The sequence below is a fragment of the Muntiacus reevesi genome, chromosome 10 (assembly GCF_963930625.1).
Source record: "Muntiacus reevesi chromosome 10, mMunRee1.1, whole genome shotgun sequence".
NCBI classification, from domain to species: domain Eukaryota; kingdom Metazoa; phylum Chordata; class Mammalia; order Artiodactyla; family Cervidae; genus Muntiacus; species Muntiacus reevesi.
The window spans coordinates 18487628-18775985 of NC_089258.1; the positions used below are offsets into that span (position 1 = coordinate 18487628).

Consider the following 288358-nt stretch of genomic DNA (forward strand, 5'->3'; position numbering starts at 1 on the left):
AGCTAAGGGGACTATGAAAAACTGACTCATGGTCTATTGTAGAAACGCATTAAATAAGAAATCAGAAATAAATTCAGGTCAAAACTCAATAGAGGCCTGATCAAATCTATAGAGAAAAAATCAAAATCCCAAATCAAAGGAGATGGCTTTAGTGTTAGTGAGAGCTATGTCTAATGTGGATAAGTAGATACATTTGGCATAAATCAAGTGAGGCTGCAATAACTCACCCCTGGGAACTGACTGTGGAGGATTCTGACACCCGACATCCCAACTCTGCCCAGAGCATATAGAGAGGAACATGATGATCAAGCAAAATAGCTTTTGCAAAACCCCAAATACTGCTCATGGTCTGTCACTCATCATAAAAATGAGAAACTTAAACCAGATCAGAATTAAATGAATAAAAGTTTAATCAAATCTTAATTAAGAAACACAATGAATTAGCAGAGTGAAAGAAATTCTAAGTCAATCCATCGCTATAGTTTTTGTCTTTTTAGGGATGTCTTACAAATGGAATCATACCATATTTAATCTCTTGAGCCAGGCTCAGAAGTTTCACTCAGCATAATGCCTTTGTGATTGATCCCAGTTCTGTGTGTATCAGTTGTGTGTTCTTCTCACTGCTGGACAGAATCTTGTGGTATGGTTGTACTGCAGTCTGCTTATCTATTCACTTATTAAAAAACATTTGAGTTGTTATCAGGTTTGGGTTATTACATGTAAAACTTGTGCAAATTTTGGTGTAAAAAGAACTATTTTTCTGGGGTAAAAAACTAGGAATGAGGTTGCAACCAAAAGTGGGAAGTATGTGTTTAACTATATGAAGTTCATGTTTAACTATAAACTGTCAAACCCATTTCCACAGCAGCTGTACTATTCTGCATTCTCAGCAATGTCTGAGAGTTCCAGTTGCTTTGCATCCTCACCAGCACTTGGTGGTATTAGTACTTTTTATCTCAATCATTCTGACAGGTATATAGTATGTGCATGTGTGCTCAGTCATGTCTGACTCTTGGCAAGTCTATGGACTGTAGCCTTCCAAACTCCTCTGTCCATAGGATTTTCCAGGCAAAAATACTGGAACGGGTTGCCAGTTCCTCCTCCAGGGGATCTTCCCGAACCAGGAATCAAACTCCAGTCTCCTGCATCTCTTGTGTTAGCAGGTAGATTCTTTACCTCTGAGCCACGTGGGAAGCCCCTAGTATATAGTGGTTCCTTCTTAAATTCTCTTTTCTATTTCTTTCTTGGGAAACTTTCCAGATCCATTGGTCATCCCCTCCTCAAAAAAAAAGTTCTTTCATTCCTAAATGTCATGCCATGAAAGTCTTGATAGTATCAGCATCATTTAAGTTCAGTTCAGTCACTCAGTCATGCCTGACTCTTTGCGACCCCATGGACCACAACACGCCAGGCCTCCCAGTCCATCACCAACTCCTGGAGTTCACCCAAACTCATGTCCATTGAGTTGGTGATGCCATCCACCCATCTCATCCTCTGTTGTCCTCTTCTCCTCCTGCCCCCAATCTTTCCCAGCATCAGGATCTTTTCAAATGAGTCAGCTCTTCGCATCAGGTGGCCAAAGTATTGGAGTTTCAGCTTCACCATCAGTCCTTCCAATGAACACTCAGGACTGATCTCCTTTAGGATGGACTGGTTGGATCTCCTTGCAGTCCAAGGGACTCTCAAGAGTCTCCTCCAACACCACAGTTCCAAGGCATCAATTCTTCAGTGCTCAACTTTCTTTATAGTCCACCTCTCACATCCATACATGACTACTGGCAAAACCATGGCCTTGACTAAACGGAACTTTGTTGGCAAAGTAATGTCTCTGCTTTTTAATATGTTGTCTAGGTTGGTCATAACTTTCCTTCCAAGGAGTAACATCTTTTAATTTCAATGCTGCAGTCACCATCTGCAGTGATTTTGGAGCCCCCCAAAATAAAGTCAGCACTGTTTCCACTGTTTCCCCATCTATTTCCCATGAAGTGATGGGAGCAGATGCCATGATCTTAGTTTTCTGAATGTTGAGCTTTTTTATTTTTTATTTTTTTCTTCCAGTGGGTTTTGTCATACATTGATATGAATCAGCCATTAGTTACACGTATTCCCCATGCCGATCCCCCCTCCCACCTCCCTCTCCACCTGATTCCTCTGGGTCTTCTCAGTGCACCAGGTCTGAGCACTTGACTCATGCATCCCACCTGGGCTGGTGATCTGTTTCACCATAGATAATATACATACTGTTCTTTCCAAACATCCCACCCTCACCTTCTCCCACAGAGTTCAAAAGTCTGTTCTGTACTTCTGTGTCTCTTTTTCTGTTTTGCATATAGGGTTATCGTTACCATCTTTCTAAATTCCATATATATGTGTTAGTATGCTGTAACGTTCTTTATCTTTCTGGCTCACTTCACTCTGTATAATGGGCTCTAGTTTCATCCATCTCATTAGAACTGATTCAAATGAATTCTTTTTAATGGCTGAGTAATATTCCATGGTGTATATGTACCACAGCTTCCTTATCCATTCGTCTGCTGATGGGCATCTAGGTTGCTTCCATGTCCTGGCTATTATAAATAGTGTTGCGATGAACATTGGGGTGCATGTGTCTCTTTCAGATCTGGTTTCCTCGGTGTGTATGCCCAGAAGTGGGATTGCTGGGTCATATGGCAGTTCTCTTTCCAGTTTTTTAAGAAATCTCCACACTGTTCTCCATAGTGGCTGTACTAGTTTGCATTCCCACCAACAGTGTAAGAGGGTTCCCTTTTCTCCACACCCTCTCCAGCATTTATTGCTTGTAGACTTTTGGATAGCAGCCATCCTGACTGGCGTGTAATGGTACCTCATTGTGGTTTTGATTTGCATTTCTCTGATAATGAGTGATGTTGAGCATCTTTTCATGTGTTTGTTAGCCATCTGTATGCCTAAAAATATGGAACGCTTCACGAATTTGCGTGTCATCCTTGCGCAGGGGCCATGCTAATCTTCTCTGTATCGTTCCAATTTTAGTATATGTGCTGCCGAAGCGAGCACTGAATGTTGAGCTTTAAGCCAACTTTTTCACTCTCCTCTTTCTTTCATCAAGAGGCTCTTTAGTTCTTCTTTAGTTCTGCCATAAGGGTGGTGTCATCTGCATATCTGAGGTTATTAATATTTCTCCCGGAAATCTTGATTCCAGCTTGTGCTTCTTCCAGCCCAGTTTTTCTCATGATGTTCTCGTTATATAACTTAAATAAGCAGGGTGACAATATACAGCTTTGACATACTCCTTTTCCTATTTGGAACCAGTCTGTTGTTCCATGTCCAGCTCTAACTGTTGCTACCTAACCTGCATACAGGTTTCTCAAGAGGCAGGTCAGGTGGTCTGGTATTTCCATCTCTTTCAGAATTTTCCACAGTTTATTGTGATCCACACAGTCAAAGGCTTTGGCATAGTCATCATCTAAGTGGCAATGCAAATCCTGTCTTTGCTTCTCCACTTACTGTCTTTGTGATCTTTGTCATGTTACTTCTCTGTACCTCAGTTTACTCTTCTGTGAAATAAGACTGCTAATAATAGTACAGCTATCTCATAGGGAGGTTGCTAGGATAAATATAGTGATAAACGTAAACAATGCCTGCCAAGCAGCAAGGTCTGAAAAATATTAAACTTTATTGTTATTATTTAAAAAAAAAAAAAAAAGCTCTTTCACTTACTACATACCTGGAAGAAAAAGAATGGAAAGGGACTGAGGGGAAAAAAAATCCAAACAACTAGAACAGCAATAAAAATTTCAAACATCATCATCAGAAGGGATTTGGTATCATATGGTATAAAATAAAAATAATGTCTTTTCTTCTCTGAGAAGAAGACCACACAAAACCAACGGTACATTCAAATGTTGGGCATATATATCTAACATCTGGTAACCCTTCTGTGAGGTTATGGGAAGATCCAGGAAACTCAAAAAACCTCACAACAGCAAGACGGCTTTTGAATAACCTAAGCAAGCCCTTCACTCTTGCCCCTAGCAGTTTCTTCCTGTGAGCTGGAAGTCACTATGTTTGACAACTATACTTTCTTGTCTCTGTTTTACATTAGCAAGTAGACTGTGGGGATAAAAATCTGTCCCATTCCAAATCTGAAATGATACAAATTTCTTGCATGTGTGCACATGCACACACTTTCTCTGACAACATATTGGGCATTAGAACAAACTGTGACAATAACTCAAAACTGTCCAGAAACACTGACGACTGCTAGTACAATGGGCTAGATGTACTGGGGTACATCTAACAAGAACCCGGCGGCAGGCCCGCTTCTCTCTGCATACAAAAGGAAGAGGTACACCATACAGCAGGCCAAACCGGAACCAAGGGCACATCATTCTTATGTGATGCTACATCCTCCTTGAAAGGGGACTTGCTGGTTTCTCAGAGCTCACAGAGGGAGAGGGGAGGACCCACTGGGTACCTGGGTCCTTCATAACCTGGCGTGTTACAGCCCATGGGGTCACAAAGAGTCGGACACAACTAAACGACTGAACTGAACTGACCTATCTGCTCTAGAGCTCTAATTGAAAAAGTCAAATGCTGAATCTTGAGATACTCCTAAAATTAATTAGTAATTTTGGGTGGTTTGGTTCTAGTTCTAAGTAACTTCATGGAAAGCCTAGACTTATCTTTATTTGTTCAGTAAGAACAAATCTTACCAGGAATCTAATTTGTATTAGACATTGTAGTGGCCCTTGGAATACCATAGCTAACAAAGTATGAAAAAGTGAAAGTGAAGTCACTCAGTCGTGTCTGACTCTTTGTGACCCCATGGACTGTAGCCCACCAGGCTCCTCTGTCCATGGGATTCTCCAGGCAAGAATACTGGAGTGGGTTGCCATTTCCTTCTCCAGGGAATCTTCCCAACCCAGGGATCAAACCCAGGTCTCCCACATTGCAGGCAGGCACTTTAACCTCTGAGCCACCAGGGAAGCCCATATGAGGGGCTATTTTCCTGGATTTTACAGTGTAGCAGTAATTTGGGTGCCGATCCTGGGAGTATAGAGAAAGGTCACAGACAGTATTCAAAGTAGTTGTGAATTCAATCCTGGGCTACAGATTTGAAAAAGAAAAGCCCCAACTATCAAAATTTGATATGTGGCTCAGGATTACATTTTCCTTAATTAAACCTGTGCACCAGTAACATCACGTTAAGTGGTGTGCTTGCTAAACATACATGTTCTTACTCTCATATTTACTATGAAACAAAGTCAGCTTTCTTTTTGGAGCTGAAGGTGCCTTCTGACTCCAAAGACAGGAAGATTCCAGGGCATTTGCTTGACTCTGGTAGATTGACTCTCACGGAACTGACATCAGTCACAGGGGTTTCCATACTCTCCCCTTAAGGGTAGCGTGTATACAGAAGGAACAGGAGAAGTCTCCCTTCCCTCTTAACTCTATTTTCTAAGAGACTTAGTAAAAGATCTTTGGTGTTGTGATATTAGGAAGCATTTTTTTTTCTCTCTCAGAAGTACAATTGAGTTACTTTTGCCTCTTGTTTGGAATTCGGCTTCTGGTAATGGCACAGTAGTTCATATTGGACCAAATCTCTTGCAGATAACAATTGAAGCTCTAAACAAACACAAACAACAACAAAAACCCACAGAAAACTAACTGAAGGAAGAAGTGAGAACAGGAAAAAACGGGAGTGGAGTTGACACTTGGAAGAATGGTACATTACTTAGTTATTCTCCCTCTTTTATGGATTTTTGCCTGAGGGTAAGCTTCAGTCTATGCGCTGGCTAAAACTCAGAAACCTGCACATTTGTATTCATTGTCCCAGTACAAAGTTCCCCAATGTACTGGCTGAGGAATCAGAGGAGAAATGTAAGGGCAACCACACAAGCTAAAAGTTAAGGGGAGAAATCTCAGAAAAAGAATTACAGACCAGATGCCCCAAATTGTCTGTGTAAAGACTGCCCATCTCTGACTGGCCTTTGAATGATGCATGAGCTTGGCAGACTGCAAGCAATACAGCTAAGGCTAAAAGAAGTAACAGGAGAGCTCAGCTACTGCCACTGCAAGAGAGACAGAGTCTGTGTTCAGACAAGTTAATTGCCTGCCAAAACAAACTAATCAATGCTATTCAGAGCAACAACAGAATCCAGAATCTCTATAATACATCACCACAATGTGCAGAATATAACCCAGAATTATTAGATACATGAAGAAACAGAGAAACATGACTCATAATAGAAGCAGTGCTTCTAAAACATTTTGATCTGAGGAACTCTTTGTAGTTTTAAAAACTATTGAGGACCCCAACAGGGCTTTATCATGCATATTGTATCTATTGATATTCCCTTATTAAAAATTAAAGTTGACATTTTACAAAATTTATTAATTTCTTAAAATGTGTGTGTATATTCAGTTGATTCCGATGCTTTGTGACCCCATGGACTGCAGCCTGCCAGGCTCCTCTGTCCATGGGAATTTTTCAGGCAAAAATACTGGAGTGGGTTGCCATTTCCTCCTTCAGGGGATCTTCTTGACCTAGCGATTGAACCCACATTTCCTGCATCTCCTGCACTGGCAGGTGGATTCTTTACCACTGAGCCACCTGGGAAGCCCAGCTATTTTAAAATAGTAAAAATAAATACAGTACATGTCAATATAAATAATATGTTTTCATAAAAAATAACTATATTTGGCAAAATAAAAGCAATTAATGAGTGGCATTATTTACATTTTTTCAAATCTTTGATGTTTGATGATAGAAAAATAGCAAGATTCTCATGTTTGCTTATGCATACAACCTATTGCAATGTTTTGGGTTGGTTTACATTAAGAAGGTAATCTGGCCTCATATAGTTGGAGAGATAGGAATATTTTAATAGCCTTCACAGATAATTGTGGATATTCTTCTTTAACACTGTACCAAAATTTGAGAAATAGTAGTTTCTTAAAGATTTGTTGCCACGTGGAATCTGAAACTGGTAAATTTCATATGCTATTATATTAAAATCCATTGTTTTATATTGTACCTTTAATTCATGCATGAGTTTACAACACTAGCTTTGGTCATTTATAAAATACTGGTTCATTAAGTCATCTAGAACTTTTAAATGTTGACTCATTTCATTGTTCAATATTAAAAATCACAGTCATTAATATCATTACTGATCTCATTAGGCAAGTCTTTAAATACCAAGAAACTCTTATGCTCATGATGATGGTTATAAATTTTTTAAAATTCCAATTTTCACTGAAATTTCAAATTATATTGCAGGTAAAAATATTTTCAATTTCCCTGAAGTGACAAACTCTTATTCACTTTTTAAAAAATGTCTACCAAATGCTGAACTCTGAATTACCAGTGTGGCTACTCATTGTTCTTTAAGTTAAAAATGGTATTTCATGAAAGAATCAGCTAGTTCTGCTCACAGCTCAACAAATCACCAAGTACTTTTTAAATCTGCTTTTTTATGCAGCAAAGTGGTTTATGCATGATTCACACCTTGTTAGAGAATATTTAAAAGATCTGTATTTAAAAGTTGAGATTTGAAGAAAGTAATAGTTTCATTTGGCTTCATCCAGGAAATTCTTAAATAACTAGCCACTAGTACAGCTTGATTCATTCTAAAACGTCAGGAGTTTTACTGACAGCTGCTTTTGTACAGTCATTGCAAATGTCGGCGTATTGAAACAGGCAAATAACACACTAGTATTATTAGTAAAATAGTTTTAACTTTTCAACTCCCCAAAAAGCATCTTGGGAACCTCAGGAGCCTGCAAACCATGCTCTGAGAAATGTTGCACAGGAGAAAATATAAACAATGAAGGCTGACCTCAAGAGCACCCAGATCGGGACTTCCCTGTGGTTAAGAATCTGCCTGCTAACACAAGGGATATGGGTTCAATCCCTGGTCAGGGAAGATTTCACGTGCTTGGAGCAACTTAGCCCATGCACCACAACTACTGATCCCCATGCTATAGCTACTACAGCCTGCTCACTCTGGAGCCAAGCTCCACAAAAAGAGAAGCCCCCACAATGAGATGCCCATATATAGCAATGAAGACACAGTAGAGCCATAAATAAATGTAGAAATGTCACCCCAATGTTTAAGATGAGAAACTTCCCTTTATAGTCTTACTTCAGTGGCTGGGGCCTGCAAATTAAACTGGCAAAAGAGATCAATAGGAGAAAAAAGGATGTTTTTTCTATGTATATTTATACAGGAACTAACCAAAGAAGTAGTTAACTTCCTATATGGTTAAAGTTAGAGGCTTTAGACCTAACTTAGAAGGAGAATGAGAGCAGACTTGTGTGAGAAGAACAAAAAAGTTTCATTAGGCAAGACAAATGGGTTTTAAGAAAACCAAACTGAAGATAAGAACATCTGTGATAATGTTTGTTTCAGCAGGTGTGAGTGGAGTGGTCTTTCTTTCTTCTTCATGGCTGTGGAACTTCCCAAAGAAGGGATTTACAGTAAGTTTAGTTTATTTTGATTTCTCTTCTGGGAGTAGACCCGCTTCCAAGATGAGATTTATGACAGCCTCATTTCTCAGAAGCTCCTGCTGAGTCAGATAAAGGAAGCTCTGAGAAAGCTCCTTTTTACATCTGTCAACTCTCAAATATTTGCAGCTTAAAATAAGAATGCTGCTGTGGAGCTGGGATAGGTGGATGTAGATCACCAGAGCTGGTTACAGGGAACTGAAGAAGGGGAATCTCTGCCATAGACTCAGTTGTGTGTCCTCAAATTCATATGTTGAAGACCTAACCTCTAATGAAACTGTATTTGGATATATGACCCTTAGAGAGGTAATGAAGATGAGTAACATCAAAAAGGTGGGGCACTAATTCTATAGGACTTAACAGAAGAAGAGGCAGAGACATCAAGTAAGCACACATTACAGAGGAGAGGTGGACATAGCTATAAGGTGACCATCTGCAAACCAAGGAGAGAGGATTCACAAGAGACCAAATCTCTGGACACTTTGACATTGGACTTCTAGCCCTGTTTGTGGTATTTGCTATAGCAATCCAATTTGACTAATAAACCCTCTTTAGACTTCTTTGGGCTTCCTGGTGGGGAAGAATCTGCCTGCAAGTGGGAGATCCTGGTTCCATTCCTCGGTCTGGAAGATCTCCTGGAGAAGGGAATGGCTACCCACTCCAGTGTTCCTGCCTGGAGAATTCCATGGACAGGGGAGCAAAGAGTCGGACACAACCAAAGTGACTGAACACAAACATGCAGACTCCTTTACAGATGTAGAGGACAGAATCAAATTATTACCTCCTGGGAAAGAGTCTAAGGAACAAAGCAGAAGAACCCCAAGATCTGAAGAGAATGGGCTAAACCACAGCTTTCCAGTCACACTCCGACAGAGCAGAAGCTCTTTTTACCTGACTGAGAGGTAAGAGAGAGACACTATAACTTTGAGGGCTAAGAGAGGTAAAAAGTAATGGGATTGGCCTTCAAATCTTAGAGTTTTATGCCAATTCTCATCCTAGACATGCTAACAGCCAAGCAGAGATTTATTGTCTAGTGGGGACGGCAACATTTAAGCTTTCCCAGGGTCTGTCTGGGAGAACATGATGCAGGCAGGAAACGTCAAAGGATCCAAGGGGGCAGGGAAAGACAAACAGGTGGCTTAGAGGAGAAGGCTGGATGAGAGGCATGGAGGTATTCCAGAAGTGTCCAAGACCAAGTGACCAGGGTAGACTTCCAGCTCAGTTCAGAGCAGCACAGACTTACTGGTTTTGAATTAGAGTCCAGGTGGACCGTGGCATCTATCTTTTATTTTGTGTTAGTAATTTTAAAAATGTTACAACAATTTTAGACTTACGGAAAAGTTGATAATAGAACAGATAGTTCCTATATACCCTACTCCAAGTCTTTTCTCCTGTTATTAACATCCTACTTTAGTATGGTACATTTGCTTCAACCAATGAACCTATATTGACATGTTATTGTCAAGTAAATGCTATACTTTATCTGGATTCCCTTAATTTTTACCTAATGTTCATTTTCTGTTGCAGGATTCAGCCAGGATTCCATATTCCATTTAGTCATCATGTCTCCTTAGATTCCTCTTGGCTGCGACAGTTTCTTAGACTTATTTTTGATTGTTTTGATAGTTTTAAGTATTGGTTAGGTATTTTGCAGAAAGTCCCTTAATTGGGATTTGTCTGACATTTTAAATCACAATTAGTATGTGGTTATGGGTTTTGGGAGGAAGACCATGGAGGGAAGATGCCATTCTCATTACACCATATCAAGGGTACATATTAATTTTGTTACTGCTATTGATTTTAACCTTGATCTCTTGGCTGTGGTGGGGTCTGTCAGGTTTTCCCACTCTAAAATTAGTCTTTCTATTCCCCTTTCTACACTGTACTCTTTGGAATAAGTTACTGCATGCAGCCAACATTAAGTAATGGAGAGTAATGCACTCCCTCCTTGAGGGCAGAGTGTCTACACAGATTATTTGAAACTCTTTTGCTTGGGAGATATGCCTCTTCTCCCCCATCTATTTATTTAATCATTAATTTATACCAATAAATATCCAATATTCATGGATATTTATTATATGCTTTGGCTCAGTTGGTAAAGTGTCTGCCTGCAATGTGGGAGACCTGGGTTTGATCCCTGGGTCGGGAAGACCCCCTGGAGAAGGAAATGGCAACCCACTCCAGTACTCTTGCCTAGAAAATCCCATGGACAGAGGAGCCTGGCAGGCTACAGTCCATGGGGTTGCAAAGAGTTGGACATGACTGAGCAGCTTCGCTTTCTTTCTTTCTTTCTTTCTTGAGTTAATTTAGCAGTGGCCACAGGACTAGAAAAGGTCAGTTTTCATTCCAGTCTCAAAGAAAGGCAATGCCAAAGGATATTCAAACTACCGCACAATTGCACTCATTTCACATACTAGCAAAGTAATGCTCAAAATCCTTCAAGCTAGGATTCAACAGTATGTGAACTGAAAACTTCCAGATGTACAAGCTGAATTAAAAAAAGGCGGAGGAATCAAACATCAAATTGCCAGCATTTGTTGGATCATAGAAAAAGCAAGGGAATTCCAGAAAAGCATCTTCTGCTTCATTGACTATGCTAAAGCCTTTGACTGTGTGGATCAAAACAAACTATGGAAAATTCTTAGAGCTACGAATACCAGAAGCTTTACTTGTCTTTTGAGAAACCTGTATGCAGATCAAGAAGCAACAGTTAGAACCGGACATGAAACAATGGACCGGTTCATAATTGGGAAAGGAGTACATTAAGGGTGTATATTGTCACCCTGCTTATTTAACTTCTATGCAGAGTACAGCATGCAAAATTCTGGGCTGGATGAATCAGATTGCTAGAATTGCTAGAATCAAGATTGCTGGGAGGAATATCAATAACATCAGATATGGCGATGATACTATTCTAATGACAGAAAGTGAAGAGGAACTAAAGAGCCTCTTGATGAAAGTGAAAGAGGAGTGTGAAAAAGCTTGCTTAAAACTCAACATTCAAAAATCTAAGACCATAGAATCTGATTCCATCCCTTCATGACAAATAGATGGGGAAAAAGTGGAAATGGTGACAGATTTTATTTTCTTCGGTTCCAAAATTACTATGAATGGTGACTGCAGCCATGAAATTAAAAGACACTTGCTTCTTTGAAGAAAATCTATGACAAGCCTAGACTGAATATTAAAAAGCAGAGAATCACTTTGCCAACAAAGGTCGATACGGTCAAAGATATAGTTTTTCTGGGAGTCATGTACGGATGTGAGAGGTGGACCATAAAGAAGGCTGAGTGCTGAAGAAATGATGCTTAGACCTTGACTCTGGGAAAGGTTGAGGGCAGGAGGAGAAGGCGGTAACAGGGTTTGAGATATCTGGATGGCATCGACTCAGTGGACATGAGTTTGAGCAAACTCCAGGAAATACTGAATGACAGAGAAGCCTGCTGTGTTGTAGTCCATAAGGTTGCAAAGAGTTGGACACTTAGCAACTGAACAAAGAAGCACTAGAAAAATGTCAGGATGTGGAGGAATAAAAAAGACTGTTAGATGACAACTACCTAGTGGTAAGTTCACAAATGCTGTAAACCAATGATAGTAATTCCTGGAGGAGGAAATGGCAACCCACTCCAGTATTCTTGCCTGGAAAATCCCTTGTCCAGAGGAACCTGAAATCGATAGGGTCACAGTCAGACACAACAGGGTGACTAAGCGCACAATGGCAGTAGTTGTAGTGTTAACAGAATGTAGCAACACTAGCCTTACCTTTCTCTTCCAACTGACATTCATTGTTCCCAGAGCGCATCTTTTTCTGAAAAGTAGAAGGAACCAAAAGAAATTAAATTTTATTGGACACCTTAACATTATTAAGAGGTTGTATAAAACAGTGATTAAGAACATGGGGACTGAGGTTATATATATCAGGGTTCCAATTCCAGCTTCATGATTTATTAGCCATAAAGTTTGGTAAGTAACTTAATCTCAGTGTCCTCATCTGCAAAATGGAATAATAATACCAACTTGGAAGCTTTCTGGACATTAAATAACATATCTAAAATCTGGAATGGACTAAAAAAAGAGGCTGATAAACGGTAGTTAACTTTATCTATTATGATCCCATTTCCCTGTCAAGAGCTTTACATACTTATCCCATCAGTCCTATTAAATGGACATGATCTATTAAAAAAAAAAAACACCAAAATTTGAGTAAATTTGAAGATCTAATTGGCTTTATAAAATGATTCATGAATTGGACAGCATCTCATCTGAAAAACAAAGAGCTACTTGGAGAGGTTACACAGCAAAGAAGGTTTTTATAGTAAAGATGGCAGGACAAGGAAAAGACACTATTAGCAAAGAAAAAATAAAATTTCATTGCAGGACAATATAAGTTGAGGTGATGCTGGCTCCTCACTGGCTGAGCTGTGGTGTTTTCCATTGGCTTGACTTGTTGGGCAAGAAGGAATTTATTCTTCCTCCCCTGGGGTAGTAAAGTAGTTGTACTTCCTGTTTGTGAGTGCAAATTACTTCCTGGGGTAAGTAACTGATTAGCTTCCTGTTGGGGTAATTGTCCTCTTCCTTTTTGGGGTAATTGACAATGAATGGTAGGGTGTGAGAGCTCCCTCCATAGGCCTTTCAGACTGATTTTAGTTGAGATTTCCTTTTATTAACTTCCACACATATTTATGTTATTAATCCTATAAAATGGACATAATCCTTCCCATTCTATAGATGAAGAAATTGAAGTAAAAGAATTTGTGAGATGAAATAGGTATCATCCTAGCTATATATCAAATGAAGAAATGGAAGCATGGATTATTTAAATAACGCCTGAGTGTTTCAAAGCAAAGCAATGTGGAGATAGGATCCAAAGTCATGTCTGTCTGACCTGATATTTGGCAATACTATATTAATTGTCTGGGTATTCCCTGGTGGTTCAGTGGTAAAGAATTCGCCTGCCGGTGTGGGAGACACAGGTTTGATCCCTGGGTCAGGAAGATCTCCTGGAGAAAGAAATGTCAACCCACTCCAGTATTCTTGCCTGGGAAATCCCCTGGACAGAGGCGCCTGGAGGGCTACAGTCCATGGGGTCACAAAAGAGTGGTACACAGCTTAGTGACTAAATAGCAACAACAACGTATTAGTTGTCACCCCTGACAGGTTGTCACGGTCATGGTGATATTTGTTATTTGCATTAATTTTTAAGAATCAATTTTCTTTACAAATGGGGATATCCCCATGACTCCTTTCAGTATGGACCAGAGTCACAACATTTAGGGAAGAAGCAAGTGTTCCCAAATGGTATTTTCTCAACTGGTTCTGTGCTTGTCAAAGCCATAGGCCATCCATTTTAGTCGGATTTCTTTTTAAATTTTATTTATTTATTTAGGCTGTGCTGGGTCTTCATTACTTTGCGTGGGTTTTCGATAGTTGCAGCGAGCGGAGGCTATTCCTCATTGATGTGCTTGAGCTTCTCATTGCAGTGGCTTCTCTTTTTGTGGAGCACTAACTTTAGAAGCAGGGGCTTCAGTAGTTGCAGCACATGGGCTCAGTAGTTGAGGCGGGTGTGCTCTAGGGTGGGCAGGCTTCAGTAGTTGTGGTTCACGGGCCCTAAAGCACAGGCTCAGTGGTTGTGGCCCCCAGATTTAGTTGCTCCAGTCCCTGTGGAGTCTTCCCAGTCCAGGGATTGAACCTGTGTCCCCTGCATTAGCAGGTGGATTCTTATCCACTGTGCCATCAGGGAGGTCCCTACTCCGATTTCTAATATAACACAAACAATCTATGATCAGCCTTCTGCAGTTGTCCTGATCAATCACAAGTATTTTCTGAAATTGAATTATTTCAAATAGTACTGTGTCAGGCGTTCTGTAACTCCTTTACTTGAGTTTACAATCTATTGATGAACCAACTATAAAAATATCAAAACAATTAGCAACTAATGTCAAAGAACAGTAAATAGATATTTAATTAGTTACTGATTAAATAATATTAAAATTAATATTTGATAAATATTATACAGTAAATCATTTAAACAGTAAATAATTACAAGTATTGTAGTAGTTGATCTGTAAATTCAATTCTGAATTTCTCAGCAGAAGTGAACATAATTATAAGAAAAGGGGAAAGATACCAGAGGAAGCAGTTTTTCCTTGTATTCAACTTCAAGAGATTGCAAAAGTGTTACTTTACAGAAGATAGAGTAAAAGATGCCCTCAGTGACATTCTCACTGCAGACACAAAAATGGAACCCAGTTGGCTTTATCTTTTTACTTTGCATAAAGCTGAGGGTCTAACATTGGAGGCGTGCGTGCTAAGTCACTTCAGTCATGTCTGACTGCCACGCCATGGACTGTATCTCGCCAGGCTCCTCTGTCCATGGAGTTTTTTGGACAAGAATACTGGAGAGGGTTGCCATTTTCTGCTCCAGGGGATCTTCCTGACCTAGGGATCGAACTCAAGTCTCTTGCATCTCTTGCATTGGCAGGTGGATTCTTTACCACTGTGCCACCTGGGAAGACCACTTTGATGGGTACTTACATTTTAAGTTGATATTCTGCCTTTCTGGTTGAGGAAAAGGCCTCTGTGCTCTAAATCCCACCTCTGCACAAGGTTGGGCTGAGCCTCTTTGTTAAAATGATGGCATCAGATTACGACTGGACCCTGGGAAGGGTCGTGCCACCTGCCTGAGTTAGTGGGCTGAGAACCCTTGTTTTTATTGGCTGTTTTCATGCCCTTCCTGAACTCCCTATGGTACTAATCACCTATACTTACAGGCACGTTTAACTGATAATCCATGACTCTAAGGGGCTTTCCTGGAGGCTCAGTGGTAAAGAACTTTACCAATGCAGGAGACGCAGGTCTGATGCTTGGATGGGGAAGATCTCCTGAAGAAGGGGATCTCCTGAAGAAGGAAGATCTCCTGAAGAAGTACTCCACTCCAGTACTCTTGCCTGGGAAATCCCATTGACAGAGGAGCCTGTGGGCTACAGTTCATGGGGTCGCAAAGAGTCGGACATGACTTAGCGATTAAACAACAATATCAAGACTCAACATGCGTGAGAAAACCGGAGTCTCAGGCAGTGCTTCTAGCCTGTCAGCCAAACCTGAGACCAAACATTTCGGTTTACCTTTGCAGCTAACTCAAGACCCCAGAGAGTGCAGGGAGGGGCTCTCGCCCAGGAATTCTTGTTTCCCTAAGAATATTCCACAGCCTTGGAGAGTTACTTTCCCGCTGCCTTGAGTGGACAAGCTAGTTAGTACACCTCGTGTCAGACAAGGGAGGCCTGAGCGTGTGGAAAGTTCCGTCATCGGTGCTGGGCGGGGCGAGGATTCCCGGTCTGAGACTGTCAGCAGAAGGAGACCCCGGGGGCGTGGCTGGGCGGGGCGAGCCGGGGGCGGGGCCTGGGCGTGCCCTGCGGCGTGCGCGGGGCTGGCGAGCGCGCGACGGGGGCGGGGCAGCAGCTGCGGGCCCACGCCGTAAACAGACAACATGGCGGTGGCGGCTGCCGCGGCACCTGGGGCCTTGGGCACCTTGCAGGCCGGCCGTGCCCGCTTGGTGGCCGCTTGCTGTGCGCGGCTAGGCCCCAGGTGGAGGCTGTCCGGCTCCTGGACGTGCTCGCGGGTCGACTCAACGATATGGGCCCGGGGCTGGACGCCCGCGGCCGGGGGAGCGGCCTGGCAGAGGGGCTACAGCGCAGAGGTTAAGACTGAGGACGAGCTGCGGGTGCGGTACCTGGAGGAGGAGAACCGAGGTGAGGGGTGTGACCCGGGTGATCGCGGGCCTTAGGAAAGGGTCTCAAGGTCGCGTGTTCGGGCTGACGTCAGTGTCTACGGAGAGGCTCGAGGAGGGGTGTCCTCCCTTCCCCCACTAACGCTTTGCAGCTTTGAGTGCTTCCCCTGCCTAAAGAGGGCTTCCCTGGTGGCTCAGATGGTAAAGAATCTGCCTGCAATGCGGGAGACCAGGTTCGATCTCTGGGTTCGATCCCTGGGTTGGGAAGATCCCCTGGAGGAGGGCATGGCAACCCACTCCAGTATTCTTGCCTGGAGAATTCCATGCACAGAGGAGCCTGGCGGGGTACAGTTCCTGGGGTGGAAAAGAATCGGACACGACTAAGCAACTAAGCACATGCCTAAAGATGTACTACGGAGCAGCTTACCTGCAAAAGAGGCCCTTGGCGCCAAAGACAGAAATGCAGCTTACGCTTTCATCTCTAGATGAGCCAAGGTTAATAAACCGGGTGAATGATATTTGCTTCCAGATTTCGTTCTTGCTCTGTAACTGCTTTCGGTTAACTCAGCTATGTAGGGGAGAGTTTTAGAAGCTGCAGTGCAAGTGCGCTTTATTAGAGTATTCGTCAATTTAAAGCTGTTCATCTGGAAAAAAAAACTTCCCTTTGTTCATTTTATCTTAGAAAGATAGTTTTGTGGACTATTTCACTTCACAGTTAGACAATTTTGAGTATTTTCTTGGTTTTCCAGTTCCTTTGCTAAGCCTGGAGGAGACACAATTGGGGATGGTATTGATGTTGCCCTTGAGCTCCTTTAGTGGGAGGAGACAGATGCTTTAGCAAAATAGTACAGTGGGAGGAAGGGTTATGATCCAGGGTGTGTGCCAGTCGGTAGGAATGCTGTTAAAGCCCAACGCCTTTCACTTGCCTTGTTGGGAGAAGCTAAATGGATCATGAAAGGTGGAAATAGCAGTGTGCCAGAAGGGTAGTCTCTGAATTTTGACATGTAGTTATTGAGCACCTATAATCTGTTAAGCAGAAGTGCAAAACCAGTTAAGTCATGATTGATACCTTGAAGCTCCTAGTATATCAAGAAAGATACTGGTGATTTAAAAAATTATGCTAACTTTAAAGGCTTGATGAGAGCAAAAGGTTGTAATACCCGAAATAGGCATATGATCAGCTATATTCGGTGAGATTGGAAGATTCCAGAGGGGAGGTTCTGAGGATCAAGTTAGGATTTTGCCAGATGTATATGCTGTCCAAGGCATTCCTTGCAATGGAATTTGACATTACTGAGGCAGACTTCTCTGTGCTTCAACTTTCTTGTGTGTAATATAGAAAAAGTAATACAAACTTTGTATGGCTGCTGTGGAGACTAGATGGGAGTGTGATATTAATTGCCCACTAAATATCAATGTAGCTCTTGTGGGTGCTCTGAAGTATATGATGAGTTATTTTATTTATTTATTATTCCTGACAGAAGAGCATGGTTAAAGGCATGACATATGAACATGTATGGTGTTCTGGGGAAGTGTCATAGGGCAAGTGTGGTTGTAGTATGGCATAACAGGCAGAATACTGAGAAATTCGATTGGAAAGTAGATTAGCACTGGAGTGACTAGAGCCGTGAATCCTCCCATCTTTTGGGTAAGCTTAGTCTTGTCAGGATTTCAGTTACATTAGGTGTACCAACAGTACATTAGATACAAAAGCATTGCAGGTTCAGCTAGTAATATGCATCATATTCTGTATTTTTTTAACCTAAATAATGCACACTGAAAATTAATTTTCATAAAATTTCTGAAAAGTCCTTCAGTTAGGTTTCAACTGGATGAACGGAAAGAGATCAGAGTATAAATTCAGAATGTTTTCAGTCACTTGAAATGTAAAAATCAGTTATTAGTAAATACAGTTTTTAAAGAAAATTGACCCGCTTCCTTTCAAGATTGGCCAGATGACAATTTAGTTTTGTCTAACATTATATATGCTTTGCTTTACTGTCAAACCAGCAATAAGCAGTGCAAAGAAAAACATCCTGTTAAGGCTGATGAAAGTGAAGGAGTCTCCATGGTGTCTTTGCGTCTCATTAGAGGCGAGTCCAAAATTTTGTCCTCTCAGTGGTCTGCAGGCAGTATGATGACTCTGCTAGGGGTCAGAGGAGCCCCAAACTGCTCTCTGTGCTGTCGGCCTTGTTAGGCTGCTAGAGGTAGGTAAGTGCAGAATATATCAGCTCTCATAGGTTTTCTGAGTTCCATGTTTGTAATTTATTGCAGAAGCTCAGTTAGACACCAGCTTTCTTGAGTCGTTGTTTCTTGCATTGTTGTCCAGCCTACTGAGCGTTTAGGGCAGTGGTACTGGTTATGGTTTACAAAGGTCTCTTCCTGGTTTCCTGCAGTGGCCTCTGTTATAGATCTTCAGTCATTCTCCTTCCCAGTTCATTCTTTGCCTTGGTGCTGGGGTTGTTTTTTCAAGGCCAAGCAAGAATTGCATCTCTGTTCATTTAGAAACCTCTAGTGGTCTCTAACGGAGAAGGCAATGGCACCCCACTCCAGTACTCTTGCCTAGAAAATCCCATGGGCAGAGGAGCCTGGTAGGCTGCAGTCCACAGGGTCTCGAAGAGTTGGACTGAGCGACTTCACTTTCACTTTTCACTTTCATGCATTGGAGAAGGAAATGGCAGCCCACTCCACTGTTCTTGCCTGGAGAATCCCAGGGACGGGGGAGCCTGGTGGGCTGCCATCTATGGGGTTGCACAGAGTTGGACACGACTGAAGTGACTTAGCAGCAGCAGTAGTCTCTAATGTCTGCAAGCTCTCACACCTACAGACATTTACAGATCATTCATCTCCTTTCTGCTGCACCTAAGCCTTACCTTTTCCTGCTCTTATGTGGCAGTGCTTCTGCACACACCTCCTGGAATGACCTGTCTCCTGTCCCTACCAACCTTCTCCCAGTCCAACAGACTTCTGCTTGTAATTGTGACCCATTTTAAAAATAGTTTTTCTGAACTTTGTCCCAACTTCTGGCAGAAAGAGAACAAACAAGCAAATGCATAATGCAAGTTATTCTTAATACCTGCTCCTTCCTCATCCATTCACATCTTCTGGAGTGTCTTTGTAGTCCTTCCACTTTTCTCCGTGTTCTTTACCAGCACTGTTCTTGTCCAAGCCTGTATCACCTCTCAAGTGGATTGTTGCAGAGTTCAGCTAGCTTGCCTTCCTACTGTTTTAACAGATTGATTCCTTTCATGTTTTTCTCATGTTTCAAAAAATGTATTTTCATGTATTTTATGGTGTGTGAATTCTATCTCAATAAAGTTCTCAATTTAGATAGACATGTATATTTTAAAATTTTTATTGAGATAATTCACATTATAAAATTAAAAATGTATCATTGTTTTTAGTATATTTATAGAGTTATGCAACCATCACCACGATCTAGTTCTAGAACATTTTTATCACTCTAGAAAGAAACCATGTTTTCTTTAACAGTGACTCCCCATTTTGAGTGCTCCCTCTCCCTCCAAACTAAGACCCATTTGTCATCTACTTTCTGTCTCTAAGATTTTTTTTCAACAACATACTTTATTTTAAAAAAAATTATTTATTTTTAATTGAGGGTTGATTGCTTTTCAATATTGTGTTGGTTTCTGCCATGTATCAACATGAATCAGCCATAGGTATATGCATGTCCGCTCCCTCTTGAAACTCCCTCCAACCAATAGATTTTTCTGCTTTGGACGTTTCACATAAAGAAATCATATGCGATTATTTATGGCTTTTTTACTTGGCATTATGCTTTCAAGATTCTCTTATGTTGTGGCATGTATCAGTGCTTCATTTATTTCTTTTTATGACTGAATAGTGTTCCATTGTTTGGATTTTTTTGTCTGTTCATTATTGATGTGCATTTGGATCATTTCCACTTTTTGAATCTTGTGAACGGCACTGCTTAGAACATTTCTGTATAAATTTTTATGGATACCCTTTTTTATTTCCACTTGAGTGCAATTGCTGGATCCTATGACTATTGTAATTTTATGATTAACATTTTGAGGAACTGCCAATTTTCCAAAGTGCCTACAGCATTTTCCATTCCCACCAGCCAAAGTGTAAGGGTTCTAATTTCTTCATATGACCAATATTTGGGGTTTTGATTATAGCCACTGTGTCTGTTGTGAAGTGATATCTCAGTGTGGCTTTGATTTGGACTTAAGCTGGAGAAGGAAATGGCAACCCACTCCAGTACCCTTGCTTGGAAAATCCCATGGACAGAGGAGCCTGGTAGGCTACAGTCCATGGGGTCGCAAAGAGTTGGACACGACTTAGAGACTTTACTTTCACTTTAATGGTTAAAGATGTTGACTATGAGGATATTTTCACGTGCTTATTGTCCATGTATATATCTTCTTTAGAGAAATGTCTTCTCAAATCCTTTTTAATGGGGTTGTTCTTTTGTTGTTGAATTGTAAGTGTTCTTTATATATTCTGGATACAAGTCCCTATTCAGATATGTAACTTGAATATATTTTCTCCTGTTCTATGGGTTGTCTTTTCATCCTTGTTAATTTTGAAGAACCTAAGTTTTTAATTATGGCATAGTACAATTGTCATGGACAGAGGAGTCTGGTAGGCTACAGTTCATGGACTTGCAAGAGTTGGACATGACTTAGCCACTGAACCAACAACTTACCAAGAATTTATTTACTTATTTATTTTTGTTGTTCAGTGTCAAAGAATCTCTAGAGAATTCTCAGTTTTTTCAAGAAAGTCAAGTCAACTGGGATTTTGATAGGCATTGCATTGAATAGGTAGATCAATTTGGGGAATATTGCATTTTTAACAGTGTTAAATTTAGCATTCCATGAACATGGAATATCTTTTCACTCAGCAGTGTTTTGTATTTTTTCAGTGTATAAGTCTTGCCCGATTTTTATTAAATTTATTTCTAACTATTTCATTCTTTTTGGATGCTACTGTAAATGGAATTGTTTTTCTTAGTTTTCAGATTGCTCATTGCTGTCCTATAGTAATACATTTGTTTTTGTATGTTGATCTTGTGTCGTGCAACTCTGCTGAACTTGCTTATTTATTCTCATAGTTTTTTAGTGGGTTTCTTAATATTTTTATATATACAAGATCCATGTCATCTGCACATAGAAGAAATTTTACTTATTCTTTTCCAATCTGGATGCTTGTTATTTCTTTCTCTTGTGTAATCTCCTTCCTTGAGCCTCCATTACAGTGTAGAGTAAAAGTATCAAGAATAGACATCTGAGTCTTTTTCCCGATATGTGGTGAAAGCATTCATTCTTTCACCATTAAGTATGATATTAGCTATGGGTTTTTGGTAGATGTCCTTTATCAGGTTGAAGGAACCTCTGTCTATTTATACTTATAAGTGTTTTTATCTGGGTGAAAGTAAGAGAAAGTTGCTCAGTCATGTCTGACTCTTTGCGACCTCATGGACTATATAGTCCATGGAATTTTCCAGGCCAAAATACTGGAGTGGGTAGCCTTTCCATTCTCCAGGGGATCTTCCCAACCCAGGGATCGAATCCTTGTCTCCCTCATTGCAGGCAGATTCTTTACCAGCTGAGCCACAAGGGAAGCCCAAGCATATGGGAGTGGGTAGCCTATCCCTTCCCCAGCAGATCTTCCTGACCCAGGAATCGAACCAGGGTCTCCTGCGTTGCAGGCGGATTCTTTACCAACTGAAATATGAGGGAAGCCCTTTATCTGGTTGAATTTTGTCCAATTCTTTTTCTACATCTATTGACATGATTGTATGACTTTTCTTGTCAAGCCTATTAATGTGATCGATTATGTTAATTGTTTTTCGAGTACTGAACTGTCTTGCACACCTGGAATAAATCCCACTTGATTTTGGGGTGTAATTATTTTTATACATTGCTGCATTTAATTTGGTAACAGTTTATTGAGGATTTTTACATTTATGTTGATGAAAGATAGTGGTCTTTAGTTTTCCATTCTTGGTATATTTTTTCTGGTTTTGGTATAAGGGAAATGCTTGCTTCATAGAATGAGCAAGGAAGTGCCCTTTCTGCTTCGATTTTCTGGAAGAGATTGTGGAGAAATTGTATCATTTTTTTCTATGAATGTTTTGGTAGAATTACAAGTTTTGGTAGAATTACAAAAACTATCTGCCCCTGATGTTTTCTGTTTTAGAAGCTTATTAATTGTTAATTAACATTTGTTTAATAGATGTAGGCCTATTTGACTTATCTCTTTCTTGTCCTGGTAGACTTTGCCTTTCAAGGAAGTGGGTTTATTTCATATAAGTTAGGTTGGCATATAGTTGTTCATAATGTTTCTTTATTATACTTGTATCAGTGAGATTCAGTAGTGATGAATTTCTCATGTTAGTAGTCTGTATTTTCTTTCAAAAGATTTCTGATATTAGTAGTTTGTTTTCTTTCTCTCTCTCTCCCATGGCGAGCCTGACTAGAGGTTTATCAATTTATTGATCTTTTTAAAGAACTAAGTTCTGATTTGACTGATTTCTTTTCTACTGATTTTCTGTTTTTATGGCATTGATTTCTTCTGATTTTTAATTTTTTCCCCCACTTACTTTAGATTTAATTTGTTTGTTTTCTAGTTTCTTAATGTGGAAGTGTAGATTTCCAGTTTTAGACATTTCTTAATAAGTGCATCAGTGTTATCAGTTTTCATCTAAGCACTACTTTTGCTGTGTCACACATATTTTCAGTTCAGTCGCTCAGTCGCGTCCGACTCTTTGTGACCCCATGAACATAGGCCTCGCTGTCCATCACCAACTCCCAGAGTTCACCTAAACCCATGTCCATTGAGTCGGTGATGCCATCCAACCATCTCATCCTCTGTTGTCCCCTTCTCCTCCTGCCCTCAATCTTTCCCAGCATCAGGGTCTTTTCCAATGAGTCAGCTCTCAGCATCAGGTGGCTAAAGTATTGGAGTTTCAGCTTCAACATCAGTCCTTCCAATGAACACCCAGGACTGATCTCCTTTAGGATGGACTGGTTGGATCTCCTTGCTGTCCAAGGGACTCTCAGGAGTCTTCTCCAACACCACAGTTCAAAAGCATCAATTCTTCGGTGCTCAGCTTTCTTTATAGTCCAACTCTTACATCCATACATGACTACTGGAAAAACCAGAGCCTTGACCAGGCAGACCTTTGCTGGCAAAGTAATGTCTCTGCTTTTTAATATGCTGTCTAGGTTGGTCATAACTTTCCTTCCAAGGAGTAAGCGTCTTTTAATTTCATGGCTGCAGTCACCATCTACATTGATTTGGGAGCGCCCAAAAATAAAGTCAGCCACTGTTTCCACTGTTTCTCCATTTATTTGCCATGAAGTGATGGAACCGGATGCCATGTTTTTAGTTTTCTAAAACTAAAATTTAGCCAACTTTTTCACTCGCCTCTTTCACTTTCATCAAGAGGCTTTTTAGTTCCTCTTCACTTTCTGCTATAAGGGTGGTGTCATCTGCATATCTGAGGTTATTGATATTTCTCCCGGCAATCTTGATTCCATCTTGTGCTTCCTCCAGCCCAGTGTTTCTCATGATGTACTCTGCATATAAATTAAATAAGCAGGGTGACAATATACAGCCTTGATGTACTCCTTTCCCGATTTGGAACCAGTCTGTTGTTCCATGTCCAGTTCTACCTGTTGCTTCCCGACCTGCATAGACGTTTCTCAAGTCAGATTGTCTGGTATTCCTATCTCTTGAAGAATTTTCCACAGTTTATTGTGATCCACATAGTCAAAGGCTTTGGCATAGTCAATAAATTAGAAATAGGTATTTTTTGGAAACTCTCTTGCTTTTTCAGTGATCCAGTGGATGTTGGCAATTTGATGTCTGGTTCCTCTGCATTTTCTAAAACCATCTTGAACATCTGGAAATTCACAGTTCAGGTATTGCTAAATCCTGGCTTGGAGAATTTTGAGCATTACTTTACTAGCGTGTGAGATAAGTGCAATTGTGGGGTAGTCTGAGCATTCTTTGGCATTGCCTTTCTTTGGGACTGGAATGAAAACTGACCTTTTCCAGTCCTGTGGCCACTGCTGAGTTTTCCATATGTGATGGCATATTGAGTGCAGCACTTTCACAGCATCATCTTTCAGGGTTTGAAATAGCTCAGCTGGAATTCCATCACCTCCACTAGCTTTGTTTGTAGTGGTGCTTCCTAAGTGGCAGGGGGCGTCTGGGGCGGGGGGCTATGTTGGTAAGTTGTATTTTCAGTACCTTGTTTAGTCTCCAAGTATTTTGAAGTTTTCCAGCAGTCTTTCTTTTACTGATTCCTGGGGTTTATTTCCCTTGTTATTTAGGAGCGTACTTCAGTATGATTTCTATTTTAAATTTGTTACCGTGTGTTTTTGGCTCAAAATATGGTCTGTCATGGTGAATATCCATATGACCTTGGGAAGAAAGAGTAGTCTGCTGTTGTTGGATGCAGTATTCTATATTCAGTTAGATATAGTATTCAATTAGATTTAGTTGATTTTTTTGTTGGTATTCAGTTCAGCTATACTGTTAATTGATTTTCTGCCTGCTGGATCTATTAGTGATAAAGGCAAGTTGAAATTTGCAGCTGTAAAGATGGATTTGTTTATTTCTCCTTGTAATTCTGTCAATTTTTAAATCATGCAGATTTAAGCTCTCTTGTTTGCTGAATACACATGGGTTATTATGTTGGAGAAATGACCCTTCCACCATCACCCCCTTTTCTCGCTCAGACTATTCTTTGTTCTGAGATCTGCTTTTTCTGAAATTAATGTTACCACTCCAGGTTTTATTAGTGTTGTTGTTGTTTCGTCGCTAAGTTGTGTCTGGCTTTTGTGACCCCATGGACTGTTGCCCACCAGGCTCCTCTGTCTGTGGGATTTTTCCAGGTAAGAATACTTAATTGGGTTGCCATTTCCTTCTACTGATCTTCCCAACCCAGGGATTGAACCCAAGACTCCTACATTGGCAAGCGATTTCTTTACCACTGAGCCACCTGGGAGGTCCTTTTTTAGTGTTAGCATTGATTATCTTTCTTCATCTTTTGACTTTTTAAATCAGTGTGTGTCTTTTTCTTTCTTCTTTTCTTTTCATTTTTTTTTTCAGTGTGTGTCTTTATATTTAAAGTGGATTTCTTGTATATGTCATAGGGTTGGGTCTTGTTTTAATCCACTCTGACAGCATCTGTCTTTTAATTAGTGTATTTTAGACCTTTCATCCTTAAATTGATTATTGAACTAGTTGGATTATTATGTATTTGTAACTGTTTTCTATTCATTGCCCTTGTTTTTTTCTTTCATTTTCTGACTTTCACTCTTTTGCTGCCAATTTTCTTCCCTGTTTTAGCTTATCAGTTACCCTTTTTTAGAGATTTTATTGGTCGCCATGTTATTTGCAGTACATATTTACAACTAATCTACATCTACTACAACTATAACACTAGATGACTAGTCACTAGATGACTTCATGTTCCCGTTTCTTTCCTCCATACCATGGCTGTCATTCTTTACACTTTTCTGTAAGCCACAGTCACCACACACGTTACTCCATTATTGTTTGGAATAAGTTATCATTTAGTTATAAGTCAAAAAAAAATTGAAATTTATTTAATAGTCTGTTGTTAGCAGTAGTTGGGCTTAATAGTTCTGAATTTGTTTTCCTTTTGTTGTAGAATAGAGCAGATGAAAACCTGTTGGTCTTGGGAATTAGACTTTTCATTATGATGAAAAGAGAATAGGAGAGAGACGGTACAAATATGGGCTGGGGGAAAGTGAGGAAGAAACTTGTTGCATTGGATTTGAATTAGCGTTACCAGGACAAACTTATAAAAATCATAAGTATATTGTATGTATACATATTTACATTTATTTCCTTTTCTGACCACTAAAGTTGTCTAAATGAAATGATACCACGGTAGCAATAAACATATCTGATGTCCAGATTTTGGTTTCTAAAGACTATTCCCCCATTGAAAGAAGCCAGGACTTTTTGGAGAAATGTCTGATTTCAGGTATGGAGCAGGGAACGTGAAAGGTGAGTCTGGAATATCTTTGTGGGCCAGAAAGCAAGGAAGTGTTCAAATAGTAAAAGGATCGTGGCAGGGGACAGCCTTACAGGGCTCTCACTGAGCCTATCTAGGGTAATTTGAACATTTATGGATTAATGGGTTAATGGAACAGTGTTAATGGATTATATAGCACCTTGATTAAAGAATCCATGAAGCCATAGAGATTACTCAAAATAGTGGGGTAGGGAAGAACATATTTTTATAGAAGAGTGGTAGGAATGATAGAAAATCACCATGTTTTGAAACCACCAAGATAAAAATAAAGGAATTATCATGGCAATGAGATACAGATGCTTTATCTTTTTCCAAGTCGGTATATTCAAAGTCCCAACACTGCTTAATCATCTTTGCTCCACCGTTTTGAAGGGCATTTTTATCACAAGCTGAATTTCCATACTGTTTTTCTGTTCTATGATCTCTGTAGATGTTGTTCTCCATTATTTTATGATTAAAGCTGTGTTGTGTTTCTGTAGGGCCGGGTACTCACTCTTTCATCTTTACTCTTTTTTTTTTCCCTTTGTTTCATTCCTTTTCCTGCATGGTTATTTTTCTGCAAGAGTTTTGGAATGTTCATGTATAATTTCAGAAAAAGGCTTATTAGTATTTTTATTGGCATTGTGTTGGTTTTAAAATTAGAATATTTATATGATGTTTTTTCAACATAAAAACATGATGTTTCCATTTGTTAATACTTCTTTTTTTTTTTAAGGACAGTTTAAAAAGTACCTACCCACAGGGTTTGCACATTTATGTTACATGTATCCCAGGTCATCCTGCCTCCTGTTTGGTTCATAAAAATGAAATAATTTGTTTCACTGTATCTTCTAAGTGGTTTCCTTTCTCCCTTTGTTTCTCTATTTCTCTTTATAAGAAGGCTGTTGTTTCTGGATGTATTAATGTCATGTGTTTCAAATAAATATGCTTTTGTTTGCAATAGTTTTTTATTTGATTTGGATTTTCTGGGTTTATAATCATCATCTGTTAATAATTTTCTAATGTTTCTAAAATTTGGATATTATAAAATTGCTGCATATTCTCTTTGTATTCACGTGAAAGATTTCTGGGTTAGTTCATTATGTTTTTAGTGTAAGTTCTCACTACTTTTATAGTCTTTTAAGGAGCCTGAATTATATATGGTTTATCAAAAGTATTCTGTTCACTAGTTTTCAGTACTTTGAATATTACATGTGATTTGTTATTTAAAATGGTTAAGTTATTGAGGTTTACAAAATTCTGAATTGGCAATATGTACTCATTGGTAAAGTTAAAAAACAAAAAAGCACCATGGAAGGGTGCTACCTCTTCACTTTCAAACTCTTTTATCAAAAGTAAAGAGTTTATATTTTGAGTCCTTGTTGTGAATGATAATTTTATTCACTTCTGATTTGTGTTACCTACATAATTATATAGGCAGTATCTGAACTTTTTTTGGTGTAAGGTCAGAAACCGTTTGCTGTTCTACATCTTTAATCTTCTAACTGTACAATTTCTGTCATTTGTAACCTTAGTTTATATCATCACAACTTTTGATAGTTGCATCTTGTTCTCTTATCCAGTGCTTTACCTAGAGACTGACCTGGTGCTTTATCTAGAGATTGAATATAAACAGAGTTTGTAGTGTTATTGATAATATTTTTATTGGTACTACCTTCAGTATATCTTTAGAAGCAGTCTACTTTCCATCTCTGCTCCACAGCCTATGGGTTCTCTTACTTGGATCTCTGCAGTAGCATCTTGTTTAGTATCCGCTACTATACATTTTTTTTTTTGTCTATGTAGATGAAATTCACATAATAGAAAATTTACCATTTTAACTTTTCAAGGTGTACATCCAGTAGTTTTTAGGTTATTCCATGTTTACAGCCATCACCACTGTCTTAATTCCTTTCAAATTGCTTTCAAAACAAAACCATGCTTCTTAGTCACTTCCTCCTCATCCCATTCTCCCCAAGGTTTCCAAAACCCACTATCTCCTTTCTGTCTTTATGGAGTTTGTCTATACTAGGTACTTTATAGAAATAGAATCATACCATATGTGATTTATGTCTGAGTTCTTTCAGCCTAGTGTTTTCAGAGTTCATCTGTTTTACAGCATGTATCAGCATTTCACTTGTTTTTATGGCTGAAAAATATTTCATTGAATGGCTATGCTTTTTTTTTTTTAGTTTTTAGATACAATGAGTAATGCTGTTGAATACTTGTGAATAGTTATTTGTTTGATTGTATGTTTTCATTCTCTTGGTTAGATACCTAGGAGTAGAATCATTGGGTCATGTAATTTTATGTTTAGTGTTTGGAGAAGCCACCAGACTGTATGAGAGTGTATATGAGAGTTCTTATTTCTCCACATCCTTGTCAATGCTTGTTTCTTTTTAAAAAAATTAAATCCATCTTACTGGGCATAAAGTAGTTTTTGTGGGTTTTGATTTGCATTTCTTTAGTAACAAATTCTTTGACTCATTTAATTTTGAAAAAAAAATAATGTTAATTTTTTAACACCAGAAGCATTTTGTATTGGTGTAGAGCCAATTAACAATGCTGTGGTAGTTTCAGGGGAACAGCAAAGGGACTCAGCCATATGTATACACATCTCCATTCTCTCCCAAACCCCCACTCCCATCCAAGCTGGCACATGACATCGAGCAAAATTCCATGTGTTACACAACAGGTCCTGGTTGGTTTTCTCTTTTAAATATAGCAGTGTGTACATGACTTTCCCAAAGTCCTCAACTATTCCCTTCCCCCCAGCAACCATAAATTTGTTTTCTAAGTCTGTGAGTTAAAAAATGGGCAGAAGACCTGAACTGACATTTCCCCAAAGAGGACATACAGATGGCCAATAGGCACATGAAGAGATGTTCAGCATGGCTAATTATTAGAGAAACGCAAGTCAAAATTACAGTGAGATATTACCTCAGACTGGTCAGAATGGCTGTCATCAAAAAATGCACAAACAACAGATGCTGGAGAGGGTGTGGAGAGAAGAGAGCCCTCTTGTACTGTTGGTAGGAATGTAAATTGGAACAGCCACTATGGAGAACAGTAGGGATGTTCCTGAAAAAACTAAAAATGGAGCTATCATATGACCCTGCAGTCCCTCTCCTGGGCATATATCCAGAGAAAAACATGGTCTGAAAAGAAACATGCCCCTCAGTGTTCATTGTAACACTGCTTATGGTAGCCAAGACATGGAAGCAACCTTATTGTCCATCAACAGAGGAATGGATAAAGAGGATGTGGTGCATGTGTACGATGGAATATTACTCAGCCGTTAAAAAGAATGGAATAATGCCCTTTGCAGCAACAAAGATGGACCTAGAGAGCGTCATACTGAGTGAAGTAAGTCAGAGAGAGAGAGAAGTATCATATGACATCCCTTATATGTGGAATCTAAAAAGAAATGATACAAATGAGTCTCATTTAATTTATTGTGTCTTCTTTGGAGAAATATTTCTTCAACTCTGCCTGTTTTTCAGTGGAATTGTCTTTTTGTTCTGAGTGGTACCTATTCTTTATATGATCTCAATATTAACCCCATATCAGATGTATCATTTGCAAACATTTTCTATTCTGTGGGTTTTTTCACTTCCTTGTTAATTTTGATGAAGTCTAGTTTATCTGTTTTTTTCTTTTGTTGCTTGTGCTTTTGTTGTCATGTTTAAGTCAGTGTTGCCTAAACCAGGATTGTGAAGATGTATACATTTGTTTCCTTCTGAGAGTGTTACAGTTTTAGGTCTTAGATCCATTTTGAGATAATTTTGTGTGTGCTATGAGTAAAGGGCCCAACTCCCTTCTTTTGTGGGTGAATATCTGGTTGTCCACCCCTGTTTGTTGAAAAGTCCTGCACCATTGCATGGTCTTGGTATCCTTGTTGAGAACAAATTGATCATTCATTTTTATTACTGAGGTCTGTCTTTATTACTTAGATCTCTTTCAGTGTGTTTTGTAGTTTTCAGTGAACTTTCTTGGTTAAGTTTATTCCTAAGCAATTGTGTGTGTGTGTGTGTGTGTGTGTATATACACACACACACACACACACACACACACATATATATATATATATTTGATGCTGTTACAAATTGAATTGTTTTCTTAATTTCATTTTTGGAGTGTTCATTGATAGTGTATAGAGATATAACTCATTTTTGTATATTGATATTACATTATGCAGCTTTACTGAGTTCACTTATTAACTCTAATAGTTTTTGATGGATTCATTGGGATTTTCTGTGTGTAAGACCATGTTATTTGTGAATGGAAATAGACTTCTTTTTTTCCCTCATAGCTCAGTTGGTAAAGACTCTGGCTGCAATGCAGGGGACCCTGGTTCGATTCCTGGGTCAGGAAGATCTGCTGAGAAGGGATAGGCTACCCCCTCCAGTATTCTTGGGCTTCCCTTGTGGCTCAGCTGGTAAAGAATCCACCTGCAATGCAGGAGACCTGGGTTCACTTGGGAAGATTCCCCCGGAGAAGGGAAATGCTACCCACTCCAGTATTCTGGCCCAGAGTGTTCCATGGACTGTATAGTCTATGGGGTTGCAAAGAGTTGGACACAAGCAACTTTCACTTTCACTTTTTTCCCAATCTGGATTCCTTTTATTTCTTTTTCTTACCTAGTTACCCTGGCAGGAATTTCCATTACATTGTTAAACAAAAGTGGTGAAAATGGACATCCTTATCTAATTTTTTTATCTTAGGGAGAAGACTTTAAGTCTTTTAACGTTAAATATGATGTTAATTGTAAGTTGTTTTTTCTTTAAATAAATGTCGTTTATTAGGTTGAGGAAGTTTCCTTCTGTTACTACTTTGTTGAGGTTTTTAAGTTATTATTTTTTAAAAATCATTGAAAGTATGTTCGATTTTTGTCCAGTGTTTCTTTTGCGTCAGTTGAGGTGATCATATAGGTTTAAAATATTTTCTTTTATTTTGTTAGTGTGGTGTATTACTTTGCTCAATTTTTGTGCTGAACTACCCTTGCATTCCTGGGATAAATCCCTGTTGGTCATGACTGCTAAATTTGAATTGCTAGTATTTTTTTGAAATTTTTACATCTGTATTCATAAGGGATATTGGTCTAGTATATTCTTGCTTCCTTCTAATCTGTTTTCTACACTGTGGCCTGAGTGACCTTTTTAAAATGTAAGTTTGAACATAGAAATAAATTTCCCCAATTTGAAAAAAAGCTTTTAGAAATGCATAGCAAACATTATACTAAATGGCAAATGCTTAGAAACATTTTCATTAAAGGTATTGACAAAATAAAGGAACTTATTATTTTTGCTAATATTATATTGGACTTGAAATCCTAGCTAAATTGAAATAGCAGGAGAAGAAAATGAGAAATTAACATTGGAGCAGAAAACATTAACTGTTAGTATTTTTGATCAAGGTTGATTATTGACTTAGAATATTGAAGAGAACCGTGTAAGTCTTTTTAATATTTCACAAATTTGCCAGAAAAAGTTTATGTAAAATAGCACTAAAAAAATAGCACCTTCTACATACTCTCAATATGTGATTAGAAAATGTAACTAATATAGAGTGATTTTTATAGTTATTTAGAATACAGTTGTTTGATTTTTAAAATCAGAAGGAAAATAATGTACTGTTTTGTAAATGGTTCCAGCCAAAAATGTTTGTGCATATTAAAGAAAATAAGACTCCTGTGGAGTTGAGAGCAGCAGAAATAAAAGTAGTCAATGTAAGGAGACAGTATCAGAGGATTGTTTTATTCAGAAAGAGTTATTTAAAACCCTTTGACTGATTGTTTTGGGCACATATTCTCTCATTTAAAATAACATACATATATTTCTACTCCTGGAATTTTCATGTTTAGGTATTAGCTGTCTACTGACTTTTTGCCATGGAGGATAAGGGTTTGGTCCCCTTTCACATTCCACTACACGTGTGTATCTTCTTTTTTGCCCTTGTTCTTCCTCTAATTTGACTTTATTTCTAGGTCTAAGTGAATATTGCCATTTTTTAAAAATAGCTTTATTGTGATACTATTCATATACCTTAAAATTCTCGTTTAAAATATACAATTTAATGGCTTTTAGTACATTTATAGAGATGTGCATCTATCAACACTATCATGTATTGAACATTTCATTGCCCTAAAAAGGAACTTGACACTTTTTAGCTGTCACTGCTCAGTCTCTCCATCTCCCACAGGCCTAGGCAATCACTAATCTACCTTTTTTGTCCCTTCTGATTTGCCTGCTCTCAACATTTCTTATAAATGGAATTATACAGTATGTGCTCACTTGTCACTGACTTTTTTCACTCAGCATGTTTTCGAGGTTCATTCATGTTGCACATGTATTGATGCGTCTTTTTTTTTTTTTGCTAAATATTACAGTGCATGGATTTGTTATATTTTGTTTATCCACTCATTTCAGCTGATGGATATTTGGGTTGTTTCCACGTTTTGAATATTTTGAATAATGCTGCTCTGATCATTTTGGTGTAAGCGTTTGTGTGAACATGTGTTTTCATTGTAAACTCTTTCTAAGGAAGATACTAAGTCAAAAGTTGCAAAGGCCATAATATATAAAAAGTTAAAGCTTTGGTGCAAAAAAATGCCATAAACCAGTTGATTTTTAAAAGTGAGTGATAGGGAAGAGATCTGGTATATAAATAATGAATTAATATCTGTAATCGAAAAATTTATTATTTGAAATGCAAACGACAACTCTAATAAGATAGGTAGACAGTAAGAACAGTCAGTTCAGAAAACAAATGACAAATGATTATTAAACCAGTTTAACTTTTGTTCCTACGATTGGGTGAAATCTGATATATAATGGTATTTCCCCATATATTGTCAAATATTTGCAATATTCAGAATAACATGAATATTATGATATTCTCAATGATTCCAATGATTCTCAATAATGTATTTATTAAAGTCCCCTTACTGACCTGAAATGAAATGTATAAATAATGTAAGCAGCTGACACACACAATTAAAAAAAAAATCCCTGTATATAATAATGAAAGCAAAAGAAGTAATTTATGGCAGAATAACATTTCAGTATGTAATTTTTCTGCTGTGATCATTAAAATATAAATAAGTTAGAATTTAAGAGAAATAAGAAAACTAGAAACCATTCTACAAAGTAAATAAAGACAAATAAAAAACAGATGATATAAGGGTATAAATAGACCAAACTTTTTGTCTATGATAAAAGACTGAGGAAATAGCCTGAATTGAAAAAGGGGTAACATACCAAGATAAATTTGATACTGAGCCAAAGTGATAGTCTTACAAATGATCTCCACTTATTTGTTTTTGACTTAAAATAATCCTCTATTGGGATGTGGAACAGGGTGGTGACAGAGTAAATTGTAAGATTCAGTTCTCATTGACACCGAGTCAAACAGAAGTTCTTTTACCAGTAATAATACTTGAAAATGCAGTGAATATAATTAGGCTTAACATACATTTTGTTTTCTTGTTTGATGGGTACCATGTAAAACAGAATTTATTAGAATTCCTGTAACTTTAGGACAAAAAGCCTGTACTCGAAAATTCTAAATGTAAGTGACTTCGGGTTAAGTACATGGGACAGAGTCAGGAGAGAAACCTGGGGTGGAAATATTGAAAACTATGTAATTCGGCAAATGGAGTAGTTGAAGTATTAATCCCTGGTGGTTCAGATGGTAAAGAGCCCGCCTGCAATGCAGGAGACCCTGGGGTGTGATCCCTGGGTCAGGAAGATCCCCTGGAGAAAGGAATGGCAACCCATTCTTGCCTGGAGAACTCCGTGGACAGAGGAGCCTGGTGGGCTGCACAGTCCACGGGGTTGCATAGAGTCGGACATGACTGAGTGACTATTACACACACGCACACGCACACACGCACGCACACACGCACACATGCACGCACGCACACACGCATGCACACACACAGAGTCAGATATGACTGAGTGACTATTAAACACACACACACACACAAGCAAAAAAAAAGCTGATCCCATAATGCTTGCCTGTAACAAGAAATTGTTAGCTATCATTTACTTCTGTGTATACTGAAGATAATAAAAGTGTATTTTAAATAGTATTCCATAATTTAGAATTTGTATCAGTACATGTGGCCTTCCTGCTCTTTAGTCCGATTAGGCTATGTAAAGTTTAAAATGTGTAAAATTGTAAAGTGTGGCACATTACCTTGATGTGCGTAAAGAGAGAGGAATTGAGGGGACGTGCTGTTACCAAGCTCTCTAACAGGCTGAATGAAAGTGGTGACTGTCAAGTATCAGATTGATTTTATAAATACGTATACCACGTTTTTCAAAAATACGCTTGAAAAGGACGGTAAACATGAAAATTAGGATAAAGCTCTCTAAGTGAACCTCAGAGAGGTGGATTCCAAAGCCCCAAGTTAACTAGCTGTGTATATATGGGAATCTGTACCCTGAATTGGAAAGACTGATGCTGAAGCTGAAACTCCAATACTTTGGCCACCTGATGCAAAGAGCTGACTCATTTGAAAAGACCGTGATGCTGGGAAAGATTGAGGGCAGGAGGAGAAGGGGACGACAGACGATGAGATGGTGGGATGGCATCACCGACTCGATGGACCATGAGTTTGAGTGAACTCCGGGAGTTGGTGATGGACAAGGAGGCCTGGCGTGCTGCGGTCCATGGGGTCGCAAAGAGTCTGACATGACTGAGTGACTGAACTGAACTGTACCCTGAATACCTCACTAACTCAAATGCTTTTTTGTTTCCCCCTTAACTAGGAATTGTGGTGCTTGGAATAAACAGAGCCTATGCCAAAAATTCATTGAGTAAAAATCTTATAAAAATGGTGAGTGTAAAGATTAAACTGTTTGCTTCTAAGATTATCGTACAGTGTTGACACCAACCTGAAAATGATTTTTCCTCTTTTCCTTCTTATCTTCCCTGTTTCTGTTTAGCTCTCAAAAGCTGTGGATGCTTTAAAATCTGATAAGAAGGTACGGACCATAATAGTCAGAAGTGAAGTCCCTGGGATATTCTGTGCTGGTATGTAAAAAAGATTAAATTTTTAAAACTAGTCTAATGTTTCCTTAGTAGGAGCCTATTTTCCATTATAAAGTGTTATGTGGTTTGAATTTCATTACCAACAATCCCTCTTTGTTTTTCTACTGTTGTTACAAGAAAAAAAAAATATTTTCTCAGAAAGAAATCTTTGCAACATGTAGAGAAGTTGTTTTGGAAGTTGAAAAAATAGTATGAGCAATTAAAATATTGGTTTGTCGTACTTGAATGATCTTTATGAAAGATGAGCTGGGAAGGAAAAATTGTGTCTCCTACTCAAAACAGTGTGCTCTGTGTTTATAAGTTACTTAAAAAGTACTTCAGCTGACTAGCAGTAACTACCCCAGTGTAAATGTTAAATGTAGACATATGCTTCGGAGGTTTGTGTTTGTAGTAGCGCCCACTCAAGTATGTGTCCACAAATTGTGTTTTTAAATTGGTGTCTACAGCAGTGAAGTGTTTTTTGTTTTTTTCTGTTTGTGCTGTGTTACCAAAAGCCAAAGGTTAAGTTGCCTTGCATTTTCCATATTTGTAAGTATTTCTAAGTCATGAGATTGAATGAATCTATTTCAGCTAGTCAAAAATATAAATGATTAAGATAAATAAATGCTGATAATACACAGTATTATTGTATTTTATTAATAGGTAAATGAAGGTAGAAGTTGAGGGGTGAAAAATTTCTTTCAGTAAACATATAAATGGGATAATCTACTTGAGATAATCAAAGATTTGAGGGAACAACATATAATATTTTATTCATTCAAGTACTTTTGAGCATTTGGAGTACGCCCAGAGCAGTGCTGGGAACATGGGGGAGTATTTTTAAACAGAATGTTTTAAGAAGTGTCTTGGTTTAGACCCATATTCTTTAGTTTGTCATTTTTAGATTTTTCAAGCTTCTAACTCTGTAGCTTCCACCTTAAAATACTATAAAATTTTATGGTATTTAAGAATATTCAGTGTAAATGAGTTTTATTATAGTTTTTTATATAATGTACTGTATATGAAAGGATTAGTTTTAGCTTCAGTTTGGTGATCAAAGAGAGTAGGTTTATCATGCTCCGCTGCCTGGGTAAGGACAATTTACAGTAGTTTCTGCTGCTTCTACATAATGTCCAACTTGCGTAATGCTATCCTCCTGGTGGTGTCAGAGGCTTGATGTGACAGTGTACATAACACACAGTGCAGTGGTCAATATATTGTGTAACTGTTAATAGTTTTTATAAGGACTAAAATTTATTAAAATTGTTTTTATAATATGAAAAACTTATACCCAGTGCATTAGAATTCTTTTATCTGTGACCTTGGGATCCGGCAGCTATGTTTCCAGGTGACTGAATCCAACATCGTGACTGATGGCTCTGAAGTCACTGCACTCACGTCCTTTGAGGGCTGTGAGGGGCTTATTGGGAAGATATTGAGCAGTTTGGGGACTTTTCAGGAAAGCCCACTTATATGACTCTTGGGGCATGATAGTGGTAGTGGCAGAACAACACTTCAGAAAGAAGGGTTGATCATAACTCACGTTACTTTCTTTCTTTTGGTGATGGGCTTTGTATTTATAACACTATAATTACTGGTAGAGTTCTTTTTATCTGTTCTTTGCTGTCCATTTGTTTTGTGTCTGCACATTATCAGTGTTTGGAAAAAGCTTCAGTGCTTTCATGCAGTTTACAGCTGTCTTCTGTAGATTTCCATTTTTGGGGGGATGTATTAAGTAATATATCAAATGCTCTACCAGATTAGCATATTAACCTTGAATACTTTTTCCCAAGGGTTTATTAAATCTACTTTCTTTGTTCTGTGTGCTTTTGCGTGATCAGGATAGTTTTTCCTATATTTTAACTCATGAGACTTGTTACTATATTTTGTCTAAAAAAAGTTTGAATTATAGAAAAATTAGGACAAATTGTTTTAGTAACAGTATATATAATAAAACCATTCTTCTAAATTTCTTTGAAAGGTTTTCTTTTCTTCCATATGTTTGAAACAGGCAGTTTAGTAGGTCTGTCTTTATTACTGTGGACACATTAAGTGTATTGTAAGTTTAGATTCACAAAAGCTCTTTACATACCTAAAAAGGATATTTAAACTTATAGCCTATGAAAATAGTAGTATAAAAATATTAATTTTAATCAGACCTCATTTATTGATTCTTGTTGAAGAATACAGTCTTTCACATAATTAGAGTGTTAACTTTTATTCTGAAGTAGTCATCTTCAAAAGAAAAATCCTCACAAATAGTGTACTCATTTATTGGTTATTCTCTTAGCTCCCCATTCCCTAAAGTTACTCATTTTTCCTCTTCCCTTTCTGCCCCCACAAAGGTTTCTCTTCTCTGTACATCTGTGTTCTAGTGGCGTTCTGTTCATTTCCAGAAACTTAAAGCTTATGAAGTGATCTTGCTTCAAATTTCTTGAGGATGGTAACTTCTCTTTTTCTTCCTTGAAAATCTTATATATTCTCGCATCACAGTGCATAATAGAGACTCACCATGTACTTGCTGAATTTAATCAGCCTTTTGGAGAAGTAAATGGCAGCCCACTCCAGGATTCTTGCTTGGAGAATCCCATGGACAGAGGAGCCTGGCAGGCCACAGTCCACGGGGTCACGAGAGTCAGACATCACTTAGCGACTAGACCACCACCACCACCAATTAGCCTTTAAAGTGTGCTGTGATTCACTGATTTTTTTTTTCAAGGATTATTGGGTTGTGAGCAGTTTCTCTGAAATTATCTCAGACTACTCTCCTTTTCACTGACATCCTCTCTGGCTTCTTGCCTTTGTTTCTTTTTTCTGTGTCCTTTTCCTAATATACTAGAGGAACAGGTAATTAAGCATTATTAAAGTGATTCTGGTGGTTTGGGGGAGAATGGATATATGTATATATATGGCCGAGTCCCTTCCTTGTCCGCCTGAAACTACCACAACTTTGTTAATTGGCTATACCCTAATATAAAATAAAAAAGTTTAGATATTAAAAAAAAAAAAGTGATCCCTACATGCACTGGAGGTTGCACTGATTGATTTCTGACTTTTCATTTAAATCTGTTATTTAGAAGCAAAAATTATATTTTACTTGCCTTAACATTTTTAAAGGAAATTTTAGTTTAAATAATAAGTAGTATGCCAAATGTATGAAATGTGTACAAAATGTTTGAAAAAGTATACAAAGAGAAATCCCATTCTTACCCATTCCATTCTTTTCCTAATAAAAATAGCAATTTTAATTTTCTTTTTTATCCTTCTAGTTTTTCATTATACAGATATATACAAATATACAGACATATACACATGCACGCAGGAGAATGTTAAGGAACAATTTAGAATGATAGTATGAAGACTATGTTATAGTGTGAAAAATACATCTTATAAGAGATAGCTATGTGTAAAATGATATTCCCTTTATGACTGCACCTGTGTAAACTGTGTCTGCAGATGTGGTTCAGCTTTCTGTAATAAGTATATTAAGTTGTATTAAGTGAATATACACAAAGAAAATAATTTTGAAAAAATTAGCAAATGTATTTAGTGTATTTTCTAGTTTTGGTAACTAAAATCATAACATTAATTGAATATCTGAATGATTGTTGCAACATTTGAGAGGAAAAATTTCAGAGTGTAGAAACCTTATGTCACAGTTCAGATGTTTTCATTTAATATAACCTCTGTGAACCTAAGTGCCTGTTTAAAGGTGGTGGCTTTGCTGGAATTACTTCTGACTCCTAGGGTAGGGTTTTTACTAAATCAGTGATTTTTAATCTTTTGGGTAATGAGGTCTCTAAGTTCTTAAAATTTCTTGCACTTATACAGTCACCTATGGTGACTGAGAATATATGTAATGTCATAATGGCATTCTGATTACAGTAGTATAGTTAAATGAATTTTCTCTGATTAACCACAATGAAATCTAGAGCACAAAAATGTATATCATAGCCAGTATGACTGTAAATGTTCTTTACACATGCTTTCAGATACTATGCCATATCCGCAGCATGACTAGGTTGGGAATCAGTGTTACGTTTTCTTTCTTGTGGATTTGAGCATTGCTTCTGGGTTTATGACTTGCATATATTTTTCTTAGAATACTGAGAAACACCATTTTGTTAGAGTTCATTGTGAAGTACTGACTAATTTTATCTTGTTTCTTACATGCACAGAAACACACATACCAAAAAAACTGAAATAATTTTACTGTTTCATAATGTTTGAGTCAAAATTTTAACATTATCTGTAATGAAATTATGAGAAAGACTTTTTAACTAGGCTATTGTATTGGATGTAAATGTTTACTCCTATTCATCTGTTCATTTTCTTGTTCTTTTAGTGTTCTAACACTAGGTAGCAAAGTATGTATGTATTGTTTTTATCATAAAAATTTTATGAGAAATTACTGAATCTGAGGATTTTTTTTTGTCTAGAAATTCCTGAAATAGATTATAAACAATTCTTGGTAATTGATTCCTGTATGTAGAACTCTAAATTGAGTGATTCACTGAATTATACGAGTATGGTGTTTTTTTTTTTTTAAGTAAAGGTACTTTTGCTTCTGCTTTTGAGTTCTAGTAAATTACATTCTGACTAAAAACTTGTTGCTAAAATTGTCAGCGTGCTTTATTGAATGATGTATTGTTCAAGTGGATGTAGATGTCCTGACAGATATGTGGAGTCCTCTGACTAATGAAGTTATCTATTCAGTATTGTTTAGAATCTCAAGTTAAGTTATATTTGTTAATTTAAATGTTAGTGCATTAGAGAGTTTGATAAGTAAAGTGAAAGTATACAAATTTGTATTAATTCCATGTAGGGTTCTTTTTTGGAAGTAAAAAACCTGTGTTATAGACATAGGCATTACTTGCAATAAAATGTACCTGTTTTAAGTACATATGTCAGTTTTGATAGGTGTTTAATCCGTGAGGACAGTTGTGATATACAACATAAAGCTTTCTTTTTTCATTTTTAATTGAAATGTGACTGACTTGTACTACTATGTTAAGTCTAGGTGCACAGCATAATGGTTCATTCTTTCCATACATTACAAAATGATCGCTAGGATAAGTCCAGTTACCATCTGTCACCATGCAGTTGTTAAATATTATTGACTGAATTCTCCATGCTGTACATTTCATCCCTGTGACTCATATCTTTTGTAAATGGAAGTTTATGCCTCTTTATCTCACTCATCTATTTCATTCCTCTTCCTGCCCTGTCCCTTTTGGCAACCACTGGTTTGTTCTCTGTGACTCTTATTTTTGTTTGGTTATGTTTGTTTATTTGTTTTGTTTTACAAATTTATAAATGTAAGTAAAATCTTAGAATATTTGTCTTTCTTTGTCTAACTTATTTCACTTGGCATAATGCCCTCTATGTCCATCCACATTCTTGCAAACGGCAAGAGTTTTTTCTTTTTTATGGCTGAGTAATATTCTGCTGACCATATATGTATATATACCACATTTTCATTATCCATTCATCTATCAGTGGACACTTAGGTTGCTTCCATATGTTGGCAATTGTAAATAATGCTGCATTGAACATATGGATGCATATACCTTTTTGAGTTAGTGTTTAGTTTTTGAGTTAGTTTTCTTTTTTTTTTTTTTGGCAAAGGAAAAATATACAAGTCTATGTATTTAAAAATATGAATGACGATTTCTACACTTTTCTTTGGAAAGATCCCAAGGAGGGAAGTTGCTGGGTCATATGATAGTTCTGTCTTTAGTGTTTTGAGGAATGGCCGTACTGTTCTCCATAGTGGTTGTATGAATTTGTATTCCCACCAATAGTGCACCGTGAACAGTGCTCTTTTCTCCACATTCTCATCAACACTTGTAATTTGTTTTTTTTTTTTAATAGCCATTCTGAGAGGTAGGAGGTAATATTTCATGGTGATTTTTATTTATATTTCATAATGATTAGTGATTTCACCTGAGTGCCATCTGTATATCTTCTTTGGAAAAATGTCTATTCAGGTCCTCTGCCCCTTTTTTAATCAGAATATTTGTTTTTGATGCTGAGTTGTATGAGTACTTTGTTTACTTTGGATATTAATCCCTTATCAGATAATATAATTTGCAAATGTGTTTTCCCAATTGTTTTGTTGGTAGTTTCCTTCAATGTGCAAAGCTTTTTAGTTTGATATAGTGTCATTTGTTTATATTCATTTTTGTTTCTGTTACCTGAGGAAACATACCAAAAAAATATTTCTGAGACTGGTGTCTAAGATCATACTGCCTGAAGTTTAAGTTTTCTTCTAGTTTTTTGGTTTCAAGTCTTATATTTAGTCTTTAATTCATTTTGAGTTTATTTTTGTATATGGTGTGAGAATATAACCCAGTTTGATTCTTTTGCATTTGCTGTCTTATTTTCTTAACACCATTTAGTCCTCTGTTGTATATTCTTTTCTCCTTTGTTGTAGATTAGTTGCCAACAAAAATATGGGTTTATTTCTGTGCTCTCTGTTTTGTTCCATTAATTTATTAATATTTTTGTTTTTTGGGCAGGTAGAATATTATTTTGATTATGTAACTTTGTAATATAGCTTGAAATCAGAGTGTATAATACCTCCAACTCTATTCTTTCTCAAGGTTGTTTTGGCTATTTGGGGTCTCTTGTGTTTCCATACGAGTTTTAGAATTACTTGTTCTGGTTCAAGTGCTATGGGTATTTTGATAGGGACTGCACTGAGTCTAGAGATTGCCTTGAGTAGTATGATCATTCTAACAATATTCTTCAAATCCCTGAGTGCAGTGTATCTTTCCATTTGTTGGTGTTGTCTTCAGTTTCTTGTAGTTTTCTGAGTATAGATCTTTTACCTCCTTGGTAAATTTATTTCTAGATATTTTTGCTGCAGTTATACATGGGATTATTTCCTTAACTTCTCTTTCTGTTAGTTTGTTGCTGGTTTATGGAAAGGAAACAGATTTCAGTATACTAATTTTGTACCCTGCAACTTTACTAACTTGAGTGATGAGTTCTAATAGTTTTTTGATGGTGTCTTTAGGACTTTCTATATAGAGTACCATGTCACCTGCAAACAAGGACAGTAAAGTGCTTTACGTGTACTCTCCTCAGTTTGTCGAACATCTTTTAAAAAATTTTTTTCGTTTTTTATTTTTGGCTGCACTGGGTCTTTGTTGGTACATGCAGGCTTTTCTCTAGTTACGGCTAGCGGGGGCTGCTCTTTCTTCCGGTGCTTTGGCTTCTCATGGCAGTGGCTTCTCTCGTTGCGGGACACTGGCTCTAGCCATGCAGGTTTAATAGTTGAAGCTCCCAGGCTCTAGAGCATGGACTCAGTAGTTGTGGTGTGCAGGCTCAGTAGTTAATAGTTTGTGGGCTCTAGAGTGCAGGCTCAGTAGTTGTAGTACATGGGCTTAGTTGCTCTGTGGCATGTGGAATCTTCCTGGACCAGAGATTAACTAACCCATGTACCTTGCATTGCCAGACAGATTCTTATTCACTGAACCTTGAAAGAAGTCCTGAACTGTGATCTTTGTCTTGAACTCTCTATCAGAGAGTTTGCTTACCTCTTCACTTAATTCTTCTGGCATTTTGTTTCTTTGAAACATATTCCTTTGTTGCCTCATTTTTCCCAGTTCTCTTTTTATTTCTATGTATTAGGTTGATGGCAGGTGGCCGTAGGGTTGCAGAGAGTCAGACATGACTGAGTGACTAAACACTTAGGTAGATTGGTTACATTTCCCAATTTTGGATAGCCTCATGTAGGCAGTGTCCTGTGGGGTCCGTCTGCACACACCTCTCTGGATACCAAAGCTATATGCTCTTGGGATGCTCCCTAAGTGGGCTGAGTGGACCCGTTGGTTGTGGCAGGGCTAACTACCTTGCTGGTAAGTGGTGCTGGCCTCTGGCCAGGTTGACTGCCAGGCTCCGCCTTATGTAGAGGCTGCAGGTCACTCATGGTTAGGGCTGGGTTCTGGGCAGCTGGCTTCAGGGTCAGGTTGTCCTAGGGCTGGTGCCAGCTTCCTGCTGCGTGGGGCTGTTAAAAATCATTCTTATGTACATTTGTAGTCAGTCCTTTCTGCTACTCTGACCCCCTTAAAACACTGAACTTGTTACTCTTACCATAGTTGTTCCTCTTCTAGAATGTCTTACAGATGGGATCCTTCTGTAGGTGGCCTTTCTGTGTGGTTTTGTTCACTTAGCATAATGCTTTGAGGCTCACCCCTAATATATGTTTCAGTAGTTTCACTCTACTGTTGAGTATGATTTTCATTATATTGTTGAGTATTCATTTTATATGTTGAATAGTCCATTGCATAGATACACTGTGAATTGTTTATCTGTTTAGCAGTTAGTGGTCATTTGGGTTTTTCCAGTATTTTGGCTTTTATAAATACCACTTCCATGAACAGTCACATATGAATCATTTTGTGAACATGTTTTCATTTCTGTTTTATAAATACTAAGGAGTGGAATTATTGGGTTTATAATAACTATACATTTTGTTTTATAAGAAATTGCTACTGTTTTCTAGCCGTTTTGCATTCCTGACAGCAGTGTATGAGCCTTTCAGGTCTTCTGCATCCTTGCCAACACTTGATATTGTCAGTCTTGAATTTTAGACATACTAATTGGTGTGCAGTTGTGTGTAATTGTGGTTTTCGATATCATTTCTCTAATGAATAATGATTTTGAGTACCTCTTCTCTTGCTTTTTTGTCACCTTTATGTGTTTTTTTGGAGAAGTATATTTAGGTCTTTTGCCCATGTTTAATAAAAACTGTATTGAGTTATAGGGTTTTTAATATATTGTTGATATAAGACCTTTTGCTGAAACTTGTTTTTAAAGTATTTCTTCCTGCTCTTTGGCTTGTCTTTTTCGTAACAGTTTGTTTTGAAGAACACAAATTTTTCATTGATGTCCAGTTACTCAATTTGTTTTCTTTTTTTCAGTTTTGTGAACTAAGAAATCTTGTCCTACTTCAGAGTCACAGAGAGTTTCTCATGCTGTGTTTTCTTCCAGAAAGTTTTTAGTTACTATGTTTTATATTTAAGCCTATGACACATCCTTAATTTTTGTTGCAAAGTGTGAATTTAGGTCATGTGATCAAAATAAAATATGTCCTTGATATCTGCCTTGGGTTCCTGGCACACAGTTCCTAAAATCTTGGAGATGTCCTTCATATTATAGTAAGAGTATCTTCTGTATGTGATTAGGGGATTAGAACTCTCAGCCTCAGTTCTCCAACTTCAAGAAGGTAGAGGAGCCAGAAATTGAGTTCTCTCACCCTGGCCAGAGATTTAATCAATTGTTCATGTAGTGAAAACTCCATAAAAACCTATAAACAATGAGATTTGGGAGAATTTCCAGGTTGGTGAACTCATGGAAATGTTGGAGGGTGAAACCTTTGTGCCCCTCCTCCCCTGTAGCTTATCTATATATCTCTTCCATTTGGCTGTTCCTGAGTTGTATTTTAATAATAAACTGGTAAGAATCTGCCTGCCAATGCAGGACATGTGGATTCAATCCCTGGGTTGGGAAAATCCCTTGGAGAAGGAAATGGCAACTCAGTCCAGTATTCTTGCCTGGGAAATCACATGGACAGAGGAACCTGGAGGACTATAGTTCATGGGATTGCAAAAGAGTTGGGTATCACTTAGCATCTAAAGAACAACAACAACAAATGTAAGCAAAGTGACTTCTTAAGTTTTGTGAGTTTTTCTGATGAATTTTTGAATCTGATGAGGAATTTGTGGGGAACTCCTGACTTTGTAGGTGATTGGTTAGAAGTATGGTTAATCTCCAGTACTTGTGACTGGCATGTAAAGTGAAAGCAGTTTTATGGGCCTGAACCTTTAACAGTATGATCTGTGCTGATTTAGGGAGTTAGCATTAGAATTAAGTTGAATTGTTTGACATCCACTTGGTGTCAGAGACGTAGTGAATTGGTGTACAAGTCCTCCCCTCCCCACCGCATATCATGTCAGGGTAGGATTTGCTAGACTGACTCAAAGAACTCAAGAAACTGCTTTACTTATTACTACTGGTTTATTATAAAGGCTACTACTCAGGAACAGCCAAAATGGTAGAATGCATAGGGCACATTGGACTGGAGGGTGTTAAGGAGCTTCCATGCCCTCTTGGGCATGATGCCCTCTCTAACATGTGTTCAACAACCTGGAGGCTTTTAAACCCAATTGTTAATGGGTTTTGTGGAGATTTCATTATACAGCCACAGTTGATTAAATAATTGGCCATTAGTGATTGAACTCAATGTCTGGTTCCTCTACCCTCTCCAGAGGTTGAAGGGTAGGGATAAAAAGTTCTAACCTGTAATCATGACTAACCTCCATCCTAAAACTTTTAAGGGGCTTTCCAATAGTTATCTCATTAACATGAGCTCTGGTATGGTTGAGAGGGGCTCAGTATGAATAAAAATAGATAGAAAATACTTCTATCATTCAGGAAATTCCAAGGGTTTTAAGAGCTCTGTACTAGGATCTCATGACAAAGACTGAATATGTTTTTATTATACACTAGGGTTTTTATGTATATCCAATTCTTTCAGCACCATTTATTGAAGACTAACTCTTTATCCATTGAATTATCTTAGTACCTTTCTAAAAAAATTCAGTTGACCATCTGAGTGTGAGTTATACCCAGACTGTGCTTTTCACTGTCTCAATTTCTGTGTCTTGAAATTGCTTGACTAAATTTATTCCTAAATATTGCATATTCTTGATGATACTGTAAAGTGACCTTTCATAATTTAGACTCTTAATTTTTATTGCTAGTGTATGGAAATACACTTGACTTTTATATATTGACTTTGTATCTTGTAGCCATATTAAACTCACTTTTTGGTTCTAGGAATCTCTTTTTGTAGATTCTTTGGGATTGTCTCTGTAGATATTCAAGTCATCTGTAAAGAAAGTTTTACTTCTTCCTTTCCATTATGTTGACCTTTTGTTAGATTCTTATTACATCAGTTAGGACCTTTTTTAGTGTTGAGTGCAAGTGGTGAGAATGTTAGGGGGAAGGTTTTATTGCTGTTTTTTTTGGTTTGTTTTGTTTTATTGTTTTTCAAGTTATGAACTGTTGAATTTTATCAAATCTTTTTTTTGTTTTTGCATCTATTTTGATGATTATATAGTTTTTCTTTCTGTTAATATGGTGAATTGATTGATTTTCAAGTAGGAAACAGACTTGTATTCCTGGAACACATCCTTCTTGATCATGATGTGTTAATGTTTTACGTATTGCTGGATTTGATTTGCCAAAATTTTGATGAATTTTGCAGCTTTGTTCATAAGGAAAGCTACTTTGTAGCTTTCTTTTCTTGTAATATTCCAGTCTCTCTTGGTGGTAAGGTGTTGCTGGTCTCATAAAATGAATTGGGAAATATTCCAATTTGTTTCTTCTGTTTTATCAGAAGAACTTGTGTTCTTCCTTTGTTTGTATTTCTTTGTTGTTCAGTAAAATGCACCAGCAAAGCCATATGGTCTGAGAGTTTTCTTTGTGGGAAGATTTTTAAATGTGAATTTAGTTTCTTTGGTAGATATAGGTCTGTTCAAGTTATCAATTTCTTTTTAAGTTTTGATAAATTGTGTCTTTTAAGGAAATTATCTGTTTTATCCAAGTTTCCAATTTTATTGGCATGAAGTTGCTTATAATATTACTTTTGTTGTTGTTATTCAGTCTCCCAGTTGTGTCTGAGTCTTTGCAGCCCCATGGACTACAGCACACCAGGCCTCTGTCTTTTACCATCTCCCAAAGTTTCCCCAAGTTCATGTCCTTTGCATCAAGGATGCCATCCTGCCATCTGATTCTCTGACACCCTCTTCTCCTGTCCTCAGTCTTTCCCAGCATCAGGGACTTTTCCAGTGAGTCAGTTGTTCACATTAGAGGACCAAAATACTGGAGTTCAGCTTCAGCATCAGTCCTTCCTATGAATATTCAGGGTTGATTTCCTTAAGATTGACTAGTTTGATCTCCTTACTGTCCAAGGGACTCTCAGGAGTCTTCTCCAGCACCATAGGTCAAAGGCATCAATTCTTTGGCGCTCTGCCTTCTTTATGGTTCAGCTCTCAGAACCCTGTGTGACCACTGGCAAGATCATTGCCTTGACTATACAGACCTTTGTTGGCAGAGTAATATCTCTGCTTTTCAACACACTGTCTAGGTTTGTCATACCTTTCCTGCCAAGAAGCAAACATCTTCTGATTTCATGGCTGCAGTCACCATCCACAGTGATTTTAGAGCCCCCAAAGAGGAAATCTGACACTACTTCCACCTTTTCCCCCTCTGTTTGCCATGAAGTCATGGGGCTGGATACTGTGATTGTAGTTTTTTTAATGTTTGGTATTAAGTTAGCTCTTTGACTCTCCTCCTTCACCCTCATCAAGAGGCTCTTTTAGTTCCTCCTCACTTTCTGCCCTTAGAGTGGTATCATCCGCTCATCTGAAGTTGTTGATGTTTCTGCCGCCTATCTTGATTCCAGCTTGTAACTCATCCAGCCTGGCATTTCTCATGATGTGCTCAGCATATAGATTAAATAAACAGGGTGACACCTGGTCATACTCCTTTCTCAATCTTGAACCAATTAATTGTTCCATACAGGGTTCTGACTGTTGCTTCTTGACCCATATACAGGTTTCTCAGGAGACAGGTAAGATAGTTTGTTATTCCTGTCTCTTTAAAAGCTTTCCACAGTTTATTGTGATCCATACAGTGAAAGGCTTTGGCCTAATCGATGAAACAGAGGTAGATGTCTCTCTGGATTTCCCAAACTTTCTCTGTGATTCAGCGAATGTTGGCAATTTACTCTCTGGTTCCTCTTCCTTTTCTAAACCCAGCAGATATCTGCAACTTCTTGGTTCGGATAATGCTGAAGCTCAGCATGAAAGATTTTAAGTATGACCTTACTAGCATAGGAGATGAGTGCAATTGTCTGATGGTTAGCACATTCTTTAGTACTACCGTTCTTGGGAATTGGCATAAGGATTGACCTTTTACAATCCTGTGGCCACTGCTGGGTCTTCCAGATTTGCTGACATAATGAGTGCACCACCTTGATGGGATCATTCTTTAGGGTTTTGAATAGCTGTACTGTAATTCTTTCACATCCACTAGCACTTTATAGCAGTTCTCCTAAGGCCCACTGGACTTTGCTCTCCAGAATGTGTGGCTCTGGGTGGCTGACCACACCACTGTAGAAATCTGGTTCATTTGGATCTTTTTTATACCATTCTTCCATGTATTCTTTCCATCTCTTCTTGATCTCCACCGTCTACTAGGTCTCTACTGTTTATGTCCTGTATTGTGTTCATCTTTGGTTAAAGTGTTCCCTTGATATCTCCAATTTTCCTCTAGTTCTTCCCCTTCCGTTGTCTTCCAGTTTTACACACTGTTTATTGAAGAAGGACCTCTTGTCCCTTTGTGCTGTTTTTGGAATTCTGCATTTGATTGGGTATACTTTCCCTTTCTCCCTTTCTCTTCACTTCTCTTCTTTCTTCATCTGTTTTCAGATAACCACTCAGATAACCACTTTACCCTCTTGCTTTTATTTTTCTTCAGGATGGTTTTGTTTGCTGCCTTCTGTACAATATTATTGTACAGTATTATCTATCTGTAGTTCTTCAGGCACTTTGTCTACCAGATCTAATCCCTTGAATCTATTTGTTACCTCCACTGCAGAATCATAGGGGATCTGATTTAAGTCATACCTGGCTGGCCTAGTGTTTTCCCCTACTTTCTGTAGTTTCAGCCTGAATTTTGCTATGAGAAGCTGATGATCTGAGCCACAGTCCACTCTAGGTCTTATTTTTGCTGACTGTGTACAGCTTCTGCATCTTCGGCTACCTTTAATGTATAATCAGTTTGATTTTGGTATTGGCTATTTGGTGATGTTCTTGTGTAAATTCATCTCTTGTGTTGATGAGAAGGGTATTTGCTATGATCAATGCATTCTCCTGGCAGAATTCAGTTAGCCTTTGTCCTACTTAGTTTTGTTCTCCAAGGTCAAGCTTGCCTGTTATTCCAGGTGTCTCTTGACTTCCTACTTTTGCTTTCTAATCTCCAGTGATGAGCAGAATATCTTTTTTGTGTGTGTTAGTTCTAGGAGGTCTTCTAGGTCTTCATAGAACTGATCAACCTCAGCTTCTTTGGCATCGGTGGTAGGAGCGTAGACTTGAATTACTCTGATATTGAATTGCTTGCCTTGAAAACAAATCGAGATCATTATGTCCTTTTTGAGGTTGCACCCGAGTACTGCATTTTGGACTCTCTTGTTGATTATAAGGGCTACTCCATTTCTTTTATGGGGCTCTAGCCCGCAGTAGTAGATATAATGGTCATCTTAATTAAATTTGCCCATTCCTGTCCATTTTAGTTCACCGGTTCCTAAGATGTAGATGTTTACACTTATCATCTTGGGCTTGACCACATTCCAATTTACCTTGATTACAGGAACCTGACATTCCAGATTCCTGTGCAATCGTGTTCTTTGCAGCGTTGGATTTTACTTTCATCAGCAGGCACATGCAAAACTGAGCGCCATTTCTGCATTGGTCCAGCTGCTTCATCCTTTCTGGGGCTGTTAGTAGTTGTCCTCCGCTCTTCCCAAGTAGCATATTGGACACCTTCAGATCTCAGGGACTCATCTTTCAGTGTCATGTTGTGTCCTTTTATGCATTCATGAGGTTCTCACAGCAGATATGCTTGGGTGGTTTGCCGTTCCCTCCTCCAGTGGATCATGTTTTGTCAGAACTCTCCACTTTGACCCGTCTGTCTTGGGTGGCCCTACATGGCACAGCTCATAGCTTCATCAAATTATGCAAGCATCTTCGCCACAACAAGGCAGTGATCTGTGAAGGGGATATTCCCTTATTATCCTCTTAATGTCTTTTGAATCTATAGTGATGGTTCCTCTTTCATTTTTGATATTGGTTATCTGTATCTTTTTTCAAAACTTCTGGCAAAACATTTATTACTTTTCTAGATCCTTTGAAATAGCTGGCTTGGTTTCATTGTTTCTTTTTTTCTTTTCTGTTTTCTGTGTCATTAATTTTTTAATTATTTTATTTTCTCTGCTTTGGGTTAAATTTACTTATTGTTTTATAGCTTCTTAATGTGGAACTTCTCTGGTAAAGGCTCAGTGGTAAAGAATACACCTGCCTACAATCTCTTAAAAACTTTTCTCAGTGCTTTCTTTTTTTCTTTTTCCTCTGAGACCCCTATAACTTGAATGTTGGTGGGTTTCATATTGTCCCAAAACTCTCTGAGGCTATCCTCAATCCTTTTCATTCTTTTTCCTTTATTCTGCTCTTCAGAAGTTATTTCAGCCATTCTACCCTCCAGAGCACTTACTGGTTCTTCTGCCTTAGTTATTCTACTATTGGTTCCTTCTAGGGTATTTTTAATGTCAGTAGTTGTTATTCAATTTCAGTAATTGTTGTTCACAATTCTCATGATGTACTCTTCATATAAGTTAAATAAGCAGGGTGACAATATACAGCCTTGATGTACTCCTTTCTCGATTTGGAACCAGTCTGTTGTTCCATATCCAGTTCTAACAGTGGCTTCCTGACCTGCATACAGGTTTCTCAAGAGGCAGGTAAGGTGGTCTGGTATTCCCATCTCTTTAAGAATTTCCCATAGTTTCTTGTGATCCACACAGTCAAAGGCTTTGGCTTAGTCAATAAAGCAGAAGTAGATGTTTTTCTGGAACTCTCTTGAATTTTCAATGATCCGACGGATGTTGGGAATTTGATCTCTGGTTCCTCTGCCTTTTCTAAAACCAGCTTGAACTTACGGAAGTTCATAGTTCACGTACTGTTAAAGCCTGACTTGGAGAATTTTGAGCATTACTTTACTAGCATGTGAGATGAGTGCAATTGTGGGGTAGTTTGAACATTCTTTGGCATTGCCTTTCTTTGGGATTGGAATGAAAACTGACCTTTTCCAGTCCTGTGGCCACTGCTGTTTTCCAAATTTGCTGACATATTGAGTGCAGCACTTTCACAGTATCATCTTTCAGGATTTGAAATAGCTCAACTGGAATTCCATCACCTCCACTAGCTTTGTTCGTAGTGATGCTTCCTAAGGCCCACTTGACTTCACATTCTAGGATGTCTGGCTCTAGGTGAGTGATCACACCATCCTGGTTATCTGGGTCATTAGGATATTTTTTGTGTAGTTCTTCTGTGTATTCTTGCCACCTCTTCTTAATATCTTCTGCTTCTGTTAGTTAAGTGAAGCCACTCAGTCCTGTCCGACTCTTTGCAACCCCATGGACTGTAACCTACCAGGCTCCTCAGTCCATGGAGTTTTCCAGGCAAGAATACTGGAGTGGGTTGCCATTTCCTGCTTCTGTTAGGTCCATACCATTTCTGGTCCTTTATTGTGCCTATCTTTGCATGAAATGTTCCCTTGGTATCTCTGATTTTCTTGAAGAGATCTCTATTCTTTCCCATTCTATTGTTTTTTTCTATTTCTTTACGTTGATCACTGAGGAAGGCTTTCTTATCTCTCCTTGCTATTCTTTGAAACTCTGCATTCAGATGAGTACATCTTTTCCTTTTCTCCTTTGCCTTTTCTCTTTTTCTCCTTTGCCTTTTGCTTCTCTTCTTTTCACAGCTATTTGTAAGGCCTCCTCAGACAACCATTTTGCCTTTTTGCATTTCTTTTTCTTGGAGATGGTCTTGATCCCTGCCTCCTATACAAAGTCATGAACCTCTGTCCATAGTTCTTCAGGCACTCTGTCTTATCACATCTAATCCCTTGATTCTGTTTGTCACTTCTACTGTATAATCATAAGGGATTTGATTTAGGTCATACTTGAATGATCTAGTGGTTTTCCCTACTTTCTTCAGTTTATATCTGAATCTGGCCAATAAGGAGTTCATGATCTGAACCACAGTCAGCTCCCTGTGTTGTTTTTGCCGACTACATAGAGCTTCTCCGTCTTTGGCTGCAAAGAATATAATTAATCTGATTTCAGTATTGACCATCTGGTGATGTCCATGTGTAGAGTCTTCTCTTGTGTTGTTGCAAGAAGGTGTTTGCTATGACCAGTATGTTCTCTTGGCAAAACTCTATTAGCTTTTGCCCTGCTTCATTCTATACTCCAAGGCCAAATTTGCCTCTTACTCGAGGTGTTTCTTGGCTTTCTACTTTTGCATTCCAGTCCCCTATGATGAAAAGGACATCTTTTTTGGGTGTTAGTTCTAGAAGGTCTTGTACGTCTTCATAGAACCGTTCAACTTCAGCTTCTTCAGCGTTGCTGGTCGGGGCATAGACTTGGATTACTGTAATATTGAATGGTTTTCCTTGGAAACAAACAGATTATTCTGTCATTTCTGAGATTTCATCCAAGTGTTGCATTTCTAATTCTCTTGTTGGCTATGATGGCTACTCCATTTCTTCTAAGGGATTCTTGCCCGCAGTAGTAGATATAATGGTCATCTGAGTTAAATTCACCCATTCCAGTCCATTTTATTCACTGATTCCTAGAATGTCTATGTTCACTCTTGCCATCTCCTATTTGATCACTTCCAATTTGCTTTAATTTCATGGACCTAACATTCCAGGTTCCTGTGCAGTCTTGCTCTTTGCATCATTGGACTTCACTTCCCTCACCAGTCCCATCCACAACTGGGTATTGTTTTTGCTTTGGCTCTGTCTCTTCATTCTTTCTGGGGTTCTTTCTCCACTGATCTCCAGTAGCATATTGGGCACCTACCAACCTGGGGAGGTCATCTTTCAGTGTCCTGTCTTTTGCCTTTTCATACTGTCCATGGAGTTCTGAATAAGAATACTGCAGTGGTTTGCCATTCCCTTCTCCAGTGGACCACATTTTGTCAGAACACTCCACCATGACCTCTCTGTCTTGACTAGCCCTACACTGCATGAATCATAGTTTCATTGAGCAAGAAAAGGCTGTGTCCGTGTGATCAGATTGGTTAGTTTTCTGTGATTGTGGTTATCATTCTGTCTGCCCTCTGATGGAGAAGGATAAGAGGCTTATGGAAGCTTCCTGATGGGAGAGACTGACTGAGGGGGAAACTGGGTCTTGTTCTGATGGGCAGGGCCATGCTCAGTAAATCTTTCATTTAACTTGCTGTTGATGGGCGGGGATGTGTTCCCTCCCTGTTATTTGACCTGAGGCCATACTGTGGTGGAGGTAATGAAGATAATGGGGGCCTCTTTCCAGAGGTCCCATGCATGTACCGCTGCACTGAGTGCCTCCCACCCTGCAGCAGGCCACCGCCAGCCTGCCCTCCGCTGGAGACTCGTGGACACTTAGGGCGGGTCTGGGTCGGTCTCTTGTGGAGTCACGGCTCCTTTCTCCTGGGTCCCGCTGTGCTCAAGGCTCTGTTTGTGCCCTCCCAGGGTCCGTTCTCTCACTCCTGTGTAAGTTCTGGTGGCTCCACGGTGGGGTTAATGGCAGCCTCCTCCAGGAGGGCTTATCTGTCCCTGGGTCTACTGCACCCAGAGCCTCTGCCCCTGCAGCAGTCCTCCGCTGACCCGTACCTCCACAGGAGATGCTCAGACACCTGTCTCGGTCTCTGTGGGGTCTCTGGGTCCTAGTGCACACAAGGTTTGTTTGAGCCCTCATAGCATCTCTGGTGGGTATGGGGCTTGATTCTAAACGTGATTTCACCCCTCCTATCATCTTGCTGGGGCTTCTCTGCCCTTGGACGTGGGGTATCTCCTCAAAGTTGCTCTAGTGCCACGTAGCTGCCTCTCCAGCACTACGCAGCCACCACTCCAGTGCCTACCGTCGTAGTGGGGCTTCTCTGTCCTTGGATGTGGGGTATCTCCTCAGAGTCCCTCCAGCACTGTGCAGAGAGTCACTTACAGGATAAACCCAAGGAGAGACATGTCTAGACACATATTAATCAAGCTAACAGAGATTAAACACAAAGAAAGAATATTAAAAGTAGCAAGGGAAAAGCAACAAGAAACATAAAGGGAAAATCCATACCATTAACAGTGGATCTTTCAGCAGAAACTGCAGGCGAGAAGGGAATGGCAGGATATATTTGAAGTACTGAAAGAATAAAGCCTACAACCAAGATTACTATACCCGACAAGGGTCTCATTCAAAATTGATGAAGGAATCAAAAGCTTTACAGACAAGCAAAAGTTTAAGAGAATTTTCCACTACTAGACCAGCTTTAAGAAATACTAAAGGGACTTATTTAGGCAGTAATCATGAGTGAAAGGAAAGACCCACAAAAACAAACCCAAAACAATTAAGAAAATGCCAATAGGAACATAGGTATCAACAATTACTTTAAATGTAAACAGATTAAACACACCAACCAAAAATACAGACTGACTGAATGGATACAAAAACAAGACCCATTTATATGCTGCCTACAAGAGGCCCACTTCAGACAGAGACACATGCAGTCTGAAAGTAAAAGGATGGGAAAGGATATTCCATGCAAATAGAAACCAAAAGAAAGCCAGAGTGACAATTCTAATTTCAGACAAAATAGACTTTAAAGAATACTGCAAGAGATAAAGAAGGACACTACATTATGATCAAGGGAACAATCCAAGAAGAAGACATAACAGTTGTGAATATTTATGCACCCAACATAGCATCTCAGTACATAAGGCAAACACTAACAGACATAAGAGGTGAAATTGATAGTGACACAATAATAGTAGGGGACTTTAACACCCCACTTACACAAATGGACAGACCATTAACATAGAAAATCAGTAAGGAAACACATACCTTAAACATTAGACCAAATGAACCTAATTGATATCTTCAGGATATTCCATCCAAATGCAAAAGAATACACTTTCTTCTCAAGTGCACATGGAATATTCTCCAGAATAGACCACATCGTGGCCACAAATATCAAGCCTCAGTACATTTAAGAAAATTGAAATCATATCAGGTGTCTTCTCTGACCACAACACTGTGAGACTGGATATCAACTCAGGCAAATAGACTGGGAAACAGTGGAAACAGTGGCAGACATTATTTTTGGGCTCCAAAATCACTACAGATGGTGACTGCAGCATTGAAATTAAAAGATGCTTACTTCTTGGAAGGAAAGCTATGACCAACCTAGACAGCTAAGCAGAAACATTACTTTGCCACAAACGTCCATCTAGTCAAGGCTATGGTTTTTCCAGTAGTCATGTATGGATGTGAGAGTTGGACTATAAAGAAAGCTGAGCACCAAAGAGTTGATGCTTTTGAACTGTGGTGTTGGAGAAGACTCTTGAGAGTCCCTTGGGCTGCAAGGAGATCCAACCAGTCCATCCTAAAAGGTCAGTCCTGGGTGTTCATTGGAAGGACTGATGTTGAAGCTGCAACTCCAATACTTTGGCCACCTGATGTGAAGAGCTGACTCATTGGAAAAGACCCTGATGCTGGGAAAGATTGAAGGTTGGAGGAGAAGGGGACGACAGAGAATGAGATGGTTGGATGGCATCAACGACTCGATGGACGTGGGTTTGGGTGGACTCCGGGAGTTGGTGATGGACAGGGAGGCCTCACGTGCTGCAGTCCATGCGGTCGCAAAGAGTTGGACACGACTGAGTGACTGGACTGAACTGAACTGAACAACTCAGGAAAGAAACTGCAAAAAACACACTCATGGAGATTAAATAATACATTACTAAATAAGAGGAGATTACTGAAGAAATAAGACGGGAACTCAAAAGATTCCTAGAAACAAATGACAATGAACACACAACAACCTTGGCCTATTTACAGTAGGTCCTTTACCCAGTACATTATGTCAGGCCATCAAGAAGATACTAAAAGGCTTTTCAACAGGGCTGGGTGTTGCAGGGAGGGGGAGTGCTGTGATTAAGTGTTAGGCTTTTAGTGAGCCTGTGTGTCTGAAATGTGAACTTCACAAGTGTTTCTCAGTGTTTTTTTTGACCCTTTAGGTAGGACTGGATGACTGAATGGGCTGGAATTGGGTATTTCCCTTCCTCTTGGTCAGTTAGCCTTTGGTTAATTAGTTTCCCCTGAAGGCAGACTTTGTTAAGGACAGAGTGCTCTGGTATTTCAAAATGGTTTCTTTTCCTCTTCCTCTGTCAGAAGGGAGAGGGGATTTGTCTCCAGTATTTACTTTGAGAAGCTGGTTAGGCTCTTGGAGGTAAATCTCACGAAATTTTTGGGTACCCCTAGAGTTTTTAACCCTCAGGGTTAAAATAGAGAGGGGGATGGTGGGAGAAAGAATAGAGCTACAGGGCTAAGTATCCCCAAATGCAATTGTAGAAATACGTTCAAATGTATTAGCTATCATGGTGAATGCAAGTGTACTAAATTCTTTAATTAGAAGACAAATAGTAGCTGACTTAAATTATCACTAAGCTACTCAAAAGAAACACCTAAAACATAAGGATGTTGAAAGTTGAGTAGAAAAAGATATACCAATCTAATTCTGACTAAAACAAAGCTGGTAAAGCTGGTAAAACTGTACTGATATCAAATGAAATAGATTTTCAAACAAATTTTTATCAGAATAGTAATTATTAGAGATAAAGAAGGTCACTAGATAATGACAAAAGTTTAAATTTCCTTGGTAGAGTGATGATTCTGAACTTTTATGCTGTTAGAAACAGCCTCAAAATATACAGTGTAAAAATTCACGTCACTCTAAGGAAAAAAGGACATATCCACCACCATAATTAGATTCTTTTTTAGCACCTTTCTTAGTTATTAATAGATTAAACAAGAAACAAGAAAGTCTGTTTGAATAGAAAGAAAGAATATTTGAATGGGTTAATAAACTTATCATCAGAGTCCCCTGGACCCAGATTTAGTTTACTGGTTTCTTTTTTGAACAATTCTACTTGGATTTGTTGGATTGATGCTTTATGGCTTTCTTTCTGTCTTAGAGGTCTTCTGAAGAACAGAAAATTTCCGTTAAAATAGAAAATTAAAACTCCTTTTCTCTTATAGTGTATATCTTATGGGTCTTTTGGACCTTTTTATGAATCTAAGATGCTGTGGGTTCTTATATCACTTTATCTGTGTATAGGTAATTTTACCATCCTAGAATAATTTTTATCATCACTCTTTAATTATTCCCAACTATATTAAGACTAAAATAAAATGAAAGGATGATGGAATCATCTAGAAAGATGTTATAGTAGTCAAGTCATTGCTATTGCATTATCTTTGATTTTATTACAGTACCTCAAGAGTTGCACATATTTTAAGAAAATACAGATGAAGTCTGGAGGTACCATCTTTGTAGTCATTTTAGTTTTTGTTGAACACAACTGAGAATTTAATAGTTTTCATTTTCTACATGTAATGGTACAAAAGTAGAAAAGTTGACGGAGGAAGGCATTTCAGCTATTAAATGGGTAAAATGATGGTCAACAGAGGCAGCAGACTCTAGGCCCTAATTATTATGGTGAACTTGATCATGTGAGCGACGTCTTAGACTGTGAGTCACCAAGCAGCAATATCCTAGATGAATTTTCTTTGAACTCAAGAATTGATGAGTGACCAGTGTGTTTCTGCAATATTCTGTGATAAGAAGTTGGACTCTTCAGTTTTGTTAAAAGAATATGTGACTTATTCTTGCATTACATATAATGTTGTGCATGAACATTTACTTGATACAGCTTATAATTGAAGAGTGTTGAATTAAAGTGTGTATACAAAGGTGATAGGAAGTGAATATATGATTTAGGAGAGAAAGCAAAACATTGGATCATTTTGATGTATGTTTATAAGTCTAAAAATGAATGTTTACAACCAAGGAACAAACAATATGGCTGTCCTTCTCAGCAAGTTTATGAGACATCAAAATTTTGAAAAAGCACTGCATTTCTACAGTGCAGATTCAAGAAGTAGTAGTAATGATTATCTAGTAGAGATATAATTGAAATCTGGAATCAGATTTTATAAAACTATATGTCCCAGATTCATGCATGTCAGTTGGTGACCAGTTTCATTCTCTTTTCATGTGTGTTTGTGTTTGTATGTGTGTGTGATGTGTGTGAGTGTATATATACACACAGTATGCATTTGTAATGTGTATGTATCAAACACATATCATGTACATACACATGGAACTATAAAATAAGAATACAGATTTTCTGTATTTAAATTTTGATTAAACTTTTCAGTTAATTTGCTTTTTTACTATATCCTTTTATTTTTCTGTAAATTATGTGCTGGGTGCTTAGTTGCTCAGTCATGTCCGACTCTTTGGGACCCCATGGGCTGTAGCTCGCCGTGCTTCTCTGTCTATGGGATTTCCCAGGCAAGAATACTGGAGTGGGTTGCCATTTCCTTCTCCAGGGGATCTTCTCAACCCAGAGATCAAACCTGCATCTCTTGCATTGGCAGGCAGATTCTTTACTACTGTGCCACCTGGGAAACCCCTTGAATTAGTTATAAAATGACCTAAATATTAAATAAAACACAAAGAGTCTATCAGCCCAGCTGATTAAGGGTGTTGATTATTTTTCCTGGCCTACTGAGGGTTAATATATTGTACCTGTGTGGATCATTGCCCTCAGCAGTTGATGACTGTGCATCTCTTTCAAGTGCACATGAAATATTCATGAAAATTAGCCATCTGCTTGGCTATAAAGCCTCCACAGATTTCAAAGACTGAGTTCTGTGACTACAGGCAGTTAAGATACAAGTCATTTACAAAAGGTAATTAGAAAAAGTCCCCTACAGGGGGAAATTTAAAATAACTTCTAAATAACTTACAGCTCAACAAAGGAATCTTAATGTAAATTAGGGCATATTCAGAATTAAATTCTAACAAAATACTTCAAAAGTTGTGTAATGTAGTTAAGATTGTACTTTAAGAATAAATGCTCAAGATGAATAAACTAAGAATCCAATTTTAAAAAATGACAAAAGTGATTACAGAATAAACTCAGAGTAGAAGGAAGAAACTGAAGATGAACATAAACTTATGACATGGAAAACACTCAGTAAGTACTAAGAATAATAAAGTCCAAAGCTGGTTTTTGAAAGTCAGAAAGTCAAACTTCTGGTAAGATTTATCAATGGTGAGGGAATAACTAAACAATATTCAGATTGAAAAAGGATGCCATAGGTATAAATTTCACAGAGATTAATTTGGTAAAATAATATTAAGAATAACTGATGTCAATGAATTTGATATTTTAGGTGGACTAGGTAAACTATTGGAAAATGAAACTTAACCAAAACCGACTTAAGAAATTGAAAACTTAACTAGTCTTATAACAATGAAAACTCTTGGTCTCCATGACTGCAGAGGAATATTCTATTCACACATTTCATTGAACAGATAATTGCAATCTTACATATATTATTTGATAAGTGAAAAAGGAAGACCTTTTCTCAGCTGTTTTTGTGAGACTAGGATAACACTACTACAACCACCGTGCAAGAGCAGTACAGGATAGGAAAACAGATACATCTTCTGGTCTTAGATGGGCAGCTCCCCAGGACAGCATCTACTCCATCTGGTGCTTTTTGGAGATTAAGATGCAGATTGAGGCACCTGGAAATCCTTGCTTATCTTGACCTGATGTTTTGGTTGGATGGAAGAGATTAAAGCCTGTTTGGAGTGGGACCACAGAAGACCATGGTGCTTTGGATTGATAGCACATGTCCATAAACTGAAACAATTCACTGTACAGTTATGTTCTACAAAATTGAGATATTTCATCTTTTACTGTACTGAGAAAAGTGCAGCTTAAAGCCACCTTGTCTCACCCATTAGCTGAGCGGACCTGTGTGTGACAGTGCCAGGCACTGGTGATAATGTAGAGCAAATGCCCTGCTGGTGACAGTGTGTGGAGGTGGAAATATTTTGGAAAAACAGTTTGGCATTAACTTTTGAAGATCATTGCACTTCACATGACCCAGCAACTACATTTCTGAGGGAAATGACTTAAACCAGTGATTCTCCCAGACTGCAGTTGGGATCTCCTCTAGGCATTCCGGAGATACAGATTGTTTTAAAGGAATCTAGCTGATAATGCAACTTATATGCATTTTTTCTTAGAACTTTTCAGTTTGATGTTTAACTTTACCATCTGCTCTTTCATAGTTGCCCCCCTGCCTTTTTTTCTTTTTTTCTTTTTTTTGCTTCCTTGCTTCAGGGAGGGAGAAAGCTATGACTTGCCATAAAAGAACTGTTTACAATACCCACGTTGAGAATTTCAACTAGGATCCTTATTTTGGCAGTGTCCAGTTCTTTGTTTTCAGCATGATTTAAAGACAATGTAGTTTTTATGGAATTGTTAAATTGCTTTATTAACAATTGTTAAATTGTTCAGTTGTTCAATTGCTTCTTGACTATTATGTGATTTTTCAAGAGCTGACTCTAAAGGAGTTGAAAGAATTGGGAGACATTGCTGAAATATTCTAGCAATAAGTGATTTCATTCATACATATATGAAATAATAAAAGGAGGGTAGGTAGTCTCATCTGTCTTATAGAGATAACCTTTTCCACAAAAGTTTACTTTTAGTACCTAGTTGTCAGATATGTATTTTTGCTTCAATCAACTGTATGCTAATAATACTTGTAATCAAAAGTCAATCCAGAAGAAAACTTTTAAACTTAGTGCTTCATGGTTACAAGGAATTTAATAAAAATCAATTCTATTTGTATATATGTTTTGTTGCATAGAAATGTGACAGAGTGATCAAAAGATTTTTAAGCATAAAAGCTGATGGTACCAGAAAAAAAAATCACGGAAAAGTGCTATAGGAATATAACACTTCATAAAATTGTTCATAAAGAAAGTAAATGATGTGGTATTTCTGTTGTTAAGCAAGGATTTGTGTGTTTTAGACATGAATGATTTTGAGAATCAGTCGCTGTGGTGTGTAGATTCTGCTGGATACATTGACAGAGATATACATTAATTGTATTTTAAGGTGCTAGTGTTTATAGTGTACTGCAATCTTTGCAACTTTTATTTTTTAAAACTATATGTATATTTATTTATTTTTGGCTGCACTGGGTGTTTGTTGCTGTGCACAAGTTTCCTCTAGTTGTGGAGAGAACAGACTGCTTTCCGATGGAACATGTGGCCTTCTTGCTGCGGTGCTGGCGTCTCTTGTTGTGGAGCTGGGGCTGTAGCGCGTGTGGGCTTCAGTAGTTGCGGTATGCAGGCTTTAGGGCCTTTACATAGCATCTGTTTAAACTTAAATTATGAAAAATTTTAGATGTCAGTATAAAAATGTTCGAGGTAGTATATTGTCTTTCAAAATTCTGTGCAGCAGTAATGGAAACAAAAAAAGTTGAAGACCACTGAATATTGCTATATTAGATAATAGGTCTCAAGGGGGATTGTAACACTCAATGGGGAACATACTGGAATTTGAGCAGGCATTTTTGCTTGTCATGATGATTGAGGGGCTTTACTGTCACTTGATTATTGGGAGCCAAGGAAGCTAGATATCCTGCAGTGTACAACAAACAATATTGTAGTTGTTTCCCATAAGTTTTCTAAAGTCTTACTGGACTAGGCCATAGCAAATATAAATAAGTAGAAATTTACTACACAATACTCCTAGAGCATATTCAAAAGAAGGAATTTATTTTTTAAAAAAAGCCCAAGAATTTTAAGAGAGGACCATTTTAGTGGACAATATTTAAATGAAATAGATACTCTCTCAGAATTGTTAAATAATGTATTAACTCTGGGCATTGTCTTCTTGGGACATTACATTTCTAATTACTATGTTTAGTTGAAAAGAGTGTGCAGTACAGGAGCAATATAAGCAATTAAAATGTATAACTTAGAACCAAATATTAAATTATCAGGAACTTACAAACTACAGAGATCTCACTGAATTTTATTATATTTTGTCAGTAAGAACAGTGTGATCATACTATTTAGTGTTGTAACATGGTTCAGATCTTCTACTCCAGATTCACATTTCCTGATTGTTTTACTCCTGAACATTTATTGCTCTTTATGTAGGTTATTTATTATATTTATTTTTTACTGTCTTTTGTCCCTTTTACTTAGAGACATACTGTAAGAGGAAAGATTGGAAGACAGAAAGAGCAGCTCTTTCGAGGAGTCTAGCTTATTAAAAAATAAAAGAGAAAATTGGTGGTAGCTGGATCAGGTAATTGTGTATGGGGATCAGGAATTTTTTTTTTTTTCATTTGTCTTTTGGGGCAGGACATTAGGATTTATTGGTAGTCGTGAGTAAGGAGGGAAAAATACAAGCTTCACGAGTGTAGGTTCCACCATTTGTCCTGTGGGCCACAATTAGAGATGTATTAGGTTGGGTCAACACTCCAGTACTCTTGCCTGGAGAATCCCAGGGAGGGAGCCTGGGGGAGCCTGGTGGGCTGCCGTCTATGGGGTCGCACAGAGTCGAACACAACTGAAGCGACTTAGCAGCAGCAGCTGCAGCAGGTTGGTTCAAAAGTAATTGCAGTTTTGCATCGTTGAACTTTGCCGTTTTATGTTGAAATACATTCTTAAATAAAATAAATGTCGTTATGTTATACATCATTTTAATACTAATTTTAGCTTTATTTTCTTTTTTTGCTGATGACTTATTACATGCTGTTTATGATTTTAGACTGTAGAAATAATGTTAAGACAAAAAGCAAATCCAAGCAGTTTTTTACTTTGAGTTCAAAATGGATCATACAGCAGCGGAGACAAATCACAACATCAACAGTGCCTTTGGCCCAGGAACTGCTAATGGAGTAGAGCACGGTGGTGGGTCAAGAAGTTTTGCAAAGGAGACGAGAGCCTTGAAGATGAGGAGCGTAGTGGCCACCATCGGAAGTTGACAGTGACCAGTTGAGAGCAATCATTGATGCTTGTCCTCTTACAACTACACAATAAATTGTCAAGGAACTCAATGTTGACCATTCTATGGTCATTCGGCATTTGAAGCATATTGGGAAAGTGCCTTGTGAGCTGATTGCAGGTCAAAAAAATTGTCATATTGAAGCGTCATCTTCTCTTACTCTTTGCAACAATGACCCGTTTCTCTGTCAGATTGTGACATAAGACAAAAAGTGTATTTTATATGATAACCAGTGACAACCAACTCAGTGGTTGGACCAAGAAGAAGCTCCAGAGCACTTCCCAAAGCAAACTTGAACCCAACATCATGGTCACTGGTTGGTGGTCTGCTGCCCAATTGATCCACTACAGCTTTCTGAATTCAGTCAAACCATTACAACTGAGAAGTTTGCTTGGCAAATTGATGAGATGCAGCAAAAACTGCAATTCCTGCAGTTGATATTGTCAACAGAATGGGCCCAGTTCTTCTGCCTGGCTACGTCCGATCACACATTGAACAACCAACGCTTCAAAAGTTGAACGAACTGGCCTAAAAAGTTTTGCCTCGTCTGCCACATTCACGTGATCACGGTACTAACTGCACCTAGACAGCTTTTTGCAGGGAAAACACTTCCACACCCAGCAAGAGGCAGAAAATGCTTTCCAAAACTTCTTCGAATCTTGAAGCACGAACTTTAAAAAAAAAATTAATTTATTTATTTTAATGGGAAGGTAATTACTTTCTAGTATTATGGTGCTTTTTGCCACACATGGACATGAATCAGCCATGGGTGCATCTGTGTCCCCCCATCCTGAACCCCACCTCCCTCCCCACCGCATCCTTCTGGGTTGTCCCAGAGCACCGGCTTTAAGTGCCCTGCTTCATGCATCAAACTTGTACCGGTCATCTGTTTTACTTATGGTAATGTACATGTTTCAATGCTATTCTTTCAAATAATCCCACCTTCACCTTCTCCCACATAGTCCAAAAGCCTGTTCTTGACATCTGTGTCTCTTTTGCTGTCTTTCATACAGGATTGTCACTTGTGTCTTTCTAAATCTCATATATATGCATTAGTATACTATATTGGTGTTTCTCTTTCTGACTTACTTCACTCTATATAATAGGCTCTAGTTTCATCCCCCTCATTAGAACTGACTCAAATGTATTCTTTTTTATAGCTGAGGAATATTCCATTGTGTATATGTGTCACAACTTTCTTATCCATTTGTCTGCTGATGGTTGCTTCCATGTCCTAGCTGTTGTAAACAGTGAAGTATGAATTTTTTATGCTACGGAAATGAACAAACATTTCTTGTTGGTAAAAATGTGTTGATTTTAATGGTTCCTATTTTGATTAATGAAGATATATTTGAACCTGGTTATAATGATTTAAAATTCACATCTGAAACCATAGTTACTTTTGTACCAACCTAATATTTGACTACCCATCATCCAGGATGATCCACTTTTCTGCTACCATGTCTTCAGATTCTTCTACTTCTTGGAGATGTGGCTCTTAAGGGGCCAAGGAACTTGAACGTGGCCCTGTGTGGGGCCTTAGTCATCATGTTCCTTGTTTTGCAGCTTAGTGCAGATGGGCATGATAACTTGGTCAGTGTGGACCGTGGCCAGTGTGCGCTGCGGCTTTCCAAAGGCACCCTGCATACCTGTCTGGAACTTAGACTGGGGACACCAGGATGTCCGACATGAATGTCCACTGGAAGGGGCTGTCTTCATGGTCCTTTAAGGCAACTGGCTGCATGCACTACCGAAGAGGCTGCATTTTCCAGCCATTCCAGCCATTGCACACCAGGCCCCCACAGAGAAAAGGAGCACAGTGTACCTGATTGGCTGCAGAAGGAATTTTGTCTTCTCTGGTGGCTGAAATAAAGAATCCACCTGTCACTGCAGGGGACTCAGATTTGATTCCTGAATTGGAAAGATCACCTGGAGAAGGAAATGGCAACCCACTTCAGTATTCTTGCTTGGGAAATCCTGTGGACAGAGGAGCCTGGTGGGCTATAGTCCCTGGGGTCACAAAAGAGTTGGACCTGACTTAACAACTCAACAGCAACAACATTATATAGGAAAATTGCATGAAGTTTAAGTAATAAATTTCTACAAAATGAACTCACCTGTGCAGTCACCACTCAAACTAAGGAATGAACACTACCATTACCAGCACACTATAATCCATTCCATATGCCTTTTCCTATCATTAACCATCTCTCACCCAAAACTAATGGAGATTTTTGTGATTTTTATTACCAAATAATAATTTTGCCTGTTTTCAAACTTTCTGTAACTAAAAATTTCAAGTATGTATTTTTTAAGGTTGATGTTTTCTCAACATGTTTGTGGGATTCGTTGCATAGTCTTCATCTTGGAATAGTATATTCATATTCCTTGGGGCAGTATTTTATAGTTTATTCATTTTGCTGTTGATGAATGTTTGGGGTGTTGCTGGTTCCAGCTATTCTAAATAATGCTTCTGTGAATATGTTTCTGCATGTCTTCTGCTGTAAATATCATGCATTTCTGTTGGGTGTGTGCATGTGGGGTGAAATTGCTTTTCCAAAGTGATTTTTACCAGTTTTATTCCCAACAGTATTAAATCAGAGTTCCTGTTGCTCTGTGCCTTCACCAGGGCTTCTCTGGGGCTCAGTCAGTAAAGAATCTGCCTACAGTGCAGGAGATTGCCTGCAACATAGGAGACATGGGTTTGTTCCCTGGGTTGGGAAGATGAATCCCCTGGAGAAGGAAGTGGCTACCCACTCCAGTGTTCTTGCCTGGGAAATCCCATGGATGGAGGAGCCTGGTGGGCTGTACAGTCCATGGGACTGTGAGAGTCCTACATGACTGGAGTGACTGAAAACAACCACCAGACCTTCACCAGCACTTTACCACTGTATTGCTTATAAACCTGTCTATGTCTGTAATTGGCGTTTCCTTGATGATTGTTGTTGTTTAGTCGCCAAGATCATCGAAAAAGCAACAGGGTTCCAGAAAAACATCTGCTTTATTGATTACACCAAAGGCTTTGACTGTGTAGATCACAACACACTGTGGAAAATTTTTAAAGAGATGGGAATACTCGACCACCTTATCTGCCTCCTGAGAAATCTGTATGCAGGTCAAGAAGCAATAGTTAGAGAACTGGACATAGAACAACAGACTGGTTCCAAATCAGGGAAAGAGTACATCAGGGCTGTATACTGTCACCCTACTTATTTAACTTATATGCAGGGTACATCATGCGAAGTGCCAGACTAGATGAAGCATAAACTGGAGTCAAGATTGCTGGGAGAAATATCAATAACCTCAGATACGCAGATGACACCTCTCTTATGGCAGAAAGCCAAGAAGTACTAAAGAGCCTCTTGATGAAAGTGAAAGAAGAGAGTGAAAAAGTTGGCTTAAAACCCAACATTCAGAAAACTAAGATCATGGCATCCGGTTCCATCACTTCATGGCAAATAGATGGGGAAACAATGGAAACAGTAAGAGACTATTTTTGGGGGCTCCAAAATCACTGCAGATGGTGATTGCAGCCATGAAATTAAAAGACGCTTATTCCTTGAACGAAAAGCTATGACCAACCTAGACAGCATATTAAAATTTAGCAGAGACATTATTTTGCTAACAAAGGTCCATCTAGTCAAAGCTATGGTTTTTCCAGTAGTTAGGTCTGGATATGAGATTTGGACTATAAAGAAAGCTGAGTGCCAAAGAGTTGATGCTTTTGAACTGTGGTGTTGGAGAAGACTCTTGAGAGTCTCTTGGACTGCATGGAGATCCAACCAGTCCATCCTAAAAGAGATCAGTCCTGAATATTCATTGAATGGACTGATGCTGAAGCCGAAACGCTGATACTTTGGCCGCTTGATGTGAAGAGCTGACTTATTAGAAAAGTCCCTGATGCTGGGAAAGCTTGAAGTCAGGAGGAGAAGGGGACGACAGAGGATGAGATGGTTGGATAGCATCATCAACTCAATGGACATGAATTTGAGCAAGCTCCAAGAGTTGGTGATGGAAAGGGAAGCCTGGCGTGTTGCAGTCCATGGGGTTCGCAAAGAGGCGGACACGACTGAGTGACTGAACTGAACTGAGTCCCCAAGTTGTGCTTGACTCTTTTGCAGTGGTCCCAGCCTCATTTACTGGAATGTTCCAGCAGTGCCATCTTTGTCATAAGTCAAGCAGGTGTTTCCTGGACTTGCTGTTCTGCTCCTTTGCTCTGTTTCTCTGTCTTTGAGTAAACATCACATTTTGTTATTTACTATAGCTTTATAATCATTTTACTTGTCTTCTTCAAGCTTGTTTGTTATTGGGCTTTTGCATATCTACTTTGTCAACTTCTAGGAAGTGTTAGGATTTTGATTGGTACCACATTGAATATTAATTTGGAGAGAATTTACATCTTTTAGTATAGAGTCTTCTAACACATGATGAACACAATATATTCCTTCGTTTATTTTGTTGTTGTTGTGCCACTAGGTCATGTCCGACTCTTTTGTGAACTACCAGGTCCCTCTGTCCATGGGATTTCCCAGGCAAGAATACTGGAATGGGTTGACATTTCCTTCTCCAGGGAATCTTCCTGACCCAGAGATCAAACCTGGGTCTCTTGCTTGGCAGGTGGATTCTTTACCACTGAGCCACCTGGGAGGCCCCTCCATTTATTTAGGACTTATTTAATTTTTACTTCGTAGGTGTTTTGTTTTTTTTTTGTTCAGTTCAGTAACTCAGTCGTGTCCGACTCTTTGCGTCACCATGAATCAGCAGCACGCCAGGCCTCCCTGTCCATCACCAACTCCCACAGTTTACTCAGATTCATGCCATCAGTGATGCCATCCAGCCATCTCATGCTCTGTCGTCCCCTCCTCCTCCTGCCCCCAATCCCTCCCAGCATCAGGGTCTTTTCCAATGAGTCAACTCTTCGCATGAGGTGGCCAAAGTTTTGGAGTTTCAACTTCAGCATCCGTCCTTCCAAGGAACACCCAGGACTGATCTCCTTTAGGATGGACTGGTTGGATCTCCGTGCCATCCAAGACACTCTCAAGAGTCTTCTCCAACACCACAGTTCAAAAGCACTTAGCCAGTTATTTATTTTTGGTTATGTCAGGTCTTCCTTGTGACAGGCGACTCCTCTCTGGTCGTGGCGTGTGGACTGCAGGGTGTGTGTGCTCTGGTTTCCAGCACACGGTCTCTCTAGTTGAGGTACCGAGCCCTTAGTTGTCCCACAGCATGTGGGATCCTAGGTCCCCAACCTGGGATTGAACCCGCGTCCCCAGCGTTGGAAGGGGGATTCTTAACCTGGGGACCATCAGGGAAGTCTTTTTGTTTGTTTTTGTGTCAAGATTTTATGCATCTTTTGTTATATTTATTCCTTGACTCTGAGCTTTGAATGTTAATGTAGATGATATCTTTCTAAAAATTTCTTTTTGTAGTATATAGAAAGACAGTTGATTTCTGTATATTGAACCTGTATCCAGCTTATTTTCATGATGTTTAAATTCTTCTGAGTATTCTTCATGTATAATTAACTCTTCTGCTAATAAAGACATTTTATTTTTTTTCTTATGATCTTTGTAATTAAAATTTTTCTTATTACACAGACTAATACACCTATTTACCTTTGTAGAAATGATAAAGAATGCATTGCCTCATTCTTGATAATTGGGAGGAAATTTTTGACCATTGAAGGTGATGTTGCCCATAGGTATTTTGTATTTACTCTTTTTAACAAATTAAGAAAGATTCTTTTATTCTTAGTTTGCTATGAATTCTTAATTAAAAATGAGTGTGTTGATTACAGAGGACAATAAAAGCACAATAAAAGAGAAATATTGATAAACTGGATTTCATTAAAATTGAAAACCCATCAAGAACTATCAAAAGATAAGTCACAGATACGAGAAAATATTTCCAAATAATTTTTCTGAAAAGGAACTTTTATTTAAGACACAACTCTTATAACCAGTTAAGAATCAAATAAATTGCACAGCAAAAAATTTGAATAGACATTTCAATCAACTGTGTGAATGGCTATTAAGCATCTTGAAAAGGTACTAATAACTTCATTGTTGTTGTTCAGCTGCTAAGTAATGTTCATCTTGTGACTCCATGGAGTGCAACACACCAGGCTTCCTGGTCCTTCGCTATTGCCCAGAGTTTGCTCAAGCTCATGTCCATTGAGACCGTGATGCCATCCAACCTTCTTATCCTCTGTCTTCCCCTTCTCTTTCTTCCCTCAGTCTTTGCCAGCATAAGAGTCTTAAAAAAAAAAAAAAGAGTCTTTTCCAGTGAGTCAACTCTTCATATTAGTATTGGAACTTCATCTTCAGCATCAGTCCTTCCAGTGAATATTTAGGGTTGATTTCCTTTTAGGATTAACTGGATTGATCTCCTTGCTGTTCAGGGGACTCTCAAGAATCTTCGCCAGTACCACAGTTCAAAAACATAAATTCTTTAGTGCTCACCCTTTTATGGTCCAGCTCTTACATCCGTACATGACTACTAGAAAAACAAATAGCTTTAACTACATGAACCTTTATAGCAAAGTAATGTCTCTGCTTTTTAATATGCTGTCTAGGTTTGTCATATTAGTCATTAAAAAAAAATTAGTCACTCATTCCTGTCTGACTCTTTGGAACCCCATGGACTGTAGCTTGCCAGGCTTCTCTCTCCATGGAATTCTCCAGATAAGAATACTGGAGTGAGTAGGGGATCTTCCTGAACCAGGGATTGAACCCTGGTCTCCCACATTGCAGGCAGATTCTTTACCTTCTGAGCCATCAGGAAAGCCACATTAGTCATTTGGGAAATGCAAATTTAAAACCATAATAAATACATCACATCACGAAAATGGCTATGATAAAAAGGCAGACTAGGTGTCCTTGTAGGACAACAGAGACCCTTATGCATTGCTAAGAATGTAAAGTGCTACAGCCACCATGGAAAGCAGTGGCAGGTTTTTGTTTTTTTTTCCTTCCCTGTTTTAAATTAAATAGAAATTTATAGTATAGCTCAGCAGTTCCACTCTACCCAAGTGAGTTTTTGGGTGAAAGTGAAAAAATTTCTCTACACAAAGACTTGTATGCAGATGTGTTCACGGTAGTATTTTTCATAATAGCCAAAGAGTAGAAATAGTGAAATGTCCATCATTGAATGAATGGATAATCTAAATATCTGTCTATACAATGAATACTATTTGATAATAAAAAGACAAAAGATACTGATTTATCTTTATATCATGGATGAACCTGAAAAACACGTAGTATGAAAGAAAGAAGTGGAAGACTATATATTATATGCGTTTTGTTTATATGAAATGTCCAGAAAAGGCAAAGTTATAGGAAAATAATAGTTTGGGACTAGAGGTGAGAACAGGGAGTGACTGTATATGAGTATGAGGAATCGTTTTTGTGATAATGAAAATGTTCTAAAACTAGGTTGTGGTGATAGTTGTACAACTCTCTAAATTTACTAAAAGATACTGAATTGTGTATTTTAAATGATTGAATTTCAAGTAAATTATGACATCAAAAAAGGTGTTAAGGAATGAGTGTTGAATTCTATCAGCTCATTTTCGACTAAAAATTTATATGATTTTCATCTTTCTTAATTTCTTAAATTAAAAAATATAATAGTAAATCAGTCTTAAATCTTGGCCTGAGTATAAATTGGTATTAATACATGTATGTTACTAGTAGGTATGATATACTGATATTTTGTTTAGGATTTTTTGAGACTTTATGAGAAAAATTGGTTTGTCATTGTTTTTCTTACCATGTTCTTGTCAAGTTTTTGTTTTCAGTTCAGTTCAGTTGCTCAGTCATGTCCAAATCTTTGCAACCCCATGAACCGCAGCATGCCAGGCCTTCCTGTCCATCACCAACTCCCAGAGTTCACCTAAACCCATGTCCATCGAGTCAGTGATGCCATCCAACCATCTCATCCTCTGTCGTCCCCTTCTCCTCCTGCCCTCAATCTTTCCCAGCGTCAGGATCTTTTCAAATGAGTCAGCTCTTCGCATCAGGTGGCCAAAGTAATTGGAGTTTCAGCTTCAGCATCAGTCCTTCCAATGAATACCCAGGACTGATCTCCTTTAGGATAGACTGGTTGGATTTCCTTGCAGTCCCAGGGACTCTCAAGAGTCTTCTCCAACACCACAGTTCAAAAGCATCAATTCTTCTATGCTCAGCTTTCTTTATAGTCCAACTCTCACATCCATACATGACCACTGGATTAGATGGACCTTTGCTGGCAAAGTAATGTCTCTGCTTTTTAATATGCTGTCTAGGTTGGTCATAACTTTCCTTCCAAGGAGTAAGCATCTTTTAATTTCATGGCTGCAGTCACCGTCTGCAGTGATTTTGGAGCTCAGAAAAATAGTCAGCCCCTGTTTCCACTGTTTCCTCATCTATTTCCCATGAAGTGATGGGACTGGATGCCATGATCTTAGTTTTCTGAATGTTGATCTTGAAGCCAACTTTTTCACCCTCCTCTTTCACTTTTATCAAGAGTCTCTTTAGTTCTTCTTCACTTTCTGCCATAAGGGTGATGTCATCTGCATATCTTAGGTTATTGATATTTCTGCCAGCAATCTTGATTCCAGCTTGTGCTTCCTCCAGCCCAAAGTTTCTCATGATGTACTCTGCATATAAGTTCAATAAGCAGGGTGACAATATACAGCCTTGACATACTCCTTTTCCTATTTGGAACCAGTGTGTTGTTCCATGTCCAGTTCTAACTGTTGCTTCCTGACCTGCATACAGGTTTCTCAAGAGGCAGGTCAGGTGGTCTGGTATGCCCATCTCTTTCAGAATTTTCCACAGTTTATTGTGATCCATACAGTCAAAAGCTTTGGCATTGTCAATAAAGCAGAAATAGATGTTTTTCTGGAACTCTCTTGCTTTTTTGATGATCCAGCGGATGTTGGCAATTTGATCTCTGGTTCCTCTGCCTTTTCTAAAACCAGCTTGAACATCTGGAATTTCATGGTTCATGTATTACTGAAGCCTGACTTGGAGAATTTAAGCATTACTTTACTAGCGTGTGAGATGAGTGCAATTGTGCGGTAGTGTGAGCATTCTTTGGCATTGCCTTTCCTTGGGATTGGAATGAAAACTGACCTTTTCCAGTCCTGTGTCTACTGCTGAGTTTTCAAAATTTGCTGGCATATTGAGTGCGGCACTTCACAGCATCATCTTTCAGGGTTTGAAATAGCACAACTGGAATTCCATCACCTCCATTAGCTTTGTTCATAGTGATGCTTCCTAAGGTCCACTTGACTTCACATTCCAGGATGTCTGGCTGTAGGTGAGTGATCACACCATCATGATTATGTGGGTCGTGAAGATCTTTTTTGTATGGTCTTCTGTGTATTCTTGCCACTTCTTCTTAATATCTTCTGCTTCTGTTAGGTCTTTACCATTTCTGTCCTTTATTGAGCCCATCTTTGCTTGAAACTGTTCTTCATATAGGCATTTAAGATTAATGGTAAATGTTTTTCATTATATTTTTGGAATAATTTACTTTTGCAGCCATATGGGCAAGCAGTTTTCTCTGTAGGAAAGTTTTAAATTACATATTCAATTTTTAAAATATTTATTTGCGTTTTCAGATTTTCTGTTTCTTTGTCAACTTTAGTAAGTTATGTTTTCCTAGGAATTTGTTCATTTCATGTCATTTTTCAAATTTGAGTCAGAATTATTAGTAGTTTTATTGTTTGTGAAATCCTTAGTATTACCGTCCTTTTCATTTTCAATTGAGACTTGTGCCTTCTCTGATTATCTGTGATGCATCTTGCTAAAATGTCTGTTATTTATTTTAGTTTTTTTCAAAAGCTGATTGTTTTGATTTTTCTCCCATACATTTGTTTTCTATTAAAAGTTTCTTGCTCCAGTTTTTGCTATTTCTTTTCTTCTACTTTGGGATTAGTTTCGTATTTTTTATTTCTTGATAGGAACATTTGATGGCTTTATCAGTTAATGTGAAAGGTCTATTAAAGTCCACTGTAGTTGTCTGCTGTAGACAGTTTTTTCATTTTAGTTCTGTGAATTTTTGCTTTATGTATTTTGGGGCTGTCTTTTTTATGTATGCCAATTTAGAATTTTTACGTCTTTTTTAATGGATCTTCATATTTATTATAAAATAATCCTCTCGTTGAGCGATATTTCTTGCCTTACTTCTCTTTTGTTAGAGATGAAGATACCTTTAGAAGTTTTCTTTTGGTTAGTGTTTGTATGTTTGTTACACTTTTATTTTAGTCAGCCAGTGCTCTTACATTTTAAGAAGATCCCTTACAAGCAGTGTACAGTAAGTTTTAAAACTCTCCTCTCATAGTGCCTGAAGAATTCCCTGTAGTGCTTCTTTTAGTTTGGGCCTGCTGGTGTGTTTGAGGATGTGTCTGTTAGTTGGTGTGTAAAATGTGTTTATTCATCATTTTGAAGGATAGGTTTGATTAGATTGGAATTCTAGATTGGCAGTTAGTTTCTTTTCCCACTTTAAAGACATTCATTTTCTGTCTCACACATTTGTGTGGATAAAGCTGCATTCCATAATCAGACACGTCTTCTATACTTCTCTGCTGGGACTGATGTGCAGTTAAATGGGCTACATATGTTAAGAGAAAACCTTGATCCCCTTTAGCTCCTGGCATGGTTTCTAGCAGCTTTGTCTTTTTAACCTGAGTGTGGTTTTCAAGCATGCTGCGTGGCCACAGGATCAGAATGTTGGTAAGACCCCAGTCGGAGCTCTAGTTAGCGTGTTAGAGGGTACCCTAATGGTGCCCTGGGGTCCGAGGACATGGACCCCATGATTCAGTTACGAGGGCTCCTTCAGGACTACTTCCTCAGAGTCCCTATCTGTCCCATCAGCTTTTACTTTGTGGCTTTGGCTCCTCTTCTGACTGTTCCCTTCCCTCATATCATACTACATTTAGCTACATATGCAATCTAGAAAAGCAGTACTGATGACCCTATTTGCAAGGAAGAAATGGAGGCATAGACGTAGAGAAGGGACTTGTGGCCACAGCGGGGGAAGGAGAGGGTGGGAAGAATTGAGAAAGTAGCATCGACATATACACTACCGTGTGTAAAACAGCTAGCTAGTGAGAAGCTGCCATGTAAGACAGGGAGCTTAGCCTGGGGCTCGGTGATGACCTAGAGGGGTAGGATGGGAGAGGTGCAAGGGATGAGGGATGGGGGGGTGGGAGGGAGGCTCAAGAAGGAGGGGTTGTGGGTTCTAGGATATGGGTTTTATCAACTGCAGTTCTCAATTTCATAGGAAGTGTATCGGCTCAAAATGTCTCAGCTTCAGCTGCTACTTGCTTGTTACATCTAGTCCTGATCAACTTATAATTGGCTCCTAAGAGAGTAGGTAGCCGAGTAGGTACCTTCTATGCTGTAATTTGCCTTTGTTTTTTATTTGTCTATTTATTTAAATGAGGACTTACCTTTTCTCAGAGGGTTTAATTTTACTAAAAAGAATGTCTTTGTTGAGACACAAAGGAAATGATCCCTTGAAAATGAAGTGAAAGTTGCTCAGTCGTATCTGACTCTTTGTGACCCCATGGACTCTATAGTCCATAGAATTCTCCAGGCCAGAATACTGGAGTGGGTAGCCTTTCCGTTCTCCAGGGGATCTTCCCAGCCCAGGGATCGAACCCAGGTCTCCTGCATTGCAGGTGGATTCTTTACCAGCTGAGCCACAAGGGAAGCCCAAATATACTGGAGTGGGTAGCCTATCCCTTCTCCAGCGGATCTTCCTGACCCAGGAATCGAACCGGGCTCTCCTGCATTGCAGGTGGATTCTTTGCCAAACTGAGCTATGAGAGAAGCCCCAAATGATCCCTTAAGGAAGTAATTATATTTATTATCTGTTCCAAAGTTACGATTCTGTGGTAAACTCATAATTATGAAATTGTTGGTTTGTATGTATTTTCAAGTCAGTGATTCTCAGATGTGATCTGCAGTCACCAAGTCAGGCATCCATAAAATAACAGTGATTTTCATAGCAGTAAGGTGTGAATTGCACGTTTCATTGGGTTGGCATTTGCACTGATGGGGCAGAAGCAGTGGTGGATAGAACTGCCAGCATCTTGTCAGGAACCAAGGAAGTGGCATCAATCTGTAGTCATTTATGTTGACATGAATGGATTTATTTGTATTCAGTGGATAAATAATTTAAAATTTTAATTGGGTTCATTTTCTAATAGAATATTGTGGATAAACACATGTATAATCTTAACTGTACCTCTTCCTCTAAGAGTATAAGGGGGTCCTGACATGAGAGTTTGAGAAGCATTCTTTTCAGTCCTTGGTAGATGTATAGACAAGCAAGTATTTTGTTTAATCTCATGCTGATTTTTGGGAAGAAAAGCTTAGAGAATATGATTCCTTTGGTAAATAAATCCTGTCTATCTTCAAGTTTTATGTGAATCTTATGTAAATGTTCAATTCATTGCCTTAAAATTTTAACGAGGTTATATTCGTAAATAAAATACTTTGCAGGTGCTGATCTTAAGGAAAGAGCCAAAATGAGTTCCAGTGAAGTTGGTCCTTTTGTCTCCAAAATAAGAGCAATGATTAATGAAATTGGTAAGTACAATTAAATTGTTCTTTTAGCATGGTTAAAGTGACCTTAAATATTGGATTTTAGAAGTTGCACACTGTTTTTAAGTATTGTGAAGTGAACGTTGCTCAGTCATGTCCGACTCTTTGCTACCCCATGGATTGTATGGTGCATGTAATTCTCTAGGCCAGAATACTGGAGTGGGTAGCCTTTCCCTTCTCCAGGGGATCTTCCTGTCCTTATGTATAAACTTTGGCTAAAATATTTACATGATTAGATAATCATGGTGTATACCTGGTTGTAAAACAGAATGTATGTTTATGTTTAATTTGAAAAATTGTGAAAAATATTTTGTAATTAAACCTGCCTCATATTTATGATGATATTACTTATGGAGGTAATTATTAGAAAACAAAGAATAATTTGGCATAAGCGTTTGACATAAGTATATTTCTTAAATAATTGCATTCACAGACATACAGATTTGGATTTATTTTTTGTGTGAGTGGGATTATACTGTTTCTTTAGAATTAACAGTCTTCTTTGTAAGGTTTATATTTAAGTACATATAAATTTGCTTTTATTATTAATACCTTTTAATACATTACTGCATGGTAATCCACGGTCTTACCCAGAATTTTATTTGTTTATTTATTTATTTTTTCCTTTATTTTTATTAGTTGGAGGCTAATTACTTTACAGTATTATAGTGGTTTTTGCCATACATTGACATGAATCAGCCATGGGTGTACATGTGTTCCCCATCCTGAACCCCCCTCCCACCTCCCTCCCCATCCCATCCCTCTGGGTCATCCCAGTGCACCAGCCCTGAGCACTTGTCTCATGCGTCCAACCTGGACTGGCGATCTGTTTCACACTTGATAATATACATGTTTCGATGCTGTTCTCTCAGAATATCCCACCCTCGCCTTCTCCCATAGAATTTTAAATTATTTCTTCATTAATGAACATTGGATGTTTTTTTTGTTTGTTTGTTTTGGCTGTTTTATTTTCATGTTTTTTTAAACTGCTTTTTTTGTTTATAATAAAATAGTGATTCCTTTGTATAAATTCTTTTAGAACATTAGTATATATAAGATAGATTTCTAAATATGGTATTGCAGTTCTAAGTATCATGTGTTCATTTTACATTTTAATAAATACTACCAGATTATATTGCAAAAAGATTATAATAATTTATATTCCATCAGTTATATGACAGTACCTGTTTCTTCATGTTCTTGCAGCATTTAACGTTGTTACTTTTTTAGTTTGCCAAAGTTAAAGAAAAACTAGATCTTAACATTTTAATTTGCACTTTCCCAGATGCTAGTATAATGTTATATCTTTTCAAATTAAACTTGCCTTTCCCCTTCTGTAGATTGCCTTTTCACATTCATCTCCTTTTCTATAGCATCATTTAATATGTTTACTGAAAAGCCAGTTTTGTATTGAGCTTTTGTTGTTAAATGTATTACAGGTATTGTCTCTTAATATTCCACCCTAATTCAATTCCAGGAGCTTTATGTATCTAGAGGGTACTAAGTTCTCTTTATTTTATTTTTTTTAACTGAAGATTTCTTTGCTAATCCTCACATCTCAGTTCTTCCAAATGAATTTAGGATTGTTAATTTTAAAGGGAAGAGGAAAAATAGTCTCAAGCCTGTGATTGGAATTTCTGTAAATATTGTTTTTAAAGAATTAACATTTTTATGATACAGAATCTTTCCATTTGTCATGTCATAGCTTTCATTGTATGGGGGGATCATTCATGTTTTAATGTTCTTTAAGAAAGTTTTCTTCACATCGGCTTCAGTCTTGTATCTTTTTTCCCTCTCAGATTTATCCGTATTTTAAAGCACTTAGTCCTTTGAATGGAATCTTTTCCTGATATTTCTGTTGAAGTCCAGTTATTGTTGTACATCTGTAGGAAATTTGTTAAATTTTATCTGCTTGTTTTGTATCATGCTAGCTTATTACTTGTATTAGTTATTGTTATTTCTCAATTTTCTTGTGTTTTCCAGAAAGCAAAAAAGTTCCTTATATGTAAATAATGCTGTTTTTATCTTTTCCTTTTCCAACATTTTAATCTTAACATTTTTCATATATTTTCACATTGGCCAGGGCTCTTGGTACAATATTCAGTTGTTGAAGTGATCATGTTCATCCCTTTATTTGAGCATGATGACTGCATTTAATATTTTGCCAGTAATTGTCAAGTTCAGGGAGTTTTCTTATATTTCAGCTTGTTTTGGAGTTTATTACTCTTCTAGTCAAGAATTAAGGTTAAAATTTGTCAACTGCCTTTTTGCTATGTATCAAGATCATATCTATTAGAATTTGTCCCAGCTTTTATTATACTAAATTGTATTAATAGCATTACTGATGCTACACTGGCCTTGTGTTACTAGATTAAATACTTCCTGGTCATTGTGGTTAGTGGTTATGGTGGTTTTTAATATATACCACTGGATTTAATTTTATATATTTTGATATAAGCATAAATGAGATGGGATCTTCTAATTTTGTGTTCTGTGTTTCTCTTTCTGGTTCGTTACCATGGTTTTACAACCTTCATAGAATAAAGTGAGACGTTTTTCATCTTTTTCTGTGCTATCCAGGGAAATCATCTGTTATTTGAAAGAGTAGTAGAATTTGACCATGTGACATCTTTGGGGTTTTGTTATTGTTGTTTACCTTTTGTTTTTAGAGCTAAGTTTTAAAATATACATGTTTTGATTTCTAAAATAGTTTTTGTCGCCTTCCTACCTTTTGTTTATTCCTTGCCAGTTTTATTAGAGGCTCTCCTCTGCTGCTCTCTCCACACAAACACATGGTCAGAGAGATGTTTTCTGAGGCAGAGCATGGATTTGTTTTCCATTGTGATCAGAGAACTTGATCTTGGACAGTAAAGTTTATGCTGTCTGTAACTTTATATATATGCTAGGACGAATTGTTAAGACTGGTTCAGTTGTAAACATTACCTTGATGTTTCTTCTCAGCCTCTTTCTGTTTTATTGAATCTGAAATTGGAGTTTTCTGGAACTTCTTAAATGAAGAACTATTCCTTTTTAGTAGTGGTGTTTTCTTTTCAGTGGTTGTAGTGGTAGCATTTCTGTTCTGGATCCTGATCCAGTATACTTGTTTCCCTTCCATGGGTTCCCTAACTTGGGAGTGATACTTCTCACTATGATATTACAATGGGCATAAATCTTTTAAGATGTCTTTTTTTGGTGACATACGGAGATTTTGGGGGGCAAATAAAAACTGTCTTGATCAAATCTCTTTGTTTAAACCACGGGCTAGCAAAGTTCTTCTTAAAAGAACTGACAGATATTTTAGGCTTTGTGGGGCTGTTATGGTCTAAGTTGCAGCAACTCAATTTTTTTTTTCTTTTGAAGACTATTTTTCAGGAGCAGTTTTAGGTTCACGTCAAAATGGAGGGGTGGGTAAAGAGATTTCTCATATATCCTCAGCCCACAATATGCATAACCTTTTCCCCATTATTAATATTTCACACCAGAGTGACACATTGGTTATAACTGATGAACCTACATTGATATATCATAATTACCCAAGTCCATATGTTTACATTAGGGTTCATTATTAGTGTTTTACATTTCATGGGTTTGAACAAATGTAAAATGACATGTATCCATTATTATAGTGTTATGCAGAGTGTTTTCACTGCTCTAAAAATCTTCTGTGCTTGTCCTGTCCATCCCTTCTGCTGTCTCTGGCAACCACGTTTTATTGTCTTCATAGTTTTGCATTCCCAGAATGTCAAATATTTGGAATCATATAATATGTAGGTTTTTCAGATTGGCTTCTTTTCACTAAGTAACATGCATTGACATTTTCTCCAGGTTGTTTCATGCCTTGCGAGCTCTTTTCTTTTTATTGCTGAATAATATTCCAGTGTAAAGATGTGTCATAGTTTGTTTATCCATATACCTACTGAAGGACATCTTGGTTGCTTCCAAGTGTTGGCAATTATGAGTAAAGATGCTGTATACATCTGTGTGCAGATTTTTGATTAAATGTGTTTTCAGTTCCTTTGTGTAACTGCCAAGGAACATGATTGCTAGATTGTGTGGTTAAGAGTCTGTTTAGTCAAGAATTTACCAAACTGTTTTCCAAAGTGGCTGTACCATTTTTGTTTTCCCACTGGCAATGAATGAGCTTCTGTTGCTTTATATCCGTGCCAGCATTTGGTGGTATCAGTATTCCAGGTTGTGGCTATTCTGATAGGTGAGTTGTGGTATCTCTTTATTGTTTTAATTTGCATTTCCATGATGGTGTATGATGTGTCTTTTCATAGGCTTGTTTACTGTCTTTACATCGTCTTTGGTGCTGCTGCTGCTGCTGCTGCTGCTAAGTTGCTTCCGTCGTGTCCGACTCTGTGCGACCCCATAGACAGCAGCCCACTAGGCTCCCCCATCCCTGGGATTCTCCAGACAAGAACACTGGAGTGGGCTGCTATTTCCTTCTCCAATGTATGAAAGTGAAAAGTGAAAGTGAAGTCGCTCAGTCGTGTCCGACTCTTAGCGACCCCATGGACTGCAGCCCACCAGGCTCCTCCGTCCATGGGATTTTCCAGGCAAGAGTACTGGAGTGGGGTGCCATTGCCTTCTCCCTTCTTTGGTGAGGTGTTTGTTAAGGTTTTGGGCTCAGTTTCTAATTGAATTGCTTTTCTTATTGTTGAGCTTTGAATTCTTCGTATATTTTAGATAGCATTCCTTTATCAGATGTGTCTGTTGCAAATACCTCGTCCCAGACTGTGGCTTGTCTTATTCTTTTGACTTGATCTTTGACGGTGTACTGTCAGGGCTTTCCAGATGGCGCTCATGGTGAAGAACCTGTTTGCCAATGAAACATAAGAGATGGGAGTTCCATCCCTGGGTCAGGAAGATCCCCTGAAAGAAGTTATGGCAACCTACTCCAGTATTCTTACCTGGAGAATCCCATGGACAGAGGAGCCTGGTGGGCTACATACAGTCCATAGGGTCGCAAAGAGTCAGACACATCTGAAGCAGCTTAGCACAACACAGCAGACTCTAGCTTATCACCCGCCAGCTTGTCACAGCTAGTACTAGGGTACTTCAGAGAAAGCAACCAGCTAGGCTGGGATACAGCCTTGCCCACCAGCTTCGAAGTCGATAGATTGTGTCCAACTCTTTTGTGACCCCCTGTCAGCTGCTTCAGGACTTCTTAAGCCCACAACTACTCTGGGACCTGGCTCTGTCCTCCAGAGGGTCCAGAACCAAGCCTTGCACACTAGTAGGCTGGCAGTAGATGCCCACCTAAGGGCCCTGCAGCCAGAGACCTCAGATCCTGACTCTGCACACCAGTTGGCTGGCACTAGCCTTAGACCAACCGTAGCAACCATTGGGCAGGCACCAGCTTCAGGTCACCTTCAGCCCCAGCCTGCCCACTAATAGGTTGATACACCAACTCCAGGACCTCCAGGGCCAAGGACTCTAGGATCTGGCTTTGCCCACCCAGGGACCGGTACTAACCCCAGACCAGCTTTACCAGCTTGCTCACAGGACTTGCCCTGGTGCAAGCCGACACTAGCTCTAAGACATCTTGGACCCCTCAGCAGGCCTACCCAGGATTCATCGCTACACAACAGGACAGAGACAGCTTTGGGATACCCTGGGCCCTGCAGCCAGCTGTGTCTAGAACTGGCTCTGCCTACCAGCTGATCAACATTAGATCCAGGAACCCCAGCTCTGCGGTCACCCACCCCACAACCTGGCTCTGCCCACGAGTGATCCAGTGCTAGCCTTGGGACCCCCTAGGGATCCCCAGCCAGCCAGCTGCCTTGTGACCCAACCCTGCCTAGCATCAACCAGCAGCCTTTGTGTAAGGACCTGGCAAACAGCTGAATTGGAGCCAGCTATGCCTGCCACACTGTTCATAGTAGTCAGCTTGCTGTAACAGCAGGACCCATGCAGCCCCCATGAGGGGCATCCCTTGAGCATACAGTTCTGGTGACCAGTTGGATTGTGTTGCTGGAACACATAGGATGTGTTCTACTAAAGAGAAGTTCCAAGGTTGGGGAATGTAACCAAACTACCAAATACATAGCAATAGAAATGGCAGATTAGTCAAAAAGAGGCCACAGAGGTACATGTTCTAAATGAAGGAACAAGATAAAACTCCATACGGACTAAATGAAGTAGAGATAAGCAATTTACCAGATAAGAAGTTCAAGGTAATCGATCATAAAAATGTTCAAAGAAATTGGAAAAGATTGGATATATAGATTGAGAATACAGAGGTTTTTAACAAAGAGTTCTAAGATATGAAATGACTAAACAGTGTAAGAATGCAGTAACAAAGGAAAAAAAATATGCTAGAAGGAATCAACAGTAGATTAGATCATAGAGAGGAACAAGTTAGCTGGAAAAACGGAGTAGTGGAAATCAATGAAACGGAACAGAAAAAGAATAAAAAGAAATGAGGACAGTTTAAGAGACTTGTAGGACACCAAGCATCTGAACATTGAGTTTTAGGAGTCCCAGAAGGAGAAGAGAGAAAAGGGAATGGAATGTATTTGAAGACACAATAGCTAACAACTTCCCTGACCTGGGAATGGAAGAACAGAGAGCCCCCAAGAAGATCAACCCCCAAAAGATAACACCAAAATACATTGTATAATTGAAATGGCAAATACTAAAGATAAAGAGAGACTATTAAAAACTGCAAGGAAGAGTAACAAGTTACCTAAAAGGGAACTCCCGTAAGGTTATCAGCTGACTTTTTAGCAGAAACCCTGCAGTGCAGAAAGTTGTGGCTTGATACACTTAAAGTGATGCAAGGGAAAAATCTACAACCTAATATACTCTACCCACAAGACTTTCATTCAGATTTGATATAGAGGTCAAAACTTTTACAGACAGGAAAAGCTTATAGCACTAGCAAACCAACTTTACACAGAGTAGTGAAGGGGTTTTTCAAAGAAAAAAAGAAAAGGCCAAATTTTTATCATGATGGATGATGAGATTAAAAAAATGTGGAGAAAAGGTGACATATTTGAGAAGGGGAAAAATTGCAACCTGGAATGATTTTCACTGCAGTAGTAAACATTTCAGGCATGATACAATTTTAGTAATATTGACAGGTAAAAGAATGTTAGAGAACTCAAGATAATTAAGTTTTAAGAATGTCATCTGTTGTGTATTTCAGAATTCCTAGGCCCTTTGCTCAATTCTCTGCAGCCACTATCCAAAGGGCAGTTGTTCAATTACCTGTCAGGGCTCATCCTAGAAAAAAACTGGAAAAAATGAAAACATGAGCAGAGGGTTTTGTTCAGTACTTTTGTTTTTTTTTAAAGGTAGATTAGTGAGGGAAAGGGGTTGCTGATTTAGCATTCTCTGGGATTCTAATATCCCCTCTATCTTGGAGATAGTGTTAGTTGATTTTGGAATTTACATAATAAGATCCCAAATTTTCTTTTTAAAAATAGACCAACTCAGGAGGCCTGTATATTCATTGATCCATGAACATTGTTACTCCAGGGAGCCTCCTTAGATCCCTGTTAAATTTCCTTATGACTCCCTGTCCTCCTCTTAAGTCAGCTCTGATCATCCCTCCTTGAATCTTAGTCAGTTGGCTATTCCACTTACTTTTCCAAAGCGTTAATAAACACACCTCAAAAAAATAAAATAAAATAAAAAGGCCACAGCTAGAAATATGAAAATTATGAAAGAAAAAAATATTATTGGTAAAGGCAAATATATAGTAAAGGTAGTAAATCAACCACATATAAAAATAGTATGAAAGTTAAGAAATAAAAATAGTAAAATCATCTCTATCCCCAATAAGTAGTAAAGGGATACATAAAAAAATGTAAAATATGATGTCAAAAATAGTGACATATTGGGGCGGGTAGAAATTCACAGAGTTGTTAAAATACATTTGAAGTTAAGAGATCATCAGCTAAAAATAATTACTTAAAACATAGGTATTGGTATATTTAAACTGCATGGTAACTGCAAACCAAAAATGTAATAATATAACAGATGCACACACAAAACAAGAAAGGAATCCAAATGTAACACTTAAGATGATAATCAAATCACAAGGGAATAGAGCAAAAGAAGAAAGGAACAAGAAACAGCTTCACGAAAAGCCCAAACACAATTTTCAAAATAGCAATAATTCAGTAATTACTATTAGTAATTGGGCTTCCCTGATAGCTCAGTTGGTAAAGAATCTGCCTGCAATGCAGGAGATGCCAGTTTGATTCCTGAGTCGGGAAGATCCACTGGAGAAGGGGTAGACTACCCACTCCAGTATTCTTGGGCTTCCGTTGTGGCTCAGGTGGTGAAGAATCTGCTTGCAATACGGCAGACCTGGGTTTGATCCTTGGGTTGGGAAGATCCCCAGAGAAGGGAAAGGCTACCCACTCCAGTATTCTGGCCTGGAGAATTCCATGGATTGCAAAGAGTCAGACAGGACTGAGTGACTTTCACTATCAGTAATCACTTTATATGTAAATCGACTGAAAACTCTAATCAAAAGATATAATTGCTGAATGGATACAAAATAAGACCGATATATACACTGCCTGCAAGAGAACTCACTTCAGATCCTAAGACACACACAGACTGAAAATAAGAGGGTGGAAAAAGTTATTCCCTGCAAGTGGAAATGAAAAGAATGTCAGGATAGTTATATCAGACAAAATAGATTTTTACAACAAAGACTGTCAACAGGAGACAAAGAAGGACATTACATAATGACCATGGGATCAATCCAGTATGCAGCCAGCATAGGCACACCTAAACACATAAAACAAATATTAGCAGACTTAAAGGGAGAAATTGGTAGTAACACAATAATAGTAGGGAATTTTAACACCCCACTTACATCAGTGAACAGATCATCCAGACAGAAAATGAATAAGGAAATATTGGCCTCAATCAACACATTAGACCTGTGCTCTGAAGAGCAGAGTACACATTCTTTTGAAGTACATGTGGAACATTCTTCAGGATAGGTCACATGCTGAGCCACAAAACTAGTCCTAGTAAAGTTACAAAAATTCGAGATCTTATCAAGCATCTTTTGCAACAACACTGTGAGGTAGGCCTCAGCCACAAAACAATAAAATTACTATTTATTTGTATTATTAATCCCTCAAAAAACAAAACAAAACCCCAAACACATGGATGCTTAGTAGTATTCTACATAACAACCAGTGGATCATTGGAACAATCAAAGAAAGAATAAAAATACACTTGGAGACAAATGAAAATGAAAACATAATGATCCCAAACCTATGGGATATGGCAAAAGCAGTTCTAAGAGGAAAGTTTACAGGGATACTAGCCAAACTCAGGAAGCAAGAAAATTCTCGAATAAATATTCTACACTTACACCTAAACGATGTAGAAAAAGAACAAATAAAACCCACCCAAAGTTAGAAAAAGGAAAGAAGTTACAAAGATCAGAGCAGAAATAAAGGAGATACTGAAAGGTTGTTGCTGAGCTGTGAAAGATGCCAGGATTCGTGGCCCTCTGGAGGAGAAGAATTCAATCTGGGGCCAGTGACAAGGCTTGATGCTCAGAGCTTTTGTACTTTAATAAAGTTCTATTAAAATATAAAAGAGATAGAGAAAACTTCTGACGTATACATCAGAAGCCGGCAAGAGTGCCCCCCTGCTCGTCTTTAGCCGGATGTTATATAGTTACTAGCAGTCTGCTAATTAGAGAAAGGAAATGTCTCAAAACTCAGAGACTGACACCAGGCCCCTCACCCACAACATGCATTTTGGGATAACATTGGCACAAGGTGAGTTTTCCCAGGCCATAAAATGATTGACATGAATCTTGAAGAAAGGCAGGTTTCTAAGTAAATATATAGATTCATTAACATAGATTAGAAGAACTTTTGTATGAATAAAACATACTGGTTTGTCAAGGTTCTGAGTCTTAGGTGAAACTGACTTGAAGACAGAGTCTAGGGTAAATACATAGTTCATTAACATAGCTTAAGACAAACATTTCCAAAGAAAAACACACTGGTTAGCTCAAGGTTTGAGAAAAGTTAAGTTCTGGTGGAACCAGGTGTCATCGTGGCAACACGAAGGGGAAAAAAACACTTGTAGTTTGTTTCCTCCTGCCGCTTAGAGAGGTAGAAGATGTCTGACACTTGCCTGTTTCCTCCATTTGGAGACCCCAGCCTTCCTGCCTGTTACCCTCTCAATACCTAAAAAATAAAAGATTAATGAAACTAAAAAGCTGGGTCTTTGAAAAGATTTTTTAAAAATTGATAAACCTTTAGCCAAACTCATGAAGAAAAATAAGAGAGGGGCCAAATCAATAAAATCAGAAATGAGAAGTTATAACTGATACCACAGAAACACAAAAGATCATTACTCATCAATAAAATGGACAGCCTAAAACAGATGGAAAAATTCCTAGAAATGTCCAATCTCCTAACATTGAACCAGGAAGAAGTAGAAACTGTCAGCAGATTAGTTACCAGTAATGAAACTGAGTCCATAATAAAATTACTCCCAACAGACTATAGTCCAGGGCTAGATGACTTCACAGGTGAATTCTACCAAACATTTAGAAAAGAGCTAACACTTGTCCTTTGTGAACTATTCCAAAATATTTGCAAAGAATAAATGCTTCCAAACTCTTTCTATGAAGCCAGTATCATCCTGATACCAAAATCAGACAGACACAGCACGTTAAAATCATATGTTTTTCTCAACAGGTTGATAAAAGGAATTAGATGTCATATCTATCTTAGGTAAAGATCAAGGCAAACTGGAATTAGAAGGAAGCTTTCTTAGCCTGACAATTGTTAGTAAAATATAGAAGTGGTCTCCTAAAATCAGGAAAAAGACAAGAGGCCTGCAGTCACCTCTCTTCAACGTTGTTCTGAAAATCTTGACGTTTTCTTTTGCTGTTATGGAAAAGCAGGAAATAGAAATAAAATAATGACGAAAAAGAAGAAACGTAACACTGTCTTTCTCAAGTGGTTATTGTCTCCATTGAACTAAAAGGATCAACAAATTATTATTTCTCAACAAACTTGCATGATCTTGACAGAGTTAAAAATTGCTTAAACATAGAATACAAAGCAAAGGGGAAGGTTGATAAGTCCTATGAAATTAAACTTAAGAGCATCTGTTCATTAAAAGATGCTGTAAAGAAAGTAGAAAGATAAAACACAAACTGGGAGAGAAGACTTAAAACCGCCAAAGGATTTGTGTGTATATATATACATGGGAACGTGGGTCAATGCATGCATACATATATGCAGCTGGGAAATCAGTAAGACAGAAATGTTTCTACACAAGAGGAAAGAGAAATGGGGAGTAATCATATGGAAAGATGATCAATCTCATATGTAGTCACAGAAATGCAGATTAATACCACAGTAGCATGCTATTTTATGTTTACCAGGTTAGCCAAAATTCTTATCCTGACATTACCAAAGATAGCAGGGAATTTGATCACCAGAAAGTTTTATACACTTCTGATGAGAGTATAAATTGGTGTAATAGTTAGGAAAATAGTTTGTTGTTGTCTTAAGAGTAGGACATCCACATTTCAAAAGACTGAATAGTTCACATTTTTATGGAGTATTTACCTAGAAGGATGTCTTTAAGATTATTTTTACTAGACTTGTAGTAACAAATATATTTATAATTTGGTCCATTAAACACATAGAGGTGGATGAGTATCAAAGTTTCATGAAATAATTGCATTGCATTTGATGCTATCCTATTTCATTCTTAAGACTTCTGATTTTGGCTTTTTAAATGAGTGAGTTGCTACTTGGAGTTTGAAACTATGCTTGTCTGTAGGCATTTTGCATACGTGTGTTCTGGGGACACTTATAAGAAAAAGACTATAGTAGCGATATTGTTCATAATAACAAGCTGAAAACAACCAAATTTCAGTAACAGGGGAATGAATAGATGTTTTGGTATAATTGTATGGTTGCATGTGGACAGTATTGCAAACAAATAAACTTAAATAAATTACTTAAATACAAAACAGAAATCTTTAAAGTATTGAATTAAAACAACATAATTTTTTATAAAACTAAAAGATGCAAAAGAGCATATGGTTTAGAGATGTGTATAAATGTAATGAAATCACATACACATATGTATACAGGGAAAAATACTAAAATGATAAACAGACTTTGGTGATTACCTTTGGGTTTGAGAAGGCAGGTGAAAAAATGGGGACAGATAGGTTATTAGTGCTGACCTGTTTCTTGATTTGGTGATTTTAAGGTAGTTTGTTATTATTATGCTTCATTATATTTACATGCTACATATATTCTTTATATTTGCCAAATTAGATCAATGTTTTTAGTAGCTTCATAGAGCTTGAGTTCTGCAAACATTTCTTATGTGATTTCTTGAACAATTTTCTGCATTTTTGCTTACATTTCTTTTTCTTATTTTCAAGAGAAGCCAGAATTCCAGATTTTTAGAAAGTATCTCCAATTTGAGGGCTTCCCCAGTAGCGCTAGTGGTAAAGAACCCACTTGCCAATGCAGGAGAATTAAGAAGTGCAGGTTCGATCCCTGTGTCGGAAAGATCCCCTAGAGGGAGGGCATAGCAATCCACTCTAGTATTCCTACCGGGAGAATCTGCATGGGCAGAGGAGCCTGACAGGCTTTGGCCCATAGGGCTGCAAAGAATCAGACATAACCAAAGCAACTTAGCATGTACCCACTCCAGTTTGAAGGTTTTTATTGAGAAGACACCGGTTGGATGTCAAACAAAATTGGTTTATGAACCAGATTTGCACATAGGCCACCAGTGTTCTTCTTGGTCCTCATCCTAACGTTCTCCTCACATAATTCATTTTCTGTGGAGAAGGATTTCCTGGGGCTGTTTTTCCCATGGGAAGAAGTGGCTTGTCTGGTGGATGTTAATGGATGATGGTGGAGGAAGATTCAGCATTGTAATATTTCCCTTTTTTTAAAAAAAATATATAGTTGATTTCCAAAAATCATTTATTTCTTTGGCTGCATTGGGTCTTTGTTGTGGCATGCGGGATCTTCATTGTGGCACATGCGATCTTTGCCTGGGTCTCACTGACTCCCCAGTTGTGGCTTACAGGCTCAGTAGTTGTGGCATGCGGGCTCCAGCCCAGAGCTGGCAGGCTTCTCTAGTTGTAGCACCCAAGCTCTCTGGTTGTGGTACATGGGCTTTAGAGCACATAGGCTCAGTAGTTGCAGCATGTGGTATCTTAGTTCCCCAACCAGGATTTGAACTTGCATCCCCTGCATTGCAAGGTAGATTCTGAACCACTGGACTACCAGGGAAGTCCCAAGCATTGTACTCTTGGGGCTGTTTCATATACACGTGTTCTGGCACCTGTTCAGATTGTTACCCAAAATGCAAGTCCATATGTCTGATGCACAGTGAGGTCAAACAATACTAAAACATTGGAGTTTGGAACAGGGAAAGGTTTATTACAGGGCCATGCAAGGAGATGCATAGCTTATGCCCTAAGAACCCCAAAGTTACTGAAAGCTTTCTGCAAATCCGTTTTTAATAGGAAAGGTGGGGGAGGGGCATGGTTAGTTGTTGCATACTGCTGCTAAGTCGCTTCAGTCGTGTCCAACTCTGTGCGACCCCATAGACGGCAGCCCACCAGGCTCTCCCATCCCTGGGATTCTCCGGGCAAGAACACTAGAGTGGGTTGCCATTTCCTTCTCCAATGCATGAAAGTGAAAAGTGAAAGTGAAGTCGCTCAGGCGTGTCCGACTCTTAGCGACCCCATGGATCGCAGTCTACCAGGCTCCTCCGTCCATGGGATATTCCAGGCAAGAGTACTGGAGTGGGCTGCCATTGCCTTCTTCGTGTTGCATACTACTTGGAGTCAAAGCCTTTGTTCTTGAAGTCAGGTCATGGCCAGGTAACTGTATTCCTGTAAAATGAATGTTATTCTCTGTCTTGACAAGAAAGGGCAAGGTCCCCAAGTCTGCCCAGCTGCCATCACTGAAGGAGCCAGGTGTCCAACCCAACTGGCCCTCAGACTGTCCATACAAGGTGGGGGCCAGGTCCCACAGATTGCAACCCAGACAGACTGGTACTCCTGTTAGATTACAGAGACAGGAATGGGGGAGAGCTTCACTGTTCTCTCAAGGCCTGGGCCAAGGCTATTGGGTGGTCTTGGTGAGGAATCTGATGCTCTTGCAGGACACATCCCCCAGCTTGTTCTCTGGGCCCAGCAGATCACCTGCTGGCCAAGACCAGGTGAGCTGGAGGGCCTCTGGGAGAAGGGTGGGATCCCCCTCTTTCTGTAACAGGGCAGGATAAGCACAGGCCTTAGCAGGTAGCCATCGCTGTGCCTCATTACTCCACATCCTGTTCATAGCTAGGCAACAGGTCTCGCTCGGCCATTGGTCAGTGCCTCGGTGGACCCTGCCCACAAGCAACCAACTTTCAGTGAGCGACCCTTGGGGAAGAGATTGAGCCAAGGGTTGGTTGGTGGTGTGGTGGTCATTAGGTGGAGAGTGAGGTAAGAGGCAGATTCAGGCCTTCTCCTGGAGGCCCTCCAGCTCACCCAGCCATCTCTTTGTGTGAATCTGTAGTAAACCTTTCTCTATTCAAGACTCAAGCATTTTAGTACTGATGAGCCTCACAGTGCGTCCGGCACACAGACTCGCAACATTTCCTCGCTCTTTACCTTATGACTACCATGCAGCCGACCCTTGGCTGAATTCCACTCACTGCCGCTCCTTAACAGTTGATTGCTTGTGGGCAGGGCCCACTGTGCTGCCAGCCAGTAGCTGAGCAGCACTAATGGCCGCTCATTGATAATTGGTTGCTTGTGTGGGCCCGCTGATGTGCTGACCAATGGCTGAGCAGGACCCCTCCCCTGGTAACAGGATGTGGAGTTACTATGCACACCAGTGGCTAAAGGTTCCCACTCACTGCGCTCTGTTACAGTATGGACTCAGGGACTGTTAAAGTTTCAGGAATTTTGTGAGCTGGTTTTTAATGACCATGTATATCTTGAAGTTGGTCACTACAGCAGTATCAGTAATAGTATAGATTAGAATATACCCTACTTGTTTGATACTGCTTTCCCCTTTTGCCCCATTATACTTTAATTTTCCACAGCTAGAGTATCTTTCTCTGTGGTCTAAACGGTGACTACTGTGCTCTGCTTGTTTTTAATGAAAGAGAATCTATAAGAAACCAAAATGTACTAGATTCATTTGAAAGCTGTTCTATTAAAATAGAGATCAGAAAGAAGCTCTATAGTTTGAGTCACTGGATTCCTTACTTTACGTTGTTAGCTTCTTAGAAAGCTTCTTTTTAGAAACTCCAAAATCCTAGAACAAAATTTAGGTCTTTTTCTCTTTCAAAGGGGGAAAAAATACAACTTTATGGCTCTCTTTGAGATGTTTTATTCTAAAGAATTTTTCAGATTTCTAAAAGGTTAGTCATTATTACAAGTCCCCACTGCTCACTTTGGGTGTGGGATATGTAGGTTGAAAGCAGTTAACTATTATTAAGCATCAGCAAGTCAGCATGGATGCACAAACATATGATGATCTCAATCTAATAACTGCTCTTATTCCTGAACTTACCACCTCTCCTGCAGTTCCATGATGTGGCTGCCTCACTGCTGGGCCCTCCATTGTGCAGATTAGCCATACATATATCAGTAGAATGTACAGTTTGAGAGCAGAGGTGTTTAATTACCTACTTATGACCAGTCTTTGTCTAATTAGATGGTACTTCATGAAGAGCCAGAAAACGTTTCTACAGTTCTCTTTGAAGTAAAAACCGAGGGTACAGGCCCAGTTCTCTTAACGTTGAGACCTCAAGGAATTTCTGTCTAATGATAAAGAAATATTTAAAATAGGTTTTCACCAGAACTTTAAATAGTAAAATCTTGTGTGATGTGGATAATATTTTTGCAAATGCTCTTCTAGACTAATACTTTAAAATGCCAGGCATTTCTAGTTTCCTTTGCCTTTTTTGTTTTTCCTGATGAAGTAAAATTGCAAAAGCTTTAATTTAGCTTTGTAAATACAGGGCTGAATTTGCATTGAAATACAGGTAATTATGTTAAAAGGATAGATCACAAAATTCATCTATTTAACAAACATCTTTTTTTTTCTTAAAATTTTGTAAGGAAATAATTTAATTTTGAAAGTTTTCAAATTCTGATTAGCATTTCTTCATGTGATTGAAAAAAATCTCCTGTTCTTATACATTTTTCTGTTAGAAAAAACCTTTCTCTGGGTCAAATATTTATCTCTTTTCTCCTTGAATGATTTCAATAAAGTCAGACTTCTGGTATTATTATATGAGCATTTTTTGGGGAAGTAGTTAATTTTCTGTGAGAACACTGTTCTTCAAGAAAAACCAAATTTAAGACTCATAACTTATATTAGCATATTCCCTTAATAATCACATTGTTTATTTTTTTTTAGAAACATCTGAAAACCTACATTATGTATTACATTTATCTCAGAGCTTAAAGGAGACCCTCACTTGCCTTTCCCCCTACATTCATGGCCTCTGATTCTAGTTATACTCACAGAAGATGTCCTGCAGACTCAAATAGACAGGGCCTCCCCTTGCAGCTCATTTATTTTCTCTTAAAATAGCAAAACTCTGATCGTTTGCTTTAATTATATTTTTAGGAACATTCAAACGATTATTATCTTCTTTGTCATACCTGGCTCATTTCCTGGTACTAAACTCAAAATAGAATCTGATCCTGTTGGTTGCATAACACACTGAGTCATCATTTCTTCCTATTGCTATTGGGAATAGACACTGCTCATGGCAGTTCCCTTTTCATTCAGTCACACTCTGCAACTGCCAATTTGATATTTCTCAATTCTTTGAGACTGATAATCTGCTTCTCAGATGTGTGTTTTATTGAGTTTTCTCTTAAGATTATTAAGTGCTCCCAAGTAGAATAAATACTGTGTGTAAAAACAAGCGTATTAGGTAACTATGAAACTAGCATGTACTTTGAGATGACTCATGTTTTCCTGAAAAAAGTTTACAAGAAAAATATCTTTCAGGGAAAATTTAGGGTTATGTAAAACTTCAGGACTATAAGATGATTGAAATTTAATTAGTTATTGAATACTAATTAAGTTGTTCTGCTTAATTCTTTAGTAGGAAAATTTTTATAGTCAGCTTTATAGAATGCTAATTTTTAAAAAAATTTATTTATTTTTGGCTATGTTGGGTCTCGGTTGTGGCCCATGGCATCTTCATTGTGGCATCTTTTGTTGTGGTGGGCATGTTTGATTGCTCCACAGCAGCTGGGGATCCTAGTTCCCCAACCAAGGCTCGAACCTGTGTCCCCCTACATTGGAAGGTGGATTCTTAACCACTGGGCTGCCAGGGAAGTCTGTACAGAATGCTAATTTATATTAATATTCAAAAGTACCAAGCAGTTTGCCTATTTAATGATGTGAGAGTATTAATACTCTTTGTTTTCTGTGTTCTTTTTTATGTTAAGGACTCCACATTTCTTTTCAATTTTTTATTTTATATTTTTATAGAAGTTGTAATGTTAAACAAGTAGTGTTTAAAACTTTTATCTGAGTAAATATCTTAAATTCTTAACTTCTCACATTTAAAAATAATTTTCATTACTTCTAAAAAGTTAAAGTGTATAACAGAAAAGTGTTATATTCTCTAATTTCAGAATTAAGAAAACCTTTAGCATGAGCTGATTCATTTTAAACCCTTCCTACCAGTGAGTGCCCTCATTTCTCAGGTCTGCAAGTTTCCATTTGTTAATTTCTTTCTCTTTTCCTGCCACTGCATTGTATAAACCACGCCCTCATACTTCACCTCCTGTGAAACTTGAAACCTGTCTGTTGAACATATCGCTTCCACCATCATTTTATTTTAACAAAGTAATATTTGTCAGTTTTCATTCCAGTGCCTAAAAAGGACAGTGCCAACGAATGTTCAAACTGCCTTACAACTGTGCTCATTTCACATGCTAGTGAGGTTATGCTCAAAATCCTTCAAGCTAGGCTTCAGCAGTTTGGGAACCAAGAACTTCCAGATGTACAAGCTGGGTTTTGAAGAGACAGAGAACAAGAGGTCAGATTGCCAACACTCACTGAATCATGGAGAAAGCACAGGAGTTTCAGAAACATACCTACTTCTGCTTCATGGACTACTCGAAAATCTTTGACTGAATGGAGCACAACAAACTGTGGAAAACTCTTTATTAAAGAGATGGGAATACCAGACCACCTTACCTGTCTCCTGAGAAACCTATATGTGGGTCAAGAAGCAACAGTTAGAATCTTACATGGAACAATGGACTGGTTCAAAATTGTGAAAGGAGTACAAGAAGACTATATATTGTTACCCTGCTTATCTGATTTCTATGCAGAATAAATCATGCAAAGTGCAGGGCTTAATGAATCACAAGCTGGAATCAAGATTGCTGGGACAAATAACAACCTCACATATGCAGAAGATACTACTCTCATGACAAAGTGAAGAGGAACTAAAGAATCTCTTGATAAAGGTGTAAGAGGAGGGTAAAAAAGCTGACTTAAAATGCAGCATTCAGGAAACTGCAAAGAGATCAAACCAGTCAATCCTAAAGGAAATCAACCCTGAAAATTCATTGGAAGGACTCATGCCGAAGCTAAAGCTCCAATACTTTGGCCATCTGATGCAAAGAGCAGGTTCATTAGAAAGGATGCTGATGCTGGGAAAGATTGAAGGCAAAAGAAAAAGGGGGTGGCGAAGGATGAGTTTGTTAGATACCATCATTGACTCAGTGGACATGAATTTGAGCAAACTCTGGCAGAGAGTGAAAGACTGAGGAGCCTGGTGTGCTGCAATTCATGGGGTTGCAAAGTCAGACCAGACTTAGCAATTGAACAACAGCAGCAAGCTATTCGTCTATAGACTTCTCACAGTGAAGGGAAAGGGCATAGTCATTAATTGCATTTTCATTTTTGTTTTTCTTCTTTTAATGACATTTTATACTTAGCAAAAAAATGATGCTTTTTAACTTTCTATTAGCTAAGTGTGATTTTTAAGTGTAATATATGTTTGAGAATATTAACTAATAAAAATGTAGAGCAAAACCTTGTCACTCTTTTTGAAGACAATCATTGCCTTTGTGTTTCAGTGTTAAGAGCATTATAGATGACCAGGAATTGTCCTTTTCTGGTATTCTCTCCATTATGCTTTAGGTATTATGAGGTTATCAAATATTTCTTTTGTAATTTACAGTCAATTTATTCCTTTTATACTTCTATTTAGTCTACATTTTCAGTGCGCAGTTTGATGTGAAGAAAAATTCCTCTCTGCATATACATCATATCAGTTTGTTCCTATTTAAAAAAATCTAAGGAACTTGAAATAATCCCTATTGACCATGAGTTGAAATTTTCAGAAACTGAAACTTGGTAGTATATATATTTCAAGCCTGGGTTTGATTTCGTATGGTTGTGTGTTTTAGTCTCTTAGATCCTATCTGACTCCTTGCAACCCCATGGACGTAGCCCACCAGGCCCCTCTGTCTATAGGATTTCCCAGGCAAGAATACTGGAGTGGGTTGCCATTTCTTTCTCCAAGGGATTGCCCCACCCAGGGATTGAACCCGCACCTTCAGCATTGGCGGGCAGATTCTTTACCACTAAGTCACAGGGGAAGCCAGGTTTGATTTTTTGAAAGCCCTTTAAACTCACTTCTGTTAATTCATTTTCTGATGAGTCAGCTTCCAGCAGATTTAGTGAGTCCTGAAGGCAGTTACTGTTGACCAGCGTTTTCCACAGTGAGGAGAAGATACTCCCCCCGTTCCTATTGCTCTCTCCAGCTTAGGAACTCTGCAGTTTTTCTTTTCTGTAGCTCTGTAGGGCTGCATATATTCATATTGTTCCATTTAATTATAAAATGAAAGAAGTTAATAAGAAAAATAGAGACAATATAGGACAATAGAGAAAAATAGAGACAATATCAGGATTAATGGAGATAGAAGAGGCAATGAAAAATCTTAAGGTTGTTGCAGAGTGGTAAGACGGATATTATTGACCAGCTTTATGTGACGTTAATCTTTTGTTTCTGAATGGGCAGTAAGGTGGTATGAATGCTCTGTTGGAAAAACATGTATAAAGTGCCAAGGAAGCATAAAGATAATTACCTCTAAAGATAATTAGGGGCTAGCTGGGCATTCTAGGCAATGGGCAGCTTGTACACAGCCTTGGATGTAAATGATTTCTGAAGGTGCCTTAAGTAGTTTGGGCCTGGAGCCTGGAGTATGTGTGTGAGGTTGGAGAAGAGCTTGGGTAGGTGGGCAACTGTTTCCTGTGCCATGCTAAATGTTTCACTGTTTTTATCTTGAATGTGGAATAAATCATTGTACTGTTTTAAATAGAGGCGTATCATGAATGTGTTTGCATTTTAGAAAATTATCCTGCAAGACATATAGAAGGTATAATGGTAGGGAAACATTGAGGATCGTTGTTCAGTTGCTCAATCATGTCTGACTCTGCGACCCCGTGGACTGCAGTGTGCTAGGCCTCCCTGTCATTCACCGTCTCCTGGAGTTTGCTCAGACTCATGTCTGTTGAGTCAATGATGCCATCCAACCATCTCGTCCTCTGTTGTCCCCTTCTCTTCCTGCCCTCAACCTTTCCCAGCATCAGGGTCTTTTCCAGTGAGTCAGCTCTTTGCGTTAGGTAGCCAAAGTATTGGAGCTTCAGCTTCAGCATCAGTCCTTCCAGTGAATATTCAGGGTTGATTTTCTTTAGGATGGACTGGTTTGACCCTTCACTGTGCAGGTGAAGGAAGTCAGTTAGAGGCCTCCTGCTTGCGAGAAGTGAGGGGGCCCATAACTCTGACTGTAGCAGAGGGAGGGGGATTTGCCAGTTTGTGAGCTGTTAGACAGGACTTAGAAAACAATTAGATGTAAGATCCCTGAAAAAGAGCACATTTGAGATGACTTCTGGGTGTCTGTTTTGAGTAACTTGGTGAATGGAGATGCTAACCAAATGTGAAATAGAATCTTGAAGGATTGACAGAAAGTTGATTTGAACATGATAAAGTATTTAAGTAGAGGTGTCCAACAGGCAGCTAACTATAGAGATACAGTTTAGAGAGAAGTTTGGATTTCAGGTGGTGATTTGGATATCATTGGTATTATAGATGGTGAAAGGATAGAGACCTCCTGGGAAGAACTTCTATTGATAGGGGAAGAAGACTGAGTTATATAACCAGAGGCGGGAAGAAAGGCAGGGAAGAAGAGGGCAGGGACCCAGCAGGCAAAGGAAGAGAGGAACTCAAAGAGGAGGCGTGTCCAGGATTAAAGTTCCTGGTCTTCAGAGGCAGCAAGTTTAATAGGGACTGGATGGTGCCCGTTGGCTATGGACAGTATCACAGTGTCACTGGGAAGTGAAGCAGAAACAGTCTCTGTGAGACGAGCGGAACTAGCACTGTGAGGTGGAGGTGAGGGGAAGTGTTTATTCTTTTCCCTCTAGAAGCTTATCTTACGGAAGGTGAGCCAAGGCCACAGTGAGGCCTACTTCGGGAGAGATTTTGATGAGAGAGACTTGAGACTGGGGATATTGGCGAGGTAGCAGATCGAAGGAGTCTAGAAATAGGATAATTTCTATAACTAGCTTTGTAGAAAGGAAGGGGGTTTGGGACCTGTGTAACACTAATTCCATTTTACTTGTATAGTGATTAATTTGCCATTATATTACATCATCAATTTTACTTTTTTGTCAGATAAAACTTTATTTTTTCATTGCTCTCATTTCCTGACTGTAAACACTGACATCGCTGTCTGTTCATTTTTTCATCAGGTGGCACATTGTGTGGAGCACCTTTGAATTTGCCCTGTATTTTCAAGCTCCCACCTCCCCCCAAAACTCTCAGACAGGTACAAACAGTGAACCATGCCCCGTTGCAAAGACTCGTTCATTCCTGCTCAACCAGTAGTGCGTTTGCCTCAGATGGCAGCATCTATATGTGCTCTATCCCAGCCTTTTCAGACTTTTTCTCTTAGAATAAATTCGATAAATTTCTTCATGTATGAATAAAACTCAGTGCACTTCAACACATTTGAATAAACATCTCTGTCTGAGGAATTTCACGTATCAGAATACCTATGGAAGATAGGTATTCTAGTGATGGTATCTTTTAATATGTTATTTTTATTCATTTTTATTTTATTTACTTTAATACATAATTGACATGTAACTTGTGTAAGTTTAAGGTGAATGTGTTGATTTGATATATTTATACATTGTCATATGATTACCACTGTAGCATTAGCTAACACCTCCATCATGTCACACAATATTATTTCTTTTTTGCGGTGAGAACACATTAAGAGATGGTACCTTTTTAATATCCCCATTCTATTCATATGTTAAGGTTTTCAGCCTAAACTTCGCATTCACATAGTCAAAAATAAAATTAATAGAAAGGATTTTGCTTTACATAATAATTAACCACTCAGTTTTTGAACCAGTTATAAAAAATGTATATATTATGATTTATAAAAGTTTCAGAAAAATAGTAATCTATTTCTGAACTAAAGAAAGTCTGATTTTGAGTTTGTGATTGGCTAATCCCTTCCCAGTCATACTTACAGGCAGATTCAAGTGTCTCTTCCGTCTGAAGTGTGTGGTATTTTCTAGGAATTATTCATTTTGTGTGTGTGTGTGTGTGTGTGTGTGTGTGTGTGTGTGTGCGCGCTCATTGTATTCTTACCAAATGGTAGAACTATTGGGTTGATGCCTTGGCAACCACTGAGACTGCTTCTGTCTTGTTTGAGTAAATATATTACTTCTCTGAACAAGGTTCTATCATTCTAAGAACCAAGATAACCTGTAAAAGGGTCATGAATTATCCATTATACCTAAGTCATTTCAACTTGAAATTTATATGAACCAAACATCTCATAAAAGACTTTAGGTTCAAAGATTACAAAGAACTGTGATCCTGTTAATGCAACAGAAAGTATTTATGAAAGTATTTCAATAGTACAGTAAGATTTAAAGATGTTACTGCATATTTTAAGTGGCAGAACACTATATGATCATTACATTTTCTAGAATCATGATAAATGAAATGCTTGTTTAGTTAATAGAGGAATTTTATCTATACAAAATTCTATAGATAATATTCCATTTAAATTATATTTACATAAAAAAATATGAAATAATTGCATAGAACACCCTTACTGAAGAAGCATGAAGTCTTTCTTTCTGTTTCAGCTAATCTTCCAGTGCCAACCATTGCAGCAATTGATGGACTTGCTTTAGGTGGTGGACTTGAACTGGCTTTAGCATGTGATATAAGAGTAGCAGGTGAGAATTAGTCCTATTAAAACATAACTTTTTTTCTATTAATTTTTGAGAATTTGGTATTGAAACTCCAACTAAAAATCTTAATTTATCTACTTAAAATAATTGTCATATATAGTGGAACTATATGTAACTTTGTTCTGTATTTTCCAAGTCTCCTGTAGATGTTTTTATACTTTCATAATTCAAAAAATAAAAAAGAAAGAAACATAACTTTTAAAAAATGAGATTTGTATTTACTGTGTGTGCTCAGTTGTGTTCAGCTCTTTGTGACCCGCTAGACTGTGGCCTGCCAAGCTCCTCTGTCCGTGGGATTTTCCATGCAGGAATCCTGGAGTGGGTTGCCATTTCCCCTTCCAAGATCCCTTGGATCTATCCCTGAATCAGGAATAAAACCTGTGTCTCCTGCATATCCTGCAATGGCAGGTGGATTCTTTACCTTCAGATAATTCCAAATATTTTTTTCTCCTGTATTGTTGAATAAAACATGTTAAAAAAAAAGTCACCTGTTGAGCTTAATGAAGTATTTAAAATTGCCAGTTAAGAAAACAGTCTTTTATAGTATCTTTTTCAGTCTTAGCAGGAGTAAAGGAGGACAGGAATTGGGTCAGATGTTACTGAATTTGGATCTTAGGTCCTGTCATTTTTAGATCAGTTTCCTCCTCTACAGTGGGGGAAGGTTTCTATTGTGAAGATAAAATGAATTCATCTCCGGCATGTGCCTAGTCTAAGCACGTAATTATTATTAGGGCTATGGTAATAATGACTTAATGTCTTTGAGGTTCACTTTTCACTTTGTTCCTGCAAGGTTTTCTGAGTATTGGATGAGGTGATTATGCAAATAATAAAGGAAACAATTAGTGCTAACCATGTGCTGAGTATTGACTTGGTGCTTACCTAATACTGGACAAATACTTAGGCTCACTTAATTGGCATAATAGCCCTGTGAGATAGATACACTTTTGGTGCTTGAGGAAGCTAGGGCTGAGACAGGTGAAGAAACAAACCACAAATCAGTGACCAAGCTGGGATTTGAACCCAGGCAGCCTCATGTCAGAGCGCTCACTCCTGTTATCCTTTCAGAGTACGGCATGCTGCCCCTGCTACCCTCGACACTATCTTCTGTATGATCACTGCGCTGTCTGTATCACTGTCCCTCATCAGGGCGACAAAGAGGGGCTCTCGGACCACGGACTGAGTGCCACAGGCAGCACATATTTGTCACTGTTCTTTCCCTGGTTCCCACTGTCTCTTCTGATGGAGCTGCCTGTTAAATGTAGAATCATTATAATTATGTTTTTAATAATTTTACGGTAACTGGCTTTTGGAATTTGCAGTTACTAATTTATGTGTACTTTCCCTTTTCAGTTTATTTTAGATTTCTGTTTTCTTGACAGCTCTTTGGGTTTTAAACTGAAAAGTCAAGTTACATGCAATCCATCTCTGAAAGAATGCAAGTTCTGGGAATTAGGAGATAGGAAGTAGTCCAAGCACATTTGGATATGCAAATAAAGAAATAATTAAGATATTTTAAAGTAGCTGTGAAAACAAACATGGAAAGAGGAACCCTATCCAGCTGTCAGAACAGTAAAACCATTTGTCAAAAGTAACTAGAGATTTGGTCTTGAGGAGTTGCCATATCTGATATGATATATTAAGCTATTTGATCTGGAGGACTAAAGCTCGGGCAGCTAAAGAATTCTTACTTGTTAGACACAGTCTCCCTCCTGATCCTGAATAATGAATGAGATCTGTGCCTTCAAACATGACTTGGCAGTATCAGGTCAAATTATGTAGTTAACACCCCTGGTCTTTCTGCATCAAAACTTAATTTGCTGCCAAGCAATTTTTAACAGAAAATGTTGTGTGAATCTCTTAATATATATCATTTAGAATCTTTACTTATTTACATAACTGAATGCCTTCTGGAGTGATTTTTAAAAAGATTTATGACACAAATTTAATTAGTAAACAATATTTCTAGCTTATTTTACTATTTCAAGTCATCGTATTTGAATTTGATGATTTAGATGTTACTTAATTTTCTTCTTTCCTTTTTAGCTTCCTCTGCAAAAATGGGCCTGGTTGAAACAAAGTTGGCAATTATTCCTGGTGGAGGTATGAATTGTTCATGCCCGTCTTGATCTGTCCCTCGAAACAGAGCAAAAGGCAAAAAGGTGTTAGTTGAAAAGGCAACAAACATTTTGGGTAAAGAGACTAATGCTGAGTTGTTTGCTGGTGACAGAGTCCTCATTCAAAAGGTATTTTTTGGTTTCTGTAGGTGTGGAGATGGCAGACGCGATGCCTGTTGCTCTCTTGCTCTCTTTTTGTGCTTGCCCTGTGCTTTTCTGTGTGATTTCTTAATTTTAGAATTATTACACTCGTCGCATGATTCTTGAAGGATTGCACTTGTATTTTGAAACTTTAATGTGAGTATGTAAATGTGTGTGCCCTCAGACCCCAGTGCAGGAGGAGGCAGAGGTTCCCAGGCTTCTTGCCAGCTTGCTTATGTTTCTGTGCAGCGGGACAAAGCTTGGGGTTGTTTGGTAGGCTGGATTTGGATCTGAAGAGGTGTAATTTCTTCTCTGTTACTACAAAAAAAGATAGTTGAGCTGCTGCATTTGGAAGATTAATAAAGCATTTTTCCAGCATTGATAATGAAATCTTTCACCACAAGGTAAATCTGAAAATTTTGTTCTTTTGTCTGCTCAGAGAATTTGGAGCCATTGCCTTTCTGTTGAAGTCTTTCTTTCAAAAAGTAGGCTTCATCCAAGACTGTACTCTTTGATAACTTATTAGTTTGTGAATGAAATAATAATAATTAAAAATTTAGAGCAGTGTTTGAACACTTCTTTTGTACCTGAGTTAAAATTATCTGTTTAACCGTATTATAAGAATATTTATCTTGATTAGGGTGTGTAGGTAGAAATTAAAACAGAATTCAGTGAAATTAAAGACTACACAGATCAATGTGTATGATTCATTAAGTTTTCTACTTGGGTAATGTGCAAAAAGTAATTCTTGTAAGTAAAAGCATTTACTGTCTACCTGTTTTACCACGCTAGTCTTTTTTACTGTGACGCGTGAAAAAGCCGAAAGAATTTATAAAGCTTTAGCTTCTTCTGTCTTCTGTTGGGATCTGCCTGTGTCATATTAGGTCCAGAAACTAGTCTTTTCTTTCCAATGTGCTTCAGTTTTGGGGGTCCTTTGCAATAGTGGATCCATTAATCAGAACCTATGTTTTGTATATATGATTGAGTTTGGATTCTCATAAATACTGTTATTTAGAAAATTTTTATTGAATTTGTTATAAAATTTGTAATGCTTTAACATTTTCCATATATTTATAAAGGATAGTTTTCTGTCTTTTTTTCCTTCCCTTTATTTCTAAGTGAATCTGAGGTAATATATGTCAGTTGTTCCATTAATATAATAAAGCTTTCAAGTTCATAGTGCATGTAATTTGTAATATTGAACTTATTGAAAATTAATCTAATTTTGTATAAAGCCACATATTCACCTTTAGATGATAAGAGGTGCATGTAGAAGTTTTTGCTTCACTCTTGTATTAGTATTATGGTTATTAAAGTATCCCAAAGTAAAGTCTGTTTTTCTTTTTGTTTGTTTGTTTTAATAGCAGCAGAATAGCTTAAGTAAGTATTTTTTTAAAGTATATCTAAAGAAGTTATTTCTGAAAATTTTATGGAGAAAATCCTCTTCTGTCTTATGCATATAAAAATTTTTTAATCCACAAATATTTTCTCCATTTTCATTTTTCTCCTCTTTCTCTTAGATGATCCTCCTATGAAAGTACTGCTTATGTTTTCTTCTGTTTTTAAAGATTTTTTTTTTTTAATGTGGGCCTTTTTTTAAAAAAGAGTCTTTGCTGTTTTATGTTTTGGTTTTTTGGCGGCAGGTCACCTGAGGTCTTAGCTCCATGACCAGGGATTGAACCTGCACCCACTGCATTGGTGGGAAGTCCCCTGTGTTATTTTTTTGCTTAAAACTGTTTTTAAATTGGTGGATTTTCTATGCCTAAAATGATCTCTGGGATGTTCCCCTTGCTTTTTTTTTGGACTATGAACATTGCTGCTGTTATGAAGAGCTTATTACCATAATAGACGTAGCAGACCACACTGAATTTTTTTCTCCCTTCCTCGTTTGGTACCAAACTTGCTTCATGTTGTAGATGCTCATTGAGCAGCCAGGTGCTCCCGACCCTTATCAGTGAGCCTGTCTTCTGCGTCAGCGGTCCCAGCCTTCCATCTTTCAGACAGCGGTGGCTGTGGATAGAAGATGGATAGAAGATAACTAGGAAGAATTCAAATACAGCAAAAGTATTGTGGGGAAAAAAATAAGACTTTCCTTTTCTTTTTAATACTATGGATGGAATAAATATTTTTGGGTGAAATGTATGGATTCCATTCAGTCTAGAAGATATATGTCTGTAAGTCTGAGAAATAATGCTCTTCTGAGTTGTTGCAAGTTCATGGTTTCATACTGGCCAGCATTTGAAAGTTAATCCAATTGAAACTGTACCTGTCCATTTGTATTTACTGTATGTTTGATCAGCTGCGAGAGTTAACCTGATGCTCTTAGTTTGCGTATTATTATCACTTCTAATCTTTTATGATAACAGTTTACTGAGAAACGATCAAAACCTGACATTTACTTTTGGGTTTCTGTTTCTATTTGAACTTGAGTCTGAATAACAACATGATTATTTTTATGGTATATTTTGTAATTCTTCTTATAATGCAACAAGTTAAATTATAAAATGATTGTTTTCAAGTGATAGTACTATTTCTAATGAGTGTATTAATGGACCATCACTGTAAGTTTTAGGTTTAGTATTCTAAATTTCAGTTTTTACTTGACTATTAAAATTACATAGTTAAAAAAGAAGTAAGATGTAAAGAAAGGTAGAAACATAGTAAAGCCAAATTGAACTTCTTTAAGTTGTATTTTGTCAGATACGATTAAAAATGGAGTGTAAGTGACTGTCCTATGCTTAAACCAGCACCTTTATTTGTTTTATATGTATTTATATAGACAAATATTATAAAATATAAAAAATACAAAATAAAATTTAATGATGTAAAGTTTAAAAATCATTAATATTGTTACCCTAGGATCTTCCTGTGATATTTTAAATTATATTTGAGATCTTTATATACTGAATAGCCCTATCTGTCCTCCACTATTTTCACCTTTAAGAGAGCAGCTAAATTTCCTGTCTTCTTCCTAACTGGGAGAATGCTCCAGTATTATAAAATAAAATTCTCTTTTGGGAATAGCTCCCCAAACAATACTGCCCTTAAACATGTTTATAAGACCACAGTAAAACAAGCTCAGGGGCTTAGGATTCTGTTATTTGACAGTTTAGAAAATTTCTGCTAAATGTGCACAGAAAACAGTGGCCTCTGCCTCTGTTTAACCATCGCTACATCTCTGCAGTTGCCTCTGTTGAACCATCTCTACAGCTTCTGCTGGAGGATTTGGGGTATATGTCAGGAGACTTTATTATAACTAAGAAAAGTGTTCTTTGCTTTTTGCTTGGATATATACCCCTGTGGACAAGATGTCTAGTATTTCCATTGCTCTGTGACTGTCTTTCATTCTCTCTAGCCTTTTTTTTTTTAAAAATATTCAAACTTTAGGAAATACGAAGGGCAGTGAATGAACCTCTCTATACCTTTCGCCAAGGTCGCTCCTCACGCCCCTTCTCCTTCCACTCTTTGTCTCTCCCTCATATACTTATTCCTTTTTTTTCTTTTTTTTTTGCTGAACCATTTCAAAATAACGAGGTGAACCTTTAAATATTTCAATGTGCTTTTCATAAGAATAAGAAAGGAGTCTTTAACCACAACCCTATTGTAACACCTAACAGTATTAAAATTAGTATTATTAATATTCAGACTATCCCAGGTTCAAAATGTTGTTTGTAGTGTTTTTTTGTTTTGCTTTTCTAATTCAGCATTTATTTAAATGTCACACATTACATTTTTGTTTGTTTTTTAAAAGTTTTCCATCTCTTATTGTTTCTTAGAACAGTAATCTTTTTTAAAAAAGTCAGACAAATTATCTTCTTGAAGTTTGCACATTCTGGATTTGACTGAGTTATTTCCTCATATTTAGGTTTATGATAAAAAATGTTTTCAGAGAATAGTAAGTGGGCCATGTTCTTTATTCCCTTTTCTTTTAATTTGTTGGTACTTAAGAGTTAGATTGTCCCACTTTGGGTGACAGTTACTTTGATGACTTGGTTAAGGTGGTGACTTAACTGTAGTACACTTTCAGTATCCTCCTCTTGGAAGGTTTACAGGAAAAGAATCTTTAACTATTATTGGTATTGACGGCTTCCCAAATTAAAAAAAGAAAGGAAGAAAGAAAAATGAGTTTTTATTTTATTTTCCATTAAAAATCCAAAAAGAAGGAAGGAAATGAGAGCGTTCAGATTTCACAGGACCACAGCAAGAGGCCGCTGTTTTGTCTCTTCCTCCTCCCCAGGATGAGGGCTTTGGGACATTACTGCCTGTCCTGCTTGTAGGCTGTGTTTAGCAATAAGGCGTCTCTTGGCATGGTGTCCAGGAACTCTATTTTAAGGTGTGTCTATGAAGTAATGACAGATTTTTAAATCCAGTGTGTGTGTTGTTCTGAACACAGTAGTCATTTTGGAAAGTTTTGTTTATAACCTTTGTTGAAATCTTCTTAGAATTTACATCAGTATCTGACCTTATTCTTTTGAATATCTTCAACAGTGACTCATCTTGATCCTGTGAGGGTGAATTTGATTTTCAAAAATAGCATAGGACCTTTCTGTGCCAAATCTGATTAATAAGGTCATACTATCTCAGGAAGAAGAAAAGTATAACAACCAAAGTAAGACTGCTTTTCTTAAGAGGCTCATAGATATCAAACATTTACCAGTGTTGCGAGCAGTGGACAGCGCTGCTGGGTTTAGTGGCCTGATTGCTAGTGACCTCTAAAGGCCAGTGCTTGTTCTGCTCTCTGAAGTCTAGTGCACTCATGAACACACTTCATACGCTGTGCAGGCTCATTTCTTTGTATTTTAAAATCTGTTCACTGACCACTTTACTCTTTTCTGTCTGTTTATGGTGTTTTAGAAGCTATTGGTTGGTAAGTCATGTGGTTAGTTGTTGTAGAGGAAACAGACAGATATAGATACAGATACAGGTATAAATATAGATGACTCAGCAGTGTTCCCTTGAAGCGCCCATCTGAAATCTAGTCAGAGAGATTAAACATGTACAAGCATCGTTAACTGCTCTATTACAGAGTTGTTGGACTCAAACAGGAATAAGGCAGTTGAAACTTGGAATTGAGAGTTTGAGAAAATGGTGTGATTTCTGTCAGCCATAAACCTCAGTTTATAAGACCTGCATCGTGGGTCCCCAGCTCTTCTCTAAACCTTCTCTCTTCCTGCTGCTCCCTTTGCTCACACACTCGGTTCCAGGTATATTTATTCACTCAACTTGCAAATATTTGTTGAGCCATCTGGTGTAGACACTGGGTATATAGCTGTGAACAAACGTGGAAAGATCACTGGTGCCTTGCAGCTGACATTCCAGGACACAGGCGGTAGACATGGCAAATAGTAAGTTGTGAATTATGGCAGAAGTGTAAAATGCTATAGAAAAAGAAGTAGGGGAAGGGATCTGAGGAGGGAGGAGAGCTTGCACTTTAAAATAGGGTTCAGAGGAAGCCTCATTGACAAGGTAACATTGGGGTTAAGACTGATGGGAATTGAGGAAATTGTCATACAGATAGGAAACAAGAGCATTTCAGACAGAGGGACATACAGGATGTAGGGCTAAGATGGGAGCACGCCTGGAACATTCACCCCACCACTGCAGGCACAACAGATGGGAGGAGGAGAGTGGTAGGAGATGCTGTCAGAGAAGTAATGGAGAAGTCAGAGCATAGAGGTATTACAGCTGTTACCCTGAGTGAGATAGACCCCTGCAGGTTATTAGCAGAGGTACAGTGTGATCTTAGGGTTTCCCAGGTGGCTCAATGGTCGAGTCTGCCTGCCAAAGCAGGAAACACAGGTTCAGTCCCTGGGTTGGGAAGATCCCCTGGAGAAAGAAATGTCAGCCCTCTCCTGTGTTCTTGCCTGGAGAATCCCATGGGCAGAGGAGCCTGGTGGGCTACAGTTGATGGGGTCACAAAGAGTGGGACACAACTGAGTGACTGAGCACGCAGCACATGATGTGATCTTAGACCTTTAAAGATTTGCCTGGTTGCTGTGCCAAGGATAGAAATTAATAGGGCCACGTTAGAGGCAGAAACCCATTCCTACTCGGAGCCTGTTGCTGTAGTTCAAGTGTTCTGGCTGGAGGACCAAAAGAGAGGAGCCCTCTAGGACCCAGAAAGTACCAGGGAAATAGTAAAGAGTGAGGAATTCAGGGAAGGGACCCCACCCCCACCGATGTGTTAATGGACTCCAGGACTCATTCCTCAGCTGTGCATGTGTCTCTTATGCTAAGCAGCAAACCAGACACTTGGTTCAAATTCTCAATATGAACCAAGTGATGAACCACTGCCCAGATCTAAGACTGGCCAAGGGCCTTGAAAACATCACTAACACTGAAGCCACAATTCACAGAAGGCTGGCTGGAATGTGCAGCCTGAACACAGCCAAGCTGATTGAATGCTGAAACCGAAATGTCCAGGCCAGAATTACTCAGCATGTGAAGAACACCTGAATGTCTCAGTTTACACGAGCAGTGATCAAACAGATGTCATCCAGAATGACAGGTGTTGGAATTATCTAAGATTTTAAAGCAATTTCTGCTTTAAGAAGTAAGGGTGAACTGTTTCGGTTGCCTCCTCTTCACCTTGTTGATGAGGCAGGGATTCCTTTCCTAGGTTTCTGGAGATGGCCAAACACATTTGGCAGGAATATTGGATAGCAGTTTCTTAGCTGGATGTACTCACAGCCCAGGGGGAGCCACCGCATGGCACGCAGGATCATATGGAGGCTGTGCTTGGGAACATTGGAGAAAACAGTGTGGGGGGCAGGCTTTGTAGTGATGAGAAGGTGGTGTGCCCCCTGGTTCCTTAGGGAGGAGTCTCACAATCTGGCAGCAACCTCGAACCCTCTCTCCAGGGATAAGTAGGAATGCTGCCTAGTCTTCGTGACGAGGAGGGTTGCTTGTCTAGGGGACTGAATAATCCTTTGGAACAGAATTGGAAAGAGACCGTGGTCAGGTCATTTGTGGTTCACTTGGTTCCCCTAAGGTGTTGGGCAGCACATGATGTTGGGCCTTAGTTTTGGACTTTACCCACATGAACAAATGGAAATATAGGAAGTTTCAGAATAGAGATGACAGAAGAAAGTGAGTGAACTTCATGATTAATCAGTGGGAGTTACTCAGTATCAGAGAAAAAAACCAAAAACCTGATAAATGAACTGGACCTCAGGGACCTAGAGGATGGTACTGAAATGTTTAACGTTTTTGTCACAGAAGTCTTAGACGGAAAGGAGAAAGAATGTGGTCCAGAAAAATATATTTGAAGAAAAAATAGCTGAAAATTTCACAAATATGGTGAAAGGCATAAACTAAGGATCTAAAAAGGTGAGTGAACTCAAGCCAGATAACCCCAAAGAAGTTCAGGACCAGACACATCATAATCAAATGCTTAAAGCTAAAGACCAGATCATCATCATCTTTAAAATTGAAGGAAAATTGCACGTTATTGATAAGGAAGTAATGATTTCAGTGACTGGTTCTTCAGAAGCAGTGGAGTCCAGAAATAAGTGGATTTCTATGGTGTTAAAAGGAGAGAGCTGTCAACCTGGAAATCTAGAAAAAAATGTCCTTTAGGAATGAAGATGAAATGAGAATATTCCCAGATTAAGAAAAACTAAGAGAATTTATGGCCTGCAGACCCAGTGTGGGTTTGGGGGAAAGATAGACACATTGATCTGTGGAACACAACAGAATCTAGAAATAGACCTGTGCAAATATGGCTGGATGATAATTGATAATTCACACAAGCAAGTCAGTGGAGAAAGTATGGTGATAGAAAAATTGGGCATCCATATGCAAAAGAAAAGGAAACACTTCCACCTAAATACCACAATGTGTACAAAATGAACTCAGAATCATAAATTTAAATGTAAAATATAAACCATCCAATTCTTTGAAGCTACAAGAAACCAGAGACCATCTCTTTCATACCTGCAGTTTGAGACTACAGGTCTGGTAATCATCTGAGTATTCCATTGGTGTTAGACTAACACTAACACTAGCTTACTTACAGTACCTCTATAATATAAATGCTATGTAAGTAGTTATAAATCCAGGGTAATTGTATGCAATGTATACAATTTGTGTATAATGCTAGGTAAAGACAGTTGGCCTTTGAATAACACGGATCTGAACTGCATAGATCCACTTATATATGCAGATATTTTTCAGTAAATATACAATTGGCCTTATGTATTCATGGGTTTTGTATCCATGGATTCAGCTAATTGTGTATCAAAATTTCCACCTGAAGTTGGTTGAATCTAGGGATGTGAAATCCATGGATATAATGAGGGGCAATTGTATTCATTGTACTACTCCATTTTATGTAAGGATCTAGATAATCAGCAGATTTTGTATATGTGAGGGATCCTGGAACCAATACCCCTCGCATACCAAGGGATGACTGTAGTTGCCAACTATAGTTGCCAGTTTGCTTCTGGGAACTTTCTGGAATTTTTTTTTTTTCTGAATATTCTTGGTTGGAGAAGGTTGGGTGAATCCATGGATTGGGAGGGCCAATTTTAGTGCTCCTGGAGGAGATAGAAGGAAATTAACTTCAAAGACTGATTGCATGAAGCAAATTGGAGATTTACGAATCAGAAATACTTTGTTTTTACCGCATGCTTTTCTTTATTAAAATTCACATTATTGCTTTATGTATTCAAATTTTATAATAATGGGGTTGAATTAATCAGCTGTTTTGGCTGATCTTAGATTTATGTCTGTTGCTATCATTTTTTTTTAAATAACTAGTAACTTGGTATTTTGAGAAATCAGATTATTCATTTACTGAGCAGCATCTTACTTTCCTTTTTCCAGCTATACTCAAGATAGCCTTATTTGCATTTGGATATTCTATAGTGTTTATTTTATGTATCAAGTTAAATAACTAAGTTTTAAGAATCACTTGAAGCAGTGTAGAAAGCAGTTGCTGAGCAATTAAATGAAATATGTAGAAAGTTCATAAAGGCAGATTAATACTATATGTGTAAATTAGGGAGAATGGCAGTTCATTTTTCCCATCTTTTGACAATAAAGTTGAATTTTTGTTTCATAAATCACTGATTTTGGTGACTGGATTTTGACTCTCTGATGGCTACAGCGTGCAAAATAGGGTGTGAACCTTTCAGACTTATCCTCAGTATGTGACCCTGAGCATTTTATGTTATAAAAGTACTTGTCCTAGTCTAATGATAACAAGAAAGCTTGTTTGGAGAGCTGGTAAAGTTGCATTCTTTGTATTTATACAAATTGAACATTCTTACCCACTCAACCATGGCATTTGTGATTACATGGCTGACGGGCAGCCATCTCTACCTGTAGGTGAAGTCCTGGTTCATGGGAGGAGTTCTGGGCTGAGCATCTCAGGGCTTGAATCCTACCTCCCTCACTAAGCAGTCTTTATTAGGCAAGTTATTTCTGTACTTTATGCTTCACTGTTTTCTTTTGTAAAATGAAAATAATGTCTATACCCACAGGGCTATTGTGAGAATTGGCAAGGATAGTATGTGTGCTTATAATATTACCTGGCACATTGTCAGGACAGATATTTGTCTTGTTATTGGGTGGTGGTTTGCTGTAACTTTTCATCTTTTTAAAGTATCTTTAACAGCTGTATTAAGTTACAATTGATGCACAATAAGCTGCATGTATTTTTAGCATGTTTAAGTTTTGACTTACGTGCGCTCACACACACACACACACACACACACACACACACACGTAAATGTTTCATTTTCTAGAATTTTACATAAATCACACCATATATTATGTAATCTTTTGCCTGGCTTCTTTTACTAAGTGTATTTCTTTTGGTATTCATTCATGTATGAGTTTCAGTACCTAATTTTTTTTTTTTAATCGCTGTTTGGTATTACATTGTTTGGCTATACCACAGTTTGATTATCTAGTCACGTGTGGGTAGACACTTGGTTTATTTCCAGTTAAACTGCTGTGAACATTTGTGTATAAACCATTGTATGGATGCTTTCAGTTAGTTTGGGTAAATGCCTAGGACTGGATGACTTTATATGATAAAATGTGTGTTTACATTGTAATCTGCCAAAGTGGCTTCTAAGTTGATTAGACTAGATGTCTGTTAGATTTCCCACCTAACAGTAATGAGAATTCCAGTTTCTTTTGCATCCTTACTGATGTCTGGTAAGCTCACCAGTGCTTGGTATGAGTTCAGATCTTCTCAAGGGCATATGGTATCTCGTTGTGGTTGTAATTTCTCTTACTCTAGTGTCTAATGATATTGAATATCTTTTCATCTGCTTAATATTTCCATTTCTTCTTTGATGACATATCTGTTCAAACTTTTCACCCATTTTTAACTGTGTTGTTTTATTACTGAATTTTGAGTTGTTCATAAGTGTTCTTACTAGTATTGAGTATTATAGATGTAAATCCCTTTTTTAGAATTATGCTTAGCTGTTTCCCTTTGATCTGACTTGACTGTCTTTGTCTTAGCAGTTCTTTCAAAGACAGAAAGTTTTAATTTTGATGAAATTTGATTTATCATTTTGTTCTTTCATGATTTTGATGTTGCATCTAAGAAATCTTTGCCTAAACCGAAGTCATAAATGTTTTTCTGCTATGCTTCTAGAACTTCTGTGGTCCATTTTGAATCAGTTTTGGTGTGTATATGGTGTGAGTTATAGGTTGATGCTGTTTTTCCATATAGACATTTGTTGTTGCAGTGCCATTTATTGAAAAGATTGCCCTTTTATTTGCCTTTGGATCGTTCTCAAAAATGAGATGTCCATATTTGTGTGTAGGTTTATATCTGGACTCATTTCTATTCCATAAATTGTCTACCTTGATACTAATAGCATACCATTTTCATTACTGGAGCATTAAAGTAAATCTTGAAATCAGGTAGTGTGTTAGGCCTCTTGCCAAAGTTGTTTTGTCTGATTCTTTTGTATTTCCATATGAATCATGTCAATTTTAATAAATATATGCTGCTGTGATTTTGATTTAGATTACTTTCAATCTGTAAATCAATTTGTGGAAATTTGATAATTTGGCATTATTGACTCTGTAGACCCATGAACACAGCATGTCTTTATTTTGTTAGGTCTTTTGTGTCTACAATTATTTAATATTCTGTATATGTAAATTAAGTTGGCCAGTAGTGTTATTCAGTTCTTCTTTGTCTTTATTGGTTTTTTTTCTCTGCTTATTCTATCAACTGTTGAGAGACAAGAATGTAAACCTCCAGCTGTGATTGTGAATTTTTCTATTTTCTCTCTTCAGTTTGCTTCATGTGTTTCAAGGTTCTGTTATCAGAGTGCTTAGGTACTTACTTTTGTCATGCCTCATGATGAACTGAACCCCATCATCTTTTTTTTTTTTAAAGCCCCATCATCTTAAAATGATCTTTTGCAATCCTCGTAATGTCTTTGCTATGTAATTCTCTTGCCTGCTATTTACATAGCTTTTCAGATTTGTTTTGTTTTTTTTTTTTACTAGTGTTAGCTTGGTATAGTCTTTCCATTTCTTTTATTCTGAACCTATTTGTGTCTTTTTATTTAAAATATGTTTGTAGTAGGCCAGCTTATTATTGGGTCTTGCTTTTTTACCCTGTCTCACAACTGAGGCTATTTATGTTTAATGTGATTGATATTGATATATATAAATCTCTTGCTTTATTATTTGTTTTCTATATGTTCTATTATTGTTCCCCTTTTTCTTTTCATTTTTGTTTGGATTAATTGAATATTTTTTATGATTCTGTTTTATCACCTTTATTGACTTACTATTAAAGCGCATTTGTTGTTTTCCCCTGACCCTTGTCCTGATGTTGTTATATACTTTACTTTTAGCATAGCGTACAAACCCACACTGCATGGTTAATTACTTTTATTAAATGATCAATTATTCCTTAAAGAGATTTAAGTAATTAGGAAAACATCTTCTGTGTTTACATCCATGGTTATTGCTAACTCTTTTATTTCTTTGTGTTGTTATTCTCTTCTTCCATCTATTATTATTCTCTTCTCCAGGAGGACTTCCTTTAACTTTTCTGTAGTGCTGTCTGCTGCTGCTTAAGTCTCTCAGCTTTTAAATATTTGGCAAGGTCTTTATTTTAACTCTGTATTTGGAAATATTTTTTCTGGGTATAGAATTCTAGGTTGGCATTTACTTTCTTTCAGTACCTTCAGGATGTGCTTCACAGCTTTCATAGTTGCATTTCTTTTCTGGCAAGGACCCTGCTCTCATTCTTCTCTTCATTTTTGTATACGACATTTCTTTTTTTTTTTTTTCTAGAGCTGCTTTACAGTTTTCTTTATCACTGTATCGCTGGCTGAGAGCAGTTTAAATTACGATGTGCTTTCGTGTAGTTTTCTTTATAGTCCTTTTGCTTGGCAGTTAGTGAGCTTCTTGAATCTCTCATCCTTTCGGGTAGTTCTTTCCCTGGACTTAGAGTTTTCTCACATGCATAATGGTCAGTACTTTGCTAAGTGCAGAGCTCCTTTCTTCAGATTTCTCTGTGCTGCACACTGTCGTTCCTTGAGTCTCTTGGGATTGCAGCCTGTCCTCAAGTGAGAAGTTGCCTTGGATTGGCTTGCTTCTGCCTCTCTGTGCTGTGTTCTGGAAATTGTTTTTGGATGATAAATTTGGGCAGGCATAGAGCTCACCTTGCTTGTTTCCCATCTTCCCTCTTCACTGTTCTTTGTTGTCTCATGTCTAGTGTCATGAAAAGTTTTTGGGTGTTTCAAGAAGAAAGTAAATCCACTCTTTGCTACTTTATCTTGGTTGGAAAGGAAGTACTGTGATGTCTTAAATGAATACTTGTGCATCCATCTTTCAATTGTTTGCTTTATTTATTTAGATACAACTGACATACAACATTAAATTAGTTTCAGGTATGCAACAATGATTCTATATGTGTATATGTTGTGAAATGATCACAAGTCTAGCTAATGTCTGTCACCACACGGACTACTATTTTTTCTTCCAATAGGAACTTTTATGATTTATTCTCATAGCAACTTTCAAGTATACAATGCAGTATTATTAAGTATGTCACCATATTGTACATTACATCCCCAAGGTGTAATGTAACTACTTATTTTATAGTTGGAAGTTTGCAACTCCTGACCATCTTCAGCCATTTCACCCAGACCCCACCCTGCGAATCTCACAGTCATCTGGCTCTGGATCTGTGAGTGTGTTGTTGTTTGAAAGATTCCACAGATAAATGAGATCATACAGTATTTGTCTTTGTCTGATTTCACTTAGCATAATGCTCTCAAAGTCCATCCATGCTATAGCAAATGGTGGGATTTTCTTCTTTTTATGACTGAATAATATTCCATTGTTTGTCTACACGCCACATTTTCTTTATCCATTCATCCATTGATGGACATGTTGGCTTCCATTGTCTTGGTTATTGTGAATAATAGTGCAGTGAACTAGAGATTATATGAAGGTACATGTATCTTATTGAGTTAGTGTTATCATTTCTTACAGATAAATACCCAGATGTGGAATTGCTGGATCATATGTTATTTCTCTGATATTTTGAGGGCCATCCATACTGTTTTCTGTAGCAGCTGCACCAATTTACATTCCCACCAACCGCACAGAGTTTCCCTTTTCCCTATATCCTCACCAACTGCTATTTATTTTTTAGTAATAGCCATTCTAATGGGTGTGAGGTTATGTCTTATTGTGGGTTTCTTTTGCATTTCCCTGATGATTAGTGATGTGAGAATTTTTTCATGTACCTGATGACCACCTGTGTGTTTTTGTTGGAAAAATTGTCTATTCAGATCCTCTACCCATTTTTTTTTTTAAGCATTTGGATTTTTTTAGGTTTTTTGTTATTGTGTTCCATGAGTTATTTATATATTTTGGATAGCTATCCTTTATCAGATATATGATTTATTTTTTACTTTCTTTTTCCATTCTGAAATACCTATTTTGTTGACAGCATCCTTTGCTGTGCAGCAACTTTTTAGTGTGATATACTCCCACTTGGGCTTCCCAGGTGGCTCAATGGTAAAGAGTCTGCCTGCCAAGCAGAAAATGCAGATTCCATCCCTGGGTCAGGGAGAGCTTCTGGAGATGGAAATGGCAACCCACTCCAGTATTCCTGTATGGGAAACCCTACGAACAGAGGAGCCTGACTGGTTGCAGTCCATGGAGTCGCAGAAGAGTCAGATGCAACTTAGCGACTAAACAACTCCCACTTACTTAGTTTTGGTTTTATTTCTTTTACTTTTGGTGTCAGATCCAAAAAATCATCAAAACTAATGTTAGGGACCTTACTGCTTTTTTCCAGAAGTTTTATGTTTTCAGGTCTTACATGAAAGTGTTTAATCCGTTTTTTTTCTTTTTTTTTGGCCATGCTATGCATCATGCTGGATCCTAATTTCCTGATCAGAGATCAAACCTGTGCTCACTGCATTAGGAGCACAGAGTTTTAACCATTGGACCACCAGGGAATGCCCTAATCATTTTGAATTGATTTTGGTATGTGGGGTAAGATAGTGATCCGATTTCATTCTTTTGCATATGGCTCTCCAGTTTTCTCAGTGCCACTTATTGTAGAGACTGTCCTTTCTCTGTTGTGTAGTCTTGTATGTGTGTGAAGTGCATTTGCTCAGGCATGGCTGACTGCAGCTCTGTGAACTGTAGCCCATCAGGCTCCTCTGTGGAATTTTCCCAGCAAGAATACTTTAGAGGGCTGCCGTTTCTTCTTCCAGGGGATCTTTCCAACTCAGGGTTTGAACCAGTGTCTCCTGCATCTCCTTCATTACAGGTGGGTTCTTTTACCAGTGGAAAGCATGTAGTCTTGTATCCTTTACCATAAGTGAATTGACCATATAGGCACAGATTTATTTCTGGGTCCTCTGTTCTGTTCCATTCATCTATGTGTATATCATTATGCCAGTATTCTATTGCTTTGATTGTTATATCTTTGTATTATAATTTGAAGTCAGGAAGCATCATTTTCCAGCTTTGTTCTTTCTCAAAATTTCTTTGACTATTTGGAGTCTGTGAAGTGAAGTTGCTTAGTTGTGTTTAACTCTTTGTGACCCGATGAACTGTAGCTCACCAGGCTCCTCCATCCATGGAATTTTCCAGGCAAGAGTACTGGAGTGGGTTGCTATTTCCTTCTTCAGAGGATCTTCCCAACCCGGGGATTGATCCCAGGTCTCCTGCATTGCAGGCAGTTGCGTTACTATCTGAGCCACCAGGGAATCCCCTGGGAGTCTGGTTCAATATAAATTTTAGGATTATTTGTACTCTTTCTGTGAAAAATGTCATTCGTGGTCCTTTTCGTTTTTTGATTACAGATTCAGTCTCCTTATTTGTATTGTGTCTGTTCAGATTTTCTATTTCTTCATGATTTACTGTTGGTAGGTTATATGTTTCTAGGAATTTTTTTCTTTTCTTTCTCAATTTGTTGGTGTATAATTTTTCTCAGTTTCTTATGATCCATTGTATTTTGTGGTATCTTTTGTGACAGTTTCTCTTTCATTTTTGATTTTATTTGTTTGAATCTTTTCTCTTTTCCTTGAAGAGTCTCAAGAAAGGTTTATCTTTTTAAAAATAGTTCTTAGTTTCATCAGTCTTTTCTATTATCTTCTTATTTGCTATCTCGTTTATTTCTGCTCTGACCTTTAGTTTTTCCTTTCTTCTGTTAACTTTGGGTTAGAAGTTTCTTTGTAGTTCTTTGATAATTGTTCATTTGAGATCTGCATTTTTTCTTAAGGTACACATTTATTGCTAAAAACTTTCCTGTTGTAACTAATTTTGTTGTATCCTTAGAAGTTTTGATGTGTGTGTTTCTATTTTCCCTTGTCTCAAGACATGTTTTTATTTCTTCTTTGACCCATTGGTTGTTCTGGGAGCATGTTGTATAATCATATGTTGTTATTTCTGAATTTTTTAGTTTTATTCTTGTTGATTTCTGTGTTTGAAATAGATGCTTGGTATGATTTTGGTCTTCTTAAGTCTGTTGATTTGTTTTGCAGTCTAACATACGATTTACCTGGGAAAATGTTTTTAATGTGCTTGAGAAGAAAGTGTATTCTGCTGCTTTTAAATGGAAGATCTGTTAGTTCCATTTGATCTTACGTGTTATTTAAGACCAGTGTTTCCTGATTGATTTTATGTTTCGATGATCTATCCATTGATGAAAATAGGGTATTAAAATCTCTTACTACTATTGCTGTCTATTTCTCCCTTTAATACAGTGCTTAGTTGCTCAGTTGTGTCCATCTCTTTGTGACCATTTGGGCTGTAGCCTACCAGGCTCTTCTGTCCATGGGATTTCCCAAGCAGGAATACTGGAGTGGGTTGACATTTTCTTCTCCAGGGGAACTTCCTGACCCAGGGATCAAACCTGGAATGAACTGATGGGACTGGATGCCATCTTTAGTTCCGCTTCGCTTTTTGCCATAAGGGTGGTATCATTTGCATATCTGAGGTTATTGATATTTCTCCTGGCAGTCTTGATTCCAGCTTGTGCTTTATGCAGCCAGCATTTCTCACGATGTACTCTGCATGTAAGTTAAATAAGTAGGTTGACAGAGGAACTAGAAATCAAATTGCCAACATCTGTTAGATCATCAAAAAAGCAACATTCTTTGGAAGAAAAGCTGTGACCAACCTAGACAGCATATTAAAAAGCAGAGACATTACTTTGCCAACAAAGGTCTGTCTGGTCAAAGCTGTGGTTTTTCCAGTAGTCATGTATAGATGTAAGAGTTGGACTATAAAGACAGCTGAGTGCCGAAGAATTGATGCTTTTGAATTGTGGTGTTGGAGAAGATTCTTGAGAGTCCCTTGGACTGCAAGGAAATCCAACCAGTCCATCCTAAAGGAAATCAGTCCCGAATATTCATTGGAAGGACTGATGCTGAAGCTGAAACTCCAATACTTTGGCCACCTGATGTGAAGAATGGACTCATTGGAAAAGACCCTGATGTTGGGAAAGATTGATGGCAGGAGGAGAAGGGGATGACAGAGGATGAGATGGTTGGATGGCATCACCGACTCTATGGACATGAGTTTGAGTAAGCTCCAGGAGTTGCTGATGGACAGGGAAGCCTGGTGTGCTGCAGTCCATGGGGTTGCAAAGAGGTTGGACACAACTGAGTGGTTGAACCGAACTGACTTTGTGTCTTTGTGTATACTTTTGTCTAAAGTCTGTTGTATGCAGCATGTAGATAGATCTTTGTTTTTTTTAAAACCCACTCAGCCATTTAGTGTCTTTTCATTGGACATTTCCTTTGTTCTTTTCTTCTTTTCTTGGTCTCCTTGTGATTTGGAGATTTTGTTGTTGTTCTTAGTAATAAGCTTATATGCTTATCTCCTTCTCTTTCATATACCTACTCTTGATTTTTGCTTTGTTGCCATGAGTTTTACATAAAGCAACTTAACAAGCCTGTATTAATATCTTAAATACATTCTAAATCTCTACATTTTTATTCTTATACCACACAATTTGTATTTTCCATGTCACATTTCCATCTTTTTATCCTGTGTATGGTTATCAATTTATTGTAGTTATAAATGTTTATCCTTAAGCTTTCATATCAGCTAAATGAGTCATTTACTCTTAAGATTTATACTTTCATATGTTTTCTTGCTACTAAGTCATACCATTGTGTTTCAACTTAAAGAAGTTTAACACTTTTTTTGCATGGCCAGTCTAGCTGAATTCTTTGAGCCTCCTGGATTTTGGTGACTTTTTACCTGTTTAGTCACTAAGTCATGTCCAGCTCTTTTGTGACCCCATGAACTGTATGTAACCTGAGAGGCTCCTCTTGATAGCTTACTGGTGAATGTTGTCGGATTTGTGATCTCAGAAGAAGCAGATTTAGCTTCGGGACCAGGGACCAGGCTTGATCATTCAAGAGCTTTTGTGCAGCAGAGTTTAAGTGACAAAGGGACAGAGAAAGCTTCTGACATAGACATCTGAAGGGACAGAGAGTGACCCCCTCTCTAGTCTTAGCAAGGGAGCTATATACTTTTTTAACTGGTTATTTCAATAAATCAAAAGAATGTCTCAAGATTGTAAAGGGTTTACCAGACCCACTCCCACAATGTACATTTTAAGATAATGGGATTAGAGCTAACAGTAGAAAGATCTTACCAGACCCACTCCCACAGTATACATTTTAAGATAACAGGATTAGTCAGAAAGTTCTCAAGAAGGAGAAACATGTCCTCAAACAGGGTGCATTGTTGTTATATAATCCTTGAAAGTGAAGTCGCTCAGTGGTGTCAGACTCTTTGCGACCCTGTGGACTGACCAGGCTTCTTTGTCCTTGAGATTCTCTAGGCAAGAATACTGGAGTGGGTTGCCGTTTCCTTCTCCAGGGGATGTTCCCGACCCAGGGATCGAGCCCAGGTCTCCCACATTGCAGCAGATGCTTTCACCTCTGAGCCACCAGGGAAGCCCAAATATAATCCTTAGTACAAAGTTTAAGCTGAGTTGTTCTGTTGTGTAATCATCAGCTCCAGGCTTAAAGAAAAAAAAGTTTTATGTGAGGAAGACTAAGGAATGTAGCAAAAAAGTTTGTCCTTTTCTCCTTCTTAGACTTCCCTAGTGGCTCAGATGGTAAAGCGTCTGCCTACAATGCCGGAGACCCGGGTTCAATCCCTGGGTTGGGAAGATCTCCTGGAGAAGGAAATGGCAACCCACTCCTGTATTCTTGCCTGGAAAAACCCCATGGATGGAGGAGCCTGGTAGGCTACAGTCCATGGGCTCACAAAGAGTTGGACACAACTGAGTGACTTCATTTCACTTTGAAAACTCCAGACCGCTGACTCCTCCTCAAGAGCCCCAGACTCCTCTGTCCTACTCAGGGACCTTGGACTTCTTATCAACCTACCTAGGAATTGACTCTCTCACTCTGTCCACGGGATTTCCCAGGCAAAAATACTGGAGTGGGTTGCCATTTCTTTCTCCAGGGGTTCTTCCTGACCCAGGGATTGAACCCAGGTCTCTTGTGTCTCCTGCATTGGCAAGCAGATTCTTGACTACTAAGCCACCAGGTTAGGGATATTTTTAGTCATTGTTTTTTCAAATAAGTTTCCTGCCCTTTCTTCATTCTCTTCTCTTTCTGAGAACCTTATGATGGGAATTTTGATATGCTGAATGTTGTCCCATAAGTCTCTTAAGCTTCATTCCTTTCCATCCTTTTTTCTTTTTTGTTGCTTTGATGGGATGAGTTCCACTACTTTGTCTTTGAGTTCCCTTAGCCTTTTTTCTACTTCATTTAGCTTGTTGTTAATTCTTCTATTATCTTTCTCAGTTCAGGTATTGTATTCTTTAGTTTTGTCACTTCTGTGCATCTTCAGTTTTTTGTCTCTTTATGGAATTCCTTTTTGTTCATGCATTTTTTTTTTCCTGTCCTTAGTGACCAGTTTTATGACTGGTATTTTCAGCTCTTTTTCAGGTAAATCACTTGCCTTTGTTTTGTTAATGTCTTTTTCTGAGATTTTTATCTTCATTTATTTGGGAATATATATTCCTTTGTTTCTTTATTTTCCTTGACTTTCCATGTTATTTTTTATACATTAGATAAAACAGTCACCTCTCCCAGTCTTGGTGATGATATTTATTGTTCAGCCCTGCCCTAGCTCTTTACTGTCTGTGAAAACTTCGGTTTTGTCCAAGCATCTTGCTTTATTTTTAGTGGCTGTTGGTAATTGAGGGTGTGTTGGGACCTGTCAGTGTCTCAGAGGGGAGGATCTCAGCATCTGGGCTCAAGCCAATTAGAAGCCAGACCCTCAGGAACAACTTTTAAGGCATGCAAACATAATTCTTTCAGACTAGGAGAGGGTCATTTCTGTTTGCTCGCTCTACACTGACCCTTTTGGTGGTAGCCAGTTAAGAACTGTCTCTTAGTTTGCTGTTGTCCTTTTGTACCATAAACTCAGGGCCAGCTGGTCAGCAGATTCTGGCTGTCAGGGGATGACTAGGTGGCAGCTGTAAAAACGAGGGTAACGTGTGTGTGTACAAGGATTTTTCTGAGACAACAGTGACTTGGGCAGGGCAGATGGAGGTTAGGAAGATGGCTCCTCCCAGCTCTTCGTCTCTGGAGAAGATTGTAGCAGGCCCTTTGATGTGTGTTTAATTAGAAACTGCCCCTCTAGCCTAGTTATGGAGGTAAGCTAATTGGCCTCTTACACAAAAATACTAGACCTGTTGTTCAGCTACTTCTCTACTGTGCCATCAGGTATATAACTGTGAATATAAGCTCTGTGGGCCTCCAGAGCCTAGTGATCAAGGGAGTGTCTCTTAGGTGAGAAAAGTCAGAGTGCCAGATGGGTGTATAAAAGCTCATTTCTAGGAGATTCTGGTGATTGGTATGAGGCAGGAGAGTGAAAATATGGTATCCACTGGTCTCTGCTGTCTTTAGATAGTATTTCAATAGGCCTGTAGATAGGTATTGAATTAGATGCCTGTTCCTTGGACTGAAGCTTTAAAAGCAAATTGGCCTCTTTCTCAGAAAGATGGTATTTTTCAGACAGCTGCCTCTGTTCTGGGATTGTGAGGTAGCCAGGTGAGTCTATCAAACCCAGAACTACTTTATCATACCTCTAATTCTCATTGAGACCAACCTGTTCACTTTCACACCCAGGTATTTTGGGGTATCATCTCTCAGGTGCAGGGCTTAAAAGTTGGAGTGCTTGATGTTGGATTCAAATGCTTTGATCCTCTGGAAGAAGTTTGGATTTTCGACTTGCCTCTGGATTGTGTTACTGTGTTGGGTGTGGAGTTAATGATGACATTGTGCCTCAGCCTCTCCTATGTTTCTGTGTGGGTTTTTTTTTTTTTTCCCCCTAACTTCCCCAGTGTGAGGGATCTCTCTGGTAGTTTTGGGGTTTCATCCAGAGGACATTGTTCCTTCCCTAGCTGTAGACTTGGTGTGTCTTATGGAAAGAGATGAATTCAGGAGCCTCCCGCGTTGTCATTGTAAACTAGAACTCAGTTGCATTATTCTTGTCAAATGACCGGAAGCATTGTGAGCAAAGTTCTATGTACCCAGGCAGATGGTTGCTAGATTACGATTCACTGAAAATCTCCCCAAACTACTTCCAGGATCTTTTACCCTCAGAAGTGAAGTCAAACTTAACAGTACCAGTCTTAAAAGATGTTTGGCATGGGTATTTGAAAGGTCCACCTATACTTTGAAACAGATTCGCCAGTGTTTACTTGTTACTCATAGGTGTGCACCATCTGTTATGATTGTGGTTGAGCTGAAAACGTCCAGTTAAGATTCAGATTTCTTATCTTTGTTTGAAAAATTGGCTGTTATGAAATAAGCTCTTTGTGTATAGAATTACACTGCTAAACTAGCATGTGTATATATTTTATATATATATATAAAATGCTTGGACCCTGATGCTTGGAAAGATTGAGGGCAGGAGAAGAAGGGGACGACAGAGGATGAGATGGTTGGATAGCCTCACCAACTCGGTGGACAAGAGTTTGAGCAAGCTCCAGGAGTTGGTGATGGACAGGGAATCCTGCTGTGCTGCAGTCCAAAGAGTTAGTCGCAAAGAGACATGACTGAGCACTGAACTGAACTGAAATTCCTTAACACTAGTTGCTTATGGTGGCTCAGAAGGTAAACAGTCTTCCCACAACACAAGAGACCCGGGTTCAGTCCCTGGATCAGGAAGATCCCCTGGGGAAAGAATGGCTACGCACTCCAGTTCTTGCCTAGAAATTTACATGGACAGGGGAGCCTGATGGGCTACAGTCTATGGGGTTGCAAAGAGTTGGACATGACTGAGTGTCTAACATTTTCACGTTGTCTCATATCTCCTAATTTCAATAAAAATAATAAGGGAAATGTTAGTCCCAATAAGTGATTATTGTTAATGTTTTGTGCATGTCATTTCAGATTTAAAGTACATCTACCAGTGTATTAATACAGGTCTATGTAGGTTTTTTCACCCTATAAATATTATATACATTTTGTTCTGTGACTTGCTGTTTTTTATTTAATGACATGTTTTAGATAACTTTAGATAACTTCCTTCTTATTTATAACTCTAGTATAGAAAAATTTCTGGTGTTTTGCCATCATGCATTCTCCTGGCCTTAACTCTGAGATATGTATTCATTATCCTATGAAGGAAATATTTTGGCATATTGATAGTGTTGAATTTTTTGATACTAAAATTACTTAGATAGATTTTCTAGTATTGAGAGATTAGCTTTCTTGAAATGAACTGCTCTGGTAATGGTGTATTACTCTTTCATGCTTAATGAGTTTTACTAATTCTGTATGCCTGTATTGAAATGGTGCTTCCCAGATTGCACATTGGAAAGAATTTGCCTCCTAACACAGGAGATGCAAGAGCTGAGGGCAAGTTCCATCCCTTGTCTGGAAGATCCCCTGGAGGAGGAAATGGCAACCCACTCCAGTATTCTTGGCAGGAAAATTCCATGGGCAGAGGAGCCTGGTGGGCAATAGTTCATGGGATTGCAAAGAGTCAGATGCGACTTAGCATACACACGTACATATTGAAATGGTACTTTTTGCATTCATTTTTATAGAAAAGATTATTTTGAGATTTTATTTTATATGTTATCATGTGAGATTTTGGTAGAGTTAAATATTAACATCTTAAAAATTATTTGGAATCCTTATTGATTATCTGCTTTCTCATATACTGGGAGTAATCCTAGAATTAAATATCACCCTTGAAATTTTTGTATTAATTTTAGTTTTGTATCCTTATATATTTTGACATTTTAAACTTTTCTTTTATGATTTGACAGTTTTTGGTAAATACAGTTACCCAAATTTTCAAATATGCTCACATAGACATGTATATCATGTATTCTTACAGTGCTTTTAATTTTCTTTCATATTTGGGTGTTTGCCCTTATTAATTCCTTAATTTGTATTTCTATTCTTTTCTGTTGCTCCTTATTTGCTTTCCCACAGAACCAGCTCTTAGATTTATTGGTTTATTACCCCTGTTGTGCTATTTTTTTCTTTTCTAACTTCTAACTTCCTGCTTTTGTGATAATTATATCTTTTCTCTGTCTTTGTGCTTTCATTGTTTTTTTAACTTAAAAACTTAAATATTTAGTTGGTTTATCTCAATTCTTTGTGATGAAAAAGTTTAAAGCTAATATTAGCTATTTAGCATTTATTTTTCATATAGCACACATTATTTTCCAGATTTGCATTCTATTCTTATCTAATAGTAACCCAAAAGAAGAGTTTTTGGGTGTTCTTTTTTAGCCTGTTTTTGTCATTTTTAGTTTCCAAGTTATTTTTGGTGTTCTCTATTAATAATTTCTAGTTTCACTTTAACATATTCATATAATATTTTCTGTAGCACTACTTTTAGAAAGTGACTGAGGTTTCATTTTGTATAACAGTTACATTGACCATTACTTGTAAATATTTCGTGGCCTCTGAAAAGTAAGCATCCTTTTTGTTTGTAGGATTTAGACATAATTTTATAGAATATGTTTTATTAATTACACTCTGTTTTAGCTTTTCTGTACTTCATGTGTCAAACATTTTCTTACACATTGACCCTTGAACTACTCAGAGGTTTTGGTGTACCAGCCCCTCATGCAGTCAGAAATCTGCATATAATTTTATAGTTGGCCCTCCATATCCAGTTTTGTATTTGCAGATTCAAGCAACCACAGATTATGTAATACTAGTATTCGTGAAAAAACGATTTTCATTTAAGTGGACCCACACAGTTTAAATCTGTGTTGTTTTGAGGTCAACCATATACATATATTTCAATTCCATGTTTTTTGGTGTCTAAAGAAGTCTTATGTATCTCCATTATGGTTTATACCACTTTACGGGTACAACATACCCCTATTTTCCCATTAAATGTTTTTATGTTGAATTCTGTTTTACCTGGTTGTGATGCTGTGAACGCCTAATTCATTTGAGCATCATTTGCCTTATGTGTCTTACCCAGCCTCTTTTTCTATCTTTGAGTTCCTTTTGTTAAAGTGTGAATCTTATACTGTATACATTATGCAGTTTGTAGACACTATACAAGTAATTCTTCTAAGAGGTAATTTTATCCTGTTTCTTACATTCTTTATTTCAGGAAGAAAATTCCATAGTAAATAGGTTTCATAGACCCAGCATCTTTTAGACTTGTTTTTGGCTCAGGTCTTCGTAAAGTAATTGTTTTTAATTTTTGCCAGTGTTTATTGTGCCAGATAATGTTTCTGTGGTACTGTGCATAGGCTCAGTATTTCTTTATATTTCTATACACATGTAATATAAAGATAGTTCTTTTAAAGTCTTGTATTTTATTACTTGTATTTTTGTTTGACTGTGGCATTGCAAAGTCAGCCAATTATTTTTATAGAGTTTCTTAAAAATAATCTTAGTCTGCTGGTGTGGTATGATTGCCTGTATTAAGGGGGTGTGTGTGTGTGTGTGTGTGTGTGTGTGTGTGTGTAAGGTGTGTGTGTGTGTGTGTGTGTGTGTGTGTATGATTGCCTTTATTAAGGGTGTGTGTGTGTGTGTGTGTGTGTGTGTGTGGTATGATTGCCTGTATTAAGGTGTGTGTGTGTGTGTGTGTGTGTGTGTGTGGCCAAGAATACTGGAGTGGGTTTCCAGTTCCTCCTCCAGGGGATTTTCCTGACCCAGGGATCAAACCTGAGTCTCTTGCATCTCCTGCTTTGGTAGGCGGATTCTTTAGTGCTGGCATCACCTGGGAAGCCCACGATTGCCTCATAATTGCCTGGTCTAATAATCACCTAATATAAGAGAATTACTAGATTTTGAAAACAATTTCTTACTTAAGTTTACAGATCCATAATTTTTTCCAAGCTTTGGAAATATTGATAACATAATGAGCTCATATTAACTTATGGGGGTACATAAACAAAATTCATTTTTGCTGTTGGCGCTGGCTGTTCTATTTGCCCTTGCATGAAAAGATTATTTAAAGCTTCTAAAAAGTTGACGCTGTTCTTTAAAGGAGTTATTTTGGTACTAGTCTCAAAGGACAGATTGCTATTCCTTTCCCACCCTAATGAAACTAGGTCACTGGCTTTTGGCACGTCTCCGTGATGTGAGATTTATTTGATGTTTAAGTGCGCTGTCTAGAAATAGTGATGCAATGTCAGCAAGGCCACTTTTCATTTCATGAACATAATTTCCAGTGCCATGAAATTAATTCATTTCTTGACCTGTTAATAGTTACACTTGGTCATGAGCATTTCAGAGGCAGAGGAAGTGTCTGAGAATGGTCATAGTCACCCTGTTAGATGGTATGTTATGGGATTTCTGTTCAGCTTGAAGATTTGGCTTGTTGGAGTAGTTGATGCCTTACGAAAAACAAGGAGCTATCTGTTAGGTAAACTTTAGCCTGGTGCATGGTAGGATTTGCTGATTCAGAGGGTTGAGATAATTCATCTAATATATGTATTTTGAATTCTGTTTTACTTTGGCCAACTTCAAATGTAGTCGAGGAGGTTCCCTTCCATTCACTAACCAGAAGCAACTACTTGGAAAATAAGGAGTAACCACAGGACTCCTTTAACATTAATTATCTGTAGGTCCTGAAATGCCTGATATTTAAAATGAGCTACTTTGAGAGCATTTGTGTATCAGTTCAGTGTCTCAAAAAGAGATTGAGGGAAACCTCATTGAGTGTGGACTCTGGAGTGGGTTTTTGGCTTGCCTCTCTGTGCTTTCCTAATATATAAAGAGTTATAATCATTATGAGTAATTTATAGTGGCATTGTGGGGATGAAAGGAATAAAAAAGTTTTCTGGTAGATAATGAGCATGCAGTATGTTCATCGTCATCAATATCCTTTTAACGTGCTTGTATTTATAAGTGTCCTTTTCTCTTGCTACTCCTGCCCCTTCCTTGCCTAATATATTGTCATTCCATCTGGTTATGGAGGGGTATATGCTTCACTTAATTTTGCCAAGAGAGCAAGTCTTGGAAATAGAATAATTTCACCTGCTCAGGAAATGTATTCCAGTAGAATTGGAGCTTTTCCAAACTGTAGAATTAAAGGACAAAGCCTGTAAGGAAGTTTGTGGACTTAGGATATTTTCTGTGCTTCAGTTTCATTATTTATTTGGTAAATGTTTTTCTTCTTAGAATTATTTAAGATCTACTTTTATCTTCTTGTTAATTTACATAGATTTATTTAATTGAATTTAAATTCTTTACTTTTCAGAAACATAAAAGAGTTGCCATTCTGATACTTAATTCTTTTTGTTTTCGTACACGTGACTTTGCAATTATAAAGGTTTTGTTAATTTTTCATGCATTAATTTGACAACTTTGAGAATTCAGTGAGAAATAAATTTCAACATCTGAAAGGATTTGAATGTTTTTATATAACCTATATTATGATCACATCATTAGGTATTGAAATAAGAACTTTATATTATCTTGTCCTTTTCTAGTTTGTAATTTTTGAAAGATAAGCTGAGGCATATTAAAATATTAAGAGTTTATTTGAGCAAAAATCAATTTGAATTGAATTGGGCAGCACCAAACTGGCATCGCCGACTTGATGGGCATGTGTTGAGCAAGCTCCCGGTAGTTGGTGATGGACAGGGAAGCCTGGCCTGTGCTTGGTTGCAAAGAGTCAAACACGTGTGAGCGACTGAACTGAAACTGGAGGTGGTTAGGAGCGCACTCCACCAACAGGTGGTTTGGGAGAAACGTTTATGGAGAAAAAAGGGAAGCAAAGGAAAGACATTATTGATTGGCTGTAGTAGAAAGTCTAGATGTCTGTGATTGGTTGTTCTTGGGCTTCCCTGGTAGCTCAGCTGGTAAAAAATCGCCTGCAATGCAGGAGACCCCAATTCGATTCCTGAGTCGGGAAGATCTGCTTGAGAATGGTTAGGCTACCCACTCCAGAATTCTTGGGCTTCCCTGTGGCTCAGCTGGTAAAGAATCCGCGTGCAGTGCGGGAGACTTGGGTTCAATCCCTGGTTTGGGAAGATCCCTCGGAGAAGGGAACGGCTACCCACTCCAGTATTCTGGCCTGGAGAATTCTATGGACTATATAGTCGCGAAGAGTCGGACACTACTGAGCAACTGAACTGAAACTGGAAGTGGTTACGAGCACTCCACCAGCAGGTAGTTTGGGAGAGACTTACGGAGAAAAAGTGGAAGCAAAGGAAGGGAATTATTGATTGGCTGTAGCAGAGTCTTGATGTTTGTGATTAACTATTCTTAGTGTTTTGATTTTGTAACTTCGAGGCATTTACAGACTTAGATTTTGGTTTGCTTACATAGGCTGCCAAGGCATTTAAAGTCCCTTAGTCTAATTGTTAGGGGAAGCACACTGATTGAAACCGCCCACCCTGGCCAGGCACCATGGTAACAGTTTGCATCAGTTGCTTTATGACAGGAGGTCCTGGTAAGGAACAGGGAACTAATAAGCCTCCACCAACCAGAAGAGTTCGAGAAAGGTCGAAAGGAGACACCACCTGTCCAACCACCTCCCAGAATCCTTCTCTCTGGTACCCATCTTGGCTGAACAAGGCGTGCACCACCAGGAAGGACTCTGAGTCAGAATTATTAGCTAAGAACAACCCGGAAACTAATCCCATCACCATAAAACCCGAGGCTGCAAGCCATGTGACAGAGCAGTTCTCCTGGGTTCCCTTACCCTCCTGCTCTCCGCCCGGGCACCCTTTCCCAATAAAATCTCTTGCTTTGTCAGCACATGTGTCTCCTCGGGAAATTCATTTCTGAGTGTTAGACAAGAGCCCAGTTTCAGACCCTGGAAGGGTTCCCCTTTCCTACAGCATAATGGCCTCCTTGTTTTAATCAACAATTTATATCTCTTTGCTCATTTCATTATGTTCTCCATGTGATCTCAGCGAGGCAGCAGTGAGCCATGGCCTGAAGTGAGATCTTCATTCCCTGCCCAGGAATTGAACCTGGGTAGCCTGGATGAAAACCAGGAATCCTAGCCACCAGACCAGCAAGGGCTAGAGGCTCAAAGCTATTTTTCCCTGGATCTCTGCCCCCAGTGAAAAATGCATGTCTCACTGAGGCAGAGAAACTGTAAATGCAGATACAAAGTTTATGAGAGATATAGCACTACAGCAAATGGGAGAACACACGGAGAAACAGTTGGCTAAGACTGAAGCAAGGCCAAGATGCACACCTGGGGAGAAAGGGTGTGGGTGGTCCCCCAGGAAGGAGGAGCTCAGTCAGGAGGCGGTTAAATCATTTATGTAGGGCAGTTCTTTGGGGTCTTTGTCTTCCCTTTGGCCAATTGTCTGATTCCTTTTTCCACACCTGACCTGCCCTAGGATCCTCCCCGACAGGCGTGCACAGCTTTTTCCAAGGTGGATTCCAGTCCAGAGGCCTATGGGATGCTAAGAGTGTCACATATTATGGAGTGGTGCCCCCTCCTTTTGACCCCCAAGGAGGCTTTCAGCACATGTGAAATGTCTCCCTCGCACCAAGGATGGGAAATATATGACCTCCTGACCCTTTGCTCAAACAAGATATATCCCCTGAATTTAGTTATTTTATAACCAGCAAACAGCAGGCTGTTTATAAATATCTAATCTGGAGCCCACCTACCCCTGTTTCAGGAAGGGAAACAAGAGACTAGTTGTAAGTGTTCGGGCTCCCTCACGCCAAGAAATGCAAACAGCAGGCCAGTTGTAAATGCCTCGCCTGGGGCTATCTGTTCCTGCCTCAGCTTGCATCCCCAGCACTGAGTGCAGAAGGGAAGGAACTGGTCGATTTCGTTGACTCGTGTCAGCAACGTCTATCTAGTGCAGAGTTTTGACATGATAGGTGCTTAGTAAATGTTCCTTGAATGGAAGAAGTTGGTTTTCTTTAAATGTTTTATTTCTAGAATTTTTAGGGGATATACCTAGAAATTATGTTTGTAAGTTTTTTCAATGAGTGTTTGGTTAATGGTGTTTTCTGCTTCTGTTACTTTCTTTGTTACAGTTTGTTGTTAACTAGGCCTGTTTCAGTACCCTTTGGGGACAAATTCTTCGGATTCCAGGGAGCTTGTAAAAACTGTTTCCCTGCTGTAAATAGCAGATCTTGACAGAGGCTTCTAAGGCCCATCATTTGAGCCAGAGGAGGCTGAACAAGAAAGGAATAGATTCTTTCTAAAACTCAAGCATACCTGAACAGCCCTTTCACACCTCTGAGAAGAGAGAAAAGAAAGTAGATTAAAATTCTGGAGGTTTGTTTGTGTGTGTGTGTGTGTGTGGCCACACAAAATAAAGCTGCAAAAACAAACAAACAAAAAAAACCCTAATGTTCCTCAAAGAGCTCAGACCCTTTTAAAATGCAAACAACTGAATTTTCCTGAGTCAGTGGTTGCTTTGTAACTGGAGCAGTCAGCCCCTCCCAAAACCTATTATTTGGGTCACTCTGCAATTATTTTTTGCTGATTTGCTTCATGAATGTACACACATGCTTGTTATTTTAGATGCCTTGAAAACATTTCAGAGAGGTAGAGGATTTAAAATACTTCAGCTTGAGGCCTTTATTTTGTGCAACTTTAAATAAGTATAACATTTCTAATGCTAGCTGATATTGTCAAAATCTGAATTTTTCAAATCTGTGAAGTTTAGCATATTCATTTTAATCTATTCTCACATACGGTGTTAATGAACAGCTACCTCACTAATTTGTTCACTCTAGTCAAGTTTAGTAGAATTCTTTGTAATGCGGATATTAGGGGATACATGCATTCCAGGGAAGAACATTCTCCTTTGGTATTTATATTAATACCAAGTGAACTTTATTTTACACCACTATTGTAATGTACCTTTTTATCTGTTTTTTTGTTTGTTTGTTTGTTTTTTCTGGCCTTCCCAGCCTGTGAAGCCCTCTTTCTAAGTCTGTGGGTACCTGCTAGCAAAAGTTTCTGCCTAGGTTTTTGAATTTGAAGCTTGACCTTCACAGGTAGGGACAATGAAGGGTCCTTTCGGCAGTGGTGAGGGCTTTGTCCAAATCCTGGAAGACAGTGTCCTTACTTCTGTAAGCTCTCTGGAGTGGACTGGAGCTGCCATCCTGGCTCATGGTGACTCTTGGTTCTGTCTATTAAACATAGTTCTTTAACATTCATGGCAATTCTTGGAGTGGTCCAGAAAACTTTCAGTGGATTCTGTTGTGTGCATATCAGCCAAAGTTAATTTACATTGCCAACAGCTAAGAAGTCTGACTAATACAGATTATTCTATCCATCCACTTGCACATCAGTGAGATATAGTTGATGGTCAGGTGCAAATGTTATATACTCAGAATTTTATTCTCTTTTTCTTTAGGATATATTCTGTGCCTAGGATGTCTGACCTGATTTTCCCAGTAAAGTATTACTTTTGGTTTATAGGTCTGTGAGATGTATTCATTTATCTGTTTGGTATTTTATTGAGTGCTTATTATGTACCAGGTGTTTGTAGTGACTAAAAAAAAGCTGAAATGAATTTAAGCTGATCTTTAAAAATTCTGCCTATCAGCTACCTGTGCATCAGCCATCACTGTCCTGAAACAGTCAGCACATCTTGAGAATCAAAGTGGTCCAGAAGCTATGCTAACTTACATAAAAGAGACCAAACCTCTCATTCATGGAGTTTACATTTGAGGAGGCAGATTTTTGAAAAAATAAAATATAGCCTTCTTAACAGTGCAAAGAAATAGAGGAAAACAGTAGCATGGGAAAGACTAGAGAGTTCTTCAGGAAAATTGGAGAAACCAAGGGAACATTTCATGCAAAGATGGGTACAATAAAATGGCAAGGACAGAAATGGCAAGGACTTAGCAAAAGCAGAAGAGATTAAAATCAGAAGAATACAAGAATACACAGAAGAACTGTACAAAAAAGGTCTTAATGACCCAGATAACCACGACAACGTGGTCACTCACCTAGAACCAGACATCCTGGAGTGGGAAGTCAAGTGGGCCTTAGGAAGCATCACTACGAACAAAGCTAGTGGAGATTATGAAACTCCTGCTGAGCTATTTCAAATCCTAAAAGAAGATGCTGTTAAAGTGCTGCACTCAATATGTCAACAAATTTAGAAAACTGAGCAGGGGCTGCAGGACTGGAAAAGGTCAGTATTCATTCCAATCCCAAAGAAAGGCAATGCCAAAGAATGTCCAAACTACCTTACGATTGTGCTCATTTCACATGCTAGCAAGGTAATGCTCAAAATCCTTCAAGCTAGGCTTCAGCAGTACATGAACCAAGAACTTCCAGATGTTCAAGCTGGATTTAGAAAAGGCAAAGGAATCAGAGATCAAATGGCCAGCATCTGTTAGATCATAGGAAAAAAGCAAGGGAATTCCAAAGAAAAAAAGATCTACTTCTAAAGACTCTGACTGTGTGGATCACAACAAACTGGAGAATTCTCAAAGAAATGAGACTACCAGAACACCTTACCTGTCTCTGGAGAAACCTGTATGCAGGTCAAGAAGCAACAGTTAGAACCAAACGTGAAACAACAAACTGGTTCAAAATTGGGAAAAGAGTTTGTCAAGGCTTATTGTCACCCTGCTTATTTAACTTATGTGCAGAGTACATCATGTGAAATGCCAGGCTGGGTGAAGCACAAGCTGGAATCACGATTGCTGAGAGAAATATCAACAACCTTAGATACGCAGATGATACCACTGTAATGGCAGAAAGTCAAGAGGAACTAAAAAACCTCTTGATGAGGGTAAAAGAGGAAAGTGAAAAACCTAGCTTAAAACTCAGCATTCAAAAAACTTAAGATCATGGCATCCAGTGTCATCACTTCATGGCAAATAGAGAAAAAGTGGAAACAGTGATAGCTTTTATTTTCTTGGACTCCAAACATCACTGCAGATGGTGACTGGAACCATAACATTTAAAATGCTTGTTCCTTGGAAGAAAAGCTATGACAGACCTATGGCAAGTAGTCATATATGGTTGTGAGAGTTGGACCGTAAAGAAGGCTGAGCCCTGAAGAATTGATATTTTCAAATTTTGATGCTGGAGAAGACTCGTGAGAGTCCCTTGGACAGCAAGGAGATCAAACCAGTCAATGTTAAAGGAAATCAACCCTGAATATTCATCGGAAGGACTGATGCTGAAGCTCCAATACTTTGGCCACCTAATGCAAAGAGATGACCCATTAGAAAAGACCCTAATGCTGGGAAAGATTAAGGGCAGGAGGAGAAGGGGGCAGCAGAGGATGAGATGGTTGGATTGCATCACAGACTCAATGGTCATGAGTTTGCGTCATCTCTGCGAGATGGTGACGAACAGGGAAGCCTGGCATGCTGTTGTCCATGGGGTCACAAAGAGTCAGACATGACTGAGCGACTGAACAGTAAATAACAATATAGTTTTGTTAGATGGTGATAAATGTGGTAATGATAAAAATTAAGAGAGAAGAAAAAGAATGCTTAACCAAAAGGCCATTAGATTGAGATGTCCTGGTCATCTTACCAACAGCGGTAGGGCACTGCTGGTACCCTAGGCGATTTCTAGTGAATCAGTTTGAAAGCCCAGAAGGGAGCAAGGCTCACCCAGAGCACTCATAGCTTTTGGACCACTTTGATTATCAAGATGTGCTGATTGGTCCAGGAGAGTGATGGCGGTTGCATAGATAGCTGATAGGCAGAGTTTTTAAAGATCAGCCTAAATTCATTTTAGCAAGTATACATGTAATGAGGTTATATATATGTGTGTGTGTGTGTGTGTGTATATATATATGTATATATGCAATTTTTGTAGAACATAGTTTAAAAAGTACACTCACATATGAGTTAGCACTTGAAATAGTTTACATAAAAATGAAAGCACCTGCTTTATTAAATCTAGACCATATGCTCATCATCCTTTTTAGCTGTCCTATCACACACACAGAGTGTGTAGAAGCACAGCGTTTCAGGACAGCATAACCTCCAGGGGAGCTGCTATAGTTTTTCCTTAGTGAGCATGCAAAAGCATTTCACACTGATGCTTGTATGTGAGTACAATAAATGTAGAGAAGTAGGGGCATTGTAGAAAATGAGAAGCATAGTGAAGATATTGTATTTCTTTATGAAAAGGCTAAATTATTTTATTATGTAGAAAGTCTGTAAATATATCATTTGTTGAAATAATTGTCATTGGAAAAATTCTACTGAACATCAGGTCTTTTCCCCCACTTATACTTTATACTAAATGCCTTATGATTGAGTATTTATTTTTGTCAGTATGAAGATTAAAGAAAAGCTAAGCAGAAGCAATCTTAATATCTTGTTGATTACATTCCAGAAAGAAAAAGAAATGGCAGAACATTAAGCCTAAATGCCATTTGCTATAATTACCCTGTGTGTGAAATATAACTGGTAGCTGTCAAGCTTTGATTGAAACTTACTGAAGGTTAGCACCAGCTGCATGCATTAATTGTCTCTGAGCAAATGCACATACCGCAGCCGCCATTTGGAAGCATGCTTTTTTGTATTTAATTTGTTGTAAAGTATTTTATGATTGGGTTTGGATGAATGCTACTATAACTTCCGATTTATTTTTTGCATCATTTCCATCAAACAAACAGTCCTTTCAGTTAAATTCTAAGTACTCTATGTAAGTGATATTTCCAAATTTCATATTACTGAGTATTTTGAGAAGGGGAACTTATAAATATTATTTATTATTGTTATTGTTCTATAAATATTATTTTTAAAGTGTTTTGAAACATTTTTCTAATAAAGATTTATGTATCTACCCTTTTTGAGCTATTAATATTTAATTTTTTCTAGATATATGAAATCTAACTTACATCTTAATATTTTTTGTTAAGGTAGCTTGATCTTATTATGGTGTTTACTTTTACTCTCTATTTATCCTTTTTAGTTGAAAGGTAGCAACCTTCAGTGGAATTTTCTATAAATACTAATATTTAATCTTCATAAAGTTTAGGTCTTTTGAAAAGTACTGAGGCAAACCTATTATCTGTATTAAAGTAAAGAATACTAGTTTGCAAATTTAGTTGGAAATTAAAGCGTATTTTCCTGAGTGAATAACTATAGTGTTTGATTTGACAGGTACCACATATGGCGGCACCAGAGCCTGTCACATATTGATTCTTTGTTTATATTGATCACAATCTGAATTGAACAAAAATTCTAAGTAGAGCCCAAAGATAAGGTGTTTATTCTTTTATTGCCCTATATAGGGACATTTAAATAGTTTGAGTTCTTTGAGAGCCATAACCATGTAAATATGACTTGAATTCATCAAATTACACTGAGAAATATTTCAGTATTGCCAGACTGTTGATGGTCTACAGTAGGCATTTGTTGCTTTTTGGTTTCCTAGTGTCCATTCTCCTTTCTGAAAACACTCCAGTTTCCATGAGGAGATCACCGAGCCTGTTCCCACTAAGGAGGGAACCAGAGTCCCCCCTCCTCTCCCTTGGGCATGCAACCTTGAGCTCCCCCAGGGTGGGTGCTCTCCCAGGGGACCCTACAAGGGGTGGTGGAGCTCCCACAGCATGACCCTGACTGTGACATTACCAGTTGGACTTGCGGTGTCTGCCTGTTATCTTTCAGAGCCTCCCTTGAGATCCTTCCAGAAATCCCATGTTCTTTACACTAAGCAGAATCAATTTTAGTTGCTTACCACCTTCACCAGAATTTTAATTGGCTAAAAAAAGCATCCTTTTCAAGTCTAAGGGCTTCCCAGGTGGCACTAGCAGTAAAGAACCTGCCTGCCAATGCAGGAGACCTGAGACATGGGTTCAGTCCCTGAGTGGGGAAGATCCCCTGGAGGAGGAAATGGCAACCCACTCCAGTATTCTTGCCTGGAAAATTCCATGGACGGAGGAGCCTACAGTCCATAGAGTCACAGAGATACCAAGTCTAGAGTGGTATTTTAATTTTAGTAAACATATCCTGCCGGCTCATATTATACAGTTGGTGGCAGTTTCCAACTCTGTGGCTCAGAGGCAGTCCGCACACTTGGCCTGTAGACCTTGACTTTTTGTCTCTTTTTAGTTAGTGTTTGTAGACAGAGTTTGTACCCATGTGGATAGCAGGCTTTGTAAAGGTATTTGGCAGTGTTTTTCTTTTTTGCTGAATTGTATTTAAAAATGCTACTCAGGTGCCCTAGTGTTTAAAGCCAATTAATTAGTTATTGGATGTTGTGTGAAGGGCTGCTGAAATAAAATATTTCCTCACTGGATTTTTATATAATGTAGATTTTTTAAAAAGATGTGGAGTAAATAAGTACTTCATTTTCTCGCTTCTGATTTCAAAGTGACAGTTTTAGAATTAGAGGATGACTAAACTTGAAGCATTTTAGAATTCATATAGAATAAAATATACTTTTTTCATTGAAGACATTTCTTTTTATAAAAATTAAAATATTACTAGAATTATATACTGAAAAAAATTAACTTTTTCAGTCATTTATCATTTTTCTGAAATGAAATTTTTCTGAAATTTTTTTCATTTTTCTGAAATTTTTCATTTCAGAACTAGTAAAATAAAAAACTGAGCATTTATATTTAGATCTGTTTTTACATGGTTTTTGTATTAGATCACTCTCTGACTCTGTCACATCCTTTTGCATTTGGCCTTCTGGACAGTTAAACATTTCTATAGTTAATCCATCTCTATGGAGGGAACTTTTTTCAGCATTTAGAAAGGGTTAATTATCTGAATCATATCACCTTGGTGTAGGATAAATCTGGTGAAAGGGTAGTCAGACCAGCATCTTATATTGCTGTTTGTTAAGTATATGCTGTTCTTCTCTGTGCTTAGATGTATTATGTACAGTGGCTTTGAATATAGACTCATCACAACTGAGGATATATGGATTTACCTCAGAAGACCCAGACTTAGCAGTGCGTATGCTCGAAAGGTATCCCAGCTTTCAAAAGAGGACTGTGAAATAGTTGCAACTGGTATATCAGCATAAAAAATAGAAGCTTGGGGTTTTAAAAAGTATGTACATGGAGTGTCAGATTTTTCTCAATGGAAGTGTACATGTGTATTCTTTTCATAGGTTTTGCAAGCTCTTTAAATTTTGTGCCCTTCTTGACACAGGAGTGAATTATGTTAAAATGAGTTTAACCCAGTGGATGTTCTTGTCATAGAATTGTTGCATAGGATGAGGAAGCCTAATTTAATACAGAGTTTGGATAAAATTTTTTGTACATTTGAGTATAAAAGAAAACAGTATTCTGTGACTAAACTCCGAATGGTAATGTTGTCCAGAGAAGATCTGACTCGGTGGATTTACAGTCTTCATTTTACCTTCCTGAAGGGCATCCTTAGAGTACTCTGGAGTTGATGTTTGGTGACCAGAGCTTTCATGGGTAAAGGTTAGAGTTAGTGGGACAGACTTGTCAGTCCAGGGATAGGAGTTCTGGGTAGGAATGTGGTATTTATGGATGGAGGTGCTAGAACCAGCCAAACTGCACTATTGTCTGTCTTCTAAGAACTAGTATGGAAAAGGTGGCAGTAGCCTTAGGGAAGGAAAGCCTTCACAGAGTAGGGAATAAGGGACTAGGAAGGGGGAGGTGATTTCTTTTATCACTTATCTAACCTGCCTGCCTGGAGTACCCACTACACCAGAGAAGAGGCAACCAAATACTACCCATGGGAGACAGGCTCCGTTGAATCACGGAGAGCAGGAAAGGGACATGGCAGTTGAAGCCACTAATCAATTCAGTTGAAGACACAACCAAGGAAGGAGGGTGCATGCTCCTAGCAGTAGCTTCACATCTGCTTCCAAAGGAATAAAAAATGCAGGCAAGTGAAAACATACTTCTGAAAACCTTGGGTTTTTCTGTTTGGCTATTACAACCATTAAACAAGAACCAGAAAGCACAAAAAGGGAGCAGGTGAACAGTTAAGGGACACACAGGTTTTGTTCTACATTGTGGAAGTTTGGAGTTAAAGAGACTGAGTTTAAGTCATTTACTAATTATGCAGCAGGTTACTAATTTTGGCAGGTTATTTAGGTCTCTGAGCTTTTATTTCTTTGTGGAATGAGAGTAATGATAAATCTCTATTACAAAGCTGTTGTAAGATTTATTATATTTGTTACCTTCTTAAAAACTGCTTTGAACGCTGCAAAGTGCCATGTAAATGCTAGTTGTTCCATGGAGTCTTACACTGGGAAGCTGGGGTACCTTTCTAGCACATGCATTGCTAGCTCTGGCTCTTAGAGACACAGCAGCAGGTTCGGGGGACACTTTTTCTGCTCTCTGAACTGATACTAAAGAGATCTGCATCATGGTGCTGGAGAGCTGGTTTTACTCCTAACTAGCTTTGTGTTTCTGAAATTTCCCACTAAAGCAGACCTGAAGGGTGCACATGCGCTCAGGGCTCCCAAGCAGCTTGTGATGTGCTCCTAGTTTCTCTAAAATCTCACTTTGTTTTACAGTTTTATGTAAAGTTTGCAGCTTAGCCTATAAAGTATTTATATTAAACTAGATATTCCTTCTAAGTTAATTATGAGTAAGATATTAAGAAGAGGGAAGGGGTCTTGCCTATTCAGTTAATTGATAGGCAAGATGGCATTGCCCCAGCCTGTGACTTCATGTCCCCAGACGTAGCAGACATTCCCAACTCTTGGGCTCCTCTTACTTGTTAAAGAAGAGGATTGATTATGTGTGGCCTGTGTTCCCTTCTGGGCAGTTATTCTGTAAAATTCCATGTAACAGATAATGTAAGGAACTCTAGCCCCAACTATAAAATCAAATTATATGACAAATTCATTCTTACACAGTGGATTTTAGATATTGTATAATTTTTATCCATATAGGCCAGTCACAGAGGACTTTGCTCAATAGCATTTGTTGTAGAAGCTGCAAATGATCGCATTTTGTTTGCTTAGAATACCTTGAAAGTTAGTCATGAGTGTATGACACTTCATTTTACCGTTGTCTCTACTTTTGAGTATAACTTTCTACTATAAGCTTAAGAATCTTTAAGTCTTCTGATCAAGAAAGTAGACTAGTCACTGAACACTGTTAGTTGGCACCTGCCATTTTAAGGCCTCATCGAAATGAAAGCACAGACTCTAAAAGAAAAAAAAAAAAAGGTTTAATCAGTAACCAGTAAATAGCAAGGCAAGGAGAGAGGAGTCTTCAGTAGACAAGAGATTTCAGCAACTTTATTGGAATGTAGGAGGTGAGACAGATTGAAAAGTGGAAGGCAGTCTTTCTAAAGTGGAAGGCAGTCTTTCTAAGGAATCTTGGAGGGGCTCAGAGTCAGCAGCTGTTTCAGAAGTTGTACCTTAGATAAGAGCTTTTCAAAAACAGGATATAATTGAAGGGTATGTTAAAGTGTACAGATCAGTCTCCCTGCCCCACTCTCCCAATACTCAGTGCACATGCTCACATGTTCACACATGTGCACACATATTTAAAACAGAGGCAACTGGTATGTACTATAAGGCAAAATAGGCAAAAACTTATTTTGGGGGAGGTTTCCTGCTCAGCAGTCAGGTTGATTCCTGTTCACATCAAGTAAAGCCTGCCTATCCTGATTAAACATGGAGTTATAATTTCCAATTAGAGAAGAAGCCTTTCTGAAAGAAAAAAAATAGACCAGCTAACAGAGAAAAGGAGAACAATTCTCTCTTCCTGTATTTCCATCTTAAATGAACAGACAGCCAGAGGGGTCATTGGGTTTATAAGAAGAATTGACAGCATGAGAGGAGAAAAAAAAAAATGGGGCCTTAAGGAAACAGGTTCTGCAGAAGCAATGATATTACAAGAAATGCTATTAGATTTATGTATTTATTTTTTAAAGGATTGCTGATACGAAAATCTAAGAAAGTTGAAGTTATCTTTCGAAATGTAGACAAAGACCCCAAAAAGAAAAATGCGAGAAGTGGTGCTTAGAAAATGAATCTGAGGTTTGATATTTGACTTATTAGAAGTGAGAGAAAAGAAAAAAAGAGGGGAGGAAAGTATCAAAAAAGAAAAGGAAGGTAATTCCCAGAGGCAGAAAAGACACATGCCCTTACAATAAAATGACCCATCGAGAGCCTGCACGGTTAATGAAAACAAGTCACCCATGGGTGTATATTTGTGAAATTTCAGTGTTTCAAGGATTAAGACAGGATTATAAAAAGTTGCAGAGAGGGAGAAAAACAAATTATCGAAGTATGAAGAAGTTTCCAATTCACATCAGTGTTTTATTAGTCTTAACACTGGATGCTGTAAGTATTGCCAGCTAAGTGCAAAGGCAAACAACTCAGAACTCTATACCTGACAAACTGACGACATTCAGGTATAAGAGCAGAATGAAGACATTTTCACTGTCCTAATAAAGACATTTCATTTCCTTATGCTTTATTCTTTATTCAGTATAAAGGCTAGAAAAATTTGTTTCCCAAGTACCCTTATTAAGAAATAACTTGGCCTGTGGGAAATAGACGAATCAACCTAATTGGGCATCAATACAAATCCAGGAATAATAGCAATAAAAGAAGTCCTGATAGTAACCATTCCAAATTGGAGGGAGGAGTATAAGACTCATGGGGGAAAGCAAGGAGTGACAGCTTGGAGATAACCTTTGTCACACCCCCTCCCAAACTTCCCAGAAAAAAGTTAGAAACCCAAGGGAAAACTCCCCTTGTGGCCTAATGTGGGAGGACAGGCCATGCTTTTAAACCATCAGTGAGGAAAATGGGTCTATTTAATTTTAGAACTAGATTTTTTTTTTTTAAATTCTTGTAGTGATCAGACTTATAAAGAATGAAATGTAATTTTAGTTCACCTCTTGGTCTGGCATAATGTAGATGCTGGTTGTTGATTTTCAATTTTTAGCACTAATCTGTGTTAAAGAAGGTTTGGTTGCTATTGACTTCGAGATATAAATGATTGCAGTCAATATCATTAAAGAAAAACCATAGCTGACCCAGGGTGAGTTGTGGAAAGACAGAGAAGAGTGTATCGACATCGTTAATTAACTTTTGTCTTGTTCATCCAAGAGTAGTGTACTGTCATTGGGACATTTAAAAACCTTTACTCATCTCACTTCCTCTTAGCTTTGTTCTCTCCCAAAACCCTACTTGAGAAAGACTACCACTCATTCAAAAAAAATGTTAATAAACTAGTATTGAAGATAGACTAGAATACTAAAAATGCTAAAATCTTGAAGATAATAAAAGAATAGGTGGTGTTAGTCGCTTAGTCCCGTCTGACTCTTTGCAACACCATGGACTGTGCAAAGAGTTGCACCATGCAATACCATAGCCTGCCAGGCTCCTCCATCTGTGAGATTTTCCAGGTAAGAATACTGGAGTGGGTTGCCATTTCCTTCTCCAGGGGATCCTCCTGACCCAGGGATGGAACCCAGGTCTCATGCATTGTAGGCACTTACTGTCTGAGGCTCCAGGAAAGTCCAAAGAATAGGTAATAAAGGCCAGATGAGAAAAATAGTAAATCTCAAGATGGTAAATTTAAACCTAACCATATTAATACCATATTAAATGTAAAATTTTCTTTATAATTTCATTAAAAACAGATGGTTAAAAAATAAGATTCAACTATATGCTGTTTATTAAGAGCTATGCTTTAGCCATAAAGATATAGATAGGTTAAAATTAAAAGAATCGAAGAAGATATGCATGCTAACAATAGATAAGAAAGCTGGAATAACTATGTTGATAACAGAAAACTAGATTGCAGAATAAGAAATCTTACTAGTAACAATGGAGGGATATTTTAAAGTAACAGAACTTCAAAATAATGGAAGCAGACATAATGAAGATGAAAAGGAGAGGTCAAGTGAAAGTTGCTCTGTCGTGTCCACCTCTCTGCTACCCCGTGGACTGTACAGTCCATGGAATTTTCCAGGCCAGAATACTGGAGTGGGTACTCTTTCCCTTCTCCAGGGGGTTCCCAACCCAGGGATCGAATCCAGGTTTCCCACATTGCAGGCAGACTCTTTTACCAGCTGAGCCACAAGAAATCCACTATTTTTGCTGGAGATTTCATAATTAGTGGAGCAAATGGAAAGAAAATCAGTGAGTATATAGCAAACTTAAATTGTACATGGAATATTTATCAAAACAGAAAGATGAACCCCATAAAATAAATTTTAATAAATTTTAAAGGGTTGAAATAATGCAGACTTTATTTTCTGACCTCAACAGAGTAAAATTAAAAATCAGCAACTGAAAATAAATGAAAGTCTCTAGATATTTAGAAATTAAATGACTGTTAAGTAAATCCATGGGTCAAAGAAGAAACACAAGAGAAAATTAGAAAATATTCTGAACTTAAATTGAAAACAACATTAAATTTTGTGAGATGTAGCTAAAACAATGCTCTTTAGAGAGAAATTAGAGTTTCAAAAGTTTATATTAGAAAGCAAAAGGAAAGATCTAGAATCAGTAAACTGAACCACTACTTGCAATAAAGTTAGTGAAAAAGACTTTGTACAAACGGAGAAAACTAGAGAAAAAATCAGTAAAACCAAAAGCCATTAACACTGTCAGCTAACCTGATAATCAAGAAACGAAGAACAAAAAACAAAGACAAATTACCAATATCAGGATTAAAGATCAGTTGTCACTACAAATCCTACAGCTGTTAAAGAATTATAAGAGAATATCATGAATACCTTTATACCAGGATATTCACCAAAACTAAGGCTATAAGAAGTAGAATCTGAATACCTGTGCTTTTTTTTTTTTTTTTAAGAAATTGAATTTGTAATTAAAATTTTTTTCCAGAAGGAAAACTCTGGGCATGATGGCTTCACTGGTGAAATTTATTGTCCATTTATGGAAAAATTATGACCAATTCTACCTAAGTTCTTTCAGAAAACAGAGAAGGAGAGAACAGGTCCCAACTCATTTTATGAGGCCCTCATTACTTTCCTACGAAACCAAACAGTGGAAAAGAAAGAAATTTACAGACCAGTATCTCTCATGAAAAGAGACATAAAAATTCTTTTTTTTTTAATTAATTTTTATTGGAATATAGTTACTTTACAATGTTGTGTTAATTTCTGCTGTACAATAGTGAATCAGTTATACATATACATACATTCCCTTTTTTGGGTTTCCTTCTCATTTAGGTTGCCACAGAGCATTGAGTAGAGTTCCCTGTGCTATACAGTAGGTTCTCATTAATTATCTATTTCATACATGGTAGTGTATCTATGTCAATCCCAGCCTACCAGCGCATCCCACACCACTTTCCCTGCTTGATATCCGTGTTTGTTCTCTGTGTTTGTATCACTATTTCTGCTTTGCAAATAATTTTATCTATATCATTTGTCTAGATTGCACATACAAGCATTATACAATATTTGTTTTTCTCTTTCTGACTTACTTCACTCATAGTCTCTAGGTCCATCCACATCTCTGTAAATGGCACTAGTTTTGTCCCTTTTTATGGCTGAGTGATATTCCATTGTATATATGTACTACATCTTCTTTATTCTTCTGTTGATGGACATTTGGGTTCCTTCCATGTCCTGGCTACTGTAAATAGTGCTGCAGTGAACCTTGGGGTGAATGTATCTTTTTGAATTACAGTTTTCTCCATGTGTATGCCCAGGAGTAGAATTGCTGGGTCATATGGTAATTCTATTTTTAGTGTTTTAAAGAATCTCCATGCTGTTCTCCGTAGTGGCTTTACCAATTTACATTCCCACCAGCAGTGTAGGAGAGTTCCCTTTTCTGCACACCTGCTCCAGCAGTTATTAGTTGTAGATTTTTTGATGATGGTCACTCTGACCAGTGTGAGGTGATACCTCATTGTAGTTTCGATTTGCATTTCTCTAAAAATTAGTGACGTTGAGCATCTTTTCATGTGTTTGTTGGCCATCTGTATGTCTTCTTTGAAGATAAGTCTATTTAGGTCTTCTGTCCGTATTTTTCATTGTGTTGTGTGGTTTGTTTTTTTTATTGTTTTCATTGAGCTGCATAAGCTGTTTGTATGTTTTGGAGATTAATCCTTTGTCAGTTATTTCATTTGCAAATATTTTCTCCTGTTCCATGAGTTGTCCTTTTGTTTTGTTTATGACTTCCTTTGCTGTACAAAAGCTTTTAAGTTTCATTAGGTCCCAATTGTTTATTTTTGTTTTTATTTTCATTACTCTAAGAGATGAGTCAGAAAAGATCTTGTTATGTTTTATGAAAGAGTGCTCTGCCTATGTTTTCCTCTAAGAATTTTATAGTGTCCAACCTTATGTTTAGATCTTTAATGCATTTTGAGTTTATTTTTGTGTGCGGTGTCCACCTTATGTTCAGATCTTTAATCCATTTTGAGTTTATTTTTGTGTGCGGTATTAGGGAGTGTTCTTATCTTGTTGATTTACATGTTGCTGTTCAGTTTTCTTCTCATACTGTTCATGGGGTTCTCAAGGCAAGAATACTGAAGTAGTTTGCCATTCCCCTCTCCAGTGGACCAAATTCTGTCAGACCTCTCCATCATGACCCGACAGTCTTGGGTGGCCCCGCACGGCATGGCTTAGTTTCACTGAGTTAGACACAACTGTGGTCCTGTGATCAGATCGGCTAGTTTTCTGTGATTGTGGTTTTAGTGTGTCTGCCCTCTGATGCCCTCTCACAACACCTACCGTCTCACTTGGGTTTCTCTTAGCTTGGACGTGGGGTATCTCTTCACGGTTGCTCCAGCAAAGCGCAGCTGCTCCTTACCTTGGATGAGGGGTATCTTCTCATGGCCGTCCCTCGTGATCTTGAATGTGGAGTAGCTCCTCTGGGCCATCCTGTGCCCGCGCAGCAGCTGCTCCTTGGAGGTGGGGTAGCTCCTTTCAGGCGGGGACCCTGACCTCAGGCTTGGGGAAGCTCCTCTAGGCCGCCGCTCCTGCGCTGTCTCAGCCTGGCACTCTCAGTCGCTAACCCTGGCCTTGGACGAGGGGTAGCTCCTCACGGCCACACTTCTGCGCGGTCCTTCGCAGCCAAGCCACTTCAGTATTCTTGCCTTGAGAACCCCATGAACTGTATGAGAAGGCAAAATGATAGGATACTGAAAGAGGAACTCCTCAGGTTGGTAGGTGCCCTAAGCTACTAGAGATCAGTGGAGAAATAACTCCAGAAAGAATGAAGGGATGGAGCCAAAGTAAAAACAATACCCAGTTGTGGATGGGACTGGTGATAGAAACAAGGTCCGATGCTGTAAAGAGCAATATTGCATAGGAACCTGGAATGTTAGGTCCATGAATCAAGGCAAATTGGAAGTGGTCAAACAGGAGATGACAAGAGTGAATGTCGACATTCTAGGAATCAGCGGACTAAAATGGACTGGAGTGGGTGAATTTAACTCAGATGACCATTATATCTACTACTGTGAGCAGGAATCCCTTAGAAGAAATGGAGTAGCCATCATAGTCAACAAAAGAGTCTGAAATGCAGTACTTGGATGCAATCTCAAAAACGACAGAATGATCTCTGTTCGTTTCCAAGGCAAACCATTCAGCATCACGGTTATCCAAGCCTATGCCCCAACCAGTAACTCTGAAGAAGCTGAAGTTGAACAGTTCTTTGAAGATCTACAAGACATTTTAGAACTAACACCCAAAAAAGATGTCCTTTTCATTATAGGGGACTGGAATGCAAAAGTAGGAAGTCAAGAAACACCTGGAGTAACAGGCAGATTTGGCCTTGGAGTATGGAATGAAGCAGGGCAAAGGCTAATAGAGTTTTGCCAAGAGAATGCACTGGTCATAGCAAACACCTTCTTCCAACAACACAAGAGAAGACTCTACACATGGACATCACCAGACGGTCAACACTGAAATCAGATTGATTATATTCTTTGCAGCCAAAGATGGAAAAGCTCTATACAGTCAGCAAACACAAGACTGGGAGCTGACTGTGGCTCAGATCATGAACTCCTTATTGCCAAATTCAGACTTAAACTGAAGAAAGTAGGGAAAACCACTAGACCATTCAGGTATGACCTAAATAAAATCCCTTATGACTATACAGTGGAAGTGAGAAATAGATTTAAGGGACTAGATCTGATAGACAGAGAGCCTGATGAACTATGGACGGAGGTTTGTAACATTGTACAGGAGACAGGGATCAAGACCATCCCCAAGGAAAAGAAATGCAAAAAGGCAAAATGGTTGTCTGAGGAGGCCTTACAAAGAGCTGTGAAATGAAGAGAAGTGAAAAGCAAAGGAGAAAAGGAAAGATATTCCCATTTGAATGCAGAGTTCCAAAGAATAGCCAGGAGAGATAAGAAAGCCTTCCTCAGTGATCAATGCAAAAAATAGAGGAAAACAGCAGAATGGGAAAGACTAGAAATCTCTTCAAGAAAATTAGAGATACCAAGGGACCATTTCATGCAAAAATGGACTCAATAAAGGACAGAAATGGTATGGACCTAACAGAAGCAGAAGATATTAAGAAGAGGTGGCAAGAATACACAGAAAAACTGTACAAAAAAGATCTTCACTAACCAGATAATCACAATGGTGTGATCACTCACCTAGAGCCAGACATCCTGGAATGTAAAGTCAAGTGGGCCTTAGAAAGCATCACTACGAACAAAGCTAGTGGATGTGATAGAATTCCAGTTGAGCTCTTTCAAATCCTGAAAGATGATGCTTTGAAAGTGCTGCACTCAATATGCCAGCAAATTTGGAAAACTCAGCAGTGGCCACAGGACTGGAAAGGTCAGTTTTCATTCCAATCCCAAAGAAAGGCAATGCCAAAGAATGCTCAAACTACCGCACAATTGCACTCCTCTCACATGCTAGTAAAGTAATGCTCAAAATTCTCCAAGCCAGGCTTCAGCAATACGTGAACCTGAGAACTTCCAGATGTTCAAGCTGGATTTAGAAAAGGCAGAGGAACCAGAGATCAAGTTGCCAATGTCCGCTGGCTCACCGAAAGAGCAAGAGAGTTCCAGAAAAACATCTTATTTCTGCTTTATTGACTATGTGAAAGCCTTTGACTGTATGGATCAGAATAAACTGTGGAAAATTCTGAAAGAGATGGGAATACCAGACCACCTGACCTGCCTCTTGAGAAATCTGTATGCAGGTCAGGAAGCAACAGTTAGAACTGGACATGGAACAACAGACTGGTTCCAAATAGGAAAAGGAGTACATCAAGGCTGTATATAGTCACCCTGCTTATTTAACTTCTATGCAGAGTACATCATGAGAAACGCTGGGCTGGAAGAAACTCAAATTGGAATCAAGATTGCAGGGAGAAATATCAATAACCTCAGATATGCAGATGACACCACCTTTATGGCAGAGAGTGAAGAAGAACTAAAAAGCCTCTTGATGAAAGTGCAAGAGGAGAGTGAAAAAGTTGGCTTCAAGCTCAACATTCAGAAAACTAAGATCATGGCATCTGGTCCCATCAATTCATGGGAAATAGATGGGGAAACAGTGGAAACACTGTCAGACATTATTTTTGGGGGCTCCAAAATCACTGTGGATGGTGACTGCAGCCATGAAATTAAAAAACGCTTACTCCTTGGAAGGAGAGTTATGACCAACCTGGATAGCATATTAAAAAGCAGAGACATTACTTTGCCAACAAAGGTTCGTCTAGTCAAGGCTATGGTTTTTCCAGTGGTCATGTATGGATGTGAGAGTTGGACTGTGAAGAAAGCTGAGTGCTGAAAAATTGATGCTTTTGAACTATGGTGTTGGAGAAGACTCTTGAGAGTCCCTTGGACTGCAAGGAGATCCAACCAGTCCATCCTAAAGGAGATCAGTCCTGGGTGTTCATTGGAAAGACTGATGCTGAAGCTGAAACTCCAGTACTTTGGCCACCTCCTGCGAAGAGGTGACTCACTGGAAAAGACCCTGATGCTTGGAGGGATTGGGTGCAGGAGAAGGGGATGACAGAGGATGAGATGGCTGGATGGCATCACCAACTCAATGGAAATGTGTTTGAGTAAACTCTGGGAGTTTGTGATGGACAGGGAGGCCTGGTGTGCTGGGATTCATGGGGTCGCAAAGAGTCAGATACGACTGAGCAACTGAACTGAACTGAACTGAACTGTTCAGTTTTCTTAGCACCACTTATGAAGAGGCTGCCTTTTTTTCTCTCTGTTGTATTTTCTTTGTTCCTCTGTCATAGGATAGGTGATCACAGATGTGTTGGTTTACCTCTGGGCTTTCTGTTCTGTTCCATTGATCTGTATTCCTCTTCTCATGTCAGTACCATACTGTCTTTATTACTGTAGGTTTGTAGTATAACCTCTAGCCAGGGAACTTGATTGCTTCAACTGTTTTTCTTTCTTAAGATCGCTTTGGCTATTCAGGGTCTTTTGTGTTTTCATACAAATTGTAGAAACATTTTGTTCTAATTTTGTGACAAATTCCATTGGTAATCTGATAGGGGATTGTATTGAGTCTGTGGACTGCTTTGGGTAGTATAGTCATTTTCACAATACTGATTCTTCCAGTCCAAGAACATGATATATCTCACTACCTGTTTGTGTTGTTTTTGATTTCTTTCATCAGTGCCTTACAGTTTTCTACGTACAGGTCTTTTGCCTCCTTAGGTAGGTTTGTTCCTAGGTAAATATAAATATTTTATTATTTTTGTTGTAATGGTGAATCAGATTGTTTCCTTAGTTTCTCTTTCTGATTTTTCATTGTTAATGTATAGGATGTAAGAGTTTTCTGAATTAATTTTATATCCTGAAGCCTTACCAAATTCATTGATTAGCTCTCATAGTTTTCTTTTGGCATCTCTAAGATTTTCTATGTATAGTATCACAGACATAAAAATTCTTAACAAAGTTTTAGCAAATTTAGAAAACCCAATCATGTATAAGAAGATAAGTTGGATATAGGAGGTAAATACCTGTTACACAAAGCTCCTGATGGATGTTTTATTCAGGAATCTTACTCTGAGTGCTGGGAAGAGGGACTTTTGCTTCTCTGAGTCAGGAGTCTGTGGTTGTATTTCTTCTGTTCTTTGCTGTTCTGGTCTGAAATGCCAAGAGGCTGGGGAACTGGTTGGGGAGTAGGGGGTCGTGACTCTGACTTGAGCAACTCTGATGTAATAAATCCTACAGGAGCTTGAAAACCGCCATCACTCATCCACCCTGATTAAATTGCATAACTTTATTGAATTAAGGACAGACTGTTCTACATGAATCAGTCAGTAGTCAACAAACATTAAAGTTTTTTAATTTATCTGTTTTATAGAAGAATATAATTCATATTAACAGAAAAAAAGAAAAATTCTGTGGTCATCTCAATATTTGCAGAAAAAGCATTTGATAGATTTCAGCATTATTCATGATTTAAACTCTTAGCAAATTAGAATAACAGGGTGCTTCCTCAATCTGGCAAAAGGCCTTTGTAAAATGCTTACAGCTTTTCAGTGATGAAAACTTGAACCCCTTCCCACCAATAATGGAAACAAGGCAAGTATGTCCACTCTCATCACTTCTCTTCAACATTGTACTTGTAGGTTCTAACCAGTACAGCAAGGCAAGAAGAAGAAATGATTGCAAAGAACTCTTTATTCACAAGTGCCATATGATCATGTTCAGAGAGAATCATAAGAAGTTTACCAAAAACATTATTAGAATTAGGGATTGAATTGATTGGAGTCTCTGAATACAAGATCAATATATAAACATCAATTGTACTATAATGCTACAGTGAACAATTGAAAAGTGAAATTTAAAAAACACTCCCATTTATAGTAGCATCAAAGAACATGAAATATTTAGGAATACATTTAACAAAGTATGTGTAAAATCTGTACATTCAAAACTATCAAACATGGTAGAGAGAAATGACAGAAGAGTGAAGTAAATGAAGAGGCATAAGACATTCATGTGTCAGAAAACGCAATATTGTTATTATATCACTTCTCCCCAAATTGATCTGTAGATTATAGATCTTAGCTATAATCCTAGCAGCTTTATTTTTTCTTTTATAAAATGGCAAAGAGATTTTAAAATATTTATGGAGAGGCAAAGAGCAAAGTTGACTGAATCACACTTCCTGATTTCAAGACATACTATAAAAAAATCAAGACAGCATGATACCTGTGGGAGAACAGACGTACAGAATAGAAAAGTCCATAAATGGACTTAAACGTACATGGTTAAGGAACAGAAGTGGGGAGGGGCAGCAGTGTGTCCCATTTGTCATCTCATTGTAAGAAGTATAGAATTTCAGAATAATCTGGGTCAGTTTTATTAGCAAATGCTATTTCAGGACAGATTTTATGAAGTGTTATTTTATGCCACTAAATAAACCATAAGCTTAATTGCTGCAATCTGGGTAGATGTGTATTTGTTTTACAGTTTAAGCCTCACTAACTGATTTAATAGACTAGCCAAAAGCAATTTCAAATACTTCCATATATTACCAATGATCAATCCTTATTGTTTCTAAAATAAGATGAAAGTGAAGCAAAATGTTTGTATAACATTACTCAAATTTAATTATATTTAGTTTCTGTAAAATAGCAGATTAAATGCCAGAACTTAAAACTTGCCCTTCATTTATTTTTTAAATAGAGCTGCATAAGTTACAGTGCTGTAATTCATGAACAGTTAGATTGTTTTGGAAATTTTTAAAAAGCCATTTTCTAAGCTAATTTACATTATGCTTTTGATTTTAAATAATAATGGTTATTTCTAAATGATAGCTTCACTGTGTACCAAGTTAGCATTTAATAGTTTAAAATAAGAAATTAAACTTTGATTCTTTTCAGGGAGTATTTTAAATAGCTTTTAGTGTTTAAACGTGTACATATACATGCATAGGCACATTTAATCATTAAAATTGCTTGTCAGGATAGTCAAGGAAATGTCCTCTGTGACAGTTTTCCTCAGATCTATTTCAGACTTAATGCATGTGTTACTATGTTTATCTTTATCTAATCAGCCCTTGCTGTTAGGTTTTGTTATTTTATTACAAGCAACTGTGCAAAGTTTTTTCTTTTAAAAATTATATTCTTTTGTAGTGCTGCCATCATTCACGTATTACACATTTGGGCAGCAAATTAAAGGCAGGTAAACTGCAGAACTAGATGAAATACATGATGTCAATATAATTCATACCTTCATGGAAAAGCTACTCTTTTGGGACAATTAAATTGAAGATACTAAGATTTTCAGAAGTCATACAAAAGATATACTCAGGAGTTTGTTTTATCACTCTTAGGTGTTTTCAGCCATGAAGCTTACACTGCTTTAACTGTGTATTTACTATTCTGAGGGTTAATAGCGTGTCAACGTTTAATTAGTTTGCTCTGATACTGAGAATTGTATCCGTATTAGTGTATACATTTAGTGAATTTAAAAGACTGTCAGAAGTCTAAATTCCAAACCTGCGGCACAAATAAGGACTTTTGGAATATAAAAACTATTTTAAAGCCTAAACTTAAAATCTCACTGCAACTTTTGTGTGACAGTTTGAAACATTTCAGTTTGCAGGCTATGAACATCAGATTTAGTTGACCTTTGAGTTGATACTAGATTCCAGGTTCGTTTGTGGCATCCACAAATGGGATAGGCATTATCCCATTGTCTCATATTGCACCATCAAGCTTAAGAGAGAAACTATTCCTGTATCATAGATATGGAAACTGAATCTTAGGACCTTCTTCAGGGTCACATAACTAATTAAGGATATTAGATCTAATAGATGTATTGATGACCTCACTCCATTTCGGATTGTTGTTAGTTAAGAGATGTGCTCCATGTTCAGGAAATAATCTGCCGTGTAAACATATTACATTATTTACCAATATAGACAGGTCTTTACTTTGGTATTAACTGAAGAGATTCTTGAACAAGTTGCTATTTTAGATTAGCCATCTTTTAATTAATTTTTGTTTCTGCTGCCACTCTGTTAATTCAGATTTCCATGACCTGCCACCTGAGCTAATCCAGTATTTTGTAGTCAGTCTCTTTTGGTATGTTTATGTCCATATGGTGTTTAACAGGTTAATTTGATTCCAAAACTTTCAGTACCTACCTCATATTGCTTAATCAAAGGAAGCATGAACTCATGCTGGCATGGAACTTGAATTTTGCTTCTCAGTTTTGTCCTTCCCATTTCACCTCTGTGACCCATGTAAACCTCACCTGTTGTTGAATGGACCTTGAATTGAGCTACAGGTGGATGACCTCCCTCTTTGCTCCCCATCTCAGCACTGCCCCTTTGCCCCCTCCTCTTGAAAGATTTTCCCTGTTCCCTGACCTAGCACTTGGTTTATACCTCTTAGTTTTAAAACCTACTAGTTTTATCCCCAAACTCTTATTCTGATTGGCTGGTCAGAAAGAGGTTGTGAATGTTAATTCACATGCAGCCTGCATGGGGATACGCAAACCACTTTAGTAAGCAGCTTCCAAGGCTGCCTGTTGCCTCAGTCTTCTTTGACTCTCCAACACCAAGATTTAGGATCACAGAAGAGCCACAAAGCCATGAAAGCCAACTCCTCACCATACTTGACAAGAATCTGGTTTAGCTGAAGCAGAGAGACCTGTTCTGAGTGAGGAGTCAGACAGGGCTACCTCCATCCCATTAATAATCTCTCACATTTCTCTTGCATTTTGGATCATACCCCCACAATTTATTTTCTGCTTTGACAGGTGTTCTGTGGAATGTCTTTATAAACTTAACAATTTAGAGGAAGATATTATTTACAGACTTAGTTTTTAGGAGATGTAAGTTATGATTTATTTATAAGTATAAATATCCGACATCAGATTATCTGATAAATCCTGAGAGTTGCAGTTTCTTCACTTCACATTATGCCTTGTGGAGAGGCCTGACATGTGCATTCTATGGAACATGGGAATGGTGCCTGCCAAATTCATTTTTCCAAATTTGTCTTGGAGAAGAAATCACTTGCATATCGTCTGAGGTTGAAATGTTCATTCAGTACAGACTTGCTTTTCATTCTATATTTTTGAAGGTCTGTTGTAGTCTTTGTAAAAGTCATAATTTCAAACCATGAAAAGAGGTTATATACTGAATTATTTTCTAAAGAGTAATATTCCCTAGTGTACTTTTAAAAATTATAAATCATACAGTAGTTTAAAGGAAAAGATTTTTTAAAAAGCCACTAGTAATAACAACTGGTATAGAAACAAAGTTTGTTCTTATTAAATATTCATCTATACCATATATGATTAGAGTTTAGTCCTGTAGTACAAATGTAAAAATTGAAAGATTGTTTTGCTAACTCCATATTAAGGTCAGTTTTACTGGGCTTTATTTCTTTGCCTTTAAGGTTTTATGATACCTTTGTTCCAGTTTAGTCAAAACATGTATTACATCCACATCCACTGGTATCTTACTCTTACTAGTGTTGACTTCAAGTATTCTTTTGCTTTTTATTTCCAGTATGTGACCTCCTGGGTAACCCAGGGGTCCCCTATCCTTTGAACTCTCCTACAGCCAGTCAGAGCTGGAATTCAGTGAGCACTGAGGCTCACAGAGATGGAAGAGATAGGGAGAGTAGTGAGACAGGCCCCTGTCCTAGAGACACACCACTCTGCTCGTGATTGCCTCTGAGGCCTGAGGCAGGGGTTAAAGCACCGCTCTCAAAGAGTTGGTGTGGGAGTGGAATTAATTTATAAAGCACTTAGAAAGGGCCTGGCACATAATAAGCACTAGATAAATGCTTGCAGTTTTGTGCTTTTTTTTTTTCCCCCAAGGCATTATTATTGACATGTATGTAGCTTTTCCTTGATCACATGTATAAGTTTTTTTTTTAATGACCCTCACCTGCCCCCACCAAGTAGAGAAAGAGAAGAAAAAAAAACAAGATTAGTAGACTGATTTCTTCAGCAGTGTTTGTGGCTCAGCTAGACTCAGAGAACTGTGTAAGAGTGCAGAGGACTTTGAAAGAACTGGAATAGTGACAATTTATATAACCCCTTACCAATTACAGTTACATAGTCTTGGCACTTAGTGGAGCAGTATGAATTAATTCTTTGCTTGAGCAGTATAAGAATTTATCAGAAGATTTGCTAAATGGAATGTCCATGGGCTGTAGAATTCTCAGGGACTAAAGTCGGTGGTTGAGAAGGATCAGGACCACAGGGAAAGTTCACTCTATCCTAGCCTGCAGTCGACATTTGGCTCCCTTTTCATTTTTCTTTTACAGGCCGATTGGGAGCTTATATCAGTGGAAACCACAGCTTCTGACTTTTATAGTGAATACATGATCAGCCAGTGACAGACTTGTATTTCCCATTCTCCAGTGACTCCTCTCAGAAACCCAGCTACTTTGTAAGTAGAGTAAATCTATGAGTATTGACACTCCAAAGAGCATGACACCTTGGCAGTATCTGCATTATAGAAGAATCTATGAGAGGAGGAGAAAGTTTTATACTGGAGATGGAGTTAAGAGAGAAGAACTCATTTTCATGTCTTAGCTGAAAGTCCAGCACTTAGACATGTGTTGGTGCACTCCAAACTTTCTGAGACCCTTTCTATTGCCGTGGGGCCTTGGAACACCCCTGCTGCTACACATAGCAGTATGAGCCAGGAGCTGATATGTTTGATTTCTTGCAAAATACTTAGAGCAGCAAGTTCACTCATCTTCCGCCCCTAATAGATGGGGAAACTAGGATTCACTAAAGTAAAATGTCTTCCCTCTGGGGACTCTGAAACCCCTGGTACGCAGATCCCAGGATAGTGCCCTTTCTCTTAGGTCATAGCAGACATGTTGATGGACTCACTCACTTCTCCAGGTACCGAAAAAAAGTCAGTTTGTTTACTAGTGATTTCTTCTTTTTGTTAGACACAGTGTGCTTTCACCCAGAGGGGCAGGTTGATGTATACTATTTGGACTCCTCCAGGACTGAAATCTGTATCCCTTTCTGAGTTGTCAGAAGCCAAGAGCTCTTGGGTTGCATGTCAGCACATCTCAATCCACAGTCCACATTCTGATAGGCTTGTCTTAGGAGCAACTGTCAGTCCACCTTTGAGGAGAAAATCAGTGATTCATTTGATATTGGAAACTTGGGACTTTATCCTATTTAATGAGATTTAAGTTATAGAAACTGTTTTCTAGAGAGAAAAAAGTATAATATGCAACTTTTTTTTTTTTTTTTATATTTTTAGTTAGTGATTTAGAATCACATACCCTGTAAGCATGGGTCAGGCATCCGGCAACTCAGGGGAAAGAGGCAAGGAGGGACGGTGGGAGGGTTTGTCTGGGGACACAACTGCCATCTGTGTGTGGAAATAGTGAGGAGAAAGTTCTCCTGTTGTTTTTGATCCTTATAGCAGGCCTAGCAGAAGATAAACTTTAAAACTCATGTTTGCTAAGGGATACAGTAGTCTTTATGTCTCTTTGTGGAACAGGTTAATATGATTGTGATATTGAAACAGTTTTACAGAGGAGTGAAAAAAACCTGCACACCAAGACAAGCTGGGATAGACCATTCCTGAGGAGGGTAGGGGCACAGTGAGGAGGCTGACTTTTGAAGGATATCCTGGATCACTATGTGGTGGGGTGATCATGTACTGCCAATCTTCTCAGGGAGACAATATTTTTATTGCCTCATTTTTTAAAAGAAGATGTTAGTGGAGACTGCAGCTTCCAAGGAACCCTGGATTTTCTTAAATTTAAATAGTTTTCTTACTTAAAATTAAGAAAAGTAGTGGTTGATAAGCATATTTTAAACATGATCATTAAGTATATTTTATCTGTCACATTCATAATCATGAGCAAAGATATATGATATTTGAGCATTAAGTATATATTACATTGCTGATTTTATGTTACTGCTATGGGGAAAAAAAAATCTACTGAGCAAACAACTTTTGTGTAATCAGCTGAAAGAACAGCCGCAGGGGTGAGGTAACAGGAAAAGGGGGATTGACATGATGGCTTGTGAGATATTGTTTCCTTAGTTGTGTCACAGAGCCATTGTGGCTTTAGTTTTCCCAGAGCCACTCGAGCTGTTGCAGAACTCTAGGACTGTGTTCAGAAGTATTGCATTCTTTACTTATTTCTGTTTTTCTCTCTTTCATCATTTACATGGAGCTCTCCACTACAGACAAAGAGCTTTGTTACATTATTGACCACGAGCAAAAAAAAAACCTGCTCTGCTAGCCTACTAATTATGACATGTGTGTACAAGTGTATAGCTAATGTGATATACACTTAATGTGAAGCAATGAAAACAATAGCTATATTGTGTAAGTGTGAAGCAGTAAGAATGTAAGGCTTACCAGGCAGCTCTTAAAATCCCTGTGTCTTAACCCATAGTCATGACAGTGTGTTAGGCTGTGTGTCCACTACCTCTGGAGCCATTCCCAGGTCCCACGGGTGTCCTTTGTATTACAGCTTTTCACTAGGGTGTCCTTTGTCAAAAGTCCAACATTGTTAAGAATTTATGCTTCTAGTTTTTCTTTCTTCTATTACTTCACATTTTTAGAGAAGAGGTATATATTTTATTTTGATACATTCTCAGTAGATCCCTTAGAGACAAAAATAATAAGCAGTATAAATTTAAACCTTTAAAAATAAAGCTTGGTATAAAAGTAGTTCATGGGGGAAAGAATGGTTTTTCAACTATTGGTTGTTCATATTGGGGCTTCCCTGATAGCTCAGTTGGTAAAGAATCTGCCTGCAATGCTGGAGACCCCAGTTCGATTCCTGGGTTGGGAAGATCCACTGGAAAAGGGATAGGCTACCCATTCCAGTATTCTTGGGCTTCCCTTGTGGCTCAGCTGGTAAAGAATCCGCCTGCAATGTGGGAGACCTGGGTTCAATCCCTGGGTTGGGAAGATCCCCTGTAGAAGGGAAAGGCTACCCACTCCAGTATTCTGGCCTGGAGAATTCCATGGACCATATAGTCCAAGGGGTCGCAAAGAGTCGGACACAACTGAGTGATTTTCACTTTCATGCAAACAATGAGTGTCAATCCATATTCCTTGGCATATATAAAAATGAACTCAAAATGGGTCATAGGCCAAAATATAAAAACTGAAAATATAAAACTTAAGCAGCAAACTTAAGAAAACAAACTTTATGCTCTTAGGCTAGAAATTTAAGATTTCTTAGGTAAGAAACCAAAAGCACAATCCATATGAGAAAAGAAAGGAAGTACTATTACTTGATCAGAATTAAGAGTATCAGTTTTCAAAAGACACTATTGATAGAATAGATGGTTTAAGTCCCAGACTGGGAGAAAATACATGTAAATCTTATATCTCATAAAGGATCTGTATCTAAAATATGTAAAGAACTCTGAAAACTCAAGAGTGAGAAAACAAAACACACTAATTAAAACATAGTCAAGCTATTTGAGAAAGCTCTTCACCAAAGATATGTGAATGACAAATAAACACATAAAGAGATGTTTAAAGTCATAGGGAAAATGCAAATTAAACCCACAATGGGACACCATTAATACCTAGTAGAATAGCTAAAATTTTAAAAATCTGTGTTGACAAGGATGTAGAATATCTGGAACTTTGATACACCACACATAGAAATGTAAGATGGTACAATTGATTTAGAAAACAGTTTAGCATTTTCTTAAAAAACTAAGTTTACCCCCCCCACACACATATATATAAAGCAGTTATTATTAAAAACAGATGTTTTCCTATTTTTCCCCCCATTGTGTGCTACTGTAATCCGTTCAGACTGTGTCTTATGATAAACATTTGGCTTGTTTTTGTTCTTTTGTAATTACCTATAATATCACAGTGAAAAACCTCATGTGTATGTCATACATGCCATTTCACATTTTTACGAGACTGTCTTTGAGTAAAATCCTGGAAATAAGGTAGTAACTGGGGCTAGGGGTAGCTCCTCATAGGTGGCAAACTTTCCTGTCATGGGGGTGTAACAGTTTGCAGGCCAGCAGCCCCCCTAACAGAATTGTCAATCTTTGGGATATTTGCCAAGTAGGCAGATGAGGAAGGGTGTTTTGAAGCTATACAACTTGCATTTCTCTTTATAAGCAGAATTGGTAGTTTTCACATGTTTTAAGGGCCTGTGAGGAGGAAAAACACTTTTCTTCTACCCTCTAGGTTCTCTGGTTGGGGTGCTAGGAATTAACAAAAGACAGATTAGTAAGAGATAAACAACTTATTAACATGTGCAGCACACATACATGTAGGAGAAACTCAGTTATGAGTAACTCAGAGAGGCAGTTAGAATTTGAGGACATGTGTACTGTCTTAGGCTAAAAAAAGGAAAAGGGGCCTGGGGTTTCTGCTTGGGAGTAGGGCGGGTTATGGAACATGACTAGGAAATACGTGGTAAACAGAGGTTGTTCAGTAAGATTTATACACAATTTTTTTTAAGTAATTAATTTTTGGCTGTACTGGGTTTTCATTGCTGCACATGGCCTTTCTCTAGTTGCGGTATGCACGCTCCACATTGCAGTGGCTTCTCTTGTTTCGGAGCCCAGGCTCTAGAGCTCCTGGGCTTCAGTAGTTGGGTCGCATGGGCTACAGAGCACATGCTCAGGAGTTGTGGGGCCTGGCATCTGCCCAGACCAGAGGTGAAACCCACGTCCCCTGCATTGGCAGGCGGATTCTTAACCACTAGACCCCAGGGAAGTCCCATAATGCAGAGAAAGAAGTCTGTGCCTTCTACACCTGTAGAAAAGAAAAGAAAGAAAGTGAAGTCGCTCAGCCGTGCCCAACTCTTTGCAACCCCATCGACTGTAGCCTACCAGGCTCCTCTGTCCGTGGAATTTTCCCAGCAAGAGTACTGTAGTGGTTTGCCACCTATAAGAGCTGTTAAAAGTTGTCTTCCTTTTCCTGGTACTGGAGTGGGAGACATCTTTACAAATGGAAATTTCCTTTATAGATATATGTTTTCTTTGTAAAAGAAAAACTTTACTTTTAGGTCTTTTCTTATGTCTGCTGTTCCTCAGTTACCTTCAGCGCAAAGTAGTCCTTACTTTAATGAGATTTTTTTTTTGTAGCATATTCTGGCCTCCTTCAGGTCAATTGAATTTTTAATTGTATAACTCTTGCCTTTTTCTCTTATTAAATTATCAGTCTCAATTTTTAGTATTGTTACATATTAAGAATTAATACTTTAGCTGTGATTTTTTTCCAGTTTCAAAATTTTTTCCTATTTTATGTATCTTTTAATTTTCCTTAGAATTTTTCTCTTTTTTTATGCAGTTCTTTTTTTAATGCCTCAGTGTTTTTTATTACCTATAGATTTTAAGATATAGCCCCCAAGTTATTAATAATTCACTCTAGTTTTTTTTTTTTTTTAAAGCCTTTAGATGGCTTCATTTTTTACTTCTAGATCTCAATCTGTTTGGAATTTAACTTGACACATACTGAGAGAAATAAATGCAGCTTTCTCTTTTTTCTCATGTTTTTGCCTTCATTTTTGAAGAGCAAGTTCATGGGGTGTAGGCTTCTAGGTTGGCATTTGGTTTCCTTCAGCCCTGTGAAGCTACCCCACTCTCTTTTGACTTTTGTCGTACCAAAGAACTTGGCTCTAGTCTAGCTTTTGTTCCTTTGAAGATAATCCCCCCCCCTTTTTTTTTTTGCCTAGTTGTTTTAACCATTTTTTTTTTCTTGTCTTGCTTCCTGGAATTCCGTTTTATTCATTAAGGTGGATTTTTATTTTATTTGTCTTGCTTCTAATTCACTGGCACTCTTAATATATGAATTCACATCCTTCAGTGTTTTTGGAAATACCCAGCCATATCTCTTGAAATATTGTCTCTGCCTGTCCCTTCTTTCCTTACTTCTTATACTCTGATCAAATTTATGTTAGACCTAATCACTGTTTTTTCCTTCTCTTTGTGTTGTATTTTGGATAATTCTTCAGATCCATTTTCCAGTTTATTTATGCTTTGTTTTTGCTATGTTCAGACAGTCTGCTGCCAAATATATGTCAAGTTTTTCATTTTGGTTACTAAGTTTCCCTTTCTAGAAATTCTGTTTGGTTCATTTTTAAATCTGCTATGTCACTTTTTCTAGTTTTCTGTTCCCTGAGAATATATTCAAGTTTGTCATTTGTTTACATATGGTAAATGTAGTTGCTTTAAAATATGTATCTGGTCATTTAGTCTCTGAAGTGTGCGTGGGCCTTTTTTTCTCCCTTGTCTCTATTGGTTCTTGTTCTTATCTTTGTGTGTGTGTGTCTGAATATTTTTGACTGCTTGCTGGCCATTCCCCATGAAAAATTACTCATAGGCCCTCTAGTGGGGGTTGACTGTGTGTCTCTCACCCCCTCCCCCCGCCCCAGAGATTTGCATCTGTTCTACCGTTTGTCCCAGAGTGGTGACAGTTGGATCCCTTAGATCACATTCAGGGCCCACAAGTATCCAGGTTCTGTGATACAGAACTCCATGGTAGCAGGGAGTTTTTCTCGCTTTTCCCCCCTCCCTCTCTTGCTCTGTTCAGCGCAAAAGCAGCCTTTTATGCTTATGAGGATGGAGATCTGGTTTGCCTTCCCCTTAAGAGCCCCCTCTGAAGTCCCACCTGCGTATTGGGTGGGTCTCCTCTGGCCTCATTTTTCACGCTCTGAGCCCTGACTTCTCTTCTGTATCCCTGTGGCCCTAGAACCTTGGAACAAGAGCCCAAACTGTAGGGGTGCCTGTATTCTACTCACTTCTGTGATTTTGATTCCCGGTTTTCATCCCTAAAATGGCCTGGAAGGTCATGCTGTTCTTTTGGATGTCTAGTGCTTTTAGCCTGATATCTCTTTTTTTTAAACCTGAAACCTAATTTTCTGCATGTTTGTTTACAGTGGGAACAATCGTCTGATCCAGATAGCCTAGTTCTTATCTCAGAGCTGTGGTCAACCTGTTATATTTTTTTTAATATTTTTATTAAATTTATAAATTTTAGAAGCATGTTACCAGGCTTTCTTATGCATAAGTCAGTTGTTCAGAAGTTGTATATGGTTTTTGTAACTATCTTATTTAGTATGCTTACCTGTCATTTAGTATAGATATATTTATGTTTTTAATGTTGAAATGTAGATGCTTTGGGGACTATTTTTGTTTGATATCTGATCTTTGTTACTTTGTATGCAAAGAACACAGACTATCTAGTATGAATCACACTGCATGTGTTAATATTTTCTCAGTGACCTAGCATATAGCTCGTTTTCGTACATGTTGCTTGTATGTTGGAAAGTAATAAATAGGGTGCAGAGTTCTTTAGGTAAAACTTGTTATTTGTATTTTCTCCAATCATGTATATTGGGGGGATGGGGAGACTTTTTCTATAAAGGACCAGATGGTAAAGTCATCAGGCCTTGCAGGCCATACGGTCTCTGTCCTGACTGCTCATGGTGGCTGTGTCCCAGGAAGACTTCGTGTTCAGAGCAGACAGCGGTGCAGATCAGGCCTCTGTCTGTGTCTAACCAGTGTTGTGTCTTCTTCATCTATTGTGTTCTGATAGGATGAATCAAAGCTTCCCTTGCTTACTGTGGGTTTACTCTGTTCTCAGTCCACGTTTCAGAGAAATTAAATACAGTTGTGCCTCTCTTTATGACTAGTGATTGTTCCCCCAAGAGATTTTGTCTGTGTTCCAGCTGTCTTTTGCCACAATAATGCTGTGTAACAATCGCAAAGTAAGTGGCTTGAAACAATAACCATTTATTTAGGTCATGTGCCCATGTGTGAGTGATTTAGGCTAGGTGCCTTCGGCAGGTCTGCTCCTGCAGGGGCCTCCCACATGCCTGGTAGCTGGCCCACTTATTCGGTCTGGGAGAGACCCCCTGGGTTAACGAGGGTGACTAAGTCTTTCCCTTCCATCCTTCTTCTGTCCTCCACAGGCTGACTGATTCCAGCATGTTCTGAGTGTAGGTGGGGACCTGTAGGTGCTGGTGAAGCCCCTGCTTTCTACACCACTGGCCAGTGTAGGTCACGGGACTGCCCCTGGCTGGGGTGGGTAGCCAACGGGGTAGGTGGGGAAGGTGTGGCATTTGAATTCAGAACCTCAAGACAGCAGCCAAAGTTCTTTTACTTTACTTCTTTTTCTTGGACACCCCTTATCAAACATTTCTTTTACATCATTCTTGATTTTTTTGTTTGTTTGTTTTACCATTCTTGGTTTTAATCCAAAATTAATTGTTGTACTTCTTTGTTTTGAAGGAGAACTTTTCAGAAAAACTTAATTTTTTTAAAAAAGCAGGTTTTTTTAGTCAGCATTTTCCTTTCCCTGAAATAGGTGCTTTTTTTTTAACCTGAGGCATCTCATATGTCTTGTTATCATGACAATACTTTATTAAAAATCAAAATAATAAAACACTTGAATTTAGTTTTTAGTAAGTTAGCTTACTTTAAAGAAAATCTGTGATTACTGTCATAATCATTCTTGAAAAAATCATTACTAGCAAAAATCATTTTTGAAATAATGGTTTGTGCCATTGTTTTAAGTGTTTGTCAGGTTTCTTGTAACTGAAAGACTGTGTCTTAGTGAATGTTTTATCTGTGGAAACAAAGAGAGTGTGCTTAGGGTCAGAGGAAGAAGACCTGGTGGGCAGGAGGGAGTCGATAACAGAGAGAATGATAACGGTATAGTGACCCACGGTCTCTGATCTGAAGGAAGTAGAGGGATTCTTTTAGACTGGAGAAGGAATACTCTTCCTTCTAAGACCAGTGATGTCAGTGGATGAGAAATGGGGCAGGAGATGGAGAAGTTGGGGGGTGAGGTATTGCATGCGTGTGTATGTGTGACCAAGAGGGAGGGAGATCCTTGGGAGCGTGTGTATGACCAGAGAGAAGATGAGAGACGCTTTCCCGTGCTGAGGTGGGGTAAGGGAGTACTAGCTTGTGGGCCCATCTGTATGGAGCAAGAGCTTTGACTGCCCGCCAGGGCTTCTCTTGACCAGGGATGTTCCCTGGCACTGGGGGCTGAACTCCAAGTACCGTTCCATAGATCCTCATGATTTCTTGCAGAGTGTTGTACTGTCAAGTAGCAGAATCCCAAGAAGGTAAAAGGGTGTCTGAGCCCATGGTTGAGAGTTGCCAGTTTGATGCAATGAAAGATTAAGGGAATGGCAAGATTAAAGAGAAGATGTAAGATTAAGGATCCTGACAAGAATGTGTCTGAAGGGTTCTGGCAGTGGGAAGGGTAGGCTGTAGAGAAGGGGAGAGCAGTGTGAGCAGGCTGAAGAATTGGGGAGGGCAGAGGAGGAGTCAGGAGATCGAGATCCTGGTTTAAGTGAGGACTTGAGTGTCTTTATGTAAAAAGTCTGGGGAAGGCAGTTGGTGTCATGGTTCAGCTACTTATGGACGACTTTAAGGTTCCCACACTTTTTCCAGCTTTCTGTTTTGACATTCTGATCATATGGCTTTTGATCCATAGCCTCGTTGTCCTGTATTCTGTTAGGAACAGTGTTTTCCTCTGTTAAATAGTGTCTGTCCTATGTTTATTTACTTAGATTCTAACTTCTTGTGCATATACTACCTTTTTTGCGAGTTTTGCCTTTAGCTCTGTGTCTTTAGTCTTACTTCTTTTATGATGCTATTTCTAACTCATCTGTTAGTTCTATATTAATGTAATTTTTGTTCCCCAGTATTTTTCTAAACTCCGCAAGCTCACTTTTCATTTCCAGTCTCTTATCATCACTATTTTTGTCTATGCATTGACTTCATGTCTTCCCTAAATTATCTGAACTTGCCTTCAGTTCCTGCAATGAGCTTTCTTAAAGACTGTCGTTAGCCCGTTGGGTGCTTTTGCTGTCTTCTGCAGGTGCACTGTTTGCTCTGCTTTGAGCACTGAAGATGCTAGTGTATTTTCCTGTTGTTAGAATGCCATGTCTTTCTCATCGCCACATTTTTTTTTTATGATCTCTATAGGATTGTTCTGTTACACAGTGAGTGAACTGCGGGTTCAGGGCTAAGTGTTGCTTGTTCTTCCTGTCTTCTCAGAGAATGAGAGGAGAGGATGAGGGGAGGCAGGCATCACCCATCAGGGCTGGAGGCAGTCTATAATGCAGCTTTATAAGAGTCCTTTCCCGTGGCTCTCTCCACGGGCTATTTCCCGTGAGACACACCCTCTGTTCCCTAGGGACGGGGGGCCTTGGAATCTAAGGACAGCAGGTCCATGGAATGCATGGGCTCTACTCTTGTCCCTATCCCCTACCTCCAGACCCTGTGTGTATTCTCTTCCCAGCTTGAGATAGAAAGGATGGGTGAAAACCACGCATGGGCACACATGTATGATTGGGGAACATGGCTGGGGGTCCAGGGTGACTCCTGAGATAGCATGGAGTGAGAGGGTTGTAGGTGGAGCAACTGCCAGGTTTGTGTACTGACTTCTGCCTTACTAGCCCTGACTTGGGGCCTCTGGTATCCTTTCTATATAGAGGATAATGATAGTCCTACTTCATAATGAGGCTGGGAGGTTTAAATGAGGTAATACTTGTAAGTCCCTTCACACCAGAGTCTGCTCCTCTCAGCAGGTACAGATATGTGCTCAGTTGGCCAGTCATGTCTGATTCTTTCTGACCCCATGGACTGTGGCCCGCCAGGCTCCTCTGTTCATGGAATTTTCCAGGCAAGAATACTGGAGTGGGTTGTCATTTTCTACTTCAGGCGATATCTTCCCAATCGGGGATCGAACCCATATCTCTTAAACCTCTTGCGTTGTTATACAAGTACAGGTCTTTCTCTCTTTTTGAAAGTTCCATTTATGCCACTTCAGTTTTATGAAAGACCTACATTAGTACCTGTTTTTACTAACTAAAAGGAATCTGAAGAGAGTTTTCACTTTTATGAAAAAAAGACAAGAAATAGGAATAGCGTTCAGGGTTTGTTTTGCAGAGGCAAACATCACAGAGGCGGTGCCTTCCTATGCGGCAGCAAGGGCACCGCCAGGCTCCCCCCAGAGTCACACTCAGCACCTCCGCATCCCGCTGCCAGAGCTCTGAACTGTGTCTGTGAGGATCTGTGCTTGATCTCGATTGATTCTGTGTGTCTGTTAGCAAGATGTATCCTGAGGTAACTGCTTCTTTGCTTTATGAAGCCATTTTGTGCTTGCAGAGGGTCTCAAAGGAACAGCCTACTTCCAGATAGCTGGTAAACCTGCACTTGCTATCTCGTGGTTGGCTCACTTGTGTACTTTTCCCTACTCGGTGATCCTGATCTCTGTGATCTTCTTTTCTTTATTTTTACTTTTGCATTTCTTTTTATTAAATCCTTATTGTTGAAGGTAATTACTGGTGAGATGAGCATGATAATTTCTGCCGCCTTTCTCTAATTTTCATATTGGATAAAAAGCAGAATGGCAGCCTCTCCATTTTGTAGGACCACCTAATGAAAAAAGGGGCCCTGTCTCTCAGGGTTTGAAAGTTTTCTTGGTGCCTCACAGCGCTTTTTTTCCAAACAGGAAAGGGTTTGCCTAGTATTGACACAGGTTTTGTCCATTTACCATCTTTACTCCACATGGCTTCTCTGTTACTTGTTCAAAGTCCCACCGTGCTGTGGCCACGCTTGAAATCTGTTGTGTGCATTACCTGGCCTCTGCTTTTCCATGATTGTGCCTCTTCTCTCTCGTTGCTCTTTCCTTCCCCACTTCTCATTCCCTCCCTCATTGAGTTTTCAACTAATTTTTGTTGCTTTTTGAAGAGAGTAGAAGAATGAGCTCTAAGCTAGCCAGATATCTTCCCTACAAAATCTGCAGTGTACATTAATTTGTCATCAGTGTCATATTATGTTTCCAATGTGTAATCATTTAAAATACTGACAGTATGGCTTAATTTCAATATTTGTATCTCAAAATTAGTTTTTCACAGGAAGACCATCATCAGTCCATTGTTGAATAAGACATATTATCGGGTGGTTGTGACAGAACTTTCATTGTTCTTGCTGAGATGGCAACAGTTAATCCCTATTTTGTGTGAAAGCTCCTTCACATGTTCTCCTGGAAGAGGGAAAGGACAGGGGTTGCCTCTGGAACCTCCCACGTGTGGGTGTGTAATCAGGACGTGCCAGAAGGGGTAAAGGGCAGTGACCAACCTGTCTCACCCTGGTCATCTGCTCATAGAGTCAACAGTGCATGTTAAGAAGTTGGCTGCAAAATGTGGGTAAGAGGGAAGGAGAGTCAAGTCAGCCTTTAGACAAGTAAATTTCATATATATTTTACATCCAATAGCACCTTAATTAGTTTGAAATATGAAACTTAATATTTATAAAACATGTTTATTAAAACTGCAGCTGAGGTTTCTGTTCATTTCGAAAACACTTAGTAAGTACAAGCAAAATGAGTAACCAAGAGGTCTACAGGTGGCCATTGTATGTTGTGGGTAGTATCTCCCCATTTCAGAGAGAGATTTTAGTTGTTGTATAGCATATGGTTGTTTTATTTTGTTTAGGGTATAGGCAGAAGGTTAATTTATTTTTGTACAGGCTTTCTGTTTTCCTTGTGACATGACTTAGAGTTATGAAAAACTGACTAGTTGTTGGATGTATTTTATAAAAATAATTTGTTTCCAGTAAGTTAGAGTTGCTTCATCTTGCTTGGATATGCTCTGAATAATGAATTGCTTATCCTGCTTTCTTAATATGAAACAGTTGCTGACTAGTTCTCTAAATAATAAAATCTTCTACTCTCATTACACAAAATGTTTTGTGGTTCTCCCTATGAAAAATAATATTAATTAGCTCATCTTTATAGTTTAACCCACTTGAAATATCATTTTTTTTAATTTATTTTGGGCATTATAGTGTTTTTCTGTTCACAGTTAAAAAAATTTAAAAAGTGGGCTATTCGATACAGGAGGTCTGGGTGAGGAGGCATGGCCCCCCTGGCTCAGGCACCTTCATCTCAGGGTTTGTGCCTTGAGGTCAGTGCCACATCTTTTATGCCTCTGACCTTTTGCTTTAACATTAACCATCCCCCCACGCCACCCCCCCCCCCCCAAAAAAAAAACCAGGGTAAAGTAGAGGCAGGCCAGTATCAAGATGTTGAGCAGAATGTGAGGAGGAAGAACTGCCCCCAGAATGGAAGGGTGGCAGAAGTGTGCGCGTGCCTTCCACTTTGTGGGCCTTGCATAGTAATTCATTTCTCTCCAGCACCATTTCCCAGTGGGAATTGACCACTGTGTGCTGCTTTTAATTTGAAACTCTCTGCCATTGTTCACTGCCTTTGATACCAGACCCAGTGGGTTAATTTTTCCTTCTGTTCCAGATATCCAGTTATATTGCTATGCTAACTAGTTCAGTTCAGTTCAGTCGCTCAGTTGTGTCCCACGCTTTGCGACCCCATGAATCTCAGCACACCAGACCTCCCTGTCCATCACAAACTCCCAGAGTTTACTCAAACTCATGTCCATCAAGTCAGTGATGCCATCCAACCATCTCATCCTCTGTCGCCCCCTTCTCCTCCTGCCCCCAGTCCCTACCAGCATCAGGGTCTCTTCCAGTGAGTCACCTCTTCACATGAGTTGGCCAAAGTATTGGAGTTTCAGCTTTACCATCAGTCCTTCCAATGAACACCCAGGAATGATCTCCTTTAAGATGGACTGGATGGATCTCCTTGCAGTCCAAGGGACTCTCAAGAGTCTTCTCCAACACCATAGTTCAAAAGCATCAATTTTTCGGCACTCAGCTTTCTTCACAGTCCAACTCTCACATCCATACATGACCACTGGAAAAACCATAGCCTTGACTAGATGGACGTTTGTTGGCAAAGTAATGTCTCTGCTTTTTAATATGCTATCTAGGTTGGTCATAACTTTCCATCCAAGGAGTAAGCATCTTTTAATTTCATGGCTGCAGTCACAATCTGCAGTGATTTTGGAGCCCCCCAAAATAATGTCTGACAGTGTTTCCACTGTTTCCCCATCTATTTCCCATGAATTGATGAGACCAGATGCCATGATCTTAGTTTTCTGAATGTTGAGCTGTAAGCCAACTTTTTCACTCTCTTCTTTCACTTTCATCAAGAGGCTGTTTAGTTCCTCTTCACTTTCTGTCATAAGGGTGGTGTCATCTGCATACCTGATGTTTTTGATATTTCTCCTGGCAATCTTGATTCCAGCTTGTGCTTCTTCCAGCCCAGCGTTTCTCATGATGTACTCTGCATAGAAGTTAAATAATCAGGGTGACAATACGCAGCCTTGATGTACTCCTTTTCCTATTTGGAACCAGTCTGTTGTTCCATGTCCAGTTCTAACTGTTGCTTCCTGACTTGCAAGAGGCAGGTCAGGTGGTCTGGTATTCCCATCTCTTTCAGAATTTTCCACAGTTTATTGTGATCCACACAGTCAAAGGCTTTGGCATAGTCAATAAAGCAGAAATAAGATGTTTTTCTGGAACTCTCTTGCTTTTTCGCTGATCTGGCAGATGTTGGCAATTTGATCTCAGGTTTCTCTGCCTTTTCTAAAACCAGCTTGAACATCTGGAAGTTCACGGTTCACGTATTGCTGAAGCCTGGCTTGGAGAATTTTGAGCATTACTTTACTAGCATGTGAGATGAGTGCAATTGTGCGGTAGCTTGAGCATTCTTTGGCATTGCCTTTCTTTGGGATTGGAATGAAAACTGACCTTTTCCAGTCCTGTGGCCACTGTTGAGTTTTCCAAATTTGCTGACATATTGAGTGCAGCACTTTCACAGCATCATCTTTCAGGATTTGAAAGAGCTCAACTGGAATTCTATCACCTCCACTAACTTTGTTCATAGTGATGCTCTCTAAGGCCCACTGGACTTCACATTCTGAGATGTCTGGCTCTAGGTGAATGATCACACCATAGTGTTTATCTGGGTCATGAAGATCTTTTTTATACAGTTCTTCTGTGTATTCTTGCTACCTCTTCTTAATGTCTTCTGCTACTGTTAGGTCCATGCCATTTCTGTCCTTTATTGAACCCATCTTTACATGAAATGTTCCCTTGGTATCTCATTTTCTTGAAGAGATCTCTAGTCTTTCCCATTCTGTTGTTTTCCTCTATTTCATGACATTGTACAGGAGACAGGGATTAAGACCATCCCCATGGAAAAGAAATGCAAAAAAGCAAAATGGCTGTCTGAGGAGGGCTTACAAATAGCTGTGAAAAGAAACAAAAAGCAAAGGAGGAAAGGAAAGATATTCCCATTTGAATGCAGAGTTCGAAAGAATAGCAAGGAGAGATAAGAAAGCCTTCCTCAGCGATCAATGCAAAGAAAATGCTAACTAGTAGGTTGGTGCAAAAATAATTGTGGTTTTGCATTGTTGAATTTTGCTGTTTGACATTGGAATATATTCTTAAATGTGGTTATGTAATACATCATTTTAATGCACATTTCTCACTTCATATTTTTTTGCTAATGACATTACTTGCTATGTATTTTATAGTTCTTTTAGACTCTTTTAAACTCTGCATGCCCCTAGCCATGTGGCACTAGTGGTAAAGAACCTGCCTATGCAGGACACATAGGAGACGTGGGTTCGATCCCTGGGTCGGGAAGATCCCCTAGAGGAGGACATGGCAGCCCACTCCAGTATTCTTGCCTGGAGAATCCCATGGACAGAGGAACCTGGTAGAGTACAGTCCATAGCATTGCAAAGAGTTGGACACGACTGAAGTGATTTAGTGTGCATGTGTGCGTGTACACACACACATATATGAAAATGATGTTTAAAAAAAAGCAAATTCGAGCAGTTTTCTTATTTGAGTTCAAAATCAGTCGTAAAGCAGCAGAGACAACTCACAACATCAACAATGTATTTGGCCCAGGAACTGCTAATGAACATTCAGTACAGTGTTAGTTCAAGAAGTTTTGCAGAGAAGGCAAGACCCTTGAAGATGAGGAGCATAGTCGCCAGCCGTCAGAAGTTGACAACCAACTGAGACTATCATCAAAGCCGATCCTCTTATAACTACTTAAGAAGTTAACTTACGAACTCAGTGTCGGTCATTGTATATTTGAAGCAAATTGGAAACATGAAAAACCTCGATAGGTGGATGCCTTGTGAACTGATTGCAAATCAGAAAAAAACTGTCATTTTGAAGTGTCATCATCCCTTATTCTGTGCAATAGCAATGAACCATTTCTCGATTGGATTTTGACATGCAATGAAAAATGAATTTTTTACAACAACCGGTGAAGACCAGCTCAGTGGTTGGACCAAGTAGAAGCTCCAAAACAATCCTCCAAAGCCAAACTTGTACCAAATAAAGGTCATGGTCACAGTTTGGTGATCTGCTGTCCATCTGCTTCTCTACAGCTTTCTGAATCCTGGTGAAATCATTACGTCTGAGAAGTATACTCAGCAAATTGATGAAATGTACTGATAACTGCAACTCCTGCAACCAGCATCGGTCAACAGAAAGGGATCAATTCTTCTCCATGACAGCGTCCAACCATATGTCGCAAAACCAACGCTTCAAAAGTTGAACAAATTGGGCTACGAAGTTTTGAAGTTTGGGAAATCTTGCTCATCTGCCATGTTCACTTGACCTCTCGCCAACTTGACTACCACTTCTTCAAGCGTCTCAATAACTTTTTGCAGGCAAACTGCTCCTACAACCAGTAAGAGGCAGAAACTGCTTTCCAAGAGTTCGTCAAATTCTGAAGCATGAATTTTTCACTATGGGAATAAACAAACTTATTTCTTGTTGGCAAAAATGTGTTGATTGTAATGGTTCCTATTTTGATTAATAAGGATATATTTGAGCCTAGTTATCATGATTTAAAACTCATGGTCTGAAACTGCAATTATGTCTGCATCAACATTATAACTCCTACCAAGACCTTGCCCTAATGGAAGAATAACTATTTGAGGAGCTGTGCATCTGGTCTCTTCCACGGGGAAGTAGCTTACCATTAGGAAATCAGGTGGACTGCAGAATCAGATATACCTAATTCACTCACACCCACTGGTGTACCTGGTGGGCATGAGCTGGTGACTTTATTTCTCTGAGCCTCTGATTTCCCCATTTGCCAGATAAGGATAGTAATAATAGTGGCCTTATAGAATTCTTGCAAAAAACATAAAAAGTAATTTGTTAAATTACATAATACATAGTAAATTATTAATAATGATGCAGCTTTGCCAGAATTTTCAGATATTTGGCATGTGACCTGCTTTTGATAAGAAAAATTAAAAGTATTCAGATCTTCATGTTCACTCCATTGTTCAGTCATTTAGTCAAATACTTAGACATATTGTTTCTTTAATCAACAAGTACACAGCAACTCTGTACTTGTGTAGAAGTTCTGTATAATCGAGAGAGAAAACATTTGGATATTGAGAATCTTAAACCATTTCTTAGATCCCCTCTCCCATTTAATGAAAATATTAGGGTCCAGTTTTTATGATATACAATCAGAGTGTCCAAGGTTTTTGCTGATCAGTTAAATCAGTGCATTATAGAAAGGCTAGATATGTGGGTGTCACTTTCTCTGCTGCTCCTAGTTGGCAAAGACTGTATTTTAATGGGATGAGCTTTCCAAAGGAACACCTTCCATTTTGTATTCTCCCTGCTTTTCCCCCCTCTGTTGTTTTTTTCAAGATAATGGTTAACATGTTCTGTTCATGCCCTCCTTGATTTTGAAATAAATGAAAGGTGGTTTTAAAGTTTTGGGAAACAGTCTGAATGTGCTCTGGAAAAGCTTGTTTTCGGTTAAAGGAAAGATGGGGAGAAGAAAAGGTGACCTTTACAGCATGTATTGCTTAATCAGTCTCAGACCTTGTGGTAAGCAGCCTCTAAATGCACATGCTGTGTGCAGTTTCTCTGTTTGTGAAGCCTGGGGCTATAAACTCTGTTCTAATAGAATATGGCAGAAGAGATGGGAAATCACCTCTTGGATAGGTTATTAGAAATCTGTGGATTCCATCTTGTGCATTCTCTCTCTTGAACTACTCAAGAGTCACCTGTCTTGTGAAGAAACAGCCCTGTGGAGTGGCTCCTATAGAGGGGACCAATGGAATCTGCCAGCAACTATGTGAGTGAGCCTGGAAGCAGAGGACTGCAGCCTCAGAGGTACTCAGAGCCAGTCCAGGCCCATAGAATATGTATCTGTTGTTTTAAGCCACTGAGTTTTGAGATGATTAGCAGTGCACATGAAATAACTGATAAAGTCCTTATTTAATCATTAGAAATGATGAAACTTGTTTTTTGTTAAATGCGGACTACCTGGTTTATGCTTTAATGTATTCACCATTCGCTTGGGTTCAGTTCAGTTCAATTCAGTTGCTCAGTCGTGTCTGACTCTTTGCGACCCCATGAATCGCAGCACGCCAGGCCTCCCTGTCCATCACCAACCCCCGGAGTTTACTCAAGCTCGTGCCCATCGAGTCGGTGATGCCATCCAGCCATCTCATCCTCTTGTCGCCCCCTTCTCCTCCTGCCCCCAATCCCTCCCAGCATCAGGGTCTTTTCCAATGAGTCAACTCTTTGCATGAGGTGGCCAAAGTACTGGAGATTCAGCTTCAGCATTAGTCTTTCCAATGAACACCCAGGACTGATCTCCTTTAGGATGGACTGGTTGGATCTCCTTGCAGTCCAAGGGACTCTCAAGAGTCTTCTCCAACACCATAGTTCAAAAGCATCAATTTTTCGGTGCTCAACTTTCTTCACAGTCCAACTCTCACATTCATACATGACCACTGGAAAAACCATAGCCTTGACCAGACGGACCTTTGTTGGCAAAGTAATGTCTCTACTTTTTAATATGCTATCTAGGTTGGTCATAACTTTCCTTCCAAGGAGTAAGCATCTTTTAATTTCATGGCTGCAGTCACCATCCACGGTGATTTTGGAGCCCAAAAAAATGAAGTCTGACACTGTTTCCACTGTCTCCCCATCTATTTCCCATGAGGTGATGGGACCAGATGCCATGATCTTAGTTTTCTGAATGTTAAGCTGTAAGCCAACTTCTTCACTCTCCTCTTGCACTTTCATCAAGAGGCTTTTTAGTTCCTCTTCACTCTCTGCCATAGGGTGGTGTCATCTGCATATCCGAGGTTATTTACATTTCTCCTGGCAATCTTGATTCCAGCTTGTGCTTCTTCCAGCCCAGCGTTTCTCATGATGTACTCTGCATAGAAGTTAAATAAGCAGGGTGACAATATACAGCCTTGACAGACTCCTTTTTCTATTTGGAACCAGTCTGTTGTTCCATGTCCAGTTCTAACTGTTGCTTCCTGACCTGCATACAGATTTCTCAGGAGACAGGTCAGGTGGTCTGGTATGCCCATCTCCTTCAGAATTTTCCACAGTTTATTGTGATCCACACAGTCAAAGGCTTTCGCATAGTCAATAAAGCAGAAATAAGATGTTTTTCTGGAACTCTCTTGCTCTTTTGGTTATCCAGCGGATATTGGCAACTTGATCTCTGGTTCCTCTGCCTTTTCTAAATCCAGCTTGAACATCTGGAAGTTCTTAGGTTCACGTATTGCTGAAGCCTGGCTTGGAGAATTTTGAGCATTACTTTACTAGCATGTGAGAGGAGTGCAATTGTGCAGTAGTTTGAGCATTCTTTGGCATTGCCTTTCTTTGGGATTGGAATGAAAACTGACCTTTCCAGTCCTGTGGCCACTGTTGAGTTTTCCAAATTTGCTGGCATATTGAGTGCAGCACTTTAACAGCATCATATTCAGGAATGTTAATTGCACAATTAGTTTGTTGTCAGTGTTTTAAGAAATATCAAGCTGCTAAATTTGATTTATTTCACATTACATGATTTATCCAGTGAGGTAGACGTGATACACTGTATTTTTAATAAATATCACTGTATTAAAGAAAACTAATCAGTAATTTTCTCTAAGGCTGTCATGTATACATATGTGTATATGTTGTTGTTCAGTTGTTGTGTCCGACACTTTGTGACCCCATGGACTGCAGCACACCAGACTTCCCTGTCCTTCACTGTCTCCCAGAGTTTGCTCAAATTCTTGTCCATTGAGATGGTGATCATCCAACTATCTCATCTGTTATCGTCCCCTTCTCTTCTTGCCCTCAATCTTTCCCAGCATCGGGACCTTTTCTGATGAGTTCGATCTTCATATCAGGTGACCAAAGTATTGGGGCTTCAGCTTCAGCATCAGTCCTTCCAATGAATATTGAGGGTTGATTTCCTTTAGGATGGACTGGTTTGATTTCCTTGCGGTCCAAGGTCACAAGAGTCTTCTCCAGCACCACAAATGGAACGTATCAGTTCTTCAGTGCTCAGCCTTCTTCATGCTCCAACTCTCGCATCCATACATGACTACTTGAGAAACCATAGCTTTGACTGTACTAAACTTTGTTGGCAAAGTGATGCCTCTGCCTTTTAACATGCTGTCTAGGTTTGTCATAGCTCTTCTTCCAAGGAGTAAGTGTCTTTTAATTTCATGGCTGTAGTCAACATCCACAGTGATTTTGGAGCCAAAGAAAATAAAACCTGTCACGATTTCTGTGTATATGTATGTATGTTCATTTGACACATGTTCCTTTGACAGTTATATACATATATTTGTAAGTAATCTCAATAGGGAAGAGATATGCAGCCTAGTCATTATCCTTATGATATACTGATAGATAGCTCTTACAGTTAAACCAAATATCTTTATCATATATATGAAACATTTATTAAAATAACTAGGGATAAATGGCAACTATATAAATATAGAGCAGTGCTGCATAAGTGGCATAGTGTGGCACAAAATTTTTACTATAGGTGGGACATTTCTGTTACTGTGACAGTACTAATTGGTCCAGTAAATATGTACCATGAGATGGAAATCAGAAGACAGAAAAGTTCATTGGATCACTTCTTTTAGTTTTATTTTCTCTCAGCAATTGCTATGTTTAATCAAACCTGGGATAGGTTTGTGTTGAAGGCTGCTAGCAAGATCTCTGTTTTGATCTCATTTGCTGATACCTACTTTTCTTGCCTACGGCACAGCAGTGTTATAAGAACAGATGAATCATTTGCTTTCTGGATCATTTTGAATGACGGAGGTTACCTAGAACCTCCTAGAACACGTACCTAGAACACAGGTACGTGTGTACGTGAGGAACACACGTTTCACTAGCCATGCATGCTTCTGTCTTCTGGGTGGACAGGTGAGCTGTGGGGAAGCCTACAGACTCTGTACTTCAGCTGCATCACTTACTAAGACTCTGTACTTGTTGCAGTGAGCTGTAGATCATATCCCAGTTTCTTTGGTTTTGCAACAGAAACAGATATTGCAACCAAAAATGAGCTCATGAGAAGCTGAAGGCCAGGAAACTCTAGACTTGAGCTATCCAATCCTGAGGCTGCTGACCACATGTGCTATTTAAATTTCAACTGATTATAATGAACTAAAAACTGAAAGTTCAAGTTAGTCATGTTTCAAGTGCTCAGTAGCTACATGTGGCAAGTGACTCCTGGTCTGGACAACCCAGACAGACCCTTTATCACAGATAGTTATGTTTGGCAGCACAACTTTAGACAAGCTCGCCTGAAAGCCTTTGAATTTCTGAACCCAAACATAAACTCCATGTATGATCCAGATTTCGAGAGACAGTTTGATTGGTCTGATTTAAGTCATTTGCCTACCCGTTAGCTGTGCAGGGGTGTGAGAGAGGTATCCACAAAGGAAGACTCCAGTAACCCCTTGGTGCTGCCAGGGAACCTAAGTTCAGAGCCCGCACAGCGACAAAGAGTTGTAGAGGAGCGTGTTGTGCTCGTGGTGGACATAGGGTGGCTCAAAATGGACAAATCATTTTAAAAAGTGAGGTACTTTGTTTCATTAAAGATAGGAGAAGAAGGGGATGACAGAGGATGAGATGGTTGGACGTCATCACCGACTCAATGGACATGAGTTTGAGTTAAGCTCTGAGAGATGGTGAAGGACAGGGAAACCCCTGCAGTCCATGGGGTCTCAAAGAGTCTGACCCAACTGAGCCACTGAGCACCAGCTTTGTTTCATGCAGTATATAGCAATTATATTCTTCAGAAGTTAAAAAAAAAGATACAGTTATGCTTTAGTATTTGTTGTCAAAAGCGTCGGCAGACATTTAAGAGTATAGTTTTGTTCTTAACCTGTCTCTCTAACAGAAAATTGGATATTAGTCAAGAAAACTTTCTATAATGTTAATGAAGGCCTTATTTTAGGTTTTAGGTTTTAATTTGTTGCCAGGAAGCTTAATTTGCTCTTTAAGAAAAATGTTTGATGTCCAGTTTTTCTTTCTGTGCCCCAGCTCTTAGAAAGTTTTAAAGTTTTTCCTAAGTACTCCTTTAGTGTAAGCCAAGCAGAGCTCAGACTATATTTTAGATAGTTCCTGCTGGGGTTTAACCAGACTGTCAGGTTTTCCTTCGCGTGTATTCTTGTCTTGTTTGTTCCTGTATGTATGCATGTGTGTGTGTGTCTGTCTGTCTGTTGGTTTGTCTATGTTTTCTCATTGTTTTAAAACATGCTAAAAAAAAAGTTAAAAAAATCCCATGAAATATGAAGTATTACAACACTTTAAACATTGGTCACAAATTGAAAAATAGTTATTTTTATGCTTTTTGTATGATTGTGACATGACCTCTTATGAGACCAGTAAACATGTCATGTTTGTTCACATAACACACTTCTCTTCCATTGTAGAAGTGAGAGGAAGTCTGTTTTGTAAGCATCTAGCCAAGATTTGTCAAGAAAGCTCTTGCCTAAAGCCCTCTGACAGAGTTTCACAGTAATCAGTTGCAACAGACATTTTAATCCAAAGTTAACATTAAAAAATAATAATTTTACTTATTTATTTTTTTGCTGTGCTGGATCTTCGTTTCTGTGTAGATTTTTCTCTAGTTGTGGCAAGCGGAGGCTACTCTCTAGGTTCAGTGCATGGGCTTCTCATTGCTGTGGCTTCTCTTGTTGCAAGGCATAGGCTCTAGGATGCGTGGGCTTCTATAGTTCCAGCATGTGGGCTCAGTAATTGCAGCTCCCCGCTTCTAGAGCACAAGCTCAGTAGTTGTGGCACAAAGGCTAAGTTGCTCCACAGCGTGTGAGATCCTCCCAGATCAAGGATCAAATCTGTGTCTTCTGCATATTGGCAGGTGTATTCTTTACCACTGAACCACCAGGGAACCCCCAAAGTTAACATTTTATTGCAATGTTTCCTTTACGATTCAAGGAATATACAGCCTTAAGTGGAGCTTTCTATTTATGAGAGGGGATTTAGAAATAATCGAAAAGTGATAGTTCTTAAGAGTCAGCAGTCACTTGTAATTATATCAACAAAATGCCCTTAATGCAGCATCTAGATAACTTTCAACTTAACATATTTCAACACTGCCCTTTCTTAGCATGGCTTCTTTCTTCGTGAAATCATAAGACAGGGAAATATAAACACTGAAAGGAAACCCAGAAAGCAAAAACAAAAAAGCTTGAAATTTTCTACCTTTTACATATTGCTAAGACATAATTTATAATATAAAACCATAAATTATATTCAGTTATTTACATCATTTCAGTTCAGTTCAGTTGCTCAGTTGTGTCTGACTCTTTGCAACCCCATGGACTGCAGCACGCCAGGCTTCCCTGTCCATCACAACTCCCGGCTACATATTACATTATAATTAATTACAAAATATCAAATAAAAAGCTTGCTTTACATTTTTTAAATATATGTGGATATGCAGAAGGGCTTCCCAGGTGGTACAGTGATAAATGATGGTCCAGCATCATCAGTAATCACTCCATTCTGAATCTAGACTTCCTGCATCTCACTCTGCGACATCCTAACCTTTCAGATCTTTGGGGACCTCATTGAATCATCAAGTCTATGGGCAGTTTCACTCTCAGCAAAGTCTTTCCTCTCTTTACTCAACTTAGGTTTTATGGTCCTTTGTGGTATGACAACTTACAAATGACCTTAACTACCTTTGTACCAACCTCATAGAGGAACTGTAAGAATTAAATGAGCTAATTAAATACGTGTGAAGTGCTTAGGATAGTTGGCATGGTATTATCGCAGAGTCTGCCCAATACATGTCAACCATTGCTTGGTGTCTCATCTCTTCTTAACATTTGTCTAGTGAAGTTCTACCTTATCTACCTGCTCCATTTTTGCCCCCAAATGGCTAGGAGTTACTAGAAGAAACCATGCTAACCATCTCACAACCACAGATCTCAAATATGTAGTTAATTTTGCCGAGAAGTCTTGCCATTACTTTCCTAGTGGGTTTGCTTTCTGCTCTCTAAAATGTATTTTCAGGTCTCTTTCCTGAATTCATCTACAGTTACAGACAATTTTGGTACAAGTAACAAGAACCTACATTTCAGGAAGCTTAAACAATAAGAAAACACCAGGTAAAATCATAAGAAGTCACAATAGGGTGGTCTCAGGATTGGTAAGTTCAGCAGCTTAGTGATATCTCTCAGCTGTGCAGTCTTTAGTTTGAAGGTTCTGCCCTTGCTGGCTTCCATCACGGTTGCAAGGTGGCTGCCACTGCCCCAGGTGTCACATGTTGACATGGAAGAGTCCTGGGAGAAGGCCCGTTTATTCCTGGGTGTCTTTATTTCAGTGAGGAAAGACTTCCCTAGAAGACCCCTGCAGACTTGACTCCCATGGAAGAAGGCTAGGGCAGTGGTGGTGGCAGTGGGTGCCCAGCTGAGCATCACCTTCCTCCTGCATTTCTGCTATTCACTCACTTCAGTGGGTGCTTTTCAGGGTTTTTCTGACTCCTCCTCAGCTCCTTTCTATCCAAACAGTCTCCCTAGGTGATCATATCCAGGCCCCTGACCTTGAATGCCATCTGTATGATAGTGATTATTAATAAACATTTGACTGCATATCTAATCACGTGCTTGACTGCTCTATAACATGGCCAGAGTACACACCCTTTTTCCCAGTGTCAGTAAACACAGTTTGTTCTAATTGCACTCAAGCCAGAAATCTAGGCATTAGATTGATTTCCCTTTCCCCTACACCATTTTACTAGCAAGTTTGGACACTCACCCCAAATCCCTCCCCCATCCCTTCCTATGCCGCCCTGTATCAGTCTGAGCTGCCATTGTGTCTCACTTGAAGGACAGCAGTGGTCTCCACCTGGACACCCCACTTTGATCTTACCCCTATAATCTGTTCTCTACCAAGCTTACAGCGGAGCTTTTAAAATGCAAATCAAATTAATGTCACTTTCCACTCAAAACCCTCCAGTGTCTTTACATCACACATAGAATAAGATGTAAACCTCCACTATATCTATATAATGTGAATCCTGCCTGTCCAAATTCACTTCTGCCACTTCCCTCACCATAGCTACAGTGGCCTCCTTCTCTTCCTCAAACATGCTAAGCTTGGCTTCCCCATAGATTCTTTACATGGCTGATCTCATCACTGGTGTTCTCTCTGATCTTCTTGTAGCTGCCCTGTTAGCATTCAGACATGGGCCTCACCTTTATCAAGCAGGCCCTTCCCAACCACCAATCTAAGTTAGTCAGCTGATGATTTTGGCCACTTGTTTGCGTCAGTTCTTTGTCAGTTCTTTAGATTGAAGGCAGGAGGAAAAGTGGACAATAGAGGATGAGATGGTTGGATGGCATCAGTGACTCGATGGACATGAGTTTGAGCACGCTCTGGGAGTTAGTTGGTGATGGACAGGGAAGCCTGGCATGCTGCAGTCTGTGGGGTTGCAGAGTCAGACACAGCTGAGTGACTGAATTGAACTGAATGTTTATCTCAATCTTTTCCCTGCCTTAAATTCTCTTTGTAACACTCATCACAACCTCAGTTCTCTCTTGTCCTTGTTAAATTGCCCTTTTCTTTCCTTTTGTTCTCTAAGATGTAAGCTTTGTAACATCTGGGATGGCCTATCTCATTCACTGCCATTTGTTCAGCACCTGGGACAGCATCTAGCACATATTTGATCACTTGACCAATAAATTAAGAGATTGAACAAATGGATTTTATTTGGGAAAAGTAGAACAAATAAAGCCCCATTCAGCTTCATCTAACCACTTTTGAAGGAGAGAGAAAAACAAAACTCATAGTATGTCGTTGTATCATTCGTGATGTTGGAAAGCACATAATAGAAATTGACTTTGGCTGCTGTATATGAAAGGGAAAGTTTATTTTTATTTATCATCCATTCAGGACTCCTAGTCTTGAGAAGTAACATCCAGTGAACCAGACCTGTCTTGGATGCCTGCTTTGCTGTGCCAGGGCAGAGAGAAGAAGGGTCTGGTTTTCTTGGCCTCCATTGGAAGAATTCTCTACTGTCCTAGGCTGTATACAGCTGGGGCAGGGCAGACCGGGGGGAGGGGGAGACTGAGGGGTGTTCTCCGACAGCACGACCAGGATTTTAACAGGAACAGTGGATGTTGGGCAGCCAAAACATGACAGACATTGAAAGCATTTGGGAAGTTGCTCTGAAGTTTCTCTGGGCCTGTTAGAGCCACGCCACAAGTCATATGAACATTTACCTACTTCCTCCATCTTTTTGGCCCATAATGACCGTAGCTTGTCCTCACACCCAGATCTTCACTAGTGATTAACGTTCCTACACCACTCTTTTCAGAAGATACTCTCAGAGGCTCCTTGGCTTTCTGTCACCCACACAGTAAGCTGTAGTTCCTTCCAGGTCCAAGGGACCCACGGGACCTGGGCCTGCTCCCCTTGACCTGTGCTCCGGCCGTTCTGGTCTCGCTGTGCTGCTCCGTGAGTCAGACGCAGTCCCCACAGGATCTGTGTGCCATGCACCCCTCGTTTCCTTCTGTTTTTACCCGAGTGTCCTCCTTGGCCATTCTGTCTAAACTGTGTGCACCCCAGGGATTTGTTCAGTTCACAGCTGTATCCACCTGCCTAGAACAGGAAGCTGCAGTAGGTACTTGGATGAGTGAACAAATGTGTAATTCTGGAAATGAGTTCCAAAAGAGAAATTCCAAAATGGTCCCAAGTAGCACGTATACAGCATTCGAGGTGACTGTTCTGAAGTGGCACGTACTCCTTGGTTATGTAAATTATGTTGCCTTATTAAAAATGAATCATCTCCTACCTCTTGTTTTACAACACTGGATCAACAGATCCACTGAAGCAAAGTCTCCTTGTTGACAGAGACAAAACAAAAAAGCCTTAGAAAACAACAGGCATTTTCTGAGCATGCCTACAATAGAAAGGGGAGGGTCACTGTCCACAGTGCTCCCTCTTCTTCATGACATAGCAGTGTGGCTTTGGTGGCTATTTCTGCTTATTACTCTGATGGCCCTTCATGCAGATTCATGGAACACAACAAAGCGCTTTTTCTTGTTGGTGATGAAGTGACTTAAGAATAGTTATTTTTTGTAGAAGTAAAACATGTTCTAAATTTACTACCCTTGGAAAGGGTTAAATTACTTGTATTTTAGCAGGATCCTTGTGAGCTGTTGCACGGGTTCTCATCTCATGTTCATATATCTCTTCCTATTTGGTGGTTCTGTGGGGTACTTGCAAGAATGTTACGTGAATGGCCAACCTGACACCATGATTCCATAGTATCATAATTGCAACCTGGGAGACCTGAGGCTTCCCACCACCTGGAGAGCTTGCCGGGAACACAGACAGAAAGTTGCTTGGGAAGCTTTTACCTAGCGGCCAGCTCTTTGTCTCCCTGTACTGTGCTCTTGAAAAATGATGTAGCACTTTTATTCCTATTACCTAAATGTTGCAGAACATTTTTGAAATACAGACAAGCAGAATGAGTAAAAAAAATGATCATTATCTATCAGCTGGTCCCACAGAGACAACTTTCTGAATACATTTTAAATATGTATATGCCTACTTAATATTATGCAGCTACTTATATATACCCCATACATGCAGCTACTTATATATACCCCATACATACCTTTTATTTTATAAAATAAAATCAAGCCATGAATTTATTTCATAAGTTGCTTTTTACTTTTTTTTACCACATAGTAGATAAGAATCAGGCAGAGGTAAGTTTGGATTCTATTTCTGCAACCTAAATCTGTGACTCTGGGCAAGTTACCAAAACCCTTGTGAGACTCAGTGCAGGGCCCACAGGAGTCAGGGGTCAATGCTGGAAGCTCTTGGGATGGACAGTAGTGTAAGTCTGAATCAATCTCAGACCTGTTTGATTTTGAATATGTTAGGGCAGCAGTCAGAATGGAACTATTTTAATTCCACTGGGGATGACCCTATTTTTAGTTCTGATTAATTTCACCAGTCATTAAGACTATCTAGAGATGGCACTTTGTCATCTTGAACTCAAATCACTATTGGAACTCAGCAGATTGGGTGATCTGCTGAAGTAAGCCCAATATAAGAAAATCAACTGACAGAAAAATACAACACACTTATCTTCGCTTTACCTCTGAGCTAATATTGGAATTTAATATTCAGAATTAATAAAAGGTGAGTTGCAATAATTCCCTCTAATACTCCTTTCTTTATTTGGAACGTAAATCTGATGCCTTTTCATCCACACTGCATCGCAGTGGCACATTCTGTCTCTCAGGTTGCAGGGTGCAATTTTGCACCGAGCCTTGCTTTTCTAATGAGCTAATTGCTTTATTTCATAATAGAAAATAGCTTAAACAGAAGTACTTCCAAATTGGACTAGAATGTTGGCATAAAAGATTTTCTATTTGGAGTAACTATTCTGAGATATTTGTAGAAATCAAATTCCGCATCAGTCACATTTAGTTTTCTGTGTGGTATTGCTCTGCAGTTCAGTAACTTCTGTGTGTACAGCTCTTTGCTCACACTATCAGTATTAGTTGACAAAGACAAACAGGTCATATCATCTTTATAAAGGTTGAAATCACAAATTTTATATGCTTGAGGATGGTAAAGTGTCAGTTACTTTTAATTCCATAAAGTAAAAATATGGTTCAAGCTATCAGTCTTTGATTTCTGCGAACTGGATTGCAGCATATGAAAGTGGACCAGGTAATTTCTTACCAAACAGGTTTCCTAAAGATGAAGTTTTGGTAAGAATTAGGAAATCAAACCACATATTTATGTAACTATTTAATCATGCCCATTTTGACAAATAGTGTTAGATAGAAAACTGGATTCCTACCTGCAAATGAATCAAGTTGGACATATATACCATATACAATAATTACCTCAAAATGAATCTGATACCTTAATGTAAGTATTGAAAGTACAGAACTCTTAGAAGAAAACAGTGGAAAAACTTTTGACATTGGATTTGGCAATTACTTCTTGGCCATGACACCAAAAGCAAAGACAACAAAAGAAAAAAATAAATTGAATTTCCTCAAAATTAAAAATTTTGCCTGCCTCAAAGGATGCTGTCAGCAGTGAAAAAGCAACTAATGAATTGGGAGAAAATATTTGCAAATCATGTGTCTGATAAGGGATTAATATTCAGAGTTTATAAAGAACACTTTGAACTCAACAATGACAGAACAACCCAGTTAAAAATGGGCAAAGGGCCTAAATAGACTTTTCTCCAAAAAGATATACAAATTGGCAATAAGCACATAAAAAGATGCTCAAGTCACTGGTTGTTAGGGAAATGCAAATCAAAAGCACAATGAGATATCAGTTCACACCCATTAAGATGACTGCCATCAAAAAGCAAAATAACAAAGTGTTGGTAAGAAATGTGGAGAAATTGGAACACTTTTGCCAGGTTGGTGGGGATAGAAAATGGTGAAGTTGTTATGAAAAAGTATGGCTGTTCATCAAAAATTAAACACAGACTTACTTAAACACAGAAATTCCACTTCTGGACATCTACTCAAACAAATTGAAAACAGGGTCTTGAAGACATGTTTGTACACACATATTCATACCAATATTATTTCTAATAGCCAAAAGGTGGAAGCAAGCCAGATGTTCCTCAACTAATGAATGAATAAACAAATCATGTTCAGCAGAATGAATAAGCAAAACATATTCAGCGTTATAAAGGAATGAAATTCTAACACATGCTACAGTATGAGTGAACTTGAAGACAGTTTGCTAAGTGAAATAAGCCAGCCATAAAAGAACAAATACTGTGTCACTGCACTTACATGAGGTTCCTAACGTAGATATCTTGTGATGTCAACCCAGAAAAGCCAAGTCTTGGATGCAGTGTTAGTAGTTGATGAGCCAAGTTGGTGGTTTTGCCTTAGATCCTATGATGCACTGTTTTCAGCAGAACAGAAAGGTCTCTTCAGCACCAAGTGTCTCACCCTCGCATCATTTCCTCCAGCAGATGATTAAGTCTGCATCCATTTCATCTAGCAAAGTTTAGAGTTTTGTGCCATTCAGCTGTTTCATGAGGTTAGTTTCATGCTGTCCCTTTGTTAAATTGTTAGAAAATAATGTGATGAATGGGCTTAAGCTTTTTGGACTTGGCAAAATACTGAGTTTCTGTTGAATAAGAAGTGCACACTAACAATGACCATTGAGGGTCACAAGTTAAATTTGACCAGTCTACATTAAACTTTTCATAGAACACAGCCAAGAATCATTCTCTAATGTTGTGCTTATTATGAATACTATAGCTGTAAGTTCTTTAGTCTCTTGAAAATCCTCCTCAGTTCCATGAGTAAATATAACTATCTGTGTTGTATTACTTGTATCTCTCTGTTCTAATCAGCTGCCATTAGAAATACCATAAACAACTTGTCTTTTTCCATGAAGTTTATTCTGTAAGTTCTCAGACCTATCTTTACTTCACTGAGCAACATGATTGTTTATAGTTGGATTTAAATTTGTCAGTGCTTCATTTTTCACCATTTTTTGCAATGTCGCATAAAATACCTTTAAACTTACCATCTCTAACTGCTTGGGGAGTATAAGCAATAAGTGGCTGCAGTTTATAGAAGCAGAACTCTGTGCTATCTATGCTGTACTTAGTTGCTCAGTCATATCCAACTCTTTGCAACCCCATAGATTGTAGCCCACCGGGCTCCTCTGTCCGTGGGGATTCTCCAGGAAAGAATACTGGAGTGGGTTGTTGTGCCGTCTTTCAGGGGATCTTCCCAACCCATGATCAAATCCAGGTCTCCCGCATTGCAGGCAGATTCTTTACCAACTAAGCCACCAGGGAATCCTAAACTCCTTTATGTTAAAAAACAATCCCTACAGAAAATGTCAATCCTTTTGAAGTTTGTTTTTATTTCTTTTTTTTTTTCCCATAAATCACCTATATTTTCAAACATAATTCTCAACATAATTGTTTAATAATAGCATCATAAATGTCTAATACCAATGTGCTTTGTTTACTAAACACATAAGAATATACTTAATTATTGAAGGGATATATGTTTTCTTGAAACTTACCTCTCATCCCCCCCAACTTTTGATTGAGACGTGGATAAGAAATGATTTTACCTTCCTTTTAAAATCGCTTAAAGAAAAAATAATAATAAAATCGCTTAAAGAAAACAAAAACCTCTCAGTCTACAGTGTTGGAGTCGTAGGAAGTGGTGGAGGCTGTGGCAGCTTGAGTGCACTGTATCTAAAAGATGCAGCTGCAGTTAACTTCCAGGTTAAAACTAACTTTTATATGAAATCACCCAATCAGTTTATAAATGTTGGTAACTAATGCAGAATAAACTGCACGGGCAAAGAAACACACGGTGAGCTCATTCAGATGTGTGACCAACAGTTTTCTTTTTCTCCCCTGAACCTTGACAGTCAGCCTTCCCTCCGCCTCGGTCAGCCCAGCTGCCACTTCAAGGATAAGACTTAGGGATAAGATTTAAGATTTGCAGCTGTTTTCATCTTCCTGTTGGTAGAAATTAAAGCTACCAATAAGAATATGACCTGCTTTTGTTTAGCTTTCTATTTATTGAAATCGCAGTCTCCTCACTTAAAGGTACTGGAGTGAGCAGAGAGATGGATCTAATAGAATACTGCAACAGGGGATGATTAGCACTTGCCTTAAAAAAATAAAACCGTGGGACAAAGCCTGTTTTCATGAGCAATTATCTGTTTTTATTTTCATTAAATTAAAATTAGTTTACAGTTCATTTACCATAAATAAGTCTTTAAAAGCACACGAGTTGAATTTCTGAGAATTTGATGTTTTATCTGAACTGAAGGAGAAATGCCAAGCTTGATGGACCTGTCATTCCTCCTATGAATGACCTAAGGGAAAGGAGACTGCCCCCACCCTCCTCCACTACTGTACATCTTTTGGTTCCTGACACGGTAATGATTGTGGATTGGATTCAGGAACATGCCAACTGTGTTACCAGTGATGGGCAGTGTCAGAATCACTTAATAGTGATACAAGATTCTTAAGTGCTTTTAGAGTTTTAATAATTTTATAAACTAATGAAGAAATGAAGTTAAGTTTTGAAGTAGTTTTCCAGTTACTTAATTTTAACATAAAAACTTCTGGCCCAGTTCGTTTTTACAGTAAAAGAAATGAAAAATTGAGATGTTAAAGCGAAAGGGTGTCAAGTCATCGCACGCATTTTCTGTCTCATCCACGCTATAGGGGGAACGCAGCGACTGCCGCGTGCCATTGGGATGTCCCTGGCGAAAGAGCTCATCTTCTCTGCGCGTGTGCTCGATGGCCAAGAAGCCAAGTCAGTGGGCTTGATCAGCCATGTTCTAGAACAGAACCAGGAGGGGGACGCCGCCTACAGAAAGGCCTTGGACCTAGCAAGAGAGTTTTTACCTCAGGTATTTTAACTGTGTTTCTTTTTTTGCTCTTTTTTATAACCTTACAAGTTGACAAAACCAGCTATCGTCTTACCTACCTATAGTGTCCTTTGCTTGCTTTCCAAGTAGAGAAATGTAAAACTAGAAATCGTATACCAGATTAGTATGAAGAGCCTTCAGAATTAAGATTTGAAGGTAATTCAAGGCCCTTACTGTAGTTGCACATTGATAATATATTACGTGCGTGTTTATCACATGCAACAGAGATTCCCAGCAACTTAAGTTGTTCGCCAGCTAGTCCTCCTGCCCTGAACTGTACACATGGGCTTTCACACTGGATTGTCCCCAAACTGAAACGCAAATAAATAAGGAGCCCACAGTCCATTATGTCAAGCGAGCTTTCATTGAGATCACTCAACTTGAGATAACCTGCTTAAATAGCACCAGTTGTTTATCTTATTGTGTTTGTTTTCATGGTGATGGAGGTCTTGTTTTAACTCCTTTGTGCACAATCCACTTCTTCAGAAGTACACTTCAAATCTGGGAATCACTGCGCGTTTACTCACAGGTCTTAATCCTCGTGAGCAGTAGTATTAATAATAAACAGAGTGTCAAGGAACCTGTTTTAAGGGTTTCTTGGTTCTCTCACTCATTCAGAAGTATTTTTCAAATAGTCCTTTGTTCGGAAATCATAGATTAAAGGACTTTTGCTAAGTAAACAATTAGTGATTTGTCTTTATTCCCAATGGATTGTAAACTTTTATAATCCCCTAGCCATTTCTGGAGTCAAAATCACTTCCTCTCTAACTCAATCAGTATTTGTAACCTCTTTTGAGGCCATGGGTTCTTTTGGGAACTCTCATGAATCTCTCTAGAGAAATGCATGCACCCTCCACATTTGTTCGGGGCTCTGTATCAGGTTTCAGGAGGCATCCGTGGAGTTCTTTGTTGTGAGACAGAGCCCAGGTCTGCTGCGGCGCACCTGTCCCCGCGAGCTGTCAGATGGGGCCTCTCATTTGAGTTGGCTTCTAAAGCCACACTGCCTGGGTGTTGGTGCTATTTCAGTCCTTCTCAGTTAAGTTAGGAGCTGTAAGCTCTTTCAGGGTGGGGCCTTTATGTACGTTCATTCCCTGGATGAGGTAACACGGAGCCTTATACTCTGAATCCATAGAGAGCTAACACAAGACTTTCACTGCTTTAAGATTAAGAAAAGCTCTCCTTGTAACTTTGGTATTGATGTTTCTTCAAAATATTAAGGGAACATCTAGCTAAAGAGATTAAAGGTGTACACATATCAGAAGTGATAGTTTAACTGCATACAGATTTAGCCACTTCCTGTAGCTTAAAACTTGACGACCAGTACACGTCTCAGTTGAAGTAAAGCAGTGTATTTAAGGAAGGTTTGGGTGTAATTCCAGTTCTGAGATTCACAGCCTCCCATGGTCCTTGGATGTGAGCGGTCAGCTCCCTGTTACAGATCTCCGCCTGGGTGGCGGGTGGCTCATTAGCCCCTTGGTGCCTCTGTGGTTCCATTCTTCATCTCACTCCTGAGAACTGGCGCTCTCGTATGCGATCTTGCTCACACACATGCGCGCTCTCTCTCTTTCTCTCTCTCTGTGCCCGCAGCTCACCCCACCCTAGAGCCTCCTTCTCCCCACCTCCAAACTGACATCTGGCTGCACCCTGCCGTGTGGTAAACCAGGCTGTCCTCATCGTCCCTTTCATCTGAAGGACACCCCTCTGAGAACATTAATTGCTAACATTATTTTTCCCCCAGCTGAAGGGAAATGTCAGATGACTTCGGAAAATGTGTAACTATGAAACTATATGCACAAGTTACAAAACAGAATTTGAGGTGGAATAATTTTTATTTTTAAAGATCTTGTTACTACATGATTAGTCTCTAAGTAATTAGGAAACTTCTAAACAATTAGGATTTCTGCGTGTTTTCTGTTATTTGTGTGTATCTACTTCTGTTTTTCTGAGGAAAAAAATAATTTGTATATATAGAAGAGGCACTGGTTTCATATTTTAAAAAAGAAGTTAATTGAATAAGCGTTATATCTAATAGTGTTTTCATTTTCCTATCTCTCCAATTTTCTAAACCTTGCTGCCCAAAATGTGGTCTGTGGACTAGCAGTCCAGGCATCACCTGGGAGCACAGCCCATCCCCGACCCTGAATCAGTGTCATCGTTTTAACAAGGGACCTGGGGACTTGTGTGCATATGGAAGTCTGGCCAGCATTTGTCTGGGTCAGTTGGTGATAAAAGTGAAAGGATAAAATTCTCATTGAGAGGAGTACTCTGTTTTGTTTTGTTTTATTTTGTTTTTTTAGTGAATTGTTGATCTTAAAAAAACTAGTACATACAAATTACATTTGGAAGAATTCTAACCAAGATACTTGCCTAAGTCTCAGAAAATTTCAGGGTCTTAACATTTTTCAGCATATGATTTAGGAAGAGAATTTAGGTAGGTTAAAACTGATTAAAAAAATGGCATTTTTCATGCCATCATGCATTAATGCACTTACTGGAGTCCTTTATTGTGCCTCTTATTTAGAACCTCTTGCATTTTAATTCAAAAGATGCTTTAAACTATACCATTGAATTCTAATTCATCACTCATAGCAATTTTCAGGAATTTAAAATGTGATCAAATAAATTCTATCTGGAGGATTGTGGTTTTCTAAGATAAAACCTTCTGGCAGAGGACTCTCAGTTTTGACCCTCACACATCCTAAAGGATTCATTTGGACTTGAACCTTTTGTGTAATGTGGGAGTACCGCCTGGAGGACATGTCTTTACTAGTACATCATCATTGTGATTAATTATTGATGCCCAGGGAAGAACAATACAGATCCACTACCTAAAACAGATGCTATCTGTATATGTGCTGCCAAAGCGAGTCAACAGATGCTATCTGAATCCCATGTTAATCAAGAGCGTCAGCCTCATCTCCAGCCCAGTTCAGTTCAGTTCAATCTCTAGTCATGTCCAACTCAATGCAACCCCATGGACTGCAGCATGCCAGACTTCCCTGTCCATCACCAACTCCTGGAGCTGACTCAGACTCATGTCCATCGAGTCAGTGATACCATCCAACCGTCTCATCGTCTGTCGTCCCCTTCTCCTCCTGCCTTCAGTCTTTCCCAGCATCAGGGTCTTTTCCAGTAAGTCAGTTCTTTGCATCAGATGGCCAAAGTATTGGAGCTTCAGCTTCAACATCAGTCCTTCCAATGAATATTCAGGACTGATTTGCTTTAGGGTTGACTGGTTTGATCTCCTTGCAGTCCAAGGGACTCTCAAAAGTCTTCTCAAACACCACAGTTCAAAAGCATCAGTTCTTCTACACTCAGCTTTCTTTATAGTCCAACTCTCACATCCATACATGACTACTGGAAAAACCATAGCTTTAACTAGATGGACCTTTGTTGGCAAAGTAATGTCTCTGCTTTTTAATATGCTGTTGGTCATAGCTTTTCTTCCAAGGAGCAAGCGTCTTTTAATTTCATTGCTACAGTCACCATCTGCAGTGATTTTGGAGCCCAAAAAAATGAAGTCTGACACTGTTTCCATTGTTTCTTCATCTATTTGCCATGAAAGAATGGGACCAGATGCCATGATCTTAGTTTTCTGAATGTCGAGGTTTAAACCAGCTTAAACTTTCACTCTTTCACTTTCTCCTCCTTCATTTTCATCAAGAGTCTCTTTAGTTTCTCTTCACTTTTCTCCATAAGAGTGATGTCATCTGCATTATCAGAGGTTATTGATCTTTCTTCCGTCAATCTTGATTCCAGCTTGTGCTTCATTCAACCTGGCATTTCACATGATATACTCTGCATATAAATTAAATAAGCAGGGTGACAGTATACAGCCCAAGCTTCTGCCAAACCACTGATGGATATGTTAATCTTGCCAAACACTCTTACCTCCTTTTCTCTTTCCTACTTAACTTGTAGGGAGATTTGCTGAACAGTGGAAAGCCCTCTATTGGACACATGCCACCTGCCAACCTCCGAGCATCTAGTGTGCTGTGCTGGAGCACCCCGTGGGCTCTGCGTCCTATGGGGTGCAGTAGCTTGTTAGAATTATGGTTTATTAATAGTTAAAAGCCTTGCATGTGCGCTTAGTTGCTCAGTTGTGTCCAACTCTTTGTGGCTGTTTGGGCTGTAGCCATGGGATTTTTCAGGCAAGAATGCTGGAGTAGGTTGCTGTTCCTTACTGTGGAAGATGTTCCCAGCCCAGTGATTGAAACTGCATCTCCTGTGTTTCCTGCGTTGCACGTGATTCTTTACTTTCAGAGCCATCAGGGAAGCCCGAAGGCCTTGCAAATCTCCTAAAATGAATTTTCCGTCAGTTATCTTACAGCCATTGTTGCTCCTATACTATGGATCCACCAAAGGGATTTCCTGAATTTGACTGAGATGTACAACATGATTTGCATAAATAATAGTTAAAATATGTTTTGTTTGAATTTTAGGGACCTGTTGCAATGAGAGTGGCAAAATTAGCAATTAATCAAGGAATGGAGGTGAGTTTCCTAAGCTTATTGTTGGAATATGTAGTAGAGATTAATTTAAATGAACCATTATTTTTTAATATTCTAAAATATTTAGTGCTGTGATTACTGAAAGCTACTGAGGTGTTTTTTAGCTACATCAGTGATTTCATTCTGCTTATAGCTGTAGTTGATTCAGTATCACAATCACAGAATTCAATAATTTCATTTATACCCTGCAGCGTATGACATGCTTATTATTTTTGCCATTGAGTTAATAGACTTATTGGCTAGTAGTTCATAGAAAACCAAAACAAAAGAGTATTCTATGTATTCTCAGCACCAGTATCATATTACAAAAAACCACTTTTTTTCTAAGGAGAACTTCCTGTTGCAAAGCTCCTGCTAGGCATGGAGACCATCTTTAGCTTCTCCATGTGCTCTCTTCAGTGAGACACATGCAAACCCGGTAGGGAGCCCTGGGGTTACTCTGGAGATGTAGTCCAGAGGAGCAGAGGCCCCCGGACAGGGGCGAGGTAAGCAGGCCAAGGGATCCATGCACGCACCCGTTTGCTTTGGGCTTTGCATTATAGCAGTTGTATTTTAGGTAAATTATAGGAATTTTGAAGAAAGATACTTCTTCCTTACAGACCCAGAAGTTCTATATTTTCCTGGGCTTCATAGCAGTAAAACAAGGTTGAATTTGTTAGCAGTAAATACGTTTAAAAAAAATTTTAAGGCATTTGATTGGGTTTTAAAAATTCTTTCCCTTCTCCAGGGGATATTTCTGACCCAGGGATTGAACCCGGGTCTCCTTCATTGCAGGCAAATTCTTTGCTATCTGAGCTGCCAGGCAGTTTATAGATATATCCTATGTACTTTATAAAGACTTCACCTAGATTAACTCATTTGATCTTCCAACAACCCCATTTGGTAGGTACTGTAATTAGCTACTTGTTCAGATGCACCTTTCTGAGGCAGAAGAGGTCCAATAACCTCTGTAAGCAAGGTTACACAGCTCGCATATAGTAGAGTCAGAATTTGAACCCAGGCAAACTAAGTTTCTCGTGCTGGTCATACTTCTGATTTGCTGTCTTACATCAAAGAGTTCTGTTGTTTTGGAATAAAGTTGTTAAATTTGAATTTATATTGATATACCATATTTTTAAAAAGTAATTCTTGCTAAAATGAATTATATTTTTATTATCAGGTCGATTTAGTAACAGGATTAGCCATAGAAGAAGCATGTTATGCTCAGGTATGTGATAAAATCTCTAATTCAATGCAAATACCCCTTACCTTCTGTATAAGTCAACTAAATTATATATCATGAGCAGATTCGAATCACGCCTATTACAAAATCATACAAATGGGTTGAAATTGTTTGTTTCTTCTCTTTAACTATCACCAGCTCTTGTGACTAATTCTGTTTCACTTAGTGACGATTCCTGTCTACATAATTTAGAAAACCTTTGGAATAGTTGTTAGTAGCATTTGTTCTGTAGATGTCTCTCTGGCTCCCTTGTTTTCTGGGTGTGCTTTGAACCCTCACTCCAGACCAGAGAGATGGGAGGAAGGCAGCTGTGACCATGTGCCTCTAGGGAACATCAGAGTTTGAGACTAATTGACTTTTCCTGATGTTCTGAACCTTTTCTCCTACCCACTGAAAGTTCACTAATTCAGTTACATACAGTTTTCTTTTTTTACACAAATTAATAGGGCTTTTTGTAGAGGAACAAATCTTCCTTCCTCCCTTTCTTCCATCCTTTTTTAAATGAAAGATAATATTTTGTTTTAGGGCATGTAAAGTGGCACAAGAGTTTTGTTCCACCTTCTCTGAGAATTGGAAACTGTGTTAGCTCCTGTTTAAGCACGGCAGAGTCATGAATTAGAAGCAAGAGCTAGAGTGCTAACTGTAGTCAGTATATGTAAATTGCCACCTGTCTTTGATGAACACATGCCACGAGTGAACTAAATTACTAACCTCTTACAAATGGACAACCTCAGAGTCTGAAGAAAAATTTTAAAAGCATATTTGGCCACACCTTATCAAATGTAAAGGCACAGGAATCATACAAAGTAGTCTGTCAGACCACAAGGGAATTAAACTAAAACTCAGTAGCAGAAAGATAGATGGAAGCCTACCTATTAATGGTGAGATTTCATCTTTTTAATAAGACTGAACGGGGTACTTCTAAATGACATGTGTCAAAGAGGCAGTTTGAAGAGGAATTAAGATATATTTTGAGCTAAATCAAAATGAAAATATAGCTTATCAAAATTTGTGGGAATACATAAAAAATAATGTTTGGAGAGAAATTTATAGCATTAAATGTGTATATTAGAAAAGAAAATTCTGAAATCAACTTATTAGAAATGCAAGAAAGGTTATTATTACTGATCCTGTTGACATTGAAAGGATAAAAGAATACTGTGAACTATGTATGGCCACAAATCTGATAACTTAGATGAAATAGACCAATTCCTTGAAAGACAAAATATACCAAAATTCATACAAGTAAAAACAGATAATCTTTATAGTCCTATGTTTTTTATACAGATTAAATTAATAATTAGTAAGCTTCTGAAATAGCACCAGGCCCAGATATTTTTCACTGGTGAATTCTACCAGACATTTAATGAAGAAATTATACCAATTACCTACAGTCTTTTCCAGAAAATAGAAGCAGGGGGAACATTTCCTAACTTATTCCATCAGGACAGTGCGTGTGTGTGCGCTGGCACTTGAGTCGTGTCTGGCTCTTTGCAACCCTGTGGACTGTAGCCTGCCAGGCTCCTCTGTCCATGGGATTCTCCAGGCACGAATACTGGAGTGGGTTGTCATGCCCTCCTCCAGGGGATCTGACCCCAGGGATCAAACCTGCATCTCTTACGCCTCCTGCATTGACAGATGGGTTCTTTACCACCAGTGCCATCTGGGAAGCCCGAGGACTGTATTACCCTCATAACAAAACTAAAGATATTACAAGAAATGAAAATTGTAAACCACTCTCTCTCATGAATATAGATATAGAAATTCTCAACAAAATAATAGCAAACTAAGTTCAGCAATCTATAAAAAGAATTATGTGGTACAACCAAGTAATATTTTTTCCCCAGATATGCAAGGCTGGTTCAGCACTCAGAAATCAATATAATCCAAGCTAAAGAAGGAACTCTGGTGAAAGAAATCACTATTTAAATAAATAAATAGCTCATATTCATGGGTAGCAAGACTCAATATTTTAAGATATCACTTCTTCCCAACTTGATCATATGTGTAGTGCAATCCCAATAAAAATGCCAGAAAGTTATTTTCTTAATACTGGCAAACCAGTTCTAGAGTTTATATGGGAAGTGCAGAGACACAGGTTAGCCACCACACTAGTAAGGAACAAGGTTGGAGGAATGACACTACTCATCTTTAAGACTTAGAGTAAAGCTGCAGTAATCGAGAAAGTGTGGTTCTGCAAAAATAAAGACAGATAGGCTAATGAAACAGAATAGGGAACACAGGAATAGATTCATACAAATATAGGCAGCTGATCTTTGACAAAAGAGCAAAGGCAATTCAATGAAGAAAAGTCATCTTGAAAATCAGTAGTACTAAAAGCATGTGGACATTCAACTACCAAAAACAAAAAGAATCTAGACATTGACCTTATACCTTTTACAAAAAATTAACTGAAAATGAGCTATAGACTTATTTTTAAATGTAAAATGAAAAACTATAAAACTTCTTGAAGTTAGCATAGTAGAAATTCTAGGTGACCTCAAGTTTGGCAATGGCTTTTTAGATATAATGCCAAAAGTGTAATTCATGAAAGAAAAAAAATTTATGTGTATTAAGATTAACTTACTACTCTGAAAAAGACACCGTGAAGAGAATGGAAAGATAAGCCATAGACTGGAAAAAATATATTTGCAAAACATATCTGATAAAGGACTTATATCCAAGATATAAAAAGAACTTTTAAAACTCAAATAGCTTTTATAGTAAGAAATAGTACACCCATTCAAGTCAATGTATGGCAAAAACCAATACAATGTTGTGAAGTAAAATAAATAAATAATTTTTTAAAAAAAAGAAGGTATAAGATCTGAAGAGATACCTCACCAAAATAGGTATACAGAAGGCAGATAAGCATAAGTAAATATGGTCCACATCATATGACGTTAAGAAATGCACATAAAACAGGATTTCACAGTTTAGCCATTTCTTATATAATTTTACCACATGACCTAGTGATCATGCAATTTTGCATTTACCTAAATGAGTTGAAATCCTGTGTCCACACAAAAGCTACACAGTGGTGTTTATTACAGCAGCTTTATAAAGCTGCTATTCCTAAGTTTTGTAAAGCTTAGAAACAACCATGATGACTTTCAGTAGGTGAATGGATAAAAGCTGTGGTATTAATATATCCATTCAGTGGGGTCTTTGTTACTCAGCAGTGAAAGGAAACGAGCTACTCTGCCAGGAAAAGACAAGAAGGAACCTTAAATACATATTGCTAAATAATGAATTTTAATCTTAAAAGTCCACACTATATGACTCCCAACTATGTGACCTGGAAAAGACATGGGGCAGGGGGAGGGTGGTCAGGGATGACTAGGTAGAGCATTAGGGGTGTGTAGCCAGTGAACTTGTTTTCTGTGATGCTGTAATTAATGGCGGATACATGACATTATGTGTTCGTCAAAACCCATAGAATATCCCTAATGTTACTATGGACTGGTTAATAATATTGTGTCAGTATGGGCTCATTAGTCATAACAAATATACCACATTAATAAAGGATGTTAATAATAGGGGAAACAATGAGGGGCTTGAGGGGAGTATATGGGATCTCTGAACTTTCTGCTTGGGTTTTTAGTAGACCTAAAATTGTCTAAAAAATAAACTCTTAATTGTATTGAAGTATGTTTAATAAAATGGAAGAAAAAAGTATATTGGAGTTAGAATGATAAATTTGTTCATGTAATTTAAATTTTTCAGATGATTTTACAATTTTAGATTGTCTTCTAATTAGTTTCCTTAGATAAAGCTCATTAAACTTTTATAGTTGTTTCTCATTTTGGGCACAGATAACATACTGTTTTGCTTCTCTTAGACCATTCCAACAAAAGACAGACTTGAAGGTCTTCTTGCTTTTAAAGAGAAAAGGACCCCTCGCTATAAAGGAGAATAGAAGAAACACAAATCTTTAAAATGCCAGTGTAAGAAATAATACTCCTGAAAGTACCTTTCAGATCCACATATGCCTCAGCACCTGGAATTGCAGTGACCAAAGTGAAGAACGAGTTATCTGTGTACTGAATTAAGTATCTGGAGTGGGCCCATATGCGTACTTTGTTCAAATATGTATCATCATACTCATTCAGATTTGTAAAGCTAGCTGTGTATACTGTCAAAAACACCAATTCAAATTTAGGTATACATTTTTAAATACCTCCTGCATATGAGGCTTTCTGTTCTGAATTTTTTTAATGTGAATAATTTATATATTATACACTCTAGGAAAAAATATTGATTGTATGTCTCCTGTGCTATAGTATAAAAATAAATTTTATTTCTATACACCAGAAATGTGAAGTTATACCAAATAAAGTTTCTAAGGGATTGTATATAATGGACCTACAGACTTACATCTCACACTGAAAAAGGAGTTGATAGGATTCTGAGTGAAAATTACCAAATATGAATAAAATTAGTGAAAAGAAAACCTGGAAATTTTTCTCTTACCCCATTCTTTTTGTATTGAGTAAGTCATTGCATGTTGGATTTTAGAAGAATCCCCCTGTCCATTGCTGATTCTGTCAGGTGACCTCTTTATGTAGTCAGTCTTAGAATACAGTGTGGATGATGGAGAATTAATCCAGTCAGAGATTGGGGCCAAAGGCCTTGTACAGCCAACTGGAGGCCTGGAACAACCTCGAAGCCCTCCTAGCCAGTGGCCTGGCTCCCTGGCCTAACCCAGAAGTAAAATGGTGTACCAAGGTTGGCCCAGTGAAGTGCCTTGGTCCTGGATTAAGGGTGAAGCAGGGCTTGCTCTTTGCTTCCTTCTCCTTAGCTATTTGCACCTGGTTTCAGTAAGGAAAGAAGGTGAACACAGCAGCCCTTTATCCCCCACCTAACAACCATCAGACCTTTCTAACCCTGTCCAGGTAAGCATCTAGAGATGCAGGGGCTCCGGGGTCATGTGAGTTTATATGGCTTTGCCTGGGGGGCAGATAGCAAGTGTGTGGGAATTAGCTACGTAATTCAACAAAAGGGAAACGAACAGTACACTCCCTGAATGAATCTGAGCTAGCTTTATTTTGTATTCGTTTTATCAAACCTCACTGCTTTCTGGGGCTACATCCAGGGCTGAGTCCAGCAGCCCCAGCAAAGCCTCCCTTTTCTGGGACCCACCCACTCCTGTTATTTGCCAGCTCTGGGGTGCCCCACTGTCCCCAGACACTGCAGCTGTGCTTCATTGTAGCGAAGTCAAGTTCAGCACGTGGGGGACTGCCTGTCTCATGCATTTCCATGCTCACCACAGCTACTTCGTTCTTGGAAAGCAAATATAGACTTGGAATTTTTGAAATCATCGAAACTTAGCTTTTAATTCAAGAAACCGAACTCTCGGTCTCGACTCTAAAATCCTTGAGAGAGAGAAGCATGAACTTACCCTCGGCTGATGGTCACCTTGCCAAGAGGCAGGCCTGCTTACTGTTCACCCCCTTGCGCTATGGGCAGCCCTGTGCCCTTTGTCGCCTTGGCCACTGACACGGTGCAGACCGTGACGTTTGCTGGCTGATCAGCGTTGTATGAAAGTTTATTAAAATTCACATTTGGCTCTGGTGATTGTATCTGCTGGTGTGTACACTTTGCTGACAAAGTTGTGCCTTTCATTTCCTACAAGATAATTTGCAAATAAAGTGCTGGTCCTTGTTTTCATGGTCCTTTAAAGGTATCACCGACTAAGTGGTCATGAGTTTGAGTAAATTCCGGGAGTTGGTGTTGGACAGGGAGGCCTGGCATGCTGCAGTCCATGGGGTTGCAAAGAGTCAGACACTACTGAGCAACTGAACTAAACTGAAAGGTTTCAGGACCATTTTTCTCTGTCCATGACATGTTCAAAGGCCACTTCCTTTCTGAATAGGAAATAATTATGTTCATGGGGAAAATTGAGTGTGCTGAGTGACTTGTCTCTCCTGTCTTGGATTTGTATTCTGCTGCTGATTGAACACGATTTAATCTAACAAGTTCTGATTAAGTCCCTGGAGTATATCTGAAAGCAAAGACATCCTCCCGTAGTAACTTCCACGTGTCTGCTCAGCTGTCTCTACAGCCATTTCCATCTCTCTTGGTTTTCCCTTTATCAGAGCAGTCTTGCTGGGGTGTGGTCCTAACACTCCACCCAGGTTGAGGTCCAATGGCTGGCGGTCGGGGAAGGTGAGAGAACTGCTTTTTCCAGAGGGAGCACCTGCTCTGACAGATGAGCCCCAACTTCTTTTGTTTTCCTCCAAAATGTAAGGTGTTTTCAAGTCCTTAAACCGAAACCACGTCAAGTCGACGCAGCAAGCCGGAAATGCAGTGGATGTAGCCATACATTCAGATGGAGTTAAAGGCGACTGAGAGAGAGGGAGGATGATTAACCAGGCACATTTACAATTCAGGGCGAAAACATTTCATGTTATCTCAGAGCAGGAGACCTACTAGTCTTGAGGTAACGTAGTGCTGGTTAATTTATAACTTATCTCTGGAAGGAAAAGAGGTATCCAAGTTACAGAGGTTCTGAGTCAAGAGAGGACTTATAATCACGGCTGAGAGAGGACTCGGATTTCCTGTGACTCATTTTCTGTGATTTAAAGGGTCATTTCAAGTTTGTGTTGTTTTCAATAAAAAACACCTGGCTTTCCTGTGCCTTTTTTCCCCTTCTGGCTGTCAAAAAAATTGGCTTGTCATACAGTGTTAACTTTTCTGACAGTACATAGAATAGTGCTCTGAATACGGGCTAGAGTAATTGGGTGTCGTTCTGTGGATAGCATAATTACAGAAAATGCTTGTTTTTCAAATGGACTCATAGCTGGCTACCCGCTGGCCCATTTCCTCACTTGATCTCAACTCCATCATCTAGTTAAGGGAAACCCTACATTTGTTTTGATTTAGGATCCAAAAATCCTGACAGGTAGGCAAACATTTTAAATGTTTAATACTTCTGTTATTGTTTGTCTACTCACCTAGTTGAATATCAACTAATGTATGTGTTGACATTTATTGGATTTTATCAGAAGACAATAGAAATTTTCTCATATTTAAACAGGACTTGTACATGCATCACACACAAAAAATAATAGCATTTCAAAGTTACTTGATAATATTTTGATAAAATGAAGAGCTGTTCTTCTGTGTTGAGGAAACAAGCTACAGATTGTGAGATGTGGTTGGGGATATTTTGGCAGGTAGGAGCCTGAAACACTGCTCAAAATATTTGTGGATCTCAAGCCCTGAAAACTCACTGTTTCAGATGTCTTTTGGGGAACATCCCAAAACTCAGCTACCCCTCAGAGGGCTGGCTCCTAATCATCAAACAGTTTGGTGATGTTTGGCACACAAACATTTGGCACAATGTTTGTTTTTCAAACCAAACCCCAGGGTAATACGAGAGAGCTGGGTACGTGAAGGGGAGAATAAAAGACCCCAAGGACCCACGAAGACACACACCTCTCTTGTGGTCAGGGCCAGCCCTTGTGACACTCATCCATGCAGCACCAGCTTCAAAGTTGGAAGGTAACCCTTCTACAGTGAACTGGCAGTTCCCTGGGACCAGCAAAGTGAGCTCATAGCCACCAGGTGTCAATCCCATTTTGAAGTATAGAATACACAGTATTACATGTTTGGATTCAAGGGAACAGTTTGACAATATCATTGAAGATATTAATGTACTGGCAACAAGAGAATTAGAGCTGGGTATTGTTATGATGATAATGACTACAACTTAGGAAGCCTAAATACCTCCAGGTGTGTCCATGTGCAGTTGTTTACTCTTCAGAGCATCCAGGAAAGGAGTGGTGCTAGTTATTCCTGGGATCCAGAGCAGGAAACAAGCACAGTTTGATGATGGGTTCTGGAGTCCGGGACTGAACCTGAGACTGTTGACTTGTCATTTCTGTTAAGCCTGAAAACATCTGAACAGCAAAACCAAAAACTACCGATAGATGTGTGTCAACCTTTGCCCAAAGTGGTTCTAGTTTTCTTGTGACTTGGCGAGACACTAAGTGTGCGTATTGAGGGATCAGAAGACAGGGGCAGACAGTGTGACGGTTACAGTGATGCCTGCTCAGCATCTCTAAAGAAAGCCCTTTGCCTACCTGGTCACATCCAATACTTAAACACCTTAGGAAATGGGTTTGTCATTTTATCATTTAAGAAACTGAAGCCAGAGCTATGTCTGTGGTGGGCATTCTGAATTCAGAGCCCCCGACGCTCATCATGACACCTGGATATGGAACCAGTCTTGGCAGCTGTGAACAGTGAGTCTGAGGACTCATGTTTGGTAAGAATACCCATCAGAAAGAAGTGCATGTGGGTCAAGAGCACCCCGTGCTGCTGCTGGGGAAGAATGATGAGTCTCTTGCTCTATTCTGCGCTGGTCAGGCCCACCGCGAGTCTTGTATTCGCTTCTCAATGTCACAGTTTCAGGTGTTTGTAGATTCACTTTGTGCTTTTATGGAAAGCACACAGGCGTTCTTCACCCAAGTTTCAACTCTTCTGAAACCAGTGATGAGGCCATTTGGTAAAAGCATCTCCTCCCTCTAAGCCTGTTTCTTCACCTATAAAGGAATCCAATAGTCGTTCGTGATCCCTGCAAAGACAGATTGGCTGTGTCCATTCAAAAGGGCTGTGGAATCAGTAAGGTCATCTGCAGAAGTGGTGGTGATGTTTGATTTTTTTCGTGTTTCAAAAGAGACCTGTTGGAATAGGTAGGCGGATCTCACAACCACGCCCAGTTCAGGGTCATGTTCAGGAACCTGGACATTCACCCAGGAAACAGAGGTTGGGGAAACCTGGTAACTTTTTTTTTTTTTTTTAAGAACTACAGTGTGAAACTGGAACCTTCAAGGCTGCCAGGGGCCAGAGGAAGCCACACAGGTCCCCACCCCCAACACTCCTCTTCTGCTCTGTTCTATGTTTATCCACACACAGAGATGAGGCTGTGGTCAATAAAGAAGCTGTTTCCATACTCCCAGGCCCGGAAGCAGCTCCCTGCCACTGAGGTTGAAGAAGAAAGTGGGCAAGGGGTTGGGGCAGAGGACAGTTGCTCCAACTCAGCTCTGTCCTGGAAGTCATCCAATGGCTCCCCTTCAATTTCAACACAGGCTGAAGAGATGGGAAATTCGTGGCTGCAAAGGCAGCTCACTAGCGAGTTGGGTCATAAAGAAGCACCGAAAGCAGTGGCCTGCCTAAGTGGGTCTTTATTTACTAACTACTTTGGCCCTTGGGATAATCCATAACTTAGCAGTAGTTCTTTTAATATTTTGAGAAAAAGTATCCTTAGGCTTCCCTGGTGGCTCAGACAATAAAGAATCTGCCTGCAATGCAGGAGACCCAGGTTCAATCCCTGGGTTGGGGAGATCTCCTGGAGAAGAGAGTGGCTCCCCATACCAGTACTCTTGCCTCGAGAATTCCACGAACAGAGGAGCCTGGTGGGCTCCAGTCCATGGGGTTGCAAAATGTCAGTCACAACTGAGCCACTGCCAAGTTCACTTTCATCCTTAGGCCTGAATGCCATGTTTATAGTACCAGTTTTGAGGGCTGGGACGGGCGGATTGTCCGTTTTCTCATCATCCTGTTGGCTTTCACATGGCTGCCTGGTGGCCTTCCTGTCACAGAGGAGATACTAGGAGATTTGGTCCCTATGGCCACTGAGCCGTGGGAACAAGGCGGGGTGCCTGCCCTGTCTACTCCCCAGATCCCACTGCCAAGGTTCAGTCCTCATGCCTTTTCAAAGACTGATTGTCAAATGTTCTGCAAACACAGTCTCTTATGAACCCATTTCACAGAGCAGCTCCTGGATTCTAAGAGAAATAGTAAAAATCACTGTGGCATCAAGTGAGAGCTCACGAAGGAACTGTGTGCTTTTAGTCATGTTCACAGGCTTAGGTTTCAGAGGCACTGGGATGGGCAAATGCACTTCTTGACCTTTCTGAAAGTAGTCTGAGTCACTTTCACTTTCAGCCTCTAAACCTTTCTGAATGAATCCTTTGTGCAGTTTACAGAAAGTGAAGAGCAGTTTGGCAACTGAGTAAAGTTCAAACTCCTCACCGCCTCTCCTACATTGAGTAACATTTCTTTTGAGTTGTCTGTTAACACTGTTCTGAAACAAACTTTTTATGAAGCCTAGAACTTGCTCATGAGTTGGCCTTATTTTGAGCGTTTTAAAAATACAAGAAATGTATTTTGTGCCATAAAAGACAGGAAATGACATCCCACATCTGACTTGGTGGAAAGAAATGTAATTATTGGAATGGTTTGATTGGTATAATTATGCATATTATACATATTACCTATCAGTGACTCAGATGCTTACAAGACACGACGAAAGGTGTCCATCTAATATGAAAAGGTATTTTTTTTGCTATGGTCTTTGTGGGAATGTGTATGTGACTTGTGATTGTCCAGCCACTCTTCTAAAAAGACTAACAGGGTTTGTATCCCAGCCCATCCACGACGGTGGTACTCCTGAGTTCAGGTAGAGTGTGTGATCTCTCATTTGCTATGGGTATTAAAAAATGTTCGCTTGTGTAGATCTGAAAATATATGTCAAATTTCCTGAAAAACTAGACAGACCTGGCATTTTTAAGTTCCTGCAGGCATAAGCTAGTCTTGGAAAGTGAATGTGAGGAGTATTGTGGTTAAAGGGACCAGGGAAAGGAGACAGCCAAGTCCTGGCGTGGACCAGACCTACCTGGCTGAGGTCTTCAGCAGATTCGGAATGGAGGCCACATCTATGAGGGAAAAAAAAGACTTCCTCTCATCGATTCATTCAACCTGAGGACACATATTTCCAAAGCTGCTGGAACCTGGAAAAGGCATCACTAAGATGTATTTTGGGGACTTTGCTCCATAACTTCTGAATTGATTCTCTGTTTGGAGCCCTAAAATTGATATTGAGATAAAAACCACCTTGGTAAACTTTCCTTTGAACTGTAAATTCACATACCATAAAGGTCACCCATTCAAGTGTACAAGTGTGTGATTTTAGTATGTTCACAGTTGTACAACTATGACCACTGTCTAATTCTAGATATTTTCATCACCCTGAAAAGAAGCCCTGTACCCATTAGCAGTCAGTCTTGATTGCCCCTACCCCCAGCCCCTAGTAATCACTAATCTACTTTCTGTCTCTGGATTTGCCTACTTTAAATACTTCATATAAATAGAATTATACAATATGTAGTCTTTTATGTCTGATTTTTTTCCTTTCATCATAATGTTTTCAAGACGTATCCATGGTGTAACGTGTATCAGTACTTAACTTCTTTTTATGGCTGGAAATATTCTACTGTATGGATATACCACATTTTGTTTATCCATTCACCAGCTGATGAATTTTTTATAGTCATTTCCACTTTTTGGTTGTTATAAATAATGCTGATGTGAGCACGGGTGTACAAGTATTTGTTGGGAAATATGTTGTAATTTCAATAGTTTGTGTCGTTTTAGATTTTTTCTGTTACACTTAGGTTATCTAATTGGTTTACACACAGTTGTTTATAGTATTCCTTTATATTCCTCTTTTTCATTACTGATTTTAGTCTCTCTTTTTTTTTTCATGGTCAGTCTGTCTAGGTTTGTCAATTTTGTTGCTTTTTAAAGAGGCAAATTTTTATTTTGTTGATTTTTCTTCATTGTTTTCTTGTTCTCCATTTCATTTATTTTGACCCTAATATTTGTTATATCCTTTCTTCTACTTGGTTTGAGTCTAGTTTGCTCATATTTTTCTAATTCCTTATGATAAAATGTTAGGTTATTTGATTTGAGATTTTTTTAACTTAGGCATTTACAACTATGCATGTATCTCTAAGAATGCTTTGGTTATATCCCATAAATTTGGATATGTTTCTGGAAAAGTTAGTATAATAGGTCTGAACTACTATCCTTGGGAAGTACTGATTCAAGGTTGATCCTTGGTCTGCATTGGGAAACTTAGATGATGTACAATTCCCACTGTTTGCAGAACTGATAAGTTATATCTAAACTGTTTGTATAAACAATATGGTTTATGCTAAACACCTGACTTCCTTTTTTGATTACAGAGTTTGGATATTTGCCAGTTGGGGTATGCCTACATGATTACTCCCCAGCAAAAACCCTGGTCTCTGAGTCCCCAATGAGATGTTGGACACACTTCACATATTGTTGTAGTTTATTACTAGAGGAGTTAAACTTACTTGGAGAACACCCTCAGAAGCATGTGACCGTCTCGCCTGATCTCTGCCCCTACCTTGTTTCATTTGCTGCTTTTGCTTGGTATCCTTTTGATTATGTAGCATGCCATAGCTGTTAATATTTGCTGAATCCTGTGACGACTCCTAGTGAGTTACTGAATCTGAAGACGGTATTGGGATACTGACATGCAATTTTGTTTTCATGCATCTCAATGTATTTTTTAATTTGCCTTGTGTTATTTGTCTTTTGACCCTTTGGGGGTTTTAGGATTGTGTTCCTAAATTTTAACAGCCTTGTGAATATCCCAGATTCCTTACAATATTGATTTTAAATTTAATTCCATATTGTTTGGTGAACCCACTTCAGTCACATCATTGTATAACTTCAGTCCTTGGCATTTTAATGAGACTTGTTTTATGGCCTAACATATAATCTATCCTGGAAAAGATTTCATGTGTATATGAGAAGAATGTGTATTGTGCTGTTGGTGGATGAAGTGTTTTATTAAATCTCATTAGTTTGTAGTCTTGCTTCGTTCTTTTGTTTTCTACTTGATCATCTGTCTAGTTGGTCTGTCCATTATAGAAAGGGAGGTATTGATGTCTGCAATTATTATTGTTGAATTGTGTATTTCTCCCTTCAGTTCTGTCAGTTTTTCTTCATTCACTTTCAACTTTGCTGTTATGCATATATATTTATAATTATTATGTCTTCTTGGTGGATTAACAATTTTATTATTATAAAATGTTCTTCTTTATTTTATCTGTACCAACTGTTTGTATCTTTGTTCAGTCGCTCAGTCATGTCCAACTCTCTGCAACCCCATGGATGCAGCGTACCAGGCTTCCCTGTCCTTCACTATCTCATAGAGTTTTTATCTTAAAGTTTGTTTTATCTAATATTAGTGTAGATATGCCAGCTTTCTTTTGATTGCTCTCTACATGGTATAGTTTTCCAGTCCTTTTGCTTTCAACCTACTTATGTCTTTGAATCTAAAGCCTGTCTCATGTAGACAGCACAGAGTTGGATTATGTTATTTTAATTCATTCTGCTTCTTCTTTCTTTTGATGGAGTGTTTAACCATTTACAATTAGTGTAATTTTGATAAGGTGATATTTACACCTGCCATTTTGCTATTTGTTTACTACATGTCACATCTTTTTGTTCCTCTTATTGCATTACTGCTTTCTTTGTGTTCAACAGATACTTACTAGTGTACCATTTTAACTCCCTGGTTGTTTCATATACTGTTTGTAACTTTGGACTTGTTTTCATAATAGTTTTTTGGGAAATTACAATACTAACTTGTAAATCTGTCTTGGATTAATACCAACTTAATTCCAATAGTACATAAAACATCTGCTCTAATGTAGCTTTGTACCCTTCCCTTCCTCTGTACTACTATAACCATATAAATTAAACCTTTATGCATTATAAATCTGTAAGAATAGCTTTATAAAGATTAATTTATGTAGTTGTCTTTGAATTCTGGTGGGAGGGATAAAGTCACAAACTGAAAAATAATTTCTGCTGTTTTTAATATGTGTATAATAATTAGTTTTATCAGGACACCTAGTTTTTTGCATGGATTTGAATTATCCTCTTCTTGTTTAGTTGCTAAGTCATGTCCGACTCTTGTGACCCCGTGGACTGTACCCCACCAGGCTCCTCTGTCCAGGGATTTCCCAGGCAAGAATACTAGCGTGTTGGTGCATGTCATGAATGCTTGGTCAGGCAATGGGCAACTTTGGTTTAGTCTTCACTTCCTGTCTGTACAGAGCCTCAAGGTCAACCAGAGGTAAGAGGGCCTCCTCAAGTCATTCCTGGTTGTACATACCGCCCTGCACGTGCGCACTGCATTCTGCGTTACCAGGAGTGTGTCAGAGCTTCTCAGAGCCGCTTGTGGGCATCGCAGTCCCCCTTTTCTCATTTCCAGTGTTTTGGTCACTTTCTTGTTTGTGTCAGCTGTAATCACTGCCTCAGACAATTTGGATGCTAAACTGGTCACTGGTTGTTTTCCACAAGTACTCCCGTTGAAAAATCCGTTCACAGTGAGGGAGCTCTGAGTCAGCTCAGATAAAGGCAAGCCTTTTGATACGAGTGGGGTTTTCCCACTAATTGATTTTCCAAGGAGCTGCCAGACAGGTCAGATAATACAAATTTCTAGGAGGAGGGCTGGGGGAAGGCTATTTACATGGTGGCAGTCAGGTCACGGCTATACTGATTTTGAAGCAGTTGACTTTCAAGATGTACAAGGGGTCTAGAAAGGAGGCTGCATATATGACAGTCACCACAACTAGAGAGAGCCCTGTGCATCAATGAAGACCCACCACAGCCAAAAAATTAGATAAATAAATAAATCTTTAAAAAGTCACAGAGCTTAATGTTCTCATTGAGATTCAGTCATCTTTCATGATTAAATGTTCTTTGGATTGTTGCAAGCCTTTGGTTGAATTCCAAAGTTCTGTAAACTTTGATTTTAACTTTTATTGCTTCCATAGAGGAAGATTTTTGGAGATTCTCGTTGTACTCTTCCCACTGATGTCACTCATCCAGCTGATTCTAATGCAACTGTGTGTATCAAGCGATATTATTGATAAATAAGGTATTCAGAGTAGCTGTCTGACCTCTGGTACATCAGAATTTATGTCTATTGAATAAACTGATGTTTGTTGAATAACAATAATAATATATTAATCATTAACTATTAATAATATATTAATAATTATCACCAATATAATACTTACAATTGTTATTATTTCAACCCCAAATATTTGCAGCCAAAATGTAAAGTTTATCTGCAGTCAGTAAAGGATAGGGTTTACTGCTGTGTTGTCTTTTAACTGTATGCTCTGAAGGTGGACTCAGGAAACTGATATTTTCTGCTCCAGCTGAGGCTGCCCCCTCCTTGTCATGAGTTGGCTTGGTCTGCTGAGAATTTATATTCATTCAACCACCAGTGGCTAAACTGATAGCTGAAGATTAAAGCAAGTCAACCCATAAATGCAGAGTTCAAATAATAAAAGTCAAGAGTTAATTACTGCAATGCTAGTATTTACAAGTGTCTTATGTTTTAGGAGAAATATAAACTTTTCTTCTATGTGGTTAAATGCATGTTCCATTGTTGAACATGAAGACTATAATGACAAAGCAGCTTATTAATTTGAACTTGTTAGATCTTAGGCAAGATTTCAAATACAGTAAGAGTTTGTTAGTGATGGAATCCAAGAGTTCTTTCTTACAAGAAAAAGTATAATGAAAATAACACTTACTGATTTGATTATTTCTAATACCTGCTGGGAAACCAGCTATATTCCAGTTGGTACCTAGAATGTATAATTGTCCCTGGGTTAAGTTTCAGAAGAATTTTTCAGTTACGGTGTCATTGAGAACAACACGTAGTTTTTCAGAGTCCTCACACCTCCACTGGCACTGTTAATTCTCACAGCTCCTCAAACATTTTGGCCATTGTTAACTTGGCTAATTACTGGTGTGCTACACTAGAGCCTGTGTTGATGTTACAGAAACAGTTTATGCTACACAGACTCTTTATTCATGTAGTAATTACAGCATGTTTGTCTTATTTCGCAAGTGTTCTCTTTGGATAATACTGGCAAGATTAAGTAATAGTTTCTCGCTAACAGTATTGCTCAAGAACATCAAACATGATGGATTGAGATTTGATGTATTACATGTATGTCTTTGACTTCTGGCATCTTTGAACTTTAACTTTTCTTACGTATAAAATAATCTTACAGTGGGGCTATGTCTATTGTTTCCAACACAAATGCCAGGAACTATTTGAGCAAAATATTTGATTTTCATTTTAACGGATAGTTTTTGTAATGACCAAGTGTAATACATCCCAGCCAGCCACAGCTCTGTGCCAGAAACCACGGACTTCAAAGAATCTTCTTTTTAGAACTCCAAAGGAACCAAAATGTCTATTTCACCATATCATCCAACTTAATTATTGGCAATGAGTTGACTGTTGGCAGGAAGGATGCATCACATGGTTCCAGTTCTGCTTCAGGAGAGGTCAATAGGAGGCACAAACTCTGGCCTGCATTGTGCAGACGTGGGCTTGGATCCCCGACACGTGCTTCGAAATCCATTATGCAATGTGACGTTCACTGATTCATGGCTGCTTGCACAAGCTTCTCATTACCCTGAATTCAAGCATACTGGGAATGATTACCTTTGTGACATAATTCTCATCACACCACTATGGAAGATTCAAACAGAGTTCCAAAATCACACGCTTCAGAAATAACCGAATGTGTTTTGGCTTCTTAATGGATCTGTGATTAACAACTGCTTTAAAGCTACTGAGTGAAACAGAGAAACCTATTTGGGAATTTTGTCCAGAGTGGGGGTTTCATGAGCTTGGTTCATGCATGAACACGCTTCTACTTTATTTTAATTTGCCTTTTGTATTCTAATTTGCTATGAAAAACATCAGATCTATTTTGCAATGCTCCATCTTATGAGCTCAATACTGAATATACAGTTACTTTTTTTTCTTTATTTTTTATATTAGAGTGTAGTTGATTAACAATGTTGTGTTAGTTTTAGGTGTACAGCAAAGTGATTCAGTAACACATATTCTTGTGTCTATTATTTTTCAAGTTCTTTTCCCATCAGGTTATTACAGAGTACAGAGTATTGAGCAGCTTTCCTTATGCTACACAGTAGGTTCTGTTGATTATTTTATATGTAGTAGTGTGAGTATACAGTTGCTATTATTCAGCATTTTGGGGCCACAAAGCTATGCCTCTCATATCCCCAAACATGATAGATACTTAATATGATGCTTATTATTGATTTCATATGGTTAAATGGTAAATTAAAGGTTTGCCTCTTGTTAAAGATTTTTAAATCTTCATTGAGTACAGTGTGACATGCTTGGGTATAAGGACTCTTTGATGTGAATGTCAGGAAATCAACTAAAGTGGCTTAGGCACAAAGGAGTTTCGTGTTTCTCAGCGTGGAACTCTGACAGAACAGGGGAACCAGGGTCTCAGGGCTTCAGGGGCACTCTTCATTTCTTGTCATGTGTCCTCTGGCATATGGCTTCATCCTCTGGCTGGCCTCAGCTCCATGCTGCCTGCCTCGCCACCAGGGAAGAAGGGGGACTCTCTTTACTCAGGTCTAACTCAGAATCTCCCGGAGTGTCCTCTGGTGGGCCTTGCAGATCTCATGTCCTCTTTGTGGCCACAGCAGTGGACATTATAACTGGGGGATGTGAAAGTGAAAGTGTTAGTCACTCAGCCGTGTCAGACTCTTTGCGACCCCATCGACTGTAGCCCGCCAGGCTCTTCTGTCCATGGAATTCTCCAGGCAAGAATACTGGAGTGGGTTGCCATTTGCTTCTCCAGAGGATCTTCCTAACCCAGGGATCAAACCTAGGTCTCCTGCATTGCAGGCAGATTCTTTACTGCCTTAGCCTCCAGGGAAGGCCCAAGTGGGGGATGGAGGTCTCTCCAACTGAAGGGAGGGCTGCTATTCTGGCCAGAAAAATCACAGCAGCCCCCGAGGACCAACCTTGACCCAGCTGGCCATCCGTTCCCCGTGATGCCCCCAAATCACCGTAAAGCGTTTCCTCCTTGTCCATCCACAGCGTCCCCTAAAGGCGTTTTCTCTTTTCATGTCTACGACTCATGTTAAAGCATTCCTTTCTGTGTGTCCACAAGCGCAGGTGTTTGCTAAGAGCCACCTCAGGTCCTGCCAGCAACTGTACCCAGCTCTCACCCCATACCTCTAGGTCACATCCACAGACCCAGGTAGCCCGTGGCTCCATGCTGGTCAGTCACCTTAGCACGCTGTATGCAGCGAGGAAGGGGACTCGTTTATAAACGGGGACAAGGCATACTGAGCTTTCTGTCCCCACAAAATCCATATCAGGGGCAGGTGCATGACAGGGCCAGGAGGTCTCAGAAGCCCATTTTTGACCCCATTCCTGACAGTAGATTAAGTCCCTTAGGAGTCTTCATCCCTCATTGATTGACTTTTGTGAGTGTTGTTAGAAGGTTCCGGAGGTTGTCATGAACTGGGTAATAGACCCCTAAGAACTGTATTTGGCTTTTCATAAATTTAATATAGGGGAGGCGGTCCATTATGTAATAACCGATAAAGTGATTCTAGTCAAATGAGTAGTCTGGGACCTGGATTGGGTGGAATCTGTGGACTTTGCCTCCTAAGCCCTGGGCTTGGGGAATTCTGCTCTCTCTAGACCTCAGCTTAAAGGCATTTGCTTTAGACCAACAGCATATTGAGGGCTTGGGAGAGGCTGATGGGGTTACTAGCGTGTTCCAGTGTGTGACCCTATCAGTGAGGACCTAAACTAGCCAGGTAGGTAAAGATACACAATCCACTGTCAGGGGGAAGGGGTCAAGTGATGGAGGGGGCATCGTCAGGGTAAGTCACCAAGGCCCATGCAGGAATTCTTTTGGTAGCAAGAAACACAAACCTAACTTGAACTAAATTAGGCAGGGAAAGAGAATTACCAGCCAGCTTCTGGGACAACTAGACTTGTGGTCTCCATCTTTTCTCGTCTCTCTCTCTCCCCTGCGCTCGGAAGAGGACGTGCCCCTGGTGGTCCCCAGGTTGTGTCGTCCCAGTTTCACCCAAAGTGGAGAGTGATCTTACCTCTATATTTTGGGAAGGACTGGGACAAGGGCAAGGTGCTGTAATCGATAGCCTTCATTAGGACTCCATTCTTGGAGTTGGGGATACAATGCAGGAGACCCCCCCACACTTGGTTTTAATGACACAGATATACATGTGGAGTATCATTGGGCAGACCCATGTGCCTATATCTCCAGTCATTAATGCATTTTCTTGTTCACCTCTGCACTTGCACTATGAACACTCAGGAAACCACTTGGTTATTGTTAACGGTCTATAAATCCATGTTGCCACTAACTGAGTAAGCAAGCTCGGCACAGGTGCGCCCATGCTTCCCCAGTGTTGTAAGAGCTGCTGTGTTTAATAAAGTGCTGGTTCATCTTAAGTTGGTTCATCTTAAGTCATCGCTCAATCCATGTTTGTTATTTGTCACTTTATTCATTTTCTAAGAGAGATTGATAAATGTCCAGTTACACCCAGATAGGGCTCCTCAAAATATGATGATGCCCACACTCAGAAACACAGGTGTCCTGGTTTTTTATTACATCTGGAGCAATTCTACAGTTTTCTGCTGCAAGATGACTAGGCAACCACCAGTGGACTTTTTCTAAATAACACATCCTAACAAATACACACTACTATATATTCTGTATAGCACTGGGAACCGTACTCAATGTTTTGTAATAGCCTATAAGGGAAAAGAATTTGAAAAAGAACAGATACATGTATATAACTGAATCACTTTACATCTGAAGCTAACACATTGTAAATCCACTGTGTGTGCTCAGTCACTAAATTGTGTCCAACTCTGTGACTCCATGGACCACAGCCCTCCAGGCTTATCTATTCATGGGATTTCTCACGCAAGAATACTGGAGTGGGTTGCCATTTCCTTCTCCAGGGGATCTTCCCAATCCAGGGACCAAACCAGCATCTCTTATGTCTCCTGCATTGGCAGGCCCATTATTTACCACTGAGCCACCAGAGAAGCTCTAAATCAACTATACTTTAATTAAAAAAAAAAAAAAAAAGAGAGAGAAAAAGAAAAAGAGAGAAATAAGCATGTCCTGTTCCCTAAATAAAACTTCTAAAGAAGAGAATGCTTGGTTTTCTTTTGCCTGAACATCTTACACAATGCCTGCATGTTTGATGAGACACTTAGAAGGGATATAAGATTAGTTAGCCTACAGGGCAGCCACATATACTCATGAGAAAAATGAGAAAGGGGAAAAGATGGCGAAGCAGGAATCCAGCCATCACCCTTCTGCCTATGCACTGTTCTCCAAAGCCCCAAGCCCCTCCTCTTCGAAGAGCAGACTGTACGATAACCTTGTGCACTTGGCTTTGAGGGACGGCAGTGGCAGGCAAGTGTCTTAATGGAGATGGGACTTGAGCTGTGTGAAATTCAGGCTACAGTCCTACCCTGATGGCCCTTTCTTTCCACTTCAGCAGGGGAGCCTGTAGTTTTAGCTTCATTGCTAAGGGGTCGCATTTGTCCACCTCCAAGCTTGGGAGAGTTCCCTGTCCCCGTGACTTCCCACACGCTGGCTTCATTGAAAGCCACTCGGGTGAGTAAACATTGACTCTGGAGTCATCCCAGAGCTGGTGCAGAGGTGCAGGAAGCAGTTCTGGGCTGACCGATGCTGCCTACGTGCTGATGGCTCTGGAGAGGGTGGTAACAAGGACAGAGCTGCTTCCTGGAACAAGGCGTAGATAAGAGGTGGCTTGTTGTGCTTGAGTTTCCGTTGAACTTCACTGCGTGTTACAAAATCCTATGACATAACTACTGCACATAGGATTTTTTAGCAGTGATTTCCCCAAGAAGGACTCTGTGTATATGGAGAGAGAGGAGAAAGAGACAGGAGGAGAGAGAGACAGAGAGAAAGGGAGTGTGTGAGAGCAAGCATGAGTTCCTTTTGATAATTATTTCGGAAAATGTTCAGAGAGGCCAAAAATAATGAGGGGATCTTGGGGTCTTGGGGGTCTCTATGCAGAGAGACACCCCCCTACCCCATTTTGTGTTGAAACAGCAACAAGCTCTGTGTGATGTCCATGGGGTCCCCGAACCTGCCCTTTTCTGTACTCGCTGGGCTGGGCTGGGCTTCTCATCTTGGTTGTCAGACCTACCACACTTGTACTGACCAACTAAATCTGCAGCCTTCCTTGCAGGCTTTTTCTGGCTTGTAGGAGAAAAATGGCATTTAGAGCTAGGTTATTCCAAAGGGTGGAGGGAGCTAAGTCCACTGGAGGCTAAAAATAGCTAATGCCCAGCCGGCCAGGCCAGGCCTGCGGGCCTAGCGACCGCCCGCTGTCCCCCTGGCCCTCCCCGGGTGCCACATGCCAACGCTAGTTCCAGGAGGTGCTCAGAGCCTGTTACTCATATGTCAGATTCCCACTGTCGTGATGTTGTTTCATGCACCAACTGCGTTTTCATAGAAAAGCGTGAGTCACTCCTGAGTGGGGCTTTGGGAAAGAACTTGGCCAGTGTGGTAGGGAGCGGCTCTTGTAAGCCGGAAATCTAGGCGGGGAAGGGGCCTTTTATAGCATCCTGCGTTGGCTTTTGCTGTAGGTTAATTTTTATCTTAACAACCAAGATAAGGTTGAATGATCTTTTTATAAGAAATCTATTTAAATACAAGGGAATATTTGAACTTCTTTTTAAAAGCCGAGGGCATTTTTTGTGGTGCTCAATTTATAAATAAGATAGATTAGGGGTTGTTTGATGGACATTTACAATGCCAGTGACTTACGGGGCATTCTCTCCACACCACTCTGGGGACACAAAATACCCTTTGTTCTAGTCTGCAGGGACACTGGCTCTGATCAGCCAGGCATGCCTACCCCAGAACCCTCCAGACAGGGCTTACTGCTCAAAACAGATGGTGGTTTTTCAAACTGAATGCTATTCTGGTGCACTTACTTAGGAAAAAGATCTAAAAATAGACTTGAATGAGCCTAACCTGCAAAAATAAGTTGTCAGCTTCTTTTTACTCCTTCTGGGTTGAAAACAAAGCTGTCAGCAATTTCTGTGCGTTGAGGAATCTGTGTGCTTTCTTATTTTAGAGAAAGCTTTTTCAGTAGGACCGCAATTGAGTCCCCTTAAATCTCTCAGTGTCAACAAATTACCATGTGTTGTTCTAGAGACTCTCAAGCTGATGAGTCCTCCTCCCCACTTGAAGCTGGAGACAGGTTGCCCATCTGGAAAACGGGGCCTGAGGATGGGGCCCAGCGCTGTGGCCCTGGAGAGGCTGATTGCAGGATCTCAAGCTCAGCCAGACCCCCTGAAGCCTGATGCTGGGAGCAGTTGCCCCCTCGGTGCGGTGAAGGCACTCTGCTTGGAGATGCGGTAGCCCTGAGGTCCAGGGTGGCGGTCTGATGCCTGTCATGACTTGGGTAGTGATGGCCCCAGCACTGGACTGTGAGGAGATGGCCAAGCACTCATCTTCTTCACAAAGTACCTGGTGCTGACTTGTCTGGTGGGCAGTGTGCGCCGGACGTGTGGGGGTTTTTTACAATATTATTGTCTGTGAAATGAGGCTCCCCCCATACTAACAGGGTGTGTATAACCTAGAGAAGTCGAGGGTAGGTGGAGCCCTTGTTCATCCTGGGAGGGACTGGCTTGAATTTGAGAAGTAAAATGAAGCTGGAAATGGCACTTCTACTTGTGGTGATCCCCACACTCAGTCTAGGCCCGAGCAAGTGCAGGCTCTCGGGACCGCACACCCCTGCTGAGCCTTCACCATGGTCACATGGGCACACAATCCACACCTCCCCCTCTCCCACACAAACCACAAACACACACCTGCTGAGATGATGAGCAATTTTTCCTGGGATGGAGAAGGTGGGATATCAGAGGAGAAAAAGTTAGACTAGGGTGATGCTTGGTGGTGGAAAGGGGTGGAGAGAGCAAGGCTGGGCTGGGTGAATGCCAGAGGACTGCTGGGCTCTAAGAACCTCCAGGCTGGCTCCCTCAGGCCATCCGAGAGGGCTCAGGTGATGGTCAGTCTTGGACAGTGTTGGAGGCTCTGGGAATCTGCCCAGCCAGTTTCTGTTTGATGAACTGTTTTGATGGAACGATCTCCTTAGCCAAGAGTTAATTTAGCCTGTGGGTGCTAAGTGGGAGAAGCTACACTCACCACTAGCCATTTTCCCAGGCTGAGCTGGGATGGAAGCCTGCACACCTCGCCTCAATGCACAGACTTTTTCAAAGGGATCATCAGGCCATTTGCCAACCAGAGGCTCCGGGTTCCTGCGGACACTAAATGGTGCTCTGTGCACTCCTGGCTTCTAGCAAGTGACACTAAGACCATGGTGAATATATGTGTGTTTTGGACATGGTATGGCAATTCTTAACAGCCTTTCTTCCGGCTAAAAACACACGGAAGAATCAAAGGATTTTGACCATTTCAAAGTAATTTGAAAGGTTGCCAGTGACTAGTCTAGGTCCCAAATTTTCTTGAAAGAAAAATGAAGTTTTAAGAGGAATAGAAAGGGCACAGTACTTCAAAAATTAAGTGGAGCAGACCAATGAAATTAATGGTCTTTAAACCTTGGAAGAACATCTGTCCTACCCTTGGGCTTCTTCCTGTGGTCCAGAGAGCAATGTAACTGGCTCACCCAGTCACAGCCTCCGGCGATGTGATCCCTGAGAGAAAGTGTCTGGCAGTAAAGAGAGGAGGCGGAGGGAGGACCTCTCAGAAGAAACGATCAAGAAGATATACAGTCAATGCTCTGTGTCAGCAAGGATCTGGGGCCAAAGGAGGGGTGGTGTGTCATAGCAATGATGTCAGAAATCCAAAGCCACACATTTAAAAAGAAAGTTCTATTCTTTGTCAAAGCAGTTGAAGTTCAAAGGATTTGTCCTGAGATACTAATCAAGGATGTGTACACAGACTGTTAACCTCTGAAACAAACAACCGTAATAATAGGGGTGGAACAAATACATTCTAGCACATGGACTCCATGTACTGAGACTGAGCTGTAGAGTGTGTATATATTTTTTTTCTTTTATTTTTTTATTTTTTTTATTTTTCAGTGGGTTTTGTCATACATTGATATGAATCAGCCATAGAGTTACACGTATTCCCCATCCCGATCCCCCCTCCCACCTCCCTCTCCACCCGATTCCTCTGGGTCGAGTGTGTATATGATTGTCAAAGAAAAATAGAAAAATGTTTTCTGTGTGCTATTATATGAAAAAAAAATTACAATTCAGTCAGTGTAATATGGTTCGATTTTCATGCAATATAATACCTTTCCTAATTTTTCTGCTATTGTATTAGTTTTCTAGGGCTTCCCTGGGGGCTCAGATGGTAAAGAATTTGCCTACAATGCTCGAGAACCCAGGTTCGATCCCTGGGTCGGGAAGATCCCCTGGAGAAGGGAATGGCAACCTACTCCACTATCCTTGCCTGGAGAATTCCATAGACAGAGGAGCCTGGCAGATTGCAGTCCATGGGATTGCAAAGAATTGAACACACCTGAGCGACTAACACAGACTAAACTGAACATTAGTTTCCTACCGTGGCTGTAACAAATCATCACAAACCTGCTGACTTCAGTCAACATACATCTGTTATCTCACACTTCGGTAGTTCAGAAGGTTGACATGGGTCTCCTGGGGCAAGGAGCAAGGAGTCAGTGTGGCGGTCTGTCTGGAGGCTGCAGGGGAGCCTTGCCAGCTGCTGGTGGTCATCTGCATCCCTGGGACTGTGTCCTCACTCCTTCAGAGTAGCAACAGCAGGTCAAGTTCTTCCCCCACACCTCTGGTCTCTCATGTCCTCACCCACAGCTGGGACCTGAGACCATGTTGGATGCACGCAGCAGTCCAGGAAAGTCTCCCTATTTTAAGGTCAGGTGCTTAGCACCCTTCATTTTAATTTCCTTCATTTCACCTGCTACCCTAATCCCCCTTTGTCATGTAGCTTAACATATTTACAGGTTCCAGAGCTTAGGACACAGACATCTTTGAGGGGGACAGTATTCTGCTCACCACAACACAATGCTGTGCTGTGAAAAGTTGCTCCGCTTGTGTTCTATTCTTTGCGACCCCATGGACTGTAACCCACCAGGATCCTCTGTCCATGGGATTCTCCAGGCAAGAGTACTAGAGTGGGTTGCCATGCCCAGATAGATAAGAAAGGCTTCCTCAGTGATTAGTGCAAAGAAATAGAGGAAGATAATAGAATGGGAAAGACTAAAGATCTCTTCAAGAAAATTAGAGATACCAAGGGAACATTTCATGCACAGATGGCCACAATAAAGGACAGAAATGGTATGGACCTAACAGAAGAAGATATTTACAAGAGGTGGCAAATACACAGAAGAATTACACAAAAAAGATCTTCATGACCCAGATAATCATGATGGTGTGATAACTCACCTAGAGCCAGACATCTTGAAATGCAAAGTCAAGTGGGCCTTAGGAAGCATCACTATGAACAAAGCTAGTGGAGGTGATGGAATTCCATTTGAGCTATTTCGAATCCTAAACAATGATGCTGTGAAAGTGCTGCACTCAATATACCAGCAAATTTGGAAAACTCAGCAGTGGCCACAGGACTGGAAAAGGTCAGTTTCATTCCAATTCCAAAGAAAGGCAATGCCAAAGAATGCTCAAACTACCACACAGTTGCACTCATCTCACATGCTAGTAAAGTAATGCTCAAAATTCTCCAAGCCAGGCTTCAACAGTATGTGAACCATGAACTTCCAGATGTTCAAGCTGGATTGAGATCAAATTGCAAACGTCTGTTGGATGATAGAAAAAGCAAGAGAGTTCCAGAAAAACATCTTATTTCTGCTTTATTGACTATGGCAAAGTCTTTGACTGTGTGGATCACAACAAACTGTGGAAAATTCTGAAAGAGATGGGAATGCCAGACCACCTTACCTGCCTCTTGAGAAATCTGTATGCAGGTCAAGAAGCAACAGCTAGAACTGAACATGGAACAACAGACTGGTTCCAAACCAGGAAAGGAGTACATCAAGGCTGTATATTGTCACTCTGCTTATTTAACTTATATGCAGAGTACATCATGCAAAGTGCTGGGCTGGATGAAGCACAAGCCGGATCAAGATTGCCAGGAGAAATATCAATAACCTCAGATATGCAGATGGTACCACCCTAACGGTGGAAAGTCAAGAGAAACTAAAAAGCCTCTTGATGAAAGTGAAAGAGGAGAGTGAAAAAATTGGCTTAAAACTCAGCATTCAGAAAACTAAGATCATGGCACCTGGTCCCATCACTTCATGGCAAATAGTTGGGGAAACAATGGAAACAGTGACAGACTTTATTTTGGGGGGCTCTAAAATCACTGCAGATGGTGGCTGCAGCCATGAAATGGAAAGTTGTTTGCTCCTTGGAAGAAAAGCTATGACAAACCTAGACAGCTGATTAAAAAGCAGAGACGTTACTTTGCCAACAAATGTCCATCTAGTCAAAGCAATGGCTTTTCCATTGGTCATGTATGGATGTGAGAGTTGGACTCTAAAGAAAGCTGAGTGCCAAAAAATCGATGCTTTTGAACTATGGTGTTGGAGAAGACCCTCGAGGGTCCCTTGAACTGCATGGAGATCCAACCAGTCAATCCTAAAGGAAATCAGTCCTGAATATTCATTGGAAGGACTGATGCTAAAGCTGAAACTCCAAATCTTTGGCCACCTGGTGTGAAGAACTGACTTATCAGAAAAGACACTGATGCTGGGAAAGATTGAAGGTGGGAGGAAAAAGGGATGACACAGAATGAGATGGCTGGATGGCATCTGTGACTCGATGGACATGAGTTTGAGCAAGGTTCGGGAGTTGGTGATGGACAGGGAAGCCTGGCATGCTGCAGTCCATGGGGCCACCAAGAGTCGGACACGACTGAGTGACTGAACTGAACTGAACTTGCCATGCCTTCCTCCAGGGGATCTTCTGGACCAGGGAATTGAACCTGCAGCTCCTGCGGCTCCTGCATTGCCTGCAGATTTTTTACCATTGAGCCACTGGGGAAGCCCTGGGCTCACCAATTTCCCTCTTGTATCCTCCAGGAGACTTCTTTTTGCTAGTGGCAGTAAATGCTGCTATTAAGATTGGCCCCTGACGAACATTCTGTAGATGTCATCATAAGCCCCTCCGTGCTGCACTAGAGAACAGTCCATTGTTGAGACCGCCTCTGTCTTCACCCATTCAAACCTGAGCTGAGTTAAAAAATCCAAAGTGTGCACTGGGGACTTCCCTGGTGGTCTAGTGATTAAGACTCTGAGCTGCCGATGCAGCGAGTATGCGTTTGATCACTGGTCAGAGAACTAAGATCCCACATACCGCAGAGCATGGACAGAGGTTAAAAAAAAAGTGCACCATTTTAGGGAGAGACTAGGCCTTCCTTCTTGAGAGCTTGCTGGTCCCCAGTGGGTTTCTGGGCTGCACCCACTACTCTCACTCCCTTCCCAGCCCGAGGAGGAAAGGGCAGAGGACCCTGAAGGTTTAACACAGCTGTGACTCTTCCATGGTCAAAGGGACCCTTAGAATGTGGTGTTTGACTTGAATTAGTTCCTGGGCCATCCAGGGCTCTGGGGGTTTTTCCTTTCCTTCATCTTCTTCTTAGATAAGTCCCTAAGTGGCTGACCTTCACCTGCCAGCATCCCTCCCACCAAAGGGACCCCAGGGGGACATCCTGGTTGCTGAGTTGGCCCCTTGGGGGGGCCCATCCCTCTACCTGGGATCTCCTCATTTCCGGCGGTCAGAGCATATCTGCTTTGCTTTCTTCCACTGGACTGCTCAAAAGTGTGTGTATGTGTATTGTGTGTGTTCTCTGTTGCTTTGTGTGTGTTGTGTACATTTTGTGTTGTGTGTTGTGTACGCTTTGTGTGCTGTGTTTCTCTGTTTTGCGGGTTATGTGTGTTGTGTGTGTTGCGTACGGTGGGGTGGATGTGTTGTGTTATGTATGTGTGATGGGGCGTATGTGTGTTGTGTGCTGTGTAGGTTGTGTGTATTGTTTGTTGCATATGTTTTGTGTGTTGCTCCTGTTTTGTGTTGTGCGTGTGTTGTGTGCATTGGGTGTGTATGTGTGTTGTGTGCACAAGCAAAGGAGTCAGAGCTATGCACTGTGCCCATTGCCCTGACTGGCCATCTCTAAGTTAATGCTGTGTGGTTTCCCCTTTCTTACTTTGACTGTAGGTGGTATTTTATTTTCTGCTGTTGCTCTTCTGTGGAAATTGACTTTGTGAGGTTCGGGGGAAGAAGGTTTTGTCAGCATACATCTTTCTACTTTGGAAGAGAGCTGATCCATCATTCGGGGGCAGAGGAGGGTTTTGATCCAGGAGAATCCTTTGTGGGGGTGACGTCAGGAGTGGGGTGACAAGCGTGTCTCCAAGGTTTCATTTCTCTCTGCATTTCCCAATGACTCCGTCCTCATGGCGGGCCTCTGTTCACTTGGCTCCTACAGCTTCCTCCACTCATGTGAGGGAAGGCATATTTCTCACACATTAAAAGGAAGACTTAATAATTATTTTCTTATTCCTCTACTTTAAAAATGCAATTCACCTCAGAGAGTTACAACTCTGTTCCTCAGTTGACAGGCTAAGAAGAGCCACTCTCTTTATAATCAAATAAACACCTTGGTCACATGGATTTTGGAACCAGATGGATGGAAGCTGAACCTGCCTCATCTACCAGTGGATGGCTTGGTCAGTTTCATGTCTCTCTGATTCCCCAGTTCCTTTCCTCCTTCCTTCCTCCTCCACCCCTTCCTTCCTTCTTTCTCTCCTTTTAAAAAGGGGGTGATAATAACATGACCTCACACTGCAGGGACAACACACTGTTATGTGCAGGAACTGGCTCCCACCCAGATGGATCCAGGGGATTCGTACCTGAGAGATGAGTGGAGGTGGTGAGGGAGGGAATGGGCCCAGAGGGAGGAGTTGGGGGGAGAGCTGAACTGGAGGGGGGGGGGGCTTGGAGGGGACAGCTGGTGGAAGGGAGTAGTGTGGGACAGAGGGAGGACTGAACAGAGCTGATGCCAACAGTGACCTCAGCTAACCCCCAGAGGGAGGGTCCTTCAAAACGTCCCTGACTTTGGGCAGAGGCTCAAGTCTTTCCACTCTATGCTGACCAGCCACTGGATGTCAGCTGCCTGGAGGGATGTGGTTTGAGGACAGGGACCTCCCTGTTGTTCAGTCACTCAGTCTGCTCTGACTCTTTGTGACCCCATGGACTGCAGCACGCCAGGCTTCCCTGTCCTTCACCATCCCCTGGAGCTTGCTCAAACTCATGTCCAATGAGTAGGTGATGCCATCCAACCATCTTGTCCTCTGTTGGGCCCTACTCTACCTGCCTTCATTATTTCCCAGTATCAGGGTCTTTTCCAATGAGTCAGTTCTTTGCATTAGATGGCCAAAGTATTGGAACTTTAGCCTCAGCATCAGTCCCTCCAATGAATATTCGGGACTGATATCCTTTAGGATTGACTGGTTTGATCTCCTTGCAGACCAAGGGACTCTCAAGAGTCTTCTCCAAACACACCACAATTCAAAAGCATCAATTCTTTGGCACTCAGCCTTCTTTATGGTTCAACTCTCACATCCATCCATGACTACTGGAAAAACCATAGCTTTGACTATATGGACCTTTGTTGGCAAAATAATGTCTCTGCTTTTTAGTAAGTTGTCTAGATTTGGTCATTGTTTTTCTTCCCAGAAGCAACTGTCTATTAACTTAATGGCTGCAGTCACCATCTGCAGTGATTTTGGAGCCCAAGAAAATAAAGTCTGTCACTGTTTCCATTGTTTTCCCATCTATTTGCCATGAAGCCATGGGACCAGATGCCATAATCTTCATTTTCTGAATGCTGAGTTTTAAAGACAGCTTGTAAACGCTCCTCTTTCACCTTCATAAAGAGGCTCTTCAGTTTCTCTTCACTTTCTGACATTAGGCTGGTGTCATCTGCATATCTGACATTATTGATATTGCTCCTGGCAATCTTGATTCCAGCTTGTGCTTCATCCAGCCTGCATTTCACATAATGTACTCTTCATGCAAAGAGTTGACTCTTTAGAAAAGACCCCGATGCTGGGAGGGGTTGGGGGCAGGAGGAGAAGGGGACGACAGAGGATGAGATGGCTGGATGGCATCACCGACTCCATGGACGTGGGTTTGGGTAAACTCTGGGAGTTGGTGATGGACAGGGAGGCCTGGAATGCTGCGATTCATGGGGTCACAAAGAGTCAGACACGACTGAGCGACTGAACTGAACTGACTGAACTGACTCTTCATAGAAGCTAAATGTACTGAACTGACTCTTCATAGAAGCCTTAATGTACTCCTCTCCCAATTTTGAACAAGTCCATTGTTCCATGTTTGATTCTAACTGTTGATTCTTGACCTGCATACAGGTTTCTCAGGAGGCAGGTAAGGTGGTCTAGTATTCCCATCTCTTTAAGAACTTTACACAGTTTGTTGTGATCCACACAGTCAAAGGCTTTAGTGCAGTCAATGAAGCATAAGTAAATATTTTTCTGGAATTCTCTTGCTTTTTCTATGATCCAGTGGATGTTGGCAATTTGATCTCTGGTTCCTCTGCCTTTTCTAAATCCATCTTGAACTTCTGGTCTTGGTTCACCTACTATTGAAGCCTAGCTTGGAGAATTTTGAGCATTACTTCGCTAGCATGTGAGGTGAGTGCAATTGTGCAGACCTCCCTACACAGGGGAATAGACCTTACTGTCTTGAAGGGGATCTGGGTGGTATACCACAGCTTGGAAAAGAAGCAGGAAGCTGCATCACTGCATCTCAGATACCCTAGCCTCTCCTGATGGTGGCACCAGAAAAAGCCATGCACGCCCTGAGGATGTGCCCTCCGGTCTCCTGCACTTACTGACCTACCCTGACTCTCACAAGGCATGAGAGTTCCAAGTGGCAACCTCTGGGGACACAAAGCAGGACAGAAAAGGGGTCTTGGATCCAGGTAATCAGTAAAGAACTGCGCATCCAGTGTGAAGTGTCAGCTTTTTCCCCTAGCTCCCTCACCTTGGCTGGGTAAAGACAGGTCACCTAAGACCACTCAAGACATTTCATAAAAAGATCATTCAGTGAATAAAGCCCTAGCATCTGGCTTGACCAAGCACCTCCATCTTGCAAGCCTCTTCAAGGGATGTGTGTGTCTGTGTCCTGGGCACTAGAGATTAGCAGAGCCTCTATAATACAGAGGAGATTTAGTGTGGTTCAGTTTTTGCCAAGGAACAAACCATCTCCCTATTTGGTGCTCAGCACCACACTGTATTTTATTGCTCAGAATTCTGTGGATCAGTGTTTGGACAGGGCTCTGCAGGGCCAGTTCTTCTGCACTTGGCATCAGCTGGGGTCTGATGTCTTCTGTGGTTGTGTTCAACTGAGAGCTCTACCAGCTGGAATGTCCCAAATGGTGTCCCATCTCCAGGGCCTCTCCTGGGGACCTCTGGTCACTCACTTGTCCAGCCTGGACCTCCTGGCATGACAGTGACCTGACACTGCTTGGGAGAGAGTAGATGCCCAAACCTTCTTAAGGACTGGATGCAAAAATCTCAGAAGGTCATTTCTGCTGCAGTCTGTGGTCAGAGCAATAGACTGGTCAGTCCAGTTTCAAGGGGAGAGGAAGTGACTCTAAGCCTGTGAGCCAGAGCAGGGATTCAATGAGATCATATTTGGACAAAAAGTAGCATGTGCCAATATTGATCAGTATTCCCTACACAGCAGTGTTTTCATTGCTGTGACCCACTTTGGTCCTCAGTTGGTGTTCGTGGTAGTTCCCTTGTATCCATTCTGTCCTAGGGAGCTGGCATGTGGGGTGTATACAGCGTGTGCTTGATGGACACAACCACACACCCTCGGCGCTTCTCTTTCTGGGGATGGGATTTATTCAAGGAGTTCCTTTGTGTGGAAGCTCAAAACCTTGACTCCCTGCTGTGGTCTCCTGGGAAGTTTTAAAAATCCACATGCCTGAGCCTACCCAGGCTGCTAGATCAGGATCTCTGGAGGTGGGATACAAGTTATTGTCCTGGTCAAGCCACAAATAGCAGTCATTGATTTCCATGAATGGACATGTGCCTAGAATTTCGATCAATGTGTACTTGTTTTAAACCTAACTGCGGACAAGAATGATACCTACCAGAAATGGGAAAGGGTACAGTATATGGGGTACCAGCCTGGCACAAACATTCCTGTGCTTTCCACCAGCAAAGCTGTTCACACTTACAGCACATGAGATGAACAACTTAGCCTTTTCAGGTTGATTAAATAAACATAGGATTTGAGGCTGGAATTGTGGACAAAAGTCTTGGGTTTAACTCCGGGCTCTATTGGCTGGCTGGAGAGTGAGAGACAGAGCATCTGTCTGGACGTACTCGTGCTTACGTTTGTGACTGTGACACGAGTAGTAACACTTGAACATTCGTAGTATAGCTTATGAATTATGCAGAATACATTTGCATTCTCATTTTGGTCGCAGCACTGAAAATAGAAATAAAAAAGTCTGGAAGTTAGAGCAAGAAGCAAAGGCAGCAAGGAGCAGAGCCAAATGATATTCTTAGAACTTTATATTTCAGGTGGAAAGTTGAAGTCACAAATCCAGACAGATCTCTCTTTCTTTCTCTAATTAATTATACGTTGTGAAGTCAGGGTGTGGGCTGGTGTATTCCTTTTTTTTTGAAAAACCGCATTTGACAGCTCTAGGTATCTAGGATTTCATCAGTGTCTCCAGGTGCGCTGTAATTCATGTGAAATGTACACCTGATTGCATAACTGCATGATATTACCCATGTTTCTCCATCAGGCACACTTACATCATCTCAGGAGGAGGAGGAGAAATCTCACAGCACTCTTTCACTGTGAAGGAAAAGGTGTCACTCTTTTCCTTTTATAAAGGAATAACTTTAAAAATAATTTAAAACTGTAATAGGAAACTGAAAAATATCCACAGTCCTTAAAATGTTCAATAACCTGCCCTGCCTTTCATATTTTGGGCTTGCAGCAGAACAAAGTGATTCTGGTCTGGGTTTTGGAACTGGGTCACTTGGGTTCAGTTTTGCCACCTACGAGGTCATGGGACCTTAGGTAGCTCATGTGGCTGTTTCCTACCTCAGTTTCCTAGCCTGTAAAGAGAAGATAACAATTGTAACCCCCTTGTAGGATTGTTAGGAGGATTCAATGCATGAATGTGTGTGAAGTGCTTAGAACAGTGCCTGGCATGGGGTGAAAATCAATTAACTATGATGATCACCATTATTCTTGACTGCCTATGCTTAAAAAAGTAGACACATGTACACACACATGACAAACACATATACACAATTACATGCGTATGAACAGCCACACATACATGCACAGACACACACACAGACCTGTGGACACACACACACACTTTTTCCCACAAGCGATAGCATCATGCTCTCCATGTGGGGTTGTAGCTTGCTCTGATTTTCACCTCACAATAATCATGAATTTTTTCCCAGGAGGTCTGTCTTCCTCCAGGGCCGCCACTCCTCTCCTGGTGGGCATGTGGTTGTTCTGAGGTTTCTCTGTCACACATGCAAGGCTTGGCCTGGGTTGGGGATACACAATTTTAATTACTCACCAAGATTTGTGCTGGTTTGCATTGCTACTGATGGTGGGGGTTTCTGTCTCCACTTCACCATGGGAGTGGACATATCCCTGGGCTCTGGCAACCCAATCATTGAGAAATGCACTGTCCTTATTTTAATTTGCATTTCTATAATTATTATTTGTGTGATGGCCTCTCATTTGTCTTGTGCAAAGTGCAAATACCATTCTGAACAGTGTCAATATATTTTTTGGCCTTCACTGTTTTATAGCTGATCCTTTTTTCTACGAACAACAACAACAAAAACCCATGTACAGACAATCCACAATTTACTCAAGCCTGTAATTTGCCAAATTAGCACATTTAGGTGAAAAAGATTTCTAAATTTGGGACCTTGATGTTGTTTCCAATTGTAATATTTTTGAAGTGCTCATCCTTACAAACCAAATCCATCATGCGCTGTCCTTCCTCCAAAAAGTGATCACTAAATACCTATCTGTGTGTGGGTCATAATGTTTTTAGGCTTTTAGGTTACACCAGTAAACAAATTTTTTTAAGAACCCTGCTGTGTGGAATTTATAATCCATCCCAGATAAAGTGGGAACTGAGATGTGGGCCCCAAGATAGGAGGTGGCTGCTCTGGGTGGAGTCTTGGATTGGGGTCCCCAACTTGCTTCATGCCCCACATCCCCACCCCCAGGCTGTGATGGAGAACATGTATGCAGGAGGACAGATGGTCTTTCCCTCCTGATGCCCTGGAGGCTACAAGGCATGATGGGCCGATGGCACTTCCAAGGCACTGAGCTCTTTTCTATCCAGGTTAGAAAATGAAGCCCAGTCCCTGGGTGCTGGCCCACCTTTCCTGCCTTTCTCCGAGGAACGCTTCAAGGAGGAAGTATGGCTAATCACACTCAGGCTGCTTTGAATATGTACACACACAGCCAGCTCCTCTGGACTCACTGGGTCTGGCGAGGGCAAGCCAGGCTTCAGGGTTGCCCAGAGGCCTGCGGGGACCAGCCCTGAGCTTGCACCCGGCTCCCTGGCCGGCCTCTCACACTAGTCAATGAGGGCTGGTCCTGCACCCTCAGCTCCAAGTTGAAGTACCCGAGAAGAACTTCAGGGGCTTTTCTTCAGCCAGTCCTTATCTCTGACCAAGCAAGTGGCAGTTGTCAGTCAGCCAGGCCAGCCAGTCAGTCACGAGTGGGATCATGTTATAGATGGCAGTTGTTGCTGACCTGTGTGGCTGGGGTTCAATTCCCCACATCCTCAGGGAACAATTCACAGACGTCTGCAAAGCCCAGCACTGCAGTGCTCACTGTGGCCTTCGGGGAGCTGTGGGACCACGAACATGGGGGTTGTGGGAGGCCCCATCCTTCTCTCACAGAGCCTGTGCTGGAACACCTTCCAAGGTAGTGATTGCGCAGTGTGTTAGTTTCCTGGGCTGCTGTAACTAACTGTCACCAATGTATGGCTTAAAACAGCACAGTTCTATCCCCTTTCTGTTCTAGAGGCCAGAAGAGTTTCACCAGGCTGAAGCCATGGTGTCTGGGGAAGAATGCATTTCCTTGGTTGTTTCAGCTTCTAGAAGCCACCTATGTTCCTTGGCTCTTGGCCCATTCCTCCATCTTCAGGATGCATCACTCCAGGCTTTTCTCCCACCATCACACCCTCTTCCTTTCTGCTGTCAGTCTCCCCCTGGGTAAGGACCTCTGGGATTACATTGGGCCCACCCCAAAATCCTTAATCACACCAAAGTCCCTTTTGCCATATGAGGTGAACTTCACAGGTTCCAGGATTAGGAATGGACAGTTCTGGGGGCTTGTTCAGCTGACCACAGGCAGGAACCCCTTGGATGGACACATACTGATTCTCTGGGCAAGGATGGTAGGAGGGGGCGTCCAGACAAAGAGGGCAGCGCACACCACCATGGCCCACTCCTGGTGAGTCAAGGAGCGAGTCAGGCAGAGCCACTGCAGCCCAGGTCAGATCTACGCTGGTTAGTTTCACAGTGTCAGCCACCCTAAAGAGAGTGTGGGTCCTTATGGGGAACTATATACCAGCCGGGGAGGCTGGAGTGAGGGATGCAACGCCGGCAACCGTGCAGAACGGTGTGCCATGTCTACCTCGACCTTTCCCCCAAATCATGCAGAGTTGTGGAGATTAGGTAGATGCTGTGAGGAGTCCAGGGCCAGAGAAGTTGGAGGAGAAATGCCTAATGGGGGACAGTGAACTTGGGGGCGCTGGGATGATTGGAAAGAGTGGCCAAATGGACCGATGCTGGGAGGATAAAACTCACCAACCTGACCCTGGACCCGTAGAAAACTGCCCGTGTGGGTCTTCACAAGCTGTGAAGGCCCAGCCCGGGCTGCCCGCCTGCTAGTTTGGAACTTACTCTCCCCTCATTTTGTGACCATCTGTAGTGATTGATTTCCCTCAGCTCCTTGAGGGCCACATCTAAACAAATCCATGTCTCTGTCACCTTCAAAGTTCCCACCTAGCCCTGCACACCCACTGCTGAAAGCTTGTTCCGCCCTGTGTGGCGAATGGGCCAGCGGCCGGCTGGGGGTCAGGGTGAGGGACAGAGTCGCCCCTGTGTGGGAGAATTCACAGTTGTCCTCAGATGGCACGGTTGGCGGGGAAGGGTCCGAGACCCCCTGGAGACTTCCAGCGACCCTCGTCCTCCAGTTGGCGGCTCACTTTATGTGCATGCGTGCAGAAGTGCTCAGTCGTGTCCGACTGTCTGCACCCTCCTGGACTGTAGCCTGCTGGGCTCCTCTGTCCATGGGATTCTCCAGGCAAGAATACTGGAGTGGATTGCCATGGCCTCCTCCAGGGGATCTTCCTGACCCAGGGATCAAACTCGCGTCTCTTGGGTTCCCTGCGTTGGCAAGTGGGTTCTTTACCACTAGCGCCACCTGGAAAGCCCACTTTATCTGCATAACATTACACAAATAATGTTGATTTCAGGCAACTCTCATGTGATCCCTGGAGAAGGCAATGGCACCCCACTCCAGTACTCTTGCCTGGAAAATCCCTTGAACAGAGGAGACTGATGGGCTACAGTCCATGGGGTCGCTACGAGTAGGACACAACTGAATGACTTCACTTTCACTTTTCACTTTCATGCATTGGAGAAGGAAATGGCAACCCACTCCAGTGTTCTTGCCTGGAGAATCCCAGGGACGGGGGAGCCTGGCGGGCTGCCGTCTATGGGGTCGCACAGAGTCGGACACGACTGAAGCGACTTAGCAGCAGCAGCAGCATGTGATCCCTGACTGCTCTTAGATAATTGTGAGCCTTGGGCTGTTGCCCAGTACCTCACTGGTTGTCATAAACAAGGTCCCCTATAGGCTGACCTGACATCTGGCCCTGTGCCAAGGAGAGTGGCAGGAACTTGCCTGCATCTCCTGAAATGGGCCTGCGGTGTGGCCACGCACCACCCTGAGAACCCTGGCAAGTCTGAGAGGCCCATCCAGGTGAAGAAGCAGTAACAAGTCAATCCCAAGTGGCAGGTGGGGCATGTAGCAGGTGTGGGCCCCCAGAGACACATGCCAATGTCAGGTGGCTGCCTCCATCCTCTACCCACTTCACACCCTGAATAGCTCAGCTCTCCCTTCTTCTGGGGGATGTTTAGCCCCAGGCTGATGGGAATGCGGGGCAGAGCCATGTAGCCAGGGCCTTGCTGAGAAGCATGTGTGTGGTGTTCAGAGTCTCCGGCCAGGCCCCAGCCGCTGCCCATACCTCTGCTGGTTGCTGCTTTGCCTCTCTGAGCTTCAGACCCCTCCCCAGGACCCGTTCATGTTCAGCTGGACCCTCTCATGGCCTGAGCGCTGTTCCCCACACCCCCAAATCCATCCACCTCAGAAATCTTCCCTGCCAAACCACAGACACAATACTCAGCTTGTTCCCTGGCAAACACACTTTCTGCAGGCAAACTTGATGAGCCACAAGCTGGGTGTATCATGAAATCAAATATCACCCTGGAATTTTTTGATTGTCCTTAAAATGTGAGGGTAAGTGGGGTCAGCCTCCTTCAGAGCAGTGTAAGCAGGTTGCAGAATGTTAACTTTGTAAAATAAAACCTCTGGTACATGGAAAATTAAATGAATCTGTCATACAGTGTGAAGTGAGAAAGTGAAAAACAGATGTTGAATATTAATGCATATATTCAGAATCTTGGGCTTCCCAGGTGGCCCAGTGGTAAAGGATCCACCTGCCATTGCAGGAGATGCAGGAGTTCGACCTCTGGGTCGGGAAGATCCCCTGGAGTAGGAAATAGCAATCCACTTCAGTATTCTTGCTTGGAAAATTCCATGGATAGAGGAGCCTGGTGGGCTATAGTCCATGGGGTTGCACAGAATCAGACACGGCTGAGCATGCACTCATAGAATGGAATCTAGAAAAATGATGCAGATGAACCTATTTGCAAGACAGGAATGGAGATGCAGACAGAGAACGAACATGTGGACACAGTGGGAGAAGGAGGAGGGTTGGACGAACTGGGATGGTAGCCCTGACATATATACACCACCTTACGTAAAATGAATAGCTAGCTGAAAGCTGCTATGCAGCACAGGAAGCTCAGCTCCGCGTTCTGTGGTGACCTAGAGGGGTGGGATGGAGGGTGGGAGGGAGGCTCAAGAGGGAGGGGATATATATATACATGTAGCTGATTCACTTTGTTGTGCAGTAGAAACTATAACAAGATTGTAAAGCAATTATACTCCAATAAAATTTTTTCAAAGAAAAGAAAATAAAGGGATCACCAGTGATGATGGGATCCCAGGATATGGGACTCCTACATATTCACTATGGAGGTTGCAGAAGAAGAAAGGGCCACATCATTTCCAGTTTGCACCTGGAAGTAATCACACTGAGGTGAAGCTTGGGGCTGACTCAGAAAAACGGAGGAGCTTCAAGCACTCTTGTAAGATGTGAGGTGACCCAAGCCTCTGTGCTGTCAGCATCCGGCTGAGGACTCTGCTGTCTGCCCTGCAAACACTCAGGAGTGGTTATGGGGCGGGACTTCTGCTCTGAAGCAAGAAATTTCTCAATTCGGGAGTTGCGGTAATGTCCCTGCTCCTTGTTAGGGGCCAGAATCCTTCTCCCACTTTGTCATCACTCCAGGAATGATCTCACATGCAGATCAGGCTGCCAGGCACGTCTCAGACCTGGCATTTCTAGGCACAAAGACCGAGACACCATCCCCACTTTTCTCTCCAGAAGCAAAGGGGAAGGTGAAGGATATGACTGGATCAGCAGAGATAATCTTGCATTCATTCATGTCTATTTACTTATCCATTCATTTATTTATTTAGGCTGTGCAGCACAGCTTGCGGGATCTTAGTTTCCTGACCAGGGATTGAACCTGAGTCTTTGGCAGTGAATGCAAGGGCGTCTAACCACTGGATCACCAGGGAATTCCTCATTCATGTCTATTTTAAACATCAACTGGGGAGTTTGACACCCTGAGTGTCATCACAAACTACCCTCATCAGTAGCTAATGCTTGTGCTCAACTGTGTCCAACTCTTTGCAACCCCATGGACTGTGGCGCCTCTGAAACGGGGTTTCCCAAGGCAAGAATACTGGAGTTGGTTGGCATTTCCTTCTCCAGGAGATCTTCTTCACCTGGTGATCAAACTAGCATCTCTTGCATCCTCTACATTGGCAAGTGGATTCTTTACCACTGTGCCATTGGGGAAGCCACTTATCAGCAGCTGCTGCTGCTGCTGCTAAGTCGCTTCAGTCGTGTCCGACTCTGTGCGACCCCATAGACGGCAGCCCACCAGGCTCCCCCGTCCCTGGGATTCTCTAGGCAAGAACACTGGAGTGCGCTGCCATTTCCTTCTCCAATGCATGAAAGTGAAAAGTGAAAGTGAAGTCGCTCAGTCGTGTCCGACTCTTCGCGACCCCATGGACTGCAGCCCACCAGGCTCCTCTGTCCATGGGATTTTCCAGGCAAGTGTGTCAGTAGCTAATTACCTACAATTCCCACCAGAACTAACAGCTGTAAAATCACACATCCTAGAGACTCTTCTAGCACAGTGCATCACACACAATCTTTGGTGAAGGACTGCATCTTTTTAGTTGTTCTCAATCTCTTTTGGACTAGCATTTTTGTAAGAGGCAATAAGCATGAATTACTGAAAAATGGGCACACATTGGATGTGGTCAGAGTTCAGATGATTGTAAAAGTTCTAAGCTCTCACTTGTCTGCTTTCAGTGTCCCTGTCATGGAGCAGGACGAGCAGCTTGCAAATGGGCCAAGGCTGCAGACCACACTGGAATCATGCTGGCAGCCCAACGCCCCAGGTTCTCTGCGTTCCTATTTCAATCATGAACAAGCTTTATATTGTCTTTATAAACCTCCAGTACTGTCAAGCTGCCAGCCACAAAGTCTTTTGTCAGACCGTAGACCCCAAATTTTCAACTGAGAAATGTGGTCACTATTGGTTTTCTATTGCTGTGTATATTTCCCTCTCTGGGAACTCCTAAAGAAATTATTCTATGGAGGGATGCTTGGCCATGTTGAATGACACCTGGGCATGTTCATTTGGTCAGAGTCACTGTTGGAACTCAGTTTTATCCCCTAGGTAGCATGCTGGTTCTTAATAACTAGCTAAAGAAGCTCTCACTTCTCATTATCACAGATCTTCTGAGCAGGAAGGTCACTTAGCTACACAGTGAAAAACCACAAGAACATCTGTCAAAATAGAAACTGCAATGCTTTCTTCAAAGAATTCACATTTACACATTTATAAATTCTGCTGCACACGCCAGTTATAGGGAGCACAGGCCAATTTTCCTCCTGGATTTTTCTATATCGTTCCCTTTAAAACACATAGTTTTTCCAGGGTTCTAGTACTATATTTGGGTTTCTGCTAAACCAGTAATTTGGTTTTCTGGGTTTCTTTGCCAGAAGTTTCTTTTTTTCTTTTGAAGCAATCATTTATTACCAAACACTGCAAGATCTTAAAAGACATCATGAAATGAAGTTTAATATTACAATGGGAGTTGAAGTTGGTTTTTAGTGGCTTGAATTAGTCATTTCTGTTATGGTGGAGCTGACTTCAATTCTGAGATTCTCATGAAAGTGTTAGTTTGTTAACTTAGATGCTTTAAAAAATGTCCTTTTTCAGAGGGGTCATATTTTGTTAACGTTATGATGCTGATGTCATGTTTGTCTCAGAAAATATGTCGGGAAGTGTTCCCTCCGCCTCCTATTTCCTGAAAGAGTTTGTGCACTGTTGATGTTACTTCTTTGAATATTTGACAGGTTTCACTTATGAAACCTGGTGGGTTTTGTTTGGAGTCTGGATCTGGAGTTTCCTTGAGGAGGAGGTTTGTGATGACAAACTCAACTTCTTTTGTAAATACAAGGCTATTCCCATTTTCTCCTTCATCTTGTGTAAATTTTGGTAAGCTGTAGTTTTCAAGGAATTTGCCCATTTTATTCAGTTGCCAAAATGATTGGCATAGAGTTTTTTTACAAAATTGGCTTAGAGACACCTTGCTGGTAAATGGTTAAGAATCTGTCTTCCAAAGCAGGAGATGTGGATTGTTTCCCTGGTCAGGAAACAAAGATCCCACATGCCGCAGAGAAACTAAGACTGTATCACAACTAGAGAAGGCCACACGCTGCAATGAAAGATCCCATGTACTGCAACTAAGACCCGATGTAGCCAAATAAATAAATGTTAAAAAAAAAATTGGAGCTTTAAAAAAATTGGCTTCTTATCCTTCTAATATCTAGAATATCTAAAATGATCACCAATCTTTCATTCTTGATATTGATGAGATGTTCTGTTATGAATTTTTAATTGAGTTTATTTTGTTGTTTTTAAGACTAGGATTTAGCTTTGCAATTTCTTGGCATTGTCTATTTTCTATTTTGTTGATTTCTGTTCTCTGTTACTTCTTTCCTTCCACTTACTTTGGGTTTACTTTGCTCTTCTTTTTTTATTCCCTTGGGGTGGACATTTCCTCTTTCCTAACATATGTATTTAAAGCTGAAACTTCTCTTTAGCCACTGCTTGAGCTGTATGCTGTACATTTTTGTATTTTCACTATCATTCAGTTTGAAATATTTTCTGAATTATCTCTGATTTCTTTTTTTGAAACATGAATGATTTAAAAGTGGGTAGTTTAATTTCTAAATATTAGAAGTTTCCTTATTTATCTTATTGTTTTTGATTTCTAATTTAATTACTTTATAGTCAGAGAATTTGCTTCATATATTTTCAGATCTTTTAATTTTTTTGAAATTTGCATTATGTGCAATTTTCTATGTGTACTTGAAAAGACTATCTAATGATGTATAAGTAGAAATTAGGTTAAAATAAATAATGATGTTCAACTCCTCTCTGTATCTACTCTTGTTTTTTCTAATTGATCAATAAATCACTAAGAGGACTTCCCTGTTGGTGCAGGGGGCAAGGATCTGCCTGCCAATGCAGGAGACGTGACTGCAATCCCTGATCTGGGAAGATCCCACATGCCGCAGAGCAAGTAAGCCCATAGCCTGCAACTACTGAGTCCATATGCTGCAACTACTGAAGCCTGTGTGCTTAGAGCCTGTGCTCCATAAGAGAAGCCATTGCAATGAGAAGCCTGCACACGCCAAGGAAGAATAACCCCCACTCACTGCAACCAGAGGAAGTCCATGCAAAGCAATGAAGACCCAGCACAGCCATAAATACATAAAATAAATTGCTGAGAAATGAATGGTAAATCTCTTACTATGATTGCTTCTTTCTCCAGAAAACTAAGCAGAGAAAGGGACTTTTCATCTGATAAAGGGCATCTGTGAGAAACCTAGGGTTAACACAACACTGTCTGTACTGTTGAAATACTGAATACTTTCTCTCTAAGATCAGGAGCATGATAAGGAAGTATGTTTTCTCTCATAATTTGTGGTCAACATTGCACTGAGACTCTAGCTATGGCAGTAAAACAAGAAGAAGATGTGAAAGGCATAAAATGGTGGGGAAGAAATAAAACTGTATTTGAATGTGGCGTGATTGTTTATGTAGAAATATCAGGAAATCTACAAAACCACTTGTATTAGTTGCAGGATACATGTTAATGTAAAAATTAATTGCCTATGTATATATTAACAGCAAGCAACTGGAAATTATGTTTATTTAAAAGTTTCATTTGTAATATCAAATAGAATACTTAAGATGCATTTAACAAAATATATACAGATCCTGTTCATAGAAAGCAGCAGACCATTGCTGAGAGGAACTTCTAAAATGTCTGAATTCATGGAGAGATGTACCATGTTCATGGATTGGAATTCTCAGTAATGCTGAGACATCAATTCTGCTCAAGTTGATCTACAACTTCAATGTGATTCCAGTCAAAATCGCTGCAGGGTTTTGTGTAGATATAACAAAGTTAATTCTAAAATTTCCTTGAAAATACAGAGGACCTAGAATGGTCAAAGCAATTTTTTTCAAAGTTGGAAGAAAGGTAGTATATGAGTTATGAATTCCTACAAAGCTGCAGTAAGCAAGTGGTATGGAATTAAAGCCAGAATGAACATACCCACCAATTGAATGTAACAGAGACCCAAGCAAAGATGGTCAGTTAATTTTTAACAATGATGCCCACTCAATTCAATAAAAGCAAATATTTTTCATAGAACACAAAAAGCACGTACCATTAACAATGATATGCCAGATTTATCAAAATTTAAAACTTTTGTTCTTTGAAATATACCATTAAGAAAATGCAGATACCAGTCCAGAAAAGGAGAAAATATTAGCAAGACCTATATCTAATACATGACTTGTAAACATATTTTACCAACAGAATATAAATTTCAATAGTAAAAGAGCAAACAGTACAATTATAAATGGGAAAATGATTTGAACACTTTTTCAAAAATGACATATAAATGACTGATAAACACACAGAAAGATGTTCAACATTAAGAGTTTGAGAAATGCAAACAAAACTACAAGGCGATACCACTACACACCCACTAGGATGGCTAAAATTAAGAGTCTTGGTAGGAATGCAAAATGGTGCCAACACTGCTGACAGTTTCTTAATATATCTGTCATATGGCCCAATTTTTCCACTTCTAGATATTTATCCAACATAAATGAAGACTTATGTCCACACAAAGAACTCTATGTTCGTAGTAGCTTCATTCACAATAGCTTGTCCACAGCTGCTTGAATCACCACTTTGTAGTACAGGGTTTCTTGGAGATACTGCAGGCTTGGTTCCAAACTGATAAAACAATTATAATTATAGAGTGAGTCATATGAATTTTTTGGTTTCCCAGGGCATATAAAAGTTCAGTTCAGTTCAGTCGTTCAGTCGTGTCTGACTCTTTGTGACCCCATGAACCACAGCATGCCAGGCCTCCCTGTCCATCACCAACTGCCGGATTCTACCCAAACCCATGTCCATTGAATTGGTGATGCCATCCAGCCATCTCATCCTCTGTCGTCCCCTTCTCCTCCTGCTCTCAATTTTTCCTAGCATCAGGGTCTTTTCAAATGAGTCAGCTCTTTGCATCAGGTGGCCAAAGTTTGGAGTTTCAGCTTCAGCATCAGTCCTTCCAATGAACACCCAGGACTGATCTCCTTTAGGATGGACTGGTTGGATCTCCTTGCAGTCCAAAGGACTCTCAAGAGTCTTCTCCAACACCACAGTTCAAAAGCATCAATTCTTTGGTGCTCAGCTTTCTTTATAGTCCAACTCTCACATCCATACATGACTACTGGAAAAACCATAGCCTTGACTAGACGGACCTTTGTTGACAAAGTAATGTCTCTGCTTTTTAATATGCTGTCTAGGTTGGTCATAACTTTCCTTCTAAGAAGTAAGTGTCTTTTAATTTCATGGCTGCAATCACCATCTGCAGTGATTTTGGAGCCCCAAAAAATAAAGTCAGCCACTGTCTCCCCATCTATTTGCCATTAAGTGATAGGACTGGATGCCATGATCTTAGTTTTCTGAATGTTGAGCTTTAAGCCAACTTTTTCACTCTCCTCTTTCACTTTCATCAAGAGACTCTTTAGTTCTTCTTCACTTTCTGCCATAAGTTCTGTGTCATCTGCATATCTGAGGTTATTGATATTTCTCCCAGCAATCTTGATTCCAGCTTGTGCTTGCTCCAGCCCAGCATTTCTCATGATGTACTCTGCATATAAGTGACAATATACAGCCTTGACGTACTCCTTTTCCTATTTAGAACCAGTCTGTTGTTCCATGTCCAGTTCCAACTGTTGCTTTCTGATCTGCATACAGGTTTCTCAAGAGGCAGGTCAGGTGGTCTGGTATTCCCATCTTCTTCAGAATTTTCCACAGTTTATTGTGATCCACACAGTCAGAGGTTTGGCATAGTCAATAAAGAAGAAATAGATGTTTTTCTGAAACTCTCTTGCTTTTTCAATGATCCAGCAATGTTGACAATTTGATCTCTGGTTCCTCTGACTTTTCTAAGTCCAGCTTGAACATCTGAAAGTTCACGGTTCACATATTGCTATAAAAGTTATGCTTATACTATACTGAAGCCTATTAAGCATACAGTAGTGTCATTTCTACAAAGCACAATATGCATACCTGAATTTAAAAATACAAAACAAAACATTTATAACAGTAACATCAAAGATCACGAATCACAGTTACCATAACAAATATAGTAATAATGAAAAAATTTGAAATATTACAGGAATTACCAACATTTTTGATCAGTGGTGTCCAACTCTTTGGGACCGCATGGCCTGTAGCCCTCCACGATCCCCTGTCCATGGAATTTTCCAGGCAAGAATACTGGAGTGGGTTTCCACTCAGGGGATCTTCCCGACCCAGTTCTTGAACTTGCGTCGCTTGTGTCTCCTGAGTTGGTGGGCAGATTCTTTACCACTGAACCACCTGGGAAGCCCCAACACAGAGACACATGAAGAGAGCAAACGTTATTGAAAAAACAGTGTCAGTCAACTTGCTGGAAGCAGGGTTGCCACCAACCTTCAATTTGTAAGAAGCACAATATCTGAGAGGTGCCATGAGTTGAAGAATAGTAAAACAAACAAGGTACATGCATTTAGTGGGAAACTATTCAGCAATTGAATATAATGAACTCTTGACATAACATGAATGAATCTCAAACTCATTATGCAGGGTGAGTAAAGCCAGATAGTATATACTTTATGATTCCTTTGATATACAGATTTTAAAATGCAAACTAATCTATAGTGACAAAACTCAGATCAGTGGTGGCTTGAAGCTGAGGGTGAACAGAGGGGCTTCAGAGAAGCTATAGGGCTCTCCTGGAGATGGTGAGAATGTCCTATATCCTGACTGTGGCCTTGATTCTGAGAGGATGCATCTCAAAAGTCCTTAGACTGTAAACTTTAAAAGGGTGTATTTTATTGGATATAAATCATACCCTCAATCAGGTTTGGAAAAAGGTACTCCACCTCAAGTGGGGGATGACCAAGGACTTGAACAGAGAACAAGAACCCTGGAAAAGCTGGGTGGTAGCAGCATGGTTACATACACAAATGTGCACATGCACCCATGGATTCACTGGAGTGTAACCTGAGATCAATGCATCTCACTCACTGTAATATGTAAATTTCATACCTCAATTAAAAAAAGGAAAAGTCCTTGTTAATTATCAGAAATGAACTACACTGAGTAGTGTTTTAGGCCAAGGTTAATTCCTATAAGTTTTCAACAGAGGCTTTTTTCTTTCCTGTAAAGAAAACTTATATTCTTTTGAATTAGTTTTCATCCATTGGATTTGCTTAGAATGGCACAACCCAATTAAAGAGTATGAAATCTGGAAGGACTGATGCTGAAGCTGAAGCTCTAATACTTTGGCCACCTGATGTGAAAGAGTCAAGACTCATTGAAAAAGACCCTGATGCTGGGAAAGATTGAAGGAATGAGGCACGACAGAGGATGAGATAGTTGGATGGCATCACCAATACAACGGACATGAGTTTGAGCAAACTCCGGGAGATAGAGAAGGACAGGCAAGCCTGGGGTGCTGCAGTCTATGGGGTCACAAAGAGTGAGATACAACTGAGCAACTGAATAACAACAGCAATGAAATCTGCATCTCTTTAGGGTTCAGTTGGTATCTCAGGATAGTTGCTAGTGTATTCTAAAATGAAATGTTAGGCGCTCAGTTGTGTCTAACTCTGCGACCCCATGGACTGTAGCCTGCCAGCCTCCTCTGTCCATGGGATTTCCCAGGCAAGAATACTGGATCAGGTTGCTATTCCCTTCTCCAGGGGATCTTCCTGATCTAGAGATCAAACCTGGGTCTCCTGCATTGCAGGCATATTCTTCACCATCTGAGCCACCAGGGAAGTAAGTATATTCTAGGGTTCCTGCAAATTGACCTTGGACTTTTAGTTTGCATTGCTGAAGTAAGAGATCCTACCTTTCGTTGACTCCTTGTTTTTGAGTGGGAAATTGATCTCTGGGTCTGTTCTGATCATGTGATGAAAGATTGCCCACTTCCCTTTGCTTTTGCATTGCTGTTGGACAGTTTTTACTGGAGGCACCATTTCCCATTTGTGCTACAGAATTCTAGGATGGTCCCAGCACCTGAGTCACCTGGTGGCATTCCTGGGGTTATGTTTCTTTACATAGCAAAAAGGAACTTGCAGATATAGTAAAGGGTGCTCATCAATTGGCCTGAAAATAGATGATCAAGGTGTGACTCAACTAATCTGAGAGCCTGGAAGAGCAGAAAATTTTCTTTGACTGGTCACCTGGAAGTGCGAGGGTGGGTGTGTGGTGGAAGAAGGTGAGTTAAAGAATCTGACAGGAAGGAGGTTCCCTGTTGAAGGCTTTGAGATGACACAGCAGGGGGCAAAGACCTGTGCATGGCTTCTAGAGAAAGCAGGATGTTCTGTCCTACAGCTGTAAGGAATGAACAAGCCTGGCAGTGATTCCTCTCAGAGCCTCCAGGCAAGATCCTTGACCATGCCCTTGCCCTTGAGAGGTGCTAAGCTGAGATGCTCAACAGCCTGCCTGGACTTCTGACCCACAGAGCTGAGAGGTCATAAATGGGTGTATTCTGAAGCTGCTAAGCTCATGGTTAGTTGTGCAATAATAGAACCCAAATACACATCAGTGATAACCCAATCACAGTAATAAAGCATTTGATAAGCGTGTTCCCAGTTTTATTGATATTTTATGGAATAATGAATGTGATTCTACTTTTTTTTTTGGTTGTGGACAAGGTCTACATTTTCTGAGCTGTTGCTAGCATGCAAGTTAATTATGACCTATCTTCTTGGGAGAAAGTGTTAGTTGCTCAGTCCTGACTCACGTTTGGCTCTTTGCAGCTGCATGAACTGTAATCTGCCAGGCTCCTCTATCCGTTGGATTCTTCAGGCGAAGATACTGTAGTGGGTGGACATTCCCTTCTCTAGGGGATCTTCCAAACACACGGACTAAACCTGGTCTCCTGCGTTGCAGGCAAATTCTTTACCTATGAACCACCAGGGAACCCATCTTTTTGGGAGAATGCCCCTAAATTCTTGCTGCTCAAAACGTGACTCCTAGAAACCAGCAGCAGGATGGACATCACCTAGGAACTTGTTAGGAACTCAGAATCCCAGGCTGCATCTCGGGCCTCCGACTGCAGAAATCTGCACTTCAGTTCGACCCTTGGGTGAGTTGGCGCTTATTGAAGTTTCAGAAGCAGTTGTCCTGAAGTTGCACAGATTCTAAACCCCAAATTAGCACCTTTGTTGGCCAAGTCCGGGAACTAGACTTCCCCCAGCCCCTCACCCATGGCGGTGCTTCTATAGTCACAGGGTCTGAATTCTTGGATTCTTGAATAACAGACCTTTTGAAACCAGGTACCTCAGATTGGAACTTGAACCCACAGGCTGGGACTCTGAGGGTTGTGTCAGAGTATCTCTGGAATAAGCTCATCTCTGCTAAATCTTCACCGTCTTTCCTCTCTCCTTCCATAGACTACACATTCCTAGGAAAATGGAGCCCCTCTCTCCTCTGACAGTTCATTAGCACTGTTATGTCTTCCCAAGAAGACTCTTCTATCTCACCACCTGATATACTGCTTCTTCCGGGAAGCCTTCCTGGAATTTCCCCTTCTAGCCTTCCAGTGAGATGTCCCTGATAGTTGCTTTGTAGTACTTTGGTCATCTATTGCAGCACAAAACCAGTCAGAATACAGTTCAGACTGGTTTTGTGAGTAATTGGGTGGCTTAAAACCACCATTTTATTTTGCTCCCTATTCCTCAGGCCAGAACTTTGGGAAGGGCTGGGCTGGGTGCATTCATTTGGAGTCTGTCCACAAGGGCACCCTCACATTGCTGACTGGAGGCTAGAAACTCATGCCAGGCTTTGATTGGAGAACCCACAGCCAGCCTTGCTCCGTGGTTGGGGTTTCCTCACCCATGTACCTGGAATCTAGGAAGGGTGTCTGAGAACAAGTGTTCAGAGAGACATATGCAGAAGCCTCAGAGCTTTTTCTCACCTGGTCTAGAACTCCCACACATAGCGTATATCTCATTTCTATTAGTCCTAACCCTAAACCTACCCTTACCCCTGTTCGTCAGAGTCAGGGACTTGAACCGGAGGAATAAGAGCTTGGAGTCCAGATCCAAGGGGAAGGGACTTGGACTCCACCTCTCAGTGCTGGGAGCAGCAAAGAATGTGAGGCCACATTTCCTCTCACACACGTGACCACATCACAGCCGTCTTTCCACCAAGGATCTGCTCTGGCTGGTGGGCCGTCTTCCGCAGGGCTGCCTCCAAACTCAGTGCCCGGCACCTGCTCACACATGTTTGTTGACTGAAGGAATGAGTCAATACAGTTCAGCAAAAGCAGGGGAAAGGTGGACTGGGAGACACACAGAAGCACCTTACATGTGATGTGTATTTATTGTGTATGTAACAAGGCTTGAAATAAATCATTCACTGGTCAACCTCAAAGTGTGAGGTCAGCCATCTGTAGGAGCTCTTGATTTCAAGAACTTGTGAGCCTCATTTAATGGAACTGTTTGGAGTGACAGCCTGGCAGAAAAAGACTTCATCCAGGGTGCTGGGGTCCAAGTGGGTCAGTGGGGACATGCCACAAGAACTCGAGGAGGAACAGGGTCAGCTTGCTGGTTTACCCAGGGAAAAGCTTCTCCAAGCTCTTCGTGCTCTGGTTCAAGCTCCTGACAGTATCCCTAAGTCACCCAGCCCTCGGTGTGAAGCGTGTCTTTGAAACAAGGGTCTCACTGAGCTTGTTTTAGGAAAATGTGGTAAAATAAGTTTCTGCCATCCTCAGCTTAAACTCCATAGTTTGCAGAATTTTATTTACAGCAAAATGTAGATTTACCCACAAACATCCTGCTTTGCTAAATATACCACTCTGCTCCTAGAACAAGGCTGTGGCTTCAGAGTCTGGGTTGTTCCCTTCCTTCTGACACAGCTGACAGGCTGTGTCTTTTTCTCTCTTTGCTGACCCCTGAGCACGATGGGAGGCAAGTGGGAACTCAGCCTGGACTGGCCTCCAGCTCAAGCCTCTCACAGCGTGAGGGCTGCAGGAGACAGGCTGACGGATCTCTCCCCGGGGGACCTGGCTGTGGGGAGGACTTGCAGGAAGTCTGTGCCCACTGCCAGCCATGGCCCATTGACTGAATCTCTTCCCCTTTTTATAGGCTGAGAGGGCTTCTGGGGTCACCCAAGATATATTTATACCACCAGGTCTCTGACGGAAGGAAGGACTCGGAGGTGATTTAATCAGAAGGGAAAATCCCACCCTGGCAAGACCACAGCTTCCAGAAGCAGAGACAGGAGGCCACAAGCTGCTCTGGATGGTGAGCCTGGACTCCAGGAGGTGGCCAGTGAAGCCCCTGTAATCACCTTATAGAGAAGGACACAGTGCTAGGCAGAAGATTAAGATGGGCAAGTGAGAAGAAAGATGATCACACCATACATTCATTTCTTCTGAAGCAGTAGGAAGGTGGGAAGAGAGGAAGGACTGAATAAACAAGAGTCAGCTCCAGGGTCTGGGTCAACATGGGCAGCCCTGGACTAACCTTTAAGAATCTTGAAGGAAAGGGGATTTGGGGGCGGGGAGGGGAGATGGTGGGATAGACACTGTATGCATGTTTGTGTTAGCCGCTCAGTTGGGTTCGACCCTTTGCAACTCTATGGACTGTAGCCTACCAGGCTCCTCTGTCCATGGAATTCTCCAGGAAAGAATACTGGAGTGGGTTGCCATTCCCTTCTCCAGAGGATCTTCCCAACCCAGGAATTGAACCCAGGTCTCCTGCATTGCAGGCATTTTCTTTACTGTCTGGGCTACCAGGAAAGCCAGGGATAGACACTAGAGCAGATGAAATTTTGGACAGAAATGAGAAGAACATTATTCTGGTTCTTCTCTCCTGTCAGAGAGGAGTGTGGGCGCCTCACAGGTAAGAACCATGCTGGGGGCTGCAGGCTTCTCTGATCTGAGCCACCTCAGCTCAGATATGTCACCTCCCACAGCCTCTGTGGTCACATCTGTAAATGGGATTCTAACACCTCTCTTTCAGGGTTTTCTGAGGGTTAAATGTGTAATGTTATATATAAAGCCTTTAGCATGGTACCAACATAGAGTAACTGCTTGATCAATAAATAGCAGTTGGTAATTTTTACTCTGATTTTTTTTCAACTAACAGCATCAGCAAATAGTTCTGAACTTCCCTCTATTTCCACCTGAGAATAGAAAATCAATAGTATGTGGTGTACAGCCTTGTGGCTAACACACTAGCTCTCTCTCAGATTAGTGTAGATCTCCCAGGGACTCTGGCAAGTGGAGGTGGCACTCCCCTTCAAGAGGGGACAGAGAGATGAGAAACCCGGGCCACTTCTACTGTCAGCTGAAAGTCAGTGAGCACGATGCCAGTGTCCTTTCCAGATGCATAATGTTTCTAAGACATGGAGTTGTCTTGGATTTGCATCCTTCACTGCTAGGATGCCAAATGACTGCTTATTGAGAATTAATAACTGGGAAAGAGAGACACTTCTCTTTGTCTAAGAGTAGAGAATGAGTCGTTGACCATGCAGGGTGATGAGTGACGTTAACTTCTCATTTGCCAAGATGATTTCCTCTGGCAGGTGGGTAAGTGAAGTTCACTGCTGAGAAAAGTCAGCTTCCTGTATTTGAGGAAATCAACCACAAAGAATTCTTTAACATCCAGTAAATGTCTGTGAAACACAAGTTGTCCTAAAAAGAGGTGAGGACCGGTCAGTAACACCTACGATGCGATACAAGTCAGTAACACCTTCTCTAAACCACAGAGCCATCCTCCTTGGGCTCAGGAGAGCCAGGAGGTGAAGGAATATTTGAAATTTTCTGAGGGGGAAGTTTGAGATCAGCCAAGGTGCCAAAATTTACCCCAAGCAAATCAGCAAACACCAGGAATCAAATTGTTCCCCGCCCTCTTCCTTTCTCAGAGAGCTGTTTACTGGCACAGTTAAGGATGGCAAGAAATGCAATTTTTCAACAAGGGTTTTGGGTGTGGGTGTGTCTTCCCAATTCCTGCTGAGGGGGCAGGTACGTAGGGCAGGTCTTGTTCTCAGGCAGCCATCTGAGTTTAAGGAGTCTACCCAAACTGGACCCTGCAGCATCCGATGACCAGCCCTGTGCCTGGTGACTTTCTCCTTGTTGTTCAGTTGCTAAGTCATGTCTGACTCTTTGTGACACCATGGACTGCAGCACGCCAGGCTTCTCTGTCCTTCCTTATTTCCTGGTCTTTGCTCAAACTCATGTCCATTGAGTAGATGATACCATCCAACCATCTCATCTTCTGTTGCCCCTTTCTCCTCCTGCTCTCAATCTTTCCCAGCATCAGGGTCTTTTCTAAAGAGTTGACTCTTTGCATCAGGTGGCCAAAGTATTGGCGCTTCAGCTTCAGCTTCAACATCAGTACCTCCAGAGATTATTCAGGGTTGATTTCCTTTAGGATTGACTGATTTGATCTCCTTGCTATCCAAGGGATTCTCAAGACTTTTCCCAGCACCGCAGCTCAAAAGCATCAATTCTTCTGTGTTCAGCTATCTTTATGGTCCAACTCTCACATCCATGCATGATTACTGGAAAGACCATAGTTTTGACTATCTGGACTTTTGTCAGCAAAATGATCTCTCTGCTTTTTCTCGGTCAGTGGGGGTTGGGTAAAAGCTTCTAGATCACTGAGTGACATTCAGAGGGAGCCATTCATTTGTCACCTTTCCTCCATATTTCTCAGGGACGCTGAGTTCATTTCCTCAGTCAGCCCTCAGGTGTTGCAGCGCCTGCAGCACACACCCCTCGTCAGGCTCCTTGGGCTACAGGGCTCCTTAGCTAGCCCACTGGGCACCTCCTCTGGGTGAGAACTGGCTGCATGTGCCCACCATTGCCTCTTCCCCCGAAACCACAGTGTGACATCCACCCCCGTCTTGGAGTGACGCAGGGCCCACAGATGCCTGGGCCTGAAGCACTGGGGTTCACAGGCTGCAGGGTCACTGGTGTGCTGATGTTGGGAGGTGAGTGGGAGACCCATGCCTGACCCCCTTGCTGGCTACTCCTGCTGTCATCCTCCCCTGGGATCCCACTGGCAACGTGAGGTCCATGATCTGGCTGCAGATAGAGAAGGAAGAGACCCAAAGTGCAGAAAAATAAATGAACAAACTTCAACAATAATGGGAGGGTCAGAGAGGCTCCCTAGCACAGCAGAGGGGGCCTGGAGGTTCAACCCAGTATAGCACCCAGCAGCTTGGGGGGACACCGGGGACCCCAAACCCTGGAACAGGGTGGCTTTCTGCTCTGCCCCTGTCTGGGAGGACAGCCAGACAAGGGCAGCCTGGCCATGAGCACGGATTGCATCTCAGGTGGTCATCCCCCAAGGTGGTGGGATCATCACAAGACTCTGATATTTTCAATAGAGCATTTTGCCAGGAGGAAAGGTTTTGATCCCACTGCTGAGATAAAGATGTTTGATGACAAGAAGCTGAGTTCTCTGGATTGTGACATCGACATCAGAGGGCTGATGGACTGGGGGGGCATGGTGCAGGCTTGGATGTCAGGCCTCACAGAGAGATATTCACAGAGGTGGCTGAGCTGCCAGTTCCTGGGATCTGAGTGTAAATCAGAGGAGGCGTGGTGGTGGGAAAGTGCAGGGACCAAGGGCAAAATAAAGCACAGGAGAGCTTCTTCTGGTTCCCCCCATCAGCTGGATCCTGGGAGGTTCTTGACTGTGGGGGCTCTAGCCAGGGCCCCTTTGGTTGGGTTACTGCTTCAACACCTTGCTCTGGGCTGCTGTGTGCTTTGGTATTCCTGGCCAGCACCTGCCCTTGAGCTGTTCTTGAATTGCCCTTGGGCTGCTGGAGCTGTTTTGTTGGAAGGGCCCAGGAGTTGAAGTCTCCACCCCTACACGCCCCCTCCCCGCCCCGACTCATGGCCTGGGCCAGTGAAGCTTGTGGGGTGCCCCTTCTGCTGTGGATCTCCCAAAGGTCAGGATGAAAGCTTCCCCACTCCCTGGGGACTGGCCCAGATTTCCCCTGGCTTGGTTCTTCTCTGTCTATGCCCTACTCTGCCCTCCCTTCCCAGTCTCTCCTGGGAGTCCTTCCTCATCACTCTCTTACATGAATCCTCATCTCAGGACCTGCCTCTAGGCAATCTCAGGCACCCCTGCTCCTCGCCTTTAGGGAAAGCAAGCAGAGCCTTGAACAGTGAGCTTTGAGCGAGCATGTCCATGGAAGGCAGGATGCAAAAGGCCCAAGTGTGATAGCAAACACTGGGGTCCTGCAAAGAGTGGGGCCTGGACTGAGTGTGAGGGGAATTCAGTGGGAGGAGAACAGGCCGAGCATGACCAGGCCCTGGGGGACGGGCCTTCCTCAGGAAGGTGTGTGCTGCAGTGAGGGCTGCTCCAGGTCTGAGGCTCAGGGAGCCCGGGATTCACAGGTTATTCACTAGGTGGGCAGGATAGAGACATGGATCATTCCTTAGGTCTCTTGCTTCGAGCAGAACTCTAGCTGGAAAAAGAGACTCTCAGGTATTTTTCTTTATGTCAGAATCCCTATGAATAAAACCTTGCCAAACAGATAGTGGCTTCTCAAAGCAGGATAATGGCCTTTATGAGTTGGTTGCGATGGGATGGATCCGCCCTTCACTGTAGCTTCCAGGCTTTGGATCTTTGTTTGTTTCAGTTCAGTTCAGTTGCTCAGTCGTGTCCGACTCTTTGCGACCCCATGAATCGCAGCACGCCAGGCCTCCCTGTCCATCACCAACTCCCGGAGTTTACTCAAACCCATGTCCATTGAGTTGGTGATGCCATCCAGCCATCTCATCCTCTCTTATCCCCTTCTCCTCCTGCCCCCAATACCTCCCAGCATCAAGGTCTTTTCCAATGAGTCAACTCTTTGCATGAGGTGGCCAAAGTATTGGAGTTTCAGCTTCAGCATCAGTCCTTTCAATGAACACCCAGGACTGATCTCCTTTAGGTGGGACTGGTTGGATCTCCTTGCAGTCCAAGGAACTCTCAAGAGTCTTCTCCAACACCACAGCTCAAAAGCATCAGTTCTTCGGTGGTCAGCTTTCTTCACAGTCCAACTCTCACATCCATACATGACCACTGGAAAAACCGTAGCCTTGACTAGACGGACTTTTGTTGTCAAAGTAATGTCTCTGCTTTTTAATATGCTATCAAGGTTGGTCATAACTTTCCTTCCAAGGAGTAAGCGTCTTTTAATTTCATGGCTTTTTGTTTGGCTTTGTATGTTTGTTTACTCCTATCCTGATACCTGGATTTGTCTCCAAATGTTCGCTGAGCACTCAGCCCTCTCCAGGCTGGGCTGGGTGAACACTTGGCGAGGTCCACATCCCCTCTGGTGGGAGAGGTCATAGGGAGGATATGCATTAGTGAGTAGGTGATCATGGACTGCAAGACGGGTTAGAGGGCAGGAGCAAAGCAGAGATGGGGGAGGGATAGTGCAGAGCTCAGTGGGGTCTCCTTGGGCTCCTCCCCAAAGAAGGGAAGGAGGACAGCAAACCGAGTAAGGGTTCACTGGTGGACAGGTGGCAGATGTGCAAAGGCAATGCCAGGGAGCCAGCTGGAAGTAAGGTGACCCTGGTGGGGGTGGGGCCAGATGATGTCAGAGAGGGAAGCAGGACACAGGACACATCTGTATTTTGGATGGGTGGCCCGTGTGTTAGTCGCTCAGCCGTGTCTGACTCTTTGCAACGCCGTGGACTGTAACCCACCAGGCTTCCCTGTCCACGGTATTCTCCAGGCAAAGATACTGAGTGGATTGCCATTCCCTTCTCCAGAAGAACTTCCCAACCCACGATTCGAAGCCTGGTCTCCTGCGTGGCAGGCAGATTCTGTACCATTTGAGTTACAGGGGAGGTATGCGAGGGGCAGGCAGTATATAACGTAGGTCCCGTCTGTCTATAAGGAAGCCTCGGAGAACCTGGATGGGGGACAGGAGTGGTGGGGTGGCTGGGGTGAGAAGGGTAGGCAAAGGGGGCTTCCTGTCCGAGGCAGCAAGAACAGACTTGGATGTGAGGGTGCAAGGAAGAAGGTGAAGGTTGGGAAGACCACTGCTTCTGGTTTGAGAAACTGGGTTAAGGTTAGGATGTAGGTGGATTGCTGAGACCAGAAGAGGCTCCTAGAGTTTACTTTGGGATGGGCAAATTTGAAAGGCCTGAGTGAAAATCAGGGAGGGCTCTTGGTGGACACTGGCTTGTGAATGTGAATCTGGGGGTACCGTGACCATTTAAAGCAAGGCTCCAAAAGGCTGAAATGACCAAGGAACATTCACTGGCTGTTTCCTGGATCTTTCTTTCCTCTGAGTACCATTTTTGCACATTCTGCCACAGGATTACATCACTGTTTGTTTTCTTGAAAAATAGCTTTTAAAAAAACCCTTGAAATAAACCTCAGCTTTTCCTATGCATGCTATCTGTGAAATATCTCAAGTCTGAAATGATGGAGCTAGCCAAGCTGGAGATATATTGTTAAAATTATTGAAATATCAACCTCTGTGTGGTGATACCTAAAAGTTGTTGCGAACCCCACCCTTTTGTGTATGACCTCAAAACGAAAACAGATCCCAGGCATAGCTTTGCCTGTTGTCAGCAGCAGCTTCTTAATCTTGAACGTTGGATTTCTACTTGGTGAGATGGGAATCATAGCATTCCCTCACAGGGCTGTGAACTTCACAGAGATAACCATGAGTGATGGCTAATTTTGTCAACTTCCCTGGGTCGCCAAGTGTCCAGATATTTGGTAAACATGATTCTGGGCATGTCTGTGGGGTGATTTCCAGATGAGATTAGCATTGAATTGGTGGGTGGAGTAAAGCAGATTTTCATCCCCAGTGTGGTAGTATAGTCACTCAGTCGTGTCTGACACTTTGCGACCCCCATGGACTGGATCATGCCAGGCTCCTCTGTCAATGGAATTCTCCAGGCAAGAATATTGGAATGATTGCCATGCCCTTCTCTAGGGGATCTTCCTGATCCAGGGATTGAACCCAGGTCTCCCTCATTGCAAGTGGATTCTTTATCATTTGAGCTACTGGGGAAGCCCCCTCAGTGTGGTGGGCCTCATCTAATCAGTTGAAGGCCTGAATCGAACAAAATGTGGAGGAAGAGAGAATGTACCCCTTTATCTGCCTGGCTTCTTGAGCTCTGACATCGGTCTCCTGCCTTCACACTGGAACCTGAACCCTCAGCCCTTCCAGTTTTAGAAGCATACCACCAGCTTTCCTGGATCTCTAGCATGCAGACAGCAGGAATGGGGACTTCTGAGCCTCTGTAATCATATGGGCCAATTCCTCACTGTAAACCGTATGTCTATCTCTATCTATCTATCTGCCATCTTTCTCTTGTGGGTTCTGTTTCTCTACAGAATCCTGACAAATATATGATGTAAAGGGCCTGATATAGGGCTTTCCACATGGATGACCATAATCTTTGTGTTCTGCAGTCTCTATCAACACACATCTTCTCCTCTGTAGGATGTGGAGGAGTCAGGGTCTCTGTTTAATTGGCCTTTGCATAAAACCAACAGAGGACAGCATTTGAGAATGCTGCTTGGAATAACACACAATGATAGTATCAATAAACTTAGAGCTGGATATTCCTTAAGATATGACTTTAAGCATTTTAGAATAGGTACATGCTCAGTGGCTCAGTCATGTCCCACTCTTGGTGACCCTACAGACTGTAACCTTCCTATAGACTGCCTATAGACTGTGAATCCCTTAGGGATTCACTTGGCAAGAGTACTGGAGTGGGTTCCTATTAATATAAATATTTCCTCTTCCAGGGGATCTTCCTAACCCAGGGATCGAACTCACATTTCCTGCTTGGCAGGCAGATTCTTTACCACTGAGCCACCTGGGAAGCCCCCAGAATAGGTACAAAATTTGCCAAATCTTCTGCAGAAAATTGTGGCAAGGCTGCCCAGGTTGAGGATGCTGCTTTTAGGTACCAACGTCAACATTACCTTGGAGCTTGTCATAAATGCAGATTTTTAGGCCTTGAACTGAACTCTGCCATCTATGAACCCAGTCACCGGTCACACTTGGCTAATGGGCACTTGAAATGTGGCTCATGCCACAGAAGGGAAAAATAATATTTGAAACATTCTAGGTTAATTAAAATGTCCTGTTAAGATGAATTTCACCTACTTCTTTTAACTTCAAAATATGTTGTCACCAGGAAATTTTAAATTACACATGTGACTCACGTGGTCCTTCTACTGGACAGCACTGTATGCACACCTGCTGACTTAGAATCTTAATTTTAGCAAGCTCCCCCGGTGATCTTCAACCATGAAAGTTTGAGGAGCACTGCTCTAGGCAAGGGGTCAGCAAACTACAGTTTGTGAGCCAAATCCTGTCTACTGCTGGGTTTTTGAATAAAGTTTTATTGACTCACGACCAGACCCATCTGTTACATATTGTCTATGGCTCTTCCCATGGCTCTTTCATGAAGAACTTAAGGCTTGTAAGTGAAGTCGCTCAGTTGTGTCCTACTCTTTGCGACTGCATGGACTGTAGCCTACCAGGCTCCTCTGTCCATGGGAAGAGTACTGTTTCCAGGCAAGAGTACTGGAGTGGGTTGCCATTTCCTTCTCCAGGGATCTTCCCAACCCAGGGATCGAACTCAGGTCTCCCGCATTGCAGGCAGACACTTAACCCTCTGAGCCACCAGGGAAGCATACAATAGAGTTTATGATCCCGGGTCTGGGTCTTTAATCCTTCCAGTATCTGTGGCATGGTCTCCAACCCGCTCTTGTCAGGAAAGTCCCTTGCCAGGGGTGTCCCTGGTGCAAAGTACCCCTGGAAGCCTGCCTCTTTCCTGGAAGTCATAGAGCAAGCCAAAGATCCTTTGGCCACGTAATGGAAAAGATTAAAAGATGATTTAAGATCAAAATTTCCAGTCGTATTGGAAAGGCCCTTCAAGGTCACCTGCCCACTCTCTCATTTGGTGATGGGGGAACAAGGCCTCATGAGGGGGCGTGAGCTGTGGGCCACCCAGCTGCTGAAACCTCGGCATTGTTTTTTTTGCACCAGGCTATTTCCCTAGATCCTGGGTGTGGGGGCACCGCCCCAGGCGGGCCACAGAGGTGTGATGTGAAAGCATAGCAGGGCTTTATCCTCAAGTATTGAGGCTTGGTTTGGGTTTCGCACTGATTTCCTGTGCCAGTTTTAAATCATATTAAAGGAAGATATGAGATTTTTATGTTAATAAGTGGAAGGCACAGAGTTAGACAAAAAGGAAAAGATAAGACTGAGAATTATGGTTCTATTTTCCTGCTACTTACAGTGTGGTCCACAGACCAGCAGCAGGCTGAGGGTTGGAAAGAAATGCAGAAACTTAATGGTCCCTAGATCCCCTAGTTCAAAAACTATATTTAACCCAACATCTCCAGGAAGGGATAGGCACAGAGCATTTGAAGCTTATCACTCTTTGGTTATTCTTCAACTTTGGGACATCTTGAAATCACCAGGGGAGGTGTTAAAATTCTGAAGCCAGGTCCCTGCTATAGAGCTTCTGATGTCATGGTCTGGGGCCAGGGCTGGGCATGGAGAGTTTTAGGGCCCCTGTGTGGGGTGAGTGTGCAGTGGAGGGTGAGGACAACAGTCTACACTGATCCTTTTCTCCCTGAATTTCACTACCCCAAACTTGTACTCTATACTGTCTGGCTGGAGTCATCAAGGAATTTGCGCTTGATTCACATGGCTTGGAGCCCACTGTTGGTTTCCTTGCCCAACCAACAAGGTTCCCCTCCCACTAAGTGTGGGAGACCCGCCCTCTTTGGGTTCTCTGCACCTCTGGTGAAGCTTCTGAGAGGTGTGATGTGGAATGTGACTGACCCACCCAAGCGGGGAAGGGATGTCCCTGGCTCCAGCCGTCAGGGCCAGCTGTGACACCCCTCTCTCTTCTCTCTGCTGCAGATGGTGGGGGCTCATGCCAGAGGAGCCTCCTGTCCCCTTGTGTCTTTGGAGGGACTGTGGTGGGCCAGCCTCTGAGGCTGGGGCCACTTGTACCTTCGCAGACATGATGACTCCAGCCCGAAGACCAGCCTTGCTGGGTGTGCAGTGATGCTACAGCTGGGCATGGGTGCCCCCACATGACTGGCGTCCTTCGCACCTGTCTGGCTGAGGCCCTCAGGTCTGGGCAGATCCCAGGCTCTGTCCTCTCCTAGCTCTCCTGCTGACAATCCTGTGTCACTCAGGGAGGTCGGAGACCCTTCTGGTGTCCAGGCTTGTATCCTCACCTATTTCCTACTGACTGCCCCTCCCTGCCAGGCCCTTGGGCTGCTACAGCATCAGGGGGTTCTTACCTGGCTCCTCCCACAGTGGGAAGAACTGGGTAGCCTGGAGAATCAGATCCAGGACTTCGAGGTGCCCTGATGCTGTGGGCGGTGCAGAACCAAGGTTACACCTTGACTGGTATGCAGCTCTGCAGGGTGTCTACCAAACAGACTTTCTTTGACTGGATGCATTTTGAGATACTACAGTTTTAGGTGGTTAATTGTTCTTTCTCATCAGTACTTTACTGCATGTATTGATTTTTTTTTTATAAGCACATACTTTTAAGTAAAATAATAGCATTTTTTACAGCAGTGAAACCCAGTTAACTGCCTCCATCAGCTGTGTGGCTCCAACAAACAGCTTATGCAGTCCCTTCCATCTCTCTCATCACCCCCTGCTGCCTCAGTTTCCTCCTAGGGGACTCAGGAACCCCTTGCTGGGCCACTGTAAGGATTAGACAATGTACCTACAACTTGGAGCTTAATGCAGACCTGGGCAAAGCCTGGGTCAATGTTTTCAGACTTAAGACTGGGGAACAGCTGTTAGGGCAGCTCATCCAGGCTGCCTCCCCAGGCCCTTTGCTGCTTTCACTCCAACTCCTGTCTGCTCTGCCTGGTTCTTGGGGCAACAGTGGGGATGACGGAGGGAGGAAGAGGCATCATGAGGACAGAGGCTCCAGCAAAGGATTGGAATGACAGGGAAGGGGCAGCTGGGTGTGTGGGGCAGACAGGAGTGGAAGAAGGCAAAGACAACAGGTTGAGAAGAGTAAAGAGAGCTGGATGCCTTCTGTATGGCTGGAGAAGCACAGTTAGGACCTGAGTCATTCTAGAGTCCCTCTTGGTTGCCATGGCAAAAGCACCCTCCTGGGCCTTGGAAAAGGACAGATTCCCTCAAGCTATGGTTCAGGCACCACCTACTGAGTGAAAGCAGAGACTTTTATATTTAATGTAAGATGGAAACTTCTAGAAGAGGAAGCACCTTGGATAGCACATGAATGTGGGTAGCAGAAGCTTCAGTGGGTGGGTGTGCAGCAGCAAGAGAGAGGGTTGGCATTCTTTTTTTTTCCTTGGAAGAACTAACTCACTCCTTCAAGATTCAAGACAGGTTCTTGAGAACTGGAAGCAACGGTGTTTGCAGTCACAAGGATAGATTGTATTTCCTTGGAAGGAAAGGAGAATGTTCCGAATGCTGATACTTCTGTTCCAGCCTAAGGAAAGGGTGGTGAGACATCACTTCCCTGAAGCAGAGCTGATTGAAACTTGCTTGGGGCACAGTGCCCCTGGAAGCCCCTGGCCCAGCCCAGTGCAGTTCTTCCTTGTCCACTGCTGGCTGGAGCCTATCTTGGTGCCTGAAGGCTTGTCGCCTGCTTCTTCATGTTGCTCCGGCATCTTCAAACCAAGTCCTTTCACACTTCCCATCTCTCTGAAGCCATCTTCAGCCACATCTCTTCTTGCTTCCAGATAGAGAGCTCTCTGCTTTTCAGGGCACATGTGATTAGATTGGGCCTGCCTGGATAACCCAGGACAATCTCTTATTTGATCTAATCTCTTTTAAAATCTATAACCATAGTCACCTCTACAGGGTCCCTGTCACCAGTGTGACATATTCCCAGACATCTACGGGAGCCTTGTGCTCCCCACCCACCTCCTCCATCTGCTGGTCTGAGAGGCTGCCGCACAGGCTATGGCCTCTGCAGTGGAATTTCCTACATCACCCACCACGACCCTGCCATTAGTCTTGTAAATTGCAGCTTCTATTAGAAGGAGGAAGGGCACTGAGCTTTCTCTCAAGATACAGTTGAAGGAATGTAACAAGCAAAATGTGTTTTGATTTTTACTTTCCCTAAAATACAAATATAATGGATGGATTTTCGATGAGCAAATTATGAAAACCATCGCTGGGTTCCTAGCATGTCTCATCTCTTTAGAGCCTGAGCTATTTTGAAATGTCAGGTTTGCTTCTTTAAAAAGAGACTAAAATTCAGTGCAAGGCGGCTCTGCATCTAAAAGAACACACACGTGGACAGTGTGCATTAGAGGGATGAAAAGTTCCTGTCCTAGGGGACCATTCTGGTTCGCGTTGATTTCGTAATGATAAAATTCATTTAAAAGGCAGAAACCCACAAACTCAAATGCGGTCAAACTGTTGCCGGAAGTAGAGGTGACGTCCAAGGTGAAGGAAACAGAAGTCTGTGGTTTGGTAGTTGGTTTCGTGATGAGTTATGTATTTCTCCAGAAAAGCTCTGCGATCAGTTACAGTTTGCTATTGGGCAGCTTCAGGAACTAATTCAGCCGTGGTTTCATGTCTGATTTTGGTGGTGTTCTGTCTTTCTGTTCCATCCTCACGGTCACAGTCCAGTAATTTCTGGAGGGATGAGGAGAGCAGATCCCAGTTATCTATTGCTGTGTAACAATGCCCCCGCTTCCAACTTGGTGACTTAAAACCACCATTATTTTAAACCAGTTCTGAGAGTTGCCCAGGGTGAGCTGGAGGAGGAGTGGGGAGCAGGGTCTCCCTGCTGCTTCCCTTGGGACCCCATGCTAGCAGTTCATGGTCAAATCACTCGGCCAATCACATTACTGGGACATATAGTCTTCTCTTTCTTCTTGTGGCTTCAGGGCCCCTATGTGGGGTCTCTCCAGTGGGTAGATGGATTTCTTAAATCAAGCTTTGGCAAATTCTCTGTTGAGGGTCAGGTAGTAAATGTTTTAGGCCTTGTGGCCATAGGTCTTCTATCACCAGTACTCTGTAGCAGAAGCAGCTACAGACAACGCATAAATGAACAGGCGTAGTTTGTTACAATAAAACTTCATTTACAAAAACAGGTGGGGAGGGCGGTTTTAGTGGGGGTCATAGTTCGCTGCCTGCTTTCTTACATGGTCACCCGGGACGCCTGAAAACATAAAAGAAGACACCGATGGGCCTGATTAGACTTGGGCCCTGCTCTGAAGCAGCTTGCCTAGATGTGGAGGTACTACAGGGGTGAGGAGGGTAGGGTTCCCGGGCATCCCTAGAAGGCACACTCTCACAGAGGAACGGAGATGCAAGGGTCCACCATGGTGACTGATTATAAAGAAACAGTGGTATGTGCAGTCCTCATATTTAAACCAAGGAACAGAATTCACCTTTTGAATGAACATTTCCCGGGCTTGTGGTGTGTGTTGCTTACTGTGAGCTGCTAGAATGAAAACTCCAGGGCTGATGATTCTCCGGTAAGTGCTACACCACCCAGATAAAGGAAAGAACCTTAGGTTGCCTGGTTTTGCGGTGAGAATGCTGTCATCCCTGCCCCTTCCTCTAGCTGATTACTTTGTACTTGGATACAGGAAATAGAAACACTAGGTGACAGTTATGTTCAGAGGTTGCAGCCATCCAGGCCATCCTGACAATCTCATTTTGTTGGGGTCCAGATGGACCTCACCTGTGTTCTGCCTCCTCCTGTTTTGCCTCTGTTACTCAGATGCCACGAGCTAGCGTGTGAATTACAGGGGTTCTGCAGCGCAGCTCTTAGAGTGCTGAGGGTCTCCAGGTTCATGGGGCATGCCAGTCATTGGAGGTTGGGGAGGGAAGCCCCTGACTCTCGCCCACACTGTTTCATAACAGTCACATAGTCTGCTTCCAGCTGTCCCTCCACTGCAGAGCTGTCAATACACTTGGTTTTATAACATATGAATTATATAGCAGCGTTTGGATAAATGTCTAACTGCTCCTCATTGCCCTGAACACAGCCTCTGCTGAGGCTGGTGGTCCAGGCCCTCCGTATCCCCACTTCACCCACCTTTCCATCCTCCCGGTGCACATTGTCGCTGCCCTGAACTCTTCAGCACTTCCCAAGCAGCCCTGGACCCTCCTGCCTTTCCACATTTACTTCAAGTCTCAGTCACTTCATGCATTTTAAGATGATTCTCCAAATCCCAACCTAAATGCCCCTTCTTCCAGGAAGTCCTCCCTAGTTGAATCAAATGTTCCTTCCTGAAAGAACTCCAGCACAAAGAAGAAAGAAAGAGAGAAAGAAAAAGAGGAAAAGTAGATCCTAGATATTTTACTGAAACATATCCTTGATGCTCCATGAGTACATTCACACGAAAACTTATTTGAACCCATTTACCTTCACAGAATGCAAGAAAGCATAACCAAAAATCCTAAAGTAATCATTTCTGAAGCTTAATGATTCATCTCTTGCCTGGTGAGCAATTTTGTGCCTAGCAGGAGAGTTTCTGAAGTGGGTTCCCAAGTTGCTGGTTGTCACTGACGATCAAGGATCTAAATTCCATGCTACTCTTTAATTTCCCCAAACTTTCTTATAGATCAATATTAAGCTTTTCTAAAACAACAACAAAAAAAACCAGAAAGGCAGATGGATCTCTTTTGTCTGGCAAAGGAGCCATTTTTCTTTCCTTGTAGCTATAAAATACAGTTAAGAAGGCCCCTTGGCCTGGGGTTAGGGAGTACATAAGCTCCTGTTTCTGCTTTTAGATATAGAGGTTTGGGCAGATGGCTGCCCCTCTTGCTGTGAGTCAGGTGGAAGCAGAGATGGGAGTCAGGCTCTAGTGGAAGGGAGAGTCTCTGCTGCCTAGTGTTTGGAGTGAGGACAAGCTCTTGCGGTGACAGGGGAAGGGGCTTCCCACACTTGTGGGACACTGGTAAACATGATATGGGATGGCTTGGTGATCTCAGGTCAAACAACAGCGCAAAGGGGTCCTGAGACCTAGGGGTCTAGGGGTCAGCCTGGACCCACGTCCTTCCCCAGATCGCCCTCCCACCCCACTGGCATACCCTGCATTTGCTGCATCTCCCCTCCCTGTGCCTACCTGACTCAGCCAGAGGACTTGCATGCTTCTTCAGATTTACCCAAGTGGAAGGATGGTGTCCACAGGAGAGCTTCGGGTTGGGGACAAACTTTACTGATGCTCTGAGGACCTATCACAGTTGTTTTTTTTTCAAAGTGTGGATTGGAATCCATGAATGGGCCATGAAATTCATTTGTGGACTGTGATTGGTTTTTTAAAAATTGGGCAAGTGAACCAAATAGATATTTTTCCCAAAGAATATATACAAATGGCCAAGAAGTACATGACAAAATACTCAACATCACAAGTCATTAGGGAAATGCAAATCAAAACCACAACGAGATAACACCTCATGCTTATTAGAACAACCATCATGAGCAAGACAAACAATAACAAATATTGGTAAGGATGTGGGGAAAAGGAAACCTTTGTGCACTGTTGGTGGGTTTGTAAACTGGTGCAGCCACTATGGAAAACAGAGAGTCATTGAAAAATTAAAAATAGAACTACTATATGGTCTAGCAATTGCACTTCTGAGAATATATCCAAAGGAAACAAAAACACTAACTTAAGATATCTGCACTCCTATGTTCATAGCATCATTATGTACAAAAACCAAGACATTGAAACATCCTAAATATCTACTGGTGGATGAGTGGATAAAGGCATTATGGTATATATATACACATAAAACACACAGTCAAGTACTAGTCATAAAAAAGGAAGTGCTGCCCTATGCTACAACATGGATAGACCTTGATGGCATTATGCTAAGTGAAATAAGTCAGACAGAGAAAGACAGATATTATATGATCTCACTTATATATGGAATCTAAAAGTAAAAAACCCCCAAAACCCAAACTCAGAAAAAGAGATCAGATTTGTGGTTAGCAGAGGCAGGTAGTTGGGGGAGGGGGAATTGAAGCAAGGTGGTAGAAGGTAGAGATTTCTAGTTATAAGATAAGTAAGTATTAGGGATATAATGTACAACATAGTGGATATAGCTAATGCTGCTGTATGCTATATAGGGAAGTGAAGGAGTTGGTCCTGAGAGTTCTCATCACAGGGCAAAACATTTTTTTCCCTTTTTCTTGTATCTTTGTGAGGTGAGGGAGGCTAGATAAACTTATTATAGCAACCATTTCACAACCTATGCAAGTCAAAACATTAAATTGTATCTCTTACACGTCTACAGTGATGTAGGTCAATTATATCTCAATGAAACGGGGGGACAAATGAAGCAAATTCAAAAAACAGACTGTCTAATGGTAAGCTTTTTGTCTTAACATTTTTCACTTTCTCCATCATTATCCCTATTTTATGATATCAAAATATCTGTCTGGAAAGGAGGTAGTCTTAGACTTGTGTACCTCGAGATGCTTGCTTTTCTCACTTTCTCTGATAACTCTTCTCTCTTGGGTTCCCTCCCCTCTTGTTCCTAGAATGGGTAAACTTGGACTTTGACTCTCTCCTTTCATGCTGTGCTCAGGGCTCCTTCTAGAGTTGTCTTCCCCGTTCTAGTTCTGCTCTTCACCTGCAGATCCCCACCCCCCCCCCAGTCCCATCTTTATTGGGAGGCCAGCCCCGAGTGTCCATCCTCCTCACACCTGCCCCTTGGATACCCCACAGGGGTCTGCACCTGAGCATCACTTCTTTTTGGTCATCCTGCTTCCCCACCTTGCCTTCTCCTGCTTAGTGAGAGGTCCACAATATCCATCAAGTTGCCTGCACCTAAACCTAGACTTTTCCATCTCCACTGAATCCTCACCAAATACTCTTTCACTTCTTCGGGGGTCCCTCACTGAGTACATCCTCATCCCTCTGCTCCAGCCTGGCCTTGGCTTGGACCAAGATCACTTCTCTGATGCAGGATGCGGGCTGCCACACTGGCCTCCTTTCCTCCAGTTTCATCCCCCAGCAACACTGCAGAATGCCTCAAGGCCACTATATTTCAAGAAAAGAGTTTTTAAAAAAGAAGTAAATGGTCATGATATCTGCTGCTTACTTGCAAATGACTTGGTAAACACACACACCCCTCATATCATGCCCACAAAAGTAGATCCAGGCAAATGCAAGCTGGTGTTGAATCTTTGGGTATGATTTTTCCACTTTTCTCTCTGAAATTGTAAAATAATGCAATATTGAAGGAAAAATAAAATGCAAACTAAACCTGCTGCTCCTGGAACTGAAAACCTCCAGAGAGAGACCTTAAGGTTCTGACCCTTAGGGCTGGCCCTGCAGATGGCCTCACCTTTCTGCCCCTCCGGTCTGCAGTGCTCTGCCCCTCCCCTGGGCCTGAAATCACACCGCTGCTATTTCTGCCAGGCCTTTGCCTGCACCGTTTTCTCTACCTCGAGTGCCCATTTTCAATCATACTCCCAACTGGGTCAGGTACCGTCACGTTGACCTCCAAAGAGTTTGCTTCTCAGAAAAGGTTAGACATTTGGTTCCATAGACTGGAAACTTTGGGGAGGCCTGCACTCTGTCCCCAATGTGTGGGCTAGAGCAGGTGCTCAGCGTGCTTGCAGCAGGAGTGAAACACTGCTTTGCACTTGGCTGTGGTCTGGGGAAATACATGACCAGACTCAAGAATCTGCTTTCCTGGGTATTCTGAAAAGTCGGGCTGGCTCTGTGATAGCAGTGAGGTGCTGCCAAGGCCTCTGGAGCTGGGAGAGATAAGCAGTCAGAATCTTCTGGAAGTGGTTTAGGGCCCCAGTCTTCCCCCGAGTTGGGTAAAACAAGTCTGGACTGGGAAGAGTGACAGAAAAGCTTTCAGATACCTCTCACCATTCTGAGTTTGAGGGGTGGGGACCGCCTTGAGGCTTGATATGACTATGGGGCTTTATTTGTGTTGCTGAGTAAAAGACAGTTTTTATGTGGTGTGTCAACAAGGGAAAACTTGAAGACTTTATTTTTATTGGCAAGTAAGTAGGACTGCACTGGAGCTGAAGGACATGTTTGTGCAGAGATGGATGGATGGAAGATGGGTGGATGGATGAGTGGATATACGGAGATCTAGATACAGCTGTGTGTATTAATACTGGATATTTTGGTTCCTATAAAATGAGAGAGAATGTCTTACCTACTGACTTGTGTCCTAGCTCTTCAAATGTCCAAAGGCCTGAAAATCAACTCTAAATTTTTTGCCAGAAATATTCACCCTGCAACAGGTTCAGGGCTCAGCCTGAGTCTCACCCTGGAGGCAAGTGCCCAAGCTTAGTTTCCCAAAGATAATTATTTTGTTAGGATTCCATTTCATGATGGAATAAGCACAGGCATATTACAAGAGCTCCCCTGTAGGTGTTTAGACAGTTCAAGGATGTAGTCATTGTATTGAGACTATGTTTACTGTTGGTTTGGTTTCTGAAATGTGAGTGGTTAGTTTTGTGGGCCTGAAAGTTAGGGATCCTAGGATATCTTAGCTCACCACCTGTGGCTTATACAAGTACACTGATAAATAACTGATGGGAAATTTTCAGCTATAGGCCCAGGATTAAAGAAGTGAGTCTGATTCCACGGTCTCCTTCGTGGTGTGGGATGGAGGCCGTGGACTGGAAGAGGAGACGAGGATGGTTTAGAAGGAAAGGATGATGTGGATGTCCAAGGAGCCAGGCTTTCAGGCAGGAAGCAGGAGAAATGGTCTGGAGAATATGTAGGTAGTTTTCTATGTCAGTTGGCTAAAGTACCAGCTCCTCAATTAATCTAGGTGCAGCTGTGGAGGTATTGGGTAGATGTAACTAATGTCAACTGTCAGTTGATTTTAAAAAAGATTGTCCTTGATAGTGTGGATGGGCCTCATCCAGTCCATTGAAATGGGCCTTAAAAATTGAGATTTCCCAAAGAAGAAGAAATTCTGTTTCATGATTGTAGTCTCATCACCAGACTGAGTTTCCAGCCTCTCGCCTGCCTTACAGATTGAAGACTTGCCAGCCCCCACAAGCCTGTGAACTAATTCCTTGAAATAAATCTCTTTACATGCACATATATATATAAATCTCTCTCTATATATATGTATATATGGCTCTATATATCTATGGTGGTGGTGGTGGTTTAGTTGCCAAGTTGTATCTGACTCCTCTTGTGATTCCATGGACTGTGGCCCACTAGGCTCTTCTGTCATGGGATTTCCCAGGAAGAATACTGGAGTGGGTTGCCATTTCCTTCTCCAGAGGATTTTCCTGACCCAGGAATTGTTCCTATGTCTCAAGTCTGCATTGGCAGATGGATTCTTTACCACTAGTGCCGCCTGGAAAGCCCCATATCTATCTACAGATAGATATAAACGATATAGAAATAGATCCAGACATAAATGCAGATATAGATCCCCCTTTTACTTTGCTGCTGGGAAGCATCCACACTGATTGGAGGAAGAATGAGGATCAAAGAGGAAGTGGTACCCAGGACACACTAAAGAATGGTCTGAATTTGAGAGGTCTGCAAAGAAAACAGGCTCTTCCCCTGAACAGCCATACCCTTTCTTGGCCCCAACCCTTCACACCAGTCTTCTCTCTGCAATTTGCCTACACTTCCCCCCGTGATCAGCCAGGGAGCTCTTTCTACATTACAGTGCCATGCTCCAGAGTGGAGAGATTTCAGTTAAAAGGCACAGTGCGGTGTCCTTTCCCCGTTGCCCCGACTTCTTAGCTTGCTTGTTGAGACCCAGTTTCAGTGCTGGTCCCCAGGAGACTTTTCCTCATCCCTCGATCGCCACGCTCCATCTGTGGCAGCCCAGCCCCTTGCCTGTCCTGTTCTGGCACCCATTACCATGTATTACAGTTGGTGGTTCATGTGTCTCCCTCATCCTCAGCTCTCCTGAATTTAGAACTTCCTCTAGACGTTTCCTGACTGATTCCACAACGCCATCCCATTCTCTCTAGCACACTTCTATGCCAGTGACTGCAACATCTACTGACTCCCTTTGAATAAAGGAATACATTTTCCTTCACAGACTATAAACATTTAAAAAGTAGAAATTGATCTCACTTGTTGAGCCAGTCAAATATGCTTTTTATGCTACAGTGACAAGTAGCCCCAAGGTTCTTAGCCATTTCAGATGGCTCATGCTGTATATCCACCATGGGTTAACAGGGGCCTTTGTTCATTGCGATAGTCACTCAGTCACTTAGGCTGATGGGACAGCTACAGCTTCAGTGTGGCTGTCACCAGGGAGAGGTCAGAAAGGATCAGGAAGCGCCACCTAGCATGTGCTCAGGGTGAGAGCTGAGGATACTTGATGACCAGCTTTCATCCCTTCCTACTTGGTTTGATCCTAGGGGCTAGTGTAGTACCTGAAATTCCCAACTAAACTCATCCATGAGCATCTCAAAAGCAGGAACTGAAACGACTCATCTGTGTGGCCCAGAACATCAGCAAAATGTCACTTCATAAACGCTCCGTCAATTGTTAACTAACTGAATGGTAACAAGGACTTACGAACCTCTTGACTACACGATGGGTTTCTGAGATGTAAGTGACTGTTGAGGGTCTATACTGTGAGCAAGCCTAATTTGCATCGGTGTTTTCAGAACATGGTGAAATGGAGAGAGTTGGAGCTTTGCATCACACGTCTACTCTTTCTACCTGGGGGCTATTGCTCACTGCTTAGCTGCTTGAACTTCAGTCATCAACCATAAGGAGGGGTGTTCCCAACACGCCACTTCTGCGCTGGTCACTGATGGGCTGGAGCCCGTCCTGAAGCCACTACTACTGCTCAGGGGCCCAGGGATGCACGCTCCAGCAACTGCCATCCAAAGCTCCCCAGTGCTGTGGACTGCGGCCACCTGTAGTTACAGCTGGAGTTCTGCTTCTGCACAAGCTGCTGTGAGATTCTGTCTGAGTTTTCCGAGGTGGCCAGAACAAAGTACCATATATGCGGCAACTTAAAACCACAGACATTTCTTCTCCCACAGTTCTGGAGACCAGAAGTCAGAAATCAAGGTGTCAGCAGGGCCATGCATGTTCTGAAGGCACAGGGAAGAGAAGGGTCCTTCCTGGCCTCTTCCAGTTTGTGATTGCTGCTGGCGATCCTTGGCATTCCTTGGCATCACCCCAATCTCTATCATCACAGTTACATGGTGTCTCCTTGTAGTTCTGGGTCCAAATTTCCCTCTTCACATAAAGACACTGATCCTAGTGGGCTTAGGGCCAACCCTAGTCGAGCATGATCTTGTCTTAACTTGAATATATCTAAAGACCCTCTTGCCAAGTAAGGGCATATACACAGGTTCTGGCTGGACATTAATTTTGAAGGGGACACTCTTCAACCCAAATAAAGGTTTTTTTTCAGGAGCAAAACAAAAGGGCCTTTTGCTTCCCCTGTCCTTGCTCAGTTCCATTCAGTTCAGTTGCTCAGTCGTGTCCGACTCTTTGCGACTCCATGAACTGCAGCATGCCAGGCCTCCCTGTCCATCACCAACTCCTGGAGTTCACCCAAACCCATGTACATCAAGTCGGTGATGCCATCCAACCATCTCATCCTCTGTCGTCCCCTTCTCCTCCTGCCCTCAATCTTTCCCAGGATCAGGGTCTTTTCCAATGAGTCAGCTCTTCGCATCAGGTGGCCAAAGTATTGGAGTTTGATCTTCAACATCAGTCCTTCCAATGAACACCCACGACTAATTTACTTTAGGACGGACTGATTGGATCTCCTTGCAGTCCAAGGGACTCCCAAGAGTCTTCTCCAACACCACAGTTCAAAAGCATCAATTCTTCTGTGCTCAGCTTTCTTTATAGTCCAACTCTCACATCCATACATGACTACTGGAAAAACCATAGCCTTGACTAGACAGACCTTTGTTGATAAAGTAATGTCTCTGCTTTTTAATGGCTGCAGTCACCATCTGCAGTGATTTTGGAGCCCAGAAAAATAAAGTCAGCCACTGTTTCCCTATCTATTTGCCATGAAGTGACGGGACTGGATGCCATGATCTTAGTTTTCTGAATGTTGAGCTTTAAGCCAACTTTTTCACTCTCCTCTTTCACTTTCATCAAGAGGCTCTTTAGTTCTTCACTTTCTGCCATAAGGGTGGTGTCATTTGCACATTTGAGGTTATTGATATTTCTCCTGGAAATCTTGATTCCAGCTTGTGCTTCTTCTAGCCCAGCGTTTCTCATGATGTACTCTGCATATAAGTTAAGTAAGCAAGTGACAATATACAGCCTTGACGTACTCCTTTTCCTATTTGGAACCAGTCTGCTGTTCCATGTCTAGTTCTAACTGTTGCTTCCTGACCTGCATACAGGTTTCTCAAGAGGCAAGTCAGGTGGTCTGGTATTCCCATCTCTTTCAGAATTTTCCACAGTTTATTGTGATCCACACAGCTAAAGACTTTCCTTGTGATCTCCCACAAATAGTTCATCAGGAGGCCAGCTGGTAGGGTGTCAGGACAGGTCATCTGCAGACTTACTCCCATTAGCTACAGAGAAGAGCAGAGGAGGATGGAAGGGACTGAAAGTCAACTGGTAAGTTCTCGGCCTGGGTGATGCCAGGAACAGAGACCATGATCATTAGCTTAGCTCCACGTCTAAGGTATCAGAAGAAAGCCCGTTTCCAGTGTGAGAGCATTTTCTCAGCATCGTGCAAGATAACTTCCAGGTGTACCTGATAAGAGGCTCAGTGTGGTACCTGAATAAGAGTGCTGAATTGTTCCATAAGCACTTTGTATGTATCCTCTCCTTTGCCCTTCACACATGTCAACATGTATATATCTTCTCAAAACTGTTGGTCCACGGTCCTGTCTGTGACTCTGTGAACACATTGCGGAACAGGGCCTTGATTCAGTACCTGCTGGCTTCCTGATCTGTCTGAGTAGCGACTCTGCTGAGAAATTTCTCCCATTGTCAACTAAGCTCTGCTTCTTTTCTTCAAGCTCCCTAGTGTCTGGAATAAACCAAGATCTGAACATTGTAGAGGAGTGATACAAGAGCAAACACTGCATATTTACACTATAGAGGAATCAAAATGAAAGCTGACCCTAAGAGTCAATGCTGTAGCATTGTATCTGTTACTTCTCTGTCATGTAAATAATCAATACTCATTTAAAAAAACTAAAATATATAAAAACTCAGAAATGAAAATTAAAACCATGCTTCATATAATGATGCTTCCCTCCTATCCTGAGGTGATTTTTCAGTACTTGGTAATTTTTAAATAAAAAGATAAGCAAACATATAGAAATAAAACTGCCCCTTGGGAAAAATAGCTGGGATCTGCTGGCAGTTAATGGAAAGCAACAAAGAGATCCAACTGGAAAAGTGTTAGAGGGGTCCAGAAATGGTCTTTGTAAAAAATAACATAAACTTTAAATATAAATTTTATGAGTAATTTTAGAACTTCAAAGATATGGCAATGAACCAGGACTCTTTAAGCAAATAGTAAATGATTTACTTATCCAGATTCACTTAGGAATAAAATTAATTATATTAAAGGAAATTGGAATTCAAAAAGAACTTCTGAGCCACCAAATCAGTGTCACTGAAATGCATATTCTGAAGTCTGTGCATTTTGTTTCACTTTCTTTTTTATTTATTTTTTATTTTTATATCAATATTTTAAAATTGAAATACAGTTAATTTATGATGTTGTGTTAGTTTCAAGTATATAGCAAAGTGATTCATATATGTGTGTGTATATTCTTTTCAAATTATTTTCCATTTTAGGTTATTATATGATATTGAGTATAGTTCACTGTGCTATAGTGCCTTCTTCTTTACCTATCTTATTTATAGTAATGTGTATATGTTAATCCCAAGTTCCTAATTTATGCCTCTTCCCCCCATCCACTTTGGAAACTATAAGTTTTTTTCTATATCTGTGAGTCTATTTCTGTTTTGTAAATATTCATTTGTATCTTTTTAGATTCCACTTATAAGTGATATCGTATGATATTTGTCTTTCTGTATCTGTCTGACTTCACATAATATGATAATCTCTAGGTCCATGCATGTCCTGGCAAATGACATTGTTTTGTTCTTTTTTATGGCTAAGTAATAGCCCATTGTGTATGTGTGTGTGTGTGTGTGTGTGTGTGAATAGACACCACATCTTTTTATCTATTCATTGTGTATTTCATTTTTCAATTGGAGGAGATGCCCTTCTGATCCTCATTTCCAGAGTTGGTTTTGGCTAATTTTCTGCATGCTTCTAACAAGGTTTCTGTAAGAATCCTACAGTTAGAAGTCAAAAGTGCAGCAAAAGCGCCACTTGTAGCTCCAGACCCCCTTGGCCATACTATGAACAAGGCAGTGAGGGAAACCAGATAAAGACAAGATACAATCCCTATGAAAACATCAAGATCATTTTTCAGAAAAATAGAACAAAAATTTCTGAAAGCCATACAGACCCACAAAAAGCCCATAATAGTGAGTGAAATCAATCCTGAGAAAAAGTAACAAACCTGGAGGTATCACACTCCCTGATTTCAAACTGTATTACAAAGCTATAGTAATCAAAATAGCATGAAATTGGCAGAAATACACATTCATAAGTCAATGGAACAGACTATGAACCTAGAAATAAACCATGCATATGTGGACAAAGGACCAAACAATATAAAACTGTGAAAGGATAGTCTCAATAAAGTTGGGAAAACTAGACAGCCATGTTTAAAAAACTCAAAATAGACTGCTAACTCACACCATACACAAAAATCAACTAAAATTTTACATTAAAAGCTTGAAAGTAAGGCCTGAAACCGTAAAACTTCTAGAAGAAAGCATAAGCAGTACATTCTTTGACTTTGATCTCAACAATATTTTTCAGGATATGTGCCCTCAGGCAAGGGAAACAAAAGCTAAAACAAACAAATGGAACTATATCAAACTAAAAAGCTTCTGCACAGCAAAGGAAGCCATCAACAGAATGAAAAGTCAACCTAGCAAACGGAAGAGTGTATTTGCAAATGATATATCCAATAAAGGGTTAGTAACTAAAATATATAAAAACTCATACAACTCAACAACAAGTAAACAACTTGATTAAAAGATGGGCAGAATAGGTGAATAGACATTTTTCCAAAGAAGATGTACATATAAACAAGCCCACAAGAAAGATGTCCAAGAACACCAATTGTTAGAAAAATGAAAACTTGGCCGAGATATCACCTTACACCTGTTAGAATGGCTGTTAACTAAAGGCCAAGAAATACCAAGTTCTGATGAGGATGTGGAAGAAAAGGGTCCCCTCATATACTGTTGGCAGGTATATAAATTGGTGTAACGACTGTGGAAAAATATGAAGTTTCCTCAAAAAATTAAGAATAAACTACCTATGATTCTGTGTCTCTTTCCTGAGTGTTTATCCAAAAAATATGAAAACGCTAATCTGAAAAGATATATGCACCCATATTCCCTGTGGCAATTACAATAGCCAAGTTGTGAAAACAATTTAAGTACCATCAATGAATGAATGGATACAAAAAATGTGAGAAAGACAGATAGATATTGTAGATAATGTATGATAATATATATTATACATACATTACATTACCACTGTATGACACAATTGACTTCATTTGTATTAACTTTTAAAATCTGATATAATTTTAGACTTATAGAAGTGCAGCAAAAGTAGATCAGAGTGACTGTGTATTCTTCACCCAGTTTCTCCTAAGGTCAATGGGCACAACACTATGAATGAAACCACAGACTTTATTCAGCCCTCCCCATTTACCCATATTGTGCTTAACTCTTTCTCCTTCATTCCCTCCAATCTGCGACAGTTCCTCAATATTTCCTTGTCTTTCACTTCCTGACACTTTTGAAGAGTGCCAACCAGTTATTTTGTAGGATGTCCCTTAGTTTGAATTTGTTGGTCATTTCTTATGATTTGATAGAAAGATGATATCTTGTCTTTCTCTGGGCAGCATGTCAGGAGTACATAATGTTGCTATGTGTTGTTATTGGTGGTGTCAACCTTGGTCATCTGGTTAAGGATGTGTCTCAGCCTGGATGGCTTAGGCTGTCCAATGGAAATAAGTAAACTACATAGGTAATTTAAGATGTTCATATATATGCAAATAATATCTAAAATTCAATTTAAATATGTAAATATTTTAATAGAAAAATATACAAGAAGCCAGTGAAATTGATTATTTTGTTGCAATAAAATAAGCATAACATAAAATGTGCCATTTTAGTCCTTTTTTAAAGTGTATAGCTCTGTGGCATTAAATGCATTCATACTGTTGCAACCAACACCACCATCATTCTGTAGGACTTCTTTCATCTTCCCCAGCTGAAACTCTGTACCTCACCCATCTCCTCTTTAACTACTAACCTCTACTCTACTTTCTGTCTCTATGAATTTGACCACTTTAGTTGTTTCATCTAAGTGGAATAATATAGTATTTGTCTTTCTGCTTCTGGCTTCTTTCATTAACATATTGTCCTCAAGGTACATCCAGGTGGGAAGCATGCGCCAGAATGTCCATCTTTTTTAGGCAGATTAATATTCCATTGTCTGGATATTCTATATTTTCTTCATCCATTCATCCCTTGATGTGAAATTGATTTTAATAATACATTTTATTAAACCCCATGTATCCTGAGAAACCTCAATGCAGGTCAAGAAGAAACAGAACTGGACACGGAATAACTCACCGGTTCAAAATTGGGAAAGGAATATGTTAAGGCTATATGTTGTCACCCTGCTTATTTAACGTATATGCAGAGTACATCATGTGAAATGCCAGGCTAGATGAATCACAAGCCAGAATCAAGAATGCCAGGAGAAATATCAATAACCTCAGATATGCAGATGATACCACCCTAATGGCAGAAAGTGAAGAGGAACTAAAAAGCCTCTTGATGAAGGTGAAAGAGGACAGTGAAAAACCTGGCTTTAAACTCTACTTTCATGAAACAAAGATCATGGCATCTGGTCCCATCACTTCACAGCAAATAGGTGGAGAAAAATAGAAACAGTGACAGATATTTTCCTGGGCTCCAAAATCACTGTGGATAGTGACTGCAGCCATGAAATTAAAAGTTGCTCTTTGGAAGAAAAGCTATGACAATCTAGACAACATATTAAAAAGGAGACATCACCTGCCAACAAAGGTCTGTATAGTTAAACTTAATGTTTTTTCCAGTAGTCATGTACAAATGTGAAAGTTGGACCATAAAGAAGGCTGGAGCACCAAAGAATTCATGCTTTCAAACTGTGGAGCTGGAGAAGACTCTTGAGAGTCCCTTGGACAGCAAGGAGATCAAACCAGCCAATCTTAAAGGAAATCAACCGTGAATATTCATTGGAAGGACTAATACTGAAGCTGAAGCTCCAATACTTTGGCCACCTGATGTGAAGAGCTGACTCATCGGAAAAGACCGTGATGTTGAGAAAGATTGAGGGCAGAAAGAGAAGGGGATGACAGAGCATGAGGTGGTTGGATGGCATCACCGACTCAATGGACATGAGTTTGAGCAGACTCCGGGAGATCGTGAAGGACAGGGAAGCCTGCTGCTGCTGCTGCTAAGTCACTTCAGTCTGACTGAAGATTGCACAGTGTCTGACTCTGTGCGATCCCATAGATGGCAGCCCACCAGGTACCTCCATCCCTGGGATTCTCCAGGCAAGAACACTGGAGTGGGTTGCCATTTCCTTCTCCAATGCATGAGAGGGAAAAGTGAAAGTGAAGTCGCTCAGTCGTGTCCGACTCTCAGCAACCCCATGGACTGCAGCCCACCACGCTATGTGGTGCAATTCATGGGATTGCAAAGAATCGGACATGACTCAGTGATTGAACAACAGCAACAAAATCGTGCACATAATCAATGTAAATGTTATTGATGAGATTTTTCCTATTGTTTGTTATGTACAAAAGTCTTTGGGGTCCGACGTGTATTGTACATCTGGAGCACGTCCTCATTCAGGTACACATAGTCACGTGTGGCCAGTGACTACTGCACAGGCACTCTGGTTCTAGATTCTCTCAGCTGAGCGCTCCCTCTTGGAAATTACACGGGGCTCCACATAGGAGGGTGTGGTCTCCAGTTGGGCAGCACCTCTGCATAGCTTCTAGAATTCAGCAAAGGTGAATAGGATGGATCCACATCGGCCTCCACTCTCCTCCCCAGAAGGCAGGGGCTGAGAGGTTAACTCCTGCGTTGCTTAGGTGCTCACGCACCTAGGGTTCCAGAGGTGTCCTCGCAGCATTAGAGGCGGAAATGAAGTGGGCTGTCATTTTTGCTGGCCAGCAGGGAAGGAGTTGGTTTTCTGTGGTTATCTTGGGGAAGGTCACCTTGCCTGGCACTGGCTCCCTGGGGTCACAGGCAGGGTGCTGCCCATCTTGTGAGTGCAGACAGTGGTACGTGCAGTGTGTTCGGGAGCTGGCAGCCTTTGTTGAGGCTCCCAGGTGAGGCAGTATCCTCTGGCTCTTATTGTCGAGGGGTCATCAGCTCCCTTGCCAGGCTAGGTTAGGCAGCATGCTTCTGGACTGCATCCCACCAACTCTGTCATACATCCGTGTCAACCTGAGGTGGTTTGAGAGAACTTTGCAATGCAGATAGACACCTGTATGGGCTGAATATTTGTTACCCAAATTCACATATTGAAACCCTACCCCCTGATGTAATGACATACATGTGTATGTTAGCCTGTCAGTCACGTCCAACTCTTTGTGACCCCCACGGATTGTGGCCCACCGGTTTCCTCTGTCCATGGGATTCTCCAGGCTAGAATACTAGAGTGGGTTTCCATTTCCTTGTCCACAATGTAGTGACATTGGGAGGTAATTTGGGTTAGCTGAGGTCTCAAGGGTGGACCTTCACCCGCACCCCTGTGGGATTACTGCCTTTATAAGAGTCACAAGAGAGTGTGTTTCTCTTCTCTGCCTGATCTCAAACTTCCAGCCTCCAGAACCATGAGAAGTAAATTTCTGCTGTTGACAAGCGCCCAGTCTGCAAGGATTTGTTACAGCAGCCCAAACGAACTAAGATAGTACCTTCTCCAGGCTTTAAGTTACATATCTGCACAGGAGGAGGACAGCTTCATCAAAATACTGACAAGACTATGGCATCTCACATACACCTGCCTGTTTTGTATGATGATCTGGGTTGCACTTACTATTAAATTATGCCTGTTTTGCTGAGGAAGCTTGTATCACTAAATAGATGATAAACCTAATACTCAAACTTCCGTCTAACTTTCTATGGGCAGCTTCTTCAATTACACATAGTTAATATTGGATCATAATTGAATTTTATAATAAACTGGGGAGAGAGAAGAGTTTCAGAGAGAGTCTAAATCATGTCAACTTGGAAAATTGATGAAATAGATAGAAAGAAAGTTGATTATGGATTTAGAAGGACATTAATATTATAGAAGATGCTTAAAGGACAATTTTTTTCTATAAATTTTAAAGCAATTTAGGAAACTGATCCATACATATTTTAGGAATAAATTTTTTCTTTTAGGTGAAATGATAATTTATGCCTCTCATTTCCTTGCTGTCAATCACATAATGGAGTTATCTTGGTATTTTATTTAAAAGAGAAACACATATGTCAGACTTAAGTGTCTCAAGATCGTGCTGTGGAGTCTCTTGAGACATAAGCACAGTCTAAACAGTCCCACTAATGTAATATTTATTCTAATGCAAACCCTGTAATGATAGCAGGGACATCACTTTTGACACAGAGAGTGAGCATCAGCATAGTTGCTCTTGACAAAAAGTTTTAGTGATGCTTAAGTAAAATTTTAGTAAAGCATAAAAATTCATGAGACACAGGTTGGACTATAGGAAAGAGATGCTTTATGCCATGGACTATCCCACCAGACATATATAAACACACACATGATCATGTGGACAGACATATATGCCCATATACACATTTTCATTCTTACATATGTATGTACACACACATCTATGGACACACAAGTACCCATACATAAGCACATATACAAGTGAGATACAAACACATATGCCCATTACACATTTATCCACGTACACTCATGTCCATACACAAGTGCACATACATAGCACATATACACATATGACAGGAGCATGCACACATATAAACACAAATGCATGTATATAAGCATATGCACATGTAAGACACGAATACAAACATACCACTGTGTAGTTTGAGGAGTGTGTGTGTTTGTTATGTGTGCCTATAGACAGCTGTATTTAAGACTTAATTTACCTAAAGACTATGTTGATCCTGGCACATACTGAAGGTGGAAGTTTCTATGCTTTAGCTTGGAATTTGAGGCTGGTCACCGGACAAGCTGTGATTGCAGTCACAGCTCTGAGTGCTGTGTGTACAATTTAGTCATCACAGTGGTTCCATGAAGTAGACAACTACATCATCATCTCACTGTTATGCCCATGAGGTCTGGTGAGGCTCCACGGTGTATTCTGCATCACACAGGGTGCAGGGATGTGGGCTCTGAGCCCCTAATCTGCTTAGTTCAGCTGCTTTGAAACCCTAACCTTAGAGTCTGGGGCTTTCTGCTTAGAGCTGAAAACAGGTCTATGTCCCCCGAGCTACACGGTGACTCTATAATTTACTTTCAAAATATCCTGCTCTCTGAACAAGAGCTGACTAGAATGTACCTGTGAGATCAAATTTTTCCCTGAAGAAAGTATTGCCTGGGAATTGGGACAAGTTGCCCAGTGAATGGCTGTGCAAATCTATATTGATGTTTCTCGGCACCACACTGGGCCCATTTCAGGTGCGGTATGTATTTGTGTTTTAATCCTTTGTTTAGGTTGAGAATCTGCCTAGAAGAAAGCATATACTTTCAGTGATACCAGAAGAGAGCCCACAGAACAAGGAATGTAAAGCATAGCTGAGAGGGAGGGAAAAAAATAATTCAGAACTGCTATCAGTATACCCCTGAGCCCAGAAGGTATCATTTGGGGACCATTATCTCCATATACATTTCTAAAGAATGAATTATTGATTTTTCTGTAACAAAATTTTGATACTGAAATATGACTGACTGAGCTCACACATCTACCCACATTTCAGCTTCAATTTCCACAAAATGACCAAAAATCCCCCAAAACAGATCCTTAATGATGCAGGGAAACAAAAGAATGCCATGCGTGTAAGAGAGTTTTAGAATAATTCTGAAAGACAGATATTGGCAGACAGTATCAGATCTTAGGAAAAAAAACAAAATTGAAGCAAAACAAATACATAAGATACTATGAGGGCAGGAGGGTTTAGGCAGCTCATGCCCAAAGTCACCATAATGTGAAACAGAAGGCAAACAATAGACACTATTATGCACCAAGGACTCAGGAAATAAACCACCCATAAACAATATATGAGGGATTCTTTGAAAAAGGAACATTCTTGTTGCTGTTCAGTCTTGTGTCGGACTCTTTGTGACCCCATGGACTGCAGCACACCAGGCTTCCCTGCCCTTCATTATCTCCCAGAGTTTGTTCAGATTACTGTTCACTGAGTCGGTCACTCTATCTAATCATCCCATCCTCTCTCTCCCTCTTCTCCTTTTGCCTTCAACCTTTCCCAGAATCAGGGTATTTTCCAATGAGCCAGCTCTTCGCATCAGGTGGCCAAAGTATTGGAGGTTCAACTTCAGCATCAGTCCTTCCAATGAATATTCAGGACTGATTCCTTAAGATTGACTGCTTTGATCTCCTTGCAGTCCAAAGGACTCTCAAAAGTCTTCTCCAGAACTACAATTTGAAAGCATCAATTCTTTGGTGCTCAGCCTTCTTTATGGTCCAACTTTCACATCCATACATGACTACTGGAAGAACTATAGCTTTGACTATATGGATCTTTGTTGGTGAAGTGATGTCTTTGCTTTTTAATACACTGTCTAGGTTTGTCATGGAGAAGGAAATGGCAACCCACTCCAGTACTCTTGTCTGGAAAATCCCATGGACAGAGAAGGCTGGTAAGCTACAGTCCATGAGGTCGCGAAGAGAGTCAGACACAACTGAGTGACTTCACTTTCACTTTTCACTTTCATGCATTGGAGAAGGAAATGGCAACCCACTCCAGTGTTCTTTTTTTTTTTTTTAATTTTTTTCATTTATTTTTATTAGTTGGAGGCTAATTACTCTACAATATTGTAGTGGTTTTTGCCATACATTGACATGAATCAGTCACGGATTTACATGTGTTCCCCATCCTGAACCCCCCTTCCACCTCCCTCTCCACCCGATCCCTCTGGGTCTTCCCAGTGCACCAGGCCTGAGCACTTGCCTCATGCATCCAACCTGGGCTGGCGATCTGTTTCACCCTTGATAATATACATGTTTCAATGCTGTTCTCTCAGATCATCCCACCTTCGCCTTCACCCACAGAGTCCCAAAGTCTGTTCTGTACATCTGTGTCTCTTTTTCTGTTTTTTATATAAGGTTATCCTTACCATCTTTCTAAATTCCATATATATGTGTTAGTATGCTGTATTGGTCTTTATCTTTCTGGCTTACTTCACTCTGTATAATGGGCTCCAGTTTCATCCATCTCATTAGAACTGATTCAAATGAATTCTTTTTAATGGCTGAGTAATATTCCATGGTGTATATGTACCACAGCTTCCTTATCCATTCGTCTGCTGATGGGCATCTAGGTTGCTTCCATGTCCTGGCTATTATAAACAGTGCTGCGATGAACATTGGGGTGCACGTGTCTCTTTCAGATCTAGTTTCCTCAGTGTGTATGCCCAGAAGTGGTATTGCTGGGTCATATGGCAATTTATTTCCAGTTTTTTAAGAAATCTCCACACTGTTTTCCATAGCGGCTGTGCTAGTTTGCATTCCCACCAACAGTGTAAGAGGGTTCCCTTTTCTCCACACCCTCGCCAGCATTTATTGCTTATAGACTTTTGGATAGCAGCCATTCTGACTGGCGTGTAATGGTACCTCGGTGTGGTTTTGATTTGCATTTCTTTGATAATGAGTGATGTTGAGCATCTTTTCACGTGTTTGTTAGCCACCTGTATGTCTTCTTTGAAGAAATGTCTGTTTAGTTCTTTGGCCCATTTTTTGATTGGGTCATTTATTTTTCTGGAATTGAGCTGCAGGAGATGCTTGTATATTTTTGCCACTCCAGTGTTCTTTCCTGGAGAAGCCCAGGGATGAAGGAGCCTGGTGGGCTGCCATTTATGGGGTCAGACAGAGTCGGACACGACTGAAGCGACTTAGCAGCAGCAACAGCAGCAGCAACAGGTTTGTCATAGTTTTCCCTCCAAGGAGGAAACATCTTTTAATTTCATGGCTGCAGTCACCATCTGCAGTGATTCTGGAGCCCAAGAAAATAATATCTGTCACTGTTTCCACTTTTTCTGTTTGCTGTGAGAAGATGGCATCAGATGCCATGATCTTCATTTTTTGAATGTTGAGTTTTAAGCCAGCTTTTTCACTCTCCTCTTTGACCCTTATCAAGTTGTTTATTAGTTCCTCTTCACTTTCTGCTGTTAGAGTGCTATCATCTGCGTATTCTGAAGTTGTTGATATTTCTCCTGGCAATCTTGATTCCAGCTTGTACTTCATCCAGCTGATTATTTCACATGATGTACTCTGCATAAAAGTTAAATAAGCAGGGTGACAACATACAGCCTTATCGTGCTCCCTTCCCAATTTTGAACCAGTCAGTTGTTCCATGTCTGTTTTAACTGTTGCTTCTTGACCCACATACAGGTTCCTCAGGAGACAGGTAAAGTGGTCTGATATTTCCATCTCTTTAAGAATTTTCCATAGTTTGCTGTGATCCACACAGTTAACGGCTTTTGTAGTCAATGAAGCAGAAATACATTAAAAAAAAAATTTCCTTTTTTTCTCTGTGAATCACGAAGTTGGCAATTTAATCTCTGGTTCCTCATACCAGCACAAATAAAAATAAACACAGGAGAAACATGAAGACTATACAAGGAGTAGTGAGAAAAGTGATTTGTTTATTGAGTAAAAGTGCTTAATGGTCACAAAATGCACAAAACGATTGCCATTGCTCTAGATCTTATGTTCTTACACTAGCAACCAAAGCAGGAACAAAGATATCAGCAAAGCCTCTGTTGAGAAATCCTAACTTAGACTTAATTTTGACTCAGCTCCTATCCTGGGCATATTATTACCCCCTCACTTCAAAATCAGAGTGTGTGGGCAAATAGAAGTGGAGTAGAATGGCTACATGAGCAGTTAATTGTGTTTGCCATGTAGACAAAAATAGAAGATTGAAACAGCCTAATTAACAAGCTTGATTAGCTGTGTATATAAATCTATGTGCTCAGGCACATTTCATTTATACCAACAGAGACCATACCTTCTTTTCAAATATAATTGGAACACTCACAAAAATTGTTTCTAAAGTAGAATAAACAGAAAATCTCAATAAATTCCAGAATGCGGAAATTATATAGGCCACATTTTCTGAAGAAGCTACAAAAAATAAAAAAAATAGGCTTGATGTAAAAAACTGGCAAAATAGTTCTTTTTTTTTTTTTAGATTTAAAAACACCCTTCAAATAAGGAGAAAATAAAAACTAAATTTATAAGCTATGGATTTAAAAGTGAATGTCCATGAGAGTACCACATCATGAAGGATATAGACAAAGCAATTGTCAGAGGAAAATTTGTAGTCTTCAATCCTGTCTTTAGAAAATTGGAGAGACAGAAACAGAATAATAAAGTCAAACAAAAATAATAAAAGACAGGGTTTCAAAAATAAAAGATAATTTAAATAGATTTCTGGCCATTCTGAACAAGTAAAAACAAAAACAGAACAAACCAACCCCAAACAGCAAAAACTGGACATACATAAATAGAAGTAGAAAAGTTTCCACAACTGTTTTGATGAAAATGATTCTAATTGAATAAAACTCTATGCCAACATTTTTGGCATTCTAGATGAAGCCATGATAATCTAGGAAAGCATGAATTATATTAGAATCCCTCTTATTCATCACAGTCTAGGCCTGTAGTCAGTTGATTAAGTGAAAAAGTGTGCTAAAGGGAGAAATCATTAAAAAATGTCAAACTGCAAATATTTTACTATAGTTGAAAACATAAAAACATATATTCACTTACCAGTCTTTTAATGTAGGGTCATGGTCTTTTCTTTGAAAACAAATCTGCTGAGTGAAAATAGACAATCTCTTTCTTACATAAACCACATTTCCAATTTCAATTTTTAAAATACAGAGGAAGAAATGTTAAGATACTAAATGCAATCTGATTGTGGAATTCTTTGACATCAGAGCATCTTAGACTTTAATATATTTGTGCATCTCTTCAGGATCTGGTACAAGTGCCAAAGATGACAGTGGGTCTGGGGAATGGGCCTGATATTCACCATTTTTAGTGGGCTTCCAGGTGATACTGCTGCTACTGGTCCATGGACCACATTTGAAATAGCAAAGATATGATATTTGTATTTCTTGCCCCACCCATCATTTCTAGTTGCATTAGCAAGTAGTGGTGGTAAGTCACTTCAGTCCTCTGATTCTTAGCGACCCTATGGACTGTAGCCTGCCAGGCTCCTCTGTCCTTGAGATTCTTCAGGCAAGAATACTGGAGTGTGGTAGCACCCTTAAATCTAAACCATTCATCTTAGTGACTCGTCTCTATCTAGTCCTCCTAAAACTTCAATTTATTCTTCATAAAAATGAAAACCCTTTTTGAAAAATACTTTTTCTGTTGGTTTATATAATACTAAATTAACTAAAATTATTGCAACAGGTACACTTGTCATAAGCAGATTTGAGAACAACTGACATGCAGCAAGAATCCACTTTAACTCATGGAAACAGAAGGAAGTATAAAAGAAAAAGAAAGTGGCCTACTAGAATACCCGACTTAGAATGAAAACCTCCTTTCAAAAACACCACATGCCAAAGTCTGAATGTTTGTGTCCTCCCAAAATTCAGGTTAGATCTGTTAATTTGTTTAGATTGCTGTGTCTGGAGTGGGCTTTCTGTATTCTGGAGGTCTGTGGTTCCTTTTTATTGTGGAGGTTTTACCCAGTGGGTGGGAACAGATCACCAGCCCAGGTGGGATGCATGAGTCAAGTGCTCGGGCCTGGTGGGCTGGGAAGACCCAGAGAAATCGGGTGGAGAGGGAGGTGGGAGGGGTGATTGGGATGGGGAATACGTGTAACTCTATGGCTGATTCATATCAATGTATGACAAAACCCACTGAAAAATAAAAAAAAATAAAAAATAAAAAAATATAAAGGTAAAAAAAAAAAAAATTCAGGTTAGAATCCTAATGCCCGAAGCAACGGTGTTAGTAGGCAGGCCTTTTGGAGGTGATTGGGTCTTTAGGTGGAGCCTCATAAATGGGTTTATGACTTTACAAAGGAGATCAATGGAGCTCCCTCACCTGTTCTGCTATGTTGAGGGTACATGAAAAGGCTGTGACCTGGAAGAGTCCTCACTGACCATGCTGGCCCCTTGATCTCAGACTTTCAGCCTCCAGAACGGGGAGAAATAAATATCTGTTGTTTTTAAGCCGCCCAGTCTGCGGGATTTTATTGTAACAGTGTAAATGAACTAAGACTTCCTCTTGCCAAAAAAATACCCCAGACTCAGATGGTACAGGTGGGTTTTACCAAACATGCAAGGAATTATCTCCATCTTATGTATATTTTCCGAGTAAATGGAGAATGAGACATGTATCCCAACTTACTGTAGGAAGCTAGTATAATCCTTATCCAAAGCTGTGGAGACAAGAAAAAATTCACAGATACACTTCATTTATGAATCTAAATGTGAGAATCCTAAATAAAATAATTGTTCACTAATTCTAATTGTATGCTAAAGATGTTAAATATTATGAAAATTTGAGTGCATACCTGGAATGTAAGGATTTTTCAGTATCAGAAAAATTTATTGGTATAATTTATGCCCTTAGTAGATACAGAGAAAAACCATATATTCTTTCAATGGATGCAAAAAATATTTTAAATTATTTAATATCCTTTTCTAATTAAGTAAACAATCCTCACTAACTTGATAGAAAATGTTTCCTTAATGCTTAGAAATCTACAGTTGAATCTTGAAGAACCTAAAAAAATTTTAATAATTGATGAAACGTACCATTCTTCTACTATAACATCACTTAAAAAGGTTTTAGTTCTTCCCAAATAATATACATTCATTTGAATCAGAATCCCAGTAGGATCTTTTTTTGTTTTTTGGTTGAAATTGACAAGTTGAATCTCCAGTTTATGTCAAAAGAAGGTGCAAGAGAACTGTTCTGAAATATTTGAAGGAGACAAGTGACAGATAGGAAGAAATTATTTAGTAAACGAAGAGTTAGTATCCAGATTATATAAAGAGTGCTTATGTGCATGCTAAGTTGCTTCAGTTGTATCTGACTCTGTGCGACCCTATGGACTGCAGGCTGCCAGGCTCCTCTGTCTATGGAATTTTCCAGGCAAGAATACTGGAGTGGGTTGCCGTGCTTTCCTCCAGGGCATCTTCCCAACCCAGAGATTGAACCTGTGTCTCTTTACCTGCATCAACAGGCGGGTTCTTTACCACTAGAGCCACCTGGAAAGCCCAAAGAGTGCTTATGAATCCATAATGCAAACAATGAAATAAAAACAGAATAAATAGGTGATTCACAGCCAATGAAATACAGGTGGTGGCAAGAATACACAGAAGAACTGTACAAAAAAGATCTTCATGACCCAGATAATCATGATGGTGTGATCACTCACCTAGAGCCAGACATCTTGGAATGTGAAGTCAAGTGGGCCTTAGGAAGCATCACTACAAACAAAGCTAGTGGAGGTGATGGAATTCCCGTCGAGCTATTTCAAATCCTGAAACATGATGCTGTGAGAGTGCTGCACTTAATATGCCAGCAAATTTGGAAAACTCAGCAGTGGCCATAGGACTGGAAAAGGTCAGTTTTCATTCCAATCCCAAAGAAAGGCAATGCCAAAGAATGCTCAAACTACTGCATAATTGCACTCATCTCACACGCTAGTAAAGTAATGCTCAAAATTCTCCAAGTCAGGCTTCAGCAATACGTGAACCATGAGCTTCCAGATGTTCAAGCTGGTTTTAGAAAAGGCAGAGGAACAAGAGATCAAATTGATCATTGAAAAAGCAAGAAAGTTCCAGAAAAACATCTATTTCTGCTTTATTGACTATGCCAAAGCCTTTGACTGTGTGGATCACAATAAACTGTGGAAAATTTTGAAAGAGATGGGAATACCAGACAACCTGACCTGCCTCTTAAGAAACCTGTATGCAGGTCAGGAAGCAACAGTTAGAACTGGACATGGAACAACAGACTGGTTCCAAATAGGAAAAGTAGTACGTCAAGGCTGTATATTGTCATCCTGCTTATTTAACTTATATACAGAGTACATCATGAGGAACACTGGGCTGGATGAAGCACAAGCTGGAATCAAGATTGTCAGGAGAAATATCAATAACCTCAGATATGCAAATGACACCACCCTTATGGCAGAAAGTGAAGAAGAACTAAAGGGCGTCTTGATGAAAGTGAACGAGGAGAGTGAAAAAGTTGACTTAAAGCTCAACATTCAGAAAACTAAGATCATGGCATCTGGTCCCATCACCTCATGGAAAATAATGGGGAAACAGTGGAAATAGTGGCTGACTTTATTTTTTTGGGCTCCAAAATCACTGCAGATGGTGACTGCAGCTGTGAAATTAAAAGAGGCTTACTCCTTGGAAGGAAAGTTATGACCAACCTAGACAGCATATTAAAAAGCAGAGACATTACATTGTCAACAAAGATCTGTGTAGTCAAGGCTATGGTTTTTCCCGTGGTCATGTATAGATGTGAGAGTTGGACTATAAAGAAAGCTGAGTGTCAAAGAATTGATGCTTTTGAACTATGGTGTTGGAGAAGACTCTGGAGAGTCCCTTGGACTGCAAGGAGATCCAACCAGTCCATCCTAAAGGAGATCAGTCCAGGGTGTTCATTGGAAGGACTGATGTTGAAGCTGAAACTCCAGAACTTTGGCCACCTAATGTGAAGAGCTGACTCATTGGAAAAGACCCTGATGCTGCGAAAGATTGAGGGCAGGAGGAGAAGGGGACAACAGAGGATGAGATGGTTGGATGGCATCACTGACTCAATGGACATGAATTTGGGTAAACTTTGGGAGTTGGTGAGGGACAGGGAAGCCTGGCATGCTGTGGTTCATGGAATTGCAAAGAGTTAGACATGACTGGCTGACTAAACTGAACTGAATAAATATATATAAAAATACCTAGTCTTGGAGAATTGTAAATTCAAATTTGTTTGAGATTTTCTTTTTTCTGACTACTGGATTAGAAATGGTCTAAATGCTCATCAATAGGAGAAATTGCTTAGTAAATTTTATTCCATATACTTAAGAAAAAAGATATGTACATATATGTATTGAACTCCAAGAAATATGGCAAAATGAAGAAAGCATGAATATGAACATTACATGAAAAGTCAATGCATCTATACACACCAATATCCAGTCCAATGTGATCAGCTCTCAACTGAGACCCGGAGGAGAGAGGGATGGGCCAGGCACAGTGACTTTTACATTTGCTCAGGACACTAGCATGTTTTTTAATCTTGGGCATAAAGATTTATTAATAGCTGCTTTTAAAAATTCCCTTAGCCAAACTTTATGCCTTCTAGAAAATGAAAAATATTCTGCTGATGTTGTTCCTTTAGAGTGCTGCTGGGCATTGAATATAGATGCTTCTTTCTGAAAATCAAACCCAAGAATTATTCAGCAATCAGATTTAGCATTCTGGCTCCACAGAAAAATAACAATGCTATATTAAGTTCCCAGTGCCAAGTAGGTGGCCAAACCCTATAAGTGACATTCTTAGTTTTTCAACAAACTAAATATGCCTGAGACACATTTCCTGAATGCTTCTTCCTCAAGCAAAAGCATGAAATTATCAGCCATGCAACTGACATTCCCAGAACGGCAGTTTGCATTCCAATGTGGGAAGAGACCCAGAGGAACAGAACTTTCCCCACCACCCTCCATGGTGAGAGGAATTCTGGGGAAGCCATTTCACCTCCAGGACCTGTTTCATCACCTTCAGCTCTGGTGGGTGAATAATACGTCACTTCCGCTTAGGGGTTATCAAGAATCAAAAATGAATTTGAAACAAAGACATGATCCAACATGAATACTCATTTCATAAACTTGTGTTGATTCTCTTGAATTTCTCCACTTCTAATTTAGGAATGGAATCAAATTATTTTTGAAAGAGCATTTATGAATTTCTTGGACACTGCAGCTTTTAAATATTTAACACTTCTCTCTAAAGAAAAAAAGAGCCTTACAACATGGAAATTCATAGCTCTGAGCAGACACAAATCAGTGACTTTTTATGTGTAGAGAGTGCCAGACTCCAATTTAAAACTCTCCAGCGGCTTCATCTTCAAGCAAGTTAATTCCAATCACTTCCCGAGTCACATTCTCATCACCATGCAAAGCTTTTGAAGAGAAACTGGCTTTCTTCTTGCCCCGGGGAGTTCTGGCGGAGCAAGTCCTTGTGGATGTGGACGCTTCTCCCTCATTTCCATCCTGTCAATAGTTGTGGAGCAAACAGCGAAGGATGCGGAGACCAGGCTGATAACATGTGTCACCTCATGGCAGCAGGAGGACGAATGTGACTCCAATTCACGCTTCTCTTTGGTTTGGTTTTTGACCAAGTAAACCCTGTCAACATATCAAATCAGCCTTTATGGTTTGTCTTTAAATCAAGAAAACACAAAATGGTATTTTCTTTGTTGCTCCACTCAGTATTCACTTGATGATTCTTGCCACACCTCCCCCCGACTCCCTCCAAAAATCAAACTAAGAAATGCCTGGCAGGGTCCCTGGAGTTTGAAATGCTCTTTGCACAAGCTAAGAATGCAGATGCATGTTACAGAGCCTGGAGGGTGGAAGGTTAGAAAAAATACGCAAACCTTCTTTAAATGTGTGAAAAATCCTTGGAAGTAAACATGCACCAAGTTCAGAGTCTTCCTATTGAGTGTGCAGTGCTGAGCTGTGAGAGGTCATACTGGGGGCAAGGCCTGGGGAGGACGGCTGGAGGCAAACATTGGATGCTGTAAATTCTCAGGGTGACATTTTGCTCTCACGGCTGGGCCATACATACCCCATCACTGCATCTACCCACTGCCTTCTTTCTTCCTTTCCTTGCCTGCTCCCCTTCTTTCCTGGCAAAAGGAGCCCTCTTAAGTTGCCCTTGAGCCTGCATTCTAATTTGCTCTCTCCCAAATGGAATCCATTTCTCTGAGCTAAGCTGCATTTTGTAGCTTTACACCAAGCCCACTTTATTTCCACTTTAAGGGCTGCCTGTTCTGTTTACCATCACTCCCTGGGAACTTAACCTCATTTATAGGCTGACTTTCCTCTGCATTATAGAGTTACAAGGGAGACTCAAAGCTTCTTTCTCTCCATAGCCTGCATCCAGCCATCTCTCTGACCAGCGGGTCCCTCCCAGACCCTCTGAGCCTGAAGGCTGGTCCTGACAACTGATTTGTTTCCATTTGCGCTTGCCTGCCTCCAGCCAGCGTGACCGTTCTGTACTCAGAGCTCTACAACTGGCACGTCTCAACATTCCTAAAATCCCAGAGAGGATCTCAAAATAGAATAAGAAATGAGAATTTAAATTAGAAGCAACAGCCCTTGCAGGGCTGCCAACTTTGGGCAGAGAGGGTTTTGCATCCCCCTCCCCCACCAGGTTCCTGGTTTCCCCATAGGGTTTTGCAGTTAGGGAGCCTGCGTCCCTCACCTGTGACTTGGACTGGCTATTTTATTTTATTTTTTTTAATGTATTTATTTTTAATAGGATGACAAATGCTTTACAATAGTGTATTAGTTTCTGCCACACATCAACATGATGTATGGTAAACAGGTAAACATATGTCCCCTCCCTCTTGAGCCTCTTTCCCACCTCCAACCCCATCCCACCCCTCTAGGTTGTCAATGGCGCAGTGGGTTTGAGCTCCCTGCGGCATACAACAAATTCCCACCGACTGTCTAGTCTACATATGATAATGTATATGTTTCCATGCTGCTCTCTCAGTTTGCCCCACCTTTTCCTTCCTCCACCATGTCCACCAGTCTGTTCTCTACCTCTGTGTCTCCATTGCTGCCCTGCAAATAGGGTCATCAGTACCATCTTTCTAGAGTCCATGTATATGCGTTAATATACGATATTTATTTTTCTCCTTCTAACTTACTCCACTCTGTATAACAGTCTCTAGGTCCATCCACCTCATCAGAACTGACTCAAATGCATTCCCATTTATGTTTGAGTGCTATTCAATTGCGTATATGTATCACAACTTCTTTATGCATTCATCTGTCGATGGATATCTGAGTTGCTTCCATGTCCTAGCTATCGTAAATAGTGCTGCAATGAACACTGGAGTACATATTGGACTGGTCATTTTAAAAGGAAGCTGAAGTTGGCATGCTCATTCCCATGCCTTTTGAGTAGCAAGAAGGACACTCAGGTCCTTAGAGATCTTCAATGCAGGGACTAAGCTCCCCTCATTACAAGCACAGAAAAGGAGGAAAGTGGATGTAGGAACAAGAAGATGAAACTGGTTGAAGATTTGTCTTCTTATCTTGGATCTGGGGTGTTTTGCTCTGAGCTGAGCCCTTTAGATGGATTTCAGAGAGGCAGCACCACAGTCCCTTCCCTCCTGGGAGGGGAAGGTAAACCTCCATGTCCATGTGTGGCCAGAGTGGCAAGTGGCAAAGCAGGACCCCAGTCAGGGCTGTCTTTGGGAAGGTGGAGCACCCTCCACCCTCTGGAAGGTGACATCTCCCTCTCCTGGTCCTTCTCTGGACCCATGGATCCCAGGAGAGGCCATCTGCAGTCTGGAATTGGCTTCACCTGGACCCGTGTCCTGGCTCAAGTCCTCAAGGAGATGGAACCCACCTCTCACTGTGGGTTTCTGTGCACAGCACCAGGCTTGATGCTCCATCATTTTCTTAGTAAAAGTCTCCTCAATACGTTACACCTCCCTCCCTTCATCTCAAATTCTCATAGCAAACCATGGCTCTCACTTCTTTGCACACTTTGGAAAAGGCTGGACAACTCACAATAAAAATCGCTGGGCTCACTGGATGTCACCCCTCTTCCTTACCTCCTGTTTACTGAGAAGGAATGCCCAACTGGTGTGAAGCACAGAATGAGAAGTTGGGCTGCTGGAATGGACTTACTAGAGAACTTGGACTTCAGTTCTCTCCACTGGTTTCAGCTGCAGGTGAAGAACTCTGACCTTCTACCTCTTGGTTCTCCCAAGGATGCCTTCCACAGGTGTCCTAAAGGATTCCCAAAGGTACAAGAGGTTCAGTGCTGAGCTGGTGGAGTGCCCGCCACCCTCTGGAAGGTGACATCTTCCTATCCTGGCCCTTCTCACACATCTCAGAGCAAGGCCCTTCTCTGGACCCATGGATCCCAGGAGAGGGACTCCGGAACTGGGCTGAGATCCCAGGGTTGTTTCAATGCTAGGAGTGAATCCATGCCCTAGGGTGAATTCTTGAGGAAAGTTCCCAGTGGAACAGGAAACAAGGAATTAATATTAGCCTAGCAGGTCCAATAAGCCCCTCTGGGCCCGAGTCCCAGGGCCAGATCCATTGGGTAAGTCAGTAAATGCTCACTTCCTGCTGGATGAGGAACTGAAGGATGCTGCAACAGACACAGCTAATGTCCACTGCACATTTCCTTCTTGTCTGTCTCTGTCACTGAAACTTTACCAACACTGTCCTATTGCACAGGCAGAGGTTCCTCTTAGTTTCATATATGTAGATACTGCCGAAGATGTCTCATTCGCATTAGGGACATTTCCTGATGTTTTGAAATGGTCTCTCTTGGTATCACTTTAGGACTTAACCCAGCCCGAATCTCCCTCCTCACCCTCTTCTTTCAAAATTAGAACCAGTGGGAAGTGACCCTTCAGTTTCCAGAAATTGATAGGGGATATTGACGTCAGTGTTTCCACTCCCTCTAGGCAGAACTGTGTGCTAGGACTCCTGGAAAAGCAGAGGCTACAGGCAGAAGAAAACACATAATACTTACTATGCAAACAGCGTAAATGAGTTTCGACTGAAATACTCTAGGACTCCCATTGTTAAGATCAAGCTTAGTAGGCTGAAGATTTTGCACTTCTTTTTGATTGTGAAATTTCAGGCGTTGAATATGCATTGAAATAACTGGGTCATTGCCTGTGGGTTAGAAGTAATGGGATCATTCCAAGATTCAAATTGTACGTGGGTGTCAGCATCCCTTGGCCTCAGCCCTGCGGCACCTAGACTGGCTGCCTGGTCCAGGATCACGTGCAGAGCTGACGTTGAGGGTGGATTCTGACCTGAAAGACCTTGCTTGTTCACTTTCCAAGCCCCAATTTCCTAGCATAACACAGTGTAAAATGATCATCCCTACTGTGGAGAGCTCAGAGAAGGAACTATGCTCAGCCCAGGATTTGACAGTTAGTCTCCAGCCAAAGTCATTTCTTCTTCTTCTTCTTTTTAACCACTGATAATTAAATTTCTTGCTCAGTGATTTGGAGCTTTGACATCATCCTCTGCAGGAAAAGTTGGCTTTGTGGAAACCTATCTCTGTGACCTCAATGCCCTGCTGGTGTCCACACAGTGAATAATATTTCCTTGGACCAGCCACCTCCTCAAATCTAGAGGGAGGGAAAGGAGGTGGGAGGGGTTCTGAGTACCTGCAGGAAAGTGGGGTGCTGACTGCATGTCAGGAACCTCCAACCATACAATTTGCCTTCCAGCGAAGCCACGAATATGCCCACAGTTACTTATTATTTTTTTTTTTTTATTCAGGAATCAATAGGGAACTTTTCCCAGCATGTAGGCAGTGAATATTTGCAAAGGAAAGCAAATGAATGAATGAATGATTTCCTTTGTTTTTCCTTGAGAGGAGGTCTGCTCAATGTTAGAGCACACGCCCAGAGCTGGATGCTGCAGGTCTAGATTCCAGGGGTGCCACAGATGCCCATCTCATTGTCATAACACTCACCTCCCAGGAATGGCAGGGGCTGAATGAGGTAACGTAAGTCTCTTAGCGCAGGTCTGGTGATTCTTCGTCAGCAACACCAGCAGCTTCTAAATCATGGCCAGTGGTCTTCCCTGCCTTGCAAACTTCCACCTGAACTGCTGGTTGGATGCACTCTTATTTTGAGTTTTAGAATAGTGGTGACTTTGATCCCACATATATTTATTGGTTAGCTGTATTTGGGCAGAGCATCCATTTTTACGTAAGTCTGTGTTTGAGTGTCTGTGTGTATACGTCATGCAGCTCTCTTGGCCCCTCTGTGGGCATATTTTGGGTATTTAAATTTTTTCTTGGTTATCAAGCTTTTCATCAGTGAACATTTTTCATGCCTGGTGGAGATGGTTTAAATTCTTAAAGTTTTTGAGGGAGCCAAGGGGCATCCAATGGTCTTTCTCCTCTATTGCATCCCTTACTATGGGGAAGAAAAGGCAGAATGAATATCTTTTTGCATTATTAAAAAATAAATATTTCCTAGGCTGAGAGCTAATGGGAGAAAAATGTGCATAAATGTTAACTGAGGGGAAAGTAACACTGTGGACCGCGAAGTGAATTAGAAAACCAACTCTTTCTACCAGTGGTGGAGACATTTGCTCCCTGGTTGAAAGAAATATAACTTGACACAATGGGTGTGTTTTGAAAAGCAATAATGGGCGTGAGGCAAGTGCTCGGGCCTGGAGCACTGGGAAGACCCAGAGGGATCGGGTGGAGAGGGAGGTGGGAGGGGGGATCGGAATGGGGAACACATGTAGATCCATAGCTGATTCATGTCAATGTATGACAAAACCCACTACAATATTGTAAAGTAATTAGCCTCCAACTAATAAAAATAAATGGAAGAAGAAAAAAAGAAATAACGGGGCAAGCCTTCACACATTTGATGTTGGGATTACAGGTTGCATGCATAAGAGACAAACACTTGTATTCTTTCTGGTAGTCGGGCAAGTTGGGGTCTCTGCAGAGGGGTTGACGTGCTCTCTCTCTGAACTGTTTTCTTCTTATTTTCTGAGGCTTTGGGATAAGAAATGCACCGTATGCTGCTACTTTACCACTGCCCACGT

At 40.3% G+C, this 288358-nt stretch overlaps 1 protein-coding gene and 2 non-coding genes across 10 annotated transcripts; 1 reads left to right on the forward strand and 2 right to left on the reverse strand.

Moving 5' to 3' along the window:
* Positions 1–2926: 2926 nt before the first annotated feature.
* Positions 2927–3033, reverse strand: LOC136143958 (U6 spliceosomal RNA). The gene has a single exon (XR_010658447.1). It is a non-coding gene; the product is annotated as a U6 spliceosomal RNA (small nuclear RNA).
* A 12888-nt stretch (positions 3034–15921) lies between these two features.
* On the forward strand, positions 15922–234969 carry AUH (AU RNA binding methylglutaconyl-CoA hydratase). Of its 8 annotated transcripts, XM_065946655.1 has the most exons (12): positions 15922–16236; positions 35034–35101; positions 35211–35298; positions 75573–75659; positions 98858–98968; positions 101027–101083; positions 186417–186604; positions 191065–191115; positions 192293–192340; positions 227217–227407; positions 231934–232022; positions 234140–234969. In XM_065946655.1, the coding sequence occupies exons 1-12, from the start codon at positions 15975–15977 to the stop codon at positions 234220–234222; spliced, it is 1323 nt and encodes a 440-aa protein (XP_065802727.1). In that variant the 5' UTR covers positions 15922–15974; the 3' UTR covers positions 234223–234969. The 8 variants fall into 8 exon arrangements, with proteins under 8 accessions (XP_065802727.1, XP_065802729.1, XP_065802725.1 ...); XM_065946657.1 differs by lacking the exon at positions 231934–232022 and having other exon boundaries at positions 234140–234764; XM_065946653.1 differs by lacking the exons at positions 231934–232022; positions 234140–234969 and adding an exon at positions 230454–230661.
* On the reverse strand, positions 64783–64914 carry LOC136143918 (small nucleolar RNA SNORA70). The gene has a single exon (XR_010658419.1). It is a non-coding gene; the product is annotated as a small nucleolar RNA SNORA70 (small nucleolar RNA).
* Positions 234970–288358: the final 53389 nt, after the last annotated feature.

Bases quoted from the DNA above. Each gene is read 5' to 3' on its own strand.
- AUH (XM_065946653.1), top strand. From the start codon at position 15,975: ATGGCGGTGGCGGCTGCCGCGGCACCTGGGGCCTTGGGCACCTTGCAG. The intron at 186,605-191,064 runs GTATTTTAACTG...TTTGAATTTTAG, and splicing joins CAAGAGAGTTTTTACCTCAG to GGACCTGTTGCAATGAGAGT. The intron at 227,408-230,453 runs GTAAGGACCTCT...ATTTTTTCAAAG, and splicing joins TGCTGTCAGTCTCCCCCTGG to AAAAGAAAATAAAGGGATCA.